Below are 285977 nucleotides of genomic sequence, written 5' to 3'. Positions count from 1 at the left end.
GAAGAAAGAGCCCCTGCGCCGTGCTGGGAAAGCCGCTTGGGTTACAGGCTCCAGTACCTGGGAGCCTTTGGGAGAGAAAGATGCTGGGATTTTTTGGAGAGCTGGTCAAAACATGTTTGGATTTAATTTGGTTCCTCTCCACCCCCAGAAAATTGTTATTTTTCAGCTAAAAGTCAAACTCTACCCAGTTTACTCCCACACAGTGAGTATTTCTGTGTAAGTCTGTGTTGATTCTTTCCCCTCTTTTGTAATGTCAATCCCTGAATTTCTACAGAAAGCAGACATCGCTTAAAGAAACCTACCAATTTATCAGAAATCCCATTCTTCACCTAGAAAACTTGAGGCATTATTGCCTTTTCCAGGAAGGAGATTATACAAATTATGCCCTTTTCAGGGTTTTCTTTCACTGAGCAATTCAAGCGACCAAGAAGCTGGCAGAACCATGGGGCTGCAGGGTAAACATGTCCTGTGCTCTGAACATCCGGCATGGAAGAGGAGAGAAATCCAGGGCTGCGTTGGCCCCTTCAACTCTGCTTGAGGTCATAGTCCCCCGTGTTCATCCTCCATTCCTGGAAAGCAGATGGATATTGTCTTCTCCATCCTGACTTTCAAGCCAGGCTCCTTGCTTCCCAGCCCGCCCCATGCTCTCTTGCGTGGAGCCTGAGCAACCAACTCAACCCCAGCTTTGCTCTGCTGGTGATGAGGATGAAGAGCCAATGTAGCCTCCTCCCAGCCATGCTCCTAAATAATAACACATGCACACACAACCGCGTACTTCCCGCTGACTTCGGCGAGACCTCTTGTCTGCTTCCCCCATGTCCTTCATGGGGAGAGAGAAAGTGGTGGGAAAGTTATTTCCCAGGGCACCCAGCCGGCTGCGGCAGTGTCTTTGGGCTTGGAACAATGCTTGGAAGGGAAGATGGGGAAAAAATAGACTGGGATGACGGTGTACGGACTTATCCAAGCAGCAGCAGTGCATAGTTTGTGGTGGAAATGTCCTAGAGTTATTTCCTAGAGAAATCTGGTTTAGGTTAGGCAGCTCTGCTAACGGGCTGAGATCTTCACAGCTCCCAGTTCCTTTGCTGGACTTTCATTGACTTACCACCAGCTTTTCTGCTACAGACTTTGCTTTTCCCAAAGGAGATCTATTGGCCTCCTCCCTGGCTGGTTTTCCAAGGGATGTTCCCAAAAACACAACTGCTGGTAGCTGGGATTTCATCCACAGGAGAACACCATGGGATTTCTCATCAGGACATGCAGGGCTGGAGTCCCCCAAGACTCACTCTTACCATCCATCACTTGTCTGTGTTGGGGCTTCAAGAACCAGTCAGGGACTGTGCCAGCAGTTTTGGTGGCTGCATTTGGGTGAGATGAAGCTCATGGAGAGGGTTTGTCCAGCAGAAATGGGGACATGCATGGCTTGGGCCTCTCCATGCCACCAGAGCATGACAAGAAAAGCAACTGGGCAACTGAGTCTGGGTAGTTCTCCAATGACTCTCAGTGTTTTTGGGGGGGGGGGAAATACGGAAGGCAAGAACTGAGTTCCCATTTGTCAGCACTTCTAGTATCTGCTGGGATGTGAACCATATCTACTAAGTTCTTTTTGAACAAATCAACCCTTGCAGACCACCTTCATCACTCATAAGAATTGCACATGGGAAGGCACCAGCATTTTTTTCCCGTTACACCTTCATGTATGTTACTAAGCTTAGACCCCCCTCTCCATAGCTCCATCAGCTCCTACTTATAACACCATGCCTTAAATTTTGGGCCCCCACTTTGAATGGCTTTAAACTTAAGCCCTGTTTCTCCCAGACAACGTCATCAGCGCTCTCTGAAAAGCCATCCTCTTCGAAGCATCTGGAAGCCGAATGCACAGAAGTTGGTCAGTCAAAAACCACAAGTCATTTTTATCCACCACCAGAAACTTCTGTGTTTATTTCTGTAGTTACGGCAACCCAAAACGGAGATCTCTACGGCTTAAAAAGAATGTCTGAGAAAATTGTCAACGAGTCTGAAAGACCATCCGGGTACAGGAGGAACGTTCTCAGAAAAGACAAAAGGATGCGGGTCCTTGCGCAACGCAGGGCTGGAGGACCTTCATCTGCTCTGTGCTGGTGCTCCTCCTGTGCCACCTCATTTTGATCACCGTCAAGACAAGATTTAGGGCTAAATTCCTCGAATCCTTCTTCTACCCCCTTTCCCAAACTAATCTGCGATGGGTCATCTCCATGCGTGCACACCGGGAGTGAGGACCGACTTGCAGATTCAAGCTAACCCAGCTGGCGAGCGCATACCAGCCTACAACTGATTTGTATCAGTTTTGCTTGTGTGGTTAAGCAAGTTTGAATCATAAACCAAATTGTTTATTAAACTAATTTAGCTAAAATGTGCAACTTCTGGAAGCAGCCTGCGCTCTATTTTTTTTTCCCCTCTCTTACAAGCCCGATGCTCACGGTGGGGAAATCGAACGCTCCAGCTGCCGAGATTTCTAAATCCACACATAAAACTTTATTTGTTCTGTTTCTGTTTATCATTTCCATAAGCCATCCCGGTAGGAATTGCACATTCCTCATTGCTAATTTTAACGGAGAAGGATTGCACAGATCCCCAGGCCGCCGTCAGGAATGCTCCTATGGAAATTGCATCGCGTTTTTCTGCCAGCGTGTTGTGTGTGCACCCAGTGACTCTTCCTGAGAAGACTCGCAAATGGCTTTTTGTTGAGTTGTTGGGCTTGCCTCGGGGCTTTTTTTCTCTTTGCTGGTGGGTGAGCCAGCAGTTGGCACGGCCTCACTGGTCTTGAGGCTGCCGATGACTCACCATGACCAGGCAAAGGCAGCCACAGCGCTCCAGCTTTTTCCCTGCATGTCTGGTTGCAACCACCATTTTGGGTTTGGGTTGTGAGGTTTTGGGGACAGGCACCAGCTTTGAGCTGGGTTGGTGCCACCTTAGGTGGTTGGGAAGGAAAAGATGTAAAATCCCATTTTGCTACTGCTACAACACTGCAACGTTGGGATTAGGGAGGGATGGGCTTCCCATTGGCACGGAGGTACCTTTCCAGCTCAAAGACCTGGTTGCAAAAACTCTCCCAAAACTCATGTGAAAATCCCAGTCTTGTTGTCAGCACCTCTGTCTTGGCAGCCTGATGGGATGTCCTTAAGGAGTTGCTGTGCCCTCTGCTAGAAGGCCTGAACGCATTTCTTTGAGCTAGAGCAAATATTCATGTGGGGGGAAAGCAAAACAAGAGCCCTCCAGGCTCCATTTGCCCCATGGCAGTCGTGAGCAAGCCCTTCCAGTGGTCAACACACCTCACTGCTAAATACCTCTTCCTCGTTTCCACTTTCAATTTGTTCTCTGCCTGGTTTTTGCCTCTGGATCCCTCAGCCCTGTGCTGCCAAATTTCTCTTTCCCGTGGAGGGAGGGAGCCTGAGAGCCAGGATAAGCCCTTTCCTACCCGTAGGGAGAGAAATGAAGCTCCCAGCACCTCATTCCAAGCATTTTCCTTGCTCTGCCCTGAATTGCAGCCAATTTTGCAGCTCCCCCACTCCAGCTGTAAATATCGGTGCTGCTGGAGTCCAAAAGCTGTCACACCATGAGGATGTTCCTTGCTGCTCCTAGTTGATATTCCCCTGCTTGTTCACCCCAAAATCAGATTCATATATTGGCAGAGCCATGAGACCAGGTACTCTTTTTCGGTTGTTATTTTACTGGGGGACAAGGATGCTCAGACATTAAAATTGAGGCCAGTTCTTACCAAAACCTGGAAAACCCCATGGCAGCATCAAACAATCTCATAGAGCGAACCAAATCTTGCCAAGAAAATCATCATTTCTATAACATCTGAGACTATCAGCTGGGTTACACTTCCTTAGATGCTGAAACCACCTTGAATTACCCAGCCACAGAGCACCCCTAGATGCCCTTTGCACAGGCACCCATGGGTGCTGGGAGTCCCAGGGGGCTCAGGCAGGTGCTGGGTGGCTGAAATCACCACAGGACCTACTGGCATCCCAGAGAAACCCCAACAGATTTGACACTGTGGGATTTAAACCCCTTGGCCCACCCCAGCCAAGAGCTTGGCACTGCCTTTAAATAGGTCAACAGCGACAGAGATTTCCAAATTCAGTCGGGGAACGGGCTGTAGGATTTAGATTGATGCTTAAGGACATAAATCGTCGCAGATCCATTGCCTTGCACCAGCAAAAGGGTCTTCCCCTGTGTCGCCCAAGGATGGTGGCAAAATCACACCATTTGAGACCGTCCCCCGTATTAATACCCACAGCAGCCAGCAACCCCTTGGATCCACAAACCCTCCTGCAGCCCAGCAAGTGCCACTCACTTGCCTTTATTTATTAATTTTGCATTTCACCCCCTCTTTCTCCTCTTTCCCTTGCTGGCATGAAGCCCTCAACGCTATTTGTATCGGCGGGGATTGGATCTGGCATGGAAGCCGCCGCGTGGGACCTCACAGGAGCAACACCACAACCCCAAAAAGGGGAAAGGGAAAAATAAATATACGTATCACCCCGTGCCAGCCAGCTGGGCTGGGGGCCGGTTCTCACGGGGAGGGAAAAGCTGAGCCGGGGCTGTGCCAGTTTTGTGCCGAGAGTGATTATTTCCCCCGCTTGTTATTTTTTTGGTGCCTTCGCAATGAAAAACGAGCCCCTGGTGATGCAGAGCTTGTGATTTACGGGGAGCTCTGCTCCGACAAGGGTTTTCCGCTTGCCCAGACTGGGGGGTTGAAGAGGATAAGGGGTTTTGGGGGGGGTCAGGGGGGAGGAGCACAAGCTGGCAGGCAGATTGGAAACAGATGCTGATGGTGCTCACGCCAAGGGCGGCAAAACGCGTCTAGCCCGGGCCCAAAAGGGCCCAAAAGGGCCCCCTTCACCCATGGTTTGGGACAGTTGCAGGGCAACATGGTGCCTCCATCTGTCTTCACACTCACTGAGGTGCAGCCACCACCACCAACCCTATTTTGAGTGTCCCTGAGCCCGCCAGACCCCGGAGTAGCAGGATGGGTCCAAGCTGGATGAAGCAATGCTGTGCAGAGCGGGGTTTGGCTTTTGCACGTCATTAAGGTCCAAAATCACCCAGGTTAATTTTTAATCCTCCGTGTTGCTGCCTCTGGTCTCTCAACTGTCCCCCATCTTCCCAGAAAAGCATTCTGGGGACCTAGGTGGGTATATTTGGAAAAACAGAACCACTTGCAAAGGCTGTTCATAGGAAGCAAGTGCCCTGAGCTCTTCAGAGCATCCTACCAACCTTCTCACGGGACCCTCAGCCCCGTGAGGAGGGTCCCAGCACCCAGGTTTTGTGTCCCCAGGGAAACCCCAGACAACATCCCCCGGTGACCCCCATCCCACCCTCCTGGGGAGATATTTGGGGTAGAGCCAGGGAAAGGCTGCCTGAGTTGCGGGCATGGGTTTCTTCTGCAGCGCCGGGTTTATTCTGGCTGGGTATACGGGTAACTGGAAAAAGGTTTTGTTGAAATAACTCGGCGGTGACAGGGCTGGCAGGAGCAGTGATCCCATCCTGCTCCCACACAGGGACCCCCGGCGTTCATGTGGTCTTTTTAAGCCAGGCAGGGAAGGCTTGGGAAATGGGTTTGCACTTGGGGAAACTGAGGCACGGAGGGTGAAAGAGGCCAAACTTCCTAACAGCTCCGCAAGTCACAGCTTCTGCCTCCTCAATCTACACCATGGGACACCTGCCAACCCCTCCTGCCCTTTCAGATCGGCAGCAAACCCCTTCCCTGCTGCCAAATCCTCTTGCCTGATTTCTTGAGCTCATTTAGCGAGGGGTTCGCCCCCCTCAAGCGGAGCCCCCAGCATAAGGACAACAATGTCATCACCGGCACGGAGCCACAGCTGGGATTTTAGCAGGAGCAACCAGGATGGGGAAGGGGAGAAACATAAAACTCCTAAAGAAAAACCCCAATGCGAAGATTTTTATTTTTAATTTCCCTTGGGGCACCTAGTCCCTAAAAGGATGATTTTCCCCCTCTGAAAGAACCCCCTTCCTCTGCCAGGATTTGAGCTCAGAACACTTTGCTCTCTTCTCTGTCCCTCCCAGCCCACGCAGCCGCCCGCACCCAGCTCCCCACGAGCCCCAGGGCTGTTTGGATTTGGGCTCCGGGCCCTGGGCTCGCTGGTGGTCTGTGGCGGGCACGCTGGTGGTCTGCACTGAGCCAACGGGTTGCATGGTTCTGGCTTCGCCTCGTCGTTTCCAGCTGGTAAATGTCATTAATCGAAGCTGAAAATACATGGCACCGTTCCTGAGATGCTTTTTCCATGGTGCCAGAGCTGGAGCAGGAGGAGGTAGGAGGGAGGGGGCAGGGATGACCCCGGGCAGGAGGGGCAGCAGGAGACAGTGGGTTTGGGATGGCAGGAGGGGTGAAAGAGAAGGGGATGGGATGAAGATGGGGGGTGTAGGAAGGCACTTCAGAAATCACACAATGCTGGGCTGGGGCATGGAGGGACAGCCAGGAGGTCTCATCACTCTGGGTCCATCAAGGGCAATTTAGGACATCCCAGTTTTACCCCATGCAAAGACGGTGCTGTCTTAAGGAAGAAATAAGCTCAGGTCAGGGATGCGAGTGTCCTGCTCCCACCCCAAACTCCGAAGGGATGCTGCAGGCGAGAGGGGGATGCAGCATCTCGGGGAGCATCCCTACCCCAGGGACACAGCGTTTTGGAGAGCATCCCTCCCCCAGGGAGGCAGCATCTTGGGGACCATCCCTGGCCCTGGGCTCCCCACAAGGCAGCTGGGTGCTGGCAGGCACACGCCCCACCCCGCCCCGCCTTCAGCAGCTGGGTTTTGGCCCTGGTCGCTGCCTTCCCCCCGCCAGAGCAGCCTGGCACAATAGCTCATTGTGGGGCCAGCTTTCAAGCGAGGCCAGGGAACGGCAGCGCTCGCCGGCGCAGGGGAAAGGGCCGCTGGAGGAGCCGGAAAGTTGCTGTTGGACGGTGTTCAGAGGCCTCGGCGCAGCGGGAGGGAACCGGCCGCGGAAAGCAAACAGCGCGTGGAACGGAAAGTGCTGACTCCGAAAGGCGTCCCTGGCACCCCCGGCACCACCCGCGGCAGCACCACCCCGGGCACGGCGAGCCCCGGGCACGTAAATAGGGCCCAAGTGTCTAAATACCTTCCAGCGACCCAGTTATTCTGGTGTAAGGCCCTTGCTGTCCCCAGCAAGCTCTTGGCCGTGAACACAATGTGTATAAGGGCGTGCGTGCCCCACATCCCCAAGCAAAGCTCATCACCTTGCCCCTGCAGCACCCCATTCGCCTCCTCACACCTCTCCCGCCTGCTGCCTTCCCCTATATTCACATTTCTCCTCTTTCACCGCCTCCTTCCACCTCTCTTGTTCTATTTCAGAGATTTCTAGAGAGCCCTTCCCTTAGTTTAGTCTTCAGTAATTTCAGTTCCTGTTTCAGCCTCTCTTTATTTCCCTCAAGCGCCACTTTAGATGTCTCATTTCAAGACACCAACCTGAAAAAAGACCCGTTTTGCTCTCTGGCCTCTATTTAAAGCAGCAGCTCTCAGCGTGTGCGGCTGCTTTTGAGCGTGCAAACCCCCCCCACACTGCAAACTCCAGCCCCTGGCCCCGGGGATACGCTGCCTCCTGCTCCGCTGCGCTGCGGGATGCATACACCCCTGGACATATATATGCTAAAGTCTGGAAAAACCCTGCTTGCTGCTCTGGCTTTGTTTAAATCACGCGCCTGAGCAGCCACACAACAGCACCTGGGGTCAATAAGCCGTGCAAAATCCTCCTAAAAGTGCAATTCCCCGCACAGGCAGGTTTTTCCTGCTGGGGAGCTCATCCCTCCCAGCAGACCCCTTTCTCTTAAGCTAAATGTTGCTGCTCTTTTACGAACAGCTTGTTTGCAGGACACACTGCTGCAACGGCCAGGCACTGCTTTTGGGGGTACGGAGTTGTGGCCGGGATGCTTTTCCCACAGGAAGAGCTCTGGCTCCCTCCCCAAACTTCGCTTCCCCATCCCAAATCTCCTAAGCAGGTTATTGCACCCAGCGCCAGCATGGAGAGCTTCGGCGCGGGAAAAGGAGATGGGGGGACAGAGCCGGGGCATCGACGGGGGGAGCTTCATCCACCACCCCCGGTGCTTCCTTTGGGGCAGCGGGGAGGTGGGGTGCTCGCCCGCCGGGGCCGTTAACTGTTGGCCGCCATTTCCCCAGGGGGTACCCCAGGTGCGCGGGGGCTTCCCCCGGCCAGTATTTTTAGCACAAGCGTTAAAGAAATCGTCTGTGATTGCTGAGGGAGGGGGGGGCACGAGGGATGCTGGGTGCCTGTGGCTCCGCTTCCCCTTCAGTTTTTAATTCCTCTTCCTCCCTCTCGCTTGCAAGGACCAGCAGTATCCAAGCTGTGTGCTCCCCTCAAAGGCAAAACCCCCTCGAAGAGCTGGGGCACGGCCACCTCTTCGCTTTTTAGCTGCTCCCCCCCACCAAAAAGCCACCAGCGTGGAGCGGCTGCACGGAGACTTGAAAGCGGCGGATGGGAAAGGAGCTGCGCTCACTGTTTATTTACCCAAAGCGGCCGGGCTCTGCCGAGCACGAGGCCACACGGCCTGGCCCGGCGGCTCCAGCTGCGATGAAAAAAGCTACGGCAAGATCAAGGTCCCGTGGCGGCTCGGCTTGGGGCTCCGCATCTCCAAGCCAAGGAGGGAGCAGGCTCGTCCCCACGGCTGTCCCCATTTTGGGGGCTCACCCAGCCTCTCCGCCAGACCCTGGTGTCATTAAGCTCGGGTGTAAGCTGAGCTTTGGAAACACGCGGGTGTCCGCAGGCAGCCTGGGACACACCGCAGCTGTGATGAGGACCATCGCGGTTCTCCACCTCTCATCCTCCAGCCCTTCCCCAGGCCGTCTTGCTTCCTGCCTGGCCGCAAGCTGAGCTACTATAAATGGAGTTATTATAAATATCCCTTATCCTGGAGATTCATCCGTTGCATCCTCTCTACGCCGATGACTCGTCCACCCTTCTTGGTATCCAGCGAATCCGAGCGGTGCATTTCAGAACGCTTCGTCTAATCCACTTCATGCTGACTCAAGCAAACAAGCATCAAGGAGACTGTCCTCTGGGAATTTCCCACCACGCAGACTCACCAGCCCCATGAATAAGCGTCGGCTCCCGGACCGAGAACCTCTTCAAGATGCTGGCCCCAGACCTACACGCTAACGGGCTCCAATCAAACCCCCCCTCCAGTTAGGGACGACACAGATTTCCTCCTGGCTTGGTGAGGACGAGGCGATACTCACCGTAAAACTCACCGGGGAAAAGATAATGTATAAAAATATATGTGTTTTTCAAAGATCCAAAGCACAATGGTGTGATTTGATCTGTTAGCAGCTCAGAGGTGGATTTGTCCTCCTGACAGGCCACAGCCCGAGGGCTCGAGTGGGAGAGCAGATGCCCAGCAGCATCTTCATGCTCCAGCGAGGGCGAGCTGGTGGCCACAGGGCTCTACGAGTTGGCTACACCCATTTCACAGGAGCCTGCTGAAGAAAATACTACTATAAAAAGTCATTTGAGGGGGTAAACCACAGGTATCCCAAGCTCCCTGTGACGGTTCGGGGTGACAGACCATTTTGAAACCCTGGAATTGCCCCTGGGAAAGCAGCGTGGAGGGGTGACGGTCTCCAAGGAGGCGGAGGGGACACGCCACGTGTCCTGCTCCCACAGCGGGAGGAGCATCTCCCTTCTCCCACCCCCCGAGACCACAGGCTGCAATGCCAGCCAGCCCCTTATTCCCTATCACCACACAATTTTGTTTAATAATGAAAAATAACTACAGAAGTCGCTGGGGTTCCTAAGTTTTGGCATTGTTTTTCCACTTTGCTCCCTGAATTTAAAGAGTAAAGCCAACGAATAAGCACACCGACACTGAGGGTTATGAATTATTCTTCTTTTAATTTCACATGGTTTAAAATACGATATGAAATAAGGCTACAGTATATAAAAAACTCTCCAGCAAAATGATGTGCCAGCATCAGCAATTAAAACAAAACCAATCCCCTCCTTCTTTAAGAATTCAATGTAGGAGGGATTTTTTTTTTTTTTTGTATCCTTTAAAAACAAAACAAAACAAAACAAAACACAACACACGGACACACACACACATCGCTACATCTCTAAGCTACCTCAGCTCAGTTTTTTTAAAAAGCACCTGCTTTTTCTTTTTTTTTAATCTCGCTTTTAAAATTTTTTTCCACTTTTAAAAAATATAAATTATATGAAAATACAAGTTGGAAAATAGTCGAACAGCACAATATAACAATCTCTTTTTTTTTTTTTCTTCTTCTATGTTTATCAGCTTAAAAAAAAATCCCATGTGTAAAAACAAAACAAAACAAAACAAAGACTTTTTTTTTTTTTTACTGAGGCAGTTAATTCCTGGAGATATTCCATTATAACATATATGTATACATAGATTTATCATTTATTTAAACCTCTTTGGAATGTAGACAACAGCTCACGGATGTTATATAGACCCTACCAGAGAGCAGAGCACACCAAGGCATCCAAATTTTGCGACGTTAACGAGGAACAAGCAACCAAGCCCTAAAGCCTCGCAGAAAACCCCCCCAGAAGAGCAAGAGACGGAAGATGGGGATGTTTCCTGCAGCATCTGAATTTATCGGTGCTTACTGGGACCTTTGTTTTGGAGGAGGTGTTGGTTTGGAAAGACATGAGGAGGTTAAATCATACAGTATTTTTTATTTCTTGCCCTGTTTGGTTATTTCCCCACGTCTGGAGCGGGACGGTGGTAGTGTGGAAATAAAATGGATCTACACTTGCACACACACAAGTGTCCACGAGTTATGGTCACCCTACATGCAGAGATGGAAGAGAGACAGGCAGCAGAAAAAGCACTTGCATTTTGCATCAGGTTTTTGGTTTTTTCCTTTTACTGAGGTCCCAAATACCAACTGCCGAGGCCCCAGAAAGCTGTTTGCAAGCGCTTATGCTCCCAAGGTAGGACTCAGGCTCTGCCAGAAAACCAAGGGGACATGCCCCTGCACAGAAAACAGCAGATCACGAGCAGGACACAGAAAATATTAAAAAAAAAAAGAATCACCAAAAGCACCTGAGACATTCCAAAACAAGACAAAATTACCCAATTTCTAAAAGGCGTGTGTATCTGCTGAGGGTGAAGCTCGGCCCCTTGCAGAGAAACCAGCACAGGAGCGAGGCCCATCCCAGGCAGATCTCCACCATCCCTCTCAAACCCATCCTTCTGGTCCAGCACACGGGAGTGGGCGAACCAGAATTTCATGGCCTCAGAGAATAGGAGGTCAGAGGGTTTGGGTTCCAGCACATCCCTTGCTAAAAGTCAACATGCAGTTAAAAAGCAGAAAGAAAAAAGAAAAAAAAACAAAGGAACAAGAACAAATCTGCAAATTTCCAGTGTATAAACAGCACACAGCCCTCTCTGGGATGGTCTCTAGATGGGGAATAAAAAATAGAAGAAAACAGGAAATGATGAACCTGCTGTCTCTAGGACTTTTCCGGCTGCACTTGCACACAGGCTGCGAGCTGGGATGGCAAACAGCCGGGAGAAACGATGGAGAAGCTCCAGCCAGGGGCTACTTCCAAAAAACAGAGCTGCTTTCCACGACTGGCCCTTCCTAACCTTTAAAGCACCTTCCTAAAATCACTAGGAACACACAGGTTCAGCTTGGAAACCTGGAAAAAATAAGCACAGTGGAGCAGACAAGGGATTTAGCCTGGCAGAAGGATGGGGTTGGTACCCGAACCTGCGGTTCCTTCCATTGGAGGGAAATTTTATCCCTGTTTTCCGCTTGAAAAAGGCACTTCAGCTGCAGTGGAGCATCCGAGCGAAGCAGGAGGCATGTCCTGGGACACGGCGTGGTGTCCAGGGCAGGAGACAGGGCACCCTTTCTAAGGGTGTAAGAGGGATTTTCCAAAGCACAGCTAGAAGTGGCCTGTGAAGGGTAAGCTAAGGGCACTCTGCAGCTGCATGCGAGACAGCAACCCCGACTGCCCGAAAAAACCCACCCGACTGCTGAAAATCCAACCCATACGATGTGTCCTGTCGGGATGCTCTTTAACTGCTCCTCCCCTGCACATTTCTGTGTCCCTTTTCAGCAGAGCTCTGCCCCGGTGCCTCGCCGGTGGGGGGGTCTCATCCACGGTATCTGTGTTTTCCTTTCCTCTCTCCAGCTCGGCCGAGCTGCTTTCTCCCATCCTCCCTGTCTGCCCGAGGAGATGAGCTGAAGTTTAACTTCCCAGCGGGCAGTGTCCCTTTCCTCCTTTGGTGCATGCTCCCTTCACCTTCCTTTCATCCCCTTTTTCCTTCCTTTCCGTCCATCCCACCCTTTTCTTCCCATATGCTCAGTGGGATGATGCGCAGCCCCAGCCCCGTGAGCTAACAGCATAATAACATCCCTCACCTAAACCACCTTCTGCTTCCACCCCCCATGGCTGGAGGTCCCTCTTGGCCCACTCATTTCCCCTCCACCAGCACCTTTTTTTTTTAAGCATGCAGCAGTTTTGGGGTTGACTTGCCCCAAAATGACCAACTGGGGATACAAAGGTGCCCCCAGGTCCGGAGGATGAGGAGGAGAGCCCAGCACCTCTGAGCATCACCTTGCCCCGGGGTCGAGCTCCCCATCCAACACTGCCCCTGTGCAGGGCGGGTTATGTGCCTGAATATTTTGGGGTTTTGTACACAGAGTCCTGCCCTGCTGACACAACAAATCAGCCTGTACTACACAGGCATCGCCCGGCGACCAACTCTGGAAAGCCTCTCCCCACCTCGCCCCCCGCTACTGTCTCACAGTGCCTCTGTAACAAACACAACTACCTAAACCACACAGACAGACAGACAAACAACACAAAAAGAAGGTACTTTTGGTTCAAACGCATAATACTGTCTTTAGAAAGAAAAAGCCCAGTGGCTCTCAGGGGTGACAGACCCCGTTTGGCGGTTGGATCCGCACGGATCCGGCTTCGGGGTCGTATCTGGATACGGAAACGCTCGCTGCCCCGCGCTCTAACTCACACCAGACCTTCCCCGAAGGCAGTCGGGAGCCTCAGTCTGCTCAGAGCAGCCTGGGAAGTGCTGGGGGCCACAGGATTTACCCCTCTGAACGAGTCGCCGAAGGTTTGGAGGACAGATGGGAGCAGCTCCCCCCGGGACTGGTCCTGCAACCATCTCGGGCAAGCGCAGGAGACCTCTCGTTTACCCCAGCGACACCGGTCATATGCTTCATGTTAATCACACCCTGCCAGGGTTTGCAGGATCAGGCTTACAAAGAGCAGTAAAGAACCCATTTGCAAGGACAATTTCCTTTCTGCGTGTGCCCAGGCTGGTTTAGACATACAGCAATAAAGATAGAGCTGGTCGAAACAGGAAGGAAAGAACATTTCCCTTTGGTTTTTCAACTTTTTCCTGATGTTTTCGCGCCCAACCAACTTACATATTTTCCACTTACCACATTCAAAACATGGGAATTTCTCCCTTTTCCCCTTCAAAAAAAAAAAAACAAAACAAAACAAATTTTCTGAAAGCACCGAAGTGTTCCTTGAGCAAAAAAAGTAGTTTGGAAAATGCAGAAAAGACATTTTCCCCACAAACCTTGACAGGTTTCATGCACAAAACGCAGCTGTACAAAAAGGCCCCTTTTTAAACAACAACAACGAAAGCAGAAATTTCAACCAGCTTTATCAGCAAATGGTGGAGCAAAGCGTGTGGGACTGGAAGCAAGAGTGGCACACCCAGCCAGCATCACCAGGAGCCAGTTTGGAGTTAAAATTTTCCTTCACACACGATTCGGAGATGCCGAGTCGTAGTGCTACACTTCTCCAGTGGGGTCTACATAAACTCGTTTGGTTTTTTTTTTTTTTTTTTTTTCTTTTTCCTCACTGTGATAAAACTCTCTGCTGGCATAACAGAAACAAACACACACAATATTGCAATACTGAGACCATCTTAGAGCTTAAGACTATTTAAAAAAAAATACTGGCACAAAATTTAATAAAATAAAACTTTAACAAATTTTTTTTTTTAAAAAAAAAGAGTCTTGATCCCTCCTATAGCAAATATTCTGTCTTTTGTAGAAAAGAAGACAACCGACAGAAAGGTGATGTAACAAGAACGACAAACAGTTCTTGGTTCTTTCCTATATTGCCCCTCCCCGAAGCAGGAATATTCACCCACTTTGGTTTTCCCTCCCTGCCCCCCAAAAAAGTTTAAAATCCTCAAATCCTCGGGAACACTGTCATTTCCTGAACTGTCAGTTTGTGTGCGAAGAATACAAAAACCAAAGGGATCCACATTTGATAACATTTTTTCTAAACAGCAGGGGATGGGGAGGGGTTTGGTTTTTTTTTTAAGTGAGCTACATTTTTCTGGCTTTCTTAAAACTCAGAATTTCACCCCCAAAAAAAGCCTGTCTTGGAGCTTTCAGGAAAAAAGCAAGCCCATCCTTCTCTGAACCAAACTTTTTAGGTTTTGGCTAAAAGTTTGTCTCTTCCGCCACCCTCTCGCCCAACATCCTCAAAGCATCAGATCTGAGTTGCTCTTTAAAAAAAAAAAAAACAAACAAAACCCAACAAAAATAACAGTAAAAATAAAAAAAGAACCAACAGAAAAGGTCCCATCGACTCTCCAAAATGACACGGGGCGATCCCTCCGCCCCGGCCGGCCACCTTCACTCGTCGGCATCGGGCTTGACGTCCAGCATGGCGTGGAGCTCCTCGGGCGTGTAGCCCAGCAGGCTCTGCAGGTCGCAGACGAAACGGTAGACGTAGCGTTTCCCGGCCGTCTTGTGGATGATGTTCTTGTCGTAGTAGTAGCGCAAGCCACGGCTCAGCTTCTCGTAGTTCATCTTGGGCTTGTTTTTCCTCTTGCCCCATCGCCTGGCCACCTGGGACAGCGGGGAGGAGAGTCAAGGGGGGGGTGCACGTCGCAGGGAAGGGAAGGAAAAAAATCAATCTGGCTTGGTTGGGCAGCATCAGGCAGCAGGGCCGGACTCGAGGGAAGGGAGAGCACTTTCTTTGTCTTTAAGATGGACACGGATGGGTCACAATCATTAACATTTGGGAAAACCAACCTCCATGCAATGGCAGAACATTGCAGACGACTCTATGGGGATTCAGGGAAAGGAACCAATGTCCCATCTGTTCCCCAAAATCAGTGGGAAGCCCACCACCACCTGTACACACCCTATTTTCTTTGCTTTGGTGATACATGTCTCTACAGTGTTTCAACTACTTCACGCCAGCTTTGGGCACAAATTACTGCTTCCTAGGTATTACTGCAGCCCTATCTTTAACAGGTTTTCAGCTGGACTCTAATTCATTCTTTTCCCCAAGACCAGAACAACGTGACTGCCCAAATCTCAGCCCTGAAGGGAGGAGGGGAGGATTATCCACACCAATATTTCAGCAGCATTTGGGCTCTGCACTTAATTCCAGGGCACTCTACCTCGTCTGGGTCGGAAAGTTTGAATTCCCAGCCGTCGCCCGTCCAGCTGATGAAGGACTGACAGGACTTGTCAGTGAGCAGTTCCAGCAGGAATTGCCACAGTTGGATGGGTCCACTGCCTAGAAAGACAAAGGAAACATGAGATGTTAATGCCAGGAAAAGCACGGTCCCTTCTATCCCAGGGGATTTAAAAAAAAAAAAAAAAAAAATCACATGCAAACGGTGCTCACTGGAAAAAATAAAACCTTTTCCTATCAAAAAAACCCCATCAGCGGCCACAGGGCAAGATCTAGGCTGAGATGACAGCTTGAGAGTTAAATCCTGCAGGTAAAAGAGCTCCCTATTTGCAGTAAGAGCTGAATATTCATGCACTGGAATGCTTTACTTCGAGTTACATAAATAGGATTATTTTTCTGGCATCCAAACAGTGAAGAGTCATTGTCTTGGCACAAGAGCACCACCATTTCCTCTGTGCCAAAAAGCTGCTGGCCATCATATGAACTCCGGCAGACTCCTGCTTCCCGACCTTGACTCTTTGCTCCGTCGCTGTTTAACCGAGATAAAGGGGGACCCAGGTATGAAAATTATTTGGCCTCTTTCCAGGGCGTGTTGCTGCAGGAACGGGCTCCGCCAGCTCGCGGAGCTCGGTGCGGGGAAGGCAGGGGCTGGCTGGCTCGGCAGACAGATCTCACCAGCTCAGGAGCGGTGGATCTCCCCAGCACAGCCTTGGCACAGTCTTAGCAAAGCCACGAGCAAACCTCCCCGTGGCTGCTGGTTCCCTTAAGCCAGGAGAGGCACGAGGCAGCACGCAGCATCCCACGCCACGGACATTCAGCTTCTCCTTACAACTCTGCCATCTCCATCTTTCCCCTGGGTGCTAATTGTGGCCAACAGCGATTTGCCTCGGTGTCCTGAGCCTGACCCATCTATCCTGCAGTACCCCGTGCACCCCGCTGCGAGCTTGCGGCTTCACAGCCTGGTTTTGGCTTGGATTAATGGTGTACGTGGAGTGATTTCGAAATACTTATTTCTTTTTTGCACTTGTGAACCAATCAAAGGTAGAGGAGAAGCCCTCAAGCCAAAATCTCCTTGATGAGCAACTTCCAAATGCGGCCGCACCCAAAATATTGCACTTAGCTCTGGGCAACATGTTTTGGGCGAGATTTTGCCATGTTTTAAACGGAGCTTAGAATATATCACCAATAATAAGAATGACAATAATAATAAACAGAGCCAGAGGTTAGAGAGAATGATTTATCACAGAAAGAATTGCACAGGCTGGATTAGGATGGCAGGCTGGGGTAAACCCGCCTGCTGACAGCAATGAGCAGAAGTTTCAAGCAGGGAAAAAAAGGATGGAGAACAGCCTATTTCCACGAATGACAATGAAGGCTGTCAGAGCTGTGGCTGCGGGACAACCCGCGAAGGGAAGAGAGGGCTGTTCCCCCTTTTCCACAAGGTTTAAAATGACTCAAAAGCAGACAAGCTGCTGGGGAGGAGGAAATGAGAGAGCTGGCTGTGGGACAGGGGAATCACTGTGCGCCGTCCAGCCTTCCCCAAATTATTTCCCTCCTGTTATTCCTAAGGAACCGCTCCAGAGTTTTTCAGGCACCGGGTCCTCCGCCAAGCCCTGAGGGTTATCGAACAGCCACGGGCAGGACAAAGCAGGGAGCTCACAGCATCTCTCTGCTTGTAAATGGGAAGACGACACTCAGCGGGGAAAGGCTCCAGCCCGTTGTTCGTTCTCGGCAGGAGCTTGCCAAGACGTTGACTCCACGACCACGCGCTCCGGTAGGGATGGAGCTGGGTTATCCGCACCAAAATGAGGGAGGAAAAATTCAGATGACGCCTTCGCCTCGCTTTTGAAAGGGAAGAGCCAAAACCCTGGCCTGAAATGCCACCGCATCTCAAAGCGTAGACCTATTTATAGCAGCGAGCTTTAAATACCGAGAAAACATTGGGAAAAAAGGTTATTTCAGCTGCCTGAGGTCCTCCATAGGGAATGGCAGGTGAATTCACATGGGGATGGTTTCTCTTGGCCCATCTGACTTTACACCAATTCCCTACAGACACACAGGGACAACCCAAATCAGGTTAACAGAGAAACAGGAGAGAAGACTGACGCAAGATCAGGTTTATCACCTGGCATCGATCTCTCTCCTGCCCAACCAAAGAACAAGGAATTTTTTCTTAATTCCTTCCCCAAAATAAGACGGATGGAAACCCATCACCTAGGCGCCAGGTTCTTGGGGGAGCAACTGCCCTCAAAATACCCCTGGGCCACCCTGGCTCTGCGGGGAGTGTTTCAAGGTTTGAGTGTCATTAACCCTGAGCCAAGCGGCCGGCGCAGTTCACGCTTGGTGCTCGCAGCTCGGCTGCCAGCTGGCACGGAGAGGTGTCGGGAAACCCAGCAATTCCTCGCCCTCTCTCCAGCAAGCGAGGTAGAGCTCCTGCCGCTGCGCCGGGTGCCGCTCTGCTGGGTATTTTGGGATTTTGAAGGAAGCAGTGTCATCCTCGGAACAGGGATTCCCAAGGTCTATTCCGAGCTGCCTGCAGGACACGTGTAAAACCCCAAATTCCTCTGCGTTGGACAAGCAATTATGTCAAGAATGTGTTTACTGCAGGGCTTGCAGGCATGTCTGAGCTCCTATAAACACACGCCCTGCCAGAGGGGAAGGCAGCAGAGGCCCTGCAGACACCACTGCGAGGTGTCAGCCAGGCGGGTGATGCCTGAGGTGGCAGGAACCAAACCCTGGCACATGCCCGAGCCTGCGTGCCCGAAAGCAGCTCTGGGGAGACCACAGGGTAGGCAGGCAAAATGATCAGAGAAGGGCTGCTGGAGGTCCATGCATCATCTGGTGGGCCAGTAGAGCTGTAATTAGTGCTGGGAGGGCAATCTGCAGTAATAAGCATCTTTTGCTCACTCTGCACACCAGCAAGGAGCTGGGAGTTATTTTTCCCAATGCTTAATAGGATTTCACGGTGACCTTTGGCTTGGGCAGAGATGCCACTCCGCCAACGCTGTGTTCCCAAAGCTATCAGGGCAGGGATGAAGCTGCCAGGCTTGTCTCTGTACCCAAAACCTCCACCCCCGCAGGAGCTGGGAGCAGCACCCATTTTCCATCCTTTCTGCTTCAACCCTTCTGCTTGTCCCTGGCCAGGGCTGGAAATCCCCACCACGATGCCTGGTCCAGATCGCTTCATGGCACAAGCCCGCACCAACCGCCCCACGGCCGGCGTAGCTCGGTGGGTGTATCCCACCACGCGACCTGTTGCAGAATCCCAGAATCATCTTGTTTGGAAAAGACCTTGAAGATCCTCCAGTCCAACCATGAACCTCGCCCTGACCGTTCCCAACTCCACCAGATCCCTCAGTGCTGGGTCAACCCGACTCTTCAACCCCTCCAGGGATGGGGACTCCCCCCCTGCCCTGGGCAGCCCATTCCAACGCCCAACGACCCCTTCTGCAAAGAAATCCTTCCTAAGAGCCAGTCTAAAATTGCCTTGGTTATCTCCAAAAACGACCACCACTGGAGTGTTCTCGCAGGCTGTTTTTCAGATGCAGCTCCGAGCGTGGGGTGGAGGGACACAAGCCACCTTTTAGGGTGCTGGTCCTGCTGTGCACATCCAGGGACTTCCCAGAGCGAGCCCAGCCCAGGCTGGGGAACGGGGGCAGCCCCTGCTCCACAAAAGACAAGGGTGGTGGGACGTCCTCCCGCCCTGCCGCGACCTCCGGCACCCGTGAAGGCTGCTAAGAATAGTGCCCGCCGGGGCCACAATGGGGGCCCTGTCTGGCCTCGGTGGCACTGAACGGGCTCCTTCAGCGGGGACTGCCACACTGCAGGAATTCTCCCGCGTCAGGGGGAAAATATGCCTCTTAAACCGGATGATGACCAGCTGCTACAGCCGGAACCGTTGGCTGAGCAGTGCCTCCTCCGCATCAGCCCTCCGATGGCACCCGTGGGTGTCCCCAGTGCCCAGAGTTTGGTGCCACGTCATCCCTGTGCCATCCTCCCTTGGCTGGGACTGGAGGTCTCCTACCACCTTCCTACCCAACAGCTCTGGAGGGGTTTGAAACCGCTTTCACTGGCGTGGCGATGGTGGTACCACCCGGCTGGGGCAGACAGGCATCCGTGCCTGAAACGCATCATCCTCACTCTCTCTCAAGACGGTTTCACACCCCCACCCCTCTCAACGGCCTCTGTTTTGTTTTCCTTCTTTCAAACAACAAGAAAAAAAAAAAAACTACTGAAGAAAAAAAAAAGAAAGGGGCGCACCTATGCTTTTCATTCTGTGGTTTGTGGTTCCAACCCAACAAAACAATTGGGCACAGCAACATCTCCAAAACAGCCTTCACCTCACTCACATGCCCACCCTGCCCAAGCCCCCTTCACTGTGGCACTGGCGGTCCCCAATTTATCACACTGTGTTGAGGGACGGCAAAGCTCGTCCCCATAGCTCCCTCGTTAGGCCAAGCTCAATTGCCTCCTCCCAAGCTCTGGCTCAGGTCACGCCACCGCGAAGTGCCAGCTTTGTATGGGTGGGAGGGCAGCGACGGAGCTCGGATGGAAGCATCTCCAAAGAGCAGGCACGAAGAAAGCAGGGAAGCACCCAGACAGCACCTTTCTTGGGGAGCCACATGCTTTTTGGTTGTGCTTGTAGACAGGAGAGCAGCCAGGCGGGCCATTGTGGGCCAGTTCTGCTTTCCTGATGCATCAACTGTTTCGAGGAAGAACATGCTGGGAGGACTGGTCTCACTCCAGAGGCATCTGGCAAAGCACAAGGGGCTTTGTGAGCTTCACATCACCCCCTGAAGGTGGTCCTGCAGGCCAAGAACTGTGGTTTAAATGCTCCAGCTCATTGCTCGAAGGAAAGACAAAGCCTCCGGGCTGCGGAGAAGGTGCTGCCAGTGGCTGCAGCAGCTCTGGTGAGAGCTGAGGTGCTGTCACGGTCGGGCAGCGATGCGTGGGGCTGATTTCACTGTCATTTGCACATGTCTGGCAGGTGGAGCAGGAGCCACTGAACCAGCCCCGAGCCCCACCCTTGAGCTCCCCACCTTGTGGAGGCGAAAAGGGCTGCTGAGCCCAGGCAGGCACTGCAGTGGAGGCAGAAAGCGGGCAGGAGCTGCTGGCTGGTCACACTTGAAGCCACCCTGCAAGGGCAGGTAACGGGTAGGACCCAGAGGGAGCGAGCTAACACCACCCCCTGCATCGCCCAAGGGACAGAGGTGCTGCTGTGTTGCTTCTGAATCCTGGGGCAGCTGCCTGCATCTCCAGATTCCCCTAACTCAATATACAAGTGGCTACGGATGCCCATGCAGGCACGCTTCTCCAGAAGTGCAGACAAGCAGGCAGGAAGGATGCTGATGTTTCTAGAAAAGCTGCTGCACAAGCTCTGGATGTCAAGGGCAGCTGGATCACCGGACTGTGTGGGAGAGGGGCTGGGAAGGCAGCGGCTGGCGGATTTTCGGATGCTGATGACCACAGCACGGCCAGAGAGCTCGCTGATGGAAGCTTCAGGCCAGCAGCACGGGCAACAAGAAGAGGAGAAGCAGCACACAAGCTCTCTTGAAAGAGACCCACTTTCTTTGGCACTGACTTGACTTTCTTGCAAAACAGCAGCTGCATGCTTTCACTTCTGTGTCACAGATAAGCATCGCTCAGAAACAGAGCCTTGTCGAAGGCTTCAGGCTCTGCACCGCAGACAATTCAGACAGGGCAGATGGGTTTAGCAGTCAGATTTGGGCCCTGTCGACCGGGTACTGTGAATGCTGATAGCAAGGATCAGGGCTGGATCTGGCCTGGGCAAAACCCTTTGGTAGACAGAAGCGCTCCTGGGCGCTGGGGTGAGATAGCATCTGTGAGAGGTGGCTATTCCCTGCACTACTGCACTATTTTCAGTCTTCAGGGCAGCATGATAATGAAGATAGCATCAATCTGTTGCTAAGAGAAACACTCAGGTCATGTGCGGTATTAGCTGCGAAGGGGGCATTAACTCTTTAGGTGCTGTAAACAGCAACTTCCTAACCAGGTCGGTAAGAAAGTACAGCATCACAAATGCAAACCCAGCCTTGCAGAGGAAGGCTCACAGTTTGGGGCACGCTCGCTTCACCTGTCTCATTCCTCTTTCCTCCCTTCACCTCTCGAACACGAGGGGAATGGCTCTGCTCTGTCTGTTGAGCTCCGCGGAGCAGCAGCCCGGCCCATCACAGCTCTGGTGGTGTGGCAATGCAGACAACACCCTGCGATGGAAAGCCCCGGCCTGCACAGATGATGCTGAGGTCCTACGTGCCACAAAGCAAACAAACACCACATCTTGGCTAGAAACCCACGCAGGTGCTTTGGGGGCACGCAAGAAAAGCTGAGAACAGTTCAGCCCTGAGTGGCTATCAGCAACCACAGGGGCAGAGGGAGGGTCTGAACCGCTGCTGGACCGGCATCGCCAGGAGGGCAGCGGCACAAGTAGGTCAGCGTAGTGGAAAAGCGAATGTAGGACAGAAAGAGCAAAGACCAACGCGGTCAGACCCCCACCACAGGCCCTCTGCATGGGCCGCTCGCTTCTCGACTGCATTTATCCGCGAGGCGTCAGGTCTCACAAAAGGGGCTGGAGGCCACGGTACCCATTGGAGGCAGCAGCTTGCAGGATCTGACTCAGGCACAGCCGCAGGTGGCACGGAGGCAAAGCTGAGCTTAACTTAGCCCTGCTGGGCTCAGGTACAGAGGGGTCTATGCCCACATTCCAGCATGCGCCTAGCACGAGCCACCCGCCCACACCAAACGCTGCATGAACGAGGGACCTTAAACTGAGCTCAGCTAAGCCAACGTGAGGCTGAGCCTGCAGAGAAGCTGCATCCTAACACAGCATTTACCTAAATTTAATAGATGCATTCTGTCTCCGTTTCCTAGGTCGTGTCAATAAAAGAAATAAATCTGGCTTTATGTAACACTCAAGCTGGCCAAGCTTTGAGAGATCTGGCCCCTAAACCAGAGGTGTCCAGAGCTGGCCCTCCCGGCAGCTATGGAAACTGAAGTTCACCAACTCCTGAGCAATTACATTTCTCCCTCAAAAAAGATAAGAAAATTGCATCAACCTCTATCTGAGCAACCATGGCAACTTGTTAAATTAGGTCAAGATGTGGGGGCAGATAACGCAGCTTTGAAAAGCTGCTTGCGAGCTGGGTGAAGAACACATCAAACGCAAACGGAGCTTCCGCCAAAATGCACCTTCTCACCAAAGCATGCGCCTCTTAGGGCAGATACCATCAGAGATGTGCCGCGGCTGCGATAAAGCACTGTGCCACCTCCCTGGGCCGCTGGCAAAACAGGCCCTCGGTAACAAAACCTGAACAGTATTGTTGAGTTCTTAAAGCCAAACCAGAGAGCCCTGGAGATGAAAGACGTGATGTCCCAGGTTTCACCCTTCCAGCCCGAAGAGGTGCTGGTCTGTTGGGTGCTCCACAGGCTGGTTAATGGTGGTGGACATGTGCTCGAGGCATCATCTAAGTGAGACTTTGGGACCCTGGCTGCTTTGGGACCCTGGGCTGGTAATCCCCTGCTCTGCTCAACTGGAGGCTCCACCTCCTCACCAGAGCTGCAGCGCCCAGACTTTAAGTTCCTCTGCTCTAGCTGCTAGACAGCACTTCCTCCCCCGAGTAAAGTAAAAGTAATGTAAAGCAAAGCATAAAAAGAAGAACCTAGGAGTTCTGCCTGAGAGTCCACACACCCCTTGCTCAGCTGGCCCAAGAAAGAGGTCCAGCACTTCTCAGTGGCCAGCCTGGATTTTTTTTTTTGCAGAAACACACTAATACAAAACAGTTTTGAGAGTACCCAGTTCTCCTCCAGTTTGTAATGCAACATGTTCTCACTTGCGCTCGCTCTGACCTGCTTTCACAGCAACCCGGCTTCGCTTTGCACCCACGCTGGGCTCCCTTTGCACAGAAAATGTAAGGTGCTGACAGGTCAGTAGGCTTTAAAAAGGGACAGAGGACATCTCTGGAGTCACGTGCCTGCAAAGATCATCTGTCCAAAGATTGTTCCCAACAGTAAATGCAGGCTGTGGTGGTTTGAGGACTGAATTATTGCTTAGCAGCCTTCGGAGCAAGCAAGCAGCACTCCAGCCCAAGGATTTCCAAGTGACTGCTGATTCTGGAAACCTCTGATTTTCCTCTCCCCATTTAAAGTTTCTCAAGTGAAGCAATGCAAAAAAAAAAAAAAAAAAAAATCAGGCGCTCCCACTTATTGATCACACCGAAATGCCCGGGCCAAAGGATTATCTTTCCGGCTCAAAATGGGGTTTGAAATGAGGCAAGGGAAAATGTTATGCAGTGCAAAGCGTTTGGAAGTGTGCTCTGGCATTGCATTAACCAAAGTCTCCCCTTCCTGGCGGCAGGAATCCAAGGACACTCTTTGGGGTGCTAATACTCCTTGGCAAAACACAGGGTCCAGCCGCCGACTTGGGCTCCACGCTCGCGGAGGGAGCTGGGAACGTCGCCTCTCTACGGGGGCGGCTCTTTTCCATGAGCTGCAGCAAATGCGGAGGGAAACGTCCAGCTTGGAAAATAAAACTCCTGGTTTTGCCAGTGCCTCCGTGCCTCAGTTTCCCCAGCTGTTAACATGCAACCAACGCTCCTGCCCAGGCACCAGGTACCCAAAACACTTCCACAGGCCGTAGTGAAAGGCATTATCAGGAGAAAATAGGAATAAAAATTGCAAGTTCTGCTCACTGGTCTCTTTTCTTAGGAACATCAACTTCTGTGGCACGGCAGAGGATGGTGTCCCGCAGCACGGCCCCTCCTACCACTCATGCCTCTCCGCACCACTTCCCCCAGCCAAAAACCATTCAGGAATAGCAGAGCACACTTTTATTTTGCATAGACTTGGTTGAAACAGGCTCATTCAGCAGGCAGAGCTGAGCTTTCTTTCTAACTAAAGCTATAGTAACAAACCACTTCCTTTTTTACACATAGCTCCTAAAATTATCTCTCCACCTCTCCTCCCCTCTGCATCTCTTCCCCCCTCACAAAAAACTAGATATCAGCCCTAAGATGAGCCACGCGTGGGAGGAGATTTCAGGGACAGTCACACCTCAGGATCTGCTCTGAACCTTTTGATGATCTTTATCTGCACAAACTATTTCCACCGCTTGGCTCCTCTGGGCCACAGCTGCTACCAGCTGGGGCAGGAGAGATCAGTATGTACGAGGGAAAGGGGAACTGGCAGGAGGCTGCCCTGCAAATTTTACTTATAGTACAGGGAAAAGACATGGCACAGAAGGACTGGAAAGGATTATCTCAATTTTAGCTGGAAGCTCCATCCCACCAGGTTTCTCTCCCAGGAGATGCCAGATTGCTAGAGGGCTGTCATATAAAAAGCCGGAGTTTCCATGGCCTATCCCCTTCTCATCTCTTCCAGTGCAGGGAAGGGAAAATGTTTGGGTCTGCTTTGGCACCATCCCATCCCTGCCTCCCACCAAGGTAAAGAGCAAAACCAAGTGCTTCCTCCATGCCAAAAGGGGAGAAGATCATTTCACATCACACACAGCAACGCCAGAAATGCAGCCGCTCCTGCCTGAGGCGGGAGACCACGAGCAATTGGCCAGCACGCTGCATAAAAGTGTCAGCGGGGGGAAACGAGGGATTTCTACTACCTTGTGTTCTCAACCACACAAACTGGGCACCAGTTCCTTCCAAACCCAACCAGGAGGCACCCGGGTGTAAATGAAAACACAAGGCATCAAATGCCCAGCGTTCAGTCAGGTCCTATTTCCTCCATGAGGTCTGGAAGGCCCACGCGTGAAGGACATGCAGCCTTAGGGGGCTGCGTGCTCTCAGGGGTGCCCACATGCATGTGGCTGAGCCCAGAGACACCCCAAAACCCCTCACTCACAGACCGCTGAGATGTTGGGCAACCCAGAGCCTCTGGAGGCTCTGCCCTCTCCCTCGATGGAGAGGCTCTACCCAAGGCGCTCGGCAGAGAGGCAGTCTCCTGAGAAGCGTGACCCTACCTGTGTAGCCAGCAAGGGCAGCAGCAGGAATGACAGGCTTGTCCTTGTTCATATCGGCCCGATCTCGAACATAGTCCTTGAAGGTGCCCTTGGGCTTGTGGTTGGGCAGGGCGGTGGGGTAGTCCTCCGAGTCGAAGCTGTCGTAGGAAGGGACGCGCTGCAGGCTCTGGAAGGAGGACTGGCTGCTCCAGGACTGCGTCAGGCGGTCGCAGCTGTCGTAGCTCTCTATGCTCTCGAAGGAGTCCTGGCCACCCAGTTTACCTGGCGAGAAGGAAGGGCATGTGAGATGGGCTTGGCCAGCACAGGGATGCTTTAGCTTGCCACAGCCAGGAGAAGGATGTTTTGCCAGCCCGCTGCACAGGCAGAAGGCAACCGGGCAAATGTTGCTGTCCCACCATGCCTCCTCTCCAAACAAACTCGAAAGTATGGCCTGAAACTGGGATACTTTTATTGTCTTTGTAATTCAGAGCAGGGCTACCTGAGCCCCAGAGAAGTTCAGGAGCAAAGCAAGGCAGAGTCAGGGGAAAAACCCACTCTCTACCCAAGACTGATGCCTGGGGCTAACTGGAAATTGTCCTCTGTTTCAAAAAGGCAACGGCAGAGAAATAATCCACTTTAGACAGATATTCAAGGCTCAGTTCAGGTGCCAGGACCTCTTGCTCTTGCTGCTGAGAGATATGGGTCTCCAGTAAGTCCTGTATTATATCTATATAAATGCCTCTCAGGCATGTTCAAGGGCACTGGACACCCAGCTTCTATACTTTTGATGTTTCCTGCAAAACTATACAGCAGCCTTTTATTGCCATATGTTACAACCAGCTTCCACCCCCAAATCCCCAAACAGCAGCAGATTTGATGGAGGAGGAGAGCAAAAGGCTGAGAGCTCAAACAGCTATTTTTCCAGTTCTGGTAAGGTGAGCACAGCTGGGTTGTATCAAGGCTACTCTCTGGGGTATTTTTAGTACAGACCAGAACATGAGAGGCCAGATCCTCAGGAGTGCTGTGCTGATTTACACCCACTAGGGACAACAGAAGTATACCCTCTGTACTTAAAACTGAGAGCTAAAAAAGGTCCAAAGAACAAACTGAAATTGCTCTCTCTGATCTCCCGTACACTGCCGATTGCTCAACATCTTTACTGACAAACTAAGAGCGTAACAGGATCATTCAAGTTCACTAATTTCCCAAACCGGGCTAAAAACAGCTGCTGGGATTGTGCAAGAACTCCTGGAGAAATTTCCACTGGCAGAGCTACCCACAGCTTGGGCCCAGATAGTAAATCACAGGGGAACAGAACTGTGGAAGGACGCTGGCACGCTCCCCCAAATATTTGTTGTGTTGTAGTTTGACGAGCACTTGCTGTGAAAAGACTCGACTACCGTGGGCTCTGCCCTGATTGCTGGCCCAGAATCATCTGAAGTTTGGATCCATTGGCTTGATTCTGCTGGTAATATCCATGCTTCAAACTCATTTTATTTTTTTCTTTTCGTTTTTTGAGAATTTCCCAGAATACACTTCAATCACTTCCTGAATCCTGCCAGGGGAAAATTAACACCGCTTTGTGCATGTTCATTAATTGGCACAACCACTTCCCTGAGAAGTGCTGCAGCACAAGCTCGTTTAGAAAAGGAATTAAAAGTCTGCCAGATGAACAGCCACAGTGACGGAGACGTGACTTGGGTCATTTATTTGAAAATTCACCTAAATTTGACCTAAACATGAGCCTTTGGAAAAATCACGCCTTGTACCTAGTCAGGAGAAATTTGTTAAGAGTTTGGCAGTTACACTTTCCAAGCAGACGCCCTCACTGATAAGGCAAAGTCAAACAACTCCTGTGGGACCACAAAATTAATTCCTAAAGCCCACACAAAGAAAGGCAAAAGGCGACTGTCTGGAAAACCTCCATCCTGAATTTCACACTGCTTGAAGTGCTTGACTTCACGGCAGACTAGCCTTTTAATGCAGGGGAAGGTAAAGACGTACGTAAATATAAACTGGACTCTGCTTTATATTAAGGCTTCTTTATACCACTCTGGGAGGATTAATGCCACCCAAAGGCCCTTCTACATGGCTGAAATGGAGCGTTAGTGTAAGCGCGGCTGTAGCCTGTTGCATTTCTTCAACTGCAATCAGTATGTTGAAGTGTTTGCTAACACCAGGGGCCCTTTGGTCCCCAACGCTGAGTTAAGGGCTCTTTCCTCCCTCCCCTAGAGCCTTTTTAGGCTTGCCAGTGAGACAGGCTCCAGGTACAATTGCAAAAGCATGCCTGAATCATTGCGTTTCAGTGACAATTATTATGAAATCACCTACGTTAAAGAAAAGGTCAAGAAAAGGGAAAGACACTGATGAAAGACAGCCAGAAAAACAAGCCCAGAAAGAAGAGCTTACCTAAAATTATAACACTGCTGCCCTTTTGGCTCACTGTATCGTCTAAGTCACCTCTCTCATATTAACACTCAGCTAGCAGCAGAAGCAGAGGTAATAATACAAATAACAACTTTCCTGTCATTAGCTCTCCCAGCTTGGAAAAAGAATGAGAAACTTAAAATGAGCTCCACTGAGCAACGCGTATGTGATGCGGACCTGCAAAGGGGCTCCAGCTTTCACAGGGAACCAGCACATCTTCAGCTCTCGTTGCTGGATGAATGGGTTTAAATGTTCAACATCAAACCTGGCTCACAGCAACACGTTACTATAATGAATTTTAGGCATGGGGACACCTGGATTCTATTCAGGGCGCGATCGCAGGCAGGTCAGATCTCTTCCCCGTGCCTCAGGTTCCCTACCTGGAATCAGGAGATAATGATAGCCCTTTGTAAGTGACTTTGAGCTCTATGGATTAAACTTTTGCTTTGAATATATACTGTGAGCCAGATCCTCAGCCTTGCATTAAGCGATGTAATTACAAAGTAGTCGGGCATCTGGGCCCCATGTGTTCAGAATTTAATAATATTAATTGAAAAGGTATTTGGGCTCAGATCCTCAAAAGTGTTTAGGTGTTGAAATCCCATCATCTCAAACAGGAATCATGTACCTATAACTCTTTGGAGATGTAGGGTTGTAGCACAAGGATTCAGGGGGTCCTTCAGCTCTGTCGCTGACTGAACCCATGACATCTGCATCTCCTAACAAAGCACAGGGCTTGGGTTCATCAGAACAGATTATCAGTTCAAGCAAACAGCCATCAAAATCAGCGGAGATAATAGATAAAGACTTTGGATCATCAAGTGTAAAACCCTTCAGAGCCTTGGACAGTAATTCCTGATGAGAAGTTGTGAAGAATTTGTGGGGTTTTGCCTGGTCTCCTAGGAAAATGAGATTTATACAACCACACAGCAGTCTGTCCTCCCTAATAACCTTAAAGCCTATTTCGACTTCATTCAAGTCTGACATCAAAGTACAGACCCAGAAATGCTGTATTTTTGCAGATGTTGTAAAAACAGGCAGCAAAGTAGAGAAAAGAAAGACCTTCTTCGTGTTTTCCCTGGAGAGAAAGGCAGGGAGGGCTCAAAGCCATCAGGGAATCCATCTGGGAGTTCAAGGCCGTAAAATATATCTGTTGGGAAATGGCTTCATTACCGGCACTGCACGGCTCCCTGATGGCCTGGGTGCCCCCAAAGCACTATCTCCTACAGAAGGGAAAGCAGCACTTCTGTTGATATAGGTAGAATAGCAATAACCCAACCAAACCCTCCGAGATCCCCAACTTTACCTCGGCTGGCACGTCCCATACACATGTTATCTGGCGTTACTACTTCTTGCTTGATCGTGAAGTAGTCTGTCTGCAGGGAGTCTGTCTGCACCGGGTCACGCAGGATGACCGAGGGATAGTCGTTCTCATACTTGAGGGACAGGAGCTCTTCCGAGCTGATGGGATGGAGGGTCTGGTAGGACTCTGTGATGAAGCTGGGCTCGGAAAACTCAGAGGGAGGTACGCACTGTGCATGCTCAATGCCATAGCCTGCCGGCAGAACGGAAGCGTCAGAAAGCCACCCAAACTCAAAGAGCTCAAAGAAACTAGAGTGTTGCTCGCTCCCCCTCCAGTCTCCCAAAACACACTGAGATTTGAAGTCTGCAGTGCAAGAGGAGACTGCCTTTGGATATAAAATACCTGGCACAATTGGGCACTAATTTTGAGTAAGGTTTCGAAATGCTACAGAGAGATGGTGTCTTATAATTGCAGCAATTTAAAAAAATAAGACATCCTCAACTGTCATCAGGACGCTTTATGCCAAGCACCTCTTGAGCAAGGTGCTAGTGGGAAAAAGCTGGAAAATCCTGAGGAGTGTAGTCTCAGCAAAGGAGATACAGGGCAAAGAATCACTGATGATTGTAATAGATGAGTCACTTCCACAGTCACTTCTCCTCACTGGCCAGAGCCTGGAATCCCAATTCAGTGAGCTGTTTCTTTTTGCTGGTTCATGAAATACATCACAGATTTCAAATGCCCTTAAAGAACATCTCCAAACCAATGGCAATGGGATGTGCAGGAGTCCAGATCGGTGACTCATCCCTCTCCTTGCTCGGCTCCTACCGCAGCTATCCAGAATTAAGCTCTCTTCCCCCATTCCCTCCCTTTTTTAATAAGTTTTTAAAAAACTGCCAGTGTTCTGGAGTGTTAAGGTCACTTTTCATGTCTGCCGAGCTACAGCTTCAAACAAATAGTGTTTGCAGATCATGGCACCTCAAGGCAGTCACCAAAAAATGCAGATGGCTTCTAAATAAACCCAAACCACTACAAAAGACAAAATTACACACTTTGCGTGCTCTGCCACGACAGAGCAACAGCTGCATGGTGCAGTCCTCATGCGATGCAGGCAAACCTCTAATAGGTGGCACTTTCAGGCCTAGAAGCACCAGAATGATACTGATAACTGAGACTTACTAATGAAGTAGTCTGAAGTATAGCGGGATTCTGGATATGTTGTATTCACTCCATTTGCTGGGTACGGTTTTACCTCTTCTGCAAAGAGGAAAGGAAGGAAATGTCACATGTCCATAGGCGTATCGTGCTTCACAAGACTTGCTGTAACACAGAGAGGTCTGAACTTCCTAAAATGCTCCTCTCTGGGTTAAACTGGGATGTTCAAAGGAACAGAAATCAGTTAGGAGCTGAAATCCCACTGAAACAAGTGCTTGATGCACTTGGGTTCCTTTGGGAATCCTTGCTGCAGGCATGTCCAAGTTTAAACAAAACAAAGCAAAACAAAGCAAAACAAAACAAAACATCAACAACTTTCTCAATCAGAGGCTCCAGGTGGTTCTGAAATACTAGTTGCATAATTTCCTTGCTTGCCTTAATTTTTGTCGCCTTTCGTTCTCTTGGGGATTGCTTATCACGCTTACATGTATGAGCTTGTGAAAAAGCTCTGCCATACAAGGACAGCTGTTTTTCTGAAAAAACCCCTAATTTTGGACCAGCAGTAGATATGTGCAAGCAAGTGGGTAATGCATACCAAAACCAGCTCCTACAAACCCAAATTAATGCTAATTCCCAGCCTACGCAGCACCTTTTACCTTGCACCTGATGCAGGCAGAAGGTCCCACGCTCAAAAAAGCTTTGCCTCACTGTCCATCACCCAGCTGCTGAGACTCCACCATGTATATATATATATATAGGCAGCATGCAAAATTTTAGCCTTTCTATAGGCATAATTCATGGAGAAAGAGCAGGTAACACATCAAAGCATAGATTCACTGCTTTCCATTGTTTTTTCTGAGCACTTTGGTACTCCTGGGCTTGGCGCTGGATTTGCTTTCCCATGTAAAAGCCACATTGCTCCTACCCTGCCCAGTTTTTCCATGAACACCTTACTCATTCCAGCACGGCATGTGGGCAGAGATACCGGCATGGGAGATTTTATTTTCTTTGCAGAGGGTAACCAAAATAAAAAACACACAGACAACTTCGGGTTATGTTTATTTCTGCTGAGGCTAAAGAGAAGCGAACCGAAGATAACGCACGTTCGCTTGCAAGGAGCCTAATTTTGGCCCTCTCTCCTGGGGATTGCAGGGTGGAAAATATTCTCTAACAAAAGGAGTTTTTGTGCAAACAGAGAGACCTAATGAGAAACGCTCTTTTCCTCTCCCCACAGTGTCTGCCAAGGGGCAGGGTGGGTGACCACAGAGAAAGAGAGCAACCTTCAGCTATGCTTACAGTCAAATGGAGGGCACTGCTGACTGCTGGTAACTGAAGAGGTTATTTTAGGAAGAAATTTGGAAAAATATGCCTGAAAATACCCAAATCCATGCAGGGAAAAGTCACCCATCTGCTGCCGTTTTTAAACCCTGAGCAGCCTGTGGTACATGAGTCACTCTCAGAAAGTGCTCACAAGGGAGGCATGTTAGCTGAAGGGACAGCAAGGTCACAGCCTGTCCCAGTGTGACCCCATGCTGGCGGTCACCCCGCTACAGGTAAAGCCAAACACCTGGGGGTTAACCACCACTCCCAGCATCAACACCCCCATGTGATGACGGTGGGTGGCTGGGGAAGATGGAAGAGACAGGGACTGGCAAGTTGGACCTTGCCTCACGGTCGAGCCCGGGGAAACCTTGATCTCTTCACACTTCACATCCCCAGCTGCAAAGTGGAGACAACCACCTCCTCTTGAGTGGGGAGAGATGCAGCAGGGACGATTTTGCACGTTAGGTTGGTACAAGCACCAGCACAACAGCACCCAGATCTTGTCAGGGGCTGGGAGATGTCCCACCAGTACTACGAGTCCCATGACTTACAGGGAAAAGAAACTAGTCCTTGGAGTGAGGCTGATTATTTCTTGGAAGCGCTTCTTAGTTACTCTCCAGATACTTCACAGATACTGCCCTTCTGGGAAATGTGTTAAGAACCCACCATAGCAGCTAAGGCTCAGATAGCTTATGCAAGAATTAACAGAGCCACCAGTAAAACTGAACACAGAACGGAGATATCTTGGTTCCCAGGGCTACGCCAACAGTGCTGAGACAAAGGAATTCAGCTTTCTTCTTTTTCACCCTTTTGGAAGAAAAGCTGCAACAGGCACAAAGATTTCCAGCTTCTTTGCAAAAGCTCCTCTCTGTCTCAGGCCTTTTGCATCCTCGTGGCTGCAGCATCCTAACACCTGCATGGGTCAGTGATGTAAGGAAACACGATTCCCTACTTTACTGTGAAACTACAAGTTCATCTCCCCATGCCTTGGGGAATCTGCAGGAAGAAGCAAACCCAGCTCTGATGCCTCAGTCAATACCTGCAGCACGTTGCACCCCTTTCCAGTGGGTTACAGCCTGAACAAATGAAGAAGGGCTGCAGGAAGGCATATCTACGTTACAAGCCATGGCTTATACCAAGGAGAAACTGGACTGACCGCAACGTTTTGCTTTGTTTGGTTAAGCTGCTTGCTGTTGATATAAACACTCAATAAAAATTATGCCAAATGAGAAGAACAGAACAGATATAGAGTCAAAGACCAGAAAAACAGCCTGTCGTACACAGACCCTGGGAAGAGCGTGTTTACCTTTTGCAAACCACAGGTAGCAGTAAAATTAGTAATCGGCAATTAACATCCATTTGTCAAAGGTTTCCTGGAAGGCATAACTTTGCTCCCCCTCCCCTTCCTGCCATCAGTACAGGCATAACCAGCACAGACAAGCACACAGGGTCGATATGACAGTGCAAGGGATATTCCAGGAAAGCAAATTGCTCTGCAAAAAAAGGAGCTAGAGAAAGAGCCCAGATTTGCTGCTGCTCCTGCTCGTGGCTCAGTTAAAAGTGTTAAGCTCTTCACCTGCTCTTTCGAAACCATCACAGGTGAAGTGTTGCTTGGGCATCCAGACGCTATGAAAAATCAACACCCAAAATCAAGGTGTGTGTCCCCAATCAATGAAAATTAATGCCCTTGAATGTTATCATGCTGGGACTAGCAGAGACGGCTTCTCCTGTGGGGGACACAGCCACCTTTAGCAAAACGCCATTCCACCTTTTGGGACATGAAACAAAGCAAAGCAGCTTCCGATCACAACTGGGAAATTGGGGTGGGATTTTGGTAGTATTGTTGTACCCAGTTCCACCAGAGGAAGTAGTAAAATTCACAACGGGAGTTGAACGAACTGAGGAAGAATGCTTTGGAAAATCCCACCATCGTTTCCAGGCAGGCAGAGCGTCCCTGCCCGCTGCGGATTCCTGCCAAGCGGCCAGCGCAAACACCCTTCCTCTTTCAAGCAGTGCCAGGATTTGCACTGCCCACTCCCGGTTGGGATGCCCATTTGAAATCCCACTGGAAAGTTGGGCTCTGAAAGCTGCTTTTATTGGGATTAAAGTCCAAGGTGAACATCTAATTGCAGAGCCAGACTGCGAGCCAAGGGCTTTGGACAGGCACAACATCAGGCTAGCCAGGACGGCGTGAGCCATTCACCCTGGAGGTTTTTCACTCACCCTTCTGCAAGATCTCCAGGTGTTCCCAAAGGATATCTCCCACAAAGTCAGGCGCTAGCTCCAGGAAGCACTCTTTGCCCAGGGCGCAGAGGGCAGCTCCATTCATGCAAAACTTCTGGAAATCCACTCCCTTCAGGCTAAACTCGTTCACTGCCCACATCACCCAGTCCCGCACGTGCGTCTCCGTCCACTGCTGGGGATCTGCACCAAGGGGGTGTAGAAGAGATCCATTAATGAGCACCCACAAGCCATTTCCCCATGAGAACAGGACACAAACAGTGCTACAGCTGCACTGCACTCGCACAGCCTCATCTCATAGAGACCGGCAGTCCACTGGCAAAAGGGTAAAACGTGGTGGGGGAACACCAAATCTCATACAAAGGAGGAAGTTTTGGATCTGTTTGGGACTTCTAACCCCTTCTCTGCCCCCTTCTCCCACCCATTGCTCCATCTTGCTTGGTTTCTCCCAGTCATCAGCCTCTGGTAAAGGGTCCCTGCTGCTTCTCTGTGTAGTGGAGATGATCTGGAGCTGCCTCCAAAGAAGCAGGTCCCCAAAGCTGCAAGAGCAGTCACGCAGCCGAGGTCGGCAGGACAGACAGGCACAGTCGGTCAGACTGGTGTAGTTTGCAAGTGGCACTGAAAGGTTTTGCCTCTGTGTCCAGATTTTTCCAGCTGAAGCTACCAAGAAAAAGGCAATACTACGGGAAGAGAATCAACAAAAGAGATAGCAGGTGTGGAGAAGGGCAGCCGGGCAGGAGGACACAAGCTCTGTGGCTACCATGGTTGCTCGCTGGGAAACCACGTCTTACCTTTGGGGATTCCCAGCCGCTGCTGTTCTTTCGCAAAGCCGCTGAAGGTGGCTTTCAACGCCTGAGACATCATTTCTTTGCTGCTGGGAGTTAATAAAGGCACATCCGCACATTCCATATCTGAAAGAAGCAGGAGAGAAAAATGGCCATAAGGACATGGGACTGGGAAAGACGACAGGAGTCGTGCTGGCCATTGAATTGTCAGAAGAACAGAGAAATCTTTTTTTTTTTTTGAAATGTTCACATCCAGAGCCTCTAGCCCTACACCTAAACCCTGCAAGTCCATGAGTCCATTCTTAAATACAGGAAAAAGAACCTTGTGGTTATAATAAGCCTGTACTTAAAGGGCATAAACAAGCCATGTCTCCAAGCTAGGTTACATGGTGCACATGGTCTCCCTACAAGCCAACCACGTGGAAGTTTGACGGTGATATCAAAGACTTTTCCAGACATCAGCCTGCTGGGCTTCATCACCCCAGGTGGCGTCTGGAGCCTGGGAGATAGCTGAGCAGCTCCAGACGCCAGTGAAGGTAAAGAGTCCCACACCAGGGTGAGGAAGAAAGCAGGGAGAAAAGCCTCTCTGAATTACCGTTCCACCTCAGGGCATCTCAGGCCAAAGAAAAATAAAAAATTATTTTTAAAGAATCACGGGCAATCCTGGAAAAAGCTGACAGCAGGCTGAGGAAGGATGAAGAACCAGCAGAAAACCCATTCGAGGAGGGAGGGAAAACAAAGAGCTGGAAAATCCCACATTAGCACAGAGTTACATCATGTGCAGCCCATAGCACGGAGCGACGCGATTCGGAGTGAGTCACTGAACAATGCTCAGTCGCCCCCGTGGGAGAGCACGGGGCCAAGCCAAGAGCCGGGCCTTGGAGTAAGTCCTGATGAGAAGCAAAGCTCTTCCTTTCTTTTTTTTTTCCCTTTTTCTAATTTATTTGGAAGGAGGCGGGTATTTGTAGCCAAAGAGTTTCATAAACAAAAGCAACATTGAGAAAAAAAGAACCTCCTCGATCTGAATAAAGGTTTGGCTGTTTTTCATATATTTTAGGCATTCCTGAAAAACAACTTTCACAGAGAAGGAAAGCCTCGTACAACCGCCATCTCAAATGACTGAACTTTATCGGTCTCCTGTGTCAATCTTCCACCTGAGGCTGGTTTAGCAGTGGAGCCTATTGGAAATTTTTCAATGAAAACTCTTCTCAGTGGAAAAATGACAACATGCGCAAGCTCTTCTGGTGTTTTCACGAACATCTGGATGTTGACATCAAAAATCAAAGAATTCTCTGTTTTGTGGAAACCCCAGCCACCTCGGCTTAGGCTTACCATCACTCTAAATTAATTTAAGCTCTGATTTAATAAGCCATTATACCTGCGAAATGCTGGCGAGCGCTTGTTTCAAGCACCGTTGAGTGCACCCCTAATCCAACGAGACAGCGCTGCAGCTGCCGAGCACGGGCAGCCCAGTGCAACAGCGCTGCTTTCCAGTCCGACCCAGTCTGGGGTTCCTGCTCCACTCGGGTCCTCCACAACAAGTCCAAACAACACAATGTTGGGGGTTTTTTTGCAAGTGGGAATCGGGGGGTTGGGTCAATAAGCATCCATGTGCAGCTCTGTGGCACAGGGTGAGGTTGACCACGGTGCAAAGCGTCCCCAAATCATCAGCTGGATGCACCAAATGCAATTCCACCGCCAAGCCAAAACAGAGTAACTTTTCTGTCTCCATCTTTGCACCCTCCACCTATCATCCCCAAATAAAAGACATGCAAAATCACCTCCTCTACCTGCAGCTCCCTCTAACGTTAGTCACCAAGGCACTCAAGTAATGATTTGCGTGACTCTTTGCTCAGGTGGGACTAGTAAAATTCCCAACACCGAGCCTCTTGGGACCCGATTCCTCCCCCCTAACCCCACCACGTAAATCAAAGATTGCCTGCCACAGTGGAAGTATCAGGACCTTCGACAGCAAATAATACATTCAAAGGCTATTTGGCAAATTACACTTCATTATCTACTGGATTTGGCTGGAGAGGGCACGGAAAAATGAGCAGCCACCCTCGCTATCTCTGTTCTCCATCTGCTGCGTTGAGATAACATTGGGAGAAAGTGGTTCAGTGCCCCTTTCCCTTCATCCTCATGTTACATTTTAATGCTTTGCTTTCTGTGCTCTGTGGTTACAGGGACCACCCAGGAATCCGCTCCCCTCCACCGGCTGGTTAAACGGCAGTTCACTGCTCCCGGGTGCTATGGGAAGATGAGTCAGAGTTAGGCTAAGAAAAACGTTTCTAACCCCCAATTTTTACACTGAATCACTCGCAAAAACCTGCGTGGAGATGACCTCCTTAGGCAAGCCATGAAGAGCAGCAGGGCAAGGTGAGGTGCGTGCAAAATTGTGTTTTTATCTCTGCAATACAAGCGAGTACCTATCACTGATCCTCCCTGTTTTCTCTTGCAGGATTCATGGGGTTGGGTTTGCACATAGCCAGCAAATCAATTTTTCAGTAGCGGGGGATAAGGTTTCGGTTTAGTAAGGTGAACGCTGAGCTCTGCACAAACAATATGTCAAAACAGGGAAGACTTAAAAGTGATTCCCAGGGAGAGGTCATCACAGAAGCAAACAGTCTGTTTCCAAATTTAAAAAAAAAAAAAAATTTAAAAAGCGAAGTGCCAGAGGAAGATTTCTATTTAAACACCAAAATAAACCAAAATGTGCATTTCAAGACTTCTCCTTCAAAATACGTTGTACTCGGCAGATTTAGGATTGAAACATCATCTACTTTTTTTCCTGTTAGACTGTAGCTACTTGTTAAAAATTCTTCAGAAGACAAAACAGCCAAAAAGCCCCAAGCCTGCTAACGCTTGCAGAAGCCTTATTTTAGTCAGCAGTGTCCCACATCTATAGAAAAGCTCACACGTGTAAAACTAAACGTGTTTATAAAGCTCAGCATACGTGTTTGTGGACAAGTCTTAGCCGTGTGATCTGAAAGAGACGGGGGGGACAGACAAGTTTTAATCGAAATTCTGCCTCTGCTGGTTTTCAGATACTGAAATTACGTAAATATCATTTTCTTTGTTAGTCCCTGCGTGTCCGAGGAGCACGATGGGCTTTATCCAGCTCTGCCCAATGCAACTTTGCTGGGTGCAGGGGAGCTGCATCTCAGGAAGCAGAATCAAGCCCTGGTGATGTCCCCCAGTGCCTGCAGACGAGTCCTTCACCTTCAGCCTGGGATGCATAAAGGTCACAGCCAAGCAGAATTTCGGTAACAAAAGCAACCTGGGCTTAGCTCCCCCGGTTTCAGCTTTCACTGCCATCTGAAACCTGTTTCCAAGATTTTAATCAAATCTTGCACAAATAAAATGTCTCCTTTTGTGTACCTCATGCTGTCCACAAAGTACACACACACATGCATGCGTGCACACACACGGGTGTATGGGAAGGAGCGTCAGCCAGCACCAACCCCAGCTGTTACACCTAAGCTCGGTTCAGAAATTTCAGGGTTTTAATCCGAAAAGCAAGCGCAGCAGCAGGGGCCAGGCGACCACAGTGTTGCATCCCAGGCTGTGTTTGCTGTATGGGTTTTACGACGCCCATTAAAGCCTCATAGACACGGCTGCCACGTGCAGTTTGCTGCCTAGATGCCATGTCCTCCTCTTGCTGCCGCTGCACTGACAGGGAACTGCATTTGATTTTCCTCCTGGGAGACCAGGCAGGGTGTTATGGTTTGATTTTTAAATACTAACAGGAGTTGCAGTTGCTCTGGAAAATTATGTCACCAGCATCGCCAGCATCTGTAGAACAGAGATAAGTAATTTGCCTTGCACGGTGGGAAGGCAGAGAGGGACATCTATTCATCTGGCTGCAGCTTTCCAAAGCAAGGAGGGATCTGGGGGCTCAGTTTAAGACCCTGGAGGCTTCTCAAAAGGGGATCCCTATTTTTCCTCCAGCTCCCTGACATCCCTGGAGACAGGACTTCAGAAAGACAAGAGGATAATAACAACCCTGACACTGCTGAGAGCCAGCGCTGCATCTCTGTATGAGTTTCATGCTAAGGGGGATCTGCCCAAAACCCGCCACCCCACTTGTGCTAGGTGGTTGCACCAACAGACGTGGAGCCTGAGAGAAACCCAGCCAGCAAAGGGATAAAAGAGGCCAAGATCACAGAGTTCATCTCCCAGTCAAATTCCCAGTCTGCTCTCCCCAGGCTCCGCATGTATAAACTATTTCTACGCATCTGATCTTTTTAAAGGACTACGATTTACAAACTTTAGGGATTTTGACCTTAAAATGCAAGCGACTCCGCTGCACGCCAAAGCATTAGCATCTGATTGCATAAGCAAAATAAATGGCAGTAAAGGAAAAAAAGATGCTCTGAGCAGGAGGATGGGAGTAAAGTCATTTTTCACCCGAGTTTCCACTCAGGGTCAATGCCTCTTTAAAGCTCCCCTCGGCCACTCACTTTTTTTCCCATCAAAAGCCCCAGTGTGTCCTTGTCTGGTCCCTGCTACTTTACCCGGTAGCCTGCGTGTAAATGGATGTACGGCAGGTCAGAGTGGAGCCAGCTGACCCAGCGGCCTCCTCCCGCCCTTGTTCTGATGGATGGACACCAAGGTCAGGAACTCAACACGCTGTTGTCTCAGGTAAAAGCCCGCTCCCTGCCCAGCCTCCTCATCCTCCCCTTCCCAGGCCTGAGACTAACCCCGCAGCACGCTGAATCAGGAAGATTTCAGGCCTTTTGGTGGCTTGAAAGCGGCATGGGGACAAGTTTGGAAGCAGATGTGTGTTGCTTTCAAACCAGATCATTTGCAGAGAGTCAAGAAAATTCACCTCTCTGGGACTGTGCATCCTGGGACTGTGCATCCCAGGGCTGCATGAATTTGTGCCTGTCTCCCTCAACAGACCTCAGTCGTTGAGCCCTGAGCTAGCTGAGATCCTCCCCTGAGCCCCCACGCAGGACAGCCACCAGCCCTGCCCCACCTCGAGGTGTCCACAGCCCAGGATGTCCCCCCACCCCTGGATGCCTGCGATGGAGGAAGAAGAGTTTCTCAGAGGCTCCAAGTTTCTCCTACCCTCTTCCCACGTGCCCACTGTGAGCCTGTTGACTACCAAGCCCCAGTAGCCCCCATCTCCAGTCCACACCAAGCCCGACGCTGCCCAAGCTCGTCCCCACACTGCACCAAGCCCCGTCTATCCCAGCCTTCATGAGGACCAAAACTAGGGCAGAGTTAGTGATGGGGGAAGCTGAAACATAGAAGATTTCCCAACATCCCCCAGCTGGCAGGGTTCAGCAGCCGAGAAACCTTTCTCAGGATAAGAGGAGGCTGGGGAGAGGGGGGCCGGGAGCCGAGACCCTTCCCACGCTCCCCGTCGAAGCAGTCCGGGCACCGTGGAGGCACCATCTCTCCATCTCAGGTTTCCACCACCACCATCAGGCACCTCCACTCCCCCCAGGGCAGCTTTGCCTTTCCCAGGTGCCCCCTGCTTTGGAGAGGGGACGCCCGGGCAAATAACCCCGGCTGAGCCCCCTGTTATTTAGGCAGGATTAGGCAAAAATTTGTCTGCACTTTTGAACTGTTTTCACAAGCGTTGCCTCTCACTCCCACGCAGGAAGCAGGAGAGGAGCCGGCCTGTTCCAATTAGGGCTCCTTGGACCGAAAGGGCAGCGAAATTCAGGGGAGGGAAAGGGAAAGTGGGACAGAAAGCTGGGAAAAAAGGGAACAGAGGAAAATCTGGGAAGCAAGGATGGATGGGGAGAAGGATTGAGCACAGGGAGAGGTATTTGCTGGGGATGTGGGGATGGGATGGGAGGAGAGAGGCAGAGAACCAAGCAGTATGGAGGGGAGATGTGGTTCTCCTTCCTGCAGCAACTCGCCAGAGATGGGCCCTGCTTCCCTCTGCAAGGAATGGCACAAAAGGCACAGACATTTGCTATTTTAATTTAAAATAAATATATTTATTTTTTTAAAAAAAAGAAAAAGAAAAAGAAGTCTTTTTTTTATTCCTTCAAGCAGTGAAAAATAAATACTCTGAGATGAAAGCTGGGCTTCAAGAGAAAAACAAGAGAGGAAACCGAAAGCCCACACTGCTTAGCGCTGCAGAAAGCACAACAAAGCCGGCTTTCTTCCGGCATTCAGCAGCTTTCTTATGGAGATGTGGTGTGTCATTGGGGTGAGCTCTTCCCCTAAATAAAAGGCCTGAAAACTGTCTTCCCTAAATGCAGATAAAAGCATTTCTTCCAAGTTTGGACTCTCAGCACTTAGAGCATGGAAGGGACCGAGGAAGGGTAAAGGTTAAAATGAGGGTGAGAAGTCAGGATGCTCTGCTCAGCCCCAGGCTTCGGCGTAAATGTCTGTAAAATGGAGTCATCCTCGCTTGGGTGCAAGCTTGCTAGAAGAGGGTGCTTGGGGTAGATGTGTCCTGAGGAAAACTGGACACAGGAACAACCAAAAGCTGAAGGAGGGTTTGTTTCGGCTCTGGGTATCTTGCAGCTGGCGAGAAACCAGCCACCAGCACCAGCAGGTAAAAGGATGCTTCACCCACTATCCTGATGCTATCAAAGTCACAGGCTTCGCCCTCCAAGCCTGCCTGCTGCCCTCGTTCAGGCTTCTTTCCGCTCCCTCTCTCTCTCCCCCAGCTTTATAATGTGGGTGTTGGATGGAGATCCTGGGAAAGCGGCATCCCCTGCAGTCCCAGGAGCTCGCAGGGGAACAGAGCTTGGTGGTCAGCTTGCTCGGTCCTCCCCAGCTTTTGTGGGGGAGAGGAGGAAAAGAAGTGCTAGAGAAACCTCTGGACCAAAGTTAAGCAAAACCACAAGGTTTGAGTCAACGCTCGCTGCAATTACAGGAAAGTTTCCCCAGTCTCAGCAGGCAGGGACAGGACCTACAGTTCATCTTCTTGCAGCCACTCAAAGTGGGGCTTCCCTCAGTGGAGGGCTTCGCTCTGTCCTCCCCATTTTTAAGCTGCTGGAAGGAGCACGGATGGATAAAAGCAAGCACCGGGAAGATGCAGCCACCTCTGAGGTTGGGGAATGTGACCACGGTTTAACAACGCTCATCAAAACTATGCAAAGCAGTCAGCAAAAAGATTTTTCCATCAAGATGAAGCAACAGCAGAGGTTACGCTGTGCTACGAGGCTGGCGTGGTTTAGCACCACCGTTAACTCAGTACAAGCCCTCCCCTCTCCCCGCAAAGGCAAAAGCTCTTGAATCACCTTCAAAACGGCTCCTGTCGCTTTAGATTTAACAGCATTGCAGTTAAAAACTTGCGCAAGCCTTTCCCAAACCTGCCGGCCTGCCGACAGAGTTAATTAAACTTGTGCAAAAGCCGTGCGGAGGCTGCGCTCGCGGGTCAGCGCTCTGGAGATAGCCACACACCAGGAGGCTGCAGCCAACGCCGAGGCAGCGAGAACAACCTCCACGTGCTCAAACCGCTCCTGGGCGGGAGCTGAAGCCTCCCCTTGAGGCGGTCAGGCCCTTATCCTTATCGCCCTTCACCCTCCCGCTTTCCCAATCGAACATCACATGAGCCGGGGCGTCCCCTCTGAAGACAGGATTAGCATCTCACTTTCAGGCTTGTTTGCCTCCGATCCTTCCTTAGCAGGGCTGGGAGGACACTCCCTGCCTCACGCAAACCTGTGAGACATGCTTCCCCTGTGATAATTCGCTCTAATCCCCGCTAACCGTGCTGCTAAAGAGCTCTAATCCCCATGCACAGGCACACACGCACTAATGGGAGCGTGGGGTGGGCTCAGCAAAGCCTGTAATGGACACCCAGCCCTGACTGAAAGGAGGTCAAGTGTAAATAGCAAGTCCAGGTCATGCCTGTGTCAGCTGCCCCACATCAGTGCTCCAGCTCCGGGAGATGCTTCTCTGCAAACAAGCGGCTAAAACCCGGCTCCTCACACCCCGAGTCCCAGCAGCGAAGCTCAAATTGCTCAACAGCAATGAGAAAAAAAGATTAAAAAAAACCCCAACTCCAAAAACCCAGCGATCCCCACCGAACAAACAACTAGATATTCATTTGCTTTCTTGGAAGGGTGCCCGAGGTATTCAAATGGCTCACGCCTGGGACCAGAAGCCTCTTGAAATTCCTCGCTCTCTTCAGGCTGGGCTGGGAGCCCTGCAAGGCCAGCCAGGCTGGCTTCACCGCCCGGGAGGTTTCCACAGCCGCAGGAGCACGGCCGGAGCCCTCCCAAAGCAAACCCACGGCTGGGCTCCGGCACTCTGTGGAGGAGACAGTGATCCAGGTCATCCACACTCAGTGCTTCCCACCATCCGTGAGAACGTACATTTCTTTCCAGTCAGGTTAAAACCAGGATTTCTGCTGTTGTCACCTCAAATCGCTGGTGGACTATGCCATTTCTGGCATCTCTGATGAAGAAATGATGCAACTGGAGGATTTGTCCCAAGAGAAGGATAAGGACGCATCGCAGTACCTTGACATAGATTTACCCTGGGGCAAAAGCACTCGCGTGATGCTACCAAGGTACTACAGTAATCACACCCGAGCAGTTCAGATTGAGCATTTCTCCAGCCAAACAAGCCCTCACTCTCTCCTCTAGATATTAATCTCCCTCTCCTTCATCATCCGGGGATACAGACAGACATACAATGGGGATCCAGCTCCAACGCCTCCGGCTGCTTGCTCTGGGGAAGGATGAGGCTGCCAAACCACACGTGATAGTATCCCGGAAAAAGGAGAGCAGAGATTTTGCAAGGCCGGGTTGAGGTTAATCGGCAGTGCGTTGTGCGAGGAAGATGCTGTCAGGATCGGAATTGTAAAAAGGGAAGGCCGAGATCTCTTGGCAGGGCTGTCCCCTCACAGCAGGGATAAGGGCCAAGGAACTTTCACTCACGTTGAGCTCCTTCATCTCCCCACAAAGAGATCCCAACCCCTCTAAGCTGGCTCAAACACACCTGAAGAACACACCGTGCCAACACATTTTATGAGCAGCTACACATGACCTCACAGCTTGTGATGGTTTCATTGCGTATCCAGTCACGTGAAATGACTCCATGCCCTGAATGAAAAACCAATTATTTGTGCAGCCCATCACCATAATACGACACACTTCTGATGCAGATGGACTCCATAGATGTCCCTGCTGCTGGGAGCCTGCTGGTCCCAAAAAGGAGCCTCAATTATCCTTGCCTCAGGAAGGGATTAGACATGCAGACGCTCAGCCAAATGCCTCCGATGTGTCTGTCCCAAGGAATTCCCCAACCTTCACTTGATTTTCAGGCCAAGTCCTGCACAAACTGATCTCTGTGTGTCCTTGCCTCGAGGCTGAATCAAAGCCACGTCATGCCAGACACGAGGGTACCACATGGCAGGACACAGTCTGAAGTGCCCTCAAGCTAGGATGATGTTCAACCCCCAAAATATCTCCCTCCACATCAAAGGCGCTCTCCTCCACTCACCAGCTCTCTCATTCATAAATCAAGAATGTTTGTTAAATCTGGAAGGGCTGGACCAGCTGTGGAGACACATTGCTGGTGTCCATACAATAAAATTGCCTATGGGTCACGAGTGCCCGCGTATATTCCTGTGGCATTCCTCAAGCCTAGGCCATCTCCACATGATGCAGAGATCACGAAGCCAGTGATGCAGATGGGATCGAGCTGATGATGAGGAAGGGAGGCTCGGCAGCTCCGGGTCACCTCCCGAGCACACATGCTGCCTCAGGGCAGTAGGGTACGGGGGTGAAGCTTGCCACATCGCTCTGCAGCTGCAGATTCCTGCCGCCCGTCCCACCCCCACCTCCGCAGCCTTCCTGGCCAACCCTTCCCTTCAGGGCAACGCCAGCCAGAGGTACAGCCAAGCCGGAAAAAAAAAACCAAACCGCGGCCGATTGCTCAATGGGAGGGTGCAAGTTGCAGCGTATCACATCCCCCATGGATTGCAGAGGTATCGCTGCTGCCGTCTTACCCAGAGAAAGCCCTTTTTCTAATATCAGGCTTTTGATAGCATCTTTTTTTTTTTTTTTCCATACAGCAGGGAGTGTTTCGGCTCTGCCCAGGAAGCGCAGGCAGCGCTCGATGAGCAAGGAGAGTACGTGCAGAGGAGGAGAAGCCCAAGAGCTTCACCCTGTCCTCACCTGGTGACTGTCAAGTCCCCATCTCACCACCTCGTCCCCTTCTGCCCAGGGACCTGCCACCACACATGAGGACTCCAGGTCTGTCTCTGCTATCAAGCTAAGCTGTCCAGTTGTCTTTACACTTACCAAAGGAGTAGAGGAGAGATTAGGGTATTTAGCTTTGAAATCAAACAAATAATTGCACAGGCTTTTTGCAAACAGATCAGGGTTGGGAGGTCAGAGCGCGGCTGGTAAATCTCAGCACTGCTTGCTCTGACTAAATAATATTAGACCAAGGATAATCAATCATTTTAATCAACAAAATTATTTATGACTCCTTAGAGCAAATAGTCAATTCTGCTAGCAGCTGCCAAGAGATGGCAGGTAGTGTAACGATCCACATACCTCTAATTCCCCTGCGCTAGATACGGATTTACTTCTTTGCATCACTGGATTTACTGCCACTGAAGACTTGCATTTGCAAGTACCCAGACCCCTCCTCTCCTTCCTCCCTCTCTGTGGCTCACAAATATACACAACAACCCCCTGCAGCTGAAATCGAACCCAAAGTAGCTCGCAATATTCACTGCACACTCCCAGCATCTTCCCTAGGCTAGCTGCATCTCTCAGCACAGCACCACTTAACAGGAGGGGAGAAAGAACCAGCTAAGGAGAAGAGGCAAAAGATGCTCAAAGCAAAGGACCTGCTCTCTTTGCTTTGCTGCCTGAGCCAGCCCCATCTCCTCAGTTCCCCAGGCTGCCCTCAGGGTTGTCACTCCATTAATGCCACCAAATGACACCTCCACCAGCACCATCCGTGTCCCAGCCCACAAACAAGAACCACACACGCTCTGCACCCACTGCACGTTGAACATTTCCACCCGCCAGCCCTCAGACAGCCGTGCTTTGCACGGCAGCAGATGACCCCAGCAGCCACAAACGGGGCAGGATTTTGCTGGCTGGGCTGAAAGCTGTGCAAGCAAAGGTATTGCTGGGGCAAGGCGAACGAGGGTCGGCTTCACATCGGCCTTGGGGCCAGGAGGGGACAAGGGACAAGGCCATCCCTGCATGCTGCCTGCCAGCCTGACACTGTTTCACCTCCCTGTCCCCAGAGAGCGAACCAAGCTGCTCAGCTCCTCGAGTGATGGAGGCCAGAAAGGGCCCTGGGAGATACCTGGGAACCAAAACTCTCCAGCCCATGCCAGAGAGTGCCTCAGAAACACCGGTGTCAAACCAATTTCATTTCACAACATCCCTGGAATGATTCTCCTGGTATTATTTCTTTTTAAGCAGACAAGGAAATGAAAGCAAAGAACGAGGGTATTTTCTCAAGCACACCAGCCAGCTGAAGAGCCCCAAGATTAAGCCTCCTCCATGCCAGAGCAAGCACAGAGCTCCTGGGCTTTGCCCCTTCTGGGCCACACCACGTAACCTCCAGGTTTATCAAGCATCCCCATGCAGGAGAACAAGGGTTTTCCCAAATCATCCCAGGAAGGTCTTTCCCAGCTCCGACTTCTAGGAAAGGGACCAGTGCAGAGATTGGGCCAAACAAAGCCCTGGGAAGATGAAGAAGGTGGGAGTGAGCTGGGGAGGGCAGCCAACGATGAACTGGGCTGTCCCATCAGCTTCAGTCATCCCCATCCCAGAGCCAAGGGTTGTCCAGGATGGGGATTATGTCACCTATTGGCCTTGGCCCGGAGAGATGGGAAAGTGAAGGGCAGGCAGGGATAAATCAAAGCGGCTGGAGGTGCTCGGATTTGTCCAGAGGAAGCCTGAGCTTGGAAACCTCAGTGAAGGCTGGCGGGGGGAGAGAGGCTGAGACACTCACAGCCCTCGCATCCACCCTGCGCGCAGCATCCGGAAGCTATTAAGGAATTACAGCCTCTCTGGCCCCGAGCCTTCCCCGGCAGAAGTGCCTGGGAGCAGATGGTGAAAGGGCTGATTGAATTCGGCTGCTCAGGCCAAGAGGCTATTAGGAGGAGATATAAATGGAGGAGGGGGTGGAGGGGGTGTCATTTGGCGACTCAGGAGCCGGGAGCCCCTGCCAGGAACTCTGGGAATCCTCCACCGACCGTAACAAGCTTGGAGGAGCTTCGGCAGGGCCCTGCATGGGTGGCTCGGGGGTGCGAGCCTCCCTGCTGTCCTCAGCAGCTCGGCCCGGAGCTCCTCCTGCTTAGGGGCTGGGGTGAAATCGTAAGAATATAGAGAGTGGGAGCCACAGGCTGGTTCCTCTCCCCAGGCATCTCCATCTCCAAAGGCAGCAAGGTCGCTGCGGTGGACGGGCACCCTTCCAGGGAGGCAGGACGCCTGCAGAGACCTGTGTCCCTGCGGTCACAGCCCCAGGAGCCGTGTCACAGCTCCCGAGCCTTGATCCGGGTTGTACGAAGGAGGTAAGAGAGCTGTCAGCTCCGCAGCCCTGCCCGCCCACGAGGTCAGCCTTCCTCCCAGAAAAACGCAGGTTTGCAAAGATTCTTGATTCCCAACCTGGTCTAATCCTGCCCGTGGGAAGACACTGGGCATGGGACCAGACCTCCCAAAGTGCCTTCAGAAGGGGATGGGACTCAAGTGGCTCTGGATGGGGAGGAGGTGGGGAAAAAAAGGCCAGGGTGAGAGAGACACATAGGATGAAATAAAGCCAACAGGCAAAAAAGCATAAATAGGGTTCGTAAATCATCCACGGTGCCAGCCCAGCCGAGGGCAACACTGGTGTCTGAGTAAAAACACTGAGGAAAGAACTGAAATTGCCTGAGGGCAATGGAAGGGTTTAAAGCCCTCCCTGGGAAGTGGGGGAAGAAAAAGGAGGAATGACCCAAAAAATCCACAAGCTCCGGGCTCCCTGCCCTGGCAAGCCAGCTCCGGCTCCCCACACCCCTGTGCCCCGGGTGGGGACAGGCACCGGCTCTAGGGCCCCCAGGCCACCTCCTGTCTCCAAATCCATCCCTCTTTTTCCAAGGGAGAAAGGTCCAATGAGTCCCCCTGGGCTGCCTTGGCTGACTGCCCTGGCTCCCCAAGGTTGGGAAATCGGGAGCCTCGTCAGGGCTCTGCTGGAGGGGCGGGCACGGAGCGCTCCGTGACCGTAAGGGGATCTTTTCGGAGCAATCTTTTCCGAGACAAGTCATGAGATTGTTTCTTGCCTGGAATTTGCTCCCGTGGCTCCCATCGGCTCCGGACTGCTGAGTCAAGAGACCGCCGGGGCTGTGCCCTCCAGATGAGTAAATAAATTGCCATGGGGAGTGGTGGGGTAGTTGGCGGGGGGGGGAGAACGGCGCCCTGGCGGGGCGCGGGATGAAAGCAGGGAGGGGACCTGATGACTCCTCAAGCCTTCGGCCGGGGACGCAGCCCGATTTGGCAGCTGGCTTCGCTGCTGCTTTGCAACGCACTGAATTAGTCACCAGATTAGCGAGCGCAGTTACACACGCTGGCGCACAGCTGTTTAAAGGCACACTATCCCTCCACTTTGCTTTTTTTCTGGGTTTTTTTCCCCCCTTCTTCCTTTTTTTTGTTATTTATTTTAAAATTTTTTTAGGCCCAAATCTGCCTTTCAATGAGTGCTTAGGACAGGCAGCCTGCAAACTCCTGGGGAAGCCAAGGAAGAGGCAGCTCTCGATCACAACCTGAAGATGCCAAACGGCTTGGGCTAACGGCGAGAGGGCTGGTCCAGCCCCCACAGGACCAGCTCAGAGCAGGGACAGCCCCTACTCCCTGCCGAGCCCCCTTCCCTCCTCGCCTTGTTGATGTTACGCCAGTCCGACAGGCAGCCAGGTCACTCTATAGGATCCATATGGCCCCGACTGCTCGGGGCTCGGTCGTTTGAAAGCAGGAACGCGCGAGAGTCATCCAGCTCGAAGGCAAAACAGGCGCACAGCCGGGGCCTTTCAAGTTGCAAGCTTAAGAGCCAGCTTCAAATCTGGAGCCGCTTAAAGGGATGGAAACCAGCCCCAGTGACTAACCACCCTGCCGGGCCACGGCTACCGTGACAGCTCTGAAACCCCACTGCTGACGCTGGAAAGCGAAACTTTCCCAGCGCCGCGGCGGCACCGGGCTTCCCAGAACCAGGGACAGCCCTCTGACATCAAGCCCAAATTTCTTCGCATCCCTTCAAAAGGACGGGTCTGGGAAAAGCCACAGGGTCAGGGCACAGGATGGGGAGCCACGATGCTGCTACCGACCTGCCAGACTCATCTGCCGCCTGTGGCTGACGCTGGGGATTGAGTAAATGAGTTTTTCCCCACTTCCAGCTGCAAAACGAGGAGGAATTGTGTTTACTGACCTCATGAAGCGGTCTGGAGAGACAGAGCGGTTGGGTAACATGCCTTGAGCATTTTAAAAGAGAAAGCACTTGGCATTGCATTTTAAAGCTGCTTCTAACAATAATGTGTAAAAAAAGAAAAAAAAAAAAAAAGACCCAAATTTCACGTGTTCCACTACATCTTTTTTTAATTTTCCAGTGGAAAAAGCCAGGAGTACTCAGCTTTTGCAAGTTGTTTCTCCTGACGGTTCAGGTTTCGGTAAACAATTTCTCAAAACTAAAAGGTGACAAAAAAACCCCTTGGTGCTTCCAGAGCACTGACCAAAATTAAGTGGTTTTGCACAAACACATGCAGACACCTATGAAAAAAAAAACTTTCATGTGGGTCAAAAAGCCACATTTTGATTATTGTGATAGATGGTGCTGACAGAGGTGAAAACAAAAAAGCAACAGAAAACAAACCCCAAAGCGCTTCCCAGTGTCCGGCTCCAGTTTCTGGGGTCTGCTGGCTGCAACATCAGCGGCAGCTTTCCCTTAGTCAGCAGTTTTATCCAGAGACCTCCAAGGACAGCCCAGGAGTGGCAGCGTCCCAGTGGAAATCCCAGGCCAGGACTCCAGCCACCCTCATCCTGCTGTGCAAGACACCTGGTTCCTGGAGGGATGCAGGGCTGAGCCGTTCACCTCCCCCCCCCCAGTCCAGCTCCCAGCCCAAATCAGAGTCAACCGTACACCTAAACTGGAAATCCCAAGAGGCAGATGTGTCCTGGCCTGCCTGGTGCTGTAGAGGAGCTGGAGAGGTGCAGTAGATCTTAACACAGACTGTAAGAAAGCCTAAATACTGCATGTAGAGACCTGGAGCACACGGCTGGGGATGCTCCCACATCCCTGCTGCAGCATAAGGGAAGCACCGTGCCTCAGTTTCCCCTAAAACCAGGTCTCATCAAGCCTTTCTTCAACATCTTTTGGGGTCAGAGGCCCCAAAAGCATGCTGCATTTAAAAAAAAAAAAAAAAGCTGAGTCCCACTGGCTGGCTTCTCCTGCGCTCCCCACCAGCCATCTGAAGAATGCCTTGGAATCACGTCAAATATTTGAAATGAGATGGGGGGAGAGGGGGCATGGGGAGGGGAGTGCGGGGGGAGCCGCTCTGCTTTTGACTCAGTGTCTGGCTTCTTTCATCAAACCCACATTCCTACTCATGCCATCACCCTCCGGGAAAGTGCGACAACATACATAATCCATGTGGAGCCAATTTAAAATCCCCTCCGTGTAAGAAAATGCATTTCGTTCATTAACAAGCCCTGAACGCTTAGCTGGGGTTCGGAGCCAGCCTGCAGCTTCACAGCCACCCCAGCAACACGGGTCTTCAGCAGGGAAGGTTTCCTACGCCTGCCTGGGGCACAGCCATGTGCCACGGGAGAGCAATTCCCCTGCAAACCCACCCAGGGTGCTGGGGGATGCTGAGCCGGCACGGCTCAGTCCACCGGACACTTGTTGCAGCTCGAATGACGCTGGGTCTTCTCCACCAGCCACCTGAGATGGAGTTCTCTGCCTCGTCTGGCTTTATAGGAAAGGTTTAACAGGAGCAAAAAACCTGGAAAGCAGTGGCTTGCTGGAGCAGGGGATGGCTGCTGCGTCCGACAGCAGCCGCGAGATGACGGGGACGGGAATTACAGCCCCAGAGCCCCAGCAGCGCAGACCCAGACAGAGCCCTGCGACTTTGCACATCCCAATCCACACTGGGGGCTGCCGCCAGCACACAGCCAACAGCTGAAGGCTCACGGTGACCTCTGATCCTCCGCTCTCATTCCCAAACCAGAGGGAGCCACAGAAACAAGGGGATTTTCCTCTCTGGGAAAGCAAGCTGCTATTTCTTCCCCGCATTTGTAATATTTTTCTGGCAGGTTGTATTTATCCGCGGGCCGCGTGGCTACAGGAGCCAGAAGCGGGACTGAACGGTGGCGTTGCACCAGCACAGCATCCTGGCAGAATTTTTGCAAGCAACAAGACCACTTTGCACCATGCACAGTGCGGGTCGCTGGGTGGAGGGAGCCAGGCATCGACAGCAGTTTGAGACAGGCCAAAAAACTGTGCATGGTCAGCAAGACCAAGGAGCGGTGTTGGGGGAAAATAAATCACCTGCCCGGTCCTGTACATACAGATATTGCCCCAGTGACTTGACGGGGACAGAAGAGCAAAACGGGCCTCAGATTTTTGCTGGTTGAGTAGGAAAAAAAAAAAACACCCAACGCAAAAACATGTAGTTTCATCTCACAGTTCAGAAAGAGGTGAGCAACGGTGGAGAGCTCTGGGTTTGCCCCCCAACCAGGGCTAAATAAGTTACTCTGCGGCACCCACCACATGCAACAAGGGAACAGAACAGCTTACAGCACTTCCGAATGCAAGCGCCGAAAGCTTTTGCCTTCATCTAAACACATGCAGCCTTGCAGAAGCTCAGGCTTTGCATGCAAACATTTGCAGCCTGTTAATATTACAGGCTCTCAGATCTGGCGGGTGTCTACAATCGAGATATGAAGGCTGAGCCTTTCAACCAAATAGCAAACTGAAACCACCCTTTTTTTTTTTTTTTTTTTTTTTTAAAGTATTTATTTTGTCGCCTCTCTGGACCTGACATGAAATTATGTATCCCCTCAGCAGGCAAGTCCCTCCGGTGTTCAAGGAGACATTCAGGCAGGTAAAGCGACTTGCAGATTGGCACATTTTCGCATAATTACCACCAAAGCCTGCAGCAGTCACAGGCACAACTCAAACCTGGGCAGCTGGGACAGACAGAAGCAGATCTCTAGGCTGGATGTGCAGGGCCATACAGTAGGACTGAGCGCAGCTTTACAAGGGTCACCTTCGCATCCAAGACCACTAGAGAGCCGTTATCTCTGGAGCCATCTCACAATTTTGCCATCAGCAGGACTCAAGTGGCCCCCCCCCTCAAATTCCACTGCACCTGGGAAAAATGTAGCAGCTTGTAGGAGAATCAATAAATATTTATTGTTTAACCAGCAGTATTTTGACTGGAGATGTAAGCATGGCCTGACGCCAGTGAAACCAGAGCCTTCTTGGCCAGCGCTGCAAACAAATTTTTTTCTGTATCTAGTTGGAAGACTATAAACTACACAATGAAGGAAAAAAAAAAAAAAAAAAGAAACACAGGCAGCGAGCAGCTTAGTCACGGAAGAGGAACAAAAGAGCTGAGATGTATAACTATGTCGTGGGTTAAAAAAAAGGGGGGATGCAGGCCCAATTTTTGGCTGCGAGACAGCTGTACAGTTTCTATCAGCTACAGATTTGTCCCACTGGCTTCTGCAGTGATGAGGCTTTACGCTGGATCAGAGCATATATCCCTGGCTTCAGTGGAGCTACGCTGATTTAGACAAGCCACAAACCGGCCCGTAACTTGCAGCCGAGAAGCAAATCTGGAGAGTCAAGTGTCGACCTACGGAGGCACCCATAAGGAAGACCCCAGTTTCTGTGGGGATCCCCAAACTCACAGTGCAATGAAGAGTCAGGCCCTGGCTCCAGGGGCATTTTAATGCTCAAGTAAGGCTGATCATCCCCACCTTCTTCACTTCAGGTAGTCCCCTGGCACCATCTTACCAAGGGCCTTCCCCTAAGCAAAACTTGTAAGGCTGGAAGATGCCAGGAGCTTCATCCTTTGGATCCAGTCCAGGGACAGCAATGACACTTGCTCTCCTAAACCATGTCATTTGTTCACCTTGTGCCCATGGTGCAAAAGAAAAAGACCCTTTTTCCTTGTCTGGGACAAATCCACCTGGATTTGTTCCTTTCTTCCCCAAAATCCCAGCTGATACTGGTACCACAGCCCTTTGGGATGACAGATCTGCAAGTTTACATCCCTAAAGTGTATTCAGACAAAAGTCTGGTCTTACTCACACCTACCTCTTCCCGGAGTGCCTGAGATGTATCTGCTCTCACCCAAACAGTAACTGGTGAAGAACAAACACCAAGCCACCTTCCATTTTGCCACCAGCATCGAACTATCACCCCAAGGTCTAACCACAGGACAACCTTTACACCCTAAACCCTGTCCCTTCTGCCCCCCCCCCCCCCCAGCTCAGCCACACGGCAGGGATCCATCCAGGAGGACGCAAGTCGCTGCTTTTTCACATCAGCATACTCAAAAGCTGGCTCCCCTGGTAATACCCAGCGTACCACAGACCCAGGGGAGAGCTCCCAGCTACTTGTTGCCTGCCTGCCAGCAATCTGCTATGGATTTGGGAGAGCACGATGGCACAGGACGTGCTCATCAGCTCGCTTTGGAGAGCTCAAGTGCAGCATTCCAGCATGAGACTGTGTTATCCCTTCATTTTATAAAGCCTATCAAAGCATGTCACGCCATAATTACATGGCAAATTAGCGGCCTCTTCGTGTAACAACACTGTAATTACACAGTTGTTACATGCTTTGGGGAGTTTATGATGAAAAAGTGGAAGGAATGGGGCTTCGGTCCTTTTTCCTAGAAATCTCACTCCCTGTCCCCAGGTTAAAAATGCTGTAGTCAAGGATGCATTTCAGTCAGTGTATGGATTTGCCTTCTTTCCACCTCTTTTCACAGCTCTGTCCTTTAAGTAGACAGAAGTTGTCACTAAAAAAGCTGGAGCTGGTGGCAGCCAGGTGCAGACAGTCCCCTCCCTCCTGGGAAACTCTCATTCCCCCATCCTAGCTGGATACCACAGTAATGGGCATTTTGTAAGTGCATAGAAAGATAATTGCTCTTTTTCAGTTCAAATTCTCACCTCCTCCACAGGCAATCAGCATCGAAAATGCCAGAGGAGCCCAAAGCCCTCAATTTATTAGAGTCTCGCCCTTGTTGGCTGATTCATGTGCACACAGAGCAATCCACAGCCAGAGCCGGGCTCTCTCTTACCTCTGCTGTTAATGCAGACGGAAAAGCATTCAGAAAGATGCCGGATGCAATTCTGTGCATCCCTGAAATCACTTCACCTTTCAGTGCTTGTTTCCCTTTCCCGGGCTTTGCTGAGCTTCCAGGCAAACACTGGGGCATTTTGTGTGCGCCCAGCCCGTCTCGGCGAGGACACGTAAATGCTCTTCCAGTACAACTGATGCCGAGGAAGGGACAGAGGAGAGAGAAATGCCGCTGTTCTGCTGCTGAGTTTCATCCCATACGCAAAAACATGACCATGCAAGCCACCAAGCCTGATCTCCAAGAGCAGCAGGGAAACTGAGTCACCCTGTGGCTGACACAGCTGTAGGGACCAGGCGGGAGGCCGAGCGCTGTGCAAGGATAACGCGGGGTCAAACCTTCCTTTTCGGAAGATGTTCCAGGTCCCTGTGCACTCTTATCCCCCACCAACTCCTCTTGAACGGGCTGATCCAGCTGGGATCCAATTCTGCGCACGTATATACAGACCTGGCAGCAAAGGTACGGCTGAGAACTTGCCCTCCCCAGACAAGACAAAGGGAAGGATGAAGAATTCCATCCTAAAACCACAATGAAGACGCATAAAGCTGCTACCCTGCAGCAAGGTACTGAGGAGGAGGGTATGCATTTGCCAGAACACTCACTTTAAATGCAAACTCCCTTATTTGTGTGCATTGAAAGTGAAAGCAAAGGAGGAAAAGAAAAGATTGACCTGGCTATGGGAAGGGGAAGCGGTGTGATGCAGGCAGGTCCTACATCCGAACACACGCTGCGTAGAAGCTGTCCCTGTACCCTGCAGCAACCGCAGCAGGAGAAATCTTGCTTCAGCCCTGACCCGACATTGTCCCAAACCTCAAACAGAGGGAAAGGCTCTTGCCAGATAAAAATACACCCCTGGGATGCCACCCACACACAGGCCAGTGGAAACAGCACGTCTGTCTCCCAGCTGTCCTCAGGGTACACATGGGAAGCGCCGAAACACGCAGGGTCCTTCCGTCGCCTAGCAGTCCGGATTTCTACACCCCCTGTGCACAGACCAATTCCACTTTTCATGCCAGGCAGCAACAAATCCACAAACCCACCACCGCGCCTGTAACACACCTCCAGAGAAAGGAAGCAAAGAGCCAGCCCGGCATCTCTGCCTCACCTGTGATGCCCAGCATCATCTACCTTGTGGGACGCCTCAGGGGCAGCAAGTCAGCTTCATTAGCAAGAAATGTCCTTGTCTCTCAGTACTTGGGAGTCCCAATTACCCGCTGCCAGCTTGCAGCAAGGATTGAGGAGCTGCTTTTAACTCTGACCACAGAGAGCAAACAGAGCTCTGCAGAACTGGAGGAATCAAATTGATTTGTGGAGGGCAGCGTTCACCAGTCGCAAGGTTAAGTTCCCGTTCCCGTTTGGGTTGATTTTCGCACGGTTTGGGTTTTTACCATCTGAAAAGAAGCCGGTAAACTAAGTCCCACCAACCCACTGGTGGCTCAGTCGTGTATCTGCAATCAAAACTGATGCTACCATCTACTCTAACAGACCCTTGTAATGAAAACCCACACACATACAACTTGTATATGAAAGGAGAAGCCCACCACCGTGGTTTTTTGGCTCCTGACCTACTCATCTCACTCACACATTCTCACTGGCAACAGCAGGGGGGAATTTGGCTTTGGAAGCTTTGTACAACTTCACATCCCTTTCAGGTTATTTTTAAACCCTTTGGACACACTACAAATCCCATCTTTTACATACAGAGGCTGCCTGCACGTGTGGGTTGGAGCAGGGTTTTATTTCAGGGGAGTGAGAGGGGGACGTACTGTGCGCCCAATGCATCTCTGCAGTTTTACGGGGCATCAAGCACCTGGCACATTAAACATCTTGCACAATTGAAAACCTATGTCTGTAACGACTCTCCCCTCCCTTGCTGCGTACGGTTAACCCTATGAATACCGTGAAGCAAATCTGCTTTGCTACTTGCTGGCGTGTAAAGGAACAAGGGGCTGGACTCCTCAGCGAGGCCAGTGCCCATTTTGAAAAGATGGGCAACGGGCACATGTGGTGGCAGATTCAGCAACCGAGACCAAGGGCTGAACGAGCCGTTGGGGAGCAGTTAAGTCCTCAGATGCAGACCAGAGAGGAGTAAAGTTACATCCCATACACATGACGTTGCTGGATCCCAGAAACATAGGCTAGCAGCACCCACACTCCTTCTCTCAACATCAATCTGACCAAGCAAGAAAGCTTCAGCGTTCTCTAAAAAGTTCGAGGGGAAATGAGGTTAAGCCAGCTAATTGACAACATTGACCTTTCTGGCTCACAGTGTTAGTGCAGCCACCAAAACAGAAGCGACTGCAGCTGAAGTCGATAGGGAGTCAGCTTTTTTTTTTTTTTACCTTTTTGGTTTTTGTTTTTCACAGTGCTCTTCCTGCCAAAGTTTAAACTTTGGGTCAACTCTAAAACTTGCTTGCTGACATAAACTGCAAAAAAGCTTTCAAGAAGACAAGAAAAGGAACTTAAGGCAGCATGAAACACTGAGTCCTCACTTTAGGCACAAGGCAATTACATTGATCCAATGCTCAAACACCTAAACAACTGCAGACGCCTCTGTAACATGCTCTCGCCCATGCCAGGAGGCGTGTAAATTTAAACAGATACTTTGGTCTGAACTGAAAAACAAACCCCACATCCCCCCAGCCCTGCCCTAATGGACCAGGGGTTCCTTCCTATCCCATTTTCTTAAGCCAACAGCCTGCCGCACGACCCGGAGCGCAGGAATCGGTCTCCGGTAAATGTTCTTTTCACCAAAGCTTTAGAAAATAGGCATGAACGGGTCTTCAACTCCACCAGAGCCTCTCATTTAACCTGCAGAGGTGCTTTGGAAAATCATCCTCAGCGTCCCCATTGGCATTTTGAAGCCTGGCCCATCAGAGCCTGAAAGCTAGGCTCAGCTTTGCTGTCAGACACCGAGCACCGAAACAGCTACAACCGGTGACTGGGTCCTCTCCGTGGGCAGGTAGAGCAGGAAGAGGGATCATGCGAAAGCCCCACATCGTGTGGCAGATCCCCCAGGCGTGTGCTGACTTACTGGAGCTCCCTACAGACAAGCTGATCCTCCACCAGCAGCTATTTTAAGTCTGAGCGCCAAGCCCTGCGCCGCTCCGGCCCCCCTTGCACTCCAGCAGTCAGCTGTCACTTTATTTCGCAGATGCAGCCTGAAATCATATTGCCTGGCAGGAGCTGAGCCCCTTTTCTGAGTTTCCTAGAAACTTGCTAGCTGGCAAAGAAACGCACAACTCCGATTTTCTTCGCCGCACCGGCGCTGCCCAAAATCCAGCAAACCTCCACTTCAGCGCAGTGGGAATTACAGCAGAGAGAGATGAAGCAAGAGGACTCATTCCACCCTCCCCTGTACCCAGAAAGAGGGTTTTTTTTTTTTTTTCCCCTGCAGGCCCTCCAAGCCCCATCCTCTACCTCGACTGAGCAAGGCAGAAATCAGTTGAGCGTCTGGGGTCAGCAGGCAGTCAGACGACACCAGTATGTGAACAACAGCCCTTATTATGGTAAAGGCTCAACTATTAGCGTTAACCACAGCCAGCAGCAGCTCCTTATCGCTACAACAAAAAAACCCACACGCCTCGTTTCAGTAAGATGTTGCTAATCTTCCCTGATAGTTCCTGCACCCTTCCTCCACCCATTTCTCCAGCTCCAGAGAGGAGGGGGGGGGGGGGGGAGGAAATCAAAGCAGCGGGCTTTCCTGGTTTAAACGTGGTGTATCTAGAGGAGGTACCACTGGAGTTTTGTTTCCCAAATACCAGGATTGCTTGGACCACACCAGACATTTCCAGCGAGGGATGGGGGGAACGTACATCCCTGATAAGGGGCTTGTGCAGGGCTGCCTGCCCCGGTGTGGGTGACCCACTCGGGAAAAGGTGGGGGTGTCCCAGGGAGCTCGTAAAATAAATAAAAAAACAAACCAAAACCAAACCACAAGAACATCCGAGTGCATCTCTCCCGCCTCGCAGCCGGAGGTGCTTGCCTACATGCCCGCAAGGATGCCAGAAGCATGAGAAAAGGAGACTGGAGGGGCGGCGGGTTGTTTTTTAAGAGAAGGGGTGTTGGGGGGGGGGGGGGGGGGAAGGTGGAAAGTCTTAAAACTGCTCGGGAAGCAAGTTCGCCTTCCCCCAGCGGTGCTGCGGGGCAGAGCCGGGCGGCAGAGCCCGGGCGGCGCCGCTCCGCTGCAACTTGGGGGGTGCGTTTCGTTTTTCCTTCCCAAAGACAGCCCCCCCCCCCCCCAAAAAATAATGATAATAAAAAAATAACTCAACCCTCCCGGGCAGATATTTCCGCATCATCGCCCTCGCTGTGGAAAAGGGAGAGAAGGGATCCAGAGGGCGAGGCGGGGGGGGGGCGCGGGGGGGGGGGGGGGTACGGAGGGGAGGGCAGGGCGCTCACCGGGGGACGGGAAGAGCTCGATGTCCACCTTCTCCGTCTTGATGATGGTCAGGTCCACCGCCGCCTTCATGGCTGGGGCAGTGCCGCGGCGGTGTCGCGCCGGGACCGGGGGGGCGGCGACGGCTGAGCCCGAGCCCCGCCGAGCGCGGAGCGGGGCGCCCGGGCAGCGGCGGCCGGGCGCCTGCCTCCCTCCCTCCTCCTCCTCCTCCTTCTCTTTTTCCTCTTCCCTTCCTTCCGCGCTCCCTCGCTCCTCTCTCCTGTCCGCTCCTCCGCCGCCCCTTCCGCGCACCCTTGCTGCCGCTCCGCCTCGCCCGTCCCCCGCCGCCGCCGCCCCGGCCCGGAGGGGAGGGCGCTGGGCCGGCCCCGAGCGGTGACAGCGGCGGGGAGGGACCCGCCTGCCCCCGCCCCGGAGGCGGCCCCGGCGCTGCGGGGAGCGGAGCCGGCGCTGCCCCGGGGGCCGGGAGAGCGGCGCGGCCCGGGGAGGCGAGAAGTGCGAGGGGTGCGGGGTGATGGGTGGTGATGGGAAGGGGGGGGTCAGCGCTTCCAGCATAAAGTTGGGTGCTGCAGCACCTCTGCCGCAGCTTCCGTTTGCATCCCAGCCCCAAAACACGAAGGGAAAAGAGTTGCTGTTTTAGCACGGGAAAACGCCGCTGGCTGCAGGCGGAGCCGCCGCGGCCTGCCGAAACCCCGTGTTTATTGAAAGCAGGGCAGCTGCCTTCACCCTGCCTGCTTGGACACCGACCGCCACCTTCCACGCTCACGTCACCCCTTCATGCTCACATCACCCCTTCACGTTTGCATCACCCCTTCATGCTCGCATCACCCCTTAACACACACATCACCCCTTAACACACGCATCACCCCTTCATGCTCGCATCACCCCTTAACACTCGCATCACCCCTTCGTGTTTGCATCGCTGCTTCACACTGACATCATCCCTTCCTCCACGCTCACATCATCACAGGCGCTGCTGCCCGCTCGGAGCGGCCAAATCCTCTCCCACCCGCAAGCCAGGGCGCAGAGAATGGGTGCGCAGATGCACTGTCATGTGGCGAGGGGTGACGGCCAGGGGTCCAAGGACATGCTTTGTACAGGTGGGAGGCCGAAAAGTCTTGGGAACTGACTGGATAAAACACATCTTAAAGATGCAAAATGAGCATCATGCCAGCATGGCATGAAGTTAACAGAAGAATATCGGTTTTCACATGAAATATGTTTTATTATATTTAGGTAGCACAAACTTCAGACCACAAACGGCAGAGCAGAAGGGAGATTATGACTCACAGATGTCAATTTACCGGTACAAGTGTTAAAAAAAAAAAAAGAAAAAGTCATTAGCAACGCGCCGTTGTGGTTCTCTCACTCTGAAAGTCTTAACAGTCTCCCGCACACTGGCAGAGACCGGGCTGCTCTGATCAAAGATGGGCTCAAATGAACATCCTGGTTGTAACGGGGGAAGAGGGCAGCCACGGGAATGAGCTGCCGGGGTCCAAGGCTGCTTGCTAATCCATAGGATGGACCAGGGTCCAGCTTGCAAACACCATCGAAACCTTCGAATGCACTGAAAGATGAGCCGCAGATGCAAACGTAACAGCTCAGGATTATTTCTAGCTTCTTCAGCAGTGCCTTTCTCAGTCGCCTAAGGCATATTTATGGAAGGAAAGTTCATGTAACTAAAAGAAGCTGCGAGGCGGCGGGGCCAGAAATTGAGAGCCTGATTCTGGCACGCATGAGCAGCCGGTCTTACCCAGGTGGATAGCTCAAGACACAGCCAGCAGGAAGTTTGAGAGCTAGCAAAGCTGGGCAGGCAGTCAGCTCCAGCTGAAAGTTCACCTTTCAGGCACCTCACCCATTGACAAGCCTCATATTTCCAATTTTACAGGCAATTTTACTTGCAAGCTTAGTTATGGGCAACCTAGTCCTGCATCAGCGGAGCAGGACCAGCGATTCACTGTGTGACCAATATATAACCTCCTGCCACCAATTCACGTGGGCTTTGGAGAACCTGAGCTGTGCTCAGGCAGGGCACAAGGTTTGAAACCTCGGGTGGGGGGTCCTTGGTTTGAAACCTACCACAGGAATGAATGTGGAAATCCAAAAGTGAAAAGAGGACAGTTGTAAGGATCAAACTTGGTCACCATTGCCGCTCCCTGTACGGGATAATGAGCTTACACCTGCCCTTCGTTTTGGGTTTCTTTCCCCTCTATCCCATACAGGATGGACAGCAATGATTGAAGGAAGAAACTAGAGAGAGAAGATTTAGCAGAACATTTCCAGTTGAAAATCAAAAGGGGATTCAGGAGAAACAGCTGCCTTGCTGTATGATCCCTTCCAGAGCAGGCTTGGGAAGAGAAACCTGATGCAGTTATCGCAGCCTGAGAGTCCTTCCCTTCCTACACTTCTTTCGGCACGCTGCAAGCTCCCCGGCGAGTGTGCAATCCTGCGGCGGGGCGAGTGTGGGAGAGTGCGTGCCTGTGTGTGCGCTGGCGCGGGGGGGACGGGTTTACGCAGCTGGCCGCGGCGATGAAGCCATCAGAAAGCACCTGCGGTCCCAACCGTATTGAAATGACCCCAGCATTCCCCTCCCCGATTCGGCGGCACTCGGTAATCCACCCTGCTCGGAGCGAGCGCAGCCTCCTGCAGCAAACCACAATCCCCAGACTGAAACAGAAGAACGATGTCGCTGGGGCTCGCTCGAGCGGGCGCTGACGGGGACGGGCTGTCAACACCACGTAGGAGAAGGCTCTTGTGAGCAGAGATGGTCCCGGACAGAGCTGCTGGTGGGATTAAAAGCAGCACCAGAGGAGGCAGCGCCTGCCCCTGCGGTGTCTGTGCTGATGCATTTGGCTCGGCCTCTCATGCAAGCGTTATGGTCTTAAGGATTGGCTGGACTCCAGTGCACCTGTAATGGGGCTCCTTCTCTTCTGGACCAGTACAAAGGCTCTAATAAAGACCTTTCTCACAGCTTGTGTGTTTTTTATTAGGAAAGATACACACGCTCTTGGCATCCCAGCTCAGCCCCGATCCCACAAAGCCAACGACACTAAGCCACAGCTTGGTGCAGCATGGCTGTGGCGAAGCTTTGAGCTTCTCCACTCCCCTGCCTCACTCCCCCTCCATGCTCCCCCAAACTTCTGTTTCATTTTGCTTGTGCAATGTACGGCAGCGCCTACGGGTGGGGAAACTAGCAATGCTTCCAAAAGTAGGACCAGGTCTAAAACCCCCAATGTGGAGGAAAAGAACGGAGAGGCTGCGGACAGAGATTTCCTCCAGGGCAGCTGAATGTCTCCTTCAAACTCCACTCCATTCTAGCGGCTGCCTTAATTTGTGTTCACTTCAGAGCCTGCAACATGAAAGCCCTGGCTCTGAACTCCAGCTGAGCCGCTCAATGGCTCAGTGTTCGCAGAAGGCATGGAAGGAATCCATTGATTAGTTTCTTCAGCTGGGATGTGACCATTTGGAGTCCAAGACCTGCCAAACATGACTTCGCCTCAGCAACTGGTTCCTATTTGCTGCTTACAGGCTTTAGAAAAATCTTTCCTCTTCTACATCCAAGTCTCACCCTCCTTTTCCATTCTGTCGTTACTCAACCTTAATATCTATTCAGGCTCTCTCCTGGTGAGGGAGGATGCTGAGTTGCGGAGAACAGCCCTCCTGCCATTGATATAGCCAAAAGATTTTGCCGTTGATCAGAGATAACCATCTGCCCTCCCTCCACAATGCAGTCCGACTGTTTTTCAACAGTTTGGAACAAATAAAGGACAGGCAGTAATGCCACATTGTTCCCAGGGACGCTGACTAACCTTGGTTTAAGAGAATAATAATAATTATTCATTTAGCATTGAGGAAAAGTATAAGGAGACTGGAGCTTTGATTTCCGAACACGCAGTGAGGGCAGGACTGCTCTTCCACGACCTCTCTCCTAGCTGGAGCTGGCTCTTTCCCTTCAGCAGGGCCAAATTTGCTCCTGCCACAGCCCTTTTGCAAACGGGCAGCTGCTGGCTCTCCTTCAGATGCTACGGAGCTGAGACAGCTTCTCCTCTCTCTCAGATTTACCCATTCTCATTACAGCAGGCTCAGGATTAGGTGTTACCGGTAGTCTGGAGAAGGAGCTTTTCCTAGCACCGCTGCTACCAAAAACGCGGCCACCTCTGGGGTGAAATACAACGGCTACGTAATAACACGGAGCAACACCACCCAGCTGTTATGGACAGGAAATGAAGAACACCATATCCAATTAAAACTGCAGGGGGATATTTATGGCAGAACGTAATTAGCCAAATTGGAGCCTTCCCCAAAACTGCCATGGGATTTTTAATGACCACAAGCGGTCAGGGCTTCGGTTTGATGTTTTCTCAAGTAAACCATATCCAGAGGGCACGAGACAAAAATCAGGAGCAAAGGGGAAGGGGAAAAAAAAAAAGTGTCGTGCAATTCCAGGGAGAAATGGAGACATGAAAGGATTTATCGTAAGGGGGACATTGTTGGAAGGAGCAGCAGCCACCACTCCAAGAAAGGAAAGCGCAGGGAGGTGGCTCTGGGTGTGGAGGTGGCCCTCTGCAATGAGAGGAAAGAGCAAACAGCTGCCATAACCATTCCCCAGGGAGATACCTTTCCTGGAATTTAAAACGATATGAAAAATTCTTCCAAGCACCGTAATAGCTGGGAAGTATTTGAGTTGTTTTACGCTGGCAAGAAGGAGGCTGGATTAGTAAGTCCTGTGGTGGCTACAGCCTCCCCTTTTTGACTAAGCAGTGGGCACGGAAATAGAGCTAACGTTAGTCATCCTGCGTGTGCCCCCCGGGCTGTCTGTCGGGCAGGCAGGCTGCCCTCACATCTAGCATTTATGGCCAGGAGTTGATGACCATCACGAAAGAGTTGGCTCCTCCATGACCCAGCTGGCTGTGGCCTCTGGGGTCCCCTCGCTGCTGCCCGCTACAGGGCTGGAGTCACGGAAAGTCCCCATCCTCGGTGCAGTCTGCACTAAAAGCAAGTTTCTGTTCAGGCTGCGGAGATCCAGACTTCAGGCCCCGGCTCAGCCCCAAGACATCCCTGCCACAATACCGTCCTCTGATTGCCCTCCAGGCGCGAGCAGAGGAAGCCGCCTCCGAGCCTCCCCGACTCCTGCTCTCATTAACTTCCCAGTGGAGATGGCTCACAAAAGCATCTTTGTGGCCAGCTAGGAGTCAGAACTCCAGCGCGCACACATCCCCGCGTGGCTGCGAGGGAGCGACAGCTCCGGCCCACACGTCGTAGGTACCTCAATCAACAGTCTCGGAGGCTGCTTGAGCATCTTCAAGTGCCTCCTGCTATTGGTTTCCCGGAGGTCCCATGCTGATTCATAACCTGATTAGCTAATCTGGGCTCAAGCAATGTAATTCTGCCTTGAATTTCGTTGGCGGGGGGTGCTGTCACTCACTTGTTACCCTGCTGGAAGAACTGGCTGGATGGAAAATCCTCGTAAGCTGTTCTGCAGCGCTGTTTGCTCTCGGTATATTTTCCCTTCCCTTTCCTCCTCAAGTAACAGCACTGAGTTCTTGGTAAATATAACCTGAGGATTTTTGCTGTTTAACTCTTGATATTCACAATTACTCTGAGCACGCACAGACAATAGACATCAAACCTCACCTGGAGGACCTCTCATCTTTGGTCAAATCTCTTGGGCAGCCTCCTTCATCGCAGAAACAAAGGCAGCCAGCTCAGACTTAAGCAACACATCTCTGCTTGCGACTTCACCCTCGGCATTCACCAATCTCTGGCAACAGAGGTTACTGAACCGATTTCTGATGGTCCTTGAGATCCCCTTCCCTGGGACACCAGTGAGGGATTACGAAGGAGAGACAATGGGATCACAAAGGAGAGGCAATGGGATCATTGCTAATAAAGCAGATCTCCTGAACAGCTAGACTGTATTCACTAACATTTATCTGCTCTTTCAATCTTTCAAAAAGCCACCACCACCAAAAATACCCACTGCTTCAAGAAAAAACTTGAAGGAAACATTTCACTTTCCTGAAGATGCCAGGAGCCACACAAGCACCTCCCAAGGAAGGTGAGTCCAGCACCAACTTCTGGTATACAAATTCACAATCTAAGAAATGGCAACCACCAGAAAAACGCGCTTGCAGACAGCCAGTTGGAAGTGGTCAGTGCGGGGAAATATAACACTTGACTTCAATGATCCCCAGGTTAACGCTGTGGCCAGAGAAGAGGGGTTCAAGAGATGGAAGTTTAATTCCTGGTCAACATTTCCACATGATCTCTTACAAACCTTTGTGCCTCCATCCCCCTTTTTTAACGAAACAACACTTTGTCACTTCACAAGCGGCTGGAAGCATCAGTTTGGCAATCCTGAAGGAAAAGCTCAGGGACTGGGGACTGTGACAGGGTCTCGCCAGAGAGATTTGAGGGGAAAGCTCAGGAAAGAGAACTGGGATTCCTGTCCCTTGTTGTGCAGGACCCTGGGAGGCACAGACACTGATCCAACAGCCAAGATCCTTCCCGCCCAAACCACCGTCCCACCATGGCCATGAGATGACAGGTGCACACAGCCAGTCTGTGGAGATAATTCGGCGATGGGCACGATTATCCCATGTACACTGTGCCTGCAGCAAGGGAATTACAGGATGAGACCACACTAGCAATCAAAGCCCTAAAGCTGCCCTCCCCAGAGAGGTTCTGCTGGTGGAGACACCCCTTCAGCCTGCCGCATCGCTCCTGGGATGAAGGATTCGCCTGCGTACGTGTTTCAAAGAGGAAAAACCCTCACCCGGCGCTGGAAACCTCCTCGCTTGCAATTGTCTCTGCTTGGCAACCCTGCCCGATAGTGAATAAACGACAGAGAAATATTCCTCTCTACACGTGTTTGGGTTTTTCGGGGTGGTTTTTTTGGACGGCGATCCTGGCTCTGCAACAATACCCGTCTTGTTCGGCCCTGCGCTACAGAGCAGGCTTGAATAGATCTGTCTAAAATTATAAGCGGGCAGCCCCTGGGCTCTGAGAGATCACAGGCCACATGCTGGGGCTGAACAAAGACTCTGCTATTTCCTAACAATTAGCCCAGCTAAAAGGACATCTATCTCCTTCCATTAGAGCCACCACGTGCCTCCCAGTCAGTCCATTGTAAAGCTAATTAAATAACACGCCTCTCTCCCCATGAGGGTCTCCTGATTAGTTCGCCCAGGTCCTAAATCCTTGCTGGTGCAAATGGGGAAGAGACAGCTGGTCGGCAGGGGCCCGCGACTCCAGTGGAACTATGGTGGCCCATCTACAGCTATCATCATCATCGCCTGTTATTTCAGGTTTTTTAATTATCTTCAGAAAGCCGTTGAACAGAGATCTTGAGATACAAGGGGGTCCAGCACACCAACTGGTTTGCTTCCCTATCTGCTTCCCCACCGCCTGCAGCAAAAGTTGTGAAAACAGCTGACTTATTTATATTTTTTTTTGCTCTTTGCTGGTAGTTGGAGGAAAAAAAGCAGACGTAAATATTTTTTCTAAATATGTTCCGGGTTGATGCAAACCAGTTTGGGATTTTTTTCACACACTTCTCATTGGGCTAAAATAGCGAAAAGAAAGTAAAGACGGACAATGGTGTGTCATTCAACCTGAGCTAAAACTTTCTATTTTTGCACTTTTGAAATGGGAAGAAATTTCAAAATGGAAAAAAAAAAAAAAAGAAGTTAATTAAAAGTAATCTGTTTACAAACTCTCTTTTCACCCAGTTCACCTCTTCGAGGAGGTTTCTGTGGGAGGGGTAAGTCTCAGACGTGGATGAGCTGAAATGAATCTGCCTTTTTAGCTGAGAAACCCGGTTAGTGTTTTAGCATCACGAGTGAGATGAAACAAAATCTATCTCTGACACTTGGAGTTTCCTTCCAATCTGAAAATTAGTTCTGGCAAGTCAAGAATATTTATTTGGGTGATACACCAAACATCAGAGGGACTGTTTGCAATGTTTTTCAGGGAGACCAGGGGCCACCACAACCCATCATCTGTCCCTGGAGGAGGTCGACGCGGCTCTTCTGCAATGCCCAACCTGCACCTGCTCAAGCCAAATGCCGCGAGTGGCTTTTCTCTCTGTCAACCCATCCCGGTTCTTCGGGGTGAGCTACGTTTGTGTCACCACGAGTGTGCAGCCTCACACAACAGCCCGAAACTGCTAAATCGCTCCAGATGTTCAACACCTTTTCTCACACGCTCCCAAGACCCGGAAGAAATACACTCTCCTTCTGCCAAGTCTACAGTCAGCAATAGTTGCAAATATCCCCTTTAACCCCTTTAAATCATTATTTTCCACTCTTGGCTATTTAAATCATTATTTTCACACCAAGAGAGCATGGCTGGAAAACTGGGAAGGTGAGTCAACAGACTAATGAGCTGATTTCCTGTGGACCTTCGGCTCCAGGCTTGAAACAGCTGGACCTGCCGCTACAGACAGAGCTCCATCCGCCCAAGGAAAATAAAAAGATCCCGTTCCTCAGCTCTGGTGGTGGGGAGACAGTGGGAGGAAGGACATGGAGGAGGAGGCAGAGCTTGGTTTCGTTCTAATGGGAACAAAAGCTTACTCCTGTTTCCCAAACCCACGAGCCGCCCATGCTGCTCACGGCCATCCTGGGTAGCAGCTGCTGTTGGAGTCCGGGTGGGAAAATGTGTGAAGCTTTAGAAATGCATCAGGGCTTGCTAGGAAATATATTAGTGTGTGTGCGTATGCATGTCCGTAGGGTTTTATTGTAAAAGCACAAGGATCAACTCATTGCCCATTGTTATCGAAATCGTATTTACCTTATGCTCAGGAAATGCAAACATTTTACATCAAATAATCAAATTTTACAGGGCCATATCAACAGGGCCAGGTAAATCATCAGCAAAAGATGGTACATGATTCACTTGAAGGCCTAGAAGGGGCTAATACAAGAGTCAGGCCCGAAATACAGTCTGAATATAACCTCGGAGCATGCTACTCAGCCCTCTGGCTGCTCTCAAACCCCCACAGCCAGGTCTGACTGCTTCATTCATCGCAAACCTACCAAAAAAAAGGGTAAGAGCCAAGAAAAAGATGTCTTGTATTAACCGCCTGCCTCCCCTCACCCAGCTAGTGCCCTTGATCCCAAAGCTATGGGAATGGCTCCACAAGGCACTTGATTAATAAGAGCCCAGGGGGGAAAAATCGTTTATATAACCTCGTCTTCTCTAAACTTCCTAAGTGCTTTAGAAAGTGGCTGCCCTGGAAACCCAAACTGGAAACGAAAAATATTATCTCTTCCATTTATAAACATCTCCAGCGCTAATGAAGTGAGGAGCGGCAGCAACGGGGAGGGGAGCGTCGAGATGCACTTGGCAGGCGTGGGAGAGCCCCGATAAAACCATTTCGTTTCAGGTGGGTGTGGAGCGGAAAGTCCTCCCACCCCGCTCTGGTGCCACTGTAGCTGCTGGCTACAGCGCTGTGAGGCCCCCGGGGAGGGATTTCAGAAGATGGATGGTTATGGAAGTATCTGCTACGCTAAACACAGAGGCAGACCAACAGCCTTACTAGGTGCAAATGTGGGGGAAAGGAAGACAAGGCGACATGAATGAGGCAAGAGCAGATGGATGAAACCTTAAAAATCAGTTCCCTTAACTTGAAGCTGTAGCTTGGATGAAGCATCACGTCCTGATACTGGAAAGCAGGGAGGGAGAATCGGTACTTACTGTGCGCACATACTTTGTGGCACAAACTGCACAGGCCGGGCTCCTTGTGCGTGTCAACAGAGCATGTCTGTTTACACCAGTCTGGTCTAAATAAACATACAAGTGGTCCAGATTAAGCTCTTGGGTTCAACCACCCTCTGCCTTGCAGCCCCACAGACACACATCTGAATCAGAGAGCCAGGAGAAGTATTCTGCAGAATAGCCCAACCTATTTCTCCGTTTTCTTCCCATGTTGGCATTTCCCACAGAGGTTTGTTTTTGCATCAACACAGCCAGCACCAGAAAATGCTGAGTTTTGGCTGGAAATGTTTGGATTTCGTTTTGACAAAATATTGATGATTTCCGCAGAACAATCTGTCATTTTTGGCAGCGACAAGAAGAAAAGTAAAAAAAGACGTATTTCATCTAGATAGGGGACTGAGCTGACACCCAGCCCGGAACTCGGCACGAGTGGAAGGCAAAGCAGGCTACTGGGTTGCCTCGTTATCCTGTCATTTTGATTACTGTAAAGCAAGGGAAACTGCTACTACTTTCATGTAGTAGCTTTTTGCCTGGATAGAAACACAACCAAAGCTGCCAGACAAAGGAAGCATCTGGCCTCCTGGGGTTAGGCAGTAACTAGATGCAAAGCAGGGGAAGAGAAGGCCTGATCACCTCTGGAGACATTTCAGAGGAGATGTAGATACCCCAAGGTTGTGGCGTGGCGAAGAGCTTGTCCAGGGCAGGACTGAGATGCCAGCTTTATTTCCATCACTACCTTCCATAATTATTGCCTCCTGAGCCTGCAAAACTGGGTTGAAATCTCCCAAGCAGAGGCTCTTCTGTGAGATGCCTGGAATGGACCAAATTAGAAATTTTCCATGAACAGGCTCCCTTGGGGCACCTCCTCCTTTTTTCCTATTCTACCTCAATGCTGACATCAGTCTGGTGAAAACGAGTGTGTTTTGCTCCCCTTGAACTTAGGATGTGGAGAGTGAATCATGCAAACCAGGGAGAAAGGCATTTCTGACTCCTGAAAAATAGTTGCTGATATGTTAGGGAGAAGTAGTTTGGGCCAGTTCTTAGAAATCACATCTCCACTTTGGTGGAGCAGTTTCTTTTGCTCCATCCCATTTGTTCTACGGGAAGCACGAATATCTACAAGTGTTTTTGCCACCTCACGCGCCCCTGCTCGCACAGTGTATGCTGTGTCAGCGGCCTTGTAGCCCTTTCCAGGAAGGGAAGTTCTGTCATGAACTTTAGTATATTGGTTTTTGGTGTGTGCGCCCACCCTGTTCATCACTAAAATCAACGGCAGCGTTCCCCCTAAGTGAGTTGAAGCCAACCTTCTTTTCCCGCAGGCTCGCTGAGGGCTGCAAGCCGGCTTTGGGAGTGTAAAGGCTAGATCCTGACCTTGAATCCTAGCCTGTCCTTGCAGCATCACAGGGGAAGAAAAAACGCCAAAAAAGGAGCCTTGCTTCTAAAAGGAGATCAGAGGTCTCCAAAGGCAGCTCCCAAAGGATGGACCTGCGCTGCTCACGCTGGCTGAGAATCTCCTTTCATAAGCCTAACACTGAAAATAAGCCCGCATGCAAATTCCACCCTCCATCCCAAGCTTTTCCCACACCTCACTCGAGACATTTGGAGGCCGGCAAGCCGCCCGCTCTAAGTCTCCCATGGCTCTTCTGCAGAGAAACCATCTTCCCAACGTACACACACAACCTCATTAGCCCTGTCTGCTGCCAGAGAGGCAGCCTCCCTTCCCGGGAACCAGCTGCAGAGAGAGAAACCATATTTCATCTATTGTGAAACTGCCAACAATTGACCCACTGCAACTTTTTCAAAGCCTATTGATACAAAACCCCACAGGGGAAGGTCCATCCGGTGGGCTGTGTAAACTTCAGCACGTGTTCAGCAGCTTCAAGGTTCAGCCATGCTAGCAGCTCAGTGTTGCTTAAGATGTCTTTTTTTTTTTTTTGTAATATCAAGCATTTGTACAACACCATTCTCCAGGGACTTCCAGCCACTCGCCTGACCTCAATGAATTAGGCATCTCAATAAAATGTGCAATGAATTAATCATCTACATTTCCAATGTGAGAAACTGCTACGCAGTGGCTCACAGGCAGCCTTCTGAATGGTTTAGGCATCTCACTCCAATGGAAGTCAGTGGGGTTTCGATGCCTAAAAACTTTCTGTTAAGTGATGTAGCCAAAGTCTTCCAAATCCCAGCTATTAGACCCTGTAATCTCAGCCAGATCTCCTAAATCTGCTCTTCTCATCCCTGAGATGAGAAAAAAAGACCACGGATGCTGGGGAAGAGCCACCAGGACTGAGAGGTCAGGTGAATTAAACCCCCCCACAGTCTGGGAAGAGGGTGTTGTGTTATAGAGACCAGGCACTGCAGGGTCCTTTCAGTCAAACAGTTGACTGCTGCAAAGCAGGAATGAAGAGAGATGCTGGGAGAGCAGCAAGGGAGCACAGGCTGTATTTCCTCCCAGGAGATCCAGACAAGGTGAGAAACTTTATGTCCATAAAACAGGGTCTAGTAACCAAGGTGCAGAAAGTACACTACCTTTGAGAAAGCTCAGACCTGGGTCTGCTCTGAAAAGGAGGAATCATTTCTATCCACAAATGACAGCAGACGCAGCTCAAGCTTGTTTCTCTTCAAGTTTAGAAAGAGAGCAGAGGGATGCAACCCCTCACAGGGCTTTCAAGGAATATTTGTCCTAATCCTTTCCTTACTCTTGTGTGGCTCTAAGCATCATATTTCTCCTTCCTGCTCTTCTTCTATCCAGCCTACATATAAGCTCCTCGAGCTGATGGGGCACAGGACAGTCCAATCCCCCTGGAAGTGTCTCTGTGTTAGAAATTTAAATTTATATTTAAATATAAATTAAATATAAATTAAAATTTATATAAATTTTAATTTAATAATTAAAAAAAAAAAAGACAGGCCATCCTAATACAATTTACCCCCCTCCCCAAATGTCTGACAGCCTGGTTTCTCAGTCTGAAGTGATGCAAATAGCTCAGATAAGGTTCAGATAAAGTATCTGAGCTCTCAAGGGCTTATCTGAGCTGAACACTGACTCCAAAAATTCTGAAATTTGCCCTGTGGGGCTATCTCCATAGAGCTTGATTTCCATCTGAAGCCTCGACCTCCAGAGGCTGCAGCAACAGCTACTGTTCAAATGCATTCTTGAGATAGCAGGGTGGGACACGGCAGGTCTACAGCTCCCCTATCGTGGGCTATCTGGGGATTTGCCTTCTGGTGGGAATGTTGCAAGAGCTGGGCTGATGGCTTAAGGAACTGGTGACGGCACCTTTCACCGCCAGCACTTACACTCTAACAGATGAGGTAAAACCTTCTTCGGCGGTGCAAATGGAAAGATCACTTTCCCTTGGTGACAAAGTGCTCCATGCTGGCTTTTGCTTTCAGCCCTATTCCCCCTCAGTAATTGCTAGCAGAGGGAAGGCTTGTGGGAGAGCACTGGCTTAGGGTGTGGTGCAGTGAACTCCATCACAGACCCTGTCAGCATGGGCATCCTGCTAAGATTTGGGGTTTCCAAAGCAGCCCGGGTGCAACAAGGAGCTGGGTGCAAAGTCCACCCGGGCTTCTCTGAAAATCTCAGCCTGGCAGGATGTAAAGGGACTCAGCAATCGCAGTGAGGAGCTCTGATCAAACAGACCCAGGCTCACAGTACTGGCCAATCTCTAATATTCATTTACAGTGATAAACATTCATGTTTAGAGATCCGGCCTTTCTGAAACACAGCGGTCTCAAAATGTGTGAGACCTGGTAGCGAGCATCCATTTATAGTATACAACTCAGACTGTGAAAGGAGCCAGGGGAAGTCCAAGGCCAGGCTTCAAGAGGGTAAATTGAGATCTCTTTGTAAAGTTGGTACAAAGGGCCCATTAGCTCACTTACACCTGGACTAGAATTATTCTTTGTCCTGCAGGAGCATCAAGGGTCTCCCATCTTAGTGCCAGATCCCACACACTGGGTGCTCTACAAATACAGGAATAAAAGACAGCAGGAAGGATTCCTCCCCAAAGGGTTTGCATCCAAATAATCAGTAATCTAATCATTTATACACCTAATGCAAATCTAGCAAGGATATAAAAAAAGAGCTTTCTGAAAAAGGTTCAAAGCTCTGCAGAAATTACCCCCAAATCTCGCTGATTCAAGCAGAGAAAGATTTCCTCTCTGTAGAGGTTTGCAACCGTCAGGCAGAGTTCTCAGGCAAGAACAACTATGAAATTCTATAGGATGGATCATAAACCATAGAAAAAAAGGTTTTGTTTCCTACTAAAAAATTCCCAACGGCTCGTTCCCAAAGGGCCGGCATGCCAAAGGGCTGCTGCAGAGTGCTGGCTCCCCTTCCGCATCGGCACTTCGCCCTGGCTAAAAACCAGGGATTGGGGGAAAATGCGTGGGCAGGCTACGGGCTCTCCGCAGCTCCCCAGCGCTCAGCTGTGTTGGCAGCACCAGGGTTAACCGCGGCGGCGCCCTGTAATGCAATGATTTCTGGTTTATTTCAGCAGGGGAAGTGTGTCCCAGCCTGATTAGCCCAATGGTTTCCTCTTTTCCCATAACCTCCAGACCCCCATGGCCTAAGTGTTTACTTTCTGAAATAAAAAATCTGCTAGTGTTTTTCTTTTTTCGGGGCATGTGTATTTTGGGAGGATTCGGGGGGAGGAAAGTGGAGAGGGGGAGTTGAATGGGATGGGAGGCTTGCATACACCTCCCTTCTCTCTCCCACCCCTCACCCCCAGCTCCTTTCCAGCTGCAACCTCTGAGCTGAGACTTCTGGCTTCAATGTGAGAGAGAGAGAGAGAGAAAAAGGGAGAGAGAAATGTATTAATGAGAGAGTTCAGTCTCTTGCTTCAGCAGCTATAAACACAGCGAACATCTGGAGGGAGAGAGAGGTGCTTCATGCTGCCAGGAGCTGAAAGAAACAGGCTGTTTGCAGGGTCCCAGCCCCCCGCGCTCCCCATGTCCCCCTCTGCCTGCCCTGCTGGCATCACCCAGCCAGCCCTGTCCATCCGGAGAGAAAATAGAGGCTGGTCTCACTTAACACTGCCCTCCCGGCTCTGTGCCAGCGCAGCAAAGCTCACTGAGGTGCTGCTACAAGAAGGACTAGCCACGTGCAACCCAAACCCTCTAGAGAGGGTGCTCTGCTGCCCACTATCCCCAGAGGCAAGTGCTCATGGGTCTGGAGGCAAAGGAGTTTGGGAAAGCTCAAAAAAAAAAGTGGCTGTGCTTTGTGTGGTCTGTCTGAAGCAAGTGTTTGCTGGCGCAGGATAGCCTCCTCCTCTGGAAAAAGAAATGGGTACCTCCACCTCACTCCATACCTACAAGAGGGATCAATCCTACTCCAAGACCAACCCAAACCAAGATATCTTCTGCAGTCATCCTCGAGGCACCACAGAAGCCCTGAATAGCCTGTTGCTTAGTCCCTTTTCTCAACTTTACATCAAGTTATTCCTTCCCCATGGCATGCCAAAGCTGCCAGTGCTGCTGCTCATTTTTCCAACAGTCCTGGTGCAGTACACTAACTTGCGTCTTCCCTCTTGATGAGCTCCCATCCCCCTGTTACGCTGGTGGCCCTCAGCAAATCTGCAGGTATCACCCAAAAAACAAGCAACAACATTCCAGCTTTCACCCAACCTCATCCAGGGGACCAACGCCCTGTTCAGATTCCTCCCTGCGCGGCAGCTGATCCCCAGCTGACACCAATCTGCAGCTCAAGTGGGAAAAGAGCTCAGCACTCATTCTCTGGTGATGACCCAACGCGCAGGGAGCTCCCTTGGGTTTTGTCTTTGAGAGGCGAGACAGGGATTTTTCCAGAGTCAGGCAGGAAACAAATGGAAAAGCGAAAGCCTGGATTTTTGTCATTCTATTGCTCCAGTGTAGATAAACCTCTCCAAGTGCTGACTTGCAGCAGGTTACAGTGGGGATGCAGAGGGAGCGTAACTAGGTACGACATCGCCTGCACGTGTTTTCCTCACTGTGAAACAACAAGGATCCACACAAATCAGACACTGAGTCCAGCTTCCACTGACCTGAAGAGAAAACCAGTAACTGCTCAGCATTCTTCACAGGGCCCTTGCAAAACGGGAGCCTAAGACACTACAGGCAGCCCACAGCTCTGCAATTCATTCACAAGGCATAGAGGGACCTTTTCTCTCCACCGACAGATTGGAGTAAGTGCTCTTAAAGGAGAAAATTATGCTTGTCCTTCAACAAACCCAGAGCGCCCAAGTATAGTAGGTGTGACGTGCCTTTAACTGGAGCCAATGAAACACCCAAAGACTGCCCCAAAGAAAAAAGGCCGAAGAAAAACCCATTCCAACCGGGCTATAAACAGCGCCAGACCCCAAGGCTTGTGAGAGGCCTTGTCAGCCAGAGGATGACAACAGAGCCCAGCAGAAAGGGCTTATTCTTCCCCTGGGCCAGAGAGAACAGCCAGGGAGAGCTGCAGGTCTGGGGAATGACCAGCAGCAGGTTGGGCAGAGGCAGGGTTTTGTGCATGGGTTTTGTTGAGCCTTGAAATGAATTAGCATCCATCGCCTCAGCTCTCACTTGTCCCTCCCCATGGTGGCTCACCCCTTTTTTCTCCCCATTCTGTTTCCCTTCACCTTCCTCACGTCCTCCCTTGCCCACTCCTTGTTTATTAAGGAGGGAGAGGACAGAGTGGGCAGTCCAGGAGCGCTGCCTGAGAAGTCCTGCTAGGTCTCCAGCCACAAGCAGATGTGCGTGCCCTGCGAAAAGACGCCCATTCATCTCTGTGGAGAGCGTGCGGGGGAGGCAGCAGCGCAGGGGAGGGGGGAAGTGTTGGAGGAGGCTGAGAAAAGGAAGGAGGCCGCAGTTAAAAATAGGATAAAAGGACATGAAAAAAAATGCAGATTTTTTTTTTTTTTTTAAAAAGCTTCGCTTGGAAAATGTGCTGCAGCTGGAGAAGCCATCGGGCTGAGCCTGGTCAGCTTTCACCTTCCCCCCTCTTTCCTCCTCCCCAAGCCCCCTTCTTCCGAGCGTGGGCCTGGAAGACGTCCCAGAAATCGCTCACAGAAAGAGCTTTCCTCCGGGGATCTCCACCAGGGAAAGAGTAGGTCTCATGGCGAAGGAGGGGGCAACGTGGGGAAAAGCAGAGAGAGTTTGCCACGGATGCAGGTGGTCCCCGTGGACTCCTGCCTGCGGTCCAGGCTGAGCTGGGAGCTGGGCTTGAGGGAAGATCACAGCCAGAGTTAGCGGGGTGGGGGCAAAGGGAGGGCATCCTCCTTTTTCCTGTGTGGGTGTGGGGCAATGCGGCACACGGCAATGCATTGCTCCAGCTACAAGGGCTTTTCTTTCCTGCCAAACCCACCACAACACCACTATGGCCCAAGCTGCAGGGGCCCGATGTCTGTGAAGCACCAGGGGGTCGGGTGCAAGTTTGCTGCACTAGGGACATGCCACCCCCAAAGTTAATAAACCCAAAAATATTCCGGGCTGGAAGGTGGCACCAAGCTAATGTGGCCAGACAGCATCAGCCACAGACTGGGTAAGGCTGATCTCTGCGCCATGCTCTCCCACTGCACCAGCCTGAATCACACCGGGTGTTAGGGATGAGCCTAAGGTAATGCCTTTTATTTCTGACAGTGTGTCGGTGCAAGAAGCCTGACCAAAATCAGCATGGTTGCTTTCATTAGCCTGGGATGCAGAGTCAGAGTTGCAGCTCTAATTTTTCCTCTAGAAAAGACTTTAATTTCATTTCTTGCCTTGCAAAATCCCAAAGCCAATCCCATTTGCCTCAGTGAAAGTAAGATCACTCCCCCAAATGCCCCTGTAGTGTCCAAAAGGCTTGAGAGCACCTTCAGTTCAAACGTGCTAATTCAGCACAACAACAGTCGTAGAAACTTCTTCATCCCTCGCTTGCCATTAACAACAGTTTTATCTCCCGTATCACTAAGGAAAACAAACCCGTTCAGAGTGGAAGGGGTTGTCAAAGTGGCCTTGGCTCAAAAAGGCAGCACAGTCAGGACTATGTCCATGCTGAAATCAAATCTTTTCCTCCACTCCAGTTTTATGCCTGACCTCGTATCAGCCAAAAAATATTACCAGAGGGTAATATTAGGATACTATTACCTTATGAATTAAACATACGGTGCTAAGTGTGGCTTTCAGCACCCTTTCAGCAACCTTGCCGCTTTGGGCAGACACATGGCACCCTTAATTTTGGGCTACCAGATGGTTCAGCTAAGGTGCAGCGGCCTTTACGCTCCTATTCCCACCCGCCCAAGGAGCAGAACTACTTTTTAGAAACAGGCAGCAGCTTCTTTCTTGCTAGTTTTTTTCTACCACCTCTTGGATGTGCCCTTTGCTCGCTGTGGACCCAGTTTAGGTTGATTCGCCGGGCAGTCATAGCCCCAACATATGCACAGCAGATTGTGGTAGCAAGCTAACAAATAAAACTGACTATACCATTTCCAAATTTGTGCTTTTTAAACAAAAAACCAAAAAACGCCACCACTGCTTCTTGTCTGTATCAACAAGCTAAATCCACTTCAGGCTTTCCTTTATCCATATCACTGAATAATCTAATCGGACTTCAAGCACAATGTAAATAAACTCACTCAAGCTTCAAAGGCAAAATATCTTCTCTAAACGCAAGCAGCTCTAAAACTTTTAGAAATGTTGTGGGTTTCTATTGCGAGGGGATATATTCACACTTGCATTTTCCTTGTTGACTTGTTTCCTTCACCAACATCAAGACCATGAAAACCAAAATAGCCTCTAGTACACCAGAAGAATAGATGACAAATGGTTTTAATGCACACCCGAAACACAAAGGAGAAATGAAAGACCGTTCCTAGCAGTATATACAAATGAGAGTTTCCTCTCATTTAAAATTAGAAACTGCTCTAGACTGAAGAAACAGCAGTTTAAAAAAAAAAATAATCAGAGAAAGAGTACCTTGCATTGCAACAGGAAGAACTGAAAAGTAATTCTTAGGTATTGCAAGAGAATTAGAGACCTGTCCTACCCGTCCCAACGTACCGAAAGTTTGATCAAAACTTGTTGAAGACAGTCACAGCTTTTTTTTTTTTTTTTTTTGCTGGCTTCACTGAGGTTTGAACTAGGCTCCAGTCTCTGCAACAAGAAATTTCACAGACCCAGCATGGGGTAATGAAGATCTGGGTTGCAGATACGTTGGTCCCTGGAGAGAGCACTTTCACAGAAAAGGGGAGAGGGTAAGGAAAAAAACACAAAGAAAACTTTCCAGGCACAGATTTGCAAAATGTTTGAGTAAATCCAAATGCTGCAAGGGCAGATTTCATCAGAGCAGAGTTGACATCATGCTGAGAGAGGTCACCCACAGGAGTTGAGCAAATATCTGAAATAAGAATGGCTGGGAATAGGCAGCAGAGTTTTGCTCCAGCCACAGGCACAGCACTCTGCATCCATCTCCTGCTCACACACAAGTGCTCACCAAAGGAGAAAAAAAAAAAATAAAAATCTAAATGCCTGAATATTTGCCAAGGAGAGATTTCAAACATTTGACCGCAACAGTCACTGGTTCTGCTGAACTCTTCAGCTGCAAAAAGTCTCTAAACATCAGGGCTTTCCCCCTCCCAAGGGGCCAATGTGCATAACTAACGAGCCGGGAACAAGTCACAGAAGACCAGCACATGCCATGCAAAAGCTTACGTGGGATTTAAGTGCTTCATGATAGGCTTATGTGGGACTTAAGTGAAACATAAACTTCATATTGGCCCTTCGCAAAGGTCACATTCATGCAACTTGAGCTCTTTCACTTAGTTCCTGCAGTTGGCCTGTGCCACAGTGTACCTGAGCCCTCTTCTCTGCCACAGCACAACCAGGCTCTTTGCTGACGCCTCATCACCCGTCCCCCAGGCAGGAGGACTGCCCTCCCGCCTGACATCTGCGCTGCCAGTTGGTTATACAAGAAGCAGCCCAAACTGCAAGCTCAGCTTGAAGATTCACGGGTTGAACAACGTGAAGGGCAAGAATTAGTCACCAGCGATTTTGTAACGACTTTCAAATTATGAATGTGTTAGAGAAGGTGATTGTCCCGTCCGAGTCAGGGAATCGCTTTAGCTGTGCAGCACATTTCAACCACGCAACCCTGACAGCGCAGCGTGACCACACATCTCCAGTTGTGGTTACCTGAAGACCATGCCATCACCCTCCCAAGGAGCAAGGCAATGAGCTACAAGAGCAAGAGACCCAAAATTACCACCACAGTGGAATTAAAACTTGGGAGTCACCTGCTCCTTGCAACACTCCATGAAGGCCACTTTCCAAAGCCACTGGCAAGGACATCAGTCCTGCAAACACCATGAGAAATGCTGAAGATGCAGCAGGTTGGCGGGTCCATCTTGCCTATGTATCCTCCCAGAGACCCCCCATGTCTGTCAAGACCCCAGGGAGCAGTAACCAGGGCTGCAGTCCCTAAATGCAAGGGAGGTGCATACAGGACATCAAAATCACCACCAAAATCACCATCAAAAGCACCATCAAAAGAGGAGAGGGGTTCTCCAAATCGGGCACCTACACCATGGCAGGGAAGAAGGAAGCTCCCACCCTTCAGCATCGCTCTGACAGCAGGAGAATAGTTAAACAAAGCAGCTTTAAGGTTTTTATCTGCTTTCTGGCCCCATCCCCAGTGAGGGAGACCCTTGATGGCCAGCAAGGCAGGTGTGGCTACGGCTATGGCTGCATTAAGGGCAAAACACCCCAATAAAATAAGTTAGGACTGGAGCAGAAAGCAAATATAGGAGGAAGGAGACAAGTTGGACATGCTGGACAACAAAACAAGAGCATGGCAGGCCTTTAAGGCTCATCTTTTCACCTGAGCACACTGCCAAGCCCCACGGCACAGGAGGGAAAGCTGCCATGCTGGTTCATAAACCCACCCCCAAAATGGTGTCCTACCCGTGCTGTAGTGCTCCAGGCCAGTGGGCACTTCTTGTGTGGCAGGCTCATCCCAGAGCGGGCAGCATGTCCTCGGCTGGCAGCAGGCAGACTGAAAGCCACAGGTCACCCAGGGATCCTCGCAGGGGCCGGCGGCACCTTGCTTCTGGGAGCAGGAGAGGGAAAAGCATCAGGGGAGCGGCACCCCAAAATGGCTGCCCTGTGCAAGGTGGCAGTCCTCTTTCTCCCCCAAATCAGGCACAAAGCCCCAGGCTGGCAAGGTTTGCTCGGAAGAAACAGTGTCACCCAAATTCATCTGGCTGAGGGGCATCATGATGAGGACAAAAAGGCCCTTCTTTTAAAGAAATATGAGGAAAAAAAATGAAGGCCCGTAGTGAGGCTGTGCTCAGCAAGATGGCAGCGAGGAGGGGGCTCTCCTCAGGTCCGGCTGTGGTGATGACACCCTCCATGAGAGGGGACTCGTTTCAGCCCCGCCAGCTGGGTCTGTTATTTTTCAGCAGTGTGAGGCAGGAGGCCCCATTCCCCCCCAGAAATGTGGGGGGCCTGTGGGGGGGTGGAGAGGCCACAGCCCTGCCCAGGTCACAGCCCCAGCAGTATGGGGGAGCCCAGCCCCACACTGGCAGGAGCTGGAGCAAGCTGTCATATTTATGTTCATATTCCTCTTTATATTATTATTTGTGATTATTATGTTTATGTTTATAATTTTTGTTATTTGTATTTATATTGACATTAATTATATTTATGTATTTATGGACATATATGTGTGTGTATACATACATGTGTATATGCATATGTGGTATCCACACATGAAGTGTATACACACATGTATATATAAACATGTATTATTACATATATAATATACTGTATTATGATATGCTTACATATAATACATTATATATGTATATACATGTATTGATTATATGTGTGATATAGGCATGTGTACACCCATATGTATGTAATCCTAGGTTATAACTCATTACATATTACACGTTTGGTTTTATTGTATATAAAGTTATATTTATACTTTATAAAGAAAATGCATGTATTATATATACAAGCATATATAGATATATGGAAATAATCCCAGTATATAATTTTAATTTTATGTTATACATAGCTATTTTATACATATATATCTATAAATAAGTGTGTGTGTGTATATATAGCATGTATATATATAGTGTGCATATATATGTATCTACTTTATATATGTATTTACTATATATGTATGTATATCTCTATATAAAAGGATAACAACATACACGTATAAATATATTCAGGATGTTTTCATTTATTGTTGTTGCTATTATTGTTGTTATTATTATTATTATTTCCCTGCAGGGAAATAGTTCTGCTTCGTTTCCAATCAATATATTATTATTATTATTATTATTATTATTATTATTATTATTATTATTATTATTATTACTATTTCCCTGCAGGGAAATAGTTCTGCTTTATTTCCAATCAATATTTAAAAGCCAGATGCATGCTTGGAACCATTTAAAGGAAAAATATCGAGCTGTGTTAGAAATAATTCATGTGTCAGAGTGGTCTTTTCTTCCTAATTTGGTGAAAATTTTGCTTTCTAGCAAGTCCTCCTTGCAGCCTGATGTCTCAGCTCAGAGTTACAGTTTTCATCTGACCTTGTCTAGGATCTTTAACACTGGCCAGCATTTCTTTGGGCAAACATCTATTAATGTGATTTCTCTAAATAAGGGTCGAAGCACCATTAAATCTGTCCCAAAGCTGGTGGCAGCTGGCACGGGCATGCCCGGGCTTACACTCTAATATATATTACACAGAGCCACCCATCAGCTGCACAGACAGAAAGGAGCTGGCTTGGGAGAAGGAGCAGTAAAATTCTCCAAAAAACTCTGGCCAGACCAACCAAACCTCTTCCAAAGCCTGATCCGCTTTGTGCTGATCCCACTGCATTCATCCATGGCCGTGAAGGTCAGCACAGGGAGCGGAGGCACTGGGACAATGGTTACCCTAACAATCCTCCTCTGAACACAACCGCAGGAAATCCGATGCAGCGATCCTATTTCCAGTTGAGGTTTGCAAGCTCGAGAGGTTCAGATAAGCTCTGGGTAAACACTCAGCATTCGGACGCTGCTCTGAACTACGTGAAACCTTGGAACGATTTAGCAGTCAACACCATGTCGTGTCAGTGAATGGGCTGGCAAAGTCACAGCAACCAAAGAGAAAACCCACTGCTAGGGATAGAAAAATAACCCAAACTCCTTTCTTACCATCACTCCAGGGCGAGCCAAAGGATAAGGGGCTGTGTTGCCAATGGTTGTGTCCATATAGTAACTCATCATCTCCGAGGTGCCTGCAGAAATGGGGATGGACATTAGAAGTTCTGCTGCAGAAGGCATAAAAATTGATAGCGTCAGCTAAATCTGGGCTTTCTCACAGCCATATAAAGCTAGGAGCAGACTATCATCTTAATGAGTTTAAGCTGGAAAAGTTGAGAGGAAAAATATCTGTATTAATAGCAGATATTGTGACTAGACGTGTTGTATCAACAATGCAAACACACAGATCCGTTAGTGTAAACTGATGAGAGCCTGACAATGGTGAATGAATTATCACCTGGAAGCTGATGGAGCTACTCCGAGGGAAGATGAGATCATATTTCCTTTGCTGTAGAATTGGTGGGAAATTGTTGCCAATTTTTTTCTTTTGAGAAAAAACCCAAACCAAACAAAAAGCACCAGTTTGTTGAGATCAACACCTTTCCTGTAAAGATTTTGTCAAAAACAGACTGTTTCACAAAGAACAACACTGTTTCCAAGAGACATCTTCTGTTTTCCTGCATTAGCTTACGTTTCCCCCTGCTAAAGCTCTCCTTGTATATCCTTATATTCCTGAGGAATTTGCAGTGCACTAAATAACCGTCTCAGCCCACAGGAGCATGTCACAGTTTCACATGTCATTCCTAGCATGAGATGTACCCCTCTGAGCAAGTCCTTCTACCGGTGCTGTTCGTTACGTGTGATTTTTAATCATCGATCAGCCCATTTGTGTAGTTGAAGTGAAGGAGCTGCAGTCTGGCTCTGTTTTCAAATATGTAGATGTTTCTCCCCCTCTCCTTTAAATTCACAGTGGAAAATGCAGGGCCAATGTACTTTCTGTGCTTTGGGGAATATGACTGGAAGGTGCTGGGAGGAAAGAGTAAAGGGGGAGTAGGCTGGGCCCAGAAGGGCTCACTCAGGCAGGATATGACTGGGAGCCAAGGGGAATGGCTATTTTCATCACGCTGATACATGGCACAGCCTGCGAGACGGAAGAGCTGCCACTGCTTTAACCTCTCTGAGGACACAGCAGCTCTGGCTCCTCTGAAATACCTCCCTTTTGATTTCTGCAGGCCTCCTGTGCTACCAACTGCAACCGCTGCAGATGGAAACACTTGTCCGAGTTGTCTGCTAGACAGAGCCAGCGCAACCACTGTACCTTCAGCCTCCACTCCTGCACTGCACCCACCAACAGCTCCTGGAGGCACTGGGACTGGCTCCCAGTCTCCCCTCCACTTCTTTCCCTGCTCACGGGGCCGGTCAGCGGTTAGCAAACATCCAGGCAAAGGGCAGAGCCTGCTTCAGCTGGGCCTCACTCACCACTTCAGCAAACAGGGACTACAGACGGAGTCTCCCACCGCGCTCTGTGACTAATGGCCAAATGTGAAACACCTGCATGTGTATGTGTATTAAATTATTATCATCATTTCCTGCTTGTTATTACTAACTTTTGCTCTAACACCAGTATTTTTTTTTTTAAACTTCTCTTTTTAAGTCACAAAACTGAAAACTACCTACGGGGTGAAAGAACAACAAGCCTATTTCTCTTTGCACTTAGAGCAACCCAAAAACACATATATTGCAAGTTACTGTGGCTGAGAAGCCTTAACTAATCTCAGCATCTGTGCACACCCTACCAGCCTGCGCGAACCAGGCGTTAAAACACATTTGCTTACATCTCATTGCAGCTGGGTCAGCCTGCAGCTGGGTAAAACAAAGAAGGTGCGTGGAGGCCATTTCTGCAACTCAGCTAATGAAGGGCAAGGTGCTCAGTCCCAGTCCATCACGTTCCTGTCCCCTGATCCTAACCTTAAACAAGTGTAAACTGCCTCACGTAAACATGAACTGATCTTCCTCTTGCTCTGGAGTAAAGACTGACGCTGCCAAAATGTACCAAAGCAAGACAGACACTGCAAAATGGAGACAGAGAAATCTCCAGGCTGATTCACCTATTTTAATGTGTGTCTGAGAGTAAGGAGTTACAGCGTTAAAATAGCAGTTAAAACAGCAGTCCCCATGAGCAGCTCTTTTTCCTGCTTTGCAGCTTGTGCAATAGGTAGTTGGGGTTGGTTTGTTTTTTTTGTTCCTTTGATCAAGACACCTAAGTCACACCAGTTCTCGAGAACTGCTTTCATGCCTCACTGAACGTCGTTTGCATCTTCCTCAGGATGCCATCGCCAGCTGAACCTTCCAGCAAAATTACCACACGTTGATGCTCGAAGCAGCATGTGCTGTTGTCGCAGGAAAAGCACTAAACCCCTCCTGACACCCAGGACAAGGCTTCACGCAATAAAGAATATCAATAAGATTGCCAGAGCTTTAAAGCAGCACCAGCAACCCCCTCCCGAGCCCTGGACTGGAAAAGGGGAATTATCATCTCTAGACAGCAGCTCCAATAGATTTATAGCAAGAACAGTTTGCTTTTCAGTTTCTCTTCCTCTGCAAGCTGTGCTGTTAAAAAGCACAAGTGGGGGTGAGAAATACAGTGCAACCTCAGCAACCATTTGCACCCCCATCCCTGGCTGTTTAAGGCAAGTTCAGCTAAAACACAAGTTAAATTCAGTCCCCCAACCTGTTGGAGATTTTGTGGGTGACAACGGTTAAACAGAGACATGCAGGCTTTGGGCTGTGAAAAGGACCTGGAAGACAAGCCCTGCTTGAAAAAGGCGTGTGAGCAGATTCTGTGCACAAAATAATTGTGCTCTGGAAAAACAGGTATGCAAGGGCAGCAACGGGAGGAAAGATGACAGCAGAAAGAGCTCTGGAGTGCTTTGTCCAGGCTAATTTTAACAGAACTTCCACCACTTCCCATAGGAAACTACTTCACAGCCCAATACATCTCTCACTGTCAGCAAGTTTCCCTGATGTTTGAGTGATATTTTTCTTCTCTTTAGCTTCCTCTAATAAGAGCCTAAATAGTTCCTCTCCTCCCCTTGGACACCATTAGATAGCTTTAATGACCGCTCAGGAGCTTGCAGCTGAAATAAATTCAATGATAGCGCTCTTCGTGGCAGGTAACTTGGCCAATATTAAGGAAATCACTGCAGATTTACACCAAGATAATCAAGATCCACAGCTTGCTGAGAGCTGTTAATAAATAGAGGGGAATCAGAGCCATTTGGTAAAATCCTTAATGACTTAACAGCTTGACTTCAGTCTTATTGTTTGCTCTTATTATTCCTGTCTTATTGTGAAAACATGTGTGGGAGAAACAGCATTTATTTTGGGACTTGATCAAGTACCAGCCAAAGCTATTAGACTCTTGGGTCATTTCTAAACTAAATTAAAATTTTAATTTCATTTCAACATCCATCCCTCCCCTTTTACAAGATTTTTTTTTTAAATGAATTACCAAGCTAAATTTAAAAAGGGAAAAGCTGTTTGTCCTCATGATTAACACACACCCCCATTCAGAAATTAGGAAGAAATTAAAAATGTATGTTAAAAGAAAGCAAACTTTGTCTGTTGGATATGTGAAGACCCTTCACAATATTCCTATATAGTGGTTTAGTATTACACTGTTCAGGATGGGGAAAGGGAAGTGGAATGAGACCACGGTGACTTTCCTGTGGCAGAGTCAAGACCAGCAGCTCCCATCTCTGTCTCACAGCTCAGTGCTCTGTGCATGGGTCTCCCCTGTCTCTTGTAAAGTCCTGAGGCTCAGGTTGCTCCCCAATTTGTGAACTGTAGGACCACACTCAGCTTCTGCCCATCCCATATCCCTCAGTAAAGGTGTCGCTGTGGGGTGGCACAACTGGGGCAGCTGCAAAACAGCAACTTGGGTGCTTTTCCCCATCCCAATTAACCACCAAGATTCCCCTTCTGCGAGGTTAGATGGGAAGCCAGGAGGAGGGGGCCAGCATCAGCAACCCCATCAAAATATTTCTGACTTCAAGAACGTGAAGGAAGACTTTAAATACGAGAAGCAGCACCTTCAGCACGACCATCCTCTGTGGGCTGCTGCGCTGGAGCTCGCTGACCCAAAGCTCCTTAGTGATAGCCATTTTATTTTTGCATCAAGTAATAATTTATCATCTTTGAGTGGGTGGGGAAAATAGCTCATGGAAATTACATTCTTCCACAAGGCTTTAACCCTTGAAATCCTGGCACTTTCCAGGCCGCCTGCCAATTCAGTTCTCAGGGGAAAGAGTGTTTGTTGATCTGTTGGCATGTTAAAAACCTCATTCAATTCATCAAACCCTGGCACCAGCTTAAAATAAAAGAAGCATCCCTAATGCAGGGATATGAGCGATAGGAATGAGCGTGCTTGTCTTGCTGTCTGTCTACAAACCAGGCTTTTTAACAGATCGGCCACCTCCTGTCTCCGTTTCATATCAGGGGATCCCACATTCATTATGATTTTAAAACTTTGCAATGTTCTCACAGATAATACCTGATTTACTGAAGGGAAACCAGGCAGAGCAGTAAATAATGATGCTATGGTAAACAGCAATATAGCAATTGCCCTTCTGCACCCTCTGTAAATACTCCAAGAGATTAAATGACGTGGCTGAGGTCATAGGGAGAAAGTGAGGGTGAGAGGCCGAGTATCTGAGCCCCTGAGCCGCTATCTTAACCACACGGCGCTGATTGCAGTTGGATTAGCATTGCCGTAAGAAGGTTGTCCGCGCTGTTTCTGGGAACGGAGTGGCTAGCAGGGGCAGGGGGGCTGCCTGTCAGCACATCACTTTCTGCTTTAATGCTGTGCCCTTTCTTTTCTCAGTAGCTGTCAGATCTGAAGGAGATACGGTGGTACCTTAAGAGCCTTCCCATTTGGCTTGACAAACTCTAGCTGGGATGGATGACAGAGCTCGTGAGATATGCTGGGACAGTTAAGGTTTGGACCAGTCTCATAGACACATGCACCCACGAGCCCTTGCTCTCTGTGCTCCGTAGCAAACTGCTTTCTGCTTTAGACTTCTCCTTTACCCTGCTCATTCATCTATTACTCAGCTGCTATTTTATAATCAAGCTAAAACAGTGCCACCGTGAACAGCACCACCAGAGCTATAGCGAGCTGACAGCGCAGGTCATGGCAAGGAGAGGGGTTTAGGTGGGCTACTAAACCAGATAGGCTGTTGCCATTAAATCACACTGCTCTCTCTTGGATTGTAGCAGCTACTTGCAATTGCAGGAAGATGTGAAGGGGGTGGGGGGGCGGTAATTAGGTCATCTGTTATTTAACTCACGAATTTCCCTTTGTGAAATAATAGACTTAGAGCACAACATCACAGGCCAGATCCTCAGCTGGGGCAAAGCAAAAGGGGGAAAAAACCAGATGAGTTTCAGCAAAGCATCCCCTGCACCAGGGAAGGATCTGGCCCCACGAGGAGCATGTGTTCCCCATCTCAGAGAGCCCCATCTACCCTGTGGCAAAGGGGTCTCAGTCAGGGATCGACGACCCAGCTGTAAGTCTGCATTTTGCTCCAGACTCCGGGTATGACCCACAGCATGATGCTTAGGACCAGGCTGCCCGGATCTGATGATGCTTTGGAAATCCCACTAAGCACCTCTCTTCATTAAGTATCCAAACCGCTTTAGAAAGTTAGGTGTTACCTTTCATTTCTCTGTGCCTCGACTTGCCAGATGTATAAAGAGGATAACAGCATCGGGGTGTTTTCTGATTTGGAGGGGCATGTGGTACCCCAAATCTCAGCAGTGAAGCTGAGGACAAGGGACACACACACACACACACACACACACGCGCATCCCAGTACTGGGTGCACAAAACGCACTGGGTGAGTGGTGCCATTTCCTGCTGCCCAAGGCGAAAATGTCCGGGTAGCCCAAAAATCTGGCTTGCCAGAAAATTGTTTACACGACAGGCAGGGGAAGGCTTAAAAAAACCCAGCTGAATTAGAGGCAGCATGAATAGCCCGTAAGCAGGAAACTGCTCTGGACCCAGCCCACAGCCCCCAAAGGTGTCAGTTGACAGCACAGGATGGGAAGTTGATGGTAACTGTAATACCAAATGAGTGGCCACATGCAAAGCAATGATTTAGAGACTAATGGGAAGGGGGAAGGCCTGGGTGTGCTCCTTGGGGACTCACAATTCCCACTGGCTCTTTTTGGCTGGGTGAGGCATGCGGGATTGTGCCCTTCCCAAGGAATGGCAGCGGCACGGCAGCACATCCCTGCGCTGTCACACTCGGGGCCCCAATTCCTCCCAGAAGCAAACGCTGGCACCTGTGGCACTTTCTGCCCTTTGGGGGATGGCATTGCTATTAAAAGCATGTGGAGGTGCAGCAGCAAACCCCTTCCAAGCATCCCTCCAAAGACAGGAATCAGCCCCGGCCTGAGGGGGTCCACTCCTTGTCTGTCTGTCTGTCTGTCTGTCTGTGTGCAGGGCTGGAGGGAGCCAAGTGAGCATCCGACTCCAGGCACTTCGCTTCTCCCCCTGCCTCACAACAAAAACAAACAAACCCCCATCCAAACCAAAATGCAATGCAAAACATAAAAGGAACTGCAAATTTAATCCACTGTAATAATGCCAAGGCGCAGCCTTCTACCTAGACGAGGAAAATAATAATCTTTCCCTAAACATACATATAAAATTTATATACTCTATATAAAAAAAAAAAGGGATTTTTAGAGGGAAGCATCAGCTCAGACATTTATATAAGATCCTGCAGTACTGTTAGCAAACACATGAATCAGTTACTGGGTGAAACTGGAAATGGAGAGAGTAAAAGTAAATCACCGGCAAAACAAATCTTAGATGTCCTGAAAATGAACACAGGTACCTACAACCCACAGAAGAGCTTAAAGACACTCTCTCCCCACCGCCACTTACTACTTAGCTGAAAGACCAGGGGAAAAGCTTATGTCCTCCACGGCTTCCCACACTTGTCTCCGATCTCTTTCCAACTACCTGGTGCTATCCTCTGCGCTGGAGCTGGAGAGGATGGAAATACCATAGTGTTTGCAGCAGGGCCGCCTATTCAAAGGGAGGGGGAGTGGTCAGCCCCGCATCCAGGGCGGTGGGAAAGGCGAGATCCACGCCGCTCACGCTCCGGCGGCCACCGCCAGCCAGGAAAAAGCCACCTCTGGCAGATGTCATGCCGGTGGGGGAAAAAAAAAAAGTGTCGCTTGGAGGTTGGGTCATGGGGGGCAGCCCCCCTGGTGTGGGGCTGTGGTGGTGGCATTTGGGTCCACGCGTCCTGTGAAGCGATCGGAGGGCTTCAGTGTGCTTTGCAAGTGTTACTCCAGCCCCCCCAAAGTCCCTGTGAAGTGGAGCTTATTCTTGCACGGCGACTAAAAACATAGGCACGCAGAGCACGACCAGGGTGAGGTTTATCCAGCCTTGAGCCCCGAACCTCAGCCTGGCTGCTGCCTCTGCCTGGAGGTGCCTAATGGCAGAAACTGCTGTTTCCTCCTAAAAGGTCCCCTGGGCACCTCTGCCTTTCCTGCTCCCGTGCGTATCCCAGGGCACCGCTTTCTGCTGCCCACCTTACCCCAACCCTGGGAAGGATCCTGCCTGGTAGCGTACCCTAAAACCCCTTATCATGTGCCTCTGGTACCAGGCATGCCAAAAAAAAAAAAAAAAATAAAAATAGCCATTGTAGCTGCTGCTTGCTTTTAAAAGCATAAAGGCTGAAGCGATCCCCCCTTAGATAAAGCACCAGAGAGGGGAGATGCTCGGGCAGCACTAGGAGCCACTGGTTCAGCTCCCTCCTCTGATAGAGGTGGATGGTCCCAAGCTGCATCACCCCAAAGATTGTTTTTAGCGGAGATGCTAGAGGAGGCCGGGGGCTCTCCGGAGAGGAGAAGGCTGCTGGGACCAGAAGGGCAGGCGAGTGCTTTCCCGGCTGGGCAGGAAGAGGGAGTGAGGCAGAAACCCAGGTTGTGGTGGGTTCACTCCCAAAACCTCAGTGTAAATGACCCGCTCCGCCCTGGGAGAGCAGGACCTGGGGCTGCCCTCTCCTATCGCCTCTGCCTCCTGCTGCCCGGCCTGCCCGATCCTCGCAGCCTGGCCAGGGACCTCTGAAGCCCCAGCACTACCCGCAGGTCCTGGATGCAGGAGGACGTGCCCATCCTGCCTCTCCTGCTCTCACTCTCCAGGCAGCAAAGCTGCCTTTTCCTCCAGGAGAGGGCTCCAGGCTGAAAATCCTCTCCGGCTCCAGCACAGATCCCCAACACTTCGTCTTCGTGAGCAACCGTTCCGGCTGAGCCCCTGCCAGCAGCCCCAGGAGCAGGCCAAAGCCCAAACACCAAGGGGTTTTTTATGTGGGCTGTTCTGGGACATTTCATTTATGGGCAAAATGGGAGACTGGGAACAGCTGCTGTGATTTTCCCTAGGAATCCTAATAGCAAACAGTAATATAACAGCAAAAAAGAGGACACAGCCATGGGACTCAGCCTTTATTGCCTCAGTGCAATGATGCCGTAATATTCTGCTTGCCAGAGTATTTGCAAAAAGTGGCTGGTTTTCAGGGAAGTTTGCAGCATCCTCACAATAAAAAAATGCAGAATGTACATTTTGGTATTGTCACTGTAAATCCAGGCTGAAGCACTGATCAGTCTGAGGAGAGAAATAACTCCCGGGGACACCCTTTTCCAGTCCAAAACCAGGTATTTGGATACTCTCAGCTAAGTGGACATTTGCAAAGTGCCGACCAAAACCGTTTTTGCTATCACATGGATAATGTCTGCCTGCAAAGGGCTTCTGTGGCATCTGCTGCTGCCAAATGCTTCCCAGAAAAATCAAATGTGCAAAACTAGTGCACACAGGCATAAAGGTCTCTCCTGTTCTTCACACCCCCCCCCCCTCCCGCCAAGTCCAGGAGATTGCTCAAACGCACATAGTGACAAATAACAAGAAAACCCCAATATTTATCCACATCGAACCATTAACAGGTCCTTGGAGGATTTTCTTGAGCCTCTAAATGAAGACTTAGTCTCTCCTTTAGCCCTTGCCTTAACTCAGAAACACACAGCTACAGGTGGCCCAAATATACCTTACCTGTTGAACTTGCAGCTGTAAGGCACGGATCACTCTTGTAGCTATTTTAACGCAGGAAATTATTTACAGGGTTCCCATCTTCTCGGGAAGGTTTCCAGCCTCCTGGGCTTTGGTACAAAGGCTCAGTCACGTCTGAGCACCAAAGGAGTGGAATGCATCCAGCAATCAATTTTTATCTGGGCAACTCTTCCCAAGGCTGCAGGATAACCTCGCTGGCAGCTGCAAACAAGATGTCTTTTCCCTGGGCTGGATGCTTTGCTCTGCAGCAGACAGTCCTTCCGATACAGTAATCTATATATTAATAGCCTCTGTATTATGGCTGTCCAATCGACTGTGTGTCTGCAAAATGGAGAGGCTTCTGGTTTCAGCTGTTTCTTAGGAGGCAGCACGATGTCTGCTGCGTGCAGATCACTTCGCTCGGCTTGCACGTGGTCGCCCAGTTTTGGGGTCACTGCTGTCACATCAGTCACCTAAGCCAGTTCCTTCAGCTCGCAACAAAAAGTTGGGTTAAGTTTCGGGTAGCTCATGGAATTTATCATAAAGCCATTGTGCATCGAGAAGTACTTTCCATTCCAGATGGTTTGGATTTTCTTCATACTCGTAAAAAAATAAAATGATTCCTTAATGTTTAACTTAAGTAGTTATTAATGTTTTTACCAAATCTGAGATGTCTCATGGATGTTTCACGGGTTGCACACTGGCAGGCTGCTTAAATTTAGGGGCACACGGGCTCCTTCTGGAAGGTGCTGGACACAGGTGTCAATGGAAACAGCCGCTTTCCCAATAACCTAAGAAATCCTTGTCACCATTTTGCAGCTAGAGGAATGGATGGAAAATGAGAATCATTCTGAAGGTGGCTACGGCTGGAGAGGGTCACGGTTTGCATCCTGGAGCTGGGGAGTGAACATGGATCACTGGGGAAAAATTCATCACGGCTGGAGTGCTCTGAGTTTCACCAACTGTCAGCTACCAGAATTCATCCCCTTGCAGCCCCCAGATTACTTTCTAGGGAGAGATCCTGCAGGCTTGGGTCCTGCTTGAGGATCAGAAGCCACTAAGGGTGAGAAGCTGCATGTAAGAAGCTTCCACATCCCTTTATGGATCTATAAGTATCACCATCTCCATATTACACTGGAAAAACATTGCAGAAACTGGTAAAATGACCCTGAGCACCTGGATCTGTCTGCTTTTAGTTGGTGTTACACACTGACTCCAGTAGAAGGGAGCAAAGAAAGGGGATCATGATTTGGAGCGTTACGTTCCCAGCCTCTGTTTGCCCTGGGAGAAGGTCATACAGCCAGATCAAGGATCTGCCTGTGCTTGTAAATATTGTGGCAGGTTTGCCCGGGCTGCAGCAGCATTCCCTCCTGCCCCTCCTCAAACTCCAGGCAGGGACACAGGGCCTGTGCCCCAGATGCTTCAGCAGTGGTCCACCAAGAGCTGTGCACATCTGGTCTCCAGGTGCTGAGGCTTTCCGTCGCTGGCTGGCCTCGAAAGCAAGCTGGAGGCACCACCAGAGCTCGTCCCTTCTGGCCAGCGGGCCAGGGACAAACACCCAATTAATTGCCTCCTTGTATGGAGCCCAAGGATGCTGCATGCCCTGTCCAAATTGAGGGGAAATATTTGTCCTCAAAAGCAGGAGAATAGGGTTTTTCCATCCTTGGGTCAGACAGGAGCTCAGAATATCTTGAATATTGTGATAGATACAGGATATACATTAAAAGAGAAACAGTTCAGGGTGTATGCGAGCATCCTGAATGCTTAGAACTGGTCCACACGTGACTTTTGTGAGGCTATTTTAGGTTAGAAGCTGCTACAGTTAAATCTCCTTCATATGGATTGAGTTAATTGCTATAAAATTGCTCATACTTGGTTTATCTCACTTCTATAAGGGGTACGAGAACCGTGCAGAAACAGGCTTTAAATAATGTTGGCGTCTGAAGACGTTAGAGTGGCTTGGGTGTGATACAACGTGTAGAAAAACTCCTTCCTTCAACTTTGAGTTTTCATTTTTAGTCTATACACATGACTATAAATACATATACGTGTATATATATGATAAAACCCAAAATAACACCAAGTCCCATCCATATTTTCATTCTTGGAAAAGGAAGTGAGAAATTTCCACTCAGCTCTGACTCTGATGTTAAGCAACATCTCTAGGGAAGTTCTAGCCATAACATTACCAGTCAGAGCCCTCAAGATGCAAATTTATGACTTTTGCCTTGTAAGCACAAAAAATAATGACTTTTCTAAAAGCCAATGTAAATATTATCATTGTAATCTCCTTTGTGTAGGTGCCTGCCCCACTCACACCATTAACAACACAGGGGAAGGATGCACAGGAACTCCTGAAAGCTGTAAGAAAATGGTAAATCAATTATCATTTATTAAAATATTAACTGGAAAATCAGTCATCATTTACCATTTCTCTCATTTCAAGAAAAATTAGGCCTCTTGGTTGGGAGGGGGATCTTTTATTAGACTATCAGATACACTCAGAAAAAAACCCAGATACGATTTCATCACATATACCCTCTTCAAATCTGTAAATTAAAATCCTCATCCAAAATCATTTAATCTAAGACTATAAAGCCAGATTTCAGAAGTGCTCTTTTCCCGGGCAAGCATATAAATAAAGATCAGATTTACAAAAATGCTATCAACTAACAATTCCTGCTCGAACACATCTGGCCAGATTTCAAAATGAATTCAGCAGCCAGTTAATCACTTGCTCTTTATTACTTAACTTACTATTAGCATGGGGGTAAAAAAAGAGAGATATTTTTATTTTCTTTTATCTGGTAAAATATTCCCTGCGTCTTGCTGTAGTGAAATTCAAAACGTTGATAAAATCTTGACATCTTTAAAAAGTCAACTGCTTCTCAAGCCGGTATAAAAATACAGAAAATTAATTGAGATCATTTAACTGCTTCCCTTTGCATCTTCTTTTAAAAAAATAAGATTAGCACCGCAGTGAAAATGTCATATAAAACCCATTCTGGAAATAATAAGCAGCTTATTATGGTTAAACTATGATGATAATGAATGGGAAGCTGTAATTATCATTACTGCTGTAGCTGTTGTTTGAGGACACCAGCCGAAATCTGAAAGCTGGCTCCCCTTGTGCTGCCTGCTCCCTTCAGATACTGGTTTCTGTCCTGTAGGTGACCTTGCCTGGAGAGCTGGGTGCCGTGGCTTCGGTGTCCTGGGCTTGGAAGACCTCCTTCCTGGCAAGCAGTGCCTCTGAAAACGTCGGAGAAGGGTTGAACAGCAAAAAAGCTCCTGCTCTGCCCTGAAGGACTGAAGCAGCATGTGGAGAACGGGCTGCAAAGGGAGAGCCCAGGTTTTCCACTTGGCTCCACTCAAGGTGGTCCTGCAGACCTGGGGAGGTCTGTGTTCCCCCCCGAGGGAGGGACACCTCAGTGCCGAGCACAGCACCCCAGCTGCGACCATAAATCAGCTCGTGGTCCCCGTGCGTGATCCCAGGCCGGCAGAAAAGAGTGGTTAGCTTTCCAGCCCCATCGTTTCATGACTCATCACTTGACTCAGACCCAACACAGCACATCCTTTGAAGTCGTTGGGCTTCTCCTTTCATGGCTCACATCTTTTCAATGTCAGAAATGCCACTGTGCTGGGGGTGAGGAGGAGAAAGAACTCGAATGACGTAAGAATTAAGAGATTTCACTGCATTTGGGTTATATGACTAGCTGATAAACCTGGCAAACTCTCTTTTTCTTGAGGCTCTTTTCCAATATCAAACAGACCTTCTTCTCCATCAGCTGACAGACACACAGCAGAGGACAACAAGGGGTCAGTGGTTTTTACAATAATCTCAGGAGGTCCGAGCTGAAATCTGTGCCCTCCTGGGTACCACCATCCACCCAGAAACATGAGTTACATGCCCAGCAAAGAAAATATTACTATCCTGTGTTTCTGTATGAGGAACCGTAGGGCAGGGAGGTTTTGTGATGTGCCTGGCAGCTGAACATAGACTGGAGACGTTTCAGCTCAGTGGTCTAATTGCACGTCTAAACCGATGCAAAGATGTATGTATCTTACAAAATACTTTTTGTTATGAGAGCAAGCAGGAGGGGAAAAGAAATACGGTAGCAGAAATGTGAGGCTTGGTTTTGTGGAAATGAGTTATTAACATGTCCTTTACCTCTCTGTTTATTTTCTGCATGGTTCCAGGTCAAGGAAAGTTTGTCTGTGACAAAGATTAGGCTTTTGGAACAGCTGTGTCTTTTCATATTTAATTCCTGAGCTCCACCGAGCACATTTGGACAGATTCTCTTTTGTATCCTCGGTCGATTATCAGGGGAGCTCAGGCGGGATAACAGGACACAGGTGACATCCCCCAGGAGGTGTGATGTTCCCCTCTGTGAAGGATGCCAAGAGCTCCAGGAGGAAGAAAAAGGAAAAATAACGCTTGTACTGGCAGGCTTAATACACGCTGTCACCATGACTGCCTGGTGATGGAGGGGTTATTTATGGCCAGGCTGGGGATTGCAGTGCTGGGTCCCACATGTGAAGTGAAAGTGGAAGTGTGTGGGTGGGAGGGGAAGCAGCAGCATCTCATTTATCAGCGCTCCCAGGGCCGAGCAGGTTTCCACCCGGGCCCAGGCTGCGTTAAGGAGCTCTTTGCATCTCTCAAGGCGTTTCCTCAGCACATGCAGCACTAAACAACTCCAAGAGCATGACCACGTCCCAGCATCCATCCTCCAAGGGTGGTTGAGGCAGGCACACCTACCCAGGAGAGGAGGGACCCTCACCGGTGTCCTATGACCTGTTCTAGGTACTTCATTAACCTGCCCATCCTTACTGCAGCTCCACAACTCTCCAAAAAAGCCACCCCGGGCAGCTCGGGATGCCCCAGCCTGCCTTCCCCTCTCCCAGCACTCACAGAAGTCTGCGGGAGCCAGCGTGGGCCCTCAGGTTTTAAGCAGAGCAAGGGAGAATGGAGGGGAGGGGGGGGGTCATAGCGGGGTTAGCTGATGAACAGCAAACAGTCCTAATTTATGCAAAAAGCAGTCTGGAAAAGATGACATTCCTGGTTGTCTGCATATATAATATACAGAAATCCTAAATAAAGGAGCCAAAGATGTTTCTATGAATTAGACCTTTATCCTTCCAGCATCCCAGAGCTCAGCCCATGAATTTGGGTGAGTTTGCCTTTTTAATTGCTCTGTCTTTCTAATGCAGGCTATTTAGAAACTGCACGAACAATGCCCTATTGGAAATCAAACAGGTCATTTGGGCTACAGCTTTTATCTGGTTTTCCACCATCTTAGACAACAAACAAGCCATTAATGTCTGGAAACACAGCTTTGATTTCAACTTCGAAACCACAGCCCAGATCACTGCCAGTGATGTCCAGTGTCACATTTAAGGCCAGCCCATATCCCAGCTCTGATTAATTCCTCCCTGCCCTTATACCTGGGTGCCCACGTGCAACCTCCCATCTCAGTGGAGACACTCTGGGTTTACAGCCCTGGAAATAAGACCAAGGCATGGCTTCTTCTGATTAAAAACTTTCAATAATAAACAAGCACGGGCTTTACTTTTGGACTTAGATTTGGCTCTCCATTAGGATAAGGAGGTTTGCAAAGGATCTTTGGGCTAATTGATGGACCAGCTGTAGCAAACAAGCTGCATCTTCATTAACACGCATCTTCTGTGTGCTTGAATAACACCTGGTTTCTTCTGCTGATGATTCTCCATCTTTTACTACCTACAGGGTCTCTGCCCAGTCTTGTCCCACTGCAGACACTCCTTAGGAGACCCACTTGAATTCCTGGTATCCCCACCCCTCATAAGCTGCAAAACATGAGTTTTCAGCACAAAATCCAGAAGAAACTGCATCCCAAAGGTACCTCTGAGCCTCTTGCTCCTGCTCCCATCGCTGGTACCCAAATGTGCCAGCCTGGGGGAACCGGCATCCCGGCAGGTTTTCCCCAAGGTCTTCCCTCAACGTCCCAGGGGCAGCTGGCAGCTCCAGCCGGACACCCTGCAGCAGGATAAGGACATTTTGGCTCAGGCTGAGAGTGAGGAAGAAGGGGAGCCCAGCTCGCAGGGAGGGCTGATGGAGAGCACCGTGGCGGAGCGTCACCGGGCTCTCACTCCCGCTCCAGATGCTTTTCCCAGATGGGGAACGCCTCAACCTTCTCCAGGCAGTGATAGCGTGGCGTTGGCTTCTTCTCAGTCCCTCAGGCAAGCTCCAAGCCTCGATTTTCCACCAGCAAACCTCTCCCCGATCTGCTTGTCGAGTGGCACTGCAAGCGTTTGGGACCAGGGTACACATGGTGGCGGGGGCTGGATTTTCCCAGCGGTGAGATGCCATTTTCCCAGATCTGCAGGTAGCAGGTGGGTTTTTTATTTCCCACCCACAGTGTAATCTCACCGTGCAAGGATGAAGTTTCTCCTGTTGCTTCTGGTTGAGGGAGGAACACACACACTGGCGACGTTAACCCTCATCCTTATCCGGAAGGTCTTGCTCAGCTGGTACCGAGTCCTTCGGTTTTTGAAGTCAGCGGGAGCCTGGCCTGGGGAAGGTTTATGGGATGAGTTTTGGCTGTCCTGATTGAAGCTGGTTCCAAAAATCAGCGAATGCCATTTTCAGAGTATTGCAAGGAACTGAGGCTCACAGCATCGGTTCATTCAGTGCCTATAAATCTCCCTCTGAGACTTTATAAATCTCAGCCAGGAGGTTTGTTTTATTTTGGCCACCCTGGGCACAAGCACAGGTCACTGCCGTGAGCACGGACACAGCCTTGCTTATCCTAATGCAAATAGGATGAGAAATTATTTTTTCAATCCCACCCTGAGCATCTGTGGGCTGAAAGGGACCTTGCTGAAACACAGAACAAGCTGAATTTACCTCCTCCCTGAATGAGCTTCATTAGCTCATGCAGTCAGCTCCAGATTTTAATGGATGCAGCAAATGGGAGAAATAAAATAAATACTACAATCAAAGTACTTAAACCTACGCCTCATCTATGCCAACACAAACCCTGAATCGGAGGAAGCATTAGGCTAAATATAGATCCTCAAGCAAAATTGGAGAGCTTTTATTTTTAAAAAAAAAAATTTTTTTCTAGGTTCATACTGTAAAACATCTGCTGAACAGTTTCCTATAACTGTTTTTGGCTTTTAAATCAAAGAAAGAAGAAACAATGTCCCATTTTTGTAGAGAGAAAAGGAGGGGGGGAATAATAGACCTTCCTCTCAAAGCAGGATGACAATAAGGATAGAAATAGAAAGGGGAGAGCTTTGAAACATCTTGAGTCCAGACAAGAAGTGGGTGCATGGCAGGTTCAGGTATCTCTGCTTGCTTTGGCTGCAAGGGAGCTGGCAAAACTGCTGACAGCTGAAAGGGAAAACCCACGGGCAGAGCTGGATCGTGCCCAGCAGCTGATGGGCTGCAGGTGAAGAGGGAGCTGAAAAGGGGGTGCAACGGTGCTGGGGGTGCACAGAAAGATGTGTGGGACTGGTGCTTTGCCAGGAGGAAGAAGATGTTAATTAGCAAGAAGGGGAGGAGTTGTGCTGCAATTGTAATGGCTTTTCCCCCAGCCCAGGAGAAAATCCACTGCTCCTTTCAGCATCTCATGGCCACGTCCGAGCTCCTCGGGGTGCCCCGCAGCTGCAGCTGCCTCCACCCACCTGCAGCAGCCAGAAGAGTCCCCTGCACCCAGGGTGGGTGACCCTGAGCTGCCACATCTGTGTTCGGTCCCCTTGGCACTCGCTTTTCCCCACCGCCTCCACCGAGGTCGCCAAGCCCCTTCCCTGACACCCAGGGGAGGACACGGCGGGGGATATGCAGCCCACGCTGTCACACCTCTTGGGCTTCTTGGCAGCGGTGCCTGCGCAAAAGCCTTTCCTGCCAAGTCACAGGATGCGATGACGGTGCGGCTGGGAAAAACTTCAAAACAGCCCAAACAATCAGAGATTGTCTGCGGAGAGCGGGCTCTAAAATTGGCTCCTTGGATTAGCACCAGGCTCACCCCTGGGGCCTTTGTCAGGAGAGATGGGCTCAGCAGCGATGACGGAGAAGGACCTAATCTCGTTTCCTATCTGTGATACAGGTCAAATTTAGCCCTGGCTTTGCTGGCTGTTCTCGTCCCTCCATGACCGGCTGGCATCCAGGCACCCAGACAGCGGCTGGCCGGGAGCGACTTCCCGCTGTCAGACACCCAGCAGTGCCTACAGGACCTATATGACTCAGGACTCACCAATTCCTTTTTATTTATTTCCCAAGAAAAAGTTGCTCAGGAACCCGTGTCCTCTCCGTAGCTCAATTCCCAGGCAGATCTGGAGAGTGGGGGTACAAGAATTACCCCTTTTTCACGGATTTAGCAGATGTTGGGCTGGATTTGCTCTTTTTAGGTAAATCCCACTTAGGCAGTGATAGGGATCTTCCTGTTCGTAGGGGTTTCTTCGCACCTTTGGTCCTTGACATGAGGATCTTCTGCCACAAAGCCATCAGGGACCGGGGCCAGGATGGTAACATGTCCCCAACCAGCTGCGAACCTCTTTCCCCATCTTTTTATCCCATGGCTTGGCTATGGCATCCTCCTGATCCCGACACCCTTGAGACACCTGCGTGCTCCAGAGCTGCTCCCGGGGATGTATCAAACATAGTCGGTGCATGTCGAAAGGCTCTTACAGACCCATGGGCTCCCCCCGGGCTGTGCAGACCCACTTCTCCCTGCCCCACATGGCAGCATACCCCTTCCAGCCCAACACCTCAGAGGAAACCTTGGACAAAAGAAACTCGGAACAAAATCCAGGAGCGGGGAAGTGACAGGAGAGGGCCTGTGTCAGATCAGCCAGATCCCCAGGAGGAAATAATTGAAACAAGGCTCCGGCACGTGGCGGGAGATGGGATGTGGCAGGGCGACCGCTCCCTGCCAGCCCTCTCTGGGTGCTGCGGGCAAGGACCAGCCGCTCGCCTGCCTGAGAGCACGTGTTCAGTGCTGCTGGGCGAGATGGCGAGGGAGGGGAGACGTCAGAAAATGATATTTGGGTAGAAAAACCTCTCTACAATTGAACTCCCACAGTCTGCACGAAAGGGGCTTTGCTTTCTGCGGGAGGTTCCCCTCAGTCATAGAATCACAGAATCACTCAGGTTGGAAAAGACCCTTGGGATCAAGGAGTCCAACCCTCAGCCTGACTCTACAAAGTTCTCCCCTACACCACATCCCCCAACATCTCATCTAAACGACCCTTAAACACACCCAGGGATGGGGACTCCACCACCTCCCTGGGCAGAGAAAAAATGATTGCAGGAACTTCCTGAGCACCCAGAGACACTTCTTACAATCCTCTCTGGAATATACTTTCTACCCAGCACATAGAGGGTCTCCTAACCTTAAAGACCTGCTCTAAGGCCCATTTACCCACCCGGGCTTTGCAGGAGGGGAGCTGTAGAGGATGGGGGACAGGGAACATCCTTTCCTCTGTGCTGGGTCAGTGCCCAGTGCCGAGGGGGCTGCAGGTGCGATAAATGTGTAAAACACATTTCAGCTCCAAGAGGCTGTTTGCGGTACAAGGGGGCTACAGCGGGGGGCAAAATAATTTGTCTTTTCAGGAGAATGAGCTCTTGTGTGCATGCAGGTGCCTGGGGCTCAGAGAGGGGAAAGGTAGTAACTCACAACAAGAGCACTCATTAAAAAAAACCACTGGGAAATGCTGGAGAAACAGGGTCTGGGGGAGCAGTTGGGGCTCCTCAAGCCCACTCCACCCTTGCGAGGACCCACACCGAGGGCAGAGGCACATCCATCCTTCCAGGAGAGACTACATACGATGTGAGCATCCGTGGGACAACTTGCTTGTGCATTTGGGTCTGTGCACAGGCAGGCGTAAGCGTGTCTTCATGTCTTCAAGTGCACCCAAATAAGCAGGACACCCTCCTTTGCAGACAACGCTGTGGTGTGGGTGGCATGAAGGAAGCCCCCGCGTGTCCCTGAGGGATGCAGGCCCTCCGGAGTGGGCACTCCTGCTCTCTAGTTCTCGGGGGTGATGTCAGGAGAGCCTCCTGCAAAGACAAATTCACGGGATGGGTTTCTATTCTCGCAAGCATGCCTTTGCCAGAGCGCTGATTGCAAGCAAAGGTTTGCAGCTTGGAAACTTGGAAGGGTCCGGCTATTTTCACTCTCTCTCTCTCCCAGGCTCTTTCATTCATGCTTCCTCTCTCTTTTCCCCAGTGCATTTCTCACTCACGCTCTCATTCATGCTCGCTCGCTCATTCTCATTTTCCTGGCTGTATTTTTAGCTCCCTCGCCGTTCGGAGGATGTGAACATTATCCCTGAGTCATGACTTTGTGAGGAAACAGGCAGCCAGGGCTCCCATTACAACCCGTGAGGGCTCTTATCAGCTGCAGCACAGGCTTGCTGGGGAGGGGGCTTTATCTCCCCGGTCCTCTCCTCTTCCTTTTTCTCCAGCTGCTGCAGCCCCAGCTCCTCTGCCGAGGCCACGAGGCTCATCCCCCTGGCCGTGTCGTGATGCAGAGCTCAATGAGTTAAATGAAGATTGGCAGCCAGGAAATGGGAGTAAACCGTAAGGGCCAAAGAGCATCCTCGGTGCTGGGGTGGCTGCTGCAAGAATTACATCAGGCGAAAAGGTGTCTGGCAGGGCTTTGACACCAAATGCTGCTGGTGTTATTCCCAGCCAGCGCAAACAAACATGAGGTAATGGCACCTGGGAGCTTAGTCGTAAGCTTGCTCTGCATTTGGAAAACACAAAGCCCCTGAGTATTTCAATCTGGCTCACGATAAGGTTGAAGCAGCAGCAAAGTGTTGCGCCAGCTCTGTTCCCACACGTGGATGAGCCATTGAAATAAACCCCATCCCACGTTAGAAATGATCAGAGCAAATAATTTATTTGGGCTTCATTCCTAAATGCCAATGACATATTGAATGCCACAAAACAGCTGCCCATCTTCTGGAGAGGATAAAAAAAATAATCCCACGAGGGAGGAGGCAGCTCGCCCGGCCGCTGCCCTGCCTGCACGCTGCCCTCGGGAGCCCGTGTGTGACGTTACAGATGATTTCCAAGTGACCCCCTGGGTCGGTGCCGGGGGGAGGAGGATGCCGGGGGGGGGCAGCTTTTGGTGTATCTCCGCGCAGCTTTGTGCATCACGACGCAGCTTTGCTAATCTCGGTGCTCTGTGCCGGCCGTGAGGCTCAGCTTCACCTTTTCGTGACATTCAGGCTGTTTTTGGCTCACTTCCTCCGACTTTCCTCTCTAACCTTTATGTTATCTCCTTAATACTCTCTCCTCCCTTTTCCACCCATCTGCTTATTTTAGCTGCCACTTCCTGCCTGCACGTGTGGCTGCTGCCCTGCCCCGGGCCGGTCCCCTCCCGTGCCCCTTCCGTGGCAGAAAAGGGGTCGCTCCCCTGCCCTCAACTCAAGGGGAGAGTTTTGCCCCATTTTCATGCTTTCCAAACGATAGAGGTAAACCCCCATCCTCCCACCCTGCTGCACACCCACTCTCCCCAAACGTGGCTTCACCTCCCAGTCCCTCCGGCAGCGGGACTCCATGCAGGGACTGGCTTGTGGTTATCCCCCACCATTGCCCACAAACCCTGCCTGCAGCCAGCTGCTTCTGCATCCCAGACACCCAAGCCCGCTCGTGCTGGTGTTCAGCATCGGAGTGCTCTTTCCAAGCAGTTAAAGTTGATCCTTGTGGTCCTCTGTCCTCGCAAGTCCCCCCACGGAGACGGTCCCACTCCTTCATCTCCTGCATCTGCGCAGATGCTGTGCCAGGAGCCGGGAGCCAAATCCTGCTGCATCCCAACACCGAGCCCGTTTGTCCATTGCGGGAGGACAATGGAACGGATGCTGTCAGAATCTGCCAGGAGAGATGAAAGGCTGACGCGGGGTCAAGAACCATCTCAAGAAATTCAAGGAAGAAAAATCCATTGATGGCTACTAAAGAAATCACTTTTTGGGTCAGGAAATCCCAGCGCTGCGGCTCTCAGTGCTCAGAGATGATACTGGGGAAGGATCAGACCCTTTTCTTCTGCTTCCCCCTCTGGTTCCCAGTATGAGCCGATAGTGGGGCGACTGGTTTGGTTTAATGCAACCATTTCATCACACACCTCCAAGCTGGTGGCTTTCTTCCCTGGGACAGACACAGCCCCTGAGGGGACACTGGGGAAACAGGGACCTGGGGTGGGAAGGAGGGAAATGTTTCCATCTCGGGCCACGCTGAGACACGGGATGCTGATGGTGCAGGGTATCTCCCTGTGACACCCGGCACCCTTGGGCCTATGTGGTGAGTAGGAGATGACCAGCAGGAGCTTGGGGACCTTCATGGTCCTGTTTGTCCAAGAAATGAGGCCATTTGCAGTCCCAGAGTCAAAACTCTCCAACAGTGGAAGCCAGGACTTCCTGGGCTGAGCCCCGTTGCTAAATAAAAGACAAAAGAAAGAGTAATTAGATGCCATTAATTGTTGTTAAAAGGATTTTTGCTGGCGGCCAGCACTCCTCTCGGGAGGACACAGTCCTGGCTTTACCCGGCACGGCTGCAATAACACTCATGTGCAGATTGGGTTTATTTTAAGCACTCCCGCTCCCCGCTTTCTCCCAGCCCCAGCGACTGCCAGCCCTCCCATCCTCTCCATCTCCTCCAGCCGTGCTCGCACAGAGGCCCAGATGTGCTCAGGGATGGGGCTGGCAGGGAAGGAGAGGACCACGGGGAACCACAGCGGGATGTAGCCCACGCTGGGCTAACAGGGGACAGCAAATCCAGGGGTGCTCCAAGCATCGCAGCCCTGGAAATCTCAGCTGCCATGTTTGCGAAGGGATGCAATGCAAGTTATAAGGCAAGAATGATTGGAAAATACTTGAAGTGCGTTCAGCTTGGAGGGAAGTGCGAAGGGTTAGTCCTGTAGACATTAAAAGGATCCTCTGCCCCTGTCATTTACCTGCGCTCTGGCTTCTGTGTTTTCCCATTAGAGTTTATTAATTATGATGGCTATTATTTTGTTGTATGATGAACACAGCCCTTTCGGCAGGCCTTGGGACACTGCCTAGAATTACAAGCAATTTAATAACAAGGAGCCAAATGCTGAGGCCCTGCTTTCACTCCTGCCTTATTGGTGAAAAACCCCCCTGGCTTTCATCAAGAGGAGGATCGCAGCAAGCAGCCGTGGCCCCCCAGCTTCCTCTGGGTGCTTTTATGGTGATCCTGCTCAGAAATATTGTGGAGCTGCAAGGCTTGAGCAGGGAGCAAGTGCTGCCAGACCCGTTTCCCAAGCTGGAGAAGGGGATGCAAGGAGGGGATGCAGCCTGGGGACCAAGGGAAATTGCAGCCAAGACTATCTTTCTCCAAATTATTTTTATTTTTCCTCTAGTTCCGCTCAGGAACTCCCAATTCCCCCTCCCTCCACTCAGAGCACTGTATTTCTTCCCCTCTGGAGGTCACGGTGCAGGTTAGGAGAGGGCAGCCACTTCTGGGGCACCCACAGCGTGACTAAGGGCTTTGACAAACCACCCTGCATGGGAAGTGGAGATGACTGCAGCCTCCACCCAAGTGAGAAAGGAGCACCTGTTTAGGGACACCTTCCCACGTAAGACCTGCATTGGGGTTTGGCGTATCTCCACATTTTACAGGCAACAAGCTCTTCTCTTCCTCCATGCGATTATTTGTAATGCTGAAGCCCATAGTCTGCTTCCACCCAGGCACCCTAGAAGTTGGTTTTGCTTCTTCAAAACCCCAAACCTTTGTAGTTCATCATTAAAATCATTTTTTAAATTTTTTTTTTTTTTAATTCACGGCTGTGGCAGGCAGTACCTTCCCAGAAAGCCGCATCTCCTTCGGCGAAGGCGCAGTGTTTTCGACAGACGGTTTGCTATAAACAGGAGGGATTGCATCTCTGCTTCGCCTCTCCCTTCTAGGGCTGCGAGCGCCTAAGAAAGCACAAGCACGCCTCCTGAAGGCAACCCTCACCCTGGGGTCCCCCCCAGGCCCCACAAACTCCCCGAGGGGCAAAGCAAGGGGGTACACAGCCCTCTGCTAGAAGAGGGTTATTGTGCGCAAGTAAATCCTTGCTTTGGCAAAAATCACTGGGCTGTCGTGAGGTTTGTGCTCATGGGGCTCAGGGCCAGAGCACCCAGGTGGGGTGTTATCCTGCTTTTCTGGGTTATTTCTGCCCCCGGTTGCCCCCATCGCAGCACCTGAAGAAGCTCACAGCCTTCAGGCTGTTTATCTTTGCTGCACATCTGTAGGGCAGGGAAGTGCTGTCACCCCCACCGTAGGAAAGGAGTGTATTTACTTTCGAAATGGTCGGGAGCTGAGCTAGAGTGAGAGGTTAAGTGACTTTTTTTAGATTGGATATTAGGAAGGATTTCTTTGCAGAAGGGGTTGTTGGGCGTTGAAATGGGCTGCCCAGGGCAGGGGGGGAGTCCCCATCCCTGGAGGGGTTGAAGAGTCGGGTTGACCCAGCGCTGAGGGATCTGGTGGAGTTGGGAACGGTCAGTGTGAGGTTCATGGTTGGACTGGAGGAGCTTCAAGGGCTTTTCCAACCCAGATGATTCTGGGATTCTGGGATTCTGTGACTTGGGTCCGAAAACCGCAGTGCCAGTGCAGTCACCTCCATGGTGGTACACCAAGGGATCCTGCCCCGCAGCGAGATTAACTGACTTGGTAAGGTCACGTAGGGCATCCATAGAGAGCAGAATGTCTGTGCATGGGGGCAACATGGTACCTACAGGACAAATCCCCATTTCTGCTGTGGCGCTCGCCCTCAGCACATTTCAGTGCTCCTTAGAGGAGGAAGATTTTGTTATCCTCACTATACAGCTGGCAACTGAAGCACAAGGAAAGGGAGGATTTACCCACCATCACTGAGCAAAAACCCGTTGCTTGGCATGGGCGCTGCTGAGTCCCCCAGGCTCAACAAACCTACCCAGGCTCAATATGCATCCAGTGCTCCCACTTCAGCAAACACACACACATTTCTGATATTTATTTTAGTTGCCTTAAAAGCACATTTTCTAACTCGAAGCAAGAGCAAATAAAATCCTCACTGGTGTTACAGAGAAACCCTTCCACTCCTACAACTAAAAAACCATAATGCATTAGTCTGCTTTCTTGCTTTCTTGCTTTCTTGCTTTCTTGCTTTCTGCTTTCTGCTTGGGTAATGAAAGAAAACATTTTAACCAGTTTCACTTCCTTTTACTATCAGCAGCGAGTCAATGCCACTTATAAATTCTCTATTAGCACAAGTGTTTGGGCTGCAACGTTATAATATTTTCATTTAAATTAAGAAGAGGAAACGTAGAGGCGTTTTGCTGGTAATGAAGAAGTTTGGTTTTAAGGTTAAGGTGAATCTGAACGCTTTAAGAGTTTCTAAACTGTCAACTTCACTTGAAAGACTTAACACTACATGAAAAAGCATCTGAGCAGCAGCAAAAGCTGGGTGTTCCGCGGGTACACCTCACCACTGAAGACTTGCACACATTTCCTGGTACTTCTCTTTTTTTTTTTTTTTTTTTTTTTCTGCAGAACTAAACATATGCATATACTTTACATTTTGTTTTTCTCTGAAGTGGCACTCTCAGCTTCCCTGTATTTCTGGACTTGTTTTAACCCTGCAACAAGCTGCGGCCTCAAAAGCATCACTGGGAGCCGCCTGCCGCCGGCCGGCCGGCACTGCAAGCCCTGGGCTGGAGCCAGCAAACACACGGGGAAGGGTTAGAAATGAGTGAGCCCCAACGAAGTGCAGCACAAACCCACCTTCCTCTAGACCCAGGTCACAATATCTGGCAGGTGCAGACAGGCTCGTAGCTGAAGAAAGACTCCTTTTCTCTCCCCTCTTCTCCTTCAGGGAGGCAAAAGTTATAGGGCAACATGCTTTTTTCTTGTGAGATCAGCTGGAAAATGTGCACGAGGGTTATAAACTCATAAACTCGTCTTTGGTCTCCGTTCTTTTTGGTTCACCCCTGTGAGATCTGGAGCGCAATGTCGCTGTTAACAGATCTGGATCGTGCTTTTCATCTTAATTTTGCACCCAATGGATTCATTCACTACCGGCTTTTCTGGCTTGCTTTCCACATTCATCTTCCGAGCGCTGAAAAGAGGAGATGGAGCCAAAAATATATTCTCTGAGCTCCACTCATTTTGGCCGCTCTGCTTGTAGGGCCAGGGAGTTTGCACCAGCCTTCCCTGCTGCTGTATTATTGTGAGATGAGTTTACTTGGGATGAGAGGGTGAGTCACCCCCAAATGCTGAAGAACTGGGAAGGGGGTGAATGCTGAAGAAGATGCAGTTGCAATCATGGCTCAAGTGCCCAACCAACCCTGGGAGCCAAAAGCCGCGATCGTTTGGAGGTTTTTTGGCGGGTAGCATGAAATGAGCTTGGCGGAGGCTCAGTCTGCTTCCAGCTCAAACCACCACAACCACCACCTGGGCTAAAGAGGCAGGTGTGGGGCAACGAAAGCCGCAGGGCGGGGGGTCCCAGCGGGTACGGTGAAGCCTCACCACGCCGTGACATACCCGACTGCACGCCGCAGGCACCAACCAGCCTGCGCAGGGAAACCCAGGTCACACTGACTGATTCCTGAACTGCGAACCTAACTGTCTACCCTCCTTTTTCTGATCGATGAAGCCTTGGTTTATTTATTATTTTACTGCATCAGACTGAGCAGCCATGTCTCTCATTTTCCTCCTGGGGAAGAAGGTCCCTTGGAGGGGAGTGGTTGCTTCGTGGCCAGTAAGTGCAAAGCACCTGAGCCCAAAATCTTTCCCAGCCCCTTTTTCTCTCTCCACGGGGTTATTCCATAGCAGCAGAGTGGGGTAGTGAAACTCAGCAGTCTGGACCGGCCATGCCGGGGCATTTCTTCATGCTGGAATCTCTACATAGTACATGGTCCCTCCAGCAGCAGTTACCTCCCCAAGCAGGGGTGCAGCCCAAATCCTACAGTGTCCTTCCTGCCTGCCTCCCAGGTCCCCATCTGGCCCTCTGAGCTCTTCTGCCCATCTAAAGTCTAGAGAAGAGATAATTTACTGGGAAATGGCATTGCTTCAGGTACCAGTGAAAATAAATCCGTAGGTACTGGTAGCTTTCCAAGCAGTTCAGAGGCTTTCCCACACCCTGGGGCGCTTTTGTTTTAAAGGCACGTGAAGAGTCCCATACTTTGGCTGCAGATCTGAACTTTCATAGATCTTAAAGCCAGAAAGGACCATAGATTATCCAGGCTGACTTCCTGTCTAACGCAGGCCATATGAGTCCATCCCCTTATTCCTACAGTGAGCCCAATAATTTCTGTTTGGCTATACATCTCTTCCAAAAAGGCATCCGGTCTTGATTTAAAGACTTCAAGAGATGGAGAATCCATCACTTCCCGTGGCAGCTTGTGCCAATGGTTATTTCTAATAAAGGAGGAAGCTATTTAGAGCTGGGCTTACAAGTCAGAAGCCTCTCTGAGTAAAGAAACACTCACAGGCCGTCTCACCAGTAAAATAAAAGCACAAAGCAGTCACTGAAGTCACATCTTGCCCTCAAAAGTGTGTCTGTTTTTTCCCACTGTTGCATTGATCTATCTTAAGTTGGTCTTTTCTCTACAAGCACCATCTTCTGTAGCCCGTCATGGCTGTATAAACATTGCTTCAGCAAGTCTGCACATTCATCAGAAGTTGGTTATCTTTCTCAGAAGCAACCCAGCACAATTTGCAAATGCACACATTTCACAAAAAGTCATCCCTGGGAGCATGTACCCACGCTGGTCCTTCCAGCCCCCACGGGCTGTGAGACAAGCAGGTGCTCTGCAGAAAACACCTCTGTGGTTCCCCCAATCTCCATGACACCCTCCCACCCTCCCGGCTCTAAGCTAGGCTAAGCTAAGGAGCAGGGAAGAGGTTGTTGCTCGCAGCACCTCCAGGTTATCAGCACGGCAATATGGACACCTGAGTCTACGTTTTTTGAGTTCACGTCTTGCAGCGCTTGAGTGAGACGGTCCTTGGCCACAGGCCAGCTGGCTGAGCCTTAACCTGGACAGGAGAGTCAACACGGGTAAGCAGGAGGAAGTATTTGGGAGAGCTGATGACAAGTAGGACTGTGCCTTGAAGGCAGGACATATGTCCACTCACTATGCTACTGACTTGGACTCATCCTTAATCCTGGATTCTCATCACAGCTGACAGGGGACTTGTTCTTGGGCAGATTCGGGTGACTAAGGCATGGCCCTGCTGACACCCAGAAGTCTCTTGCTATGGCCAAAAATTGAGAGTTTCTCTCCCAGTGCCATCAGACTGTACGGGAGTGTGTAAAACCAGATGTTCTTGTAACCCACTTTTACTGAGTTATTTATATCCATGTAATATTTGATGTTTCCTGTTCTATTAAAGGGCTCCAGGTCCCCAAAACATTTTCAGAGCAGTAAAGCAGCGATGGTCATAGGAGCTCCTGGAGCATCTCAAACAGCGTCTCCACGCCAGGAGCGGCCTGCGTGGAAAAGCAGCGCTGGGAGAGAAGCACGGGAGCGGGAGGGAGGGATGGGAGTCGCTCTGCAGTATCTTGACAATTTAATGCACTGAGATAAAAATTTGTGCTTCTATAGGAGGGCTGTCCAGACTCTTAGTGAAGAGATTTGGCACCTGCTGAGCACCTATATGAATCAACCTTAAACTGTGTCTGTGGAAACTCACTTGTTCATATGGTTTAAATAACCCTTCCTTTGCCGGATAAGGATTCCCAGTATTGCAGTTGAGCTCAGCTGATAGTCCATCTGGCAAAAAGAGCTGGACAAGATCTGAGCCAAACCCACAGACAATTTTCACCCCTACAGTATATCTAGCACTGTTGGCCAGTGGGGATGGAGCTGCCATCAAACCTCAGGTCTCTTAGATCTTCCAAAATCAGATTAGAGAGAGACCTCCAGGAGGAGGCAAAATGTCTCATGTGGTCTCAGCTGATTGACACAGACTCCCAGCCCAGATACCACAGGGAGGGCAAAATATGACATGGAGGAAGAATCAGAATCAAAATCCATCTGGGAAGTTTGTTGTTTGAAAGACCACATCCTATAAAAAGCTTGCTCAGCCGGGACAGGGCTGCTGCAGAAATAGCGCGGTGGGAGCAGCAGGACTTCCACATCCCTTCTGGGCAGCCTCATACCTTCTCCCCAAGCCAATGTGCCCAATTTCTCTGCTTATCAGAATTTCCTCCCCAGCCAACCGGATCTGAAATAACAAGGGATTTCAAGGAGCGGGTTTGGCCTCGGTATAAATGCTATTTTTCCAAGCTGCCACAAGGTGCCAGCATTTCAGTGTTACCGTGCTGGGAGACGGGCGGTGGGGGAACTCGGCTGGCGGAGGCCCTGCAGCGTGGGTTGAACCCCGCTCTGATCCACCAGCTCCCCTCTAGCCCTGCCAAGGCTGTCACGGAGCCCTTCTACCTCCCCATGGGTTATCTTTGTTAGAGAGCAAAGATGGGGAAGGTGGGAGAAAGCATCTTCACAGAGCGGTGGAAATTGTCACTGTCTAAGCCACAGACAACAGTTGGTTCAACCAGCTTTGGGGCTGCATCGTGGTGAGCAACTCATCGCTACCCTGTTATGAGGCACATCCTCGTGTTCACTAGTGCAAGAAAAGGCACCCTGTGCCCGTGAGGACCACGGCTTCTCCAGCTGGACCAAGGGCTGCCTCTTTCCACGCTCGAAGGGAAACATCATCCTTCTCCAGGACTGTGCATATGCTTCTGCTGGACCTCTTCATCAGCATCTGAAGGCACTCTGCAGTAGATTTCCCTCTCACTTCCCCAAAGTGAGAGAGAGAAAGACGAGGCAGTTCTCCATTTTGTTGTATCAGTTATCGCTGCTGCCGGGGGACGTTCCTCGGGCCAGCCCTGGGTTGCTCACAGCTCTCTTTCAGTTCTGTTCGTGCCCCATCTGATCGCCCGCCCTTCACCTTGTGCCCTCCATCAGGTCTCAGCATGAGAAAAACAACTTCGTAGACCCTGTCCTCCTTCAGGAGTCACTGCCCTGGGGCACAGGGGACCTCTTTGATGTCCCCTAAATCTTAGGTGATAGTGCCACTGAGAAGGAGAAGTTGATGGGGCTTTTCCAACTCAGCTGAGGTTTTTTCCTCTCTTGGAAAGACATACAAGAAATATAGCTTCTCCATCATGCTGATAACCTTCCGACCCCCTGCTAGCTTGCTGGCAGTCCCCAGCAAGCCTTTGGTAATTCCTCTAATCCTCGATACATCCTGACCCCCGGGTAGGCATAGGACATAGTCCATCCCTTCAGCACAAAGCTGAGACACCTGGGAGATGGGACGCAGCAACCTGCCACATCAGCTGAAACCCTCGGTGGCTCCAGATTTCTTCTGTATCTCCTTAAAAGCACCATCCACACTGGCCGATGAGCCACAAAGCATCCCCTCGGCATCCCTCAGAAAGTCTCTCTAAAATAAGATCCAGCAGTCCTGATTCACAGCCCCCCCTTCTCTAACCACTCCCCTGGAGATGGGGAGATGGGAGAATTAACACATTTGTTTCTATAAAAATGTATTTCTTTCCCTTCTGGCTCGCTTCATGGATCTTCTTTCCCACAGAGGGAAAAAGAAGATAATTGAAGTTGATGGGTAATATGGTAAAAACACAAATCCCCTTTTGGTTTGAGGTAAGACAGAGCAGCCAGCTGGTTTGGAGCTTTATTATTAAGACCACAACACGGGAGGACAATTTTGCTTGGGAGTATGCCTTTGCAATCATGAAATTCCTCACCTTGCTGCAGCAAATCTGTATTGATGTCAGCAGAGCAACCTCAATTTTCACAACCCAAAGCCCAGGCCAAGGACTTCTGTACCTTGAAATAATTTTTACACTTTCCAGCCTTCCAGCATTCTGCTTTCTGCGGCTCCGCAGAGGTGTTGGATAAATTTCCTGTTTCACTTCTGGAGCAGCGAGCCACAGCTTTATCAGTGAATATTTAGCGAGACAGACCCAGCTTCCAGACAATACTGTCTCCATAAAAGAGAGCTGTGAAAACGGCGCTATAGAGTAATTACTTTCCTGCTCACCGCAGGCCGGCAGTTCAAAACCACAGCTGGAGAGCTGACAGTGTGTGCTCTCTTGCGACAGACGGGGGATGCTCATAAATGGAGCTTGTCCAGAACGCGTGCACGGCTTTTTTCCCCACACACATATAAAATGGGCTTCTCAGCTCAAAAGTGGAAAAACAAATGTTTTACCTTATGCCCCCAATTTATTTTTGTTAAATAACAGATTATCTCTTTTCTTTAAATAACTAAAAAATATTGATTTGTAGTTTCCTAATAACATTTCCGTTCTACAGTTGAGGCAAGTCTGTGAAATCTTTTCACTTAGAAAATAAAATAGTATTTTATCACTACCTTTCTTCAGGGAAAACTTCCAGCCAGAACTTTACATGTGACTTATTACGTGGCTCTTAAAGCATGTTAGAGAGGCACTTTCCCTAGGTCATGAAGCAGAGCCTTACCAAAGCCAGACCTCAGACCTAGCCCCGTTGATTATTCATCTCCTTCTGTACCACGCCTCAAAACTAGGCTTCCTGGAACTGGGAAATACTGGAGGTCACCCAGTTTAACTGGGGCCATGGCAGGAGAGCCAGGGGACAGTGTGCTACCAGCCACCCTCCAGCCAGAGGATGCCACTGGGCACTAACTGACCAGCAGCAAAGATGTTGAAAGATCTGGGTTGCGCTGCAGAAGATGTGACAGAGACATTCGTGCTCCTTTCTCTGCTGCTATGGCGCTAACATAATGCAGAAGAGCCTAAACAATAAACATGCTGTCGCCAGATGTTTAGAACATCTGGTCAGACCAATAAAGCAAAAACAACAACAAAAAATAACTGTGAAAAAAAGGGAAAGAAGAAATATTCATGAAGCCTGTAGGTTGCAGCTTTCTTTTCGATGTGACATGATAGGACTTTCCACGAAAGCCTCATGACATGTCGACAACACAGGTGTGAGCAACATCCCTGCTCCCAGGGAGAAGCCCTCACATGCCCGGTCACCAAGCCATAAAAGCCAGGGGGATTCAGACACCTGCCTCCCAAGGGCAACCCCGCACAGATCTGTAGCCCTCATGCTGTGTTGGTGTCTCTGATGGACATTTATGGCCTGTTTCATCTGCACATGACATAGTCTTTACTGTATTTATAGCATCCCTGGGTGGTAAGGAAGTGTTCTCATTCCCCTTCTGCAAACTCATCCCAACGTGCAAACAGGCACCACGACGGGCTGTGGTCAGGACTCCGCAGCTCTGCAGAGATAAAATTTGGGAAGTCGAGAGGAGCAAGGCGCCGCAGGGCATTCGTGACTCCCGGTGCAGCACTTTGCCCGAGATCATCCACAAAGAGCACGTGGGAATGGAAACCCAAGCCTCTCAAACCAAGAATTGAGTCCTTGCTTGGATGATCTTCACTTGGTGGTCTGAGCAGAAGCTGATTTCATGGGGTGTCCTTGCATGTGCAGACAGCCCGGCCCGGAAACGCTGCCGCGTTACCATACCTAAAAAGGACAAATGCCCATTTCGGAGGGCAGGAGGACATGTCCCCGTAGAAAGGGAAGCTCGTTGGGTTACACCAGTGCCCCTAGGCTGGTGCAATCCTGCATGGGGACATCGTGATCTGGTTTTCTGCTCTGGTTAACCTCAGCCTTACTGAAGTAAGTTCTCAGCTTACACCCAGTGCCCCAGCCCACCTCCTGCATTGCTTTAATCTCATTGATTTAAGCTCAGACACTGAGCTCTCCAGGTGTAAACCCATGCAAAACTACCCGTCTTTTCCCTAGCCTGACTTGGCAAATCAATGACAGGCCCAAGGACGTTAGACCCCAACTTGGCCCATGCCTCCAAGTGCTCAGAGTAGCCCTGGCCAACTGATGGGCCTGATTCTGCTTACAATTTTTATGTGGTTGCTTAAAGAAAGCCCAGTAATCACAGATGAAAGGTTGTGACTGGGTCTGGATGATCTTGCGTGACATTTGTACCTCGGTTGAGCTTTCAGATCTGCTCATCTGTGCACCGTGCCACGCTGCTGGAGGCAGACAGTGGGACATTTTGTCTTGCTTGGTCTGAGCCTTGTTGCAGCTGGGAGTTGAACCCAACCCTGCAACCCTGCTCAAAGCGGCCACCCCTGCTGCGTCCCACCAAGAGCGTGACCCCCATCCCACTCCTCCTGGCTGGCGACAGGGATCCCTGGGAGCAAAGCCAGGGGACAGCATGCCACAAGAGGGCACTTCCACCTCCCAGGCACTGCTGCGGTAGGTTTTACATATGTAAATATATATGTGCATATAAATATATATAAATGTATATAAATATATAAAGTCTGAAGTCAGGAGAAATGAATCATTTGGCAGAGGTGGAACTCCGGTTTGGTGACAGGCGCTGGCTTGCAAGCAGGTCTCCTGGCGAGACCGGGAACTGGCGGTGCAAAGAAAAACACCTCCGATGGTGGCCAGCTGTCGGAGAGAGAAGCCGGCGGGTCTTGGGTGGCGCGTCCCAGCAGCCAGGAGCCGGCAAGCGCGACCGGCTGCAGTGGTGACCTCAGTAGGCAATAGAAAGGCAATATCAGTGTTGCTTCCAAGTTAAATAAAGACAGATATTCCACTCAGTGCCTTTCAACCACCCTTTCTGGAGCCTGCCTGTGTTCATTCCTCTGCAGTCATTTAGAAAAGGCCCAGGCAGAAATGCAGAGAGATTTCTCTTCACCAGCAAACCTGATTTACTTGCCACTCTGCCCAGGTTTGAGTTCTACCCTCTGCATCATTTAATTCCCCTGGAGCGAGGGGTTAAATAAAATAAATAAGGAAAATAAGTGCTCTAAAGCTCAGGGAGCAGAAACTGGCTTCTTTGCACAAATAACATTTTTTTCTCTGGGTGGTGCTGTCCTGTCTCTGGCAGTATGGGAAGCTTCAGCATCCTTCTTGTCTGCCAAGGTTGCTTGCCTCCAACTGGGTCCATCTCATGTTGCCCAGCCAAGTGGAAAATACCATGATGTATATCTTTCCTTAGCAATTTTGAGATGCATCAGGGCAGTGAATAATCTCAAGCACTGAAAACTGGAAATCTTTCTATGCCTTGTGAAACTACCATGAGTGAAAGAAGGAGTCTGATTAAAGTAGAGAACAGTGAGGTCCTGGCCTCAGCGAAAAATATTTGCCAGTATTTCCACATGCCGCCAACTGCAACATCTTTCTCTGGGTCACATTGTATTTTCTTCAATATGAAGAAAAATGTGACTAATTATAGAGGAACTGTCTGTGCCCTGCTGCACAGGATGGTCTCTGGAGCAGGGATGATCACTGTGACCTTGGCAGGTGATCTGAATTTAGCAGATAAAAAGTGTGTACATGGTGTGGTGAAACTTAAAAACAAAAGAGCTGTGATCCCAGTTACACTTGTACATGGGGAAAGCTGGCGTTTTGAAATATTTCGGGTATCTCCAGTCTTGGGGGGGAGATACATTTTTCCCTAAGTGCTGCTGTTTCAACTGTTGCAATCATTCGAGCCAGCTCAGCTGGAAGCTATGACCATGCAGACGGGGAGGGAGGACATCCAGGCTCCACAAGTTTGTGGGGCAGCCGAAATCATCACTTTCTGAATCGACCAGCAATCACAACACCCAGCACAAGGGACTTTTTAGTGTCAGGAGCCACTTCACGGGCACACATACCACTCGTGGTATACAAGTCACTTCACAGTGGCCTACCCATGGCGGGTGGTGGCACCCACTTCTTACTCAACTTGTGCCCAGACTCTCACGGGAGCTCTGGAGTAAGTGGTCTGGTTGTTATTTTCGCAGTATGTTAAGTAATAGGAATAATTCACCCTCCACCAGCTACTCAGCTTGCGATGTGGCTGTCTGCCCAGAGAAAACGTTTCTGCTGGGTGAGGAGGTGTTTTGGATGGCGAGCTTTCTAGAGTAAGGCTCGTCTTTCTCAGGTGTGTAGGAGACACATGGAGCATGCTGGAAACTTTAATAAACACCGCAGTAAATCCTCAGAGGATTTTATTTTATTCCAGGACAAAATCTGGGGCACGGCTTTGGAGAGGAATGGAAAGAATTCCCCTCTCGGAGGCAAAGCAGAGGCGTTTCGCAGTGTCACCCTCTCCTGAGGCGAAACAGCAGCTTTCTGCTTGCCAGAGAGGTACGGGGCGGAAGGCAGAAGGGTGATGGTTTCCTTCGCAGACCCATTAATCTGCACGCGTGCTTGGGAGGGACGATCGTCGCCTTGCTTTACAGGCTGCTCATGCAAAATTTCATGCTGGTGAATGTAAATCTCCACCCTGGGTGACATCACGGCTGTATCTATAATTACCAGGCAGATATAGCCTGGGCAGGAAGCCTATACGCTCTGCTCTGCCCTGCCTGCAGCTCAGCCCCAGCCTGCGTGGCTCAACCTCGGGGTTGCGGCAATCCTTCATCCTTCATCCCAACACTTGCCAAGTGCACCGACACTACAGATGCATCAGGAACAAGCCTGCGTTTGGCAAAGCATTTTATTTATGGTAGCAGTGTAAGCACCTTTTAGCTTTCAGTCATAAAACCGTTGCCTGACAGCTGGTTGTATCTTGGTCCCGTTGAAGTCAACAGCAACATCACAGTGAGAACAAGACGAGGAACAGCCAACAATGAGCCAGGTCCCCCAGGACAAGCAACTCCACCAAGCAGTGCAAAAAATGCACTTTCTGATTCATCGATGATTTTGAAGCTTTGACTATTCCAGCTAAAATATGTTTTAAAAAAAGGAAAGGGTGGAAGGAATCATGAAAATAGGAATATTTATTTTTGAAAGAATCAAAACACCTAAATATTAAGCTTTCGTGCTGTTTGAAATAGAATCAAAGGGTTCTTTCTAACCAAATGTTTCTCACAATGGAAAAAAAATGTAAGCATTTGACAACTACCAAAACAGGGCACTTCAAATTTGAAAACGCTTGGAAGAAAGTCTGACTTCAAGAGACATTTGTGCAGCATTTCAGCGCTGCTGAACCTGCACAGCAGGGAAGGTTAGCCCGGCTCCTAACGAAAGGAAGCTTGAGCAATCTTCCCACTTGTCCATCTGCTTTTTATCCCTCTCCTCTCTACCTCATGATCGACTCCAACCAAACAGCCTCTAAAAGGCTAGATGTCGCAAGAATAATTAAATTTCTAGAGATTTTGCAAAAATCAGCAGCTGGGTGGAGGGGAGAGACCCAGATTAGCCCCCCACCAAGGAAGAGGCGGACAGGGTTCTGATGTTATGCCTTCTGTTCAGCGGCCAGCACTAATCAGCACCAGCCCAGCCCTGGCCTAATCTTCGCCTGTCGGAGAGGACACAGTGGGAGGAATGTGATGAGTTAGGGGACAAGGAACACGAGCCCACAGGAAACCAGGCTTTATTAATTTTGCTGTCCACAGAACATCTTGTAACGAAGAAAGAAAAAAAAATAAAGCAGTCGCCATGCGATGCTGTTGCATCCTTCTCCAGGACACTCCTTGCACCCTCTGCTGATGATTTGCTGCTGGGTGCCAGGGCAGACGAGGACCAGGGCAAGGCTGCAGCCACGACCTGCACTCCCCCTCTGGGACGGGTGCCTCTTTGATCCTCTCTCTGGGGCTGGCCCCCTCCTGCTCCACGTCCTGGTGCTCTGCGCTCGCTTACGTTCTGCTCTTCTGTTTCTGTTTATTTGTCCTCGATTGTGTCATTGTCTTAACCAGAAACTTGGAAAGCTTGCTGGCTTGTGTTGCCTTGCCATCTGGCGGCTAGCTAATGATTACAGTAGCAAACAAAACCCAAACATTTTAAAATAGGCCTGATGAAAGTTCGTTTTTATGAAGAGGATAATAGGATGGGAAATGGGAGAGAGCCTGTCTCCTCCCAAGCTGATGAGGAACTGTCACCAGGGCTCTTCAGACAGGGAGCTGTCACCAGGGCTCCTCAGACAAGTGGAAATGCCCAACACTTGTATGTCAAAAGTCCTGATGAACAGGGATGGAGAAACTGAGGCATGGGGTCATTTGGTGTGCCTGTGGCAGAGCTAAATGTCCTGCTTCCCAGGAAATGTCTGCATTGTGCAGGGTGGGGAACCGGCCAAGGAAAGGTGGCTCTGAGGACAAAGAATCTTATTCCAGATAGCTTAGGTCTTGATTCTACTGAAGACAGTGGCAGCCATGCTGTTCCTTCTGGAGGGATCACACTTGTGAGAATTGGCCAGTGAAAAATGGATTCTGGCTTAAATGAAGCGATCTTATCTTTGGCCTCTTTTCCTCCCCCTGAGGGGAAAATGAATGACCATAGCTGCCTGGCTTAGCTTCTATTTCCCTGGGTGGTTACGGGTGGTTGGGCCCTATGAATCAAAGTGTCGCAGTGGGAGCCAGGAAATGGGCAAGGATGGAGAACAGGAGCTGAAACTACTCTACCACGAAGGGTCCAGGTGAGGGAAAGCCCAAAAAGACCTTACCTGACTTCAGCTAGGGTCTCAGGGGTGGTATTTCAGCAGCTTTCCAGGCCCCCAGACTTCCACCCCATATTTTTTGAGGCTGGTTTTTTGATAGTTCAGCCATAAAAGCTGGGGTTTTGCAGCTGCCATCTGCTTTCATTCCCCTTCTACTTCAGTGGCAATGCATAAACACGAGCAAGATGAGGACTTTGCTGAGGGACGTCAGAGACAGTGGGGTGGGGAGGTGAGACGATGTGATGGAGCAGAGAATCCGCATGGATTGAGACTGCTGTTCCTTCCTAAAATAAAATCATCTGATACTTCAGCCACTCCCCACATGAGGCCTGCACACAGTTTCTCTGGGAAAGGACCGATGAAGGGAGGCTCTGCTGGTTTGCTCCATCCTTTCCCAGCACAAGGCCATGCTTGACACAAGCCAGCTCTCTGCCCTTAGCATCCCTTGCTATCTTCAATATTACACAGCCCTTGTTGCCATAGCATCTGAGCATAGTTATCTCCACAATGACTTTGTGTAATGGAGCCATGCTATTATCTCTGTTTTGCAGATGGGGAACCAAAACACAAAATGAAGGACAGGTCTGCAAAGTAGACTCTTAAAACTGCATGTGACGAAGCACATTGGTACTTAACTGCCACTGTCATTTCCTGGGGCCAGAGAGGTTTTTGAGTCTGACTAGAACTCATTTACATCTATAGGTAAAGACTTTTTTTTGCAGTTGACTTGCTGCAAGTTGAGGAACTGCCTCCGTGGAGCACTTGGTCACCAGCTGAATCAGTGGCTCATACTCCTCTTTTGGCTCCTGGAGCTTCATCAGAGCCTCTCTGATCCCAGGAAAGAAGTCAGGTTTTCCAAATGAGATGTGCCTGGTCCATTGATAAAGAAGACACCAATGGCCAGTCCAATTTCTTCTTTACTTTCTTATGCCTCAGAATGTCTCCCTGTTTCTTAGTGTTTCCAACACGTTTGTTCCCAAAGACAATTCTTGAGAGGCAGCTGGTCTGAAAGCTGTTGTAAAAATGTGGGTTCTTCCCCCACATGCACCTTAAAGCTGCCTGGATCTTAAGTGTGCACAGAGAGGAGGATTAGCCCCTCAAATTTCCCTGTGTTAGTTGTATCTCTGCTGTATCCCAGCTTCTAAAGGAATGTGTCCCAAGGACTCCAAATTTATCGCAAAAGAAGGTCTGAATCTTGCACCCAGTGGAGTCAACGGCGGGTTTTATGGACTTCAGCACCATCAGATCAATTCATAAATTTACATAACACTTTCCATGCAGGGATCACAAACTCTCTTTATCATTCCCTTCAGACCTGGGCTGCCTCGGGCTCTGAGTCATTATCTGATCTGTGGAAGTTGGGATATCTTGGTACCTCAAAGATCAAAAGGAAATTTTGCACGGTTCAGAGAGAAGCGTTCTGGGGCTGCTGGATGTGCTTACTTTGAGCAGGATTCTCTTCCTGTAGGAGCCAGTGGGACCTTTGTCACTGTGATCAAAATCTGTGGTAGAAAGCTTTGCTGCGTTAGCTGTAATGATACAGCTGAAGGGACCATCCCTGCCTTGTACAGAAACAGTTGTATAAAAGTGTTTATAGCCATGTAGCTCCAGAGTTTTCCTTCACCCTGAGCATTTTACCAGCACAGGAGTATTCACGTAGCCCACAAAACCCCTAGCGCAGACAGAGCTGCTCCGGCTACGCATTGTAGCTGTGCAATAAAACCACCACATGAGCAAAGTCGGCTGCACCTGTAAAAGTACATTTTTTTGTCACTATAACCACCCCAGCACCGTAACGCTGCCGGCAGAGCGCCGTCAGGCAGGAATCATGCTGCTTCACAGGCGTCAACAGAGCTGTGCTTACCAAAGTCTGCAGTTAGACCTGATCCCCTCTTGATTTGGGAAGTGAAATGAGTTAGTTCTGCTGATGTAAGCAGTAGCTGATAAGGACAAGTGACAATATGTCATCCAGCGCTGCTGGGACATAAAATATGTAGCACTTCTAATGCATACAGGAGAGGGGAAATAGAGATCCCCTACCGTTCTGCTGTCCCAGTTTGAGCACTGGGTATAAGTGTGTTTACAGGGGGATTTTTTACCAGTTTAGTGATTAAGTGACAAGACCAGCACTGCAGCTCGACAGAACTTCTCTCACGTGGACACAGCCTGGAGCCCTTCCCCATGGCTTGAGCAACATCTCACTGGGTGTCCCTCCAGCAAAACTTGGCCTCAGAGTGCCGGGAGGGAGATGGCCATCCAAGGGCTCCACTGCGGAAACACCACCTCCCCTTTGGGAATGGTCTGATGTTTAGGAACAGGGCAGGATAACAGGAGCACAAGGTTTACAAGTGCCTGTTGCACCGGGACCTTCACTGAACTTCCTTCATCAATCTCCATCAATCCTCCCTTTCGTACGACCCAATTTGGTCTCTAAAACAGCTCCCTTCCTCTTTTTCCTCCCCTCTCTCACTGCCCCCCAACACACACATGCACATTTCCTTTTCCTTAAGCAAACAATTTTCAGATTTAAAAGTGAATTCTCAGTGCAGGCTGGAAAAAGACAATGTGGCCTCGCTCCTTATCTCCTGCTATCTGCTGCTGCTTGTACTCACAACAAGCTGTGAGCCTAGATTGGGTTTACAGTAGATTTCAAGTGTTTATGAGCCACAGGAGGGAGAGAGAGGAGGGGAAATCTGGTCGGTGAGATAAGTCCAGGAAATAGGGCTAGTGACTGGAGCAGAGTCAACAAGTCGAGTGAGCAACCGGACACCTCTAAAGACCCAAGGATGTGTGACTCAGTGTCACGACTTCAGTTCCCGCAGCAAACAGGAGTGCTTAGAGGGGATTCGCTTGTAATTGTCCAGGAGGGGTTCGTGCCTGGGATGGAAAAGGGAAACATCTTGATCTCTTTATAGTCTTGGAATATTTTCCAATTAGGAGCCCAAATTTAAGCTCCTCAATCCATAGGCAGGCTCCTAAAATAAACTGCTTGATTTTCAAGGATTGCAGAGCACATGCTGGCTTCAACAGCAGCTCACAGCTCGGTCTATCACACTACAGGGTTTTATAATGTGTTGTGTAAATCTAGAAGCTCTCTGGGGTCTGGAACATCATCTGGTCTTTGTTCATATGCCACCTAGAGCAATGTGGCTTAGTATCAACAGGACGAGGTAGTAGCTGTTCACATGGTCACTAGGATATTTTTATAATCACCTTTTATCCCCATGTGGACAAGGTTTTTGATAGTAACTGGAAAAGTGTGTAGGCTTCATCTGTAATGTATTTGAAAGACAAAAATATCCAGGCTAGTTATATCAGAGAACAGTAATTCACATTGTTCTAGACAGCTCAAAAACCTGTCTCTAAACATGGCTGTGGAATGGAAAAGTGAGGTTGTATACTCTTTCTCTGAAAGTCCAACTGGATGAAGTCTTCATGCTCTGAGGGTTGTTTCTAAACCAGAAAAAATTAGAAAATCATGTCCTTCAGGAGAGATGGTCCGGTTTTACCTTAAAATCTGTAATTAATGGCATACCTTTCATATCTTAGCTACTGAGGGGAAAGAGAACCTTATGGAGACCATAGTGACATTGATTTCCAGCAGCCATTAATCAGCTGCAGAGCCTGGACCACCACAGATTTTGTACTGATTTAGCTGGCTGAATTAACGGTATTCACATTTATTTGTTTGGTTGGCTGGTCCAACCTTTCATTTGGATGCAGCTATTCTGTAGTTAACTTGCTCCAGCATCTTCAGTTTTGCTCCCCTTGTTGTCACAGTCCTAGCTCAGGCCACCAGAGGCTAACTAATGCTCCAGGCAGTGCCCCTGGTCCAGGCACCTCAGAGCATATTTCCCAAAAGCAAACCAAGCCTTCCCTTCTCCTTCACACAGATTCCTCTTTCACCCACACACCTTTCCCCGTGAATCTCCTTCAAGTCCCTGTTTCATCCCCTCCACTTTTGTTGTCTGAGGCAAATATGCATTCCTCCCATCTTCTTTCCTTCCATAAGGAATATTACTTTCTTCTTGTCCCAGACAATGTCTTTGGCCCATAAAACACTGGTCAAAATAAAGTCTATTGAACTCAGTACTTTCTGTTGTCTCTATTCTGGTAGGGATGTCCTGGAGGCCCTGTCAGCAAACAGGGATATACCCTGTCACTGAGCCATCTCATGATAAAGCAAATGCTCACAGCAAGCACTTCATAATATTAACCAGAAAGATTTCCCAAATCATCGCTCCTTTCCATATGGGAATAGTTATTCTCACATAAAGCACCTTTTACACCAAAAAGGTTGCAGCCTCACTCGGGAGGAGCGGGCACTGAAATGCTTTAATTTGACTGGTATACTCCAAGCTGTCTGATGATAGTGCGTAGACAAGGCCCAAGGTATAAGAGCTCTTCAAGGGAAAACCTTTTGTGGAAAGGGCTGTAAAACACCATTTTACAGTGTTGTTCTAAATTTCCTTTTTATTTTATGGTTCATCTAATTTGAAGAGAAACCTTCTCTGCAGAGAAGTGGAATGGGAAACATACTTCCATGTCAAAACACTTGGAATCGCATCAAGCTCTTGTTTTAGCCATTTATTTTTCTTTAATTCACCTCAGCTTTTTTTTTTTTTTTTTTTTTTCCTTTTCACGCATTCAGCTGTTTATGTTGCCTTTTGGTGGAAACGACTTCCTTCTCGCTCTCTTCCCTCCTGCTCACCTCCTTTACCATCCACACTGGCTCAAATACAAGGTGAGATGTTTTCAAGAAATTAACCTCTGGAAAGAAATAATTGGTGAATTTGCTTGTTTGTTTGTTTTTCTGTGGACACCAGAGCAGATGGAGAGCCTTTAGAGCTCCAGATGTGTCTTCACAGGCTGCCTAGTCTCTCCAGAGCAGCAGCTACTCCAGGAGCTCAAGCCAAAAATGGCTGGGGAGGCTCTAAGGGAGCTGCAGATTCCCATCAGCACAGTGCAGGACTTCAGGGATTTGTTTAAAGAAAGCAAAGAAGAAATCCCAGAGCAAGCAGACACAAAGGCATCAAGCTGTGGAGCTGGACTATGCAAGGAGGGAGAGCGGTGCAGGAGACAAGGGCATCCTTGAGTTTTGTATTTCAGGGAAAGATTTTGATGTTCTCTTCTCCTGGAAGAGGTGCCTCATGTAAAATCAATGAAGAAAAAGCAAAGTAACAGCGAATCTTGCAGTGAACTTGGGGTCACCGCTACTTCTCTTTTCTTAAGAGGCAAAACGCTGCTGGAGGAAGAGGCTTGTTTTAATTTCTTTTACTTTTTTTCTTCTATTTTTCTAGTTAGTGTCAGCTAGGCAGGTGTTTATGCTGGTGTGTGAAAGCGAAAGAGAGTGGTAGGGGCTCGTTTGGGATGATAAATACTGGTATTATTTCCTTAAAGGAGCACAGTAGACATATAGGGCAAAAAAGGGTGCAGAAGAGGCACCCTCTTCCAAAAAAAGGGGGGCAAAAGAGGGAGCGAGACAGAGGTGGGAGAACAGGGATTTTGGGGAGGAACGTGCTGAGTGCCACAGCCGCCATGGCAGCTGAGGGGAGCGACACGACAGCCATTTCACTGCCCCTGCGGAGAGGTGTGAGGTGCCCCACACTTCCCATTGGCTGCCCATGGCCCTTGACCCGCCCTCTGGGTGAGAACAGCCAATCGCAGGGGGCCGCTCTCCCCTGACGGGCTGAGACTGACAGGGCGGGATGCTCCTCACAACGCATCCCGCCATTTTGTCTGGTGCGGAGAGGGCCGCAGGGCCCCTCCCTCACAGCCCCATTGCAATCATTTCTGTCCTGCTCCTGCTGCTGAGATGCTCTTGTGAGACCTAAGATCTTTACCACCCTGTCCTTAAACTTCCCTTCCCGCCCTTTTGTCTGTTAAACTGTATTTAAGTCAGGAAATGTCTTTCATTATAACATTTATATTCTGCCTAACCTAACCTGCGGGAGGATATCTCTAAAATCTAGTAAGAAATCTAAAGAAAAACAAAACACATGATCTGAGGATCAAACAAGACCAGTCAAAAACCAAAACTGGTTTAACAGGAGAGTTGCATGATGTCCTATGGACAGTAAATAATTTCCTCAAATGTTTATAAACAATAGGGAGTGGAAACTCCAATGTTTTGTAGAGGATCATGGCTTCAAAAACAAAAACAAAACCAAACCCCACGCTTTTTCTAACTTCACTATAAATACTAGTCAAAATAAATAGTCCGAACAGTTACATGTCCTCAAATCAAGACAGTGTAGCAAAAGTGAAAGATTATTGTTCCCATTAAGCAGAATTTATAATTCCTGGGACATACATGAACCTTCACCTAACAGTCCTTTTTCAAGCATAATATAGAATCTAACAATGACGGCAATTCCTTTTTCCTATCCCTTCATTTTATCTCTGTAACTAAAGCTTTTATTTTGTTGTGATAATGATTTTATCAATAATTTATGATTATTTATTTTAATATACTTATCACATTCATCATTAATGTTAGACCAGGGTGAAACATATTCTATTTCAAAGGTGTTTTTCATGGTAGAGAATGATTTAGCAAAGCTGAAATGTTTTTCCCAAATATATTTACAGCAGTTTTGCTGATTGCAAGTGGAATTTATCAAAGTGCTTTTAGTTACATTGACTAGTGAAAATGAAACAGCCTATCATCACTGAAATGAGTCTTTCTGATTTCTCTGAGTGAAACCTTTTTGAGATGATCACTTCAGTTTTCCTTGAAGTAAACATTTTCATTTCGTGCTAAAATTCTAAATTTGCCTTTCTTGTCGATTGTAAATGAAAATAAAATTTAACGGGTAGGAATTTCCTATAGAATGAATATTTTCATTTCAGCAGCATGGAACTATTACGCTTCATGATAAGTAAATTCAACTGCTCCTTAGAGTTCCAGCTGTGCACAAGTACCTATTGCATTAGATGTTGCTTAAAGATAGCAATGGGAAAAAAAAAAAAAAAATCAGCCACAGAGGGGTTCTTATCTCATCCAAAAACTCCCCAGCAGTATACCAGATGAAAAATCAGACAAACATCTCTCCATGGTAGTTCTCTGTTTCACCCTTTCTTTCTTGAGGGGGAATTTATGAGGCTATTTTTATTCAGTCTCTTGGACCTATATGATTGTACCAGCTAAAGCAAGTTCAAAGACACAGTCCCTGCCTTGGGAACAGAAAGTGGGAAGGTGTGTTGAAGTCCTTCATGCCTGTGAGATTTTGCCCCTCGGTCACAGACGGGTCTTCAAGTTTTTCTCCCTCCCAAACACACAAATTTGGCTGTTGTGGTGACTGATTCCACTGGCCTACTCAGAGTCATCTCCCCAGGCTGGTCTTCTTGACCATGGGCCCAAGCTACAAAATGCCTTCAAATTTTGGACCAAGACTGTGAAAGGAGCAGGGGAAAAAAAGTTGTTGTCATTATGTTCCCATAGCATGTGGAAATGATGATGGCCAGTTAAAAATCACCGCATTTTCCTCTTAGGAAAGAGAAACTGAAGAGCAGAAGTGTGTGTGTGGTTACATGTCAAACACTGGAACCCCGTTTGACTTCACATACTTTCCCCTTATTTCTAATTAACATGTTGAGGAATTTTAAAATGTAATAAACATTATTTCTAAACAACCAGAAAGTAAAGCTTGCTTATTTCTGGTTTGATGTAAACATTTATAGCACAGCTCCATCCTTAAACAGTTAATCTTATAGTGACCTATTAAAATAAAATGAATTGTGTTATAATTCATCCTAAAGCAACCTCAGGGTTAGTGTATCAGGTAACTCCTGCTTTTGCAGTCCTCATGACGTTTTTAATCAAATTCAGCTGTAATTGCTGGAGCATACACATGCCTCTTTTAATATTCTGCCTACATTTGGGACTCATATGAGTCTGTTTTCTCTTAACGTATCTAATAAATAGAAAACATGAAAAGAGCACATTTTGCAGGACTCTGAGCTTTTCCACCGTTTCATTTGTTCTAGCAATTGTCCAACAGGCTTATGAGAATCGAGCACTTGTCAGGTTTCCCCCACCACCACCTTGGATAAAATTCTTTGTGGGTTTTAAGTCACTGTTTGTGTTGCTAGCACCCTGTTAAAGGGGGCATAGGCACAGGCAAGAGCAGCTGCCACAGGAGCCGACTGGAAGCGCCTGTGTGTGAGAGGCAGAGATTTCATAGGCATCTTTAAAAAATCACTGCCACTGATGAATGTTGAAATGTTGCTTACACACAAGTCACCTACGGTTTGTTGATGAAAACTTGAAATGTCATGTCTGCATTGGAGCTATTTGTGTAAACAAAACTTCTGTAACTTTCTCTGCTCAGGAGTGGGGCAGGGGGGTGGTGGTTGATTTTTTTTTTTTTTTTTTTTTTTTTTTTTTTTGTCTCCAATGCTACAGCTGTTTCCAATTTGCCAGCAATTTTCTTTTGGGCTAGTAAAGCTCCCAAGATGACTGCAACTAGCCACATGGGTTTCTCGACTCGACTGTGGGGTTTGATTACAAGGGGTAGCAAACCCAGCTCAGGATTCAGGGCAAGCATTTCCCCTGAACTTGTAAGTGCTTTACGTCCTAAGTTTTTGTTAACGCCAACCTTTAAAGTTTATTTCATTGCAGCTTATTAGGCGCGTGTGCTCAGTGGTTCCTGTCAGAGCCAGGCTGAGATTTTGGGCGCGTTTGTTTAAAAAATAAAGGAAACTCGCGGGAAAAACGCACGGGGGAGAGATGCAAACGCCTGTGAACTGCCCCTCAACGAAAATAAGAGGAAGAGGGTTTTGTTAACACAATAGTAAGCCCTCGGGGTTCCTCTTCAGCTCCGTGTTTTTTGTAATTCGCACGTGGAAACGTGAGAAAAGAATGAAAAATGACTTTGAAATGTGATCTGATTCGGTCCCTAGCTAGCTCGGTTGTGAGTGTGCAGAAAGAGTTGTTCGCATCCCCACAGAATAATGAGATTAAAGCTTGCAAACGGCATTTTTAACCCCGATGCACGCGATATTTTTTTTAAAAAGCCAATTAAAAATGACAACACTTTCTTTTTTTTTTTTTTTGGCGATTCCGTTTCTCTCCTGCGCACCTCACAAGTCCCTCCTGTCGCTCTGATTTTTCCTTCCATCGGAAGTTACCTTCTGCCTAAAATCCCTGTCGCTTTACCTTGCCTAGGAAGCTTGTTTCTCTGAACGCAAACAACAACAACAATTATAATAATAACAAAGAATCCGAAGAATTTCTATATTAAAAAGTGGCTCTGGCGAGGTCCCTGGTCACTGGGTACAGGTCTGAGTCTGTTTTCCTTGGAAATTGGGAGGAATGCTAAACGCCTCGTCTACCAGAGAGTAAATTGTGTGCGGAGCTCTAGGCACGACTCCCAAGTTGCCCTTTCACCCCTTCACTTTATATGTTCCTCTTATTAAGGAGAAAAATGTTTCAATATGTTGGAATTTGGGGCAAAGCCGGGAAGGAGAGAAAGAGAATAGAGAGTGGAAGGACATTTTCCAAATAGTTTTGGTAACCCTTCTGAGGGTTACATTTAAAATTGATGTCGTACTAAAATCCCTGGAAGTTTCTTCCCCAGGTTAGTGCAAAATATTATCTGCGAACCCTTCTGAGATGACAATATGCGCCAGAAACGTGACCCCGGTGTGGGGAAAAAAAAAAAAAAAAAAAAAAAATCCCTGAATTGAAGAATATATTCCTGAAAACAATATATCCCTGAATTGTTTCCTTTCACTCCCTAAACGCGTTACTATTTGATAGGGTATTATTAAATAGCTGAAAGGATCTGGAGGTTTCGGCTTGCAGAGAGAAATGCTGAATTCTTGTTCCAATAGAGAGAATAGTTTCGAGATGATTTCGTCTCCCTTTTCCAGCCGCGTGCATCTGCAGCGTCGTCTGTCATATTTTCAGTTCTGCTTCAGGGGGAAATGGGTTAACTATTTTCAAGGTAAGAGTCAGGAAAGAAAGCTCAAAGTAAGGAACGATGATTTAAAAACGGATATTTGAAACTTCCTTATTTAAAAAGGGGATTTAAAGTAGCACTTGAGCTCCACTCAGCGTCTCTTTTCGGCTTGACTCCTCAGCAATATTTTTTAAAGAAAGTTGTGACTTTTTTTTTTTCTTTTTTTTTTTTTTTTTTCCTCCTTGTTCTTTAAAGTTGCGAGTAGAGCCAAGCGGGCTCATTGGGCGAAGATGTCACATAGCCATGATTAATCTGAGGGAGCAGCTGAAATATTGATAAGGGGGAAAACGGAAATCAAATGAAAAGTAGAGGGCATAGAAGAGAGGGAAAGGAAAGCACGTCCCGGAGCTGCCAGCATTACAGAAGCCCCCTGAGGAAATGCCTGGTTGATGCAGCCTGTCTGGATGGGCTGGGAATTTTAACTTCAGCGCTGCTTTGGATCTAACAAGTTTAATCTCTCCTCTTTGCAAAACTGCAGCGGCAGGGTAGTAATCCAGAACTGGTGGGGAGTTTTATTTTTGGTCTCAACCTGGATCTTTACAAACTGGTCTGCCACTGGTTGAGGGGAAAGGGTATAAAAGGTGAGTCATTTAAATAATAGTAATAAGAATAAGCAAGAAGCGAATCTAAAGGTAGTTTGAGAGGCCCTTTTATATTGCGGCTGATGCTGGCAGGGCAATACGATTGATAAATAATCCACAGCAGACTTCTTAAGGCTGGCTCCACATATGTAGATGTATTTATTTATATGAACATGCGTAATTATAAGAGGGAGGTAATGGGGGGTGGGGGGAGCGCTCATCAGGGGTAAAGAGGGGAGCAGGGGAAACTGATATGTGAATCCTTGACCCCAGAAAATTTACTGGCTAAGCAAAATTACCTTCTCCCTCAACTCTGTCTACCCCCACCCCCCGTTGCAAGTTCAGAAGCAAAAGAAACTGGAATGTGTTAGGAGGGAGGACGACAGAAAAAAAGAATTGTACTTATCAGAAACACATTGTCGATTTTATAATCAGTTGCCCTTCTGTGCCAGCTGGCCGCGTAATAAATGCTTTAAAAAAATCAATAAAAGGAGCGGGGGGTGGGGGGTGGGGGGGGTGTTACGTGCAGATAGCGAACTTTTCCAGAGTTGTTGGGCTGCGGGGTTTGGTTTGGGGTTTTTTTTGTTTGTTTGTTTGTTTTCTTTCTCTATTTTTGTTGTTGATGTTGGTTTTTAAACAGCAGCTGTTTCAAAGCAAGGCGGTGGCGCTGGCTTTGGGGGCACGGAGGTGTTTCCCTGGCAGTGCTGGGGGCGAGGAAGGGGCTCCCCGGGGCTTCCACCGGCGGGCTGGCAGCTCCCGGGCTGCGGGCACAGGCAGCTCTGGCGGGCGCGGGCTGCTTCATCCATCAGGCGAAGGATATTTCGTGATAAACCAGCGGTGTCTGGGTTGTATTAGATCTGGACGAACTGAACTAGCTGCAGTTAGGACCCCACAGCTTTTCCTGAAGAGCTTACAAAACAAAAAAACCCACAAAAAAAACAACGCAGGAGTTGACCACTTGGGCGCAACTCTTCATGCATATTACTAATTCTGCAGTATAATTTTTCTATAGTAAATTCTGGGTAAATTTCTAACTTTTCCCTTCCCACCGCGGGAAAACGGGACCGTCAGGATAGCAGCACTTACACGCTAAGGGCGGGATGGGGAGGGGGGGGCTCGTGCTTCTTAACGATGCACTAATTACAGTCAGCTAATCGCTTTCTGGCGCTTTCCAAGGCGACTAAAAATCCTGAGAGGAGAGGGTAGAAAAACTAGTTGTCGGATATTTTAGTGACTGCAGATTTATTTTCCCACACACCATTACATTTTTCACGATCGTTGTTAATCTCTCCATCTCTGTAGTGATGACTTGGGGGGGGCGGGGGAGGCAAAAAAACCTGTTCATCAGGAGATCATCAAGTCTTAGAGGTACAGAAAAACAGATGTATTGCATTGATGCAAGCCTGAGATAAAGCACCGCCGCGTTTGAGTAACGGCACTATCCGAAATAGAAGGGCTGAGATTGACAACCCTGGGGTTTTTTATTGCTATTTGGAATGATACTTCCGTTCGCTATTTTTTTTTTAATTTATTGTTTAATTATTATTGGTGAGAAAGGTTCTTTAAATCAATAGAGGCCGGCAGGTTAATGGCTCGGAATGGTTTCAATGAGTCACGAAAGGCAACTGCCCTTCATTTAGACCAAGTGAAACCCTTGGATACAAGTCAATAGGGTTAACTAGTCTCGACATGAAAACATGAGTATTTCAGCTGGCTTTTAATTGTTGGCTAAGAAATTCAGTTAATCAAATGTCAAACATTTCCCTCTGCTCTGGTCAAAAGTGAAGAAGGCTCTTTTCCTCGGGGGGGCTGGGGGGAATCCAAAAGCAAAATCGAGCACAGAAATAAAACCCTACTTTATGAAGTCCTGTCTGTTACTTGGCTTTTAGTTACTGTGGTGGACGTTTTTCTCTGTCCTTTAAAAGGTACACTTAAATGCTTGATCACTTCTCTTTAAATTTTATTACTAATCTTACTTTTTAAACAATGCTTTGTTTCTTTACTTTTCTATATTCGTATATAGTATTTGATTATTTTTTTTTTTCTTAATTTCAGGTCAATTTTAGGACCTTTAAATATATCTATTAAACAAGTAAGGATGTTTCAGACTGTACCAGACACTTCGTCTTACGTCAAGGTAAGACATGACAGCATCTTTAAACAGGTAATGTCAAAAATTACAATCCTCCAAAATTCACAATCAGTTGTATTCGTTGAAAATCTCATTCTCACTGAATTTAGCAGAAAAAAAAAAAAAAAACAACCCAAACCTCTGCCTTTGGTGGGAGAGGGGTTAGAGTCTCAAGTATCACAGTTATCATTCTGGAAATATGCAGGGTTGAGTCAAAAGTTGTATCACCAGGGACCAACAATATGTTGAAGTGGTCTTGTATAATGCATTGATGCTTGGTTTGATGGGTTATGCTGTAACTAGTATTAGAGGGAGGGTGTCCTGCGTTACATTAGAGTAGTGGTTTGTTGCTCTGAAACCAATATGATAGTGGTGGTGTGCTACCAATGTTATATCATAGTGGTTTCTTAAATTGGCTTCCAATTTTCTGATTTCCTAGATACCATTTAGTCTTGAACCAGAGCTAAATTTCATTTAATATCCCTCTACTTCTCTGCTGCGCCAACTACTGAATTCAATATGCAAGATGATATGTGAAGTTATGTTTTTTGAAAGGTACATTGCAAAATGGATTTAGAGGGGAAAAAATATTTAATGAGTTAAACCAAAACATCTCTTTCAGTTACTGAAGAAATGGATTGTCACACCAGGCAACGCAATATAATACTGGGATTTCTTTTACAGCACTACTTATGGTTTTCCTTGAGCAATGCTTCCATACAATTTAGTAGGCAAACTGACTTAGTTGGTTTTACTGATAATGGCTAATGCCAGATACTACTAGATCTTGCACTCTAGTTGTTTGTATATCTTATTTTTTTTAAGTAGAAAAATGGATCTTAGAATGTATTTTGATGGGCCTCTTATGCCTCTTTCATAAGATTAAAACAAATACCAAAGAATGGTTGGCACAGCCTTGTCCCTTTATAACTCAATTGAGTACTATATTATATTTGACATCATATAGTTTTTTTTCCACAACAGTTCCCAAGAATGTAAATAAACCAAGTCTGGGACATCTGGGTTACACGTTTAAGGCAAACCCTGCATGCAACAGCACTTAGAGAAAATCTAAAACACAAGCCTCTTCTCTCCCAGGCTGAAGAAACACAGAAGGGTGTTAACTAGAGCTGGGTGGATAATTTGTAATGAATAATTTATTACAGGAATTTAGTCTCTTTTTTTTTTTTTTTCTTCCCCTTAGTCAATGATCCATGCGCCAGTTGTGATTTTCATGTACATGCACATTATTGGAAATGATTCACTGAATGATTTCTGTATATAATCCCTAGGCTATGGCTCATTTTGCAGGCAGTTTATTAGTATTAGTATTTGAAACGCAAGCTTGGTGGGATGACTCCCAGGTCATGTGGCATTACTTGTGTTCCCTGATTGGGTGAACTTGTGCAGCTCTCGGGACCAGGTTTCTAGAGCCAAATCCAGCTGGGAATGGTCAAGATTCCACATTCAGTTGATATCCCCCAAAATCCCACTCCTAGATCAGTGTTTCAGGGAATGTTGGTGATTTAATTTTTCTTATTAAATTCCTATAGCTTTGGTCCAGGTTCTGGAACAATAGAAACTCTGTGGAAAACAAATGAAATTCAAGTCTCATGAAAGCAAATTCACTCAAAGTTCAAGTAGAGAAACATGTTAGGTGGCCTGTGCCCAGCTTTAGCATTAATTCCTCTTTGGAGTTCCTGTATGTGGGAAATGATCTGAGATGTGCTCTGTTTACAATGAAGAGATGAAGGCCCTTTGACATCCTATATTATGGTATCATTGCCTTTTGTTGCGAGGCTAGATCCAGCTGCTGCTCCAGTTAGTAGCAAAATTCCTTTTGAATTAAGTGGAACCAAGATCCAGGCCTAAATAATTTAACATTCCAGCAGGATTGAGTGAGGCTGTCCATAACTGTGTTGGGATAGTCTTCTCATTAAGTACAATCCTGCAGGCAAAGTGCTTGGACAAAGTTCTCTTCACATAAGTATGTGTTTTATCCGCCAGGAACTCCTCAGGCTGGACTTACATCCAGTGTTTTAGCGGTGGAGGGATAAGTGAGCTGTGTGATGCTGAACCCTCTGCCTTTTATTACAACCCTTCATCATCTGCTGCTGTTATTTTGGGCAAGGACCTTGTCTTTGGTATTTTGTCTGTACAACTTCATTCACACCACTGTCATTGGGGAAATGACTTGTTCCTGTGCTTAAAAAACTCCATGAGATTTTGACAGAAGTCTCTTAAGACTGATCCAAAGTCTTCTGAAGACAAAGGAAATATCTCCCATTGACTCTTAAAAGTTTTAAGTTGGGCAGCTTGGAACGAGTGGTGCAAAACAGTACCTGGGTGGCTCATTCAGACCAGTGAGGCTGTTCATAAAAGTAGAAACACGGTTAAATTCAGGAGAATTGGAACCTTAAACTCATGGGTTAGGTCAATCTCTGGCCCCTCGGAGCTTGGTGACAGTTTCCACTGACTCAAACGCATCCAGAGCCAACAGAGAGACTCTGACTGGCTTATTTGTAGGAGAGGTGGGATTGACCAATGATCTAGGAACATAGTCGGGAAATGTGGGTACGGACCCAGGCCCTGACAGAGAGGGCTTGGTGTTCCTGAGCAAGACACTTCAACTCTCTGTTCCTCCGTTTCTCCATCTTTAACGTGTGGATGGAAGTGCTGTGTAAGAACACAGTGCTGTTCAGATTTAGACAGCACCTGCCTTCTCTTTCCTGCTTCCCCACACTGATCTTTGAAGACTTCCTAAGTTGTGGTGAGCAAGAAGTTTGAAAAGCAGGAGCTTAAGTTCCAATTCCCCTCTCTTCCCAGATCTTTTTATTATTATTTTTTTTCATGTCATTCCTTCTTCAGAAAAACTTATTTGCTTGTCATGTGGGAGGGGGAAGTATTTTATTTATTACTTTCGTGGGATCTCAGCTGATGATGTCTACGCTACCCCCATTACACAGCCAAAAAAGCAGGACTGCGATCAATGTCATCTGTAAATCCTCTTCAACAGATGCCCTATACATATAAACTTGATGTTTATTCTGTGCCTTGTACAGAAAAACACCTCATCTCTATATGGTGTAACTGAGAGGGAGTTGCTAGCAGGGTGTTCCTCAGGAGCTCCCAGGAGGAACAAATTCACTGTCGTACCCCTGGGCTACCAAATAGCCTATGACCACCTCCAGGCCACACTGTTTTTCTTGTCATGGCTTTCACAAGGCAAAAGGGAGGTGTGGGGCTAGGTAGCTGGTGGAGGAAGAGGAGAATTTCACTTAGAAAATGGTTTGTTTTAACAAGGATGGTTTATATTGAGTCATACTGGTGAAGTTCAGCTTCTCAGTGTTGTAACCTTGATTTACATCACAACCACGTAGGACGTATGGATCTGTATCTGAAGTGCTGTTAAAAGACCCTACATAACCTCCTGACAGGACTACCAAACCTTCTTTCTCACACACACTTCTTGTATGGGCCTTAATGTGATAGAAGGGTAAGAAATCATAAATATAAAAAATAATTTTACTGGTTTATTCTACATAACTGATAAAGTATCTCTATTCCTCATACCATTATGGGACTTACTGATCTGCAAGTACTTAATAATTTACAGTATATCAGAGGGTGCTAATCTCATCTAAACATGAGTATTTGACTTTAGAGAATGAAACATGTAATATAATTGGGAAATTAAATTTTAAAAGACATCACTGGAATCTTGACTGTAGGGATATGGAAAGAATTAGGGCTATAAGCAAAGCAACATGACCCCTGAATACTGAATTTTTAATTAGTACCATTGCCACAAGATACCCTAGGCCACAGCAGTCTTTGCTCCCCTTCTGCACTGCCAGTTTGTGGTTTAGTCTGTGTGTAAAGGCGGTACCAGAATAATTTCGGGGGTGTGCTATTCACCCACGCTTTTCTCCTGCCCTTCAGCACCATCCAAACGCTTATCTCCTCTTCTATCGCTCCCCTCCTCGCACAGAAAAAGTCATCGCTTCTGCTTTCAGTTCCCCAGCTCGCAAACACAGCTCCTGCCCTGCCCTCCCCAAGGCAGCGCCTGAAGCTCTCGGGGCTCTGCAGAGCACCCCGGGGCCGGGGTGAAGCCCCTTCTCTGGGACCCCCTTCTCCAGGAACCAGCCCTGCCAGCTTGAGGCAAGACCCGCTGGGCCAAGGCCCTGGGCCTGTGCGGGAGAAGCAGCCAAAGGAGAGGACGGTTCTGCTCCCCACCCCAGGGGAGAGGGTACCCCCGTGTCACCCCAGCTTTCCTCTCCTTTCCTCCACCACACCTGGGGATGATATTTAGAACAGTCTCCCGAGAGGGGCGTGTTTCAGGCAGCCCCCCAGAAGCAGCTCAGGTAATGCGCTGGGACGCCTTGGACCCCCCCAAACCCTTTGGGGGAGGCAGCATGCTCCCTCACCCCCCCCCACTCGATCCCCGGGGAGTTTTGGGGAACAGCCACAAAGCAACCGCACGCTCCCCTTTGCGAGCTTGTGCAGAGAGCGGTCTCCAGCCCCGACCTCCAAACGGGCACGAAGGTGGATTTTCCTCCGGGAAGGAGCCACCGTGGGACTTCTGCCTTTAAAAATGGATTTCATGCAGCCATAACGTTTGTGGTGCCGTACAAAGAAGCATATTCATGGAGGAAAATGGTCTGGGTGGCTGGAAACAATATTTGGTTTGTTCTTGCTTTCACTCTGCCTGGAAAGTTTACAGAAGCCCTAAAGAGAGAGGGGGGTTAATTTTTTTTTTAAGGACAAACCAGAGATTTTCTTTGGAGTGGGCAATGCGAAGGCTGCTGACAAACCCTGACACGGCCACGTTATCTTTCCCGCTGAACAGCAGCGGCTGCTACAGGTTGCAAGGAAAGAATATCCCGTTATTTCAGTTTTTTACACCCGAAATCTCGCAGAGGAGATGGTGCCTGCTGAATCAGCCGGGGGGAAGGAGCTGCGGAGGGACCTGGGTACCGGTCACCCCACAGGTGCTCAGAGACCCACGGACGCTGGAAATGCGACTGCGTGGAGCTGACAGAAACCTGCGCCAGGCTCTTAAGAACAGCTACAGAGCCTTAGCCTGGCCGAAAAGGGAAAAGCAAAGCCCTCGTGGAGTGTTTTTTCCCTAGTTCAGGTAGTACTAGTCCTACTGAGAGCATCTTCTAGCGCACTATCCGTTTCTGCTTCCCCCCCCCCCCCCCCCCCCCCCAATTCCCGACGTCCCGCAGAATTTCAGTTCCTCCCACCCGGGTTCGGAAGGGACCAGGCACCTCCAGAGAAGGTGGGGATTGCAGTAGCTTTGTCGGCAGGGGCAGGGTGGGCAGAAGCTACTGTGAACTCTTACGTCATTCTCACACTTCGTGATGATTAATTACGTATATACCGAATCGTTCTAATTTTTTTGGATGCTCATTTCTTGAGGCAGAAACGCTGCTAAGTTGTTAGGCTTTAGCAAGTCGTTGATTAATGCCTTGTGACAACTCGGTACTTAAGGATTTAGCTCTTGTTTGCACCTACCTCTCTAATTTAAATAACAAAATCCCTTTCCATTTCCCGGTGTCCAGCGAATCCCTCCTGAACTGCTTTTCCCGTGCTCAGCCCCAGCGCTGCGTGGGGAAGGGCTGGCGTTGTTTCTCCCCCGCTTTACCTTAGGTGGCAAAGGTGGGAGAAACGTTGTTTCTCTCCTGGAAATGTAGCATGTTTTGGAGCTTTCTAAAATAAACCAGGCTCTAGGGCACAAGGGACAAGCTTTTACAGTGGCTCCCGCCTTTAGACAGCAGCATTCAAGCAACCAGCCCCCCTCCCCAACTCCGCGACCTTCTAATGGCTCCATTCTTTCACAATTCACAGAAAAACGCCCCCCACCAATATGCTGGATCCAGGAAATTTTGTATTCCAGCCCTTCCTATGCTCTCCCAGTCCCGTGTTTAGAAAGAAAGGAGGTGTGGAGGGAAAGAGGAGCGAAAAGAGAAGAAAAAGAAAGTGAATGCTAAGGGGGAAAAATGCTTTAAATCTTTCCTGCAAATCTCCAAATATATGAAGTCTGAGGGAACAAATTCAAAGCAGGCACGGACGCCTGAAGAGAAGTTAGAGAGAAATATTCTGTTCCATTCAAGCGCATCAAGGGTCTAGCTGAAGTCTTGTTTGGCTAAGGTCAGACGAGACTGGGTTCTCCAATAAAAATAAATCTCAAATTAATTATGGCCTCAAGCGAGGGGCCAGACGTTTGGAGCTAGTGCACTGCAGTCTGTTTTTTTGGCCTTCAGTATTTTTGTTGTTTTGTGCCTTAGCTTTTCAATAATTGCGGGATGGGGGAGGAAGGGAGGGCGGGGGCTGTTTTATTGGGACATGGAGCTCAAATAAAACTAGCCAGGACACTGCTTACCCCACTCTTCGCCTAATTGCGATGCAGCTTCAAAGCTACTGCATCTTCTCCACACCACTTTTAAGACATTATGTTTTACTTAGTACCGATTAGCAGCGAATAACTTTCCGGCTTCAAGTTCCCAAATCCCATGGGCTGTTCCTGTAGACCAAGAGGTAGGAGGGATCCGATCCTTCAGTTGTGGGGCTGGAAAACTCTCCTGATTCCTTTTTATTGCTGTAGCCGAAAAGCAGAGGTTTGCCCAATTAGTTTAGTTTAGAATTGGGATTCGTTTCTGGGGATTAAATCCCAGGGCTGTAGTTTGGGTTTTTTGCTTGTAAGAATGCGGGTTTAGAAAACAAACAAACCACGTCGCGTTTTTTATTCTGCAAAGGAGTCGGTGCCAGAGGAAACTCAGATCCGGAAATTTTAAACGTTCACTGAAGTTGGTGGAGATTTTCCCTCTAGTAAAGACTGAAGCAGAATAGACCTTGGCCTTCTGCAAATTTAGCTCCGGGCAAAGAATGATGGTAAATAGTGTGAACACGTTTATAGAGGATAGAATATATAGGACGTTTTATGTGTGTATAATATACGCACACAACGCACCTCGCACAAGGTGTGTAAATACACGGATAGAGAAAGGTAGTTCAAAGAAAAGAGGACGCTTTGTGTCACGGTGAGTGGGGAGGTAGTGGGAAATGAGCCGTTTTCTAGTGACAAAGCCAGGGCGTGGCTGCTGCTTTCTGGGGCTCCCCTCCCCTATTTACCGCGTTAGTTCAAAGCGACAGTCCCAGGCCGGGGTTACCGAGAGCTCAGCTGATGCTGTTGGGGTAAGAGAGGGTGAAATAAGGCAAACCCCTTTCCCACCCTCCGAAAGGAATATTTCTAACCTGCAGCTGAGGCCCGGGAAGGTTTTCATTATGTTTATGCCTATAGACTAACTAGACGGTTTTAATTATGAAGTGATGACCGCTAATCCCGCGTGAATTACAGACAGAAAATCCATATCTTTGAGGTTGTGTAGTCCCGCGAAGGACTGACATTGAACTACACCGAGGGGTTAACTCCTCTGATACTGGACGTGAAATACTCCTGGGCCAAATTCCCCCCAGCGTGTCCTTACTAGTTTCAATCGGATCACGCCAAACCCGGCGGTTTCACCTCCTCGGCGTGAGGCTGCAGTCGGTGTAACCCGATTGTAAGGGCGAAGAGAGGAGGTGGGGACATGCCAAGCGCTTGAGATCAATATCGAACTAATTAAAAACTTGGGTCGAGAATTTCGTTTCATTCATAAGCGGAGTGAAACAAACCAAAAAAAAAAAAAAAATCGTAATTGAGGAGTAACTGATTTCTACCAGCCTGTCCCAATGTAAGCATTTGAAATCTTCCGTGGTTGCCAAGATCAAATGATTTTCCAGATGTCTGGTGGTAACCACATTAAACAGATCATAATTCCTTTACTGTATGTACATGTGCATCCAAAAGCTGAGCATCAGATTAGAAGTTGCGCACATTGCTCAGCACCGCGCCCGGCGGTGGCTTTGCTTTCCCCTGCCTGTCTTTGCTCCCTTCCTCTCAAACAGTTAAACACCCAAACTCACTGAACAATCACCTAGGATGATTCAGAGCTTGGCGCACGGAGTTTATGAATATTCCAGCCTTTTCCAAAAAGTTTGCGATAACTTCAGGGTGGTGGTTTTTTTTTTTAGGGGAAGAGAAAGAAAAAAAAAAAAAAAAGATGAAGCAAAGGTTCTATTGTTACGATATTTGGGAGGAAAACAGTAGATTGTTCCGCTTGTCTGTTACAATGTTTAACAACTTCGCTCATTACCTTATCTCTCGGACATTTCGCAAATCTTATTTTAGACCAAACACAAGGGGTAAAGCGGGGAGCAACCCTGATGGACCCGATCTCACAAGTGACCCGAACAAGCTTCATTTCGAGTCATCCCCAGACATGCAAAATAAGCCCCTGGGGGCCGTGGTGCCCGTCTGGCAATAAAATGCAAGAGTTGGGCTCCTAAAAATATCTCTAGGTGGGATGGAGGGGGGGGGGGGGGGGGGGCTGTTTGACATCTTCCAGCCTTCGGGAGCACTTGGGGAGCCGCTCCGGTGCCGGACTCGCTTGTCTCTTCAGCCCGGAGCCGGGGAAAGGGTGTTTTGCAAATGTTGGGCTCCTCTCCCATGAGCTGGGCACGTTTTCAGGTGGTTTCTCCCCGCCGCTCTCAGCTCCCCGGCTCTCCCCCACCGCCGGCCCGTCCAAGACCTGTCGGTCACGCAGCCTAAAACCAAAATGCTCTGTGAGGTCCGTGGATGACAGAGGCTCCTTCCAGGGTGTTGTGTTTTTTATTTTTTTTTTTTTCCCCCTTCCTTTCGCGGTTAAGATCCTCAGCCTGTCCTCTCCCTCACCCCCCACCCCCGTTGTTTTTCGGGGCTGGTAGGGAGTGTTGTCTAGAGAGGAAACCATTTGGGTTTTGAAAGGATGCGTTTCACTCTTCCCTTTAACCTCTTGCTTTTCTGGTTGCTGCTGCAGCCTGCCATGTGGTAACGCTGGAGGGGGAGTGGAGAAGAGAGTATTTGCGGGGGGGGGGGGGGGGGGAAGAGGGCAGGGAAAAAGAAAGAGTAATGAGGACAGCGAAGGGTTAACCGTGATTTCTTTTAATTGAACTCCAGTTCTTGTGGCCCTAGGCAAGGGGGGACCTGACCCCGCTAGCAGCATCCAGATGTGCTGGTCTCCGGGGACCCCAGCGCAGACCCCGGGATTGTAAAGCAGACGGGGGGGAGGCGGTCGGGCTGTCCCCTCTGCTCCCCCCCCCCCCTTTCACCTCCTGGCTGCAGACGGCCTCAATCGCTGGCAAGCAGCAAGCCAAAACCTCCAGGTCTGGTCACGTTCAGTCCCGTGTCTGCATCTGAACTAAAAAATTGTAGCTGAATTGATGAGGCTAATTTCAGAGGAGGGGGGAGGGAGGGGAGGGAGGGGCAAGGGGGATCTACAGCTCTCTCCTGCCAGCTTCGGTCTTGGAGAAATAAAGTATTAATAAGGCATCTCTGCCGCAGCCGAGTAGAAACACTAGTGGCATTATTGCATTTCCCTTTTGGAAGGGGCGGGTGCAGAATAACTTTGGATATCACTTTTATTTGCCCCCCCCCCCCTTCCCCCCCCCCTCCCCGTGGTTGGACTAAAGACAGGGGGAAACCAAAAGACTGGACCCAACTGGCACTGGACAAGGTAAATCCTCTCCACCGAGAGATCCGACGCGCAGGAGTGTCCTCCTGCCTTGACACTTTTCTTTCTTGGCTTCACCCTCCTTTTATTCCAGCCTCTGCTCTTCTCCTCGGGCTGCAGCAGTTTGCAGAAGTGGGGAATAAAGGACGCCCCGAGTGTTGCATGATGTGTTCCGCTGTTAGCTGCTTGGTATTTTTGCAAGGGAGGAGGTGGGGAGCGGGTGAGCTGGACAGGCGGGTATTGTCTCCTTTCCTCGGGTCCTTTGGAGGGTTTGCAGCTTTTCCCGGAAAAAGGAAAGCGCGTTTCTTTTCTGGTGATCGCTCCCGTTTGAATGAAAGAGAGAATTGCACGTCAGGGGCTCGCCAGGTCTAAAAGGAGATTTAAAGGCTGGTGGTTGGGTTTTTGCAGTGCCCATTCTGACACGGCATCCGGGAACGGAAAGTTGAGCTGATCTGACAATTATTGTAAATTTTTGTCATTTTTAGCTTAGAAAGTTTTTTTTTTTTTTGTAGGTGACTTTTTTTTTTTTTTTTTCTTCCCCCCCCCCCCCCCCCCCTCCTGTCTGAGTGGGGTTTTATCAGCTTAGCGAGAAACTTGCGCTGTGAGGGGAGGCTGGGGAAAGTACTGCCAGCCCCTGAAGTGAAACGGGTGGGCTTCCATCCACCTCAGGACCTTTGCTTCAGAGCCCCACAGCCCAACCCTCGGGACGGCTGGGAGCGAAGGGAAGGGGTGAAAGTGGAAACGAGCCCCCACTTTCCTGCAGCCCCATTTCCAGCCTGGGTTTAATTGTTGGAGCCGTTTGTCTGTCTCGCATTAGCGCACTTACCGCTCATTTCTGGCAGCGACTGGACCCTCGTCTCACGCTCCTTGCTGGGAGGCGTGAAGGAGCGGGGCCGAAGTATGTTTTAAATACGTTTTAATCGCCAGACTTTTTAATTTTCTCCCTCCGCCTGCCGCGACCGAATTGTATTTACGGTTTTCTCCCCTTAATTTTTGCCTGTGACTGGAAAACGCATTAATAAAAAAATCTGTGGGAAGAGACGGAAATTCAGTGAGTCAGGCTAAAGCTGCTCCAGCCAAAAGAAAAAAAAAATTGCAAAAAACATGTTAAACTAAACTGTGGGATGACACACGGCGCTTGCTAATACGGTCTGGGGTGCAAGGCAAGGTCTGCGTTGGACTGGCTGCCCTAGCGACAAACAAGAGCTGACAGAGGTAGCTATTGTTCTGCCCCTTCTTATCTAAATGCAGCAAATATCCTGTATGTAAAATATATATATTTTCATCAAGAAGGCAGGACCAGTGGAGAGACGAAAGTTTCCTCCTCGAGTGACTTCACTTCCCAAAATTAGCAGAAAAAAACGTTTCATCCGGTTAACTGTCTCTTTTTCGCTCTGCTGCTAAACCCAAAGTTAAAAAAAGAGAGAGACAGAGAGAGAGAGAGGGAGGGAGGGAGAGAGGAGGAGAGGGGGTACAGAGAGAAAAGCAAAACCGCTGGAAGGGCAGGGAGAAAAGCGAAAAGAGAGAGAAGGATAAAAAACTTCAGGAGGCTTCGGTTGCAGGCTAAACCGGGTCAATGTGTGGAATATTGCTGGTACCGGCTGGAAGTTATTCTAGATGGACGGCACTATTAAGGTAAGGGGGGCAGGAGGGGTTGGGGGACCCCTCCAGCCGGGGGGGCGCTGGGAAGGGGCGAGGGGGCTGGGGTCCGGCTCCGTCCCTCCGCCCCGGAGCGGCCGGTCTCTCCTCCTCCTCCTCCTCCTTCTCCTCCTCCTCCTCCGGAGCAGCGTGTCGGGGCTCTCCCCTTCGCCTCCCCGGTGGCCCGGGGGGGGCTTCGCAGCCGGGAGGGAGCCGTCCGGCGGTGCGGGACCAGCCGCCCGCCTGCCCCCCGCCGCCCAAGGGGGGGGCCGAGGGGGGGCCCCGGGGACCTGCCCGGCTGGGCGGGCGGTGACAGCTCCTGCCCCGGGGCCCTGCGCCGCCCGGGGCTGCCGGGGGGGGGTGCTGGGGCCGGCGGCCAGCGCTGCTCGGAGGAGGGGGGTGGGCAGAGGCGAGAGTGGCTCCGAGCTGGCCCCAGATATGTGCCCCTGGCTCTGATTCCCTCGCCCGGCCCTGCTGGAAACGCGCTGCTGGTCGGGTGGTGGTGGCCCGTGCGTTTTCTCCAGCGGTTTTTTTCGGGGGTGGGGGGGTGGGAGGGGGAGAAAGCGAAGGATGGGTCGGTGTGGACGAGAAACATCACCCTAGCTTGGGGCGAGGCAGGGGGAAGGGGAAGCAAAGAGTGTGGCAAAAAACCACGAAAATAACCAACCTCTGGTGGCCTTGAGCAACTGAGGACACTGGTGGGACCTGGCGAGCAGTTCCCCCTCCTTTCCCCCCATCCAACCCGCCGGTCCTTCAGCCTCTCCAAAGATAAGCCAAGGCTTTTCCAAGCCCCTTGAGGTGGCTCGCGCTGTTTCTCACAGCCTAGGCAGCAGACGGTTGGCTTTCTTGTTTTGGGGGACCCTTGTGCAATTCTTAGGGGCTCTTCTTGAGGGACTACTACAGTACAGAAGCAGCTTGAACAGAAGAGCCTTGAAGAGAGAGACTCTGCGGGTGTGTTTGGGTTGGAGGATTTCGAAAGATGCCTATCGCCTGGGTGGGGTGTTGATCTCTTCTTAAAAGTCTTCTTTTTTTTTTTTTTTTTGTATTTTTTCTTCTATTTTTTTTTTTTTTTGCTGACCTGGGGAGAAAGAAGCTGCAAACTGGCAGGAACTGAAACTTTCTCCCTTAGATTGCAGCTTGTGACAAGTGCACTGTTTGGAAGGGTCTCAACGGGGAGGGAAGTAGATGGGCAGGAAGAGAAAATGGAAAGAGGAAAGAAAGAGGGAATGAAAGGGTGAATGGCAGAAAGGAGGAGAGAAAGCAGGAGCATTGAAAGCACAAAATTTGAGAGGTATGGCAGGAATAAGACAGTTTTCCCCACCACCTCCTCAGATCTGTAGCAAAAGTAACCCAGGCCTCATTCAGGACACGTTTAATGCACCACAACCTTCTTTGATTTGTGGAGCCCTAAATATCGTGCAGTGAAAGTGCAGAAATTTCCCAGCTGTCCATTTGCTGCGGGTGCACACATGGACTTGCTTTTCTGCACAGGCCATGAGCCCCCCTGCACCATCCTCTGAAAGGTGCCGAAGTATTCCCATGACCCACGTAGCTCCCGGTGCCTCCCGGGAGCTCCTCCTCTCCCCAGTCACCCAGTGTTGCAAAGTATTATTGCTAGCCCCCCCCGCCCTCAGCCCCCCCCGCTTTGGAGATGAGGAACTGTGACACTTAGCAACTAGGCCTGCAGTCACGCTGGGGAGGCTGTGGTGAAAGGAGGAACTCGGCCGCATCCCAGGTCACTGCCCTGGCTCCTGGATCTGCCTGCTGACTGCTCTGCAGCCTTCTCTTATATTGTCCCGCTTCACCTGTCGTCCAGCAAGAATTTGGCTGTTCTCGCTAAGAGAGACGGGATCCAGATACACCAGAGTCTCCTCTTGGGCTCATTTACTGAGCAATTCCAGGATCATCAGCAAGTTGCTGCAGGTCCCCCCATCCCGTTTGCCGCCTCCTGTAGTTTACCCCTTTTCTGTTCCATGCATTTAGATCCGTGCTCCTGTAGTACCCTCAGGATTATCTGAGATTTCTTGCAACTTTTCTTACTGGGGAGAAAATAGTGGGTTTCCAAGGAGCATCAGACCCATGCAACGACAGATTTGCAGCAGTTCACCACTAAAAGGAAGGGGTTAGGCCACCTTGCCTAGCTTGTCTCAGGTGAAGGGCAATGGGAGAGGATGTGGCTTAAGTGTTTTTAATGTGCTGAGCTCTATGTATAACCTGTGCTTCAGGGCAGATTTTCTAAGTTCTAAGACACAGTAAAGCAAACCTGTCCTGTACCCAGAGGAAAGCAGTTTAAAAGCAATTGTACCCTTAGCTCTGCTCTCCTGTAGGTCACGTGCATTGATTTCTCTCAAAGCTGTGCGTTTGTGTTGGGAAATGATATGGCAGAAAGATGCACATAAGTGACTGGAGAGCCAGAAAAACCCAGAAAAAGGCTCTTTCATTATCTAGAGCAAGAACATTATCTAGAGGGACTAGGTGAAATCTGTGTGCCAGCACAGTTAAGAAGAACTTCCCTCCATAAACTCACAAATATACCTGTCTGTGAGGAAGATAAGTGCAGCATGGAATAGATAGGGGAGAGGGCTGTGCATTCCAGATGATTGTTTTCTTGAGCAATTTAAATAATACAAGTGACTGCTTTTTCAAGTCTATGCAAAACTCTTCCATGGACTAATTGTTTTAATTGAGCTTTTAACTGCTCACTTGGCAGATGCAGGACTCTGAGTAAAAATCTCTCCCTTCGCCCTGTGATCCCCAACATTGTGCCTGTATTTTCCTCTTAAAATCTTTTTATGCCATTCGGAAAGAGTTTTGATGACAGACTCTCTGACGGCTGGTTTTGCCTATGTGGAATAATTTAACTGCAAACCTGCCCAACTGCAGGGTAACTTTGCAGTAAGGGGGTAAATCCACCGTAGCCTTGAGCTGTCCTAAGGGGTCACAGTGGAATGCTCCTGGGGAAATGGAGCATGGTCAGAGAATAGATGCGGTCAGGATGATCCTGGGGTATAGTTGCATCCTTTATGGACATTGCGTGCAAGCACGACTTGAAGTTGTTTTCAGAGCTTTTTAAGCCAAAGCTCAGGGAATTCCATGGATACAAACATATTACAGGATCAGCTCGGGACTGTAAGTCATCTTTCCCCATCATGCACTGACTGACATCACATATGACATTACTGAGCCAACGCGCCAGGTCTAGAATGCATCTCTGTTTCTTCACAAATAATTTTTTTTTTTGAGGGGAATTAGGTCACTGACTCAGGAGGTGGGAGGCAATTTTTGCTGCATTCTTCAAATAATCTGTTTAATACCTGATGCAGGAGGTGGACTGGCTGGCTTGAAAAGTGACCTCCAGAGCAATGCTCTAAGGTCTTTTATGGAGAAAGACGTGCAGAAAATCTTTATCTTTGTTAGTTCATATCCATATTCAGTTCATATTCTGTGAGCAACATTTGCAGAGTATGATTGAGAGCAAGCAAAACTCATGGCAGCTTGTGTTTGCACTAATTTTAAATAGTCGATAACATTTTTATTGTATGCCTCCAGATACTTCAAATCACATCTTCCATGGGTTAACATGCCGCTTTGACTTGATTTACATTGTGTTTGGGGGGTTTGGTTTTTATTGCCTCAAATTAATTCAAAAAAGGGTACATCTAATCTCAGCAAGATGCCCATGCATGGACTTCCTCATAATAACATTGTGGTTTCAAGCTGGTTTAATTGTTTCAGTTCCACTTTACATGTGGACAATAATTAAAGTAAATATACTTGCCAAAGCCTGACTGTTAACAAAAAAAGCACATTTTGTGTAACTGCTGCCTTCATTCTGTGAAAACATGTTTATCCTTATGTTCTGAATGTACCAGAGAGACCAGCTGAAGGACATTCAATGAAAATTTTGCATTACTCAAGTAGATGACAACCATACTTGTCTCCTTCCACGAGAAGACAACTTGTATGTTGGTGTTGCTATAGCAAAGGGTGGGGTAGGGTTTCTATTGCAATCACTGTTTCTTGTCATTTGTGAACTGTAGGCGTTCGCCTCTCGTCCTGAAACTTGGCCATCAAGGTCTTGAACTAAGAACATGTTTCCTTTTTGAGCAAGTTTAAATGTCTGTTTTGCCATTTTTAAATTGCCCTGGCTTTGGCCCTTCAGAGATGGCCTTTCCTGGCAAAAAGGCATTGACTCCTAGGGCAAGCCTCTTAATCTCCAGATTGAAGGAAAAAAAAAAAAAATCACAGAGAAGTTTGCTCACTGGAGACTTTGCATGTTGTTCTCCCTCAAAAGCAAAACCATCTGAAATTTCTAATAAATGATGATATTCCCTGACACCCTAGTCCCGATTCAGGTGACATTTATGTGGCTTTCTAACACACAACAGCAAAAACCCGTTAGAAATGTTTTGTAATTGGGATATTTTTATAATGCTGCTTCATTTTCCCTCCAAAACCCGTATGCAAATGCGTGCCTTTTGCCTTAGCATGAATTACAGTAGTGCTGGGCGCTGCCGACTCGAGGGGTTCAGCACCAACTCCCGTTTGCTACTCAAGTAAAACACTGGAAAGTCTTTTCTGAGTCGATAAACTGAGTAGCTCTGCTGCTCTGTAGTAGAATTGTTCCTGCTATGGAAAGATCAGTCTGAAGTAAACCTAATACACAACAAAACAGCACCAACTGCTTAGATTTTAGGCACTTGGGGTTTCACTCAGAGGCTTTAAAGAGGTGCTGAGAATCTTGTATAGTTTCTCTCCACCACTGTGGATTTTACCCTAACAGGATGTGGTCACTTGAAGTAGTAGCATGCATGTCTTGAGGATTTTGTGCTTTTATTTTAGTTATTTATTCTAATGTTGTGATACTCCTGCTTTAAGATGGGGGGGGTGGAGGGCCAGCTTCTTATAAAGAGAATTTTGCTGGAGTTTTGGTGTGTAAGAGTGGAACTATTCATTGGAGTATTATGCGAAAGGCTCAAAAATCAAGAGAAGCAAAGGGGAAGGTTGCACCTTGAACTGAGGTCTTAGATGACATGTTGGTAAGGTGAGATGTGCTGAGGGAAGGGCATTTATAGTAATTTTTGCAGGAAGCAGGTTTTATTTTCTTCAGGTCTCTCCTTCCTGGTCTTACAGAAAGCTTTCCTCTTGATTTTGGTTCACATTTTCTCAGAAAGATCAGGCCCACAACTTATGAATGTCCAGTCTCATAACACAGCGCATCTTCCATTCTTTTTTGCCCCATAAAACATCAGCATGTGAAGTTCTTTTACAGCACCTCATAAGCTGCCTTTGAAAAATGAAAATTTCTCATTCTGCTTGAGTTTACCTGACCACTTAAAGAAAGACCTGATGTCCCATCTCAGTGCAAACATGCACAAGCAGGAAAATTAAAGGAGCCAAGGGAGCCTTAACTTCAGATTTTCAGATATTTGTGGGTTTGCTAAACACCTAATGCTGCAAAAGCACGGTGTTAGTACTAGAGCGTGTATGAATGTGTGCGTGGCTTGCCTAGAAAAAACAGGTCTACTACATTAAGCTTAGCTCTACAACTTGATTTGAAGCCAACTTTCCCCCCCAAATGTAAAATTTTCTTTAGATCTTTTGTTCTGAATCGAACAACAGATCTATTTCCAGTGTCTGTGCCTCTCGTGCACATGTGAACATGAACACACAATGCATATGTAGGCATGTAAAAAGAGCTGCCTGCAGTGCACTTCTCAGTTACACAAAGCCCTGTCACACTTCCATGGGTGATGCCTAAGAACACTTTCTGAGTGAACAAATGTTTTCTTACAAGGCTCTGAGTGCATATTTATAGCTGGTTTTGCAAATACAGACTAAAATATCACCACGCAAATGTGGTTTTCTGCCTCCTTCTGGAAATAATTCGCTTGGTGGCGGACCCAGGTCTTTGCTAACTTGTGTGCTGTGTCATCACAAACACCCGGGCAGTCAGGGTGCTGACCAAGTTACCTATCTCCACCCTAAATTGGATAAAGAGCAACGTATGATACAGGACAGTGCATAATCTACTCTGAGTTGCAAATATCAAAGCCTTCAAAATGTTAATGCATCTACTGCTTATTTTCTTTCTTCCTCTCATTAGCAAGGCCACATAATTACTGATGCGTATCTACACAGCTAGTAACACTGATCTAGAAACCTGTCTCTTGTAGTAAAGCCACAAACGTTACCTCCCTCCTCCCCCACCTCCGCTACCAAAAGCTTTTCCTTTAGCAGTAAGACAGAGACCCAAACAAAAGGGATGTATCTTACTGTATGTTACTGCTGAAGATATTTAAGTATGTCCCGATAAACCTTCTGTTTCTCCAGTGACAAATAGCACCAAAGGCAAAACTTTGAAATAATGACCTGACAGGGACTATCAGTATTTGACACCAGAGACATTTTAATGTATCTAATTCTGGTTTGCTCCCATGTTTTGAAGCCAGAGCCCTAAAAATAGGTATGTAAATGCATATTTATCTAAGCAAGCAGCTTGATTTGTAAAGGTACAGGCAACCTGTAACTCTCATTAGTTTTTGAAGGTAGCTGTTCCCTCTGAAAACATTTCTAGGTGCTTAAGAAAGTATTTTGATTCTTTATGAAAACTTGTTGATGAAGATTTGCAAAACTGGCTAAGGGGCATTGAACATACAACTCTCACTGGAAAGAGATGGGAGAGGCAAGGCTAAATCCCACAGGCATCTTGCAAAATCTCAGCCTTTGCTTCTCTTCAGCATTGGCATAATGCTGGAAAGAAAATGACCCCGGCTCTTCATGTGTATAGAGCATTCTTTCTTTTCCTGATTATTTTTCTAAAATACAGCCAGAAACACAGCTCAGTAGAGGCTCCTGTAGTAAATGTCATGGATGCAGCTAAGCTTTCTGGTTTATTTGCATACATCTTGTTCCTGTTCTTCCAGCACAGGCTAACTCAGAGCTCAACCGACCACAGGGCTGTAAAGGAATAAGAAACAATTTTAAAAAATTACACACACCCCCCCCAGCCAACGAAGCTGCACACCCAGGAGTTGAACGTTAGTATACTGGCCTACGTTTGTCAATCATGCAGAGGGAGTGAAAATAACTTAACGGGCAGGACAGCCTATAATTAGTCATTTGCCGATTTCTCACTCAGCAAAAAAACTGCCCTTCTTAGCTAATGCTGGTTTTGATCTGAGGGGAGGAGATAAATCAGCAAGAATACAGTTTTTTAAGTTGGTTGATGAGTGAAAAAAAGAAACTGGAGCAAGGTATGGTGGGGTCAGTGGAAGGTGTGGTGAGTTTGGGAAACCAATTTTTGTACTGTGACAAAATTCTTACTTAAATGTTTTTTATAGCAGCTTTTTTTTTTTTTTTTTTAAAAAAAAAGATAAGGAAGAGATTAGGAGAGGCTAAAATACCATTTTTACAGCTAAAAGCAGAATTTGGTTCTCTGGTTTCTTCTGAATAGCTCTTCTTGTTGTTCCAAGCTTGATTGACTTATAACTGCATCTGAACCAACCTCACATCAGTTCCTTTTTATCAGCCAAAGTGAGACTTCCTGTGCTCCACAGTCTGGTTTCCTGATGTGTTTCCTTTTTCCTTTTAACAGAACAAAGGAAACTGTAACTCCTCCGCTGCTCCTGTTCCAAATCTCCTTGGGACTTCATATAATGTTAGCATCGAACGTTTGCCTTTTATTTTTTTTTCTGCCTGGTCTCTGAGTCAGGCTGCTTAGAGTGATAGTGCCCTCTTCATATCTACTTGAGTTTTGCATTGCCAACTGCGGAGGGGCAAGAACCGTGTTGCTGTTGAAATGAAGCCACTTCCAGAGCAGTGGGCGGCCACCATGCTCTAGTCTACCCAAGTAAAGCAGAAAAGCAAAATCTTGGCCAAAAACTCTGCATGTTACTAGAGATACAGGATTTTTAATGTTCTGCTAAAGCAAATAATCAGGTGTTGAGATCTCATTGTTTTGCACAGGCTTGTATGTGTGAACTTATTTGGTATTTGAACCTGGGGCTGGAACTTTGTGTCCTGAAATATGTAGGTCACTGGTAGAAATGCTCCCCAAGATGGTTACACATATGCAGAGTACAGATGGCTTTGCCCTGGTACATACTGGAACTGGCAGCCCTATATATTTTAACAGGAATGATTCTCTTAAACCACCACACTGAATGGCAGTTACTTTCTTCTTACAACTGTTTTTCCCTTACAGGGCTGCAGTTCTATGTCAGTCCTGCCAGTCACATTAGGAACATGCTATGGATATGAAAGATTCAATACTAAATCCAACTTCTGCCATGCAATTAGGAACCCATCCCTTGGGAAAGCATCGTTTTCCCCCAGCTACTGCCCTCCACCCAGCTGGCAAGCGTAGTGTTTTGCTGAGATACGCTATTCCTTCATAATCACCGCATGACAGAACTGATGCTTTTTCTTTGTAAGAATCACACGTTCTTGTTCACTTGAGTGATGAGAATCACTTGTCTTCTTGCTCAGATAGAGGAACACGATCTTGGAGCAGGACTAAGTAGGTGCCTATAAAAGTGCTTCTGAACACAACTAAAAGCAACCGCAGAAGTATGGAGTTATACGTTAAGTGCAAACATGGGCCTGATTCTGAGAAATAAACACGGGGTATCTGCAAATTCCCACTGAAATCAGTGCAATTCCTTCACGCTTAGAGTTTACCCATTTATCCAAACCACCAGAGCTCAGCAGGCTTAGAAGGAGAGGGGAAACCACAACCTGTGCTGCCTCTTGGTCATCAGCATATGAGGGCAAATTGAATTTGCAAGTTCAGCCTCTCCAGAATAGGTAGCTTATATCCAAGGTTCATTTATCCAAAACCATCAACATTCGGGAATGGTGGAATATGGAATAGGATAAAAGATTCTGGACTTGGCCTGTTTTCTGTATATGCCTTAATGTATGTATGTGGTGTGTAAATTTGAAAGGGCGGCCAGAGATAGGCAGTGGTTACAACAGACTGAAGCAGCAGAGGATTACTGCACCACATCAGTTAACAAGAAGGCGGTTTCCAGGGAGCCCTGCTCACCCAAGCCTAAGGGAGGAGCAGGAGCTATGTTACTTTAAGCCAGAAAAAGAATTAACAACATTGCTCTCCTACAGAACTGTCTTTCTGCAGGTTTCAGTGTAGCGATCTGAGGTTTTCTCATGTAATAACAAAATCCTATGCCTTTACATTGAAAAAACGTAATTTTTTGTCAAATAACTTTGGACTACTTAGGGGAAGGTATCAGAAAATTATATCCCTTCTGTAAAATTCAGGGGAAAATCGAGGAAGTTTCGCCTTTCCTGCTGTGTTCTGTTTATGGAACAATTTCTATACACTATAATTCAATTTCCATAAAAACTCCATTGATTTAATCCCTATTAAATTCTGAGGATTTGTCCAGGAGGGTCGTGTTGCAGATCAGCCTTTAGGACTGACTCCTGATTAGAACCAGAAGTCATGACTCGTATGATTAATTCCTTGTATTATGGTATTTGTCCCTAGAGGCTCCCACCAAGACGAGGCATGGCACGTAGATGGAATAAGAGCCCATAATCTAAGCAGGGAAAGGGAAAAAAAAACAACTAGGAGATGAAATGCAGGAAACAACTGGTCACTCAGCAAGTCACCATCAGAGACTTCAGAATTAGAATTGCCCAGGGATTTGTAGCACAGGGTGAACCTTAAACACCCTTACATGAGTTTTACAACAGATACACAGAAAAATCACTGGAGGCAGGAATTATTGATCCATGTACAAGCTCAAAAGCCGATGGATCGCCAATTATAAACTCATCCCAAAAGACTGAAAGTTATTTTGAGCAGGTATCACAGTCGTTGTGGGTTCTCTTTGAGGCATACTGAGAATCTAGACTACAGTCTGTGTAACTTGTGGTCCTTTGGAGACGGTTTGCTGCAGCAGGAATAATTTTTCTGGTGATGACACTCCTAACCCGAACTTGCTCATAAAATTCATGTGGCATGCATGGTAACATCCTTCCTTCATTAGATCTAACATGCGTGTGTATATATTTGCACAGCACAAATATTTATATTTTGGTGATATTTCTAAGAGCCATAAACTAATACATCCGACGTCGTTAGAACGAACGAGGCTTTAAAATAAGCACGTGCCGAAGTGATTTGTTAGGCAAGAACTCTCAACATCATCGTGCAAATATTACCAAAATTGTCTGTAACAGCTCCACTGTGACAAGAGAAAGAATGATCTTACGTTAAGTGAGGAACTGACGCACAGAGAAAACCAGTGTGTCTTATCAGGATCTGGGGTGTCTTTAATTGCACATATTTCTTCAGAATCCCATTTTCTACCAGACAATTGTGCGTGCAAATTTTGTGTGCGGGCTACGTTTTATCCCAGCGATCGTGAATTCCCTTGTGACGCCAAGATTGTACTTGAAATCTGAGACGTCTCTAGTAAGCCGGAGGGAAGCTGCTACCATTCCAATGGCATGCGGCCCAAACTCCAGCTCCTCGCCGCCCTGCTGCAGCTCGAGCGGCTGTGCAGAATCTCACAGTGCGTTGTTTTCGTGCTGCAATCTGCCTTCTGCGTTGCATAAAGTGGAAGAAGGAGCACAGACAGGTCCAGAGTGAAAAGCATTACTTCTTACCCATGCAGAAATTTTAGAAAGGAAGATCTGGAACAGCGCTTTGGCTACGGTATCGTCTAGTCCTTTCCTTCTGAAAAGCAGCTCTGTCCTTCCCTTGACTGGGTCCTCTGCATTTTGAGTTGTGTATATGGAAGGCTGTGTAGAAAACTTACCCAATATGCATCACCACGTGACGCTTTTTTGGTAGGAGAAGGGTATATCCACTTTTAACTCTGAGCCCAAACAAACTCCTGCCCAGGACACACAATTTCTGCACGTCAACATTAAAGCTGACACTGGTTTCTGTCCACTTTGCTGGTCTCTGCAGGGCATCCAAAACGCAGCTTTACAGTTATAGGAATCCTTTGCCTTCACAGCACTTCCAGAGCAGTGGGAAAAGGGTTTAACAGATGGATAGAGTTCATCCCCTTTGGAAAGAGAACGCAACGCACTGAAGTTCAAGCTTGCTTGCAATGAATCCTCTGGATTTGCACCACTGTATCCAAGAGCAGACGTTTTCTCATTCTCACAGAATATGGGGTGGTCATTAAGGGATGGAATAAGCTTGCAGTTAGTTCCCTGCTCTTCATTTTTGGTATTCTCGTATGTCATCTCTACTTCAGTAAGGATGTAATTATGGTTGATCGTTAGTGTTATGAATTATTTGTGCTACAGTAGTGCCTAGAGACTGGAGTGGTCTCTGTTGTGCTAAGCAGTGTATGTAACAAGAGATTCTTCTTCAAAATTCCTTAGGAATGAAGAAAAGTTAAGGCACTTAATTTGAACTCCAGAGTGGAAGAAATTCTTGAGCTTCGCTCTCTGCTGTCAGACATGACCACGCTCTACCGTTCCTTTCCCAAATTCTTCAAGGTTTCTCTAAAGGATGGATGGATGGATTTTCTTTCCACCACCACTGCTCCCCATTGAAAGGGACTTCTGTGACTTCTTCATTCTGATGTCTGAATACTTCCTTCTGATTTTGGACTGACATTTGCTCACGACTGATTTATACCTTAGGCCAGCACTGCTAGCTTTATCAGCACTTTCCCTTCCCTGACGTTATGCCCCCAGTGTATTTAGACCACCGCCATAGCACTCTCTGTCTTTGTTTTGCTTTTTTGTTTTGGGATTAATAAAAATCTTCTAATCTTTTTCATACACCCTCCCCCTTCTCCCAGTTATTCCTTAGCCCTCAGCTGCACCTGTTCCAGTTTGAATTCGTCTTTTCTCAGCATGAGTCACTGGAGTGGCACACGCTGTTCCCAGTGCTTGGCATTAACACACACTGGAAGAACCCTCCCTGATGCAATTCTGGGATTGCAATGCTTTTTATTTTTCACTTCTGGTGAGTCAGAAAAATCTGCAAGCAGTTAATTCACTCCAGTTTTTGTCCTCAGCAGTGCCCAGCCTGGTTCATAGTTGTTCTGCCACAGGTTTCCTGTATAAGTTCAGGCATTTCACTTCATCTCTCCATGTCTCAGTTTCTCATCTGTAGAAGTAAGCAAATGCTTCCTTTCCTCTCTGCCTTGTCCGGGCGATTTGGAGTAGATGCTCTTACAAGGTGGGACTGACTTCAGTTCTGTTCTGTTCACGAGCAGCAGCTACAGTGATCTCAGTGCAATGTAACGAACAGAAAGAAACCCAGTGGTTCTTGCCATTATGTTCTTTATTAACATTCAACAACCTTCTACCATGTTCCTGAGATGAGTATAGCCAGCAACCTTCTGGGTCATGCACTTATTTGTGACGTGCAGCTGTGACAGGCAGACAGGTTTTCCCTTAGATCAAAGACGAGCTGTCCAGGAGTAAGAAAGGTGTGAAGTCCAATAGATTTTCCAGATTTTTGCAGCAGGTGCCCTGGGCTGCCTGGTGAAGGAGTCCAGCGGAGTACGTGCGCGCGCCTGTGAAGCGGCTCCATTGATTCATACACAGAGCACATGCACACAGCTAAAATTTCAACTAGGCCTAAATACCAGATGGTTTCTTACATAAGCCAAACTTTTATGTGTTTTAAAAAATAGCAGCCAGTACACGGTCAGGACCCCATTCGGATTGTCTATTTCTTCCATTGACTCCTTACCCTTTCTTTCATACTCTGCAGCTCTAGAATTGGTCGTTTCAAAACTAGCAGCTGCAGGCTTACAAAAATAAAAAAGAATTAATTAATTAACATAACCCTAAACCACAGAAACCCTATCCTGTGAGCAGCAGTTTTCTCACCACACACTGTTCTGTGCCAGCCTGAAGGAGGTTAGCTGACATGCCACGCAAACAGGTTTAGAAACGTGTGATGTGGAAGGTGTGTGTACACCAGCAGAGAGGTGAAATGTGTCTGTAACAGGTCTCTGTAGCAGAGGAGCAGCAACAAAGCAGGCTCTGAAAAGGAATCCCTCCGAGTCCTGACAGACCATTCTCCCCACATGCTGCCCAGGTCTTTTTTTACTCTTTTTTGACACGAGAGACAGCAGCTATTTTCAGGTCCCCAGGGCTCAGCTCTGCAGGGACAGCCCTCCCTTCTTGAGAGGAACCTCCACAGTAGGTGGATGCTCTTTTCACAGCCTCTCTACCACACGAGAACCACCCTCTGGTTCCCTCACATTTACATCACTCCTCCAAGATGCAACTTTCCAAGCCCTCCTCATGCACGTGTTCACAAATACATGAGTGCTCGTGGGCACTCTTCTCTACCTCTGTGAACTTAAGTCTTTAGTAGCAAGTACAAGTGTGTGTATGTGAGATTTTTAAGAGATTAGTAGGCCTACCATAGCTTTAATTCAGGTAGGAAGTCAAGGGAAGGAATTTAACTGTGTGGAATGGGCTGTCCCTCAGTGTTAGGTGTTCTGTAGATGAGCTTTGTCCGTGAGGCAGTATTTGATACAGATGGTGTCAGCACATGCAGCTTTATTGATACGACGCTCAATGAATGTGCAATATACTGAGTAAGCATTTGAGTATCATCAGCTACAGTGGATAAAAGGAGCGTGGTTCTTCCCTTACTCAGTGTGAATTGCTGGTTAAACTGGCGGAGTTGAGCAAACAGTTGAAAAATGGATCTGTCCAAGCCATGCTGATTTTATAGATAGAGGTAAATATGCATCTTTTACACCTTTGCTGCTCCACTCACTCCATCAAACTTACCTGGATTCAAACTAGGGTCAGGGGGGTGAGCAGATCTAAATGATTATCACTGTTGATTTCTGTAGCATTGTACATACAAAATAGTTCAAAAGTCATTTTGCAGGACAAGTCCTTGACTCTGGTCTTTCATCTGAATCTGTCACTGAACCCAGAACTGCAGTGATATGGATTCAGGCAGCTAAATACCTGCTTGTGTGCAGCATACTTCATCTGGAGCTGATAAGGCATTGAAGCGGGGCAGGATGGTCAGCTCCCACACCCTGGGCGAATCCTACAAAGGAGCTCTGAAAGAAAGTTTTGCTGTAAGAGTAACAAATACGTTAGGGAAACAAAAAAAAACAACCCACGACATTTGTGTTTAAAACATGGGATTATGATCCAGGAACTTGACTTCCAATCTTCGCTCTGCCAGTGACTTTCTGTACAACCAGAGGAAGCCACTGAACAGCCAGGCAGGACTGGTCATTCCCTGTTTATCCATCTTGCCTACCGGGCTCTTGAGCTCTTTGGAGTAGGAGCCATCCTCCAGAGTGTATTCACCCAGCGCTAACACAGGGGAAACTTGAGGTTTACTCATCCTGAGTCAGGCAGTAGGGTATTTCAGCAGGAATTGTGTCCAAGATGTGCACTTGGTTATTCGCTCTTTGTTATGACTAATTTAGTGGGTTATATAGATAAGGATACTTCTAGAAGAGAAACATTACATTATCTGTAACAAAGTTTTCTTAGCATCTGAGATCATAATCAGTCATCTATTATTTAGTAAAAAGATAAAGAGGAAAGATCTCTCATCTGGTATCTACTCTGCTCAGCAGATAACAATCACACTCACATGTCCCTTTTGAAAAAGCTAGACTTTTTGAAGAATGTTGTTCAGTAATTAGAGCAGAAGCCTGCAAGTGAAGCCTTCCTGGATTTATTCATCTTTCTTGCCCAGAGACCCTGGGCAAATCATTAGAGCTTTCTGTGCCTTGATTTTCTTAATTATAAAATAATAATGGGTAATGCTTTTCTGAGGTAAGGCTGAAAACTGACAAATCTTCACAGAGAGCTTTGTAAGCCCCGGATAAAGAATGCTGTAGGTGCCTAAAACATCAGTAGAAAATCCTCTCTGAAATAAAGTTCAAAGCAGCTGGATGCAGGAGATGGGGTTTTTGCAACTAGGAAAGGAAAGACGCTATTTATAGGACCTAAAATGTTCTAGTCGCTTATGAAACACAGAAAAAAACCAGTCTCTGCTCTGAAGCCCGTATAACCTAAAACAATTGCATCAACAGAAATCTCACGGGACGCGTGTTGCATTGAGCTTGTATAGTCGCAGCCCCTCGGCATGAGCAGGAAGGGCAGTAGCTGCACCCCACCGCTGCAGTTCTAGAAGCCTTTGGGAGAGCAGTGGCTGCTGTCTGCTCAGCACTACGCACTCTCACGGACACTTTTTTCTTTCCAGCCCTGATAATCAAAGATGCAAAGGTCGTGTTAGCTGTGGGTTGCTTTTCCTGAGCAGAAAGGTATACAATGTGCATGTAAAGCACAAAAAATCTTTGCTCTGATGAGCTGATTAAAAGCGTCTGATGAGCAGCAGCAGAGCAGAGGCGTACCAAGGGGGCTCTCATCCGCTCGCCTTGCCCGTGCTGCTCGCTGACCAACTTGCTCTCTCGGTGCTGTTATTGTTTGATTTCGGCCTGCTGAGACAGGTGCAAATCTGCTTCCAGATCACACTTGGATACGTGGCAGGCAAATTTTCATTAGAGGCTGCGATAACAAGAAACAGCTCTTGTCTCTCAATGCTCTATAGAACTGGGAACCTCTTCTGCATGCACCTGACAGTGGCTGCGAGCAGGGGCACAGCGCCCGGCTCGCTAAGGACAAGGGCTTTCCAGCTGGGGGGGGCGGCGTGCGGGGAGGTTCGCACCATTCTGTCTTGCTAGAGAGTCATTTAGCAAGTGCCATTTGCTGCAAGCCGATTCTTAAAAAACAAAGGGGAGAGAAAATGCAGTTAAAATGAGTTTTGCCTTTTGAGCAAGCTTCAGAGCTTTCCCCGGCCTCATGGAACTCTAGAGTGCGGTTGGGCGCGGGGGTGTTGCGCGAGTGGAAACCCTGATTGCAGATGTGAACATTTCACTTAGAGAGGCTGGTTCTTTACTCATCCTAATAAAAACAGATGCACAAGGTAAATAAAAAGCATGCACAAGGTAAGCCAGACAGGCAACCTGAGGCATAGAAGGCCTGGTCTGCTGATACGGTCATTCACCTCCTCCCCTGGGCCTAAGCGTTCGCCTGTTTTATATGAGCGCTCCTTATTTTATTTGGTCAAGTCACACAGGAGCTGGGCAATGTACCATGAAGCCCAGGTTTTCCCTCTCTAGTTGTCTTTAGTGCAGTGAGGCAGGGTGGAATGAATTCCTAGAAATATTAGGAAATCCAGATATATTCCTTTCGCACAAACAGCTGGAATTTCAACGGCTGTAAACCCATTCTAGTGAAGGTAATGAAGAAAGCCTGGGGTCTGCCTCCTGTATTTTTAGATGGACAATTACGTTGCAGATTAGATGAGCAACGGAGGTCAGAGGTATATTAAACGTGGGGAAAGAGGCGTGTGACTGGAGTAACACAAAGAAAACAAGTGAGATGCTCTTGCAGAAAGTGCAAGGGAAGCTGCACCCACCCAAAGAGGGCAGCCCTGGTGTTAGGCTGAAAAACATTTCCTCTTTGCCAGAAAAGACCTAAGAAATCTGAGGAGCGATTCAGCTGACGAGAGTTATCAGGCAGGTGAAAAGAGCAGATGAGGCCAGTGCTGTTGTGAGCTGTCTCTGCATTCATACTCGCATGTCACCAAGCTGGGCTCATCATAAACACTCTGTATGATACCAGTGCACATGTCAGAAGGCATTTGGTTCTGGATACCACATGGCCAGAGAGGGTCTGAGAAATCAGAGGGTACGAAAGAGAAGCAAGAAACAGGACAGTGTGGGGCTAATCGACTTCTGTAGAAGGACAGCGGGAGAAATGCTGGATGACATGGCAATGCTGTTGCCAGCTCTTCTGCTATTTGCTTTTCATCTGGAAAGCTGAATTGCATTCTCATTGCGCAAGAATCTCAGCATTTATTTAATAAAAGTGAGTTTCTCGGGAATGCAGGGAAGAGCTAGAAATTATGTCCTAAAAAGATTAAAACCCCAGTTATAAATACAATTAGACTTCTAATGAAGATTATGTTCAATTAAAAGGCCCTTGGTGCATGTCTACACGGGCACTCCCAGCTGCTCTGAACCAGAAAAGAGTGAAACGTGATGTGGAGACACTTGTGCTGGGTCTGTTACAAAGCAGGAAAACTGCACGATCAGGGACTGTGCTGCTTACAGAACTAAGGGGGTAAGTTGGGAGGGCATGGCTGTGAAGCATGTGGCTGTAAACCAAAGCTGTTCATTGGTCGCTGTAAACATCCTCCTAATGATCATCATCATCTTTAAAAGAAGAAAAAGAAAAAAAAAAAAGAAGAAAAAGAAAAAATAAAAGGCTTTGAGGCTGTGAGTGATGAATTGGCAAGGAAGGAGACAGGTACAATCTGTAAATGCTGACAGGGTCTAAATGCCAAGGATGTGCAATGGTGACTTTAAGGGCTACAAGGAGATCCAAGTAGGTTTCTACCTTAGAGCAGGGCTGTCCAAATCAGAAACAGTCGGGGGCTGGCTCGTGCTCTGTCAGTTTACTGATAGAAATCTTAATATGGAGCATGGTGCAAACTTGTCCCGTGGGTCGCCCTGCCTGAAGGTTAAGAGACAAGACAGCAAGAGGAGGGCATGAAAGTAATTTGGTGATGCAGAGGAAGTGGTTTGTGAGGTCGTCACTTTAAAATTAAACCTGGCAAAGTCTCAGGAAAGGCCTTTTTGAGAGACAAAGTCAGATAAGTTGTTTTGCCTGCCCCCCCCCGCCCCCCCCCCAGCCCATTTCATTTCTATTATTCCCTCTATCACACAAATGATAGAAGGAGGAGGGGGTTGAATCATGTTTATTAATTCAGAATGACAATAGGACACCTGGACTAGCACCTGTCAGAATATGATGCAAATTAGCCCGGGAAATCTGGTCTTGATCAGTGCAACCATAATGAAGCGCTAATAGAACTGATAATGATTATAACAGTATTCACAGGAACAAGCTTTGCTCGGATATTGGCTCAATTGCATTAATTAATGCGGTACATACAGAAATACAGCGTTGTTCTCATTCATAGGGACTTCCTGATGCTTTTCTGTTGCTGTTTGTTTTTTAAACAGACAAAACCAGGACTTATTATATTTGCAAACAATGGCATCACGGAGATGCTCTGATTTACTGCAGCGATAGAGAGGGATGATGTTTGAAAGCTTAAATTAAAGCAGGATTTCCTTCTGTTTTCTCAAAGGAAAGGCTAACGTTTGCTAATAACTGTCACAGGCTGTAAATGGCCAAAGCGTCATATGATGGATTTTTCTGATTGCTTTTGATCGAGGTTTTTAGAGATCATGGGGTGTCAACAAAGAAATGAACTGAATGTTCACGAGCCGTTCATGAGCTGAACAAGCCTCAGGAGATGTGACGAAGATAAGAAAAAACTGTTCTGACAATGAAGTAATAACAGGTTCTTTGCTTCCTGAGTTACACTTTTTTATCATTATTATTTTAATGTTCCTTATTTTGTATCTCTCTCTGAGATAAACTGCTCTGCGCAGATGGATATATGCTTGCATAGGTTTTGTGAGTGGGTGGAGGGTTTCTTACCCTTCAGAGATATTAAGTTGTTCTACTATCTATTTCATCTCCATATGTGGGTTTTTTTTTTTTATTCTATCAAACTTCAGGTCAAATTTAGATGATGGGAATGAATTAGAAAATGTGTCTTTACAATGTTCAGGTCAGCAGAAAGATGGCAAGGCTGAGGCTGGGAATATGTAGATGATCTTTCCATGAAAATTTTTACTTTTGGCTGAAGGAGAAAGGGATAAATGAGAAGGTATTTCATTACCCTACCTGAAAACAAAGGACATGGAAGTGATTCTCCAAACAAAGAGAATCCCAGGAGTGGACTAATCTCTCCTGGAGAGCAAGCCCTGGGTTCTGATAAAATGTTTTTGGTGTCATCCATTTCTTTGTTAATACGACCCAAAATACACAGAAGAACTTTTGTCTTGGTGTAGCGTGGACTGCATTTTTCAGAAATTCAGGACCACTGACATATGTGGGTTTGTTTTTTTCTCATGACATCTCACTGGGGATTTGTAAACCTGGTGAAACAAATAGGTTTAGGCCAAACACACTGGTTACCAGGGCTCCTGTTTGCACTGCGGGGGGTGGCCCATCGTGTCAGCTGCAGAGGAGCCCCGAGCACACAGCAAACCTTTAAAAAGCATAGAAAGGTAGAGGGGGGGCTGTGGAAGTTTAGCAGAGGGCATACTGGGTGAAGTGCATGCAAATCTCCAGCTGACACAAGCTGTATCCTCTCCCACGAAAAACTTCATAATAATCTGTGCAGAACATCACTTCAGGATAAACACAATAATGCTATAAATACCCCAGGCCATTTCCTGTTGTTCTTACTGCAGCTTGCACAGGGTTTGTGTCTGGGTGAGGGTGTGACTATAATCCACATAGCAACACATACATTAACCTTCTTCTCCGCTTCTCTCACTGGTTGTGTTAGGGGCTTGAGTAAAAATGTGTTTTTCTTGCTAAACAAATGAATTATTTGTCAGATAACCCGTGGTTTGCTCCCCTGAGCATAACATTCATCATTAATGTTCTTAATATTCTTTTCTTTATGTAAAGAATTTAGGGCAGCAAAATGGTAAACCCTTGTGCTAGGGAACAGATGAGTTGACCTGAATATAAAGAGTCACAGTTACACACATTTCTCAGCCCAGGTTATTTTAATTTATGCACATTCTGAATTTTGACTGTCACACTTAAATTAAATACACCTTAAAATATGAATTGAGATGAGCAAAAAGGCAAACTCTTTCCTGAATGTTTTATGCTTGATATTTACTGAATTGTTTATTTTGTTTAAGTGGATTTGTTATTTTAGTGAAAACAGAAGTAAAAGTTACACTTGCATCTGCTTCTTAATTACATAAATACAATGAGAAGAAAGCAAACAAATTACGGAGGGAGGCCCCTGACTCTAATGTATGGATTAAGTCTTTAGAGGACTAGACTGAAAGTTCCAGTAACTGTACAATTTGTAACTCAGAAATTTCATTCAAACTGATATTTTTTTTTAAATAGTGTTGGCAACGTGCTTTTTACTCCACTGAATAAATTAGAAGCCTGGATTATGAATACTTGCCAAATGGCTTAGACTTTCCATCTAAATTAAGCCAGAAATTTAGGGCCGTATATAAAAAAGAATTTGGGCACCTCCAAAGGTGATACTGTACTCATTAAGTCTTTAAAATTTCGCTCCTAAAGTGAATAACAAACCCAGATTTACATTAGCCAGACTTACTAAGCTTGGATCTGACTTTTAAGTATGTGGTCAGTTTTAATCAGATAGTCCATCCCATCTTCATTCAACAAAAGAAATTATAAATTGTTCCTTCAGTTTGTATGAGAAAATGGTTAAAGAAGAGAATTTTGCCAGGATAGCATGAGATGGACAAACTGAAGAGAAACTGCCCTGTTTGTGAAAGGAACCAGGCCCCAATAGCTAATCCATTTGCTGGTGTCCATGAGAAAAAGAATGCTCAGAAGCAGCGTATTTTTTAAAAAGATCATTGTAAAACAATTTGCCTGTGAATGTGAACGAATGAGGCAGAGTGGGTGTGTGCAATGGATATGTTTCATGTGAAAGGCAAGGAAGGAAATGGGAATAGCAGGCAAGTATGGGGGAAAAAATGCCTGATGAATGAAACAGAGAGAGAATGCTCTCAGAGAAGAGAGAGATTCCTGCTCCTGCTTATTGAGATTTTACCTCCGTGCAATTTTTATATTAACTGAGTTAAGGCAGAGAGTGGGATTTTCAAAAGCTTTAAACGAAGCATAAAATGTATTTTGCTTGCCTGATTCATATTCATGCCTCTAAAGATGTCCCTAAAGAAAACACCTTCCTTACATGTCACACTATGGCTCAGCACCTAAGGCAGTGTTGTGAGAATCCAAATAATTGGGCTCTTAGCCTGATTTTACTGCAGTTGTGTGTTTGACCTTCAGTGAGTGATGTCTTTGTGTCTTGTTTGATTGCATGCTAAAGAGAAGTTTTTCACAGATGAGAAAAGTGGCGTGAAATCTACCCTTAAATGTGACCTTTAGTATGTGAGGTAGAGCAAGGCAATATTTTGACATGTTTAACAACACCCACCTAACTTTTTTCTTTGATGATACTGAAAAAATTGCTTCCCTGGTGATTAACCCTGAGGTCCTCTGGCATTCCTAAACGTGTTACGTCTACTGTGACATGAAGAAGTAGCAGGGGAGAGTAGAGCATCTATAAATTACACTAGTATAAGATATGTAAAACGTGTCTTGCCGTGATCTCCAGATACCTGTGGCAGCGGAGCTACGGGCCATGCTCCAGGCGTGCCGCTCTAGGAATGTGAGACAAACCATGTGGGCACCAAGTGCTTGGAAGAGACAACCAAAGAGGGAGCTTAAACCATTGTCATTTCATTTTTTCAGCTGCTTCCCCTACAGTTCATTGTTTTTCTAAAGGCAGAGACATGGTCTAACGGTCTGATCTGATCTGTAGCCCTTGGAAGCTAGTTGAGACTACCCAGCTCTCCTGTGAAAACAGAACAGTGGGTGCTCCACGGTCTCTGCTTCCCCACACCTACATGTATCTGTATCATTAGCATCTTACCACATATAAGCTTTTGCCCTACCAGCTCTTGTTGGGAGATGACTCATATTTCCAGGTAGGCCAATCTATTCTCACACTTGAAGGTAGGGGTTTGGCAACATTAATATTTATTTTTGATCCCTCATTAGCCGTATGAACTGGTGCATGCCAGAATTCCAATCATGGAGTCTTCTGTGGTTTATTAACAGGTACCTCTGAAGCAAAAGGGTTTTTTCTGTGGGCTTTTATGCTGTAGCCAAATAGTGGGTGCCCATGTCTTCAGTCAGTGAATATTGCAACCCAGCCCCTGGGTTTTCTGCCTGTCTTACCTTCCCATTCCAACCAAAAGAAGGGAGTTTTGGGGAAGAGTTGAATGTGTACAGCTCCAAGGCACAAGAGAAGCCCTAATATCTCTCCAAATCTCTTGAAGTGCTGCTGTAATACCACCATCTCCATTTTATAGCTTTCTTCTGAGAACTGCAATTGCTGTGTAGCACGCTAATATGAGCTCGTTCTTCCTGTGTTCTCTGGATTGTTCATACGTAGCTCTCACTTGGTGTTTTGCATCCATTAATTTTGAAATGCTTTACCCAAAAGGTCACTTTCACTATTACCCCTATTTTGTAGCAGCTCTGTAAGGTGTTTCATCACCAAGTCACCCAGCAGACCCCAGGTTCCCTCAAAGCTACATTGTGTGTGAGGAGCTGATCTTCTTTCTTACTGTTCATCCTATAAACCTCATCTGAAGCAATGTTTCCAATCTCTTTGTTGTCCCCATTGAAGAGAAATTGGCTTAATCATCATCACAAACTAACAGGAACAGACAGGGCAGCTAACCAAGAGGCACTGTGGAATTACTGAGTACTGACTGGCAAAAATCTTGCTCTTAAGAAGATGCTGATGAGGAAAGTCACTGTTAGACCTGCCATGAGGAAGACACTTCTTCCCTTGGATGTTCATGTGCTACTTCCCAAACCAGTAAGAACCCGTGCCTTAATAAGGAGCACTGTTGTGTCTGTACTCCTCGAGTGCTGAGGACCTGGAGGAAAATCAGACCCCCCGAGAATGCAGCTCAGGCAAGAGCTGGTCAGTCCAGTCTGTGTCAGGTATCCCAGGAGCGGGCTGCAGTTTTTATTTGGCCCTGATGTGTGTTGCTTGGGGACCTTCATTTCCCTCCAGGATAGGAAGCTGGCATAGTTTTAGTCACCATGATATCAAATGCCAAATGTTAAAGATATAGAGGTACCAACGCAGGCAAATTAAATCAGCCAGAGTTAAGAGTACATAGATCTTAAAATATTTCTAAGCATCTAATTGCTTCTTTAGGTGTCTGTATAAAGTCTTAAAAAATATCATTAAAAGTCTACAGACTACGACTGCTTAGATATTGAAATTTTGCCAGGATAGGTAGTTCATACTGTGTGCATTCGAGTCGGAGTCATTCATGCATTCACATTTAAGTGCACGAATATGCAGACAGCTAAATGGAATATTCGATTGTACGTCACCCCAAAGACAAAGGCTAAACTTCCACTGGCTTTGCTGGCATGGCAGCAAGCCTAAAAAGGCTTAATTTGGCCCCGTGTCCAAAAGCTGTAACAGAATTTACTCTGTGTTTGTATCGGGGACATATACAAAAAGATTCATGTTAGATATGGTCTGACCTTTTTCAACTTAGTGTCTTTTTGTCAGGAAGATGCAAATCTATCCAAGCCCTACCTATTCACTGGAAAGGTTGATTTTTGACAGTTTGCTGAAAGCCCTACTTGGTGCTTTCCCAAGTTTTCCAAGTTTTGTTTTGAAACTACTCTTTATTTAGAAACATAAGCCAATTGCAATATTTTAAGAAAACTGAAAAGGTTAAAACTGCAACGAAACATTCAGAATATCTGAAACAAAATATTACAGTTAACTCAAGGTGGAATTCTCTGGATAATCATTTTGACTTTCTGCCCAACATCAGGATTGGAAAACCTCTCGTAGCCTCCATAATTTTCTCAAGATACGAAAACGGTATCACTACGTTCTAGATTTGTCCGTCTCTTACCCTGTGGCCTTGACACCCACTTTTGCACCTTATTTTACACAGAGAACTTTCACTTGAGTTGAACAACAAGTTTTGCTGCCTAGATGGTAAATGAGCCCACATCTCCCAAATATCACTCTAGTATTGAAACCACCGGACCATCTTTTCTGTGCTTCCTGTACACTTCCTGCTCACTTGAAAGCTGAGGAAATGAGGTATGATGAGGTGTGAACATTATTAGTTTATTTGTTTGTATTGTGAAAGCACTAAGACGGCAGAGATACAGAGCATGACCAAATACGGACCAGCGTGCCAGGGTGCTGGGCTCAGAAAAGAGAAAAAAAAAACTTAACAGCCCATTCCCCCAAGGCATTTACAAGCAAAACGTTAAACAAGCAGTAATGTATTCCCGGCACTGCCATGTCCATCTGGATATACATGCAGGTATTGCCTGAAACTCTTAGTCAGGGCAAAATGTAATGTTGGTGTTGGTTTGGGGCTATGCCAACATGTGCCTCAATTTGTTTTCTTTTTTTAAGCCCTCAATTGCACTAACAAATCAGAAATGGGTCTGTGAAGGGTTGTTCTCTTTTTTTCTGCAATGCTCCCATTTTCTTCAGACAGAACTGAGCAAAGAGCAGAACCGTACCTGGCTCTGAGCCAGCTAAAGACAGTAGTAAAACACAAACCCACTAACTAGCACAGCCGAGGCCACAGAGATGACACCCAAATTCCTTCGGCCAGGGATAACTCCTTCTCTTAAGCGGCTTGAAAAATTCTGACCAAGCTGATACCTACTTTTTTTAATCCTCCTAAAAATTTTAATAGCAAGCTAGCGTAGGTTCTCACTTTTGCACAGAAATCGTAGTTGCCTCTCTGTAGGGTGGCTGTCTGGTTAGCACAGTCAGAATTAGGCGGGGGGCTATTTTATTAGCCGGTAAAGCTGATTGATTTATTAGAGCAGAAATCTCTTGCTAGCTCCAACACAGGTTATTCTCCAAATGCAAACTCTATTTCATTTCACACACACAAAATAGCCAAAGTGCCTGTGTTATGAATAGGCCCCTTTGTTACCCTGCGAATCGACAAGACAGACTGTTTAGTTCATGTCTGTACATTAGCAAAGGAGGACGGGGTCTGTGAGACAGATGTGGCCTTTAATTGCATGGAAATATTAGAAGATCGTTAAGCCATTTTTGACAGGGTTTTCCTCTGACTGAGGGAGTAGAGCGTTGTTTCAGGGAAGGCGCAAGGAGCAGCCCTGTCTTGCCAGCCCCACAAATAGGACCTTGTCCTACTCCCTCACCCCAGTGCTAAACAAAACCAGAGGAGATTTAGTCAGAAGCCCCACTTCCCTGCCAGAGCTGCAGAACTACATCTCAGAAAGAACTCTCTTTAAATTGCATCTGATAAAAGGCTTTTCAACACAGCTCAGGGGACTTGCCCTGTTAGAGATAAGACCAGCCGTATCAGCTCTGCTAAGAACATGGAGATGTGCCGAGAGGCCTGCTTCTTATTTATGTTAGCATGATGTGAGTGTAAGAAACTCTTCAGCAAAAGGAAAACATACTGTAGTCATCTCAGAAAACGTCACCAAGTGTTGCATGTAAAGGCAGCCCTCTTTTCTATAGGAAAGTGAGCTTTTTTAGCGGGCCCAGGTTTTAATCTTAGTTTAGCTACACTCTACCAAATGACTTGGAGCAGAGTGTTTGGTTGCTTTGCATTGGTTCCCAAGCCATAAAATTAATGTAACAACCTCATGTCTGTCTGCGTGGCACCCCTGAGATACTGTTAAGCACATGGCTGTGACAGTAGGAGCCTGGCAGCTCCGTACTTCACAGTTATCAAGCCAGAGCTAATGATTTTCATTTAAAAAACCCCAAAGCAAAACAAAACCAAACAAAAACATGACATTAATTGCTACAGGTGGGGATTTGCTAAGTGGATCATGTGGTGGTCTGAGCAAAGGTCCTAGAGATGACAGAAACCTGACAGAATCAGCCCCAAACTGGCCCTTGGGTTTACACGTTTTTAGCATCACCTCCAGCAGAGGAGAATGCTGGGATGCTGAGCTGAGAGACCTACCTAAAGCCATAGCACTGAATTGGTCTCAGTGCTGGGATCTGGCTGCTGGCAGCCTCGGCTCCCAGCTCCCCCCCTCCCAAACGCACTGTGAGCCTGTGCCCTGCGTCTTGCCCGCTTTCCCTGCAGCAAAACTTTTGAAACTCCCTGCCATGAACTCATTCATGGCCTCTGCCTCCCCGGCTTCACCAGGCTGAGGGGAGCTGGGGACAAGAAGCCATGAGATCTCACAGGTGTGGAGAACTACCCCTGGCCCAGACTTCTTAAGGTGGCACTAGCAAGAGGCCTCATTTATCTAAGCAAGGCTCAAAGCCCTTCTCAGTACCACACTGATAAAACCAACAGACTTTCTGTTAATGGTTACCGATAAGAAATTTTGGTAAGTTTTTTGCTCAGTCTCAGAGGAGAATAAGTTTTGCTTTTGTCTAGCAGTTCTAGCTCTAGGATAACACTTGTCAAGTCTATGAGCTCCTTCTTCCAAGGAGCTCTTCTGGGGACAGGCATCATACGGATAGGGAAACTGAGAGACAGGGACATCAGCACAGCTATAAACAGAGCCATTTAAAAAAAAAAAAAATATTGTAACATCTTCTGCTGTTGAGTTAGCTAGGGGGCCTGATTCTGATGGGACACCAGAGATGGAGTCGGATGTATATATTTAGCCTGTATGTTTGTCTTCAGCAATAGCTTCACTGTAGCATTAGACATCAGAAGCTGTTTTGCTATTGCAGTTTCCTGCACCATTAGTGTTGATAGGGTAGTCTTTTCTCTGTGATGTTTGGTATCCCTAGGAAGAATTGCACCTTGTCAACTCATTTTTGTATTGTAATGTTAACTTTGGGTTCCAGCCCAGGTGCTGGTATGGGATTTGGGCATTTTGTCCAAGAGTGATGGCTATTCCTGAATCCTTCCAGGACCTTTCTCTTGCACTGAAATTAAAACATCAGTGTTTCTTTGTCAAGAAATGAAAAGCCCCTGGGAACTTCCAGTGGTGTAAACTGGGTTTTCCTGTTCAAATATCTCGATTGAGATTGACAAAGAAAATATCTCAGTGTAATCCTGCTGAGCTGTTTTCCTTGGAATGCCACGAGCAGGCTTGTTCACAAAATCTCTGCTTTTCCTATAGGCGTATGCAGAAACAATCTCGTCACTGGAGCCACAGGGGCTGGGCTCGGTGCACAAGAAAAACACAGATCCATGCCATCCCAGCAGGGTGGCAGCCCTCAGTTCCGCTGCCAAGTGGAGGAGACCAGTTGGGAACTGGATAAGGAGCCAGCAGAGGCTGGCTATGCTGCAGAAGGCATCAATGCGCGGCTTTATTAAGCACTCAGCTGGGCAGTGGTGGCACCTGTGTTTGCAGCCAGGATCAGTGGGCAAAGGAAACGGAAAACCTGGTCTGGGTATTGTTGCTAACTGCTCCTCTTTTGGCTGGTCTCCCTCATGAGGTTTAAACCTAATATTTTAGAGAGATTCAAGGGACTGTGACTCCTAACTCCTGCTAAATGTGAATGTGATTTTTGTAACTTCAGGCTCTTGAAAATCTCAACCTCGGGGCTTGTTCATCCCAGTAAATGCCGTTTTTCTGGTTAAGAGGCAGATAACACTTTCTCAGTGCTCTATCAAGCACATACATATGCTTCTTGGGAGAGAAGTAGGTTCCTATGAGTCGTGAACCACCTCCCCCATTTCCTCTTATCTCTGTACTTCGTGTGATGCACACTCAACAACAAGCCTAAGTAACCAGCTCTGGACTGAAACACTGAATTTATGCTCTGAGTATCATGAGCGCTGAGACCCTGAACACAAATTTAATCCAAACGTAGCTCAGGGACTGGGGCCAAACCCAGGACGCAAATAGACTCGAGCCTTAATGCTTGAAATCTCAAGCCACATCTGGTTTAGGATTCAGCTGCAGGACTGTGTTGGACTTGTATTTGCCCTCCCTGATACAGTGTCCAGACCTTGCAATATGCACTGTAGATGTCAGTGATGGATTATGCCTTTTATTTCCTTTTGGCTGAACCTTTCCATCGCTAAGCATTCCCTAGGTAAGAGGCGTTGAGTATTGCTCAGGACTCCTACCCCTGTTTCAGGGGAGAAGCACATACTGCGCTCTCTCCTGGAGACTCTGCTTTGATTCTTTCATGCTGTTGTTTTTCCTTAGTCTGGAATAAGTCATCTTGGGCTGAAAGTGCATGTTTTGTTCTCTGCGGATGGAAACATAACAGCACCCGATGAATGTTTCCTGATGGGCTTCCTCCGATTGTGAAGGGAATGGTGTCAGAGAACAAAACAGGATACGATTGCGGTGTTTGTGAATGTAACTGGGACAATGGTATCAAAGTGAAATAAAAAATAATGAATGGGCATTGGTGTAGCGGTGAGTCAGAGCTCAGAGGAACCTGAAATATTTGTGTCTCTCTAAACTGCCACCTCCCAGATCTTGAATTCCTGGGAGAACACTCTTTTTACAGTTTCCAGTGTTTTGGCAGTAGGAACCCAAACTGAAAAGACAAGATTTTGTGGTTTGCACCTATTCCTTCATGCTTTTAAGACTCCACTTTATGTCCTTTTCTAAGGCAGCCTGTTAAGGAGGAGGCACATAGAGGTGACATAACCTCTCTCATGACAAACCCCCAAGTACTTTTGGGTTTCTCATTTTATTGTTTGCCTTTCTAGGGCAAATCATTTATATTGGAAAGATTTGATTGCTTTTTGCCTGTGGAAAACAGAAACAGCAGGATCGTTATACGGTCTCAGTTTCTGGTATGAGTAAAAATACCACCAAAAAACTCTCCCTTCAGAGTAAGGGTGGCACTATTGCAAGAGGCAAATGCAGTTTAAAGTGAGCTCAAGTTTTCTGAAACGAAGTGCTTGGTCAGTCTGCAAACTGCAAAGCAGCCTCTGGCACTACATCAAGGAGAGGAGTTGGGCGGTGGGTGCTTCAGGACAAAGCTGAGGTCAGCACAGAATTTCTGCGTAGCAGTAGACTGAATTTATTCTTCAGGATAGTTTGGGTTTGTCAGGAAGCCAGACTCTGAAACCATCTTGCAGTTTCTCTCCATGTGTCTTCAGCAGAAAAGACCATAAAAATGCTACAATAATATTTACTGAAGTGTGTATGTTCACAGTTATATCCATGTGTCTTTATTTATAAACACATCTGCTCAGTGCAAGTCAATTATTTTACAAGAGTGAGGAAAATAAATTAAAAGGAAGGTGGACTAGAGCTAGGTGGGTTTGACTGCCCAGCTTTGTAAAGCAATCACCCACGCAGCATCAAATTATTTTTCCTGAGCGTGGACAGCTTTGGAGCAGAAAAGCTGTGGGCAGAGATCAGTGGTGATATAAGCACAGTAAACTGGCCGAGGAGAGTGTTGATACACGGCGAAGGCTGATTGATTGTCTGGAAAGATGACATGGCTTGGAAAAGGTCTGGAGAGATCATATAGTCCTCCCGTCACAGCAGAGTTATGCTGATTAATTCATGGAGGCAAATCCTTTTGTAGTTAAATTAGCTGCCAAAAAATGAAACCTGGCTCAAGCCATGCCAATGGCAAAGCTTCCAGCACTTTTAACGGGCTTAACGTTTTATCCCCAAGGTTCAGCACTCATCCTAAATCATCTCATGTGTCTTGGTTGGCAGAACTGGGCAGAAATTCTCCCAAACCTCCTGGGAACAGAAGCCAGAAGCTGTGATTTGTCCGTCATTTGCTAATGGGCAGACACCTCATCCGCTACTCCCAGCATGTGTCAGTACAGATGGGTGTGAAGCACCCGAGAGGGGTAGGAGTGCTCAGGGAAATCCCTCTCTCTAGGCCCGGGGATGGGGGTAAGCCAGCTGGAGGCTGGCGGGGATGCTGCACGCTCCGAAGCACGGCTGCCATTCTCTTTAAAGGAAGAGCTGCAGCACGCCTCCAGGATTTAAGAACTTACATGACCTAGATGTGATCATCTATCAGACATGTCCAGTCTTTAGCCTCAGGCTTCACCATATTACTTTTAAGAGGTCAAGAGGCCACAGCAGTATTTTGGGCAGGTTCTTTTTTTTTTCTTTTTTTCCACTTCCTCTCCTGGTCCTGTGCTGAAACCGCGCAGAGGCATCTCCTGGAGATTCCCCTTGTGTCTGGGGCTGGTGCCCCTAAGCCTCCTTATCATCAACCCTAATGCAGCAACTTGCTGGGGAGGAGTACTGTGTCCTGGTTATTCCCACTTGGTATTTAGCCTGTTGGAAACAAACCAAAATAGGCTCTGAACCGATTTATGTGAAGTCTAGACTGAGAAGAAAAGTCCTTGGTCCAGATCCTATAAATGTGTGCACGAAGGCAAGTGCTCTTGTGAAGAGTGAAGTGCAGAAGCATGATTTCATTTTTGTTTCCTTTTTGAGTCAGGTTTTGGGAATCTCGATATCAAAACAATAAAGCATTCATTTTAGCAGCCTTCTTTTATCCACTTGACATGAAATTTCATGGAAAAAGTGAATGTAAAAATAAAAAAAAGGACATTTTATGAGAAATTCTGCAAAATCATTTTGCCCCATTTTTTAGCTATTTTCAGTGTATTTTTGCTATTTATGCCTGTCTTATTCCTGCTTTGTTTCCTCCTAGCATGAGTTACTAAGTTGTGGTTTCCCACTTATTTGAATTGTGAAGAAATGATGCTGTAGTCTAAGACTGCCAAATTATGCTCCAATGTAGTACTCTGGGTGGAAAGTGAAAGAAAGCCAGTCTGAGGCGCAGAGGAAAGCCTGCGCTGCAATCTGTCTGGGGAGTTGACCTGCCTTGTACTTTTGAGCCAGTCTCTGGTGCAGAGTAAGAGCAAAATTATTGCACTGTGGGATATTATCAAAATAATTAAATGAAAGACCTCCTTTATATGCAAAGAAAGCCTCAAATCTGCAGAAGCTTCGGCACAGTCTTAAGCCTTCTTCTTCATCCCTAGTCCTGCTGCAGCAGTGAAAGCATCTCCCCCCGTCCCTCCTCCTCAGGGCAGGGACAGCTCTGCGGCACAGATTACCAGCATTTGGGTTGCCACAACCCGAATGCCATCAGCTCAGCTGCAAAATGCTGTGACCAGAACAGTTTGTGGGTCACTGTGCGATGCTGCGAGTCGATAGAGGAGGTGAAGTGCAATGCTCTTAGCCTGCCGTTTGGATCTCTGGTGCTAGCTGCAGCCCGCAAATCCTCCGCTGTAGAAGCAGGCCTTAATTTGGTTTTGAAGGGCACAAGATTGGATTGTGGTTCTTAGCAATATATTATAATAATATAAGATTATAATTTTCCAGGGGGAGTTATGTGGAGTCCCTGCACGAATCACGTAATATCCTGTAAGGAAGGCAGAGTAGTGTGAGTAAACCTCAAGAAAAGTGTGCTGAAAAAGCTGCAGAGGTCTTTCTTTTTGTTTTGGTTAGGTATATTGTGAAGACTGGATATATTGGAGTGTGGGATTGCTGTCCAGGCCTTGCTCTGAATTATCCAAAAGATTCCTGTTTGTGTTCCAGTAACAGCACTGGACGAGGCTCTGTGCCCCACAGCACTTACAGTGTGCACGGATCAGGGCAACAGAGGACTGAAGGGAGGAAAAAGGCATGGAGAGGGGAATGCTTTGCTAAAGGTTATGTCAAACATCAAGAGCAGGGATGAGAATAATACTCTGCCTTCCTGCCGCCTAACTCAGTCCCAATCCATCCAAATTTGCTGCCCCAAGATCAACACAGGCTCTGCTCCTTTTTAAATTTTGTATTTGACTCATTTTCTTGTAAGTCTGATGTTATCTCTTTTCTGCCTTTATGAGATGTTGGCAGCAGAAGTGCTGACTTGTAAAACTGCAGTGCCAAAGTCATTTCTAGTCAAGGAATAGATCCTCTGTGCTAACCTCAAGCCATATGTAAGGCTAGTTGCTGCTGGTACCTCATATTTTGGTGCTTTGCATCGTACGTCTGGGCCCTTCAGACAGTGGGGTCTGTGTTGGTAACATTCTTTTTACAAAAATATTTCAGGAGCGATTTTCTCACAGGACTAAGAGCGGCAAAAGTATATTATTGAAAAGAAAACAGTCACCCCTCTAGAGGTGGAAGTAATCTTTGCATACATGGCATGATGGTTCAAGTACTCAGCATTTTCTTCTCTTCTAAGTCAGACTTTGTGGAGGAGGATGAACCTTTGATCTTTAGCAATGCCTTTTAAATGTGGTTATGGCCAGAAAAGTGAATGTAAAGAGCTCAAAGTTAATATTCAAGTGAAAACACATTGCACACACCTGGAAAGAGCCGTTATTGTAGACACTGGGTTATACCTGGGATGAAAGCACTGACTTCTGTCACCTCACCAGTGCTTGTTTTCATGACCTTTCTCCCAGAGCTGAACCCAGGGAACTGGGAACCTCTAGCGAGCTTTCCTTGCTGGTGAACTTTGGATAAAGTTAAAAACCTGAACTTTTAGGGGTCTTCTCCAAGGCAAACCTTTAGAGGCTAGCGAGGACATTAGGATATCCTGGGGCTGGCTCTATAATTAGTGCAGTCATCAGTTCAACGAAGGCTATGTCTGGGAGTGTGAACAGAAGAACATCAAGGGAAAGGATGATGTTTCACATCATAGCTGTGCATTGCTCAGTTGCCCCTGGTTTTTACCTAGGAGTTACTTCTCAGACCCATTCCATTCATATATTGGCTCAAATGTCCTGCTCAGTTCATTAACTAAGTGCAAATGTTTTCTAAAGCTTGCACAGCATCTCCATTTTGCAGTAAGGAACCAGAATAACTTGCTTGAAGCATTGGTGGACTGTCAGCCCTCCCCACTGCACTACCTGTGTGACCAGAAGAACAGACTGGCTTTCCTGCAGCACGCAGGGACAAAATCAAAGAGTACCTCACCTTACTGTAGCACTGAGACCTGGGACTTGGGTCTAGATGGCTCGTCTAAAAAAAAGGCAAAACCGCAATTTTGAGCTCTTACAACTATAAACTGTTATTAATAGTAGCCATATCCACATATTCATGTCTAAGGGATCCAGAAATGAGTGCCAGCTCTATGCAAAGCTGTTTCAGCAGTCACAGCGATGGGAGCCTTTAATTTGTGGCAGTTCAGTGGTGGGCTGCCCTGCAAAGGCTGGGGCTGTGCTTCACAGGGACTTGAACTTGCCTATCGCCGCGCTGCAAGCTGCTGTAGACGGGACTTGCCACATTTATGCCAGGAATGCGATTAAAAACTGGAAAAACTGAAGCTAGCCTATTCCCAGAGGCAATATAATGTAACATATATGCCAGAATAATACACACAAGACCCCTGTCTCAGACTCAGTCTGGCCAGCTCAAGGACACAGCCCAGGAGGCAACAGCATGGGGGGAACCCTGGTGAGCTGTGGCCTGTCTGGTTAGGTTATGTTAGCACCTTTAACACCTTGATGTGTTTTCCCAGTTGTCCGTCACCAAACGCTAAGTAGCTCTCGATGCCAGGGGATAGAAATTTGCCCTCTGGTATTCAATTTAACTGCTGATCTCTTCCTTAGTCAGAACTGAAGCCAAACACTTCCTGAACAGACTAGTCCTTCAAAACTGAATCTAGCCTCTGACAGTAAGCACAAGGAAGGTTGTACACGCTCCCCATCCGGCTCTGTAGCCTGAAACTCCGGCAGGGCCAGCTGAGCGCTGTCCCGTTCCAAGAGAGTTAAGCTGAGCCCCCGGTAGTCCTTGCTGCTAGGGCGTAACCCAAGCGGTCCCTATGCTCTGACTCTGACAGCTAAAGGCTACCTGTTGCTTGCCACCCTTTTGTTTTTCTCTTAAGCTGTCGATGTAGACACCAGGGAGAAGCTGATGGCAGCAGGGGCTGGCGGCATGCCACCCGACTTCCCTTGCATGCAATCAGCAATACTTGTTTGCTATTTGCATGCACGCCCCGGATCGGATCGTAAGCAGGTGTTACAAGCCGCTATCTCTGCCTGATCTGCTCTGTGTGTCTTCAGTTCCCCCAGAGCCTTGAGTCTGTAGCTTTTGTGGCTGTAACTAACTCAGGGTTTTAGCTCAAACGATTCCTGGTTCAGTAACCACTTGGGCCTGCCATGATGGCAGCCATCACATTTGAATTTCTTTTCCTGTGTGAGACAGAGTTTTAAAGACGGTGGAGTTTGCAGTCTGTATGCATTCAAGCAGCAAAATGCAGAGCTGCTGGGTGCAACTGCAGCCCGCCTGTGAGATTATCATTGTCCCCGTTAATGCCAGTTGCTGTTGTAGGCAGGGCCAACAGCCGCCTTGTCTTTCAAGGAAGATCCTTATCTGAGGAGGCAGCTCCTCCATCAGATACTCTGTATATCAGAGAAAAGTGTATGTAAAGATAGTTGTACTTGGATGCAGCCCTAATCACTGATCTTAGTCCAGGGCTGTTCTTTGGGGTGTTTTGGGTTTTTTACTTTGCAGGGGGGGTAGCCAAAAAGATCCTTACTTTCCATTTTTTTTCCATCAGAACCTTTCTTCAGAAGAAAAACGGATTTAGGCAGAAAAAGCATTTTCCAAGATATTGTTTCCCTAAACCCCCCCAGCTTTATGTTTTTAGACTGGAAATCTCCAAAACCAAACATTTTAAAATTTTCTTTCATGAATTTGCGGTGGTACTCATGATTTCCTTGCCTCTGGTCAGTGAGATGCAGAGCTGAGACCGGGTCTAGAGAGGTGTAAGTCAGTCTAGCACCCCAGGTATTTGGAGTTCACCTGCCACCTCATGCCATAATGCGGGGAACCCCACATTTTTTGTACAGAGACTTACAGAAGATGTGTCATTTAAGAACCCTGGCCTGTCATCCTGACTCCAGTAAACCAGAGAAGCAGCAAGTCACTATACCCTTACCTCTGATGGAAAGGCTTGCTCTCTTTTAAGAGCTGTCACCAGAGGATCTCATGTACTTGCACCTTTCTACACAGGCAAAGTTTATAGCCTGAAGATACTCTCAATCTCTTTAAGGAGCTTCTGACACCAGGCTGTGATCATACAGGACTGCACCACAAGGAAATTCTTCCAAGGGGCACCTTCCCCTCCCTAGCTTGCTCTAATTAAAGCAGAAAAAGGGAGGGGGGATTTTTGAAAGGCTGTGCATCCACCAAGAAAAAGCTGCCAGAAAGGATGGAACATGCAGCATTAGGCGGTGTGGGGTGAAAGCTCTCGTTTTTTGTTTTTTAAAGGCTGTAGCCATCTCTGCTGATCACTGTGAGAGGTTGCTCACAAAAATTTTACAGCAAATGCTGTAACTTCAGCAGGACTTAGGAAGATGTTTGAGGGTTCCTTCAAATTCAAGCTTAGTCAGGCCCACTTAAATTCTAGGCTACTCAGGCTTATTTGGTTTTGTTACGTGATCCGAGATCCGAGATAGAAAAGTGCTGATATTTGTAAATGCAGAGCCCTGACCTGACTCTTTCGAAGTGGGTTAATTTCAGGCTGAGAGGGATTCTCATGTTTACCCATTAGACTCTAACTATTGACATTTTTTGTGATGATATCATGAGCCTGGTAATATCTGATTTGCAGTTAGATTCTTGTGTAACCGGAGGATTCCAGCAGCTGCACTTTTCTATGTTTTCAGATTTTCTGTTTCCCTCCCTGGTTATGGAAGAATTTGCAAAACTAACCTCAGAAACGACTACTGGGGGGAGGCGGGGAGAGAGCAATCATTTATTATTTTGAAAAGTTCACGATTTGGACTGTGTCCTGTGAATGTTGAGCACTGAGGGTTTAGCAACACACCAGCTTTCAAAGCAAAGACAGTGTCTGTATGTTCACGGGTAACCCACCGCTGCACGCACATCAACATCACGGGTCTTTTGAATGCTGGGTCCACAGAGTAGGTGAGTCTGCTGCTGCCTTTGTTTCAGAGGTCTGCTCCATTAACTCACGTTAAAGTAGTGTGTGCTTTTAGTTTGGGAGGTTCCTTGCTCAGTTTCTGGCTTGCCAGCCATAATGGCAGCTGTGTTATGTGTGGTTAACTTAGCTCCATGAAGAACATGCAGACCTTGTCAGATGCACTTTGAATAAGGCAGGACTGTGCCAAAGCCTTTATGAGCCTGGCACGCTTCATTTAGAAAACCCAAGCGCATCAACGCAAGGAAATTGATAGTCAAAACTTTTTGTCAACATTTGGAGTTTCAGCAGGAAAAAAAAAAAGGATAACAATTTCCTGTTTTTAAGCATTTCTAGAAATGCACAGTTCGGTAACTCACCAGTCCTACACTTCCCACAAAATAAATAAAAAGTGTAAAGTAATGCATTTTTTATCCCACCGCTAACACCCATAACTCTGACCTGTACTGACTGCTTCTCCTTCACTAGTAACCTCAAAATATAAACACCACACAAAACCCTTTGAAAGAAGATGTATAGACCTTCAAATGACACTCCAGAAATGTTACATACTCATATCTCTCTGGTTGTTTTTGGACCAGCAAGTGCAGGCAGGTGGGCAGGTAACGTTGTGAAACTGCAGATGAAGCTGCTTACAGCAAGCGGTGAGAACGATGTAGCACCCAGCAGCCACCTTTACTGTTTGCAGAAGTCAAGTTAACCTTAACTCGTGCCCCACCCTGAGCAACCCAGCAGCTAGCAAAGCAACCCACCGGTTTTGCATACGGGTTGATGGACCCCAAAGAATCTGATTCAATCTGCGATCCTGGCAGATGGCAATTTCAGACAGCGCTGGGCAGCTGTGGGGCCCTTGCAGGTGCTCACCAGCTCAAAGAGAGAATAAGAGTGGAGTTACTAGTTTAGTCATGACTCTGAGCACTTGTGTTTTTTTCTCCTCAGGAGGCTCTGTCGGTGGTAAGCGACGACCAGTCCCTCTTTGACTCCACGTACGGCGCTGCCACTCACCTCCCCAAGGCAGATATGACAGCCTCAGGGAACCCTGACTATGGCCAGCCGCACAAAATCAACCCTTTGCCTCCGCAGCAGGAGTGGATTAATCAGCCCGTCCGGGTCAATGTAAAAAGGGAATATGACCACATGAATGGATCAAGGTAAGGAAAGACCCTTCCCACATCTACTGAGCCTTAAATAAAAGCAAAGCACCAGCCATCCATTCGCGCTTTTGTCCTGCATATCAACAGACTCCACTCTTTGTGTAGGACCATATTCTGCTCCCCCCTGGAATTCCTTTGTCACTCATTTTTGAACACCCTGAGGGCCTTGCTCGTGCAGTTCCACAGCATGCATCTTCTACCAGTCTCCATGAACGCTGTACAGACTGGGACATGAGACCGCCAGGACAGAGTTCATGCTGCAAACGCTGTTGTAAATTATACATTTCATCACTTGGTTCAGCATCCCACAAATGTGCCATGGTTCAAGGGGCTCCTGAAGATGGAGTCGGTCGTGCAGTAACAGTCGGTGTTTATACCAGCGCTCCAGAGTGAAGCTGGTGAAAGCTGCACTAGGGGACTGTATGGGCTTCACTGGAGGGCACCTCTTAACACATCTGTAACTAGATTCGTGCTCCACCAGGGCAGAAGCAACCGTACGAGACTGGAGAGCTATTTGATGGAGAAGGGAAAAAGAGGAGACTGAGGTCCTTTATGGCAGTCTGGGAGGTGTAACAAAACAGAAGGCATATACCCACCTCTTCTGGGTGAATATATGCGACCACTGGTGAAAAGGAGAGTTCAGGAGTAGATTTGAGCAGTGATGTTAATCATCAAAGGGACACTGGTTATGGTGGATCCTCTACACCTTGTAGCCAACGAGGTAGGAGGCCTGCCCCCCACCATTTGTAGTTAGAGCTGGGGGACATGGATCATTTCCCTGTTCAACAAGAAATTCAAAGACTTGAAAACATTTTATTATCGCAGCTCCGATTGTCTCTTTTAAAAACATTTCTACAAGTCCAAAGCCTAGGAAAAAATTTCACCTTCTTGGACAAAATCTTCAAGTGTGGAAATGTTAAATTTTTTTCAGTTTTAAATATATGTAATAAAGAAAAACTATCTTATGTTTTAGCATTAAGTTTTAGAGTTCATATTCATTTTAAATTTGATTTTAACTTCAAAGTCACAAACATCTCTAACATTTGTACAATGTTAAGGCCACTTAAATGTACAATGTACAGACCACTTAAACAATTAAGTTTTTTTCTTTTAGGGTTAGTTTAGGGCTTCTGTAGCAGCATATTTTCCTGGTTTCTGAGAATCTAGCAAAGTATAGAGTTTGAAAAAGAAAGCAGCCTCACACTTTCAGACTTCTATAGCGATGGTGTTAAATACTTTAAACAGCAGCATGGGTTTTTTCCTCGTAAGTATACAGTAGATGCTGATTTTGCTATAAGATAAAGGTCTTTGCGTCAGTTGGTCTTTGATGGTTGATCATTTGTAGACTGAATTTGATCTTGCCCCGGTTGTACCTTAGTATCATTTCTGGATTTCTTAAGAACTACATGGATTTTTGCACTAGCGTTTCTAATCTCAGAATTGAGGCTGAAACATGGGAAAATTAGTTATTTCCTGAAAAACACCATCCCTGCTTAACACAGGTAGAAGAATGGATCTTGAAAATACCGGCAGGTTGTGGGTTTTGGGAAGTCACGAGCACTACCTTTGGCTACCAAGGCTACTCTTAAGCTATCCCTAAAATCTTCAAGAGGGAGATCCTGACTGAATGAGCGAGGCTTGTGCGTGGTGCTGTGCAGGCCTGACCTCTCCATCCTGCGGAAATGAGGTGGCAGAACCAGCCTCACGTATGGCACCGGCAACATGCTCCCATGATCATGTGAGGAAGCTGTTTGTAGCGTTGCATCAGTTACTCACACCCATAGTGTCAGACCAACACACAGAGAGTGTTTTCTCTCATTGTCTGTCTCACTTAAGGAAATTTTGGAGGACCAAGGGAACAAGTTGTCCTGTCACATCCGTGGAGCCATCACAGGCAACATATATTTGTGCTTTTGAGGTCCTGTAAGCACGTGTTCTGTGTAGATTCTGCACGTGTGTGTACTTGGATGTCTAAAAGTCTATGTAACATCCTCATTGTACATGTAGTGCGTGTACTTGGGAATGAAATGTATTGGGCTGCCCTTCCCTTGTGATCTTTGTGTTACAATTTCCTCATCTGATCACAAAGAAAGGAAAATAGTACTGCTTTGACAAACGGATTCATTAACCACTGTAAGTGCTCTGATACCCATGGAGGAAGGCCCTCCAGAAATGTTTATTCTGGGCGAAAAGGAAATCCTTCTTTATGGGCCTGCTCCAGACTACAAGATTCTTAGGCAGAAACTAAGGGTCCTCAGTCTCTCTAAAAGAGGGATAACAACTTCCCAACCTGTTAGAAAAAAAAAAGACTGTTTTGAGTGTCAGAACTGAAATAGCTTCCAGCCTTGCCTTTTGATAACTTGTTAGCACAAGAGCTCCAGTCCACCCAAGAAATGAGAACATTCGTCCGACTTATCCATCCTCTTCTCCTATTCAAGGGCAAAGTTTCAGCCCTTTCCCCACACGTCCATCACAGTTCTTTGTTACGCGTTGGGCCACTCCACTTGCTTGTTCCGCTGGCATCAGCTGCCTGGCAAAACTGACACACCATCTGAGCGGCAAACGCCAACCTCAATACAAATTAACTTGAACTGTGGACTGAATAACAAAACCTATTCCCCCTCCCTCTCTCTCTCTGCCTCTCCTTCTCCCTCTTGTTTTTCAAGCACGCTCTCTTACCGGGTTCCAGCTGCCTCATTAGAGGGAGCAGCCTTTATTCTGTGTTTCACCTGTACTTGAAGCACTAGTATTTTTGGCTTGTTGAGAGAATGGTTTGTGTACTCTGTGATAAAGCTGTAGGAAACCTGACAGTGGAGGGAGCTGGATGACGGTAAAGGACAATGTCCAGCTTCTTTTTCTTAACAAGCAGAAACAGCTCTGACTGCTGTGAGGTGTATTGTGATGAGTTGGTTCGGTCCTCAGTAGGGTGGGAGAAAGGGTCTTTGAAGAACCTCTCCAAGGTTTGCAGAGCTGTCCCTCCAAGGGCTAAACAACATGGAAACCCTGACCAGCTCTCTACTCCATGTCAGGTTTTCCTGGTTTACTCCCAAATTGGAAAGAATTTCCCAGATAACTGCATACTAACTGTGTATAGGGGGTGTTCAGGCAGTGGCAGGGATCTACATCTTAGGGGAAAAGATGGGACTTCTGTATTATTGCAAGATTCAGAAGTAGAAATTTTGTGAAAGTTTCTAGTATTATAAGACCTGGATGCAGCATGTGGCCTCAGTATCTGTCCTTGGCTTCACAGACAGCTGCTTGCTCAGAACAAAACCCAGTGCTGCGCTCGTGCTTCACAGTGGTTAGTGTCCAAACACAGGACAGCTAAAGTCCAACACAGAAAAATGAAGATCCTTGTGCTTCTTACACCCCCTCAGGCACTGCAAAAGGGAAATGGTCTTGTGTTTGTAGCACTGACCCGTTGCACAAAAAAAGAGAAGTCCAGCTTTTCCATGGGTTTACTGTAAGATGTTCTGTATGTCGTTCCTCTCTCTGTGCATCCATTCAGGAACGGGAAGCATGGCTTGCAATCTTTGTTCTTTGCTGGGTTTGTGTCTTTTTTTAAAATTTCACTTAAAATCCATTCAGGGGAAGATCTGTCTCCTACTACGTGCTTGTGCAGTTCCCAACACACTAGGCTTGGATTTCTGTTGGGACTTTTAGATGCTTTTGTGATATAAATGCAATAATTTATATTTAAAAACCAAAATACCTTCCAATGAATAAAGGAGGAGGATTATTTAGAAAAATGCTGGGTAAAGTTTAATCCAATTTACAGTCTATTTTAATAATAGATTTTTCCTTATATTTTGCATAAATCCCAAATGCAAAAAGTGAACCAAACAACAGATGTTCCAAATTTTGACTGTGTTTACTGAACCGCTACAGATCTGCATTTGTAGCTAAACTCAGAGGGTGATTTTTAAAAAGACATTACAAAATTTGTATGATCTTCAAAGGTGAAAGAATATTCTAATGTGCTGGATGTGTGCACAGATGCGGGCAAACTTTGCTGTGCAATTCCAACTGCTGTTACGAATTTTGTCTAGCTAAAATAATGAAGTCAGTGCTTTGAAAATGCTTTGGAGACAGTCTCTTGCTTCAGAGTATTAAAATAATGCTAAAGTTCAGGGATCTCAGAACATTTTTATGCCACAATAATTTTCTCAAAACAAAACAAAGGGACCATCTATGATGCCTGTAAGAATAAAAATCCCCTTTAAGTAGCGTGTGAGCCCTCTAGTGGGATTCACTGTGTTGTTCGAGTCCCAGCCAGAGCAGCAGACTGTGCAATTACCTGCTCTTTGCATTTACCTGTATGTGATAAACACGCTTCTTTTAGACCCTACTGAGCCTCTGTGCTTTCCTCATGCAGTCTGAGTTTTGTAACCTGTATGTCTTTTCCCACCCTTTTTAGAACTGCACCTTCTTTCTGCAGATTTACAATCTTTTTCAGTGTAAACCTCCTCCTGAGAGCAGGCTGAGAGGCAGGGTTAAAGCGCAGTTAGATTCAAGTGTCGAGGAGATGTGATTCTGCCCTGATAGCTCTGTTCCCTGCCTGTAAGAGGGAACCACAAGCAGAATCACAGTATGTCTGTTCCTACTTCCTTCGCTGAACCAAAAAAAAAAAAAAAAATTAAAACCTAATTTCAAGTGTAAAGATTAAAGCTGAGAAGACCAAATGGGGACTTAGACCAAAAAGTGGCGAATTTAAAAAGAAAAGAATATGGTAAGAGAGGAGGAATGAAATAGGAAGAAAGGGATAGAAAGAAGGAGGAAATATCCCACTGACCACAGCTGAGTCAGGTTCAGAAATCACTGAAATCCCTTATTTTGCTCTTTCGAATGAAAGCCAAAGGTGATTCCTAGACAGAGGCCCTGGGACAGTAATTGCTTTATTTTCAGGTATCTGGAACACAGGCTGAAGCTGTACAGAGGGTTTATTAGTCAATGCCAGGCTAGCTGCTTGTCCATTTTGGCCAGTCTAGCATAAACTTTCCCAAAACACCAAGCTCTTGGCATCCCCAGAGACTGCTACTGGAGCTGCTGGAACGAAGAGTCTTTGGACGGACAGTGGGAATGAGTACTGCTTCATATTCCTTGGACTCTGTCACTGCCACAGTGAATATACTTAAGAGATCTTGTGAAAGCAGTCTATATCCATTTACCTTAGTAGATCTACAATGTTTTCTGCCCAGAACCTGAGCAAGTCCAGCATGTGTAGCCACTTGAAAGTCTGAAGTCTCTGTGAAAAGTCAAGGATTAATCCGGCAGCTGAAATCCCCTTGCACAAACCATTTCAAATAATGAGGAAATCTTTATATAAATCTAAGTCTGCTTGTGGGTAATGCATGAACTAAGCAAGGAGCTATATTCAATGAATACACTATTCATGGCTTGCAGCTCCCTGTTCTCATTTGATACTGTAGTTGTTCCCCACACTGAATTCTTCTTTGTGTTGCCCACAGCTACACCTACCTTCTGCTGGGATACTGCTAAATCCCTCATCTTAGGCTGGGGCAGTGCAGGAACGGGCGCCCCGGAGCTGCAAAGATGATTCAGTCCAATAGTGCTGTCTCATTTCCCAGTAAAAGGCTCCGTTTGGATCTGGTAGGAAGTGCTGGGTTACAGAGGACACAAAAATAAGGATCTTCCCCCTTGCTGTCACTAAAGATTTCATGGTATTTTTCTTAAGGACAGTTTGGTCTCCTGCCCAGTTAAGTTTTGGTAATGCTATTCCCAGTTACGTCTGTCCTTCTGCTATCAGATTTCCACTGGGGTTAGCTCTGGATCCAACCATCCTGAAAAATTCCTCAGAGGGAAGGGAGGCATCTATACAGCCATGCAGACACAACCCTGTCAGGTACACGGCGCACATGTCATGTCCTGCAGGATTAACAGAGTAGCTTCTCTTCCCACAGGGGCAAATCAGTGGTCGGTAAGGGCACCTCAGTCCCTTAAACTTCTTTTCAAAACTTCTTTTCAGATCTGTCTCTGATACTTGGTTGTCTGGTTTTGGCTGCTGAGACATACAGGGCAAAGCAGAGGATAGGCAGGGTCTAACTGCCAAACCAAGAGTCTGCAAAGTGAAAAATCATCGCAAAACCACCGAGGAGATATCTGACAGTGTTGGGGTTATTTTGGTTACTTTGCTGTATCGGTCATGTGAACATGCACGATACTTAGCAGAGAGAGTAGAGACAGCCAAGGACCTTGTGGTCTTTTCACGTGTGTTATTTCACACAAAGCATGTATACTCCTAGGCAGGTAAGCTGTTTAGAAGATGTTATTATTTTCTGAGCGTCTGGATATATCCTGTTGTTCTGTATGAGCACTATACATGTATTTTATCATAAATAGTGCATACTAAAATAGGTTGTTTTCCAGGGAAATTTAACGACAGAGCAGGGGGGTGAGAGTGAACCCCCTAGAAGGACCTTAGGCAGCAGGTAGCTGTGCCAGCGCTAGAAAATGTTACTGTTGTGTCCTGAAGGAGGGAGAACTTCATCCCAGAGGCAGGTGGGAATCCGTACGTGGGGATGTGTGTGTTTGAGTCTGCCCCACCAGCTGGGCTGCCTGCAGCTCCTGGTCTCCAGGAGGGCAGGGGAGGAGGTCGGTGACCTCCCGGGGACGGTGAGCACTAAGCTGAACAGAGTCTGACACCCTGAAGCACGGATGCTCTCGGCGTTTCACCGAGGCTTCTCAGGACAGCCTGTACCTCAGGAAAGAATAAGATCCTTTGTGCTGCTTCAGGGTTTTTTCTCTGCCAGTACAGGCAGCATTTAACACCTGACACAGAGTATTTCAACAGAAAGTTAGAAATGATCACATTCCCCGTGAAAACCCTCGTGTCCCTGCAGTTGCTCAGACTCTCCTCTGACTGCCACGGGGACATTAAACCTTCAGCAGTTTGCCTCTCTGAAGGCGGATTTTGGTTCCCTGCCTGGAAAAACAGTAGGCGAAATAGTAAAACCTTAAATTCGAACATGTGTAAGTTATACATCTTATTTCCATTTTCAAGCAACATTCCCTCAGCAAGACATGAGGAAAAAATTACCATCTGCCTTAGAATATCTCGGTGGAGCATTTATCTCCCAGCCATGATAAGTGAATTTCAGTAATTTCTCCCTCCCCCCACCCCCCATTCAGATTAAGAAACAAATTTGTTTAGTGTCCAAACCTGGAAGTCTTGCCAGCTGAACTCAGAGGGTGGGATTTGGTGCACTGTCATAGCTCTTACCCTTCAGCGAATGGTTTCCTCCCAGGCCACTTTGCTTCTGGCAGGGAAGAAGGACGGCTGTGCAGTTAAAGCAGTGGAGTAAACTGCACTGGATATGGGCTCTGTGCTCACTTTGCATAGAGGTTGCAGCTAATTCGCCCTTGTAAAGGTGAGGGCAACAACGCTGCCCTTCCCTGGTACATTCTTCAGGGCTGGGATGTGCTGTCTGCCTGTGGCAGGCTGTGGGCTGGTATTTTAAGTGACCTCTAGAGCTAAAAGCATGAGTTACTACTGCAGCTGGAGAAAAACAAAATCTGTGCTCCCTATCTGTGGTTTGGAAGCTCATAATTCTCCCAGAGCAGGACAGAGAAAGCTTATTGCTTGCCAAGGGTCTGCATGTAGTCCAGGTCTTAGCACAGTGCCACCTGAGTTGCTAAATGTTCCCTCCTCATCACTCCACCACCTCAGAAGTAAAACTGGAGCCAGAGCCTTTTTCACACACAGTTTCTGTGGTCTGAAGTTCTTGACTCATGCCTAAGGCACCTAAGATTTCTAGATTTCCTATCCAAGTAAGTAGACAAGCCTGGGACTGTTTAACTGTTAAGAACAGACAAGATCAGCTACATTCAGCCCTGTATAAAGAAGACTCTTTAGGTACCATTGCAGTATCCTCTTGTGACTGTCCTGTCATTTTGGTGTGGGTATTTTGTGTTCTTTGTTAATGAAATGAAGAGGGATGTACCTGTATTTCTGATTAGCTCTGCAGAAATGCCCAAGCTCCTGAGGTGAGAAGCACAGCCATTCTGTCAATTGATAGGCTCCATTACAACAGAAGGAAGGTGTGCAGGGTTGTTTTTAACACAATGCAAGAGTGAAACAGTCCAACAAGGGCTCCTAGAATCATCAAGCTGTATCTGAAGGTTTTCTAAAATGCAATAAAGGAAGAAGGGGGAGTGGGGGGGTGTAACTGATAAACCTACCTGATAGGAGCTTTTTATCTGTCTCATGAATGTTGGTATTTCAGAAGGTATTGAGTATGACCTTACAGCTACCATTGCCTTTGTCTGAAAGTCACTCTTCTTTGCACCTCCAACTCACTTTCCTCCAACTGGTTTCATTATCAGAGATGCTGTCCATGAGACCTGTGATTCATAGATCACCTTATGACATGTGACAGGCCTGGAATGGCCTCTCCCACATGTAAAGAAACTCCCCTTAACTTTTCACCTTCAGGATACTTACCATTTCTGTAACCCAAACCTCCTGCTGCTACAACAGGGATGGAAGGTGCATAATAATGCCAAGTCATCTGTTTCCTTTCGCGTTTCAGGGAGTCCCCTGTAGACTGTAGTGTGAACAAATGCAGCAAACTCGTCGGAGCAGGGACAGAGTCCAACCCAATGAGTTACAGCACCTACATGGATGAGAAGAACGGGCCTCCTCCCAACATGACCACCAACGAGAGGAGAGTCATTGTCCCAGCAGGTACCACCACCATCAAACTCTTTGTGTCATATTTCCTTGCATTGTCTTAAATATCCAGCCAAACAGATAAGGCTTGTTTATCCACTCTCTGAGGAATTATCTTTCCTATAAACCATGTAAAAATTAAGGAAAATATCAGAGTTTCTGGCTAGTGGGAATTTCCCGTGTCCCACCATATGTTCTACCTTGAATCAGAATAAGAAGTGGATAATTAGTGCTGCTTCTTGTTTGATTTAGTTTTTTTTTTTGTTCTGGAATGAAATGTTGTTTTGGTGTGTTGAACCAAATCCATCTCCCGTCATGTGTTAGAGGAGAATGTGCAGTGCTTCCTGGGGCATGCGTGGTATGATCAAAGAGTGCAGTTCATAGGCAAGAACAAGCATGAAGTGAACCCAAATTATAACTCCCATGATGCTCTGCAGGATCCAGATGCACTTTCATGTCATATTGATTCAAAATGAGCTATTTTGTTTTCATTTTTTTTGTTAGAAGTAGAAACCCAGAAAAATTATATTTTGCAGGAACTACATTATCCTTCCAAAAACTGTTACACAGAAACATTCCTGTCCAGCTCTCTGTTTGTATTTGATGTCCACATCTGCAGCCTGAAATTGGCAGGATGCGTTTGGATAGTCAAGGACAAGAGCTGCTGTGGCAGGCAACCGGTGAAGTCTGAACCTGGAATGAGAGGGAGTCTTTTCCCTGCGAAGTTTACAAACACCATGGATATAAACAGGCTAGCCCAGGAACTTTCCAGCAAGGAAGATATCATGAGCCAAGTCCTGGCCCAATTTACGTACCAAAACTTCCACTGATTTCAAGGGGTGCAGCTTTTCACCCAGTGTTGTGAGGGTTTCACTGAGGGTTGTAGCTGATTCAAGCAGATGAACTGTTGGCAGAAAGAAATGTACTTGTGGAATTTAGCTCTGTTTTCTGATCGTGGCTTGACCATGAACAGATGACAATTCCTAAGCATTTGTTTGCCATTTAGGATGAAAAGGAAAAGCTTGAACTGAATGTAGTGAAGGGAAGCCAATAAAAGATTGACAGCAAATCTCAAAGTACCGTTTAAGCCATTGTTAGGATCTGCTTAGAGAGACTGTCTAACCTAATTGGTGACAGCATCAGATATGATTTCAGTGTCAAGATTGCCTAGGAAGGTGTTAGCTGATACCAACTAGTCACTATATTATTAAAGATAGTCAAGAGGGAACATTTATCCTGCTCTTCACCATGTTATTTACACATATTTAAAAAGACCCGGGGTGGGCTAAAGTTTAGCATTGTTGTAGAAATAGGGAAAATGACTTTTAGTGCCCTCAGTGGAAAAGAAGGTTTAAAATCTCTTCTTTGAAGGAAAGTGAAAAAAAGGACTCTCTTCCCCCTCATGAGCATCCACAAATCAAAACCTTGAGATACTTGTGAAATAACAGTGATTTACCAGACTTTGGAAGACAATAATGAACATCATCCCAGATCTCTGGCTGCAGGATATGAGGCCAAATTCATCCAAGAAAGGATTTGGAAATTTTAATATAATCCAGAGTAAAGATTTATAGTGCATTAGGGTGAAGATAGGCAAGAATAATGTCACATTAGGCTTGCAATAGTAATAATAATGAACTCTAAGCCATGTTTCAAGAAGGCAGTTTTTCAGAGACCATTCAATGTCTTTGGAAGTGATAAAAAGGCTGAAAGAATATCTGAAATTCAAAAGTGTTTGTTTAAAGGGAGACCACAACTTCACTATGCCCTCTAAATGTTGGGGTTTTTTTCAAAACTCAAGACAGATAACTCTTTCAATTAAAAAAAAAAAAAAAGAATCCCCCCTTGAATACTTGCTTTGTGAAATTGCAGTCTTTTGCCAGTGCTTAGAAAGCAGAATTTAAATTGGCTATTGCCAAAATTTAAAGGAAATCCATCTTTCTTTTCTAAAGGAAATCCATCTTTCTTTTCTAAAGGAAATCCATCTTTCTTTTCTAAAGCAGACTCGCAAAGACACAGGGATGTAAGTTCCATGTTTAAAACACAACTTTAAGCAATCTGGTTTTACTAGAAATTCAGTGAGGAAACGTCACAGTTATAATTTCAATAATTTTTGGTCTTACTTCTCCATTTCATGCTGTTATTCTGGAACTCAGCTGCCCAGGAACGTACCAGGTACAACCACTACCTGGTCTTTTGTATCAAGGGATCCCTGCAGCCTAGGCACACACAGTTTAGAGTCCTGGGCCAAGAAATTATTTTAAACACTATAAAATATGTGGCAGAGGCAATTCTTGTCCCTACCCAAAGCACAAGCTACCAGCTGTGTGATTGCTGCATGTTTCTGATCCATTTTCTCAACTGCCTCAGGACCTGAAGTGTTTGAGGTTTATCTTAGAGGAATGTACCAGCTGTGATGGACAGATCAAACGTCTCCAAAGTTAAGGCTTGACTTCACAATCCTCTCCAGCTGCAATGGAACATGAACTTGCAGCTTAAATTTTCAAATGGGATACATGGGGAGAAGCAGCACAGGAAACATCTGAAAATGCAGATATGCACTGAAAATGACTCTGTAAAAGCAGTATCGTGGCACAAATTCTTGCTGGGGCTTTCTGATCTAATGCTCTTTTCAAAACTCAAAAGATGATTTCTTTTTTTAACTACTGATGCAGCAAACCATCACCATGGGGTCTGAAACTCCAGCCGGGTTCAATCTCTCTCTTACGTCATCGCCAGTAATAAAGATTCCACAGCTGGAGCTTTGCTGACAGTTGATAATGATGCATGAGACAGTATAAAATCCACATTGCCCTCCAATAGCTGTGTTGGTTTTACAGGGCTAGCGGAGGTAGAATTGTGTTCTCGCCAGCAGGGTGAACAAATGTGACTCAGAGATACATGGCAAGCTGTTCTGTTTAAGCAATAATATTTTTTTTCAGAGTCCCTTTGCTGACCGTAAATACCGCCATCCTCAGACTTTAAAATGCCATCTGTTGGGACTTTGTAAGGCACTTGCAAAGGATGGTGTGACTTATACAGCACTGATGTAATTATATAGCATTGCAGAACTGAAGCTGTGACAAGCATACCCTTTCAAAGGGATGAGTTTGCTTTTGGAAGCTTTCTCCCAGAGGGTGAAAAATCACAGTCGAATTTCACTAATATTGTTCCCAAGCACAGATATAAGAGTCGGGAAGGTAGGAGACAATCAAGAGAACTTTCCCTCCCAGTGGGTCAGCGTGATCAATTTATGCGCACGGTACTTGTTCATCTTGGCAAAATGCATTGGAATCAGTAAATTAAATACATTTGGTCGTGGAAACAATGGTTAATGCTTTGACTGGGCTACAGTGAGTGCTAGAGACTTGAGGCTTGTGTATAGTGTTACCATCCTTTGTGCTTTTCTGCCAGATCCCACCCTATGGACCCAGGAACACGTGCGCCAGTGGCTGGAATGGGCTATAAAGGAGTATGGATTAATGGAGATTGACACCACCATCTTCCAGAATATGGATGGCAAGGAGCTCTGCAAAATGAACAAGGATGACTTCCTCCGAACCACCTCCCTCTACAACACAGAAGTTCTGTTGTCTCACCTCAGTTACCTCAGGGAAAGTAAGTATTGCCCTGACTCATCCCAGCCCCAGCGTGACATGCTGATAGGATAAGCTGCGATGAGTACAGAACTTCTAGGGCTCTTCTTGTAGGATAAATAGTAGCACCGACAAGGGAAAAATGAGAGAGAAAGGCAAGCAGAGAGAGCAAACAAGGAAGGGAGGAATAAAAATTGGGTTGGAAAGTTAGTTTTAACTTAGATGGAGTTACTGGTGCTATCAGGGAGTTGAAGAACTGAGCAGGACTCTTAAGAAGATTAGATAGTCTTACAGATAATAAAAACATCTGTGGCTACATGATAAAGATACATAAATTTGCTATGGAGATTAAACCAAACATCAACTGATGTGTCACGGGCAAATTATTCCTCTGCAGTTAGAGCCCCTAAGGCTTCTGGTAAAGACTGTTTCAAAATAGGATCCACAACTGGCCAGAGCTGGAGATTTTCAATGTTCCTGGAGGTCCAGATTTGTTGGAAAGAGGAAAAAATACAAGAGTGATTCCCCAAACATAGGTGTGCTGAAGTAGACGTCGTGCAAATGACCTAGCACTCAAAGAACAAGTTCTGCTGAACCTCTTTATCATTACTCGCTGTCCCAGACTAGAGTATGTGATGGATTCAATACTCCTTTTTGCTGTATTCAGCAAAAGTTGTGAGCAGTCTTCTGAGCTACTCCTGGAAACGCATACCACAGCAGCCCAAACAGGAATTATCACCTTACGGTTAGCACACGCTCTTGAGGCTGGGAGTCTTAGGTTCAGACCTTTCTAAGACTTCCTGTGCAACCATGAGCATGTCCATAGCTTCCAAATGTCTCCTCCTCATCTATAAAATGGAGGTTAAAGCATTTCCTTTCTTCACAAAGGTGTGCTAAGAATAATTGCATTATGATGAGGCCAGAAAACTGGAGCTAAATCCTACACGCTCCAATATTTTTTCAAGTGAAACAGCTCTTGTAGGAGCATAATTATTTGAGGACTGAAAAATCAGGAGAAGGTGCCATAAAGCAAGGTGGGAGGGCAGGGAGAGAAAGAAAAAAGTGTATTTTCTCCACTGGGAAATCAAATTGTGACGTAAAAAAGAATGTCTCCATCTGGCCAGTGCAGTGAAGCAGCGGGAGCATTTATTTAGGGTGTTTCTTCAAAGCTGTTCAGCACTGGTCTCTCCCTGCCTCTGAAAATCAGTGGGAGTTTTACAGATTACAGTGGGACAAGAATTAGATCACAGATGGGTGCCTCTGTAAGCCCCACCTTTATTTTTTTTTTTGAGAAGTTGAGCCAAGGAAATGATTCACAACAAATAACCGAATTGTTGGATCCGAACAGTTTTTGTCCCTTGCGACTTCACAATAAAATAATTTCCCATCCAAAATAATTTGCAAATTTCATCCTGTTTCATCATCAGAGAGCTGATTATTGCAGATGCAAACTAACTTTCTAACTAAGGTTTGCATACAGAATTACACACTTTTACGGGAAATCATAAGGCAGTTCTGTGAAGCCAGTGCTGCTTTGGCCAAACCTGCTGACTTTGGCTGGGCAAATCAGACGCTTTGCAACCGGAAATATTTTTAAATTCCCACAAGATAAATACTCAAGAGAGACACTTGAACTGTCTTATTGATAAGACTTCAGAATTGACAGAGAGAGACGAAGCAGGAGTTGTATGGTTTTGGAATCAAAGAATCAGGCTGAATTTGCAAAGGTTGGCAGAAGAGTTGAATTCTTCTGTTGCTTTAGCTCCAGACAGCATCTCCAGTGACAGCCTCAAGTGTTAGGTGGTGTTGATGATTTCAAAGAGACTTATCAGAGGAATCACATTCTTGCTCTCATAGCATAAGCCTGAAGACCTGGATTCAATTGCCACCTTCACCATTTGCTGCTGTCCGTTTGTTCAGGAGCAAATTCCTGATTGATCCTACCTACCTGAAGTCTCTAAATTAGAAGTCTGGTCACACTGGTCTCTGTTTATAGAAAAGAAGCAAGAGGGCATGTTGAAATTCAGGATGGTAGTCCCCTAGTTCACACATTGCCTTTAAATGCTTGAAATTAGGAGGAATAAACCTTTGCCTCAGTTCCTCCGTGCTTCAGTTCTGCTTTCTGTAAAATGGAGTTGGCACTCCTGCCTTTTGTTGGTCTTGCCTGTTGAGATGGTGACTCTGTGGAACAGGGACTGTGTCTCATGTCTCTCAAGACCCAGCACAACGGAGTCCTAATGCAGTTGCAACATTGAAATGCTGCTGCAATGCATGCTGAATAGTAATCACAAAAATATAATGTTCTGCCAGGGGAATGCCTACAGCGATTTCTGTGCTATTAAGCTAGTGCAAAACTGAAGCAACTTTGCTGGATTCAGACAAATTAGTTATTCCAGTTTTACATGGATGCATACGAAAGGAGAATTCAATCCCGGTCCATCCCCAACTTCTATGATTATAAATTTTGCTCTGTTCAGCCCCTTGGGCTGTTCTAAGACGTCATGAAAGTGCTGTCCTTATTAAAGCAAGCTCCTGTCTGAGTGGAGGTCGGGCAGGCTCTGAAGAGCATTCCTTTCCGTGCAGCTGTTCCTAGCGCTGCCTAATGACAGTCTGGTTTCTGGATTGCTGGTTAACTCCCTCACGGAGTAACGCCTTCGAAAGGAGCTTATTGTTTTTCCAGCCTGATTTCCAGCGGATGTTTAGTGCCGAGCCTCTGAGCTCAGTGCCATAGGGAGATGGTCTTTTTTCATTAATTTTCCCCTTTTGCAAGGTTGTTTGTTTCAGAGGCATCTAGCTCTGCTCCTGCTTAGGGTGGAGGATACGTGATGGCAACAAAACCCAGGATAACTTTGGGGAATTGCAGATCTCTAGGCTAGATTACATCTCTCTTGAAAGGTGTTTGTCCTTTCAGGATGTTAAGTTGGATATGTGATGACTACTGAATCCTTAACTTTGGTGTTTGTTTTCCAAGAAACAAACCTGATCTGAACTTTCTGAGCCTGTTTGTTAGCCAGGCAAGGAGCCCCCATGAAAATTAGCTTCCTCAGAAGGTTTTCAATGTTTTATACTCCTGATCGGAGTTAAAACTGCCTATGAAGTACGTTATTTTGGAACATCTGAGTTCAGATTGGAAAAATAAACCAGTAACATCTGCAAGACCTCAACAAAAGCTCAATCTTAGTTTTGGAGATAGAAGGTTCAGGTGAGCCTATTTAACATAGTGAAGCCTAAACCAAACTCATGTCACAGCACCTTTAGTCTTCAGGCAAAACTTGGGTCTGGATCAGAATCGTGCAGTTGTTTCCTGTTTCCATAACCTACTGAAGCAGTCAGGAATTCAGACGTCTCTGATCTTTAGGAGACTTCAGACTTGCAGAACCCAGTTCTGCACCGCACTCTATCCTTTGGAGTCTCTCAAAACACCCCCCAGTAGTTTTTTCAGGGAACTTACTGTTCATCCGCCCAAAACAATCATCTGTCTTTAAGTGTTTCTTCCATTATCCTCTCCAAAATTGTGAAGCCATGCCTTGTCTTTTTCTTCTTCTCGTTCGCCCCCCTGCACCTTCGGACTCCAGACCGACTGACTGCTGTGCCGGTATCTTTTTCAAACACAGTCTGCCTGGTGAATCTTCTCCTGTCAGCCAGTAGGCAGTGGGAAGGGAGATTTGAATGTTTTCATGCTATGTTTGGGATGAACATCAAAAGAAGCCTGAACTGTCACCTCCCATCCTTTTCCTCCTCAGTTATGGGGGGTCTGTTGTGTGTGGTGTGTACAAACGAAAAGAGCCTGAAGGGGAAAGAATGAGACTGTGGTGAGAAGCAGAAGCAGAAAACTGCTTTGTGGTTTTGAGCCATATATTAATGCCAAACAAAACTATACTGCTAAATGCAGCAGAACCCTGATTCTACCAGGAGACGTGGAGGGAAGGCCACATGGCCTTCAGAAGGTGAGGTTAAAAAAGTCTTCCAAATTAAATAGACTTCAAGATTGTGAAACCAAGATGTTCCTGCATCTCAGAAAGATGAGCTGCCTTGTGAAAAGGAAGGCTTTATGGTGAAAAAACCTCTCCTGCTCTGTTTTTCAGTCCTTTTCCATCTTCCTCTTTAATTAATGTAAGGGAAATAAAAGAAGAAAGGAAAAGGTAGGGGAAACCATAAGATAACATGTTTAATATTAATTATAGGAGAATAGCCCTGCACTTTATTAATAATACCAGTGTTTCCAGAAAGAGCTGCTTTTAATCTAAGGTGTTGCTGACCCAGTGAGGGGTAGGGGGGATAAGAACAAAACGAAAATCCATTGCAGTCAAGGTTTTGCCCAAGAACGAGTAAGGGAGGGAGCAGACTGGCCTCTGTCTGTCTGCTTCTCTCTGTCCTGATCTGTGTCTCTGGCTTTCTCTCTTTTCCTCCTTCATTGAAAACCCTTAATAGGAAACACATTTCCTTTTCTGTGGTGTTCCCACCAGAAACCTCAGACTGTCGGGCAAAGGTGAGAACTTTTAGCAATTAAACTGGGGGAGGCACCGTCCCCTTCCAGTGGCTTGGGCTGCATTTTTTAGGGTAAAGTAGCTATAGGTTGATCATACAGGCTTGTTCAGTGCCATTCATCACCCCACCCCCACCTCCTCAGCCAGTCAGTGCAACCAGGCATTTGCAGCCTGTTTAGTCATAGAAAACTGTGTTTCTGAATTCCCCAGCACTTCCCTGTCTGGCGGGGGCAAGCTATGCTGGGCGTTGCATTCAGGATCTACTTCAAATAACCTGAAAAGGAGAGAGTGGTGGACAGGAGTTTCCCCACAGATATTCAAGAAAGAAATGCCAAAGCCAGAAACCATCTGATGAAAGCATGAATAAGGTGGACAAAGATGTTGCAATTCCTCCTCCAGCAGCAGCAAAAGACCAGCCAATCTCTCTAAATATTCAAGCCTATTGCTTTGGCTATCTGCAGCTTTCACAGTCAAGGTACCCTTGGGATCCCTTTGAACTCTACCTCCTAGTTTACCACATTATCCATCCTGGTCTTTTGAAACATCCCCTGTCTTGCAGCATCTGGTAGCATCCATCCTCCACTCCCTACGAGTAGGATTTGTTTTCCAACACCTTCTACCTCTGTGTACATGCTGGCTTGTGCACGTCTTTGGCTTTGTTTGCATTTGGGGAAGAAAAGAAAACCACAGGAACACAGGGCTAGTGAGATCCAGCACCTGCAATGGCTATTACTTCTGGCAGTGAACTGCCTAATCCTCAGCTCTCACAGGAAAGCAAGACATACTGTGAAAACTACTGAGGGGCAAGCGAGGTCAGTGTTATTTGGGATCATGTGGATTAGAGGAATGTGGAGACTGCATATGGCTTAGTCACAAGATCCTAATCAGTTAGTATTATAGTACCTGCAAAAGAGGTATTCTTAGCCCTGCCAAAGAATCTGGGGATGCTCAGGGGCAGCACAGCATATACACAAATCTATACTGTTTGCTGTGTGTTGCTTAGGACCAAGTATCTTAAATTGGACAGAATCTCACTGACTAGAGGGATGTGTAGACATGAATAGCAGAAAGTGTCTGTAAAAGCATTTCTCCTCCATACCAATCCATGGTGAGATTGCTGCCCTGCTCCAGTTCACGTCAGTGCCTACCAAGAAGGGCCCTGGGCCTTGTTACAAGTGTCACTGCCTAATGCAGTGGAAACTTTTTCAAAGAGCTGTAGGAAAGGTGAGCCTAGATTATGTAGGGTAAACACAGATAACTAGACAACCATGAAATGTGTATTACATGCTGACTTCCAAGACCTCACAGGGCCTCTTCTTCCATTTCCAGGAGAGTTTGCAGGAGAACCAAAGTCAAATGCTTAGAAAGGAACATTTCCACCATAGACTGTGCAAAACAATGACTCTTTTTTGTGCTTCTCTTGAATAATTTTGTTTCAAGTGGGGCTGGATGGAAAGGCCACTCTGAAGCAAGAAAGCTACTTTCAAACTTCACAAAGCATGGGAGATGCTGGAATACCAGTGAGATTTTTTGCAGCTGTTGGCCCAAAACCAAGCATGTGACACTCTAAAAATGTTCAAATCCTGACAATGCAATTCACGTCGCTTCTACTGGACGTTCCTCAAACAGGAAATTTCTCTATCACAGCTAGAGAGAGAAAAGCTTCTTGCTTTTCCTGTGATACAATCTGTGCCATGATTTCTAGAGGCTCTGCTGTGACAGATGTTGTACCTGTGTAAATTTACTCCACCCTTTTATATCAGTTGTCAACGGAGGACATCAAGGCGCTCAGTGAAGGAAGCAAATGTCTTTATTTTGGTTGGCAAGTGGGGAAACAATAGCACATGTGTGACACGCAGCTACCAAGCTTTTAAAAGAATTTCATTTCCATCATAGAAAATGTGTGCCTAATTGTCTGAAAAATTTGGTCTTTAGATCCTAGTGACAGCATTTTGTACCTGCCTGCATGGTTCCCCACTGGCAGAGTACATTCAAAGGGCAATAATTTCTTTTCTTTTCATTATAGGTAGCTCACTGCTGGTCTACAATACTCCATCCCACACAGAAGCTTCCTCACGTCTTGCCACCAAAGAAGGTCAGTCTTTTGCCTATAAATGTCCTGGCTTCCTGTGCTCTCATGATGTTTTTGATTGGGTTAAAACTGGACCTTTTATAATATCCTTGGCATGAAAATGTTCTGATCTGCTATGCATGCCCAGCATGGTTAAAATAGAGTAATTCACAATTCGCAGCCCCATCCGCATGCTGAAAATCACGTCTCCGCCTGTCCAGCCAACACTGTGGCATGAAATGTATATCTGCCATTGTCACACTTGTGTATTACTGAGCTGATGAACTGGTGGCATATTTTCCGTTCTTTATGTAAAACAGTTGGAAATCTCAGATATGTAGCAAGGGCTGAGACACTGTCTCTCTGAGTGAGTTCGTAGTTGAAAGGATGAAATTTTCTCACAATAAATTCCATTACTGAATAAAGGCCACTCAGGTCTTCCAAAACCACTCACGAAACTGTCAGCTAGTTTCAATTAGCAAGGAGGACCAAGTGTGCCTTTCTGACACTTTCCTTTTGCAACATTTTGATTTTCTTTTTCAAAGAACCCCAAATTTTTAATCTATCAGAAATTCTGATCGTGTAGCTAGAGCTTAGAAACCTTGAATTTTAAAAGTTAATAACACACCTGAAGCTCCTTCAGGCTTTTGAGTTGTTTGTATATCCTTCAGTCACGTTTGTCAGGTTTTACTCTGCAGCTACAGTCCTGTTCCTTTTTCTTATTTTTAATGAAAAACTGGATTCTCAGTCATGATAAAATCGTGAGAGTTGGTGCGATGGGTATGATGCACATCCCTTACCTACATAAGACAGTAAGTCACAGTCAGGCAGTTGAATTGCTGAAGGATAAATAAGGTGTTAAAGACCAAAAATCTGGTTCTGTGCTCTATAAGTTACTGTGTAGGACTAGGAGCCTTGAGTTTGGCCTTCCTTTCCCTTTGTGTGACTGCAAGAACATTGGTTCCGTTCGCTGAACTGTCTTCAGCTCCTCCGTTTGAAAAGCTGCTGGGAGAGGTGTGAAATCTCAGGTCTGCCATATGAGATAACCCACCTAGAAGCAGTCTGCTCTCACGCCGAGACAGTTTCCTCACCTCATATATAAACATTTCTATGCCTTTCAGGAGAAAGTGGCTTCACTGATGAGCCACAAGTTTGCATTTCAAAGAATACTGGGGAAAGGCAGAAAGTCTTTTATTTAAGCAGCTGGGGGGAGAGAGAGAGAGAGAGAGAGAGACAACCCCCCCCATTTCACTGAAAGGCTACAGCAAACTGACATCACACGTTTAACAAGCTTCATGGTGTGTCTGGCTGCTTCATTGACCAGCACTGCTCTTAGAGCCAGCACGTCTTTCTCGCCGCACCACGCTGCATTTCATCTCCAACATCTGTCTTGGACCCTGGACACAATATCAGTGCTGGTTTTTACAGCAGCTTCTTTTGTCCAGCATGTAACTATCCACTTGAGCTGTCTGTTCCCGGGCATGCTGTTCTCTCTTTGAGACAGGCATTAGCTGATAAAACGTGGTACATTACAGAGACAAAGCCGTGCAGGCTTTTCTGTGACTGACTACTTTGACGCTAACAGTCATCTATTTAAAATTAATAAAAGCTAGGCTTGCTCCTATTTGAATAAAGCAGACACACATGCACGTGTTCCTCCACAATTTCCCCCATAAACATCCACGCACATCCAAGCCTGTGCTCTTTCTGTCTCAGGCCAGGTGGTTGCTAAAAATAAAGGGAAGAAAGCTGCGATTTTTTTATTAAAGAGAAATGCCCTGTGTAAAGTCGCACTCCTCTGAATATTTTATACCCTTTATCTTTGCAAGCTGGGCCTAGAGTCACTCAGGCAGAAAGAAATTTGAGGGAAAACACGTTCCTCCCCTCCATTTTTACTGCCCTCGAGTGTGTTTCTTTAGTGCAGCCGACAGAAGTTTGCGTTTGATTTCTGTCAGCTAGGCATTTTTAACTTTACATGGTACTTTCATCATGTGTCAATAAAGGACTAAACACACCCATGGGACAGTCAAATAAAAATTAAGAACTAGCATAGAAATGTTGAAATCCCATCTATTCCTCTTCCATTTCTTCCTACAATGCATAAATTTCCTCTGCAATCATTTGATGCCTGAATACTGTTCTAGGATAAACTGACCCTACTGTAACTGATTCATGCTCCAAATATTATTCATGAGATAAGGTGACAGGATAAGAGACATGTGAACATGACAGGCTGACAGATAAGGAATTGGAGAGGCAGAGTGAAGTGTCTTGTCCAATATCACAGAAGCAGCTCATGATGAACACAAAGCTGGACTTGGAATTCCTCAGCCTCAGTCCAGTCTGTTAGGCAACAAGATTTTCCTTGCTTCCTTTTAAGGCTTTTTAATGGGCTCACTTCAAGATGATGATATTCTTTTAGAAAAGGAATTTCAGGTTAAAAATAATGATATTTTTATAAGTATTTTCTTGTCTCCTTAACTTCTCAAAGATGAAACATTTGTCTTTATGTTAATGCATCTTGAATCTACTAATCCTGTAAATATCTCTTCTCTCTATGCCTGTGAATAAAAACAAACAAATTTTTCTAACCACCTTCCCCTGAGGATTCAAAAGCAGGAGGTGATGAAATAGTACAATACGTGTCAGAGATAGGAAAAAAATATGATTTTCTTCACTCCTGTAATTTTTCTTGCACTTTCTCTAAGATCACATAGATAATTCAAACAACCTTCCTGTGCAAATTCCAGGGAGAAGTACATGCTCTTTGCATACGCTTACCCTAAGCTTCATACAACGTATTCCATCCACATACTGTAAAAAGAACCTACATGGCAAAAAAAAAAAAAAAAAAGGTACAGCTGCAACACAGATGCAGATGTTTCAGATGCAGCATACGGCTCTACTCTCTTCTGACCTTGTTGCAGACATGGCAGGACCTGCTCTGTGGCCACAGCAAGGACGGTGTCACCCAGGGGCATGGGGCACCCCTTGGCCCATGGCCCACGCTGGCAAGGAAGGGCAGCACTGCTGCCACAGGACCGGGTTTTGCGCTGTGGCTCTGGAGGCAGAACTGCCTTGGCTGGTTGCAGCTGCAGACTTTACTCCCTTTTCCCCTTCTATTTTCTGCCCCTCTCACTTCTCTTCTGCAATGCCAGCTCTGCATACAGAAGAACCTGTAGCACTGCTTTAGGAGAGTTAAACTGCTTTCAGAGCAGAAACAGATACTGTAAACTTCTACAGCTGGTGCGCAAAGCACACACGTTTTGTTCCCAGATCAGATAGGTAGAAACCTTGTCGTGTTCAAAGGACTCTTGTTGCCTGAGCTACTTTGCTTTTCAGCCTCATAAACACTCAAAACTATGGTATTTAGCGTCATTGGTACAAATTGTCTTCAGCTGCCTTTGAGAAATAAATTGCTCTAATGAAAATCACCAGTATTTTTTGGCTAGAGAACAATTTTCTGGAAAATGAAACGAGGTTGCTCTCATTGCTGAATGGAAAGATTTGTGTCCCACTCCCAGCGCTCCACTGGAGAGATGGTCTGTCTCATTTTCCGTGACTGTTTGGAGCAATGACTGACCTACTGTAGGTACCGGAGACATGGGAGAAGAATCTGAGACCACATTATCTGCCCAAGTCCATGGAGATTTTAAATTGCTCGCCTTCAGAATGGTGTCATTTAAGTAGGTTTCCATAGGGAAATGGAAAGTATGTTCACATACAACAACATTTAGGAGGCCAAAGGGCTGTGTCCCGTAAGGTTGTGAGCATTCTGGCCTCAATCCAACACATTTTTAGAGTCCATGTGTACTTTTAAGTATGTTGAGGTTTACATAACTCACGTGTTTAATATGCAAGCCTAAATGCTGTGCAGGATTTGAACCCACACAGGATAGCGCTGGCAGTTCCCAAAGAGGCGGAATCATGGCATGTTGATGTTTAAATTACACGTGTGTAAGCAGGCATGTAGGAGCGTCTGGTGTGGTGTAGGCGGTGCTTTGTAGTATGTGCTGATAGGCAGGGAAGTGGGTATTTGTGCAGTGAGGTGGCAGAGTGGGATGAAGGAAGGCTCGGCTGATAAGGGCTACACCCAGGCATCACGCGTGAGAATTTAGTGGAGCGATTTTTTGCATCTCTTTGCCTCCAGATTACAGGTTATGTATGATCTTGACTAAAAGGCTGTATTCAGCATGGGTCTTCATCCTCCAGCACTGTCCTCTGCATACATCAGGCTCAGCCTAAGGTAATACAGCTAGCTTAGACTAGTGGTAAACCAGCACTAGCCCAAAGACTCATAAATCCAACCTGAATTCAAGCAGAACACGGGAAAAACTGATGTGCTACCTGCGTTTTCAAAGAGCGAAGAAATTCATACGTGAATACATGAATATGGATGTAGGAGATGAATTTTAAGGATTTAGTCTGCGGCTATCCCATGTTTGTGTTTGCATTATGGAAGCATTAGTGTGAACAATAAGGATGTTTGGGTGCGGGGTGTGTTTTGTTGACAAACAGCGTTTGTACCCACGTTCATTGTGAGCCCCTAGGGAAGAGTTTCCTGATGTTGGAGCATTAATAAGATCTCTTTCATGCAGATTCCCTGGCACCTAACAAAACATGAGTCTGTGCAGCTGCTTTTCTTGCTGTCAGAGTGGCAATCTCTCTCCTCTTTCCCCTGAAGTTCCCTTTAATTTGGTAGGAACTCTTTAAAACTCATCTCTCCCGCTTGTCAAATTTGGTGACAATTCTGTGTGACAGGTTGAAAAGTTTTTGGGGACTGGAGAGAGAGGGGCAAAGAGACCACAGACAGCATGGTCACATAAGCACAGTTCCCGCAGGAAGATAGTCTTAAATTCCTGCATAAAATTCTTCTCTCAAAAAGCCCATTTTTCAGGTCTAAAAGGTTGTCACGTGAAAAATATTGACCAGTTTCAGTAAACTCTGAAGTGTGTTAGTAAAGCCCCTTGTTCACAGCAAAGGTTATAAACCCTCCAGTCTTAGTTGTGTCAGAGGAAAAGCAGTTGCAGCTTTATGCCCTCTTAATTGTCTGTACATGCTAAAACATTTGTCGATGATATTTGTGTGCCTGGTGATGAAATATCCCATTTTTAGCTCTCTAGCAGAAAAAGGGGAGGCTTTTTTGGTGCTTCTCTTATTGCGACTGTGTGGCCAAACCAGGGATTTATGATTTCAGGAGAGACAGTAGCTAGCGCTCTTGGATTTTTCTTTTTTTCTTTCTTTTTTTTTTAATTGTTTTCCTTTGAAATTCCAGAGTTAGTGTTTTGTCTGCTTTCTCCCTGACCCTCTTCGGAGGCAGGCGTGTGTTTTTTCACCAGAAAAACTGGAAACAAAGAATCGTTGTCTTTAAGCTGTAGCAGGCAGGAAACCCAACTCACAAGGGATCACCCTGAGCCAGCGCTGTCCCAGAGTAGACTCCAGTTCTCTGAATTCAACCTGACAGCTTGTCTGGAGCACTTTCTAAGTAACCATTATCCTTCCTTTTCTCCCAGCAAAAGAGCTATTATTTTTTTGCCTAGGGTGCACTGCAAGCAATGTTATTGCACATGTGTGTGGGGGTTACATGTTTGCTGGGGTGCAGTTCCTCCCCTGAAAAGCTCTTGGAAGCGCTTTGGCTGTTTCCAAAGACAAGAGTAAATTTGTTTTCTGATAATGAGTTAAATGGGCAAACGCTGGAAAAAAGCTAGCTGCAATGTCTGCGCATGTGTGTCTTCCCTTCCCTTTTCTCTTATGTGTGTATTGCTGCGTCTGGCTTTTTTCTCTGCGAATACGCGTTTCTTTTTCTTTACTTCTGCATTTGTCTATTTTTCAGTAAGTGCAAACTGCAAGCACGGTCACTGTTTGGCTTTACCCCGCTGTGTGCTGGGGGGTAAAATACACACAGTGCTGTTTGCGTATTTGTGCACACTCGTGTCTGTGTTTTGGCTGAATGTGTATGTACGTGTGTGAAGGGTGCTCAGAAACGCACCTTTCAGAGCATGCATTTGCATCTCTGCATTTTTGCTCACGCCTGTCTGCATGTGGATCTTCGTGTCTGCAGCCCTGCGAGGCTCAGTAACGTGTATTGTGACTGGAAAGTGCCTGCTTCTCAAAGCTGGCTCTGGGAGGGATTCTTAGGACACATACTTCAGTCTTCATGCGCTGTGCTTTGGGACTTCTGCTGCTGCTATTAAAAAAAGCAACAACAACAACAAAAAATTCTCACTACTTCCTCCTTTTCTTCATAATGTGTCTTTGTAAGCGTTGCACAGGGTAACTCAGACGTGAATCAGGAAGTTCCACCGCTGCACGACTCTGGGATGTTTTTCTAGCCACACTCGCACAACTGGGGGCTGTCGCCTATGGCTCAAACAGGGAGTGACTCCAAATTTTGGAGGCCAGAGCCCTCCTCTGAGTGGGGGAGCAGAGCTCCAGGCTCTAGAGCTGCGGCGTGTAGGAGCTCCTTCGTGTCACCCTGCCAGGCTCAGTCTAATGAGGGAGAGGGGTCACAGATCTCAGGCTGGAGTGACCTGCGTCGGAAGGGACCAGCACTACCCTAAGCATGCCCCTACCTGTGCAAGCTGAATGAGTCCCCTTTGAAAATCCTGAATCCTAGTTCTGTGCATGCACTGTGTTAAGCTCCAGATCCTGGTTGATCCTGGAAATAAGTGGTTTTCAGTCATGGTACTTTAATCCAACACTGGATCTAGAATAGGAGTTAACTCAGAAATGTTTGATTGCTCTGGTTTGTATTTCCATGAGGATAACAATGCATAACTGGGTTCTCAGCTGCTTTCAGAGATTCCCCAGGTTAAACCTGTTCTTCACATACATGCTCTGCAACAGGTTTCTTACGCAAATCCAACCCTTCTCACTTGGTTTGAGTTGACTTCAAGTCAAAAACCAACGTTGTTCCAAGCCTGGACTTTGCTTTTTGTGTCAGTTCCTCATCTGTAAAACAAGTTAATAGCAATGTAGAGATGTTAGGCTATTTATTTATTTATTTATTAAAATCGTGAAATAATCAAATGGTCTGACAGAGTAGAAGTTACTTTGAAATTATTCTGCACTCAGCTAGTTGCTTCCTCTTAGTGGAGAGACTTAGAATTACTTGATTCCACATATGATCCCTGTACTGGTGATTCTTTAGCACAAGGAGCAGGGCATTGTGGTCTTGAAGCAGAAACAAATGGGTTTGGTGCTTGAAGGCACTGGAAAGTCTTACGTAATCATGAGAACAGTCATAGTAATACTGGCTGTGAATGACATATGGCATACGTGCTAAGTAATTGTTTGAATTAGCAGAAATAGTAAATTGAAAAGTAATTCATTGCAAAAGAAATGATACTGTGGGTGAGATTTCCAGGCCTTAGTGTATGCAGTTATGACACACATATAACTTGTATCTGGGTGTGCCATAGGGCTAAAAGTTATGGGAAGCGAATTGCTGACTTGCATAAACCACCTCTTGTAGCCATTTGAAAAGGCCAGAGGACTCCTCAGACTCTGCTCTGCTTCCTAGTCCTGTTCCACCGTCTCTGCCACACCCCGTCGAAGCTCCTACAGACAAATGAGACCATCCAGAGCCTTCACAGCTTTGCGCTAAGAAAACCCATATCTAAGCAAATCTCTTGCTGCTGACACTGTAAGGTTTTGCACCGTATGTATTGAGCATTTAGTATGTACACTTGGAGCCAGAGTGGGCCTGGGAAGAACCTTACAGACTCTACAACCTTTATGTTTGCTGCCATCATTTAAAACAATGTGTCTAATGTTTCTAGGAGGAGTTGGAGGTGTTTTTGGCTTCCTTGCCCCTCCAGAAACCCACAGTCTAGGTTTCTTCTCTCCAACTGGCTTTAAACACAACCCCACCTCTTCAATGCGATCTCCAGGAGGTTAAATGACGGGAGTGTGAGGGCTGGACGCTCGGCAGCTTGGCAGACCTTGCTTACATGTTTGGTTTGCAGCAGTAGTGTTTTTTGTTCCCATGCGCCTACATTGGGACTATTCCAAGATACCAGAATAGTGCCACCACACACAACCTCACTTTGGGAGGAAAAGCGGTGAGGTCTTATGCCCTCCTTTCTCTCTCTCCCTATAAAGTAGTTGCCGCAAAATAGACCCCAAGTGACCACTTAGATTAATCACAAGTCTGGATCCCCTAGGACACCTGGTTCTGCTTTCCCCATTTAGAGAAGCTAATTTAAATTCCAGCCACCAAGCCAGGATCCTTTCTTCCTACTGAAGCAGAAGGAGTCATTGCAAAAACCAGACTGTGTTCTGCATGGAGAATCCCATGGATCCCATAGCCTGCTTCAGATTTGCAACCTTCTCTGTCCCCTTCCCCTGATTTGCCTCACTGAAATCTGTAAGGCCAAGTCCTGGCTGGAAATGTAGTGTCTGTGCTCCCTAACCAAAGAAGACAGGGTATTCCGGAGCAGTTCCTTCTGTATTTCTGGTTTGGGCTTTTTTCCATCATGTGAACCGGGGTCATCTGACCTTTTTTTGTGAAGCACCCCAAGATGCTGTGGTAAGGAATCCAACAGGCGATGGCTAAATGACTACAGTCATTGCTGTTACTGTTCATCTGGGTCAGCAAGACAGCCTTGGTCAGAGGCTGCCAGTGCATTTCAAAGGGAAACAGAGGCAGTGTTAGTAAGTGGGCAGACAATTCCCTGAGACTTGGGAAACCTTTATTTTCTTCCTGGCTCTGTCCCCACGACTAAGAACAAGCCACTTTCCATCCTCTGGCTGCCTAATCACCTTGGAGATATCACCTCCAGTAGGCAGAAACTGGTGGGCTCTTTCTATTGCTTAGCACCAGCATGCTGGGGAGTCTAGATGCCTCCACAAATTTGCTCCACGTGTGCTTCTCCAAACATCTACAAAAGCTGACTCCAGGAAGAAATCCTGTCTCAGGAGACAGAAGCTTCTTGGGAGGTTTCAAGCCACCTTCAGCTCCGCCACGAGGCTCCTCACAAGGGAAGTGTGATGGGAATAGCGTTCGCTCAGGCAGAGCTCAGCGTTTGGATGCTTCTGGGTTATGTATAGTATTACGTTTCAGGATGCTGTTCAACTGGGACACACGGTCCCGTGGCTATTGTGTTAACCCAGGCATGACACTGCCCACGGGTCTGACAGAGGGAGCTAATGTTCAGGCCAGTCATTCTGCACCTTGACAGTGAGCCCCAGCAGTTCGTAAAGCAGTGCCTGGCTGGAAAAGAGCTGCTGGGGCCGCCAGTGACGCCATGAATCCAATAAATACACCGTGCTACTCCTTCCCAGCCCTGCTTGCAGTTAAGGGCACTATGCCAGCATAGATGGCATTTTCAGGTAAGATTCCCCTATAGTGCCTATAAAGCATTTAGTCCATAAATGACCCAGCCCCACTGTATCCATCCTACAACAAAAAGGTCTGAAAAATGAGGATATTACAGACCCAGTGCCCATCGTTCTCCTGGAAAACCTCATCAAGGCTGGTAGCACGAAATTGTGCCTGAATCTGGTTTGACTGAAAAAGCTCCTACAGAGAGAGCAGGATGAAGGGGCTGTCAGCACTCAGCGAGCAGCTCAGGAAGCACAGGGACTGTGAACCTATTGTTCAGTTGAAATCCACCCCCCCTGCTTCTCCCCTCTGTCCCAAGGTCTTGGATTTATAAAACACCATTTTTGAAGAAAAAAAAAAAATTAAGACCTTTTTAAAGCTTATCAGAGTGGGTTTGCTCTCTAATACATCATATCTTAAACACAAATTCCCTAATGGCTTGTTCACTGAGCTGCATTCAAGCTGAGAGGACTGCTTAGGCATCTGGGATGGTCTTCGCTGTGATGTGGAAATCTGCTTGGGGATTTTAAGCCTGGTTTCCTGGGGAAATGAGTCTGCATGTGTCTGTCCATCTGCCCCCTAGCCCATAGCAATATTTGAGCCTATTAGTCTCTTTAGACTAAATATGATCCAGAGGTACGGGGAACAGGAGCGAAGTGAGGAACACTCGAGCTGTGCGATGAGAGGGGGGGATGTCTGTAAAGGTGGGCACTCCTCTGTTTCTTCCCCACATCAAGTCCTTCCTTTGTTGTACCAGACATTCTGACAAGAAGAAACTGAAGAGGTTTGGATAATTTAGCTCATCTCTTGAACTTCACAGGACAGCCGGCCTAATGCCCAGTCTCAACCTTGCTAATTTTGCCGTGTTCTAAGCTTTTTCTCAGCCTTCTGCATAGCCTAGCAGACTGTTTCACTACTGTGTTAATTCTGATTTACATCTAATTCCAGAAGAATCAATAGACTTTGAAAGGGGAGTTGTACAGGAGAGGATGAAAACTTCCAAATGGCACAGAGGGTGGAGAGGTAGGAGCTAAGGGAGGTCTGAGGTGAGAAAGTATAGACCAAGGTTAGAAAGGGTGCAGAGACCAGTGCTACGCAGTCTGTTCCACACAGCCTGATTTCTAAGAAAGCTACTTCATCTGGAAAAGGCAGCTAAAGCCTGAGGAAAGTGCATTTATGCATGTAAATAAATAAAATTATATTTAACCTTCTTCCCAGGCGCGTTGTGAGTGTGAATGTTTGCAAAGCTGTGAGATCCTTAGTTGAAAGGTGCTGTGAAAGTGCAAAGCATTATTAATATCCTTTACCTTACTCATAATAGAGTATACATTCATTCTGGGGAATTTCTGGACATAAACCAGACAGCTGCAGAATGACATTTCTTGAAAGCATCTATGATTTATTTTCTGCTCTTTAATTCCATTTTGTATTGAACACACATTTGTCATAGGACTGTTGTTCCACTGGGCCTTTTAAGTCTAAAACAGACTGGGGGACTTGATCCTTAGCTGGTATAAATTTGCCCCTAACTTCACTGTCACTATTTGCTGATTTACACCAGAAGAGGACCTCAGTCCAAGTCTTTTAATTGAATTTCCATAGTGCGGCAAGTTTTGGTGTAAAATCCAAGTGGTTTTAATGACAGATAAGACTCTCCCTGTAACTAACCGTCTGGCTGCAGTTCTGTAGGATCTCTTTGAGCCACTGGGCGTCAGGTCCTGGGAACGATATTGTTTTTGCAGAAACTTGAGTCTCTGGATAGGTTCCCTGGCTCTGCCTTTTCCATTTTGTTTTAAACACGTTCAGCTTTAGAGTCTGGGCCTGGAAGCTGGGAGGGCTGGTGTGGTTCTTTCACGTTGCACGGATTTTTGTGAAAACAAAACAAAAATAGCTTAGTGGATTTGGACTTTTTTTGGGGGGGTGGGGGGAGAGGGAGAGAAAGAGTTGGAAACTTGCACAAGCTGAGTGAACACATTGTTTCAATAGCAAGGCCTGTATTGCTAACTATCATATTTAATCCTTTTTACCATCGCAAAGTCACACTCAGAGCTCAGTCTCATCCTAAACACAAGTGCAGCTGCTCCTATATATGCCCACGCTTTATAATCCGTACTATATAGGGAAAACTGAGGCAAAGGGACTCATCTGAGGTACGCTAAACCTGGATTAAACCTGGGCTGAGTCACATGCACACCGTCCTTTCAAGCTGACGTTTAGCAACCTAAAACATACACTACAAGGAAACCCATTCAGAGAGGTTTCAAACGACCGTTTTGACCAGGCTTAGCCAAACCTATCCAGTGAACTAAGCCTTGATCCTGTGAAGCCCAAGCAGCCGTAGCAATACGCTCCTGGTCAGCACATCTGCTTGCAATAGTGTCACTTACTGGTTAGAAAAACCTTCAGGAGATGCATTTGACGCTTTTTCTGTGACACTGTGAGCAAAGCAGGCTCCTCCTCGGTGCCAAAGTTTCTCCATCTGGAGGAGGAGGAGGAGGATGATCATCTATCCAGATGATGGCCTATTTGTTTACTCAAAACACGCTGCTGCATCTGAATCAGCCAACCCATTTGTAGCAGCTGATTCACTTTGGTCAATTATTTGACCCAAAAGAATCAGACAAAATTGAAAATTTTCACTGAGTTCTGCTACTTTTTGGAAAGGAATCTTTTCCCCAATTTGAAAAGAATTTTTCTGTTGGAAGATTAATGGCTACCTTTTTTTTTAACGGGATCACCATGTAAGTGACATTTCCATTAACATTACATAATGGCAAAACTGTTTCTGATTGAGCTAACCAAAATGTACATTAGCGTCTCGATCGGTGGAAATTTCTGAGGTTTTGCCTTTCTCTCTCAATGCAGAACTCTTATGTTTTTTTCAAAATATTTCCCAAACCAGTGCTCTAATAGCTCAAGTTGTAATACTTCTGAAGGATATCCCAGGGGAGAAATGAAAGTCAGAGACTGGCTGCAAAGAGGACATGGGAAAAGCCAGTGGTTACTTCAGACCTCATCTCTGCTCTCCTGATTTCAGTCACTGATAGAGCAGCAGCCCAAGCTCCGGGTGCACGCAGATGAAGTTAGGATTTGCACGACGGGTTTCCAGCAAGGGAAATGCCACCCGTGCAAGCAGCATCTTATTTACAACAATGACAACTGCTGAGGTCTGAGCTTGGGGATGAGGTTCCCTGGCAGCACCAGGCTGCAAGCCAGTTTCCAGCCCTGCTGCTCCCTGCCTGGCCATGGGAGAGGGGACAGCATGGCTGGGGCTGTCGCCTCCCTCTTTCAGAGATGGCCCATCGCACTCTTTGTACCAGGCTGAAACCGTAGCGGTTTGTTTTTCAGTCTGATCTATTTGCAGTGGGGTTTGTGGTTTCTAGTAAAAAGGGAAAAAACAAATAAGTAAAACAAAAATAAAAACAGACAGATTACATGAGCTCTGTTTTCCCCCATTCCCCTCTCTTCCCTCCTCCTCTTTCTCTCCCTCTCTTGCCCTCCCCTTCCCTCTCCCGTCCCTTCTCTGTTTTCCTTTTCATGCCAATAACTAGAAGGCTGTAATTTCAAAGCTGCAGCGGCTTTCCCAGCGCCGGGAGGAATGTGCAAGTGCCTGGGATGTTTCCGCAGGGAGCTGCGCAGCCCCGCTGCGCTGTGCAGCCCAACGGGGCGCGAGGCAGTGCTCACTCCTTTCCAGCGGCGTGGTCAGAGGGACATTTTGAGTTTCACTTGAGAGGATGCTTTTTCCCTTTTTCCCCCTCGTTAAAATAGCTTCCTTATTGTGTGTGTCAAGTCCTTGGCCTCCTTGGGTTTTAAAGTCACCATTTATTTTCTGTGAAATAACAAAAGGGTTCATCTCACCCTCCTTTCCTGCGTGTGGTCTTCTGTCATCTTGGGATGAGAGAAAGTGGGGCTCCTTTTGGATGGGACGAGTCGCACTCTAAACTCCACTGAGAGCAAAGACTATACTTCATGATCAGAATGTGCCAGGCTCAAGCGTTGCCCAAACAGCTGCTCCCAACCGCTGTCTTTACACCCTCCTGCCTTTGTGAGAGGGCCAAGGGAGCACAGGAGGTATGGGAGAGGAAACATAACAGATCTGCATATTACCAAGCCAGTTGGCACCAAGGTACAAAGCTAGGTTCTTGCAAGTTTTTCCTGGGAAGAGTTGATTTCAACCCCTCTGTGCCTGTTGTCTTTTGTCATTAGATGCCTCCTATGATGCAGTCAGGAGAACAGGATGGGGCAGTAATATGAATTCTGGCCTCACCAAAAGTAAGTTGTCCCAGTGGGAATCACAAATTCTGCAATGGAAGATCAAAATGAGACTGTGGGAGAAGATGGGCGTGGCTGGCTTGTGTTACAAGCATCAGAAGGGTGAAATATTTGGGGATAGTCAGCCAGATAAGAGCTAGAATTATGTTATGAAAAGAAATAAAAATTGACACAAATATATTTATTATTGAATCATGTATTGAAGACGACAGCATGAATCTCTAATACTTTCAGGATTTGATTAAGGGGCCAGGAGCAGATCCTCTGTACAAACACAGACTCTGTGTTAACCACCTGCCTGAGGTCCAGTTTAATTTTTTTAGGGACAGATACAGACAGCTTGGGCAGATTCTGAGAGTTTCCTACTCCTTTTCACAAGGAAGATTCTACACAAAATCTAGCAGGCAGATAGGGCCCCGACTGCATGAGCCCTACTCACGCAACTGTTCTTGTTTCTTACTGGTTTTACAGTGTCCTTCAATTCACGGTACATTCTGAGTGACATCTCGTTAGAAATATCCATTCCCTGCCCCTAAAATCTGTATTCTAGCTAACAGAACCAGCTGATACCGAGCCACACTCTCCCCTGCTTCCACTGCTGGGGCACCTCCCTGTGCAGCAGTGCAAGATGGGCACGTTTGACTCTCAACAGGCTACTACCGGGTGCAACTAAATGTGGCAGAACCTGGCTGTCAGATTATATTTCCTTTGCTTTGCAACTTTCTGAGCTATGCGCACTCTAAATGGGAAGACTATTCTTTGAGTTACAGTTTTCAGGTATGAGAAATGATATGAAGAGGAGGAACGGATGTTAATGTTGATGTGATTTATACAAATGGCTGTGATATTTTCAACAAAATGTTTGATTTGATAAAGCCAAAAGTTTTTGCATAAAAAGGTTGCTTTAAAAAAGAATTTGCATTTCCAAAAAATATTGAAAAAAGTTCCAGCGTGGAAGTAGGTCAGAATTTATATGTTTTAAAAATCAAATTCATGTTCAAAACATGGACATAAATTAGAATGGAATAAAAGACAGAAAATTAATAAAGTATCTATATTTTTTTTCCTGGCTTCATCTGCATATTTTCATTTTACAGGGAAATTTTTAATTTCTAGTGAAATCACTTAATTTTGTAGTGCAATTTCAAAAATATCAGCTCTTAGGAATAGAAAATTTTCCCCTCCCAGTCGCTGTTATTCCTGTTCGATGTGTCTTGTATTTGCCTTGTTCTCTGGTCATTCCTCCTCTCCTGTTCTAGTACATATAAGATCTTTCTCTGTCTTTACAGGCCCTCCTGTTGCAGGGACGCAAAATGTGAATAAGACAACAGAACAGCAACGGCCCCAGCCAGGTAACTGTTGATTTTGTCCCCGCTGCGTTTGCTAAGCAATTAGATTTGTACTAAATTGGGTGAATAGAAGTGTCGAGCAGCACCAACCGTGAGCACAGGACAAACAGGCAGAGCCTTACAGGGAAGTCTCAGAATAATGAGTCAACTGTGGCTGAGCAGTGACAGCAGTTGTTCCAAACTGGTTCTATCTTACTGCATTGTCCTTTCCCGTGTCAAAGAAACACCCTTGTTTCAGCCGAGTCACGTGCAGTGCCCGGCATCAGTTGTGTCTCCTCTGAAGCATCACGACACGCCGTGTCAGGAAGCAGCTAGGGGCACGGAGCTGTTTCTGCTGCAGCGCCGGAGCGTCTGCTCGTTACCTCTTCACCTCTGCTGCAGGGATGGTCAATGGAAGGATCACCAACAGAATCAACAGGGCTTCCCCTGCCTCAAAGAAAACCAAATAAGAAAAGCAAACCCTGTTGGGCAGCAAGCAGTAGTGTTTCCTGCTAGTTTCCCAAGGGGCCTTTGAAAAGCTAAATACCACCTTCTCTGCTTTGCACAGCTGCTTTCTATCCCTTTTTTTTTTTTTTTAAGGGGGTTGGTTCTTTTGGCATCGATTCAATCCACGACCAAATGCTATAGATCCAAATCACCAAAACCAGAGAGAAGCCAGAGGAGAAGTGTAGAGGTTAGGGCTGAGGAGGCCCCACAAAAAGGAAGGAATTCATTCCTAATAAATGCATTGTGGGGTTTTCAGGAAACACTCAGCCTTGTTGGAGCCAGTGACAAAACTCCTGTTACTCTCGTTTGTCTAATGCTCTCTTTGCTTCATTAAGGGAGAGTTGGGTGACCATTTCATTGACCTCAAAGGGAAGCAAGCTCAGCTGCTAACAAGCGGATTTGAAAATCTCATCTGCTGCCTAGCTCCTTTTATTAGGAGAAACATATTTGCTCCTGATTTGTTACTGTTCTACTATCCCACACTTCTTTTCTTTCACGTTTCATGTTTTCTAGTTGACACATAAGTGTAGGGTATGTCCAAACTGATTACAGACTTTGAAAGCAGGCAAATCTGAAACTGATGCCAGAAACACTGTGCCATTTTGGATTCCATAAATAATTGGTGGTTGTTTGCTAAAAAAGAAATAAGGAACACATCAGGTCTGTTCCAGGCCCTAGGAGAAAAGGCAGTAAGAGTAAAGAAAGAAAATGAAAATTTCAACTGGTTTATAGGATAAACAGTAGTGAACTGTTGTTTCTTTTGGATGAAACATTTTTTAAAATAGCTTTTGTTGGATGTTTTTTAGATCCCTATCAAATCCTGGGGCCCACTAGTAGCCGTCTTGCCAATCCAGGTGAGTTCATCTTTGAATTTCAGACCAGCATTACCAAAGGGATTAGCTTTCCTTCTGATCCACTGCTCCAGTCTGTACTGGATGAGGAGCTCTTGTCCTCTGCCGTTCGGGTAGGCTGTGAGAACTGTTGACCTTAGTAGCTGTGCTCTCACAAGCGCTTTTGCAAAGACCCTTCCAAAAAAGTGGGGAAAATGATGCAACATCATCTTTGTCAGGACAAAATCACCATCCTGAATGTTCTTACCCCAAACCAGCATCCCCTAAGAAGAGTTTTACAGGGGACTTAAATGCTGGTCTCTCAGATTTGCAGTACAGGTTAGTTTTTTACTGTCTGCTATGGATTAGCTGTATGGAACGCACAAAACATCTCTGAAAGTCACTGCATAATAGCTGTCTCTAGCACATCATCTGCAGAAAACTATCCCTGACTTTGGGGAATAAGACCTGGAGTAAATCTTGCTTGAACAAACAAACTTGTATACACTGAGTGTTTGTAAGAAAACATCCTCGTAAGGCTCTTTACTATTAGTATAACCACACCAAATAAAGCTAGGAGTCATCTAGTCTGGGGAAGAAGGAATCCTATGTAACTCAGATCACCAACTGGAAAGAAAACTGTAGGTATCCAAAACAATATCCATGGTAAACAGTAAGCAACTGAGAGTTGAAACATACCGTGTTAACTATTCAGTGAAAAATTCTGCAGAACACTGTGCTCGGGAAAAAGCCTGTTTATGAATAGCCCAAAGATTTTAAGGCCAAAGGCGACCATTATGAAATCTAATCTGACCTCAACCCGCGAACAGAACAAAGGGTTGACTAACTTGTTTGCTGGGAACAGTTTACCCATTCCTACGTAAGACTTTCTGAGGCTTGAAGGAGCAGTTCCCAGTAAAGATCGAGATAGTCCTTCTGTTTCCTGCCTTTGTCTTTGCTTTTAAGCAGGAAACACAATGTCATTTCCTTTCCTCTTTGGCTTGCTTCTCGCAGGGAGCGGGCAGATCCAACTGTGGCAGTTCCTCCTCGAGTTGCTGTCGGACAGTTCCAACGCCAGCTGTATCACGTGGGAAGGGACCAATGGGGAATTCAAGATGACGGACCCTGATGAAGTGGCACGGCGCTGGGGAGAACGCAAAAGCAAGCCCAACATGAATTATGACAAGCTGAGCCGAGCCCTCCGATACTACTACGATAAGAACATTATGACCAAAGTGCATGGCAAAAGGTATGCCTACAAATTTGACTTTCATGGCATTGCCCAGGCTCTTCAGCCTCATCCCACTGAGTCGTCAATGTACAAGTATCCATCAGATCTCTCCTACATGCCGTCTTACCATGCCCACCAGCAGAAGGTGAACTTTGTACCCCCGCACCCTTCTTCTATGCCTGTCACATCATCCAGTTTCTTTGGAGCAGCCTCACCTTATTGGACCTCCCCTGCAGGAAACATTTATCCAAACCCCAATGTCCCTCGCCATCCCAACGCCCATGTATCACCACACTTGGGCAGCTATTACTAGATGCTTTTATCTTCAAGTGGCCTTTATCAGTCTGGTTGGACTTTTTCTTTACTTCTGGGATTTTTATGGTTTTTTGGGGGACCCTCAATGGATAATTGTGGCCTTTCTGGGGAAGAATTAAAACTGGATATTGGTTATTCCTGGATCAAACCTTTTACTTATGTAACTTTGCCTCTTGTGTCTTGAACTGAGAGATGGATGCTTCTTTGGGCCAGTACTCTGCATTTGCTTTGGTTTTTAACGCTTATGTCCTCTGTAGGAATTGACTATGAAGATTGTTCACCATTACCTGGAATGATTATTAGCTTTTTGATGAGAGAAATTTTTACGAAATCAAAGGCTTTTGACAAGACATAGATCCAACTGTGGGTCGTAGGAAAAGATGACTACATGGGGTTTTTTCTCGCTGTGGAGAGGGTAGGCAATTTGACCATTAAGTGGAGGACGTTGGGCTGCAGGGGACTGCAACTGGAATCTTAGCTTTAAGGCAGATGAGGATTTTCACCCAACTGGAAATTAAATATATATATATTCATATATATATATATGTACATGTATATTTTAAGAAGTAAAGGGCATTGAAGGAACTTTTCTAGAGTGTTACAACTTCATTAGACTATGTATTAACTCCAGAAACATCAGAAACCAGAACAAAAAGTAACCTAATGTCAAGCACAGACATTCCTTGAAAGCAAAAGTGAAGTAAAATAAATGACAGCAGGCCCTGAGCTCTGCCAGAGTCTTAGGGATCGCTAAATGCTACCGATTCGCGAACGCTGTGCGTTTGTCAGACCGTCATCCAAAGGGTCAACAAATCAGAAGGCAAATTACTGTATAAATTATGCAGAGTTATTTTTCCCTATATCTCACAGTTTTAAAAGAAAGATTAAATAAAACGAGTTGACCTCGGTCACAAATGCAGGTTTGTTTTTTACTATCAGCTCAGTTGTTTGTGGGTTGTTTTTGTTTTTTTTTTTTAATGTAATTTGTACATCTTTTCAATCTGTACATTTGGGCTGTATCTTTGTACTTTTTGCTAAAAAAAAAAATAAAAAATAAGACATGAGTAATGTATCTGTTGGAGATAGCCTTGATCCTGCAATTGGATCCATAATTGACCCCCAAAGTAGCCAGAAACCTTTCAGATTTCCCTGGGTTTGTCTAGAGTAGAGTTTTTTCTTGCATTAGCCTGTCATAGTTGTCTGCAAATTAACTCCATTTAGCTAACGTGTTTGGATTGAAGCTGATTGAAAACACGCACCAGCATTTTAAAGCAACTATTTGAATATTTGGGATTAGTTTTCACCAAAATCTTGAACTTTGGAAAGATCTCAACCGCTTCATAGATGAAATTATAATAAAGTATTTCTCATAGCATCTTTCTGAAAACTTTCACTAAGGGTTTTCATTTAAATTTTAAATGTGCAAAAATTCTCAGCCATCTCTAATTTTGCACATGTTAACTTGATGATCCACAAATGGCGGTTTGGTGCCATAAACAGAAGGGTAAACCACAAGCATTTGTGTTATAGAACAGATGTCTATAGAGGGGGTGAGACTTACATGTACAACCTATTAGCTAACTTGTATTAACTGGCAGCCAATTAACAGGATCACAAATATCTAGTCTAGACATAACCTCTGGGACTCTGTGTGGGTGCAAGATTTGGTCCATGTGCCTCCGATTGCAGGATGAGAGCCTGAAACCAGAACGTTGTAGTTTGCTCATAACTTTAAACAGAAGCACTGATGCCATTATTTAACAAAATGGAAAAATAAGATCAAGCTAATCTGTTTAGGTCTTAGTGCTTTCGGGATGTTTATAAGTAACATTACTGCAATAATCGCAAAATTTAAGTATGAAGAAATTACCCATGGAAATGGGGCTTTTGCTACTATATATATGCAATGTACTTTTGGATATTAAAATATATATAATTTTGCAAGCTATCTCAGTGTTTTTTAAAAAATGTATTAAGTGTTACAATGAAACTGTTGTATGAAGAGGATGATGTAAAAAAATGTGACAAAATAAATGGTGGTTTTCTTCTCTAAGGCATCACATTGTCCCACTCTCTCCCTCCCCTCTCATACCTGCAGATAAAGCATGGACTTTGCCTCTAAATTGCTTTTAGCTAAAAAGGATAACAAAGCAGCCCCATAGTAGAGGCAATCAATCCTTTTCACTATAAAACAGTATTGACCAGAATATATTCCAGAATATTTGTGATTCTGGAGCCAGTGTTTATCAGACCTAATTTAGTTTTTGAAGTGTCTAAATCAGAAACCTAGGCTCCACCTTTTGTCCTTGGAGAGAGAGAGAGAGAAAGTGGTAGAGTAGCCAAAGCTCGAGGAGGTGAAGTGTCTCGCACGAGGATGGTGGCAGAGCTGGGAGCAGCCCCTGGCCTGCTGCCCCTGCGATGGGGTCGCAGCACCGTGCCAGGCCACGCAGCCTCCCTGCGAGAGCCGTGCCTGACCTAACGGACATCTCCGTCTTCTTTGCTCTTTAGGGGACTCCAGAACTCATTGGCAGAATGTATATGTTCAATGCCGCATGTATTACCAGCCTGCCTGCTCATGTTTCTCACCTATCCCCAAGCCCCAGGGAAAGCCAGTGCTCCAAAGCATTCCTGAGATGGAGTAAGAGGCTGCAAAAACAAGCACTGCCAAGGAATCTTCTGATTGTGTATAAAGGTCAGGCAAAGGCACTTCCTGTATTTTTGCAGACACACGGTGGTCCTGAGAGATAGCTTGATCTTTCTGCCGATTTGATAAACCCTTAGAAATACATAACTGCACGAGTACACCATTTCCTTCCTCCACACACAACCTTTTGTTGCTAAGTTTCTAGTACAATAGCTTTCACCGGCTTGATTAGCCAGCCTGGGCTCTGAAAAAGAGCGATATTAGTGTGTTCAAGCACCACAGAGCTGTTCCCTTTGTGTATTCAACCATAGTTGCTCGATTTAGTTATGAGTGTTTTGTTGCTTATCTCTATTGTTTTTCACTTCAGCACTATCCAGATTCATCCTGGCTGTGCATCATCAGTAGAAATATCAAGGATTTTATTTGAATACAGTGCGCCTGCCCAGTTGCCAGTAATAGGAAAAACTGAAGACCGAGGGTGTACAAAAACGTCTAAAGCCAGAATCCGAAGGTTATCAGAGTGTAAAGATGTCTTTGATAGCAAAGTTTGGCCAGCAGGATCTTTGGCGAAAAAAAAAAAAGACTTTTGAAAACAACCAACGATTTACGAAGCATCTGTTTCTGGCTGTCCGACGTGCAACAGCTTAAAGGAGCCCAGACTGAGATGGAAGGGGATCAGCAGCATCCACAGCTCGGGTCCTTTCTGTGTCCTTTCATCCTTCTCTTCAGGGAACTTGCTGATATTAATCTTTTATATATGTATATTTGCTAATATATTTGCTAATATTTTCTAATATTTAGCTTTAGGCAGAGTTTGCCGCCCACTGCAGGCTGCATTCCCATGGAATAAAGAGATCTTGGAGCAAAGAGATCTCACACCAGTGTGCCAGACAGCCTCAGACTGGTGGGGCACCTTTTAGCATTTTCATAAGATCTTAAATACATTCCGCTGGTAAAGAACAAGTAATAACATACAGATCAGAGTAGCCCGTTTGTACCCCCGATATCAGCCTGACTTTGCCATGTTGGAAGCTCTAGGGGTGATAACAGGGGGATCTCCCCTCCCAACGCACGTTTCTGGGACACACAGAGAGAATTTGAAAGAAGGAATTTGACAGTACTGGTGCTACTTTTTGCTTTTCCCAAGGCTGATGGAATTCAAGTATTTCAGGCTTAAATCAGAACCAAACAGATGGTTGGGACCACATGGTTGTGAGCTGTGAGTCAACAGGGATAGGAGAAAATCTCTGAATCAAAGTCTGGACTTCAAACCTCACCAGGAAACCCAGGTCCCATTGAAATCAGTGGTAATTTAGCTATTAATTTCTAGTGATCTAGTATTCACCCCCAGTATTTCTGTTCTACTCCCCAAGTTCAAACCCTGAATGGGATCTAGCCTAAATATGTCAAACGAGAATTAGCTTTACATTTCACCTTCTGTAAATAGATACTACAGCTTGTATATTAAGTAGAAGCAGAGATTGCTTTACAGTCTCAGAGCACCATCTCCTTTAGCTGGGATCTTTGTGATGGTTGTCTCTATTTGAGATGTGTCTGCTTATCATCAAGGGGAGAACAAGAAAGTGTTCTTACCGCTTAATTACAGACATCAGGTTTAGAACCTGCTTTTAACTATTTTGAAGGCTTTTTATCCCCACTAAGTCACTGCTTAGAGCCTAGAGGATGGAGCTCCCAGTTTAAGCACTTGAACTAGGAGATGCCAAATCCTTCTAGTGTCAAGCATCTGAGATTTCTCCCATCTAGAATCCTCATGTGCCAGAATCCATCCTCTGTATACACGAGTGGCTTACTGCTTTTATATACCCAAGAACTGCATTTCAACCCCGAGGATGAATTTCCAAACGGCTGCACGTTTCTAACATGCACCTAATACTATTGCAAGGGAGAGGGATTTCCCCACGTTCGGACCTTGCCGTTAGTAAAGAGAAGGAAGTATTTCTCATACTACCGCCCAACAAGCGTACTCCACTCCTAATCAGACTTTAACTACGTGGGAAATTTGCCGTAACTTCTGTTGGCGTGAATATTTGATGTGAAACTGGACTGACCCAGTAATATTTCATACGCATTCTTACTGCTCTAAATGACTATGCCTGAAGCTTTGTATTAAAAGCAGTGATGAACCCAGCTGCTGTTTCCTACCCCTACTGTCAGAAGAAAAGAGCCATCGGTCTGTAAATTCTGGGTTAAAGGAGCCAGCTTCACTTTATTATACTATTACAATAATAGATTTTTTACAGGCTGCTTTGCTGTGCTGATACAGTATTTTTAATGACCTCTGTGAAATTAGTTTGTTAGACTCCAGCCCGCTTCCTAACAAAGTAGCTTCTCCCACATCAAACTGAGTGTTGCTGCATTTGGTATTAATTAGAGCTGTAGTCTAGAGGCACATCGGGGGCTGGGGTTTATAAATTCACTTCAAAGACCCTATTTGTATACTTTTGTACAATACCTAGCATAACATATATATTATGATTTTCATCTGTAAAAGCAGAACTCATTGCAAATAAAGATCAGACTTTTCTATCATATTAGAAAAGAATTAAGAGCCCTCTGACAAAGGTCATGCAAAGAATGACACCACTTAATTTAGCTTGTGTTTTTTCATCTACAGAGGTGGAAATCCCTGTACATAAAGCTCAGATTCTTCTATCATATCAGAAGAGAATTAGAGATCCTTGGCAAAATTCAGCTCTTCGGACTCTAAGGACAGCAAACAGACACTGATACTAAACTCACTAAAAAGAAAGACAAGAAAGAAAAGCAGTTTGGAGGCCACCACAGCAACACCCCCCCATCAACTGTGCAGCTCAGCAGGGGGGAATGAGCTGCCCCTAACAGGGCACTGTGCAAGCAGGTGTGTCAGTGATGACCAGGTGTGTTTGCTGCTGAGCAGCCACTTCAACCAGTATAAACACTGGCAGCAAACAAGCAGGAAGGTTTTTTAGGCAGGAGAGGTTTCCTTCAAGGAGGGGACCTAGTTGCTCCTTATCTAGGAGCAGGCAGAAAAGGATGAAGATCTGTATTTCTTATTTTTAAGTTGTAGTTGCTGAAGGAGGAGGAACGACCCAGGGACTCTGGCAGTTTGATGCTCAGCTATTTCAACACAAGGCTTGCTTCTTCCTTTCCAGGAACTCTCGCAAGCTTGTTATTTGCTTTGGCTTTTTGTTAACTTTCTGTCTCCTGGAGCTGTAAAGTCCGATGCTGGAGCTACTTTACCTCCCCTGCTGCTGCAAAGCCCAGGGCACAAGCCAGAGGAGTCTCCTCAGCTCCAGACCTGTGCTGGCATCTCACGCGTGGGGACAAACAGCAGCTCCAGCCCTGGGGGGGGGGGTGCAGGGTCGGTTTTCCAAGTGTCTCTGCGTGGCTACTGCAGGAGGTTGTGCTGTGGATGTTGGCAGATGGTACCTCTAACAGCCAGAACCCCACCCTTAGGTTTTCTGTCACCCCCAAGACCTAATACACCACAGTTTTAAGTTCAAACAACAATGTGGCTCTGTGCTGGCAGCCTGCCCGCTTAGTGTTTTGGAGGAGCAGCCCTGTAGGGATTAACGGGCTAAGGATCCTTTGGTGGTGTTTGCAAAGCTCCTGGCACGGGAGCACAAAGGGACGTAATTCAGACTTGTAGATACTGTCAAGCGATATAACGGTTTCACAGACACGGCTACGGTGGCAGCGAATCCTTTGCGTGAGTCTCGTAGGCTCTGTAATGTACCAGGAACGCTTCCAAATCAGAGGGGGGCTTCAGCTGAGCAGACGCTTTTGGGCACTGTTGCAAAACTAACACAGAACTCAAAGCTCCCCCAAGGTGGCCTGTGTTGTTACTTTTTTTTTTTTTTTAACGGCTGGGGAAACTGAGGCTCAAAGCGGGGAGCGGTGACTTGCTCGAAGTGACAGAACAGAGCTGCGTATGGAATATGGGTCTCCCCAGGCGCAGCCTCGCTGTTACCGACCCACCCCACCGACTGCAGACTCTGTTAAGGGCGCTTTAGATGCCACTGCAGACGTGATGTTTACAGCCCCCAGCCCTCCACTTACACATCACCTCTGAATTCATTGCAGTGAATTAAGTCTCCCAACACTTCTGTGAAGTGGCTAAATATATCCAGCTAGCAGAGCTCATGCCAAAAACAAGTCACTAAATGCATTAAACTTTGTGTAATAAAATAAGGAACAGTCCCAATAAAATCTTGCTTTGCGCTTTCAGGGTTGCCATAGCTCGCACTGTGGAGCTTGCGGCGCTGCCAAGGCGAAGTTCAGGGTCGGTGCCTGTGCGGAGGCCGGCGGTGGATCCGCAGGTAAGGGCTGCCATCCAGCGGCAGCGGCACAGAAGACACTTAGGGGATGGCTGCGATGCCTCCGGCAGCACCCTGCGTGGTCCCTAGCACCACAGAATCCCTCAGGTTGGAAAAGACCCTCGGGATCATCGAGTCCAACCCTCAGTCCCACTCTACAAAGTTCTCCCCTACCCCACATCCCCCCACAGCTCATCCAAACGGCCCTTAAACACACCCAGGGATGGGGACTCCACCCCCTCCCTGGGCAGCCTATTCCACTCTCTGACCACTCTTTCTGGGAAACATTTTTTCCTCATGTCCAGTCTGAACCTCCCCTGTTGCAGTTTAAAGCCGTTCCCTCTTGTTCTGTCACTAATCCCCTGTGAGAAGAGACCAGCACCAACCTCTCCACAACGTCCTTTCAGGGAGCTGCAGAGAGTGATGAGGTCTCCCCTCACCTTCTCCTCCTCACACTGAACAGTCCCAGCTCCTTCAATCTCTCCTCACAGGATTTATTCTCCAGGCCCTTCTCCAGCTCGTTGCCCTCCTCTGCCCTCGCTCCAGCCCCTCGAGATCTCTCTCGTATTGAGGTGCCCAAAGCTGAACCCACCTCTGGGGTGGGCTGTCATAAGAGGACAGTGCGGTGACATTGGCCTCTGCAGAGCTTGCTTGGGATGCAGTCACCCAGGAGACCAAGGGCTCCAATACTTTCTGAGCTGAAATTTGGCTGGCAGCATGCGAAGCGAGACACAAAGCGAGATCGTCTTGTTTCCAGCCTCCCCTTGCTTGTCCACCTCCCTGCAGCAGTGAGAATTTATGTCTGTCTTGTGCAGCAGTGAGTTTGTTCAAGTCGTAAGCTTCCCCAGGCAGATGCTTCCACCGCAGGAATGTCAACTTGGCCTCAGGAAAACACATTGTGTATTCTAGCAGCCACGGAGAGAGAGCTTTAGCCTTCCTCACTCTTGTATCTGTGATTTAGGGCCAGTGACGGTGCTGTCTGGAGGTTCCCCAGGCTGTGGCAAGAAGCACAGATTCACCAGAGGGTTTAGGAACTTGCTCAGCTTCCCCCGTCCCTGCGGTGGCAGGGGCTCTGCTCTCATTCCTTGCCTTGGGCTGTGGTTTCTCCCTGCTTGTGTGGGGAACAGGAATAGGGCCAGCACCGTGACACTTCAAGGCGGGGGTGAATTGAAGGGGGCAAAATGAAAGGGAAGGGGAAATAAAGGCTCTTCCCAGCTGAATTCGCATGAGTCTAACCACATCAGTTTGCTGCCTGGGGAGAGGAAAGAGGATGTGACACCTCAGCTGCTCTCACTGGTGTCGGGGCTTCGCACACTGCTGGCTTGTTTATGGGTGAGTAGTTGAGTTTACAAGGAAGCGTGTACATGCAGAAGTTATCCAGGCAGTTGCTGGGAGCTAGTTAGCAGTGGTCTGCCACATTCCAACAATGCAAGTCACTATGAGTATCTAAACAGTTTGCCAGGGTTTGGTTTTTTATTTTTATTATTTAGGGGTCTCTTTTCACCAGTTACTACCAACGAGGGTGTGGAGACAGCTAACTAGCACATGTCAGTTTACTAAAAGCAGTTATTTTAATTCATGGCCCTTTCTCCAGCAGTCAGCAGGATGCCTTATTCATTTGCCAGCAGGAGGGTAAATCTATTTCAAAATGATTGAAATATTATGCACAGCTTGAATGAATGTTTAAAATAAATACAGTAGAAGAAACATGTTGTTTGTGAAATGAGAAGATAAATTAAGTTTAGTGCAGACACATTATTCCCAAGCCTAGCTGCCTGGCTAATACTTTCACAGCGACATCCTTTAGGCCTTAATCCAGCAGTAAGTACGTGGTCTGATTTCTTCTCCTGAAGAGACAGGACTTTGTCTTTAGTGCTTTACTAAAGCACTAAAGCACTCTGTATTGACTAGACTGTTGGCCTCTGTTGCTTGTTCTACCTTGTGGAAAGGACTAATTGTGGCTGCAACAAGTCTGGGCAGCCTGCAGCCTGGATGGACAGACAGAGAGAAGAGAACCATAAGGCTGGACAAGAGTGCTGTGGAGATGTAAAAATGAAACAGTGTCACGGGTAAAGAAACCGGCCTTTGTTTTCCAGTATCGGGTCTGTGGTTCCCTCCAGCCACTTCTGCTCAGCAAGATTAAATTTATTTTCATCCTCTTAACTGAACTTTCTTTTAATGGCAGTAGGGGTGACAGCCCCCAAAATAGATTTCTTATGGAGTCTGTCCTGACACTGTGTGCGGCGTGTCTCCCGATAACCCTCTTTCCCTGCCCTGGGCCTTTATCTTTCTGGTGACAAACAGCCCTCTCTGGACAGAAAGAGGAAATTCCACTCATTGTTCTCCTGCTGCTGGGCTCTGACTGCACTGCTCTATCTCCTGCGTGGTGGGGGGCTGGCAGGTGGGGGCTGCCAGGCATTTCCTGAAGTGACAATCAGCAGGAGGCTCACGGTTTTGGTCCGAGATTCCCATTTAGGTCGTGGTATGATCCCCCTCTAAGCTTGGTAGCTCAGCCATGGCCCTGTGAACTCATGCCCCCCTCACATCTTCTGTTCATGCAGTAGCCAGTCCCCCCCTCTCTAATCCCAAAATGTGTGAAAGGATGCAGTCACCCTTCCCTTACTGTAGGCAGCGTACCTTCTGAGGCAGGTGGAACTGCCAGAATACAGAGAACAACAAGTAATAATCCCTTCAGTGAGATCAAATATCTTCCATTTGAGTTGTGGTAGCACATAATGCATCTAGCCATGGAATAACCCCTCCTCACGCTTGTGCTGCAGAGACAGGGCAAAAGGTTAAAAAGCTGTGTCATGCAGAACTTAAGAGGTGTTGGACTTTGAGATGGCTCTCCAAGGGCAGTGCCTGAAAGTGCATTGTTTAGGGACCCTTTAGACTTTGGAGGGTTTACACCAGCTCTTGGATAGGCACTGGAGTAGTATTTGATTATTCTCTCCCCCAGCTAGCACTGACATCCCAAACCAGCTTTACTTAAAGAAAACAGGAATCTTTCCTGTCTCCTCATTGCGTAGCTGAGTTTGACCCTTTTAAATGGATTTCCTGTTGACTTGCTTTTTTTTCTACAGTGAAGACTCTCTACTTCTATTATGGCATCTTGATGCATCTCTTCTCCCAGGGGTAAGAGGTATAACTTTTAAGCCTTGAGTACTGACAGTACTGCTTTCTAGGGAAGTTACACACAGGGCAACTGTACAGGAAGCCTCTAAAGGAAATGTAGCAGCAACTATGGAAGGACTGAGCAACACAGTAGCCTTTTGGTTCAGACAGAATCACAGAATCATCTCGTTTGGAAAAGACCTTGAAGATCCTCCAGCCATGAACCTCGCCCTGACCGCTCCCAACTCCACCAGATCCCTCAGTGCTGGGTCAGCCCGACTCTTCAACCCCTCCAGGGATGGGGACTCCCCCCCTGCCCTGGGCAGCCCATTCCAACGCCCAACAACCCCTTCTGCAAAGAAATCCTTCCTAAGAGCCAGTCTGACCCTGCCCTGGCGCAGCTTGAGGCCATTCCCTCTTGGCCTGGCGCTGGTTCCTTGGCTCAAGAGACTCATCCCCCCTCTCTGCACCCTCCTTTCAGGGAGTTGCAGAGGGCCATGAGGTCTCCCCTCAGCCTCCTCTTCTCCAGACTAAACCCCCCCAGTTCCCTCAGCCGCTCCCCATCAGACCTGTGCTCCAGACCCTGCACCAGCTCCGTTGCCCTTCTCTGGACACGCTCGAGTCATTCAATGGCCTTTTTGGAGTGAGGGGCCCAAGGACAAGCCTGAGACTCTTGAGACTTCATTTCACTTCCCTGCTCTCTCCTGGATTTCTGTGGATGGCCACTAATCTCTCGCTGTTGGCGCTTTGGCATGCCATTCAGAGCGGAGGATAAAACAACTGTCCTTCCAAGCAGACAATCTGAGATGCGCTAATGGCTGGAGGGGCTCAGATGCTGTGGTGATTGGGACTGTAGAAATAGTTTTACAGTTGGCAGTGTTATTTTGCAAGGTTGAGGAAACAGTACACTTAAAATATTAGGCAATATCTGTGAATTACCTTGAAGGTTTTGGCTGGCTGTTCTAGCATTCCATAGTTCTAGCCACAGTGCAGACATTTTCAGTAGTTCTGTGTGTGATAAGAACAGAACTTTCTGTGCTGACTTTTCCATCTAGAAGTGAAGAAGGGTGTAACAGTGGTGCATTGAAGAGAGGAAAGATTGAGACCATTGAGAACTGGCTTTTAAAGTGCTTTAGTGACATGATTGTTCTTAACATTGCTCTTTGTACAGTGTAAGTACTTGATGTCCCGTGTTAACGATGGTAAATCTGCGATACATACTAAAATGATTTGTTCTGAACCAACAAAGGAGTTGATACTACACTGGGAGTGAGACCTGAACACTCTTGGTTCCCAGAGTTTACTTTTCATACTCACTTTAGGTTCATTTGCAAAATAACTTTGTCTTGTCATCATTTGACCTACTTAATTCTCCCCTTCTTTTAAAACCGCTCAGTCCAGCAGCTTTTTAAAAGATGCTTCCATTTTACCACAGCGTTGAAAATAGATGAGCTGAATTACATCACTGGGAAGAGTTCCCAAAAAACCTTTCTCTTTGGTCTGCCACTTGAACTCTCAGCAAAAGAACTGGTTGGGGGGAAAAACGTCTGTAAGGAAGTGGAAATTCACCAAAAAGTTATTGAAGCTTCTTGTTGCATTTGAAACTTAAATGTCAAAAATTCTGAGTGGAAGATGTTCACCACTACTTAGCTACTGCTGAGCAGAACTTGTCTCCTGTAGGGATGCACATTTTGCCGTGGTGAGATGAACAGTTTGGAACTCAATCTGAAGCCCAGTGTTGGTGGGAGGCTTCTGTACTGTGTTTTTGTTTTAACAAGACCTTCATGCTTCAAAGGAAGAGATAATCTCTGCACTGTGGATTTTTTTTAAGAATACCTCTAGAGCTGGGAATTTCCTCTCTTCCCCCAGTGGATTTCTTTTCTGCCAGGTGTGAAGCAGTTGATGTGTTCGTCTCCCTACTGTGGCTCACCTTCTTTCTGGACAGTTGTCTTCAGATGTTTCATAATTTCAGTTAGCCAGCTCCTGGGGAAGTGGAGAGAAGAGTATCTGAAGGGTAAAACAGCTGTAAAATTCTTCTTCTCCCATAGTGGATCTCTGCTTCTCCTTGTTTTTTCACTTTTCTTTTCCATTTGGCTATTTTTCCCTGAAACCGATCAAAGGCTTTCACAGGAGAAAAGTGGTATTTTCCAGATGCTGCAGGATGGCCCCAGCTTTGTCTTTGCTAGCTTCCTAAGCATGTACCACCCCTTAATGCTCCGTTTCTGTAGATGTACCAGCCCCAAAGAAAGAAGGAGTTGTTTCAAAATGTTCAAAAGTGCTCAAGTGTTCCAGAGCCAGAGAGTCTGCTTTCATAGAGGACTTTGGCAACCAGAAACATACATTTTTTTGAGGCTTTGGCTCTTAAGTCACTTAGGTTTCTTTAACTTTGCCTTCTGTCTTCCCCTTTCATGTTCTTATTCCAACAGCTGTGTATCTTTAACATGTCCTAAAGTTTCTCTCCATCTTTTCAGGCTTTTTAACAGACTTGCATGCCTCTGGGAACGTGAGTTGGACATTCCAACATAGCAGCTTCATAAAATGTCCCATAGGTATAAAAATATAAATTCTATGAAATATATATAGCATAGTTAAATAGTGTTCTGGAGATCACTGGTATTCTGTTCCTCTTTGATTTGAGGCTTTTGAGAAGTTAAATGCTGTTTTAGAGTAAAAACAAACCTGTGTTTCTTCTTTGTTTTACTAAGTTATTAATCCTCTGACGATTGAATTAATTCTGAAAAAAGTTACAGTCCCATGAATATCTGGAACTACATTTTTGTGTCACTGGTTTCACTAACTTCTGACAAGACAAAACCAGGATTGTCATAACCTTTCTTCTCTTTGGCTTTAGCTTCTTTCTCATTGTAGAGACAGAAGGCACAGTGGGGAGTCTCCACAGCCACTGTTTTGCTGAAGTTCTGGAAGTCTACTCTGTATTTCCCTTCTTTGGTCTTGGACACAATGGGAGCAAAACGATAACCCCAGAGCACCTCTTCTGGGATGTAGGATGTCCTCACTTGACAGGTAGCGCTAGTGGCTTCCACAGTGCCATCTAAAAACACCACCAGCTCAAAATCTTGCTGCAGAATGGTTTCTGCTGCCATGTGGAAGAACGGGCTGTTCTTATCTATGATATGATAAATAGTTAATGGGGAAATGAAGAAGAGATTCTCATTGCCAGCATCGACTAGAAATTCTATGTTGACCTGGTCCAAAATGATTGTCTCTCCTTCTGGGGTGATGGTGGTCTTCAGAAGTTTTCCGTAGATGTGACTCCCTATCAGCAGGCTCTTCCTGAGGTTTGCCACCCGAATAAGGAGGCAGAGCTTCCCCCCACGTTTGCTGATGACAGCGTTCTTGCTGAAGGTGATGGTCTTAGCCCGGTTTTTGGACCTCGATATCTTGGCCAAGATGGCACCACACATAAAAGAATTGATGATTACCCCCAAGATAGACTGGAAGATGAGCAGGAAAATGGCAGTGGCACATTGTTCCGTGACACATCTGAAGCCGTAACCGATGGTTACCTGGGTCTCCAAGGAGAACAGGAAAGCTGAAGTCAAGCCGTTGATATTCTCAACACAGGGGGTGTGATTTATGGAAGGATTGAATTCTGGGAGATCTTTGTGTATGTATGCCACAACGTACCAGAGGAGACCAAATAGAAACCAGCTGCCTAAGAACGCTGAAATGAAGATAGTCATTTTGTATCTCCATCTGAGATCCAGGATAGTTGTCCATATGTCGATCAAAAAGACAAACCTTGACTGTTCCACATTGCCAAACTCTATGTTACACCTTCCATCTTTAGAGACAAGCCTTGCTCTTCGCCGGCTGCGTTCTCTGATGTGGCTGGTAAAGCGTTTCCGGAGGTAGTTGAACATTCCCTCTGCTGATAATGTTCTGGAGAGTAAGAAATAATAAACATTATGGGTAATGCAGGTTTTGTTTATACCTGCAGGTGACAAGTAAATTCTGATGAAGTCTTAAGACACTTGTTTAGGAAAAAGTTATATAATTTGCATATTTTCCCTTAGCTGGTAGGGAAAAGTTCCAGTAAGTACATGAGGAAGCTAACAGTTTCTTGCCTAAGGAGCATTGCAGAAAAAAATAATCATTTTGGCTTGCTCAGTGAAGTTCAAATGGGTCGGCTGTTAATATTGTCCTCTGTTCAGTTGAGTAAGTGGAGGCATAGAGGAGCAGGTAACTTCATCGTGGACATATGTTGGAAAAACTGGTGGGGAGTGGCTGGGGTTTGAGGAGAACTTTCTGCCTTTTAGAAGATGAAGTGGGGCCTGTCTGTGCAAGTGTGTGTGTGTGTGCGTGTGTGTGTGTGTGTGTGTGTGTGTACATCGGCATTAGGAGACCCTGGATGCGATGTGGATAGTGAATTTAGGAAGAAATAAGAGTAGGTGCAGAAGGTATAATTAAGCCAGATATGCAGTTACTTCTAGCACGATTATAGATTGGGTTTGAAGGTGTGAATGTCAAACTCTGGAATCACAAAAGCATCTCAGATAGGACTCTTGGGTGAGAATAAAAGAAAAGATTAAATTTCAGCAGCAAGAGAATTGGATGTTTACTCACCACAAAGGTAATGCTAAGACTAAAGGTTTAGATTCTGAAATCCATTCTTAAAAGAAAGTGTAGCTCTGTGTCCCTGTTAATTTTGTCCTTTATGATTGGTCAGGTTAAAAAGAGACCCGGGTAATAAGAGTCATTGATGGAGAAAATACTACAGATGTGTTCAGGCTGGAATTTGGATTAACCTGCATTTGGAAAGTTCCCAGTCTTGAAGTTTTTCAGACATGTGGGTGTGGGGAGATGTTGATCCGCTATAGAGTTGGAGACTGCCTGTTATGTTCATAGACAGATCTAGGGTCAGATTTTGACCCGAAACCTAGGAATGTTCTTAGAAATAATTGATTTCAGAGTTGATCGCCCTTCAAGCATAAAATGCGTTTCCTCGCCAGAGAGGATGTTTGATTAGTGCACAGTGTGCTAACCCACCCTGAAAGAGTACCCTTGTGTGCCTATTTAGCCTTTGTTAAACTAAATTCTTCTCATGTAGCAGAATTTAACTGTGTACTGTAATGGCATTTCTTGGGGGCAAAATGCTTCAGCTTAAGACCAACTGAAATAAATTAAGAACTTGAGGGGAAAATATTCTCACTGCTGACTCACACAAAGGCTGTTCTGTCTCTAAGGACGTAGTGTCCCCTGCCACACAGAGACCTGAATGTTTTGGGGACCTGCAGCTGCTATGGATGACGTTTTCTTTAGAAGGACCTGGACCTGAAGAGTGCATCTCGGATCAGGAGCTGCTGGGGGCTTTGTAATTGCTACTGTTACTTTACTGCTGCATTACCCTCCCCAATAGAAGGTGTCATTAAAACAACCCTTAGGAATAATTTTTTAGAGGCAAGCTAAAGATGCTACAATACTTACCTGAAACCCTGCATGATATCACTGGCTTCCTTTTTGGCTAGGAGCAAAATGCTTGGGCTCAAATTTTGCTCAATTTCAGGGCGGAGTAATGTGCTTAAATATCTGTGGCAAGACTTGTTTATCTCCCTTAAACCCTGATTTCATATATCCAAGATGGGGATAATCCAAAGGCCTGTAATGGATTAGATATACTGGTGTGAGTTATTTAGTGTGACATTTGTCTCATTTAACTTCAGCCATCTATATGTTAGATAATTGCCTGTGCCAGTTGTACAGCTGATTCCAGAGTGACACTAAAGGGAGCATATGCACCTTCTGAGGGTCCACTTGTCTTGTCACCGCAATCATTTTGTGAAGGAACAAACTGCTGCTTGGTGAAGTCTTTCCTTTACTCCATAGGCATCTCGATTAACTTAGAGAAGCTGCCTAATGTTTTAGTTGGCTGAAACAGAAATCCTTCCATTAGACGTAGTTACGGGGGCCAGAAAAAACCTTTAGATATAATAATCAGTAGCAAAGGGAAAATATTAAATTATCAGTGATGGAGTCTAAGTACAAATTAATTACATTTTGTAAAGCCAGAAGTAAATTCTATATTTAATGTCCTTGTTTGTATCAGCAGCCCTGAGAATGAATTTGTTTGTCTCATAGAGTTGTCTTCTTTCTGCACTTAGACTGAAATCACCTTTTTCTTCTGCTCATTAAAATTAGGGTGAAAAAAATGAAGGTCACTTTTGTTGTAATGTAGCTTTTCACTGTTTTAAACTTTTGCTGTTGAATTTATTGGTTGCAAATGTAGCTCACAAAGGTTAAACTTTAAGCACATATCTGAGGAAAGGGGGAATGAGGTCACTTTCTAAACAATCCCCATTTTATTTTCCTGACGCACTTTTAATATGTTCATGTTAATGCATAGTTTGGGCAAAAATAAAACGTGCAACACACTAATCAAAGAAGTTTTCTACTGTTTAACTCCTAACCCACCTATTGTGTGAAAACATGCAGCTTCAGCTGTTGTTGACATTCCTTTTGTCCTTTTCTGCAATAATGTGAACACTGACTGTCATGACCAGAATAGTGTGTGACATGCCTCACCCTGCCCATTGTAAGCTGCACACACATACCTTTGGCATAGGTGAGCTACAGCAGACGTGCTCCTAATCCTAGTGAATAGATGTGAAGGGGAGAAATCTGAAGAAGAATTCTGGGTTCTAATCTTCTCAATTGTGATAAGTTGCTATCACAATTCCAGTTGGCCTGATTCAGCCTTCACTGGAAACTTTGGGAAATTTGACCAAGGATCTGGACATACACTTCAACCGATAATAACCACAGAAGAGATGAGTGAGCTAATCAGCATGGTCATCAGACTGGAACCTTGCAAATAGATCCCCAACTTTACCATTCTTCTCTTTAAATCTTACATGCCCTCTTCAGAGGTTGTTTTACAAGCCCTGCTTAAGCTACCCCCAAGTATCACAGAATCATCTCGGTTGGAAAAGACCTTGAAGATCATCTAGTCCAACCGTTAACCCAGCACTGACAGATCCCAACTACACCAGATCCCTAAGTGCTATGTCAACCCGCCTCTTTAACCCCTCCAGGGATGGGGACTCCACCACCTCCCTGGGCAGCCCATTGCAATGCCCAAGAACCCCTTCTGTAAAGAAATACTTCCTAATATCTAGTCTAAATAGATCTAGTCTAAGTAGATCAAAGAGGCAGAATTATACCCCTCAGGCAGGATGACAAAGGAATTCTCCCTTCAACAAATCATTCTTGCTCCCACACACAACTGAAATGTTGCTTTAGCAGGAGAAAAATTCTCTCCTGTATAAGCAAGCTGTGAGTATATCACAGACTGTCTAGAGGAGATTATATAAAGTGAGTTATATAATACAGCACTTAAAGTCCTTTCAGTTTAAATCAGCAAAGGTAACCCAGCTACGTCTTAGCTAATATTTACCAGGATATGTTTCCTGTTGGGCCCAAATAAGCATGGTATTGCTGTCTGTCTTGCATGTGAAATTCCGTGTTGCAGGAGTTAGCAAAATTGCTGCTGTCCCCAGGCATAATCTGTTTATAGAAGGTGCACTGCTTGTATTCTTAAACAGGGGAGAATTTACCAATAAAACTACTCAATGAATAAAGATGACATGTCAAGGTTAGGTATGAAAACAAGGAGTTTCCACTTCCCTGTTCCAGTCTTGTATTTCACAGTGATCACTAGAGTAAGCAGAAACCTTTAGATTTCCATTCTCAAATTTCTGATCTTTCCAAACTAATCTATCAGTTCCTCCACCCAGAATATTCGATCAATGCCCAGAAAGTTAGTTGTTAACAGATGCATTTCTACCTTTTTCTTTCTCTGCAAGTAGGTAACAACAATCATTACAGTTCCTGATTGCTACATACCAGCTGGAGTTCCTCTGCTCACTCAGAAATGTAATTGAGTGGTTCTCTTTGCTCTTACTTGCTTTCAATTGTTTTGTTCTGAAAAATTTTGAATGTGGGGGATAATGGCCAGGCGCTTTTAATTGTTCTTTGGGTAAGTCCTTTGTGCAACGCTGTGTGCGGGGCACATTAATCCAGGGAAATGGCTTTAATCTCAGCCACGTGCAGCACTTGAGGAGATCAGTGAGTGAAGGGGAAGGTGTTTAACGTTTGATGGGGGCCTGACAAGAACAAAGTTCCGTCACCTGCTATTTCACTGAAGTTCTGATATCCCTGGCTTCATACGTCTTTCTTCCTTCGCAGGAACGGATGCATGAGCAAAGTTGGCAGAACCAAATCATTAGGGGGAGACAGCATAAATGAAAAGCGGCCCGCTGAACCCACAGCTTTTGTTAGAAATACATCATTGTTAGGCCTTCAGATGAAGTTCTAAGAAGCTTAGGTAGAAGAAAGGGTGATACAGAGTTAAAGGATTATTTTTTTTTCAGTCCTGTTCAGGTCTTTTCAAAACTCAGATCTTCTTTCAGTCCTTTCTGTGTTTTTCTTTTTGTTGAACTTTCTCTGAACAAAGAATGTGAAATATCCAATTCCTAATAACTTATAAAATCTTTTTTTATGAGAAAAGCAAACTCTAACACTTAGTCTCATGGTGTATTATCTGCTGGCTGAGACCTTTGGAGAGTATAGCTCATTTGCCCTTCGCTAGCTGCCCTGGGTAGAGCAGGAATGTGCCTGTTGTGATGGGATGACAGTTGCAACATCCCGTCTCCCTGTCTTGCTGCTTATATCAAAATTATATCAGAATCAAGGACTGCCAAAGAGAGCTACCCCCCTGTTGAATCAATTATAAGTATAGTAAGAATATAAGCTTGCCTAAAGCAGCCAGTTAGCCCTAGGGGTGGGCGTAAAAAGAATCTGATTTACGCCATCCTCCACGCTCACTTTATCTTTCCGACGGACGCGTTTGCAAAGGGACCAGACCTGCTGGCACTGGCAAGCTGACGCAGGCAAGCTTTCTTCTTGGACCTGGCAACGTCATCATTAAGTATTTATTCCTGATAGCAGAGCTGAGCACTGAACGCAGTGGCTGTGTCTCCGAAGTGTTGACTGAAATGCCAGTTCTGTGTGGGAAATATGATCCTTCAGTCCGGCTCAGCATGGCAACCTGGGAGTCTTGTCACAGCTCCAGTTAAGTGACTACATTTTGCCAACCTAAATTCCAACTGGAATTTCTGGTGGATGCACCAAAGGAACTTATCCCTTGCCTTGCCCTTTCTCCTGCTGAGTAGAATTACTGTAAGGTGTTAGAGCTGCCCTTTTCCATTGCAGTAATGGCCATTTTTCAGCAGGAGAAGCAAAGTGGTTCCTGCCTGCCTGTGGGCTGTGCATTAGTTCATAATATCCACTGTGAACATGAAATATCTTTAGAATGGATGTCTGTCATCTCAGATTACTGTAAGCACACAAGTATGATCTAGCCAGCTTTATGTGAGTACCTAACAAAGAAGTCCTCTTAAGTGCCTAACTTTCCTCTTTAGATGGCGGGGGGAGGTTTCATCCTTCTGTCTTCTAAACTGGGTGAACCAGGATTGTCCCAGCCACCCCAACAGGGATATAGCAAGGACAGGTACTATCCCCTCCCTTGCTTCCCCCATGGCCTGATTTTTAAGAGAAGGAAACATGTTGTTTAGTCTGGAGAAGAGGAGGCTGAGGGGAGACCTCATGGCCCTCTACAACTCCCTGAAAGGAGGGTGTAGAGAGGGGGGATGAGTCTCTTGAGCCAAGGAACAAGCACCAGGACAAGAGGGAATGGCCTCAAGCTGCGCCAGGGCAGGGTCAGACTGGCTCTTAGGAAGGATTTCTTTGCAGAAGGGGTTGTTGGGTGTTGGAATGGGCTGCCCAGGGCAGGGGGGGAGTCCCCATCCCTGGAGGGGTTGAAGAGTCGGGTTGACCCAGCGCTGAGGGATCTGGTGGAGTTGGGAACGGTCAGGGCGAGGTTCATGGTTGGGCTGGAGGAGCTTCAAGGTCTTTTCCAACCTGAATGATTCTGTGATTCTATATATGGGATGTATAGACTCTAGAGGAGCTCTTGGTTACTTAAGGGACTAAGCCACTTCAGGAAAACTGCTGTAACACCTTGCCAGTCTATAGCAGGGGGTTTCTGGCCCTCTGCCTTAAAATTGGATCTCCTCATTGTTCTTTGTGTATGTTTTGTAGAGTTTGCTACCTGATGTGTTCTGCTGCTGAGCAGCCCTAGCGTTACTTGAGTGACACTTCCAGTAAGGTTTCAGTGACAACAAGCAGTAGCTAATTTGCAACCAGGAATGTTGCTCACACCATGCCATGTGTACATGGTTTGAAAAGATAGGCTGCAGTCTTCCCTCACAAAGCCGACTTGAAGAAATAATTCATTCATGAGAGCACAGGCAAATGAATAAATGAAAGAACAGGCACTGCAGCAGCGGAGACTCAAGCAAATCATGTTTTCTGAAAGCTTAGGAGTGTTTGGGCTCCTCAAAGGTTAAAATACTTGAGGTGTATAAGTAAAATATTTACAGCAATAAAGACATTACTGTCATTGTTAGAAATTAATACATTGTAATTAGAGCTGCACACAAAATTAATCCATGACTGCATTTACTAGGGGGAGAGAGTCTAATCACTTCAGCTGGCTGGAGAGCAAATGACACGTCTCATACGCAGACACCGTTAAGGTTTTGGTAAATTTACAGAAGCAGCATTTCTTCCTGCCCTATGTGCCACGGAGGCAGGAGGCCAGTCCTGGCCCCCAGTCGCTCCCTTTCTGACACTTACTAGAAACATGGCACTTAGCTCTGTCTAGACAAAAACATTTGCCAGCACTCTCCAGCCATGATCACTTCATAGGCACTAAAAACTTCATTATTTGATATTTTTGCAGTGCCAGACTAATTCCACGGCTAGACTATATCTCCCACAGCACCTTCTACTGTGACAGAGAATTCCCATGCAGCAGATCAGCTCCAGCCTCAGAGTGCATCACGAGATACGCAGTCATGCTGGGTAACTTGTCTCTGGAGAATGGAGAACTGGGAGCTAAGCTGTCTTTACTATGCAGCAGGATTTCCCAACAGAACTATTTCTATTTTCAGACAATTAGGTTTCCACTGAAAACATTAAATTTTTGATAGGAAGTGGTGCTCTGGGAGAAATTATTTCTCAAGCTAAGTATATCTCTTGGGACTTTTTCTTTGGTTAAAAAAAAAAATAATAATTTTCATTGCAGTGGACTTGTGTGTGATGTGTTGTTGTGGTTGCAAGAGAAAAAAATTGGGGATTTAACTCACTGACAGTGTTATGCTAGTTTCATATTCTACTTTAAAAGAATTGATTTACTGAGAAGTCTTGACAAGAAAACATTTTGCTTTTTGTTGAAACTTTCTAAAGAAGAAAGGCGGGTTTTGTCTTTTTCTCTCTGCTGCCAGAAAAAGGCGTTGCACTCTAAACGTGTGAGAAAGGCAGATTGTAGTAAGTTCTAACCTGTATGACTGAGAGCAGAAGCTACCTGTAACCAAAGAACTACCCTGCAGTAAGATGTGGGCTGGGGAGGCAGCACTGTATAAACACCACCTGTAAAAGTCACAGGGAAAACGGGCAGAGTCATGTGAGCCAATTCTGCACGTTCTCTCATTTTGTTGTTCTTTGCTGAAGTATTTAAGGGGTTGAATCATTAACTTGCAATTTCTTTCTACAGATTGGCAATGTCAAGTCTCAGTCACCAGTGTGGTGTGGCGAAAGGACTTTTGCAGAAGCCCCCAAGGCTGAGAGACGGTCGACTTGGGCGTCAGCGACACAGCTAGAAGACAGCCATTACTCAAGGCAAAACCACCCATGGACACTCCGACAGTTCTGACCCTGCTTCCACACCTTATCTCAGTACTCAGCGGTACCTTGTTGTATAAAAGCTTCTGTTCACGTACATTTTCTTTCCAAAGTGTCGTTAAATTTGATCTGCTAGTGGCTTCATACCACCCCAGAAAGGACCCAGCTCTGGGTGTGGGGAAGATTGCTGACAGAAAACTCTTAGCACTGTTGCAACAGCTTTGAGTGTGGTTGGAGGAAGGTTCTTGCTTACTCAACGCATGAGAAAAGCATGAAGTTACTTTCTCTGTACTCTGCACAGAAACAGGGAACAAAGGCAAGAAGGCGAATGTTGCTGTGGTGTAAGGTCCTCTCACAGTAGTTCACAGAGAATAGCCAATTCCAGCTCCAGAGCAGAGACACTGTAAAAGAATACTCAGAACAAGCTACAGCAGCCTTGCTAGCCCAGCTCTGTGGTCATACATGGCACGCTCAGCCAGCCTGAGAGATGGGATTTGATGTACTACTTGTCAGGTCTGTAATATCACAGAATCGCAGGATGGTTTGGGTTGGAAGGGACCTTAAAGATCACTCAGTTTCAACCTCCTGCCCCAGGCAGGGCCACCTTCCACCAGCCCAGGTTGCCCAAAGCCCCGTCCAACCTGGCCTTGAACCCTTCCAGGGAGGGGGCAACCACAGCTTCTCTGGGCAACCTGTGCCAGGGCCTCACCCCCCTCACAGGGAAGAATTTCTTCCTTAGATCTCATCTAAATCTCCCCTCTGACAGTTTAAAACCGTTACCCTTTGTCCTATCCCCACACCCCCTGATCAAGAGTCCCTCCCCCCTTTCCTGTAGCCCCTTTCAGTCCTGGGAGGCCGCTCTAAGGTCTCCCCGGAGCCTTCTCTTCTCCAGCTGAACCCCCCCAGCTCTCTCAGCCTGTCCTCACAGGGGGGTGCTCCAGCCCCCTGATCATCCTTCTGGTCCTGTTCCCTCTGTGTGAACCTGAGGAAGATGAGGGAAAGGCAAATGAACACCTAACCTGGATGATACTGCAGCAGGAAGAGTTCCTTTGAATTCTGCTACTGTGTTTTTATGATATAGACTGTACATAGCTTGCTGGTGCTCCAAAAAGGTGCTTGTAACAATGTGGTATCATTGCTCTGCTGCAGTCTTTCACCTCCTTATAGCACCAGGGTAAACTGTGTTGTGGGTGGTTATCCTAGTCAGCAGTCTGGGAATATTTTCCTGTGATGTTAAGAGCACTGTCCTATTGCAGTCCTTACCATTAGTTAGGCTGTAATTTCAGTATCCCAGTCTTGTGTGGTTATCAAGGTGACTTTGATTTCTCAACTGGCAAAAAACCATTATGCTGTGCTGGTTTGTTGCCAATAAGCCAACCTCAGATAGGACTATCACACTGGTCTTGATAAGCCAGGTTCAAATTGGGAAGCCCAGCCCCAGTGTTTCTCAGATAGTAGGATTGTGAGAGGAAAGAATTGGAGATGTACCAGGTGACATGATAGATGGTAGCTGCATTCTGCAGCAGGAGCCTGCAGCTCCACCTGAAATGGTGACGGAGGTGAAGAGGAGAAAGTAAGATTCGTTGATCTGGAAACAGGCAGTTGTTCAGCTGTAGGCCTGACTCTGGGGTCTCAGACTGTTTCCATTGCTTTCTAACTCATGTTCCCTGTGTGCAAAGGAAATAAGAGTAATTCCACTACTTGACATGCGGCTGTGAGGCTATTTTAATGTTGACAATGTTTGTTTTTTCATGATGTAGAGTGTTATTTTATTACAAAGCAACTCTTGGGCCACCCTGCCCTGTTGGAGTAGCATGTTGCTTCAGTAGTAACTGAAATGATCCCTGAACACAGCTGTCACTTAAAGTATTTTGAGGTCTTTCAGGAGCAATGGTGTGCTATAAATACAAATTATTGCTTTTTTTTTCCATATAGAAGGCAGTTCTTTCATACCTTATTCTACTTCTTTCTTAAGGTAAACAAAGTACAAAGTGAGGAAGGCTTTCTCTCAAGATGAAAGTGTGTGCAGCGCTCTCCTTGGATAGTTTATACCACTGAACTGTGTATAAAGTAGCTTTCCACCTTTGTGTGTCTCAGTTTTCAGAGATTAAAGGCCTGCTACATTGCAGCGTGAGTTCTGTTCTGCTTATTACTTAGCACTTCTCAGCCCTCTTCCTTTTAATAACTAGTACTCTCATAAGTAAATCCCACATACATAGTTTACAGGCATCTTTTCTACTATTAGTTCATTTGCTACTTGTCTGTCTGCTCGCTGGTTCTGCTAGTTGCTTTGATTTGGCATTGGTTTACAATCAAGTTGTCCTTATTTCTTGAATTTCTGTACTGCGGGTCATAGTTTCTCTTAGACAGGGATATTAACAGACCATTTCCTTCACGAGCATGCGTTAGGTTCCTCTGAACTGTCCTGTCTGTCATTCAGAAGTTTTCCAGCAGATGTGTTGAAAAGCGTATCGTTCCAGACTTGCTCTCCATTAATAGGTGTTTTGGACTTAATTTTCCTGAGCTTGCTTTCTACCTCAGAAATCTAAAGAACCACCCTGATGGCTGTAATCAAAGTCAGATGGGTTACAGCTGGTAACATAGGGAATGGGAGCATCTGAGAGAGGTAATGTAACCTCTTAATTGTTACTGTGCCTCTAAAAAGCAAAGAAACCAATGATGAAACCACAGGATTGTTAAAAAGGGAAAAGATTCATTGCATTCCTGAACAGATATATGTTTCCTTGTGGATAATATAGGCTCTCTCCTACAGGAGGTCCTTTACGTATCTGTCCATCTGACACGCAGAGCTTATATTGAAGCATGTCATCTGCTACCTGTTGACCTTCCATGCTCCTTTTTCTGCTCGCTGGGCCTGCAAGACTGTCATATAGCAGCTACAAGGTAGATTGGCACTTGCTGGCTGATGCTGCGTGTTTAATCAGTTGAGGTTCAACCATAAGAGTATCAGACACCAGTAGTTTGGAAGATTTCATTACATAGTGCTGTGATCACCAGTGCTGGCAGCACTGCAAACCTTGATTGACAGATTTTGTCCTACTTCTGGTTCCCGAAGCCTGATTTCTATGATGTTCAACCAAGCTGTCTAGATATATCTTGTCCCATTACAGTCTCATCTCAATAGTTTCCTTCCCTCAGCTTTTCTTTGCTGCTGCATCATGAACAGCCGCCAGTCCAGTGTCTTTTCTGGGGGTGTACAGCATAGCCCGCAGCCCTGCTGTGGCTTTTAAAGTCAGTTTGTGGTCCCAAGACCTGGGTCGTGAAAAAGCCTGACTTCAGAGATTTCCAGCTAAAGTCAGAGGTATTAAAGCCATTTGGTGTTCTTTCATACAAAGTCTGATGAAGCAAAATTTTGTCTGTCTGAATTAGAGTCTGCTTGTGCCTAGTAGATTTGTTAAAAGGTTCCTGTGATTTATTACAGATGAATGTCATGAAAGCTAAACAAATTTCAGGAGCAAATCTCGAGGATCAAATCTCAGTAGGCAGCTATTTGCCTAATGTCCTACTTTTTTTCACATCTCCTGCGGGAAGCAAATAGCTTTTAGTTACACAAGTATCTGATTATTCCCTGAAATGATAAAACTCAAAATCGCTCCTTTTAGGGCTAATTTGTGCTTTCAGGGGCATGCACAGTGCCCTTTGAAGGTGCTGGGAAACACCAGCTGCAAATCTAAAGACAGGAGCAGAGTCTGCTTTCCTTGGGGTTTGTAGTAGAGCTTTTTCTATTCCAATCCTTCAGTTACTTTTGAGTTCCTAATTATTTATATAAGTGTAATTGACTTGCAAGACTCTCTTGGCTTTCCGTATGCATTGAGAGAATTATTGACCCATCACATGGGTCATTGATGTGAAGAGATGTATGAACAAACTGGGTGCAAAATAGTTACTTTGCATTCTTAATAGCAAATGTAAGCCATTAATAACTTTGCTCCTCAATGCTCTCAGCGCCTGCACAATTTTAGTTTGACATGCATATGGCTGAGTTCATCCTCAGTGTAATTTGAAATTCATTGAGCATGGACTTCATCTCCTTATGCTACTTTAAAATCTCTCCCGTGTTGAGATGTGATATGCTAATTCCAGAGTTTATGGCTGACTTGAGATGCTACGTTTGAAAAATCAAATCCAATTAAATCAACTTATTACCAAGGTCAGAGACCAGCATTCAGCACATTCTATCCCTTGCTATTTCGCAGCAAAGAGTAAACTTAGTGAGCATATTGTCTCTCAACCCATAAACAAACTAATCTGCCCTAATAAGAAGGCTTCTGGCTGCGGGACCTAGGAAGCATAATCAAGTGATAAAGCAGTCCCTGGAGAGTTCAAATAGCTGAGCTCAGTTCCTGGCTTTTCACATTTTTGTGTGTATTACGGGACAAATGTTCTCCCCTTTGTGTCTGTTTCCCCACCTACTCATGAGACGGAAGCAAAACTCGGGTGTTGTGTGGATAAATTCAATGGTCGCAAAAAGCTTTGAGACCTCTTGAACGTGTTGCCGTGGGCTGGCAACACAACATCAACTTGTTGTAGTCAGAATTTTAATGGAGCTCAGATTTTAGGAGAATATAAATGAGAGATGCTCAATTGCTATCTTGGCAGAAACCTGTTTGTTACCTAAGAAGAGGAAAAGCTGCGTGCATAATATCTTAATATTCTCAGCAAGAAGTGAAACAGAGGGGAATATACTACAGCTGTTTGAGATGGACAAATATTAAGCCGATTTGCAGATACTTTTGCAAATGAAAGTCATAAGTTTAGATTTATTATGAGTTCCCACACTGTGTAAGTCTTTGTATTTAAATTACACTATCACCAAGTGCCTGGTGGCTTTTCTGCCTTTTACTGTTCAGCACCTAATGCATTTCCTGCAGGAGGTCCTTATGTTCCAGACAAAACCAGACAGAAAAGTGAGAAGAATGTTGAATTCTTAGATACCCTTTACAAACAGCCCACTGTCTCATTTCCAGTGAAAAATATAGTTTAATGGGCACAGGCATCTTACACCTTTCCCATTCGTTTAGGAACTTAAGTCTTGTCGGAATTTCTATGGTGTCGATTCATTCCGCCAACCTGAGGGAACTTACTGAAGTGCCAAGTTTAGTAGCTTAGGTGCCTCAGAGCTCCTCTCAGTCATCAGAAATTGTCACCTCAAGGTGAATTGCTTCCATCCAGTTACTCCTCTCAAACTTACCTGTATCTTCAGCTACACAAGCAGCTCTAGGTAACAAAACTCCTATTTTGAATTAAGTTTCTGCTTCTGTTAAGTGTCTAATTTGAACCTGGGACAAAATTACTTCCAAAAGTGAAGCTCTTACCTCGGAGCTTTTAAAAATCTGGTATCAGTTGCTCTAGTTCATGCAGAATTCAATTATGTAGCAGACCTTGGGATGTCACTTGAAATTTCCAGAGTCCTAGTAAAGCAGTGTAAACCCCATGAAGGATTTACTCTCACCTTACTTTACCCCTCAAAATGTTAGAAAAGTCCAGGCAAGCTAATTTAAGAGAGACACTAGAGTTAGACTGTATATGAGGACTGGAGGAGCTGTTCATGGCATCTCACCTCACCTGCCCACCACCAGGTTGTGTGAACAACCTGGGTGACAAGATTTGACATAACCTCCAAATTTTAGATGAATAAAGGCAGTGAGATTAACGTCCTTGTTTTATCTCTTGATACTAGCAAACATTCACATACAGGGAGGCCATTCAGATTGCAGTAGCTGCATCCTCTGAGGCAAGTGTCACTTGTATAACTGCTGTTTTTCTCTTTGGGACAGAAATTCCTAGGGCTTCAAACACTATCTTGCTGTTTGTTACCTGTTCCATGGTTACTCCGTGTCCCTTTCCCTCTACAGCACAGAAGGGAGTTGAGAGAGTTTATTAAAGTATGAGCCAACTTAAATTACTTTGCATTTATCATAGACTACTGCAGAGAAATCGTGCTCACATGTCAAAACCCTGCATTGTGCAATCAAGAAAGAAATAAAACCATCTTACCTCTGTGAGTGCTCAGAACAGAGTGTGCAAATTCGTCAGCCACTCACAGCCTGAATGTAGTCCGAGCTACCTGTTCTGCAGAAAAGACTTGTGAAGATATTCAGGGCGGGGCTAAGAAAAAACTGGCTGCTGTTCTCCAGTAGGCAGGCTGAACTACAGTCCTGTTCACGTACAAGAAATAGAGCCTCAGGGTATATAGAGCTAGTACGTCTTTTGGTGGATTTTCCTGTTGAGGGTATAGACAACTGGCACTTCTGTAGCCACTCGGCTTGGAAGGTAAATCTACAGTCCTGTGTCAAACTCCCCTCGTTCCCACTGTAGTCCAGCAGCTTAAGGATGCACCTTAATTATCAAGCGTTAAGGTGAGTGGTTGAGTAGCTTTCAGGTGCAGGATGCTCTGAACTCCATGGCTGGAACCATGGCCACAGAGTCATGGTCACGGGCCATGGTCACCATGATCAATCCTTCAAGAACCACCCAGTTACCCCAGAATATCACTGCTTACCAGCTACAGGGGTGAGTCCACAGAACTTCTGCCGAGAAATGTGAATTCCCAGAGCTGCTCTCTGTTACATTTCTCCTGAGACGGTCAAGGACAAACAGCAGGTCTGGATGGAGCTGGAAACCAGCAAGAAGCTCAGTGAAAGGAAATGAGGCATGAGAGCCTCTTTCCACCACCTGTCTCACCACCTCCCACCCCCCCATCTATTTACACCCAAATACAAATCCATGATTAAGACTTAGCGCCCTTTGCCCTCATCCTTCCCCACTCCACACATTGCTCCTACTGTGTTTCCAAGTCCTCACGCTTCCCCCGCAGCCTCTTGCTGTCTACTTTTCAACCTGAGAGCCCAGCCCCGGAATCCCACGCCCTCTGCTCATCCCTCTCGGGCACACACCTCCTCACCCACATGCTTTGTGTTGCCTTGCTCAGCTCCCCTGTCCTCAATCGCAGCAAAGCCGAGTCAGGATCCAGCAGCCTGCACCGTGCTGGTGCGCGCAACAGCAAGTTATGTCTAATCAGATGTATCGGCGTGTGCCGAGGCTCTTACTCAACAGCACCTATAAGACTGTGCATAGAAGGAGAGCGTGCTTGCTGCTGCTGACACTGCCCAGCACAAGCCGACTATTTTGTAGTTTGTGTAACGCACGTACCACTGCTCAGAAACCTCGGGCATGATTAGGTATTAGCCAAAAGGATCAGTCCCTGGGCATTGCTGTATCTGCATTAAAACTGAGCTGGCCAGTCGCTGTAGTATGTACGCCTGTTAAGCTGATGACCAAAACTCTTTTACACTACCCCTTACTGGGCTTTTTTAACAGAATTTGAGAAGACAGTGGCAGTTATTAGATAAGCACCTAAGGAAAAAGGCTGTGGTATAGGAAATAGAGTCAATCAGTACAGAAGGGGCACCTGTTACTTCCTGATCATTCAAACCATTACTTTGTTATTTTCATAATTTGATTCTATAATGGAGATTTTCCCCCTCCTGTGCAGTGAAGTTGCATCATGCAGAAAATTGGTTTGTTTAAGTAAGAACTCTTATGGTGTCTTTCATCAAATGTTCTCCGAGAACATTACTAATAATTCATTAAAGGGGCACTGTCAGCTGGAACACTTTTAATTACCATTTTCTGACAAGTCAACCCTTAAGTGGTATGCCCTGATTCTTAAATTTATTACTAACACATATGCAGATTTTTCTTTTTCCCTGCTGATGTTTATATGGGTTGAGAAAAGTAATCGACTGTGAGATTAAGGAAGTGAACCATGCATGACATGTTGTCATGCCCAAAATGGAAGATAATTTAAGGGTGGTTACTTTTTTTAACAGTAGTTTTGAGAAACTCATTACTGTAGCCCCTGAGCATCTCAGTGCATCCGAGTGCTGTGTGCACGTTACTGCTGTGAAACTGAAACGCGTTGAACTTAAGGTATAGCTGTGAAAATCATTAGCTGCTGCTTGTTAACTGTCTGGGTATACATGCTTAGTCTCTAACTAACTATGAGGTGAAGACAGGCTGGCTGGTGCTAATACAGGGGTAACCCAAGAGTACTGGCAGTTACGACACAACAGCTAGTAAGCTGTAAACTTGTATCAGCTTATCCCACCCTAGTTTTTTTGCACAGCCATACTTTAGGGCCCTTCCAGCCCCATGTCGCTGTCATTCCCAGAGAAGAGTAATGCCTGAACTGCCATCTTCTGCCTTCTGCATCTGAGGTCACTACAGCAGATGCAGAGAGTTTCTTTGACAATGTTTTCTTAAGCCTCAGTAGCCTGTTTTGCGGGAGCAGAAACTGAAGCAGAGAACGATCAAGAGGGTTGCCCAAGGAAAGGTAAGCCAGCGAGTAAGCAGACTAGAATCCAAACATCCAGTTCCACAAAAAAGGACTTTCTGTTTCCCTTGCTGTAGTCATTAGGTGACAATTTTGTAGGCAAGGAAACAGAAGGGACAGTCTATCTGGAAATATTGTGGATTTTCTCAGTCAGCTATTAAGAAAACAGTATGGCACTGAGCCTCTTACCTTGTGTCCTAAACAGTAAAGGTGGCTGCAGAAGGGAGGTGGGAGAAAAACTTCCTGGCTTCGTGTCCCCTAGACCATGCAATTTCCACAGTACTTTGGTCCAGCAGCTTCTGTATCAAAGGAAGAGAGCCCAAGGCCCTCTTTGGCTTTTATGTGTGGCTGTGTCAGCTCAGACTGGTTGCCAGCTCATCTATATGCAATGGCTCATTAACATTGTGGCTCGGTTTATATATTGTATGTGAAAGGCAGAGGAATGGCTGCTGGATGGATGAAAAACACAGCGGAAGTGTTGAGCTGCCAGAGTGAGGGAAGGTAGTGCAATATTGCCTAAAGAAGCTGGCGTTACTCTTATTGTCCCCAACATCTGAGTCTCTTGTCCCATCCCACCAGTACAAGCACAACAGAAGTGTCCTGACTGCTTGTGAGGATCAGGCCTTTTCTCTGCATGGGCGGTGGGTTTTGGAAAGGACCAGGTGCCTCTCGATACCTGCCATATTCTGCAGAACCCTCTGCAGTTTGATTTGGTCTGTGCTATACTAGACGCGCGTGCCCTTGCCCAAATTCCTGCTTAGACTTTCCTTCCTAGATTTGAGCTGAAACTCATCTGAATTCTCTGCGGAGGGCTGACTGCAGAAGTTCACTCGTTACTGGAAAGTTGCTGTTGCCCTCCCTGCATTGCTGCCATCTTGGAGCTTAAAGAAACGTGCATCTCTTGTATTTCTCAATCCTTTGGTAGAGTGCCTTTGCATCCTGTTGATCAGGGATCGAGTGATGTAAGCCTGGAATCACCTCACTTACTTATAGGCACGCAAAAATTAGGTGTCTAATAAAGCAAATTCTTCTGGTTCTCTCTCGTGTTCGGAAGCTGTTTCTTCTCACTCTAGGACAAGCATCTTAGGCCTTGTAGATGTGCCCATCCTTCTCCATCAGTAGAGAGAGGATTTAGATGGCTGGAGCAGCTTACACCCCTATCTGTTGGAAGCCTACTGTAAATAAATTAGTCCAGCCCTCAACATGAAAATCCCCAGACTCAAGCTGATCTACCCGAGGTTAAACAGCAATAAGAACCCAGTGCTTCTAGCCACCTACCAGGGACAGGTGGAGGACATCCTGCAGGTAGGATCCTCTGAGTCTTTGGAAACAGGATTTGTATGTTAAAAAAAGTTATTTAACGCTTGGGCAGAGCCAGATCTATTCACACAGTTGAAACCAACAGGAGCTTTGTGACTCAGTGATGCAAGCGTTTGCCCCCAAGTGTTCTGAAGACAAAAAGCACTGATGTAAGGAATTAAGCTCTGTTATTAGCCATCCCATTGTTTTAATAGCTCCGTTATTAATAATAAAGTTGATAATACTCAAGCAGCACTTTTCATCTCCAAAGCATGTTAATCCATCCGTTACACCTCTTAATGTTCCTGTGAAGCAGGTATGCTGTTAGTGACACCACCACATACAGGCTTTTATAGCACCAGGAATTGATGATGGAATTGCTCCAGATACTTTTCCCAGGAGATAATGGCTGTATAATCTGGTTATTTTTACACTGTGCCTAGCACATGCAGGAATCTTGTCCTTTTCACCTATTGGCAGTTCATGATGGCACCAATTAATTGTCTTGCATCACACAACATACTGCAGATTGTTTAACATAATTTTTCAAAGAAGCAAGCTAGTTCTCCTGCAATGAAACTCAATGGGATTTTTTTCCCCCACTAGCTTCAAAGAGCATAGTTGAGCCCTTAAAGGGATTTACTTCTGTTAAATATTATCCTCAAAACTGAGAAATTAAAAGCAAATGGGCTTTCTTCTTTTTTCCTCTAAGACATGTCAAAAGAATATTACAAAAAAGAATAGCTTTCCACAGCTTTTAGAAACTCCCCAAGTGAATTTCAATTGCAGGTTTTTAGGAAAGAGTGTAATTAACAACTTTATTCAGTCTGAAGCCAGAAAATTCTTTCTATATTTGGCATGAAAAAAGCAGAGCAGGAGGAGGGGAGTAAATGACCTAGATTTTCACAAGTGACAAATGACTCCTAGGTGCTCTGTCTGAGACCCCTAAAATGGCAGAGGTTCCCACAAAGTGCACTGCAAAATTATTTCTCTTTATTGTCTTTCATGTTGGATATTCAAAATCACCCAAGACTTGGAAATCTAGGCTGCTGTGTTTGTTAAAGGGACTATTTTATTCACCTAGGGTAACATTTCCAAAAATGCACCCTTAACCAAGCAATTAAACCCCATTTTCAGAAGTGACCTTGGTATGCCAGAAGCTCTCCTAATTCATAATGATCTCCCTTTTCTGAGCTTGCTTCATTGTTTTCCTGGAATGTGTGCTTTGAGAGCATCTCCCATAAAGAAGAAAAGGGGAAAACAAGGTGTGACTGAGCTAACATTTTCAGAATGTCCCTTGCTATTTTTGCAATTTTTTCTTGTTTTTCAGTGTTGTGTTTTCCACAATAAAGTCAACATTTTCTATAAAAAGCAAGTCCTCTATGAAAAGCCTGTTTGCCTGATAGCAGTTTTTCTGTATTAATGTTGATAATCTCTGTTTTGTCAAAGGAAAAAAGATTTAATGCCTTTATCTTTTGGAATTGTTATTTATAGAAGAGGAGGTCTCCCTAAGATATAATCAAAGATACATATTTTAAGTATAGTAGGCAAGTCAGTACTGCAGGCAATTGTTTATTCATTAACCTCAGCGTAGCTAGGCTGGCAGCCTCCCAGTACTTATTTACTTTGTGCTTACCATGGGGAGGAATTTGAAATCCATTGCTATTTTATTCTGAGTCCCAGGAGAGATGATTCTGTCCTTCCACTTACGTCTCATTGTGTATGACTCAAAATGCTGAGCATACTCTAGATAGTAGTGTAGCAGTGAGCATGGCAGTAACAGGAGACTGAATATTCAGTCTGATGTAGGGACAATTGTGATTCATTCCCAAAACTTTCTTTTCTGTGAACAAGCACCATCATAGCTGAGAGAGAAATATGAGAACTGGGTTTTTGCTCCTCTTAGCAGGGAGCGTCACCGACACCCTTCCTTAAACAAATAGCCATGCATGCCAGCTTGTAGATAACCTTGAAGAAAGTGTAAATCTCTAGGACAGCAAGTGTCTGAAATGGAAGAACAGTGTAACAGATGAAGCTGATTCTATCCCTCATCCCTTCCAGCACCTTCAAGCATTGCTACTAATGAAAATAAAAGCTCCCTAATCACTTCAGCCTTCCTTATTCTTAGACAGCGGGTAGCTGAAGCCCTTGGCCTCCTCTGCTAACTGTAATGACAAAATTTAAATGCATAGGCTATTTAAATTCAAGAACAAAGCTGGCTGTAGTGCTGGCTTGGCAATGCATGTGGAAATCCAAAAAGGCAGAGACCTGTGTTATTTAACTCCTTGAAGTCATAGTCAGCAGATGAAGAGCAACAGAGGCCTCGTATTACCTGCCCTCTTCTTTACAGAGCGGTGCAGGTGGGCTTAGAGAGGGGAAAACAGTACTCGAGACTTCACAGCACGAGAGAGAAACTTGACTGCCTGCTGATGGGTTGTTTTGTGTCTCCTAGACACGTTCGCACGCTTAATTTTTCTGTGACTTTTCAGAAAGCACAGAGAAATAGTGACGAGAATTTGGCACTCTTTAAGTTGTTATGCTACCACAGCATAGCTGCAATAAAGATTTCCTGAAACGGCGTGGCCTAGAATCCCCCCCAGTCCCCTGGCAAGCCCGCAAGGTAGAACACCTCTGTGGATAACGCCACGTGGGGAAAGTGGGTTTTATGCAACTCTGTTCACGGGGGAAATCGTGCCAACTTCTCCCTGGATGGAGTAAAGCGCATTACTTGTATTTACTCGTAATTCAGCTGCTTGGCAGAGGAGGTTTGTGCCAGGGAAATCCTTACTTCCTCTGAAAAAATATAGGGCATGGGTGGACTGCAACAAAGACACTTCTTTCCTTCCCGGCTGCAGCAAGCTGGGTGTTTAGCACAGGTCACAGGGAGCAGGGCAGAGCGCTAACGGCACCTCTGAGTAGTCCTTGGTGGCGTGGAGGGTGTGTAATCACCCGTGAGGAGTACAGTCATGAGTCACTTCCCTTTTTCTAGTCACTGAATCCTCCTTTTAAATAGTTAAGCTGAGCACACAGAGGAAGAGGTAAGACTTGTATTGATAGAAAGCACCATCTTATATTGGCATCTGCGTCCTCATCACCTGGCCCCTTCTGCTCTCCCAAGCAAAGCAATCTGTGATGAAAATCACAGAATCACAGAATCACAGAATTAACTAGGTTGGAAAGGACCTTGAAGATCATCTAGTCCAACCATTAACCTAACACTGACAGTTCCCATCTACACCAGATCTCTCAGCGCTATGTTGACCCTACTCTTAAACACCTCCAGGGATGGGGACTCCACCACCTCCCTGGGCAGCCCATTCCACTCCCTAAAACCCCATTCTGTAAAGAAATACTTCCTGACATCTAGTCTAAACCTTCCCTGGCATAACTTGAGGCCATTCCCTCTTGTCCTATCGCTTGTTACTTGGTTCAAGAGACTCATCCCCAGCTCTCTGCACCCTCCTTTCAGACAGCTGTAGAGGGCCATGAGGTCTCCCCTCAGCCTCCTCTTCTCCACACTAAACCCCCCCAGTTCCCTCAGCCGTTCCCCATCAGACCTGTGCTCCAGACCCTGCACCAGCTCCGTTGCCCTTCTCTGGACACGCTCGAGACATTCAATGGACTTTTTGGAGTGAGGGGCCCAAAACTGAACACAGTAATCGAGGTGCAGCCTCACCAGTGCTGAGCAAAGGGGTGAGATCCTTTCCCTGTCCCTGCTGGCCACGCTAGTGCTGATACAAGCCAGGATGCCATTGGCCTTCTTGGCCACCTGGGCACACTGCTGGCTCATGTTCAGACGTCTGTCAATCAAATATGTGTGTGATGCTACAAACCTAGTGATTGCTCTGAACAATGACCCTGGCGTCTGGTTGGAAGGTATCTGAGATCTTTTTTTCAACTTGAACCTAGGAAAATAGAAGTTTAAAACACTGTATGTAGGAAAGTGTTTGAAGTCACTGAAGAACTGGTGTCACCAGCTAACACCTGCTGAAGTTTTGTTTCTAGATTTTCATCTAGGTTTGTCTAGTAGCATCAGGCTTCTGCATTAGCCGTTAGAGCTGTCATCCCTCTATTATATATGATGGTATTAAAAAGGGTAACTAGCTGCAACTCAGTGACAACGGTTATTAATTTGGTAGAAGAATGAGCACAGATATCTCAGGTACACACTGTGCTCTAACAAGGTTTTTCTGAGCTGCCATTGATCAAATGGTATGAAGCCTTAAAATGGGATCACACTTCGTTTCATCCTTCGCCTGTTTCCTCGCTCGTTGTTTTCCAAATAAACACGCTTCTGTAAGCTCTAAAAAGCTATTTATGAAAGTTTATGTTGTTCTCAAGGGCATGAGATGTTTCTAAAATGACAGTCTCAAGGTGTTGTCCCTGCATGGGCCTTTGAGAGTCCCTGAGGCTGTCAGGCCCAGGTTTGCTGTGAGCACAGATGTGTCTAGCCAAAGGCTTTTTCTGGAGCATGTGATATCCTGCTTGCTGGAGCAAACCTGATAGCTTGATAAGGAGTGGGGTGGCACATGCTGCACAGCCAGGCATATCTGCATGGGGACTCTCTCCTGTCTGCCAGAAAGCAGCTATACAGAATCCCAGAATCATCTCATCTGGAAAAGCCCTTGAAGCTCCTCCAGCCCAACCATGAACCTCGCCCTGACCGTTCCCAACTCCACCAGATCCCTCAGCGCTGGGTCAACCCGACTCTTCAACCCCTCCAGGGATGGGGACTCCCCCCCTGCCCTGGGCAGCCCATTCCAACGCCCAACAACCCCTTCTGCAAAGAAATCCTTCCTAAGAGCCAGTCTGACCCTGCCCTGGCGCAGCTTGAGGCCATTCCCTCTTGGCCTGCCGCTGGTTCCTTGGCTCAAGAGACTCATCCCCCCTCTCTGCACCCTCCTTTCAGGGAGTTGGAGAGGGCCATGAGGTCTCCCCTCAGCCTCCTCTTCTCCAGACTAAACCCCCCCAGTTCCCTCAGCCGCTCCCCATCAGACCTGTGCTCCAGACCCTGCACCAGCTCCGTTGCCCTTCTCTGGACACGCTCGAGTCATTCAATGGACTTTTTGGAGTGAGGGGCCCAAAACTGAACCCACTCATCGAGGTGCAGCCTCACCAGTGCCGAGCACAGGGGTCAGATCCCTTCCCTGTCCCTGCTGGCCACACTATTGTTGATACAAGCCAGGATACCATTGGCCTTCTTGGCCACCTGGGCACACTGCTGGCTCCTGTTCAGCTGGCAAACAAACAGGAATAAGAAGATTAGGGTATATTGTACTTGCTTGCAGTTGTCTTTCTGGAGCTGTGTTAAACACTGCCAGCAAATTTCAGTTTCTGAAGAACAGAATATGAACTTTAGTTCTGGAGAACAGAAAACAGGGTTCTGGAGAACTGAATATGAACTTTAGGTAAGTCTGTTGTCTGTACTCAGTTTTTCCACCCTTTGTACTTTGCAGATGAAGAAAGGAAGAGTTCTATATAGATACAACCCTGCATTATTCTTTGCACGACAGTGGCCATCCCTTGTACTGCCATTCTTGACAATCCAACAAGCTGATCTTGCTGCTCCTCTCTGAGGCAGGACCTTCTGGATGGTGGTTGTGTCCCCCTTGGATTTTATCTCTAGGGTTACTTTTTGGGTCAGCTGACAATTGACCATCATTCCAACTGTTCTCTGTTTACCTGACAGTCCTCAGCTACATTTTATAGGCTGTTAGACTCAGGTTTTGTTTGTTTTATTATTATTACTGGTTTTATTTTGGACAATGTCCCAGTTGCCTAGCAATGTCAGTAGGTGCTTTGAAAAGAAATAGTAAAGCATAAGCTTTCTGCAAGGTAGAACATTATATTCTGCTTCACATTGAGTTTTTTTATCTGCAAGTCTCCGTGGACTTTATCAACATTAATAAATGAAATTCACCTTCTCTTTCAGAATGCAGGGGAGGGAGAGAAAGATACAGGAAGCAGGCAGCATCCTATTTGTCATAGATGATATCCAAAGCAGAGAAAGGCAAAGCAAGGTAGAAAGCCTGGTTTGATATCCTGACCCACTGAAGTCAGGCATTGATCTCTCATGGGAGTCATGAAGAAAGCTGAGAGCATACCGCTTGAAAGAATGAGAGCTCTGTTGAATTCCCTTTGCAGCTAATGGGCTGGATGGAGCTCACAGTGTTAGGCAGAGTAAGGGAGTGAGCAAATTGTGTGGAGTGATTGTTTGTTTAGTTATTTCCCAGGAGTAGGAATATGGTCCCAGAGGCAACACAGACGGAGGACAGGGTAGTGAAGAAATCAGCACATCCTCTTTGCACATATTATGCTCTTTGTTCTGTTCTGTCCCCAGCAAAAGGGTTACCACTGATTGTTGTCTGAGTTTAGTTCACAGCCCCGTGGAGCCTGGCCTTGTGAAATTTAGGCAACGCCTCTGTAGGGAGAGTGGGATCCACAAGCCAAGTCTGTACTTCTGAGCAGCCGCAAGCGCGACTGAAGAGTACGTGTGCCATGTCGGCAGTGCTAAAGGGAACTGTGGCCCCTGGGGTTCCTGCCCTCTGTCTGCTAAATCCACAGCTGACCCTTTACCACTAGTAATAACAGAGCCCAGTAGTAACTTTGTCCTTGTTTCTAAGGGCAGCAGAGTGGGCTGACAGTCTCACATTGTGCCCATAAAAGTCACCATTGATTTTGTCTGTGGTTGCTGTTATCAAAAGAAAATAATATGAGGCATCCTGGGTTGTTCTGCCAGCAAAGAACTGCAGGTGCTTCAGCGACTTGCTCTCTTTACAGAGTACATTTACTAGACAATCATGCAAAAACCTTGGGCCTTGCTTTTGAAGGTCAGGACATTAGAAATAGCCATGTAAAGAATGACTGTTTTACAGATGAGTGAACCCATCAAAACGAGTCACTCGGGAGGGCAGTAAGAACAGGCTTGACAGCAGAGAGCTGTTACCACGTTTGGTAATAGAAAGCAGCCCGAAGTATCAGCTATAGCCTGCGAGTTTTGCATGAGCGATGTGGTGCGTCTTCATGTATGTAAGGCTTAATATGCAGGCTGGAAAAACAATGGTCCCTGAGGGGCAGTGATACAGTGGGCACAGCTCTGGCTGGACTGTTCCTGGTTAAGGTTTGGAGAAGGTGCTTTGGGTGATACACAGCTTCCTTCAAGAGGCAGCTGGCTTTAAAGCCTCTACCTTGGCTCTGGACTAGAAAGCAGGAATTTCACAGAATCCCAGAATCATCTCAGTTGAAAAAGACCTTGAAGCTCCTCCAGCCCAACCATGAACCTCACACTGACCGTTCTCAATTCCACCAGATCACTCAGCGCTGGGTCAACCCGACTCTTCAACCACTCCAGGGATGGGGACTCCCCCCCTGCCCTGGGCAGCCCATTCCAACGCCCAACAACCCCTTCTGCAAAGAAATCCTTCCTAAGAGCCAGTCTGACCCTGCCCTGGCACAGCTTGGGGCCATTCCCTCTTGGCCTGGCACTTGTTCCTTGGCTCAAGAGACTCATCCCCCCTCTCTGCACCCTCCTTTCAGGGAGTTGGAGAGGGCCATGAAGTCTCCCCTCAGCCTCCTCTTCTCCAGACTAAACCCCCCCAGTTCCCTCAGCCGCTCCCCATCAGACCTGTGCTCCAGACCCTGCACCAGCTCCGTTGCCCTTCTCTGGACACGCTCGAGTCATTCAATGGCCTTTTTGGAGTGAGGGGCCCAAAACTGAACCCAGGAATCGAGGGGCGGCCTCACCAGTGCGGAGCACAGGGGTAAGATCCCTTCCCTGTCCCTGCTCCCACGCTATTGTTGATACAAGCCAGGATGCCATTGGCCTTCTTGGCCACCTGGGCACACTGCTGGCTCATGCTCAGCCGCCTGTCAATCAGTTTGGCCAACTCTGAAAAAAGTTGGCTCCTTCACTCTCTTGACCTGATAATGATAACAGATTCAATGACTAGGTTAGGTTGCTGAAGACAGTCTTCTGTCCTTCCTCTCACAATATGTCCGTATAATGAAGTCTCTTTGTGCTGAAGTTTCCCCTTTACAATGTGCTTTTGTTATGTCTGGTTCCACAGAGCCAGGAGGTGCTTTCTGAAAAGGAGTTTGATTTATGCCCAGGTGGGCACCTCCACCTCTTGTAGCAAGATTTTCTGTAGGTCTCCATCACCCACACTGAGAGGAACTTCGGCGTTGCACGGCCTTTTCTGCAAATGGTAAATGTGCCAAAATGTGCTTGTCCTGCACAGTAACTCATAAGTACTTCATAAAACTGTAAACTCACATATAGTCCTCGTATATGGGTAAAGTACTTAAAATCACCACGTATCATTTCCACAAAAAAGCTATGGGGAAAGACCTTATTTCAGTAAAGCTTCTGCTTCATGCTTAACCTTTGGTACTTGAAATTGGATAAATAATGTTTCAGAGAGATGTGTGGCTTTACCCCTGAGAATGGTCAGGAGAGTAAAAAAACAATGCGGCTGCCCACCCCCCTCTACTGGCCTGTGCAGGGACTGCCCGGGGTAATGCGGGCTCTGTGCGTGGGGGGAAAAATCTCTTAAAAAAAGATGAAAGAAAGGGGCGAAGCTTGGGGAAGGGGAAACTTTGGGCAGAAAGCACTTCTGTTAGTATTTTCACGCCATACATGCCCGAGTGCCACAAAGCTCCATCTCCGTTTTAAATTAGGGCCAGTGTCATCAATAAAAAAATTTAGTCAACCTTTTCTTATACGCCAAAATCATTTTGCACAGCTAACAGGTGAAATCAGAGAGGCTGAACTTTTTATCCAACTGTGGCTGTTTTGCTGATTTTTTTGGGAATGGGGTGGACACAGAGGGGAGTGTAGTTTGGATTGAAACAAGGGTGATAGTAACACATGTCTGTTGGCTTTAGTAGTTTTATCTCAGATTTGACACAGTTCAGATGAGAACAACATCTGGTCTAGGTACATGAGGGAATTTTCTTGGCGTTGGCTCAGAGTGCTGCATAAGTCCCGGATAAATCACCCAAAGCAATGATCTTTCATTGCCAGCCTTTCTGGCAATTCAGTTTCAGTAACTTTGTTGTATGACAAGGTGTATGCAAGCTGTCGGCACAGATGAATCAATTCTCTGTGAAGGCGACAGTACTGAATCTGCAATTTCCAGTGGTATGGTTAGTGTGGAAACACTACGGCCCGAGGCAATTTAAGGGCTGAGATGACGTAACCCAGTCATCTTGCTAGAATACGTCATGATATAGAAAAGCCTGGGGAACTGAAAACCTCACCAGAACAAAGGCTGTGTCCATATGGCATCATATTTCCTGGGAAAACTTATTTTTACGCTTTTTGACATGTCTACAATTCTGGTGTTATGCCTCATTTACCCGGGTACATTCTGGGAAATCTAGTCAATAATTCCTTATGTCTGTTCTTACAGCAGAGAGCAGTGTGACGCACGGAGTCATCTGAGTTATTTCCATGGCTGGATTGCATGCTGAGAAATTTTTATAATGGCCTGAGATTACACTGGTCTCCTTAATCTCGAGCTCAGATATATCAAACAGCAGACAAATTTCCTGACTAACAGAAAAGTAAAGTAAATTTCATCCATTTGGGTGAATGTACAGTTCTTTTTCTGTACAATTTTAGCACTAGGCAGATCTGAAATTTTTGAGTTGGTGCATCGAGCGGCAAAGGAATAAGCCCCAGGCAAACCCAACCAGAAAGGAAAGCTTCGCTGAATGACTGCAGGGTAAACCCAACAGTTTTGCTGCAACTTTAGTGAGCTGTTGCTGCACAAATTACAGCATGTAAGGGAGCACTCTAGTGAGCACAGTCGTGTAATTGAATTCAGCATCCTGCCACAGAAGTTTGAAGAGTGCAGAGGACCCGGTTTGTCTCTCAGCAGCACCCGAAAGGTCCTCGCCACTGATCTGCGTCGTGGTTTCATAGAGCTGTAAAGCAGGTCACAGCAAAACTCATCTATTCATTCTTCAGGAGGATGGGAAACACTTCAAGGAAGGTCTCCGGGGTCCCCAAAAATCATCCTGCAGGTTGTGTTCCAGGCACGCCAGCCCGCTCGCAGACTGTGTAAAGGAACAGGGTCTGGCAGGACAGAACACCAGGCACCTGCGTCACTCATTTTTCCGGGGAATTCAGCTCCCCCAGTCTGCAGCATCATCCGCCTTAGGCACAGCAGTGTGTCCCATCACACACCCATCCGCTGCTGGAGGGAAAGGCGCTGTTAGAGCAGGCAGCGGCAGGCGGCTGCTGTCTGAAAGAGGTGTGTATTTTTAGATATGGCTGCAAAGCCTCGCTGTCACAGGAGCGGTGCACTACGGCATGTTAGTCCCACAGCAAATGCTTCATCCTCTCTGTTTTATGTGAATATGCAGTGATAACGAGCGGTAGGGAACCTACCCCATCCCCTTGCAGAGCAGGGAATACAGGGGAGGGAGGAACGGAGGGACCCGAGTCAAAGAGTTTTAGCACATTTTGTCCTTGGTCCTTTAGCCAGTCACTGCCTGCAGTTTTATATTTATGAACCTGTATCGGGGGATTGCTTGATAGGTCTTTAATTTCCTTTGGTTTTACCCTGAACAGGCCTCTCTAGGGACAGTAAGAACATTTTCAGTGTTATTGAATGTCATCTATGTGCGAACTGAACAGAGGAGAAATATTCTGATAATAACTGTGAAATATATGGGGGGGTGGTAGGCTTTCTGGCTGCTGATTTTTTTAGTATTTTTTTCCCCGCTGATGAGAGTTTCAAGGTCAGCTGGCTCCATAGATACAAATATGCCAAGAACAAAATGTACAGATGCACCAGGAGTCAGGGACAGAGACATGCTGGCACTGTAAACAGACCTGGATCATGTCCAGTATTGTCAGGCAGCGAGCATACAGGGGTGTTCATTAAAAGGCACTTTGTTACACTGAGATCAAGATTTATCTTTTGTCTCCATTGCATCATTAAACATGAGTTATTCGCATTTTTGTGGAAAAGCCTAGATTCGGCACAATCTCAAAATGTTATTTGGAGGATGGGAAGGGTTTTATTCATGTACTACACCCTACAGCCATATCTGAGCACATAACAGACTGTGTGGTTCCCTGAATAAGTGGCTGGAGTAGAAGCCAGAAGTCTGACTCTTTTCCTGATTCTGCTGCTCATTTATTCTGTAAACACAGAAAAATCTTTTACTGTAGCTGTTGCGAGTTCCCATACACCCTCTCATTTCCCTCCTAGATATGTTTCCTTTTGTCAGTTGTCATTTGTTTGAACTAAATATCAACCAGTCAGGCAAAAGCTGGAAATATCTTCATCTAGCAGTCTTTGGCAGACTTAAAATAGTAATGCATATTATAGTGTACTTATTTTTTGTAACCGTCAGTTGTTGCTACCAAGACAGGGAATTCCTTATAAATATTGAATGCTGCTGCAAGGTCTGGGAAAAAAAAAAAAAATCTAGAAATGGTTCTCTTAAGCTCCCAAATGACTGCAAAACTGCTGAAAATCTTCCTAATGTTAGTAAATTATGTGGAGATCCAAGAGCTCAGAAGTTACCTAACTGTTACTGGGATTTTCTAATAAGCAGTCATAGCTCTTGAATTAAGCCAGTCCATGCAGATTACTTGGTGGACTGGGGAAGAATGGAACAATTGGTTTTGTTCTTAAAGACTCTCTAGAAGTTATTGTAGTAAGATGCATCTCAGAAATTGGCTTGAAGGTCTGTTGCATGTAAAAGAAGAAAACTTAATTGCAGAGGAGATCCACTGCCCAGCTTAAGTGCTGGAATTTTGACAAAGCAAAAAATTCTCTTGGTAGAGCACTCCCAGGCGTTGCAGGGGCAAAGAGTGTGCAGACAGGGTCTGCTGGAGTCATGTGTGGTCAGCAACCACTACGCTACTCTATTATGGCAGCAGGAATTCATGTTTTGGTTCTTTTATGGACCCCTCCACTACCTTTCACACACCAAAAGGATCCTAGTGCAAGCTACAGTTTAGTCTTTTACTAAAACTCAGAACCGTGTAGATTGTGAATTTAAAATGGGGTTTGAAGATTTTTCACCATTAGATCTCTAGTTCAAATCACAGAACCACAGAACCACAGAATCATCTCGGTAGGAAAAGTCCTTGAAGCTCCTCCAGTCCAACCATGAACCTCACCCTGACCGTTCCCAACTCCACCAGGTCCCTCAGCGCTGGGTCAACCCGACTCTTCAACCCCTCCAGGGATGGGGACTCCCCCCCTGCCCTGGGCAGCCCATTCCAACGCCCAACAACCCCTTCTGCAAAGAAATCCTTCCTAAGAGCCAGTCTGACCCTGCCCTGGCACAGCTTGAGGCCATTCCCTCTTGGCCTGGCGCTGGTTCCTTGGCTCAAGAGACTCATCCCCCCTCTCTGCACCCTCCTTTCAGGGAGTTGTAGAGGGCCATGAGGTCTCCCCTCAGCCTCCTCTTCTCCAGACTAAAGCCTAGGTTAACCACGACTGAAGTTTTAGATCCCTAGTGACGTCAGTCACATCCTAAGGGACAAAGCTCTGAGCTCCACCTTCGCTAATTGAAATAGAGAAGCCAAGGGTTAATTGAGGGGGTATTACCAGCTAATCCATGTGCTGGTCAGCGTCTCTAACAAACCCCTTCTAGCTCCAGAGCTGCTCTGACCAGTCACCTGAATACACTTGGGCTGTAATGAAAGGGCAGCCCTGGGGAAAGGCTGTCCATACAGTACCCATTTGTGGCTAAATAGAGGCCTTTTGTCCCCAGGGCTGCTAGTCTGCTGCCAGGCACACACACATGAGATTAAACAATAATAAAAAGACTCCATTAGAGTCAGTGGGGGTCACTTCTTCTGCAGCCAGAGTAGAGAGCTGAAAAGAATCCTGAAGTGAACTCGGAGCGATGACGCGCGAGACCTGCTATAACAAATGTTGAGTTGCTTTAATTCCTAAGAGTGGGTTGCAAATAGTATTAAAATATGCCAGTTAAATAAACTAGACATGCTGATGTGTCCATCTTCTAAAGCCTGTCTTCAGGATATTATTTTTGCCCCGTAGATTGTGCTTTCTGCTAAGTAACCACAGAATATGCTGGAAGCGACTGTGTTATGTTGCGTTGATCTGTGATGTTCTGTGGATGGTTGTTTCACAGACGGTGACAATCCAGGACTTCAAGTGTGCACGCTGGGCTTTGGCTGTGCTCCTACTCGTGCCCAAAGGCAAAATTTATTCTATTACTCTCATTATTCTATTACGTTTGTGGAATCCCTTGGAATCAACTCAATACCCTGGTAAATTCCTCATAGTTAAGTGAGGGAGTTGCTGGCTCCACCTCTTGTCCATCTCTGACCATTGCTTGGAAAAACACAAGCTAGAGGTGAGGCTTTTTTTCAGTGAAGGGGCTACTTACTGGTTGAGTTTGAGAAACAGACTGTACCTTTCTGGTTACCTCCTGTATGCACCCATCCCTCTCGGCGAAGGGAAGGCTGTATGTTTTTAGGAGGGAAGTTGACAAGATTCCCACCTGGAAGAGCCAAGGCATTTGCTTTTGGCAGAAATCTTTCTGAATTCCGACAGCCTCGCAAGGAAATTGTTTTCATAAATTTGCCGTTATTAGCGGTGCGCTATGACTACTGCATTTTGTTGTTTCTGAGCTCGCAGGCAGAGAACAGCCAGGCACTCTGGGAGCTGGAGGGGTAGTTTATTCAGAGAAGAGATGTCACTCGTGTGCAAGTTCACACGCGCTCAAATGCTGCCCCTCGCCAGAGTCTTCTAGCCCTGCAGCCACCATGGGCCTCAGTGGGAAATTTAGTCTCTGGGTGCCCTTCAGCCTTAGGTTCTGCTGCTGCACCTGCAAAACAAGAGCTTAATTAGTGTTAATTATAACAGCGGTTCAGGAAGAACTGGACTAACACACTTGCAGGCAATCCAGAAGTTAAAAGATAGCAGCGGCTTGGGATGTGTGTTGGCTGGCACAAATCAGTGCTAGGCACTAGCCCCACATCGCTGTGAGAAGAGCTGTCTCTTTGCCTGGGTTATCATTAGCTCCTCATTATCATATCAAAGGAAATGGCAAGCAGACTCCTCCACACATGCTTCACACAGGCGGGGGAGTTTGGGTTTATTGCAGAAACTTTTCCTTCCCCCTTGTCTGCCGCTGTTTCTACTCCCCAAATTTCATTTTGAGTCTGGGGTTTGAATAAGCCCCAAAACACAAAAGGAAGTCGAGACGGAGTGGGTGACTGTCACATCTAGATTCTCGGAGCTTTACTTGAAAGCTCAGCTCCCATTCAGTCGAGTGCACCAGGGAAGAGTGGAGGTGGATGAGACAATCTCAGAAGCTCTTTCCAGCACTGGCTCTCACAACTCTGTTTTCTTCTGGTGTGATGGTAGGTTAATGGTTGACAAACGGGAAGAGACATCTCTCCTTCCAGAGATCAAATTGCACAACAAATTAAAACGTTCCCTGCAGGCACTGTTGCTCCCTCTCCTCTCGATATATGCAAAGCTGAAGACAGCCTCCACTGATTCCAGAGCAAGCTGCAGATTCTGTCACTGGTGCTCAGATTGAAGACTGTCCCTTTGGGTAATAAATGTCATGGGCCAGTCTGTGCTCATCGTGGGAGGTGGCTCATTTATGTGCAGTGAAACCTCAGGGAAATGGAGGTTACTCCCCATTTGGTTCACGCAAGCTCAGAAACTGGTCACCCCTGCTGCATTCTATAGGAACCAGCAAAAATCCAAACTGTTTTGTGAAAGCTTTTTATACACATAATGGCCTCAGAGAGCTATTTAGTTATACCAAAATGAGATTGAAGTTTGTTCTTCCACATCTTGTTCTGTTTGCAAATCCAGGAGCTAAGCATTCCACAGTTGCCATCATTTCACCCCTGTAAATAGTCCTGGATGTCCTTTGAACAGTGAAGCACAGCTGTCCCAGCTTGTGAGCACCCCCAGGAAAATCAAGATGTTGCACCGAAGTGAAATTTGTATCTACACACTCCTGGAATTTGATCATTCATCCATCCTAACAGAAGGGTTCAACTGAGATGCCTCCTGATACTACCTGTCATCAGTTAGAAAAGAAATAGCAGTGCTGATTAGACTCGGACCAGCGCATCCTAAATGGCGTGGCCTAAGGTGGATCCCATCCCAAAAACTGAGAGAACTCAGGAGAGCGATCCCTCTGCATTTCCTTGGTTACATACTGAGAGTACACCCGAACTGTGCTGCCCTTTGGTGTTAAATCTGCCCTTCTGCAGCAAGCTGATACCTGGAGTTCTCTAACACATTTCAAACTTGTGAGGCCAGCATCAACTTTTTAACAACCTTAGCAAGGGCGCATTGGTGTTGCCGACTGACTGAAGTGTAGTTTGGAGACTGAAAAACTGTTTTCCAGTCTGGCTTGTCTTTAATCAGTACAGGAACTGGGGGTTGTTTAGTCTAGAGAAGAGGAGGCTGAGGGGAGACCTCATGGCCCTCTCCAACTCCCTGAAAGGAGGGTGCAGAGAGGGGGGATGAGTCTCTTGAGCCAAGGAACCAGCGCCAGGCCAAGAGGGAATGGCCTCAAGCTGCGCCAGGGCAGGGTCAGACTGGCTCTTAGGAAGGATTTCTTTGCAGAAGGGGTTGTTGGGCGTTGGAATGGGCTGCCCAGGGCAGGGGGGGAGTCCCCATCCCTGGAGGGGTTGAAGAGTCGGGTTGACCCAGCGCTGAGGGATCTGGTGGAGTTGGGAACGGTCAGTGTGAGGTTCATGGTTGGACTGGAGGATCTTCAAGGGCTTTTCCAACCAAGATGATTCTGGGATTCTGTGAAATTAGAAGCTGTCTATTGAAATAATTCATGGAAAGATGCACTAGTTCACAGTGTAGGAATACGGAAGCAGAAGTCTACCAAGATGCATATGGACCCATGCAGAAAGTACAACCTCTCTGGCAATTAAATAAATGGCTCCTAAAAGGCCTTTAACATTGACTGAAGTACGAGGTACCTCTCAAGTGCCCTCTTTTCTGTGGCCTTCGCTGTGCTTTGTACCGAGCCTGGTGCACCAGGTCCTGCAGCACACAGATGCTCTCAGGGTGTGTGCTGGGCAGCATCTGCAATCCCAGGCTCTCCCCGGAGCTCACATCTGGACAGAGGTGTGAGCACAGCACTGTGTAATTGCATAAGGCATCGGCAGAGCTGTGGCAAAGAGAGAAGAGGGTCAGAATTATATGGCTGCTCATGAACTGACAAATCTCGTTAGGGGAAAGGTCTGTTTTTTCCAGCTGAATAACACATGTGAAATGTTGGGGAAACGGGGCTTTCTGCAGCCTCACAGGTTAGTGGGCGCTGTGAAAATCCCGACTCGGCTTTAAACCCTCAACCGTGCCCCACTTTTGTCAGTTTGTAGGGCGATGGGTGGAAGGACGCGGTGCCAGCAGATGGCAGTGCCTGTCAGCAGAGTTTCGCTCCTGTCAGAAGAAACAGGAGTCTGCTCAAAACGTGAAAATGGTTTTATTTCCATCGCATGAGGCACCGTGAGCTCTCACCTGTGAGCAATGCAATGGTGTAGCTCAAGGTGGGCAAACGGTCAGCACAGAGATGCCCACACTGTGAGCCCACTCCTCTGCACGGCTGGGAGACCCCCGTCCACGCAGACGCTGTCGTCAAGTGGGTTTGTAGTGGAGATGAGTTGGATAAGCGTGTGTGGGACGTGGAAGGAAGGCTTCTCCTAACGCTGACCACGTCACTCCAGCTTTGCAGACTTGCAGAGACTCTCTTCCTCTAGGGCTGCTGGCTGGACAGCTTTTCCTAGCACAAAAATTCATTCTAAATCTTATTAAAAGAGATTAAATGAAAGAAGCAGAGCTGATGCCTTTATGGAGGTGACACTGTCCTTAGTGTTGGTGAAGCAGCATCCTGGGACTTAACCTGCTCTGAAAGCCAACATTATGGCTTTAGAGGGGGGGCTGACTCTCATGCTGTGTGAATTACTGTTTAGTACTTTTTAAGTAAGTTTGAATGCTTATTTAAAAAACAAAACAAAGCTGTTAACATACTCCCCAAATAGCATGTTTATAAGGATACGTCATGTACCATCAACATACTCCTAAAAGATAAAATAAATATTGCTGAAAAGAGCATTCCTAACAGTTATGAGCACGGGGAAGTTCTAACAGAATTTCGTAGGATTTAATCAACAGTTTATTACCATGCCTTTTACTTTCATTGAAAATAATTTCACTGCTGATTTGAATTTAGTCCTCCGTGCTGTTCGTAACCCAGATGGGGCAGCACCGTTCTAATGAGTGAGAAACAGGAGCCAAGCTGGCTAGTCTGATCTCGCTGCCCATACTGTGGTGAAGTGGGAAATACAAGCTAACAACAAGTGGAAAAGCAAAATTACAGCTGCAAAACTAATTTTTAATGGCCTAAGTCTTTGGTCTGGCTCCAGATTCCTACCCCATCTGGCCAGATCCAACCTCCACGGACAGAACAACCCTGGTAAAAAGTGTTATGTGTATAGAGATGTGCTTCCTTAACCCAGTCCCCAGTGCAGTATGGTTATGATACTCAAAGCTGTGGTTATTTCCCTCTCTTTAGCGTGTCTGTCTTTGAATTTTCCCAGTCTAGCTTCTATAATAAGGTGTTACATATCCTAGATTTAAGATGGTTAGGAATCAGATTTTCTGTTCTACAGGAAGTTCCACTAGTTCAATATTTTTCCTGTCCCAAAACAAGAATGCAAATAATAAGTTGCAAAATGTCCATGCAGTAAAATAAAAATGCTGACGTATTTCGTTAGTGATAGTGTAACTTTAAAAAAATTTTAGAAAACTGAAAAGTCATTCAAAGCAGAACATGGCAAAAATAGCTTTCAGATTCCAGCAATACTGACACATTCCTGTGCAGTGCTTTGGTTTTGACGAGTTCTCTTTTCCTGACCAGAAGATCTTCTGTGAAAGCATTTCTGATGGGCTGTAACGCGTGTGGTCCTGGAACGGGGAATTAGGGAGGAGAGGGAGCAGGATTAGGGGAACAGGGCAACAAAGCCTGAAGGTAACCTGTAGTCACCAGGCAGATCCATCTCACAGATGCAGCTGGCCTGACATTTGCTTTTCAGAAGAGGAAATATTTTACTAAGCTAGGGAGACAGTGTGGTATTATCGATGTTAAAAAAAAAAAAAAAAGATGGAGAAAGACAGAAAATACAGCAAACCACTGAAGAGCTTTGAGAGCATTCCCTGGGACTAGCTGGATCAGAGGCAAACAGCACAACTCAGTCAGCAAACACCATTTCAGCCGCCTGATGGTTGACAGGCAAGGGGCGGAATCGCGCCCTCCCTCCTTCTCCCCACTTTTCCCAAATTCCTCTGTCCAGCCTGGAGGAGTTTCCCCCACGCCGATGACCCTGCACACATGTGCTGCCTGTTAAATGTGCAGCTTCTGCATTGCCCCCGTCCTCCTTTTTTTTTTTTTTTTTAGGGACTGCTGTTTGCGTGATTTTTAAAACAAGAACGCAGCAGCCCCCACCCCCTAAAAACCCGACAGCCCCCCCCAGCAGAAAGGGGAGCCCAGGGGAGGGGGGGCCAAGGCAATGTGGGGGTAGGGGGGGCAGGGTGCCTGGCGTTTTCTTAAGGCACTGACAGACGCCTCTTTTCTCCCCCCCCCCCCGCCCCCAGCCAGCCCTTTCTGTGCAAAGCGGCGGTTTAAACCCCTCCCCGCTTTCCCTCCCGCCACCTCTCCCTGCGCTGCTCATTCAGAACAGATGATGCTCCCCATCACACGCAGCCCTCTCCTCGCCCTCCCCTCTGCCCCAGCCCTTTCAAAAGCTTCCTACCACCGAGAATTCACCGGTATGGGAGGGAGCAGGAGCGAGGCAAGGCAGGCGTTTGGCAGGGAAAAGTAGCCCTGCAGGCAGCGGAGGGTGAGGGTCTGGAGCGCCCCGGGCGAGGGGCATCAGGGATACCTTAGGGACAGGGCGCCTGCATCCTCAGTGCCACCTAAATGTTTTCTAATACCAGGCAGAGGGAAGAAGGAAGGAGACAGCCCGGGGACCAGAAGACGACCCCAGCTCTCTGGTGATGGCATGGATCGGACACTTTTCCAGCAGCTGCTTCACCTACCTCTCAGTCCTGTCACCCTCCTGTACCCCCGAAGTGCCAAGGCACAAGACTGATGCAGAGCCGCTCTTAGCAAGTAAGTTACCTGATTTTATTTGTTTTTTTCCAGCTCATTTTTTCCTCTCCTCTGGTTGCAAAGGATCAGGAGCCCAGAAGGCAGGAGGACAAGCCGCTGAGGGATCAGCTGAACACCGGGTTTCTATGCCCAAACCTGCCAGGCTACGAGCTAGAGATGTGCTGTTGTCTAACTCGCCAGCTGCTGGGGAACTCTTTGGGAAGCCGGGGATTAGATGTTCATCTTGGGCAAAAGCACTGTCAGATCTACTAAAGGTGTTATGCAGGAAAAGACGTGAAAAATGGTGAACTGCTCAGATACCAGATTAGTGGAGCTCACCGGAACACAATGGGCAGGGGGAGACTGATCAGTAAGCAGCCCTGAAATGTGTGGAGTGACTCCATAATCCTCACCTAGAGTCAAAGACTAAATTATTTTATAATTAAGATACTTACTAGGCAGTTTAGGGTTTAAAGAGCCCTCGCAGTGTAGTCTCCAGATGATGAAGTGACATGTTCAGCCCTTGGAGGGGACAGGCAATTTAATGCCTTGGGAATCCCTGGGGGTGTTTATGTCTCTGGGAGGTAAAAGCGTGACTAATTTTTTCACTAATGTCCTGTCAAAAAGGTGCCCGGAGTCCTCCTTTTTGTATTAGCACATGCTGGTTGGGAGTAACCTGAGTAACTTGGGAGTAACTTGCTAACTTTTATACAGCATGTCTCTCACTTGGTTTTGACCTGAGAGTTTCAGGAACCAATCGAGAATTGGCAGAAACTGTCCCTGTGCCAAAAAACTTACTATCTGGCTTTTGGGGATAATGTAATCTAGCAGGTCCTTCCTCCTGCACCCTTTTAAGTAGACAACTACCTTGGATTTGTAGTAGAGTAGCTCAGAGAGAAACAAAACTGGCTGCTCTCGCTAGTTCTTTGACCAATCCAAGCAACCGGTATCTTCTACAGTTTGTGGGAAGTGTGTCTGGCAGTGTTCATGTTGGGGGAATTATTTCACTCCTGGGGTTCTGTTCTTTCCCCCACTGTTCCCACTCAGTTGGAGAAAAGGGATCAGGATCATTTCTGGTTCCCATGAGAGAAAATTCTCCATCTCTGGAAGGTTCCAGCCCAATTACAGACTCTGAGAAAGGCAAACAGTTTTGGAGTCATGTTCTGAGACAAATCTCTGGACTCTTTTCTCTAAGAGCCTCCCATTTTCCAGTCAGTTTGAGGTCAGGAGAGCTACTCGGATATTTGGGGCGAGCACTGGCACCAGCAGCTTGGTGTTGAGTCGCTCAGTTTGTCTCTCTGTGACTCATCGTCTCTTGTCTGCACAGTGGGTTCAATGTCACTGTTGAATGTCTTGGGGCAGAAGGAGCCTGCATTTGGTCAGGTCATCTTGGAACTGTTTGGGTGAAAGTTACTGGAGAAGTGTGAAGTGGTATTAACATCCTTCAATTTTATTGTATTTTTTTAATCCAGCTGCAAATTACGTAGTGATTCTCAGTTGTTATAATGCTGAAATATCTAAACAATGGAGAACAGGAACATTAGTGGTCTTGGGGCAAGATTTTCTCTTAGAATTGAGCTTCTGCTTTCGCCAGTATTCAGCGTGAGCTACGTGTAAACAGCCAGTAGCGGGAGAAACAGGAGTGTTTTATCAGGACAAAAGTGTCTCTTTTTCTTTGTTCAGTTGTGTTGGTTGAAAGATAACAGTCAAATCTTCAATGACACCATAAGGTCCCCCTAAAAATAGAGTCTGGGGTAAAAGGACAGGGACAGAGAGGCTGCAGAGTGCCTCAGGCAAAGCCACTTCCTTAGGGGTGGAAGGATCAAATTGGTTTCTTTTCAGGCTTTATTTGTTGGTAAGGAAAATATCATTTGACCGTTCAAAATGAAGAAAAACACCTGAGAGCATAATATTGTGATTGCATCCTTTGCACACAGACTTTTCATGCTCAACTTCTTTAATTCAATTAAGTGTATATAAGGGAATTGCCTGAAAGTTATAGGGATTGTATCTTCCCATCCACCCTGTGCATTCAGACTGTGGTATATCAAGTAGCAGATGCACCCTGTGTTGTGGAAACTCCACGTTCTCCAGTCTCTGATCTCTAACAAATTGTTATAGCCTGTACACCGGGGTCATTATGATGTCTCATAAGGCATTTTCTAGTTTTCATCTTTTTCCCGAAAAATAAAAAACCAAAACACCCTAGTCTCTATTCTTATTACAGTTTAGTTTCTTCACTCTTTTCTGTGATGGTCTGAAGTCAATATATTTAATGCAACTGCAAACTTGTGTTACGTATGGGATTTTTTTCATACTTTAATCCATAGCTGGGGGAAAAAAATCTATTTGAAACCTGTAGCTACCTGAGAGAACAGAAACATTATTTCTTGACATTAGAAATAATTTTGTTAGGTTGTTCATGCTGATAGGTCAGGCTACGTAGGCTTTTCAGAGTAATCTTTAGACACACCTGCAGCAGACAGGGACTGTATTTGCTGCTGCTGGATTGGTGGAAGGGCAGAAGAGTGGTGCAGTGATTACAGGCACTCATTTAGGATTTTGCAAACTCTAGGTTTAATTCCCTGCCCTGCCACAGACTCCCAATGGGAGGGTGGAAGAAGCAAGTGTCTTTGTGGCTCACTTCCCCACCTTGAAATATGGGAAATAGAGCACTTTCTGGTTCCACAGATCTTAAAGAAATAAAATTTTAAAACATGTGACACCTGTGTTGAGCACTGTGAAACTTTTGGATATGCTGGGAAGGCGGGGGCGGCGCATTGCTACCGCACAACTGACGATGAAAGGGCTCAGGGATATTCGAACTGTGCTCATCCAGCATTGCTGGGGAGAAGGATAGACTGGGAGGTAATTAGCAGATAAAACTAAAGTGCAAATATCCCTAAGTTCTGTCTTTGTGTCATATTAGCTTCCTACCCAAAGAGATTTTCTTACAAGGTATTTTCTTTTGAGAGACTGAACACCTTCTGTTTCAGTATTTCTGAGCCTAATGAACTCTAAGCAGACAGGCGCCGTCATCGGCCCAGCTCTGTAACAAGCACAAAGTCATCCTGCTTCTTTAGTAGCTGCCTAGTTAATCATCACTCACCTTTTTTGTGTACTGGTGGGTGGGTGTCTCCTCTAGCCCCAGAGGAACTCCGTTGTACAATCGTGCCTGTCAGCATGTTAGAAAAGCAGTGCTGCGACTTAATGAAAACTCAGAGAGGAAATGAGAGGCATCTTCCTACTTCAGTGCTGAGTGAGATTATGCTTTGAAAAGCAATTATTTGGATGAGGGAGCTTTTGAACCACATGTTTATTAGTGAAGTGCCACAGGTCTCCCTTCTTGTGCAGTTTCCTTGAGTGTTTTGCCCTGGTTTTGACTAGCGTAACTCCTTTGCGTCGCTCCCTCCACCTGTGGATCTCCAAGCACTTGCCAAAGAGGCAGCCACCACAATCTCTATTTGTAAGGCAGAAAACGGAAAGATGACATGATTTGCACAAGATCTCCCTGCCTTTCTTTTTCTCGCATGCATATGTATGCCTTGAAAGGTAATCTCGTGTTGGCATTGTTGGCTGTCCAGTCTCAGTCGTACACAGGCAGAAAATAAAAGGACAGTGGGAAAGATTTTCCCATAATTTCATTCCCTCACAGCAGTGTAACCCAAAGCAGAGTATGTGCCCCAGAGGAATGTGGGGACAGTAACCTAGGCCCTGTTTTATGTGGTGTGGGCTAACAAGCAGCAAAAGAACCAGGTCAATTTTTTCAGTAATCACCTGTTTAATATTTACTGCCGTATCGCTTGCTTGTTAAGTAGTATAGGACTCTTGGGGAAAAGAGATGACAGAATTAAGTAGAATCCTGATTTGGGAAGGTGTGGGGGGTTTACTGAAGAACAGTTGCTCATTTATTCTCATAATGCAGGAAAACGTGGGCATTAGGTTTAAAACAAACAAAAGGAAGTGGTTTTTTTACACAAACAAACTTGACAAGTTCATGTCTTCAAACTCCTCCTGCCTGGCAGTTTAGACCTCTCCAGAAGCAAATCCTATCCCCACGGCAACATGCATTTCTTAAGCGAGATCAACACTTATTTAAATTGAAAAAGTCACCGTGGTCAGTGGGGGAAAAACGTTTCTTGCAGGCTTTTCTTGGTTTACCTTCTGCAATGTCTTCAGCAGATTTCTATCCTGAAGACTTAGAGCTATCAGGAGGCACATCAGCTCTTTCAGGCAGGGCTTGTAGACAGCTCTGCCAAACAATACCTCCTGAAGATACGTAGCTAACCCCAGCTTGACTCTTCTTCAGCGAATCTAAGAGCCCTAAATGTCACCGCCTGCCCCGAGTCTGTCATCTGGGCAAAAGCCTAAGCAACAGCAAGTCTGATAAAAAGCCTCTTTGCGGGGTTGATAATACACTGACTCACATCTCCCTTTGCAGTAGCCTGTCCAAAAGGAAAGCAGCTTTGTACAAAAGTGACATTTTTATTATCCTGGCCTCGTTTAACCAAAGATGGTAAATGCCAATGAAACAGGACGGTGCATGTGACTATAAGAGGCAATTTCATCTCACAGATCTCCTTGCTGGAGGGAGCAGTGATTTACAAACCGAAGCCTAAATCTCTGTGAGATGCTTGCACGTAATTACCATTATCTGGAGAAGATGTGTGTGCTTGATAGCAGTGGCAGTACATTATACAATGAAGGAGTTAACCAAATCCTTACATAGTGCTCCTTGTATAGCATCTTCTCATTTGTGCTAAAGTTTCCCAGAGCAGATAAAATAATAAGGGAATGATAGCAAATGTCCTAGAAGATTCTTGTGCCTAGGATCTCACAGACCATTCATATCCATATCACTAATTTTACAGTTGGGGAATTAAGGCAGAGGGAAAAGCAGTGATTTGCTCAGAATTAGAGAAAAAATACTGAAATAATTTGGAACAGAAAGCTGACTAGTCATCCAAACCTGTGCTCAAACTGCTAACCAATATTATTTCCTTTAAAGAATTGAATGCAAAGATTCATCTGCTTAATTATTTTCAATAACCACATACTGAGGTTACACTTATACTACAATGGAAGAGTTTTAAGTTTAAATATTGGGGGAAATTGTAATGCCACTGAAGCTGTCAGTAAAGTTCATATACAGCAGGAATTCTTCTGCTTTAATGGACCACTTGTAACGTGTTCCTGAAGGTTTCCAGAAAGATTTCGCTTGACCTATTGTTAAAGATCAGCAGCATTAGAAAAATGATGTTGCCAGTCCCTTGAGTGTTTTCGTTAAAGCAGGTTTCCCTGTGCTTTCATTAATGGGCAGTCCCTCTAGCCTGCTTCACCAGAGTGATATTTCTAGGGATTTAGGCTTTTTGATTGTTTTTATTCTAGTGTGTTCTTTTTAATATCTTTCAAGATCCTTCTGGTCTCTTTGGTATGGATCTGAAATGGGAAACCTTACACTATAGATTATCTTGAAATTGATTGTTCTCTCTTACATAGTATCCATGTAAGTGAAACTCAGCTTCAAATATAACAAAATTATCTTTAAAACAATTCTTTTTAAATTGAAAACATGCAACACTTGGCTGTTTTGACATTTGTACACACAGCTTGATCAAAAGCTTTTTAGTCCAAATGGAGTCATTTCAGATTAATCAAACAATGCAAAGATCAAAAGTACTATTCACAAGAAGGAAGCGAAGAGGACCTTCTCAGCACCTTGTTCTCTTTTGGTCAGTGGATGGGATGTTTCCCTATTAAAGAGGGAAAAAAAATAGTTGTGGGATTGTTCTGAGTTGCACTTGGCATATGCTTTCACATGTTGTGAGGCAAGAGTCAATCTGCACCCTTATAATTCGACAGCATCTAGCAGAGCCTTTGCAGACCTGTGAATGGACTCACACTGTAGGGCAGCAGAGAGCCAGGCCAATGGCCCAGGAGATTCAAATTTGCAACAAGTAGTGGAAAATGGCTGAAGATGTATCTAAATATACCGTGAGCCAGCCCTCAGGAGTCCTACCTTCAGAAGTGAAAGAAATAGAGGGATTAATATTCTGCCCAAATCCTTGATGTTGCTGTTTGCGGAAGGGAAGAGCACAGCGCCGGGGTTATCTATCCCACATCATCATATGCACTGGGGGTAGCAAACCTAATTCCTCCTAATTTACCACCCCAGCATCATTAATCCCTATTATTTACCCCATCCTGTGGCTGCACTGGCTCAGCCCTGGCCCAAACCCTTCAAACCAGGCAAATCTGCCAGCACGAAGCAGCTTTGGGACGGCGCTGTGGACAGATGGCCGGGCTCCCTGGTGAGCAGAGCCAGCGGGTACGGTTCCAGCAACGGGCTCTGGCTGCTTCGTTGGAGTAATGATTGATGGTGACTTATACAAGGGCTAAGAGTAATTCTTTGCTGTTAACCAGACTTGGCTACAGCAGAATGGAAGTGGAAATTTGTTGCTTCATTTATTCATCCTGCCTCTGCTTCCTTCCCGCCCACCCTTTGTGCTTTTTAATATCGAAAAGATGAAGCTACTTTGCTCGATCTTAAAATTGTCTTTCCCAAGATACTCTTAATTGTATCTCTACACCTTTCCTCATTCACAGGCGCATAAGAAGATTAAAGATAGAGGGAGCAGTAATAGATTTAGTTAGGTTTTAATAGGATTTGCAGAGGACAATGCAGAGAATGAACGCCATAGAAAATATTGCTACTCTATCTTTGATATCCCTAAGGCTTCTTAGGTAGTCTTTCACAGAGATTTTGTCTGTGCCCTGCATTCAGACTCTCATTTTTCAATAGATCATGCGTGGGTTTTTTTTCACAGAGTATCTAGCCATCTCGGTAAAAGGAATGTTACATTATAGCCTCCAAATATCATTGCAGCCATCATTTTGTATTACTTATTTGTACCTTGTTAAGCATAATTTTGCATGTCATCAGTGGGCTTTTTAATAGCTGTCTGTCACGTTTCTAAAAGTGTCTGGTGTTTTTGTTTAATGTCAGATGAAGTAAAGGGGTGGGTTCTGATGTATCTGATTAGCAGTAGGCCTGGACTCATCACACCTTCAGACGCATAATTCAAGATGCTAAATTAAAAGCTAAATTTTAATTTAAAATTAAACTTCACATTTGGAGCCCAGGCTCGCAGAATAATTTGTGGACGGGGTGTGTACTTCCAGAAGGTGATTCAGCACTCCTGAAATCTGAATTATGCCTGGAGGTACCTTTCTCTGCTGACTCTAAGGGAAACCTTCATGCATAATTTAGACTTACATGAGGTTTAGGTAGACAGTGGTGCTCAGCGTTTTCCATTAATTTCTATGGTTTCTCTTGGTATGTACCCAAAACCTGAGACATAAAACCCCAGTCCCTCTTGAAAATACTTGTTGGTGTATCTTTACTTTGCTCCTAGTTGTGATCTCAAGCAAACTTTGGGTGTAAAAAAATCTGAAGACCAAAAAGAAAAAAACCAACAAAAACCCCACAGCTGTAACAAGGTTTACCTCTTTCATGACTCCCAGACCATGCTCATCACCGTATTTTCCGAGGTTCCAGTAGTGCATTAAGCAAAGTGACTGGCAGCTGGTTCATGTTTGAAGAGACTGTGTGGTATGAATCAGTATTTAACATCGAGTTCAATGCAGCATTATGTTTAGCAAGTGGCTGTTGTGAGAGAAGAGCCAAAGCCTTTCAAAGTGTTTCCCAAAACAATACTAGGAGGAAAGACATGGCCTTAGTGAAAAGCTTTCCTGATGACGCATCAGCCTGAATCCAGCCCTGTACCAGCATGGGGCCAAGCCTGTCAGTGTAACATTAATATTTGCAATGTTTATTGTCCTGGTCTGTTGTAATGGTTCAGAGAGTAAACAAAATGCCTTTTGTCTCAGCTCTTTTCCTTCTATCTTAAACTTTATTTCTTTGTTCTCCTGCAGCCCAGCCATGGCCGGAGATTCTAGGATCTTTATGAACCAGGACATGGACATCGGAGTTACATCCAGAGAGCCTAAGAAGATTCCCAAACAGGCTCGGGATGATGTCCCCATTGCCACGGACCGAACCCGCCTCATATCAGCAGAAGGTAAGAAGCCACGTCAGCGTTACATGGAGAAGAGTGGCAAGTGCAACGTGCACCATGGAAATGTCCAAGAAACCTATCGATACCTTAGTGACCTCTTCACTACGCTGGTGGACCTCAAGTGGCGTTTTAACCTTCTTGTCTTCACTATGGTCTATACCATCACTTGGTTGTTTTTTGGGTTCATATGGTGGCTCATTGCCTATATCCGGGGAGACCTGGACCATCTTGAAGATGAGAACTGGATCCCCTGTGTTGAAAATCTCAGTGGATTTGTTTCTGCGTTTCTGTTTTCTATCGAGACTGAGACAACAATTGGGTATGGCTATAGGGTCATAACCGAGAAGTGCCCGGAAGGCATCGTACTGCTCCTGATCCAGGCTATTCTGGGCTCCATCGTCAATGCGTTCATGGTGGGATGCATGTTTGTCAAGATCAGCCAACCAAAGAAGAGGGCTGAAACCCTCATGTTTTCTAACAACGCAGTGATTTCCATGAGGGATGAGAAGCTCTGTCTCATGTTCCGGGTTGGAGACCTCCGCAATTCCCACATTGTCGAGGCTTCCATTAGAGCCAAACTGATTAAGTCCAAACAGACCAAAGAAGGAGAGTTTATCCCCTTGAACCAAACGGACATCAACGTGGGATTTGACACTGGAGATGACAGATTGTTCCTGGTGTCACCTCTTATCATCTCGCATGAAATCAATGAGAAAAGCCCCTTCTGGGAGATGTCCCGCACCCAACTGGAAAAGGAGGAGTTTGAAATTGTGGTCATCCTGGAAGGAATGGTGGAAGCAACAGGTAAGGACTTGCCAAAAATCAGTCACAATTTTAAGGAAGGAAGGGGAAAAATGGAGTGCAGTTCGGCATTAAGATTTCACTGTCAGTGTCACCTGGACTGAGAACATGTTGGGATCAGTCCTCTAGTGCCTGATTCAGGTGGGTTATTGTGGTCTGAGATAACCAGCAATTAAAAGATGGGTCCTTTAGCTCATGTTGTAGTGTTTCACGCTCTTTTCATAAGTCCAGGAGTCAGACCAAGGGGTTAGTCGAGGAGCTGTCCATAATCACTTAGAGCTGATCCATGGGAAAAAGGAATGAACTAAAGGAATTCATGAGGTCTCTTGTGGTCCTCTTTCCTGTGATCAAAATTCACGGTGCAAATCTTTTTCCATTTCTCCTCTGTATTAAAAATTGGCTGTAACTGTGCTATTTTAGGTATTGCTGTAGTGTTGCTTTTTAATGGAGGCTATGAAGGAAGTGCCCAAGTATTACTATATCCCATAAAACAGCATGTGCTGAAACTGAATGACTTGCACATGATGCAGGACATATATTTTCAAAAGGAGCTCAAAGAGGAAAAATACAGAAACTGCTTTTGTGACTCTTGCAACCCAGCAGCTGTTTAACAGCTTAAAACAATGCTGTGTAATGGGTAGATTAGGAGATATACTCAGCTGATTCCCAATTTCCTCCTATGGGTGTATTTGTGGCAGGCGATGAAAGAAGTCTGCGTCCATATATAATAAATCTGGAAAAGTTGTGTGCCTCAGCTTTCCAACGTGTAGAAGAGGGAGGTGGCGGTGTGCTGAGCAACAAGCTGAGCGAATGGATGGCCACTGAGGCCACCAGGCTCCTTTCCACAGTTGGGGTGCAGTCTATCTCCCAAGGGTCTGGCTGGGGTGGAGGATGCTTTTACTCATCCCTTTACACTAAAAGACATGACACCATGAGGTCATTTTACCACTTGCAGCTAATTCATTTATTCTAGGCTTTGCGGAGGAGCTGGCAGGCTCTGTGTGCTGTGCTTCCAGCAGAGCAAGCCTGTTTAAGCACCCCGAGATGCTGACGCTCCCTTCAGGCAGGCTTTCTGAGTCCGGGCTTGGCAGCATGCCTTGGTCGAATCAGGCCTTTAAGGGGAATGGGGCTACAGGCAGTACTGAGGAGAGAATCGCTATCTAGGGAAGTGGAAACATAGAGTCAGAGATGCAAAAAAGCTTTTTAAAGTAGTTTTGCCCTTTGGTGTTTAAAGATTTTAGTTATGAGATGGCACGGTGAATCCAAGTTTTTTTCTGTTGACGGTGTTTGGATTTTTTTTTTCCATCCTGACGAGGCATGGGTTCTGTCTGAAACACTAGCAAGGGTTTCCAGCTCGATAGGAGTGCTCAGTGGTATCAGCACCCTGTCTCACAGATTCTGGCCCTTGCTTACTACTGATACTGTCCTTGTTAGACTCCTCTAACAGCCAGATGTAAGGGGAAACAGTCTCTCCACTCCCTGCATCCCAGACGTTCCCTCTTAAGCAGCTCTCTAGAGAGCTAATTCTGCTTCCCAGTACCTCCCCTTAGTCTTTAGGTGAACAGCAATAGCTGACTTTTCCAAACAGAGCTAGTGGGAGGTTACGTATAGGTTGCACTGTACCTGGGTTGTAGCACTGTATTGTAGAACTGGAATTCATTTGGCATTGCTCAGCAAATAGTCTTTCCCAGCAGAGTATTGTAGAGATGTGGCAAAAGAAGGGGTGGGTGGAAAAGACTATCAAAGGCAAAGATTTGTAATGGAAGCTTATTTTGTAGCCTAAACATTTACTAGATATTAGAACCTCCTAATCGGAGCATGGAATGCAGTTCCTTGTTTGTCTAAAGCCTCTTTCCTCATCACACAGTGACACTATCAAATTCCGTTTGAACAGCTACTGCACTGCCTTGCTTTTAGGAAAGCTCAGCCTCTTCTAGATATGTATGAGAGGAAGTCATTGTCAATAACAACCTCAAAATTAAAAGCATGGCATAGGAATAGTATTGCTTTACAAATGGGCTCCTCTCCCAGAGGGATTGTACAGGCCACTGTGTAATGATATTAAGGAGCCGACATCTGTGGAAATGAATTATTCTGGTCTCAGAAGACAGGCTATGAAATTCCAAAACTAGAGCGAGAAGAGCCAGTTTGAATTGAGCTTAGAGCAGAGTGGACCTCAGACGGTGCCGTTATCTGATTCAGAGGCCGAGATGGTTTTCTGAATGACGTATGGGAACAGGGGGTGTGTGCTGTTTAGTCACAATGAGAGTGGCTTGCAGAAGCACTGTGTTTGTGCTTTCCTGCTTCGTAATGTTGATAAAGCAGTTTGGGGGATCTTAATCCCTACCTCCATACCTTCAAATTTGTTCCAAGCAAATTCTTCAGGTTCTTTTCTTCCTATCGTATTGTTCAAGCCCCATTTGCTTTTGGGAATGGTATCATTGACTTGCAGCGTGACTTTTATTAAATCATGGTCAGGTTCAGGGCAGTATAAAAATGCAACAGCCCATTCGTTCCCTTAGTAACCCCTGTGAAAAATTAGGAACCACCATCGCAGTGTTCAGAGGTACAAGTGGTCAACGTACGTAGCTCTGTTCATGCCGCGCAAGAGGCAAGCGGGTCCTGCGTGTTGTCTCAGAGATGGCTCAGCTCTGCAGTTCTTGTCAGGAGTAAAAATTAATGGAAACTTATTCCATCTTTATAGACAACAACAAATCCTACCGTGAATGCATCCTGCACCGGTGGGGAAAAGACAGCTCTATTCTTTTCATAAGGTATTTGGAAAGCAGGTCAAAATGGCGATTGTCAGTGCACAAATGACTTAAGAAATTTAAGCGTAATGCCTTGACTAAAAGAGTGAATATTTTTCACTGAAAATTTGGGACAGCAATTTTATAACTATTTCCAATAGCTTTAACCAACCACACACATATTACAAATGTATTGTCTCCTCTCAAACACCTAACTCTTCTTACTGACATTTAAGTTTAATTCTGACCCAGTGGAAGGCAAAGATGGTAAATAGTTTCAAATGAAAAGTGTAGAATAGATTCTGAAGAGTTGAAACACTTCAAGTCATTGTGTGTTTTGTTGTTTTTTTTTTTTTACAAAAGGAAACACTAGTGTTTAAAACAATGTTTTTGTTTTCAAGTTGACTTGAATTTCCTGAACATTTCAAGTTGGGTTTTTTACAAAGTGAAACATTGTGTTTTAAACCCATGTTTTTGTTTTCAAATTGACTTGAATTTTTAAAAGGATAAATGAAATACACTGAAGAATAGCAACACGCAAGGCTAAAATGCAATGGTTTTATTTTGCCAAAAAAAGAAAATATACATGGCATTATTCTAGTGAGAGCTCTCCAGGGACCCACAGCTGGTCTACTAACCAACCCACGACACCAGCTGTGGCAGAGAGCCCACTGACACGAGTCTTCCCAATCAATATTTTAGGATGGTTGAGGCACTGTGACTCCAGGAGAGGTTAAAAAATGCTAAAGGGAGACTAAGTTTCTGGGCAGATCTTCTGTGATCATTGCTGAGTGAAATCAAGACAAGATCAATAGAGATGACAAGTGTTCTGACTTCCAGTGCTGCTTCGTGGGCATCTTGAAAGCAGCAGCATCACTCACAGTGCCTACTTAATGAATTGGGCACAGAGATTACTGCAGGGAATTAATTCTCTTTTGCCTTATCCAAAAGGGACACTTGTCAAGATTAGCTGGCCCAAATTTGACCTGCAATAAAAGGGAAGAAAATGAAGACGGAAAATCTGTTTGCAAAGTGAATACGGTTTTGCTTTCACTGCCTTTCTGCTTCCCACAGCTGGGGAAGACCCATCCCGTTGGCTGATTTTGGCCAAACCTCTTGCCCTTCCCCTCCTGTTGTGAATTGAATGCTGGAATGTGGAAGAGCAGTGGAGGTTCAGACCCTCCTTCCATGTGCATGCAGAGCCAGATGGGTTATGATAAAGAATTTGGCCAATTCAATCAGAGGACATTGGAGAGTCCAATTTTATTTTATTTTTTTTTCTGTAAGCCATCCCTCCATGTGATGATGTCGTCTGCATACCCTACCAGACTTTCTAGCAGATACTTTGAAGGGGCTCTCTCTTCTCTTCCACCTTTAGCCTTCTGCTGTTATTTGCTGACAATTAACCAAACCCTGATTTATCAGTAGTGTCCTGCAAACCTCACTCTATATCTACAGTGTCCAGCATTGCTATTGTCTGGGCATAGAGATCGCAGTGCTTGTTACTTTAGTCTTGGTCCTCACTGGTTTTCATTACCTCTTTTTCCCAGTGCCATTAAATAAGCCACAAGAGATAGTCCAGACGCCTGATTAGTCCAGTCACTAAATTAAGTTTTAATAAACTCTTAGGGAAGGATAGGCATATATATTTCTGGCTTCGAGTCTGTGTGATAAAATAATTTACCTCATCCTGTCCCTGTGAGAGTGTAGACAAACCACAGGTTTTTTGCACCTCCATTTATCCACCTTTACAGAGGGCATAGTAAAATTTCCTGGCTGTAAATATAGGACCAAAAGAAGTAGTCAAGAATTAAAATATCCTGAAATTAATCATGATTTTCACGGGAGAACAAAAGAAGGGTGCAATTACTAAATGGAGTTTTCACACCTTCATCCTCTGGTTTGGTTTGTCTTGTTGTTCTGTTTTGCATTTTGCATATAAATAAGTTTTCTGCAAGAAGGACCTTGCAGAACCGTTACAGAAACTGCTTATACAACTATAGGGAAGAGATCGACGTCTCAAGTCATTCATTTCATGTGCTGAATTGTCCTCCAGAGGTTGACGTTGGCAGGCCCAGTCATCTTAGGTGCCTCTGCAATCACTATAGATGGGCCTAACGTTACGTGGTGTGAGCTTGGTGCTCAGGTTCTGCCTGGTAGAGACGTGGCAATTGAATTTAAGATCTTTAAATCATAAGGTCCTTTTTCTTTTTTCATTTCCAGTGCCTAGGAGCTTTCACATGCCTGGAGAGCATTCAGATAAATTAAAAACCTATTACTCTCCTCTGGCGTAAAAATCAAAGTGAGTCAAGCCCAGACGTGTCCTCCTCTAAAGGAGACAAGCACAAATAATTGGAGCACCATGCTCCTACCTTCTAATATTCCTTTTCAAGTTGGTGGAATATTGACTTTTTGGAGGTTACAGTGTTCTCTGGTCTAATTAATGCAAAGGGACTAATAAATTTTATAACTATCCAAACGCTGATGTTAATCTGAAGACATGTATTGCTTAATTAGATAGAACTTAAAATTTTTATAACTACTCCTTGCCATCCTAACTGAGATCAGCCTGTCACTGTACTTCTGAATCCATCAGCTCTCCCTCTGTACTCTTGTAGGGTAGGTGGAGCTCAGCTCAAGGAGCAGAAGACATATTAGGCAGGTTTAGTGAAACCAGTACAAAGGAAGAAGTCACCCCGCATACAATAGCATATGAAAACAAGGACGGAGAAATCCCTTCCAGCAGTATCTGTGTCTGAACTGCAGAGAGAGCCTAGCAAATATGGCAAACATACAGTCAGCATCCACATGACATTTTGCCAGCAGATAATCACTGAGCTCTGTGGCATTTAAATGAGGAGAGTTAATTTTAGGCTGATGAGAAGTTGTCTTGGCAGCCCCAGGGGTTGGGATATCTCTACCCACGGAGAAAGTTCAGGTCATGTAGCAGTACTGAAAGACTCAACTATACTGTTGATGTGATCAAATTGAAGCCTGTGGCAATTCCTTGGGGTGGTAGATCATGCTTTGTGGTCCCCTTGCCCTCTCCCATTAAACTGCCAGTAAAGGTACTGGTGGTGACGGTATGTTTGATGAAAATACACATCTTCTATGAAGAGAGACTGCTGGCTCATCTCTGGCTAACCAAACCGCTGCAGATGCGGTTAGATGTGGCCTGTGATAATGAAGTTTGATTTTAACTGGTAACCTAAGGGTATACAAGACCTGGAAATCGGGAGCAATCTTCACTTTTCCTAGCAGTGTGGCAGAGCCAGAAGCATCTGCTCCAGTTGCATAATCGGGGGCACTGCAAGCAGTGAAACGTTCCGAAATCTGCAACTCCCATTGAGTCTGCTGCAGAAAAAAACAGGCTCCGTACTGAGTGAGCCATCAAGCAACTGCTTTTTGTCAGCACGTATTAACGTTCCTTTGTCTTTGATAAAATGTAAGCTGCTTGATCCCAACTGATTTTGATGACAGAAAAGCGCCTTATTGGTAGAGCTCCCTGACACCTCTTTTACGCACCAGTCTTTCCTCAGCGACTCTGTTCTCGAATGTAATGAAACACCTGGTTTAATACACATAGCAATATATTTTGTATCTTTTCATCTGCTGGAAACCAGAAACAAACCATTTAGGAAGGCACCTATGGCTGCCTTAAACAGGAACATGCACAAACGCTGTTATTGATCCGTGATGTAGTGACTCCAGACAACAGACAAAAAGTCCACTTTTTAGGATTCTGCTATAATGAAATTATCATTAAAACTCTATGAAATGTTTATTGCAGAACTTGAAACAAGGAGACAGTCCTCTGGTCTCCAGCTTTTGAAAAAGTCTGGAACTGGTTCCAGCTTTATTGAAAACTTGGTGCATCTGCTTATAACTTTGTACAAACTTTTTTTCTGGTTTCAATTAAAATTGAGTTTTGTTTGCAACTGAAAGCTAAACTGCTGAATTAAGAGATGAGAAAGCTGTAACTAAAACTTGAAAGCTGAAGATTTCACATATCATTTCACATTTTCCACAACCGACAGACTGTACAAATTTATATTAAGCATACTTTTTCATTTTTAAACCAGATTGTTTAGGAGAAAATTAAACTTCTAATGGTCTTACTATCCAGAAAATACGATACACTTGAAAAATAAAAATCTCTATGACTTTATTTTTAGATAAGTTTTGAAGCACATCTACTTAGACTGACAAAGGGGAAATGAGGATATTCTTTTGGCATGAAGCTTGTTTAAGTGAAACGTCCAAGTCACCAAATACCACTTCTCTATAACTATACCAAATATCTGTAACATTTAAACCCAACATGTGTAGTTATATCTACTTTAAGAAAAGGATTAACAGTCTTTATCGGGGCCATAAATACTACAGTTATTTTTGCAAGAAATGCAAGAAATTCTGAGAGTTTGAAATCTCCCTCAATTTCTTGAGCTCTCCAAAATGTCGGTGCTTCAGGGTTGCACACGACAGGGCTGCTGCAGTGAAGTAGAACGGCAGTGGGAAAGTTGCTGTGGTACTTGAGCACACAGCCTGATGGTTCACTACACCCAGGATGTCCCACGGACTTGGATAAGCAAATTTCATGAAATGAAACCGCTGATTTTTGCCGAGAGCCCAAAGCCAGGTATGAAAGACCTTAGTCTAGCAAATTACTTTGCCCCACTGCAAGCTGAAACTTGGATACTCAGAGCACAGAGGGCATGGTGGCACATTGTAGGCAAGTGGAAAGTGGCTGCATCCATGTGCTCTTAATAAAAGTAAGGTTTATTGTTTCCACACCTCTTCTGTCATCTTTTTGCAGTTACAGAGGCAATAATTAGCTAGGGACCTTACAGATGCATTAATTAACCAGGCTGGAGAGCACAGGGCAGCCTGCAAAGCAGGCACTTAATGGAATTTGAAGCAGAGACAATGCTGTTGTTTACTGGGTAATGTAGGAGTTGCCAAGCAGTATGTCCCCACGCAATTAAAACACCACTGCACATGTGCTAAAAAGGAATATTTGAATGGGATTATGAAGCAATTACAAGTTGTCTTATTGTGCTGGCTCTGTGTACCCCTGGGGTTACAGAAAGCAGCTACTGCAGGAAGCTGGCAGTGTGCAGTATTTGGTTGCTGAAAGCTTTCTATTGTTCCCTTCTTAATTGAATCCTTACAGCAGGAGATAACTATGATTGCATCTCTGGAGTTCAGGTTCACTGTCAGGTACTCCCCCCCGGGGAAGGAGCTATTTCAGGCCCTGATTATAAGGCAGGAGTTCCCTTAGGATGCCTCAGGCCCCCACATTTAGCAGGGACACCCCACCTTGGCCTTGGGGACTTCTGCACGATGCCTTGATGCAGCATTTGGAAGGCGGTGATCAGAATCAGCTGGTTCATTCGCAGGACCGAATCCTGTGAGCCTGGGCAGTCTCCTCTCCCGCTCCCTTTGCTGGGCTATGAAAGCACTCGGGGTTTGGAGGAGGCACTTGAATTCCTTTGAGATTTCTGGCTCTGTCTAAAGGAAAAGGGGCTACTTTATTTTCACTGCCTCCTTACCGTACATGCACATGCTGCTGGTTGTCTCGCAGTCTAGGAGCATCAGCAAATGGGAATAGCCCTGCAGCTCTGCATTGCTGACCCTCAGAACAGCCTGTAATAAAAGCCCTTGCCCAGGGAGGTCAACAACGACACAGCTCTCCTGAGAAAAACCGTCGCAGGACTCAGAAATTAGGAGGACTCCATGAGCTGCCAGCTGCGCTTCGCTGGATGATACGAGGGAGTGGGGATTAACCAGTCTTCACCTCGAGGACTGAGGAGTCAGGGCAGGTGATGCTGCACGTTGAAGTGTCACCGCATAGCCAGGAGTGGTCTCCGTGCTGGTGTTTTACCTGTAAAGCAAAAGCTGATCGTTTTCTGAACAGATGCTGTACCTCAATAGAGCTTCTCCTTAAGGCACAAAGACTTGGGGTAATTTTCTTCTTCCATCATTGTGCTTTTCATAGCAGCCTCTGCACTTCCCAGCTCCTTCCAGTCCAGGAAGCAGGCAGGCTAGAACACTATGGCTCGCTCTGTACTTGTTGTTCCTGCCCAGAAGCAAATACTCCTGCAGATATTCTTGGGGGGAAAAAATGGCTTTTCAGTCTAGGGTACAGAACTGGAAATTTCTCAGGGTTGCATGTGTCACCGTCCCTCTTTTTCCCTTTCAAGAACCAAAAGCAACTAGTATACACCTGGCCCGATAACTTTAAACTAAGGAAAGCAATAAGAGACAAGTAAAGCTTTCCAGAGAGCTTGCTTGTGTGGGTGTCTTTTAATGGACTGTAGCAATTATGAGAACAAAGTAGTCGTCTTTTCACAAAGGTCCCTTTTTTTTTTTTTTTTAAGGAAAGTTTTCTGATTACTCTGAGATTTCAGTCACTTAATTGAGCTCACGTGATAAGAATACACCATACGCTCTTCCCTGAAGCATCTGACACCGATGTTTTTCCCCCTGTGCATTGCTTTAGATTTCTGTTTGTGTGCTTTGGGCTGTAGGGTTTAGACTTGGAAGTATCAGCCAGGAACTGAATCAAGTGCATGTTTTGAACGTATTCCAGTCAGGCCTATCTCTCACCCTCCAAAAGAGAACAGTGGGAGGACTTTGTCAGGTCAGGCTTTCCAAATTTCACCAGAATTAATTCCAAAGTCGTAACATAATTAGAACAAACAGAAAAATATTTGAAAGAGAAGTCAGCTTTGACATTGGCAGGTGAATCCAACAGAATTTGTTCTCAGTTATGCCAATGCTGAACACTTATCCCTGCTCTGCAAAGCTTCTCTTTAAACTTCTTCAAAGTAAATAAATAAACTCTGATCCTTGGGACTGAGAAGCAGCTTGACAAATACCAGTTTCATATTGCCCACGATCCATTCAATTCTCAGTCCATTAAGACACGGAATTCAACATGTTTGTGAGCTGGACTGCTTGTTGCTGTGGGGTTTGGCTCTGCCAACCCAATGCAGGTGGATTGAACCCTCCAGAGGTATTTAAAAGCCAGCTTGCCCTATAAATCACTGAGAGTTGTGACCCTCTCTACTTTTTGAGCTATACATCTTTGGTGTCTTGACCTAAGTGCAAGAGGGAATTGCTGATACTGTCGTAGATGAAGAGGGATGGGGTCAGACACAGTGGGAGAGCAGGGCAGTGGTTCGTTCTGCTTAGAGGGTCAGGATTTGAGGTGCATTGGCAGGGTTGGGTGTCATTCGAGCACGATTCACCAGAAGTGCTCTTAGTATCAGCCACGCAAGCAACCCCTCAGCAGAGCAATGTGAGGACAGAGAGAAGCTGCTTAGTGGTACCAGACTTCAAACCCATAAGCACAAGGTTGAGGAAGCAGTCTGAAGATGCGGCGATGAATCCATCCCTTTCCCTTTGGGTGCTCAGCTTTTTCATGGTAAAGGCTTTTGTGAGGCTCATTAAGCGAAGACTTTTTCTGTGTCCCAGAGCAATCAGGTATGGAGATAACATGAAAGTGCTCTTAAATGAAAGAAGTGGTTGGGTGAGCATGTAAGGAAGCTTTGCATTTAACACCCCTCTGTTTCTACCCAGGGATGACCTGCCAGGCTCGCAGCTCCTACATGGACACCGAGGTGCTGTGGGGACATCGCTTCACTCCCGTCCTCACCCTGGAGAAGGATTTTTACGAAGTTGACTATAACAGCTTCCACAGCACTTACGAGACCAACACCCCGGTGTGCTGTGCCAAAGAGCTGGCCGAGTCTCGCCGGGAAGGCCAGCTCCTCGGCCACCTCTCCAGTGCCACCCTCCTGAGCGGAGGCAGAGACACAGAGACAGCAAAAGAGGAAGAAGAAGAAGAAGAAGAGGAGGAGGAGGAAGAAGGCAGGGAGCCAGCAGGACTGAACGGAGCCAATGGGACAGCAGGAGAGGTGAAAGAAGATCTGCCTGTATAACACCTGAATGGCTGGACAGGAGATACCCACAAACACTTCCTGGGAGACTGTGGCCTGGCGAGTCAGGAACTGACTGGGAGTCAGAGAAATGGGATTTATGTCCAGATCTCTGCTGCCTGCTGCTTGATCCTGGCGAGTCACTGCACAGCACTGTGCCTCAGTTTCCCTCCCCTTTTATCTGTACAGTGAGGTTCTGAGCTTTGCACTTGTTTGCAAAGTATTTTGATCTCTGTGGACAAGGCTCACTAAATATGATCACTGTTAAAACTGAAATTCCCACCACTGGTTGTTTCAAAAGATGTTCGTTGGATGTTCAGAACTCTTCCCCCTTGAGAGGGTATTTAAAAATTCAGAATGTACAATCTCAGTATGAAGAATGTGGTTTCATACCTTCACTTAATTTGTGAGTCGATGTATTGTAGACATTGTTACTGCTAAATTAAAAGAAGAGGAAAAAAACTCTCTGGTATGTAGTGAAGTGCTTTGCCTTGATGATTTTTACAAATAGATTTTAGCACTTTCCTCCAGGATTACAGTTGTTGTGATTTATTTCCTGCCAAATGTCCAATATTACCAGGACAACTTTCCCTGCAAACCTTTAGCATGTTTATCCCATGTTTTTGACTCTCTTCTCAAACTGAAGTGCTATCTCTGTGTACTCTTTTCATGGAATCTCTGACATGTTTCATAGGCTGTCCAAGATCAGAGAAAGTTTAGATCTTGCCCCAGTGAAGGTTTTTTCCTGGCCTGGATGTCCCAGTTCCAGCTCCAGTTGATGATTTAAAATGAAGTAAGTAGCCATCTGGGAGTTCTGAAATTTCAGACAGGGTCCCTGGAGTAGGTGGACTGGGTAAGAAACAGT

General features: G+C 46.7%; 4 protein-coding genes and 3 long non-coding RNA genes across 16 annotated transcripts; 2 read left to right on the top strand and 5 right to left on the bottom strand.

The window, feature by feature from the left end:
• Nucleotides 1-9905: 9905 nt before the first annotated feature.
• Nucleotides 9906-88139, bottom strand: ETS1 (ETS proto-oncogene 1, transcription factor). 3 transcript variants are annotated; one of them, XM_074848699.1, is made up of 10 exons: nt 88076-88139; nt 81235-81317; nt 78980-79121; nt 34686-34805; nt 33877-34077; nt 30355-30432; nt 29182-29430; nt 25470-25730; nt 15468-15586; nt 9906-14907 (listed from the first exon to the last, which is right to left on the bottom strand). In XM_074848699.1, the coding sequence occupies exons 2-10, from the start codon at nt 81304-81306 to the stop codon at nt 14692-14694; spliced, it is 1458 nt and encodes a 485-aa protein (XP_074704800.1). In that variant the 5' UTR covers nt 81307-81317; nt 88076-88139; the 3' UTR covers nt 9906-14691. The 3 variants fall into 3 exon arrangements, with proteins under 3 accessions (XP_074704800.1, XP_074704799.1, XP_074704801.1); XM_074848698.1 differs by having other exon boundaries at nt 78980-79124; nt 88076-88134; XM_074848700.1 differs by lacking the exons at nt 78980-79121; nt 81235-81317; nt 88076-88139 and adding an exon at nt 58366-58654.
• Nucleotides 88140-122412: 34273 nt separating this feature from the next.
• On the top strand, nt 122413-216970 carry FLI1 (Fli-1 proto-oncogene, ETS transcription factor). 7 transcript variants are annotated; one of them, XM_074849061.1, is made up of 10 exons: nt 122413-122427; nt 130285-130366; nt 178052-178263; nt 186816-186970; nt 190370-190573; nt 197065-197133; nt 210641-210706; nt 211996-212058; nt 213348-213395; nt 214386-216970. In XM_074849061.1, exons 2-10 carry the CDS (start codon nt 130328-130330, stop codon nt 214913-214915), a joined length of 1386 nt encoding a protein of 461 aa, XP_074705162.1. In that variant the 5' UTR covers nt 122413-122427; nt 130285-130327; the 3' UTR covers nt 214916-216970. The 7 variants fall into 7 exon arrangements, with proteins under 7 accessions (XP_074705162.1, XP_074705164.1, XP_074705161.1 ...); XM_074849060.1 differs by lacking the exon at nt 122413-122427 and adding an exon at nt 127278-128229; XM_074849059.1 differs by lacking the exon at nt 122413-122427 and adding an exon at nt 127278-128229 and having other exon boundaries at nt 130285-130393.
• Nucleotides 138604-141285, bottom strand: LOC141933925 (uncharacterized). Its single transcript, XR_012626249.1, has 2 exons — nt 140783-141285; nt 138604-140324 (listed from the first exon to the last, which is right to left on the bottom strand). It is a non-coding gene; the product is annotated as an uncharacterized LOC141933925 (long non-coding RNA).
• On the bottom strand, nt 180406-183866 carry LOC141933804 (uncharacterized). Its single transcript, XR_012626227.1, has 2 exons — nt 183745-183866; nt 180406-180556 (listed from the first exon to the last, which is right to left on the bottom strand). It is a non-coding gene; the product is annotated as an uncharacterized LOC141933804 (long non-coding RNA).
• LOC141933926 (uncharacterized) lies at nt 203779-214379 on the bottom strand. Its single transcript, XR_012626250.1, has 2 exons — nt 214220-214379; nt 203779-204060 (listed from the first exon to the last, which is right to left on the bottom strand). It is a non-coding gene; the product is annotated as an uncharacterized LOC141933926 (long non-coding RNA).
• A 4838-nt stretch (nt 216971-221808) lies between the features above and the next one.
• On the top strand, nt 221809-285565 carry KCNJ5 (potassium inwardly rectifying channel subfamily J member 5). The gene is made up of 5 exons (XM_074849066.1): nt 221809-221880; nt 236627-236818; nt 265387-265561; nt 273476-274422; nt 284754-285565. Exons 4-5 carry the CDS (start codon nt 273483-273485, stop codon nt 285113-285115), a joined length of 1302 nt encoding a protein of 433 aa, XP_074705167.1. The 5' UTR covers nt 221809-221880; nt 236627-236818; nt 265387-265561; nt 273476-273482; the 3' UTR covers nt 285116-285565.
• On the bottom strand, nt 226108-245431 carry KCNJ1 (potassium inwardly rectifying channel subfamily J member 1). Of its 2 annotated transcripts, none has more exons than XM_074849067.1 (3): nt 245300-245431; nt 243278-243390; nt 226108-228894 (listed from the first exon to the last, which is right to left on the bottom strand). In XM_074849067.1, exon 3 carries the CDS (start codon nt 228873-228875, stop codon nt 227760-227762), a length of 1116 nt encoding a protein of 371 aa, XP_074705168.1. In that variant the 5' UTR covers nt 228876-228894; nt 243278-243390; nt 245300-245431; the 3' UTR covers nt 226108-227759. The 2 variants fall into 2 exon arrangements, with proteins under 2 accessions (XP_074705168.1, XP_074705169.1); XM_074849068.1 differs by having other exon boundaries at nt 243278-243352.
• Nucleotides 285566-285977: the final 412 nt, after the last annotated feature.

This window comes from Strix aluco, chromosome 23 (assembly GCF_031877795.1).
Source record: "Strix aluco isolate bStrAlu1 chromosome 23, bStrAlu1.hap1, whole genome shotgun sequence".
Taxonomy (NCBI): Eukaryota; Metazoa; Chordata; class Aves; order Strigiformes; family Strigidae; genus Strix; species Strix aluco.
Note: the sequence above shows the minus strand (reverse complement) of the source record. Positions and strands in the feature narration are given on the sequence as shown.

Excerpts from the sequence above, each read along its gene's own strand:
- FLI1 (XM_074849059.1), top strand. The coding sequence starts at position 130,328 with ATGTTTCAGACTGTACCAGACACTTCGTCTTACGTCAAGGTAAGACAT. Across the intron at positions 190,574-197,064 it reads CCTCAGTTACCTCAGGGAAA|GTAGCTCACTGCTGGTCTAC; the intron begins GTAAGTATTGCC and ends TTTTCATTATAG. Across the intron at positions 213,396-214,385 it reads TAGCCGTCTTGCCAATCCAG|GGAGCGGGCAGATCCAACTG; the intron begins GTGAGTTCATCT and ends TGCTTCTCGCAG.
- ETS1 (XM_074848698.1), bottom strand. The coding sequence starts at position 81,306 with ATGATGAGTTACTATATGGACACAACCATTGGCAACACAGCCCCTTAT. Across the intron at positions 79,125-81,234 it reads TGGCTCGCCCTGGAGTGATG|AAGCAAGGTGCCGCCGGCCC; the intron begins GTAAGAAAGGAG and ends TCCTGCTCCCAG. Across the intron at positions 30,433-33,876 it reads CCTGGAGATCTTGCAGAAGG|AAGAGGTAAAACCGTACCCA; the intron begins GTGAGTGAAAAA and ends TCCTCTTTGCAG.
- KCNJ5 (XM_074849066.1), top strand. The coding sequence starts at position 273,483 with ATGGCCGGAGATTCTAGGATCTTTATGAACCAGGACATGGACATCGGA. Across the intron at positions 274,423-284,753 it reads AGGAATGGTGGAAGCAACAG|GGATGACCTGCCAGGCTCGC; the intron begins GTAAGGACTTGC and ends GTTTCTACCCAG.
- KCNJ1 (XM_074849067.1), bottom strand. The coding sequence starts at position 228,875 with ATGTTCAACTACCTCCGGAAACGCTTTACCAGCCACATCAGAGAACGC.